The 237,495-nt window shown below is 49.8% G+C and overlaps 4 protein-coding genes and 1 non-coding gene across 15 annotated transcripts in view; 2 read left to right on the top strand and 3 right to left on the bottom strand.

Annotated features, from left to right (window-relative positions):
- Positions 1–78,518: 78,518 nt before the first annotated feature.
- DUSP7 (dual specificity phosphatase 7) lies at positions 78,519–85,728 on the bottom strand. The gene is made up of 3 exons (XM_020874246.2): positions 85,082–85,728; positions 83,190–83,624; positions 78,519–80,538 (listed from the first exon to the last, which is right to left on the bottom strand). Exons 1-3 carry the CDS (start codon positions 85,596–85,598, stop codon positions 80,231–80,233), a joined length of 1,260 nt encoding a protein of 419 aa, XP_020729905.1. The 5' UTR covers positions 85,599–85,728; the 3' UTR covers positions 78,519–80,230.
- A 1,134-nt stretch (positions 85,729–86,862) lies between these two features.
- POC1A (POC1 centriolar protein A) lies at positions 86,863–211,390 on the bottom strand. Of its 9 annotated transcripts, none has more exons than XR_011483747.1 (13): positions 184,974–185,387; positions 170,370–170,454; positions 169,220–169,391; positions 168,657–168,836; positions 167,164–167,271; positions 166,043–166,158; positions 157,961–158,094; positions 148,044–148,112; positions 145,472–145,570; positions 123,013–123,156; positions 95,920–96,108; positions 87,459–91,115; positions 86,863–87,368 (listed from the first exon to the last, which is right to left on the bottom strand). XR_011483747.1 is itself a non-coding variant. In XM_070455990.1 (12 exons), exons 3-12 carry the CDS (start codon positions 169,378–169,380, stop codon positions 91,098–91,100), a joined length of 1,218 nt encoding a protein of 405 aa, XP_070312091.1. In that variant the 5' UTR covers positions 169,381–169,391; positions 170,370–170,454; positions 211,044–211,390; the 3' UTR covers positions 90,999–91,097. The 9 variants fall into 9 exon arrangements, 6 of the variants coding, with proteins under 6 accessions (XP_070312091.1, XP_070312090.1, XP_070312094.1 ...); XR_002310020.2 differs by having other exon boundaries at positions 86,863–87,652; positions 91,029–91,115; XR_011483748.1 differs by having other exon boundaries at positions 91,029–91,115.
- On the top strand, positions 129,835–129,909 carry TRNAG-CCC (transfer RNA glycine (anticodon CCC)). Its single transcript has one exon. It is a non-coding gene; the product is annotated as a tRNA-Gly (tRNA).
- A 1,271-nt stretch (positions 211,391–212,661) lies between the features above and the next one.
- On the top strand, positions 212,662–226,631 carry ALAS1 (5'-aminolevulinate synthase 1). 2 transcript variants are annotated; one of them, XM_020874290.2, is made up of 11 exons: positions 212,695–212,823; positions 214,000–214,218; positions 217,641–217,889; positions 218,661–218,810; positions 219,632–219,854; positions 220,698–220,882; positions 221,414–221,593; positions 221,926–222,090; positions 224,019–224,287; positions 224,988–225,150; positions 226,320–226,631. In XM_020874290.2, exons 2-11 carry the CDS (start codon positions 214,020–214,022, stop codon positions 226,478–226,480), a joined length of 1,944 nt encoding a protein of 647 aa, XP_020729949.2. In that variant the 5' UTR covers positions 212,695–212,823; positions 214,000–214,019; the 3' UTR covers positions 226,481–226,631. The 2 variants fall into 2 exon arrangements, with proteins under 2 accessions (XP_020729950.1, XP_020729949.2); XM_020874291.2 differs by lacking the exon at positions 214,000–214,218 and having other exon boundaries at positions 212,662–212,823.
- Positions 226,632–236,879: 10,248 nt separating this feature from the next.
- The window catches only part of TLR9 (toll like receptor 9), a 4,376-nt gene continuing 3,760 nt past the window's right edge, over positions 236,880–237,495 (bottom strand). For both annotated transcript variants that reach the window (XM_020874242.2, XM_070455988.1), the window contains one exon: positions 236,880–237,495. This exon is cut by the window's right edge. In XM_020874242.2, the coding sequence (XP_020729901.2) occupies positions 237,072–237,495 (424 nt within the window). In that variant the 3' untranslated portion in view covers positions 236,880–237,071.

The raw sequence follows: 237,495 nt of genomic DNA, 5'->3' as shown, positions 1-237,495 counted from the left end.
GCTCTCTGAGCCCATCTCTGTCAGCAAAAGGGCGCAACCTGACCCTGTCCTGCAGGGCCCTGGAGACTCTGGTCGTTCTGCTGGGGGCCTGGGCCAGTCGTCCCCGCCCCTCCCCAGGACCAGTGTTCAGGCAGCTGTTCTAACTGGGAGGCCCCAGAGGACCCAGCAGACATGTCCCTGCTCATATCTGCCCCCCTTCATGGCCTGTACGCAGGATCCAGCCCCCAGCCAGCGTCTGCCGACGGTCACATTAGGGTCATGTGCAGATCAAAGCAGCCTGTCTCTGCTGCCAGGTCAAGGCTGGGGTGTCCCGCTGCTATGCGCGTGTTAGGTGGGGGGCATGCAGGGGCTGGGGGCCCTGGGAGAGGATGGTGAGTGCCTTGTGAGAACAGGGCCTTGCCTTCTCAAACTCACCAAGACCTGGCCTTTCTCATGCTTCAGCCCAGAGTCTCCCCAGAAAGGTAGCTGACAGCGAGACAGCCACCTCCCTGGGGCCGGAGCCCCCAGCCCACCTTGCAGGACTTGGGTCAGTGGCCTGGGATCTCTCTCCGGCCACCATGCCGACGTGCCAAGGCCCAGGTCCTCACCCATGGGGCCCTGCTGGAGCCGGGAGGGCTCTGAAGGACACAGACAGCTCTTCCTCTGGCAGGACAGTGGGGCCATTTATCAGGGAGATAAGCTGTAGCCAGAGGGCAGAGCTGGCGGAAGGAGCTGTCTGGAGGAGATAATCTAGGGTCACTCAGAGGGCAGAGGGTGCGGAAGGGCTCTGTCCCTACCCCACCCTCTGCCACCCAGACCCCGCCCCTCTGCCTGCTGGCCAGGCAGGCATCTGGCTGTCTTACCTCATGCCCTCCGGGGGCAAGGAGCTGGGCTTTGTTGGGCATGGAGTGAAATGAGCATTTCCTGTTCGTGTTCTGTGCCATGGCAGGGCCCCTGTAATCCTGTCTTGCCTCTTCACAGCTGGGGAAATCAAGGCCTGGAGGAGTGGACTTTGGACTTGTCTCGTCAAAGGGAGTGAGCATGGGGTCCTGACCCTGCCTTCAGCTTCCTGGACAGAGTGGGAGGGGAAATCCACAGGGTGCTGGGTCACTGGGCACTCGCCATGTCTCAGGAGCTGCCTGCCTCACCTCCGTCCTGTCCCCTCTACCTTGGGGACTCGGCAGTACCTTGTCCTCTTCTTCCAGAGGGAGGCAGTGCTCAGAGAGGAGAGGGCACCAGCCCAAAGGCAGAACCACTAGGAAGTGGCCCAAGGGGGGTTGGAATGCAGGGTTCTCAGAACTGTGTCTAGAGCCCTGTCTGCCCAGAGGGGCTTTGGGTGCCTGACAGAGACCAGAACAAACCCACTGGGTGGAGGGAAGCTCTGGATCCCTCTGGCCAGCTAAAAGCTGGTATCCCCAAACTGTCAGAAACCCCCAGGCTGCTCTGCTTCCCCCACCTCCCTACCTTGGCACTGGTGTGTGTTAGCTGCTTAGTCACGTGGCACTCTTTGTGACCCCACGGACTGTAGCCTGTCAGTCTCCTCTGTCCATGGAATTCTCCAAGCAAGAATTCTGGAGTGGGTTGCCATTTCCTTCTCCAGGGGATCTTTCCTACCCTGGGATTGAACCTGGGTCTCCCACATTGCAGGTAGTGGTGCTCAGTGGGGCCCAATATACATTTCTGAACAAATTATTAAGTCTAAAACGAGCAAACTGATGAGCAGAAATAGTGACATTTTCCCTCTGTGAGTCCCTGAAGCTGGTGAAGCCCTCTCTCGGGCCTGGGCACACTGGTCTCAGTATCTCCCTACCAGGGACACCTCTGCACACTGCTTACTGGCTCTTCACAGTGGTTCCATCCGAGAAGACAGTATCACCTTTGGGAGTGTAGAGAACCCAATTCTTGGAGTGTAGAGGGAGGAGGGGGAGGATGAAGGAGTGAGGAGACCCCTCTCCTGGGCCGGAAGCCCACTGGGCCTTGCCCCACCATGGACACTTCAGCCCTGTGGCCCTCCCCTTCGGTATCACTAAGGGTTGATGTGTTCACAGTGTTGCCGGGACCAGGGGCTGGTCTGGGAGATGAACCCTGGATCTCCTCTCTCTGCCCTAATGTCCAGGGCAGTAAATTTGACCCAGAACCAGCCAGAGGCTTTTCTGGAAAGTATTTGCAGAATACTTTCTGTGAATGAAAGGTAGCCGGGGGAGAGGGGGGCAACCTGGGAGCCTTGGAATTCATCTGGCAGCCCTAGGGGCCTGGGGGTGCTTTTGAGAGCCTTTTTGGCCCATGATCAGCTTAGGGGGTTCTGGGTACTCTTTAGCCTGGGCCGTGCTGGGCAGGGAGAGGGGTCTGGATTGCGCAGGGAAGGGCTCCAGGGCCAGGGGGAGGAGCCAGTGAGCGTGAACCTTGGTGCAGAAAGGAGTCCCTGGGGGCTTTGTTGTGGAGGGACAGGAGGACAGACAGGCACAGCTGTGTCAGCCCCACCACCGCAGCCCTCTAGGAGCCCCCACACCCAGAGGGGCCTGACCTGGGTTTGGTTGGGGGCATTGGGACCTCAGGTGTGGCAGGGTTTTTACTCTCGGACACTGGGTCACCTCACATCAACCCAGCGGAAGATGCACACAGACCTCCAGTCCTCAGGAGATAAGCACCTGGCTGCCTCTGCACCAGTGCAGAGCAGCCCTGGGCAGCCTCCCCCAGAAAAACCCCCATCCTAGGAAGTCCCCTCCTTGGTGGTTTGTGGGGGGGCACATTGCCAGCAGCGGGACCCCACACTGAGCTGGCTTAGCCCCTTGGGGGACAAAACAGGCACATGACAATTTTAACAACCCAAAAAGAAACCCAAGAAACACGGCTCTTGCTGTGCCCCGGACAATGCTGAGCTTGGCCTTACGGGCAGTCTCCCATGGCCTTTTATTCTCCTGACCCTGTGAGGGGTGCGCAGTGATATTCCTTGTTTTACAGGTGAGGAACCTAGGCCCAGAGCCACAGAGCATCCATAATCCTAGCAGCAGACGTGCGCGGCGGTCCCAGAGGGGCCTCAACGCACTCCCCGGATATGTCCCTCTGCTCACAAGCGTCCTCCTAGCAAGAATCCTTAATGGGGTGGGGGGGCACTGGGTGACCTGAAACACCCATAGTCGAGTCCATGCGCAGGACTCCAACGAGGTGGATGTGGAAGCTGGCACGGAAAGTGGATCAAGCCTCTGGTTGGGGGGAGGTTGTTGCTGCTGGTACAGATGGATCCCATTTGTGTAACACATGTGTCACAGATCTAAAACCTGGGGTGACGCGGGGGCAGATGGGGCACCCCAGTACACATGTGCTGGGGGGCACCTACGCGGAGCCCAAGGACCACACCTCCCCTACCTTAGCATCCAGCACCCACACAGACTGGATCACGGCGACCTGCCAGGGCACTCTTACCCTCTCTCTTTCTCTCTCCACCTGGACATCTCTGCCCACCTGGCTGGGGACAACGACTGGAGGTGGGCTGGGCCTGGGTCTCGGGCGCAGAGTCCCGGCTGGGGCTCCAGGCCTGGTCCAGACATAGGCGGCCGAGAGACTTGGCTTAGCCCCTGCTCAGCATCCTGACTCCTCTCTCTCTTCCTCTCTGCCTCTCTATCACTTGCTTCACATTCCTCTCACGTCTTTGGGGTTCTGAGGGGTCCCACCCTCAGTGGCAGCAGATACACTGGGAACATGTGCCCTTCCTTCTGCCCCGGAGACCCACGCTGCCTCTGGGCATCTGTCTGGGGGCGGGCCGACCCGTGGTGGTTACAGCCTCCCTTGAGCTGTACTCCCAGCCTGGTCCGGCTGCACTTGAGCTGGATGGAATAAAGGAGCCACTGGCCTCCATGTCCCCACCCACGCTTCCCTGCAGCAGCCCTGGGCTCGGTGAACTCGGGGGTGGATGAAGGCTTCCGAGATGGTGGCAGTGCCCAGAGTGGGTGTTGTGCCCGAGGACAGGGAGGGTGTGAGGATGGAGGGCTGAAATGAGGATGGGGTGAAGCAGGGACAGTGCTGAACACTCACAGGCAGGCCTCCCTGGGGCAGGTCTGTTCTTCGTCTCTGCTTCGAGCCCAGTGCCTGCCTGGTGTTCCTGCAGAGGGGCAGGAAGCTAGGTAGCTTCTGGTGCAGACTTCCTGTGGTCTTGGGCCAGTCAGGGTACCGAGCCAGGCTGTTTCCCCGTCTGTCATCTGGGGCAAGGTGATGGCAAGGGGAGGGGAAGGCGCAGGCCTGGGCATGCTCACCAGATTCCAGGAGGACAACTACCAACCACTGTAGGGCATCCACACGGGCCTTTCTCATCCATGTCTCTGGCGCAGAGTCACTCTGGCGCTGAGTACTCTTGCTGCCCATATGGACACCCACCTCAGGTCACACAGATAGGGGATGCTGGTGTCAGGATTTGAACCTGTCGCCTCTCTCAGGCCGCCTGCTGTCTGAGCAGAGCAAGAGGCTGCCAGACACTGGCCCGGGATTGGGGCCACCTAAGCCCTGCACTGGCCAGAGGAGACACCACACATCCTCCCTGCATGTCCACCCAGTCCACCCTGCTCCGAGCTGTTGCGTGCACCCCAGCTTGACGAGGCGAGACCTCATCCACTCCCACAGAGAGCCCACTGAGAACGGGCCAGGAGTCCAGCCACTGCCCTCTCTCAGCAGCTGTCCCCAGAGCCCGCGCCTAACCCTCAGGCACGTCCTGCCACTCATTCTTCCCAGGTGGCGTTGCCCCTCTGCCCCTCTCCTCTAACTGAAGCTGGTCACCTCACTTCCAGCTCTCATCGGCCCTCCCTGATCCCCATCCTTCAGCGGCTTCCCATGCCCAGAATTCCACCTCCAGGCATACAGGGGCCTGGTGGGACTCCAGACGGTGGCCAGCCATGGGGCCAAAGAGGACACCCTCCCAGTGACAGGAGCGGAAGGGCTGAAGGCAGGAAACCCCTTACGGGTAAGACTTACCGGTAAATCTCTGCTTCATGTCCCACAAGATGGGGGGTGGAGGGGGAAATCCCTTCCTGGGAGGCTGAAATGAGAGGACGTGTGCCTAGAACAGAGCCTGCACTGGGAGTTTCCTCTTCCTTCTCTGGGCTGGCCTGTGAGCACCTGGGAGGCAAATAAACCGCCAGGTGCAGCCCACGGCGCGGATGGATCAAGGATCGAATCACCACGCCGTACTCGTTGCCCAGCAGCTTGTGTTTCTGGCTCTTGGACTCACACAGAACACACAGGCCAGAACTTCCACTTGCCTCCTGTTGGAAGGTTTGCAGGCCTCAGGGCCTGGCAGTGGGTGGGGGTACAAATGGCCCCTGAGAGCTTGTGCAGCCCTGACCTTCCCAGGGCCTAGGCGGGTGTGTCCAGGCGTCCTCCTGCTAATGCTGTGTTGAGGTTGGGAACTCTGAGGGGGACCCTCTTCAGGTCCCCGTGGGCTGTGTTGTCTATGTGCCTGCTAGCCTGTCCTAGAGAGGGCCTCAGCCTCGTGCCTTCCCAGAAGCCCTTGGGGTTTAGCAGGGAGTGGTAACCCAGCGCTGCGTAAAGAGCCCAGCCCAGCCCAGTCCTGATCAGACTCCACCGGCAGGGCAGAGGCCTCTCACTGTTGCAGGAGAGGGAAGTGTCATGTCCTGGGACCCGCAGGAGTCCTTAGGACAGACCACCGCCAAGTGAGGGTCCTTGCTTCTTCACAGGAGAGAATTCAGGATGGAGCCAGAGAAAAGCAGAGGTAAGTTTATTTAGCACAATGCACGCACTCCATAGGCAGAATGCTGACCCTCGAAAAGTGAGAGCAGCCCCGGGGGATGGGGGTGGTAGATGTTTATGGGCCAAGTCATTTCCTATACTAACAAGTGGGAGGAATATTCTTGTTGTTTCGGGGAAGGGGGGATTTTTCCAGGAATTGGGCCACTGCCCACTTTTTGGCCTTTTACAACCATCTGGGAACTATCATGGCATAAGGGGGAGTGATTTTGAGTATTATAAAGAAAGTATAATGAGCTGAAGGCCAATGACCAGGCCATTCTCGAAGACTGCTTGATTTCAGCTGGTTCCATTTGATCTTAATCGCATCCCAACCAACAGCTGCGCCCCTTCAATATCTAGTGGTTGTGTGCTGCCCTTCCCTCCTATCTCATTCCCCATCAGAGATTTTCTCCTATATTCTTTTTTTTCCAATTTCAACTTTGTTTTAATTGAAGGATAATTGCTTTGCAGAATTTATTTGGTTTCTGCCAAACATCAGCATGAATCAACCATAGGTATACATAAGTCCCCTCCCTTTTGAACCTCCCTCCCTCATATGTTCTTAATATTTACTTATTTCTTTGGCTGCGCCAAATCTTAGCTGTGGCATGTGGGATCTAGTTCCCTGACGAGGGATTGAACCTGGGCCCCCTGCCTTGGAAGCAGGGAGTTTTAGCCACTGGACCCCCAGGGAAGTCTCTTACTCCCATATTCTTATGGGAAGTAGAAGGACAATAATCTGTTTTCTGTAGCTGTTTCAGGGTTGAGTAGGGGCATTGACCCTGCCTGTCAGGTAGTAAAAATTTCTGGATGTCTGGTATAGGGGTCCCAGGGGCAGGATAGCTTCTTATTTTAAGTCAGAGGGTGGAATGGGCTGGAATCCTCTGCTAACCCTCATTTTGATGTGGAACTGTTGTAACCTGGACTTTCCCAGGAGGTTAAAGAGGCAGGGTCCAAAGAGGAAGGGGAGGAGTATGATCTTTTCTTGGGGTCCAAGTAAGGAACCAAGTAAGGCTAGGGAGGCTGCTCTTGATAATGGACCAGATGGCATTAGGGTCTAATCCCTGGTTGTAGCGGTGTAACCATGATACTCGTTTTAAGTCCTTTAAAAACGTATTTATTTGGCTGCACTGGGTGTTAGTTGTGGCACACAGAATCTTAGTTGTGGCATGTGAACTCTTAGTTGTGTCATATGGGATCTAGTTCCCTGACCAGGGATCAAACCTGGGCCCCTGCATTGAGAGCACGGAGTCTTAGCCACTGGACCACCAGGAAAGTCTCTCATAAATCTTTTTGATTTCCATCTCAATCTGGCCTGAATTGTTGATATAGGTGCAGTAGGTTTCGTTTATGACCACACAGATGCCACCCTGCTTGGCCAGCAAGTGATCCAAGGCTAATCTATTGTCCACAACAACATTGGCCAGTGAATTGAAAGAAGTTGAAAGTCTACTTGGGGCATTGCCAGTGGTCCCGGGCTGGGTTGCCTAAAGTGTAGATTAGGTTTTCTAGGGTTACTTCATGGTAGGCACAGCCTCTCAAGCAGCTGCTAATCCACCTGCTAGTCCTGTTCCTGCCAGTAATCCTCCTGGGATGATATTAAATATTATTATGTATTGTGACAGTGAATAGAACCAAATGTCCTAATGTACAGGCTCCCCTGTGCACACATTTTATAAGGATAAGCATGTATAGGGGTGGGATTACCCTGGAGTACCTTGTCTTTGGACGCTGACTCTGGGGAGTGCTGCTATCCAGACATATCCTGAAGGTGCAGTCAGAGGTAGGGACTTCCCTGGTAGTTGATGGTTAAGACACTGCACTTGCAACGCAAGAGGCGCAGGTTTGATCCCTGATTGGGGAACTAAGATTCCACACGCATGCATGCTTGCATGCTCAGTTGTGTCACATGCCGCCTGCCAAGAAGAAAAAATGGGGATAGAAGAATTTAGCCAGGAAGCAGCCATCTAGATCCATGGAAAGGAAAAGATATGAACGCAGTGAAGAGACATGGGCCCATTAGTATATGCAAGATAGTTAAATCTGGGAGTATTCCATGCCCTTGGCTTAGATGAGATGATGTAGTGAGACGATTTTAACCCACGGCTTCCATAGAGCCTAACAATTTCCAGCCCCAGGTTTAGTCCATTCCATCCCTATCTTGTATGCACCTGGGGTCAGGGCTTCATTCTTAGCACAGAGAGTGGAGGCATTTGTGGGAATGCAATTTGGGTCTGACTTCCTAAACGCTGTGGTAATGTTACCATCTGGTGCCCAGGGATTGTTCTTAAGAGGCTCACCATAGCCAAGAGAACCGGTAGAGGGGTACTGATGCTGGAAGCATGACTGCCTTTTTTGTGTGTGATATATATATTTTGTTGAAGTATAGTTGACTTACCATGTTTCAGGTACACAGCAAGGTGATTCAGTTATGCAAATACACATATATTATATTTGAAATTCTTTTTTCATCGTACATTATTACAAGATGTTGACTATAGTTCCCTATGCTATACAGTAAATCTTTGTTGCTTGTTGCAATCTCTTTTTTAATTATAAATCTAGCCTTCTATGCATACTAAGTCAAACAAGTGGAATCAAAATATCATAATTTTTTTAGTTAGGCAAAAATTCATAAGTTTTCTGAAATGTATGTATTATACATATTTATTTATACAAAAGCTTTTCTACTATACTTGATAAAGGCTTGAGAAAGAACATCCAAAAAAAAAGAGGTGGAGAAATTGGAAAACATAAACTAAATGAAATGGAAGCACTGAATATGAAATAGAAAAGTGAAACAAGCTAGATAAAAGTAAGAGATCATCATATAGCCCAGTTGTTTTTAAACATGACCGCTCATTAGAAACACTTCTGGAGCTCTGGAGAAAAGAAAACAATACCGGGGCATTTTATTATTTTTTTAAATTTCAAGATAATTCTGATATGCATCTAGATTTTAATCGGTGATTACAGGTTTTTCTGTTAGATCCTAGTTTTGGTGATATAGAGTTATTTTTCTGTCGACCAATCATGATACAATGGTATTAAGTGAGTAATAATTGCATAATCACAATAGAAGATGTTTATCAGTTTTCACAATCAATAGCCAGACAAAAAATAAAAGATAATTGCAAGCCATAATGGAACCATGGTTATCATAACAATATAAAATAATTACATGCAATTTGAGGGGGGTCGAGCAGAATGATGTGGTTAAGTGGAAGTGCATACATGCACATGTTTTCATTCATTCAGCCAGTCTATGTCTTTTGGTTAGTGCATTTAACCTATTTACATTTAAGGTAATTATCGATACATATGATCCTATTACCATTTTCTTAGTTGTTTTGGGTTTATTTTCTGTAAGTCTTTTCCTTCTCTTGTGTTTCCTGCCTAGAGAAGTTCCTTTAGCATTTTTGTTGTAAAGGTGGTTTGATGGCACTGAATTCTCTCAACTTTTGCTTGTCTGGAAAACTTGATTTCTCCATCAAATCTGAAGGAGGGTCTTTCTGGGTAGAGTATTCTTGGTTGTAGGTTCTTCCCTTTCATCACTTTAAATATATCAAGCCGTTCCATTCTGGCTTGTAGAGTTTCTGTTGAGAAATCAGCTGATAGCCTGATTGGAGTTCTCTGTTTGTTGTCATTTTTCCCTTGTTGCTTTTAATATTTTATCTCTGTTTTTAATTTTTGTCAGTTTGGGTACTATGTGTCTCAGTGTGTTCTTCCTTGGGTTTTTCCTTCCTGGGACTCTGTAGTTCCTGGACTTGCTTGACTATTTTCTTTCCCGTGTTAGGAAGTATTCAGATATTATCTCTTCAAATATTTTCTCAGGTCCTTTCTCTCTCTCTTCTATTTCTGGGACCCCTATAATGTGAATGTTAGTGTGTTTAATGTTGTCTCATAGGTCTCTTAGGCTGTCTTCATTTCTTTTCATTCTTTTTTCTATTTTCTGTTCTGCAGCAGTGGTTTCCACCATTCTGTCCTCCAGGTCATTTATCCGTTCTTCTGCTTCAGTTATTTTGCTGTTGATTCCTTCTAGTGTATTATTTATCTCTGTTTGTTCTTTAGTTCTTCTACGTCTTTGGTAAGCCTTTCTTGCATCTTCTCAATCTTTGACTCCATTCTTTTCCCGAGATTCTGGATCATCTTCACTATCATTGTGAATTGTTTTTCTGGAATGTTGCCTATCTCCACTTCATTTAGTTGTTTTTCTTGAATTTTGTCTTGTCCCTTCATCTGGGACATACCTTTCTGCTTTTTCATCGTGATTAACTTTCTGTAATATGGCTTTCGTTTTACCTACTATGAGACTGTGTTTCTTCTTGCATCTTCTGTCTGCCCTCTGATGGATAAGGCTAAGAGGCTTGTGTAAGCTTCTTGATGGGAGGGACTGGTGATGAGAAAAACTGGGTCTTGCTCTGGTGGGCAGGGCCTTGCCCAGTAAAGCTTTAATCTAATTATCTGCTGATGGATAGGATTGTACTCCCTCCCTGGTAGTTGTTTGGCCTGAGGCAACCCAGCCCTGGGGTCTATGGCTCTATGGTAGGGTTAATGCCAAGGCGGTCCTTCCAGTGCCCCCTGTACCCTGTGGTGAGCCCCTACTGACCCAGAGGAGGCCCTCCAACACTAGCAGGTAGTTTTGGTTCAGTCTTCTGTGGGGTCACTGCTCCTCTCCTCTGGGTCTTGGTGTGGGCAAAATTTTATTTGTATCCTCCAAGACTGGAGGGTCTGTTTCCCCAAGTCCTCTGGAAGTCCTATAATCAAATCCCGCTGACCCTCAAGGGCAGATTACCTGGGGATTTGCAGTCCCTTTGTGAGATCTTTGGGCTAGGACGCCTGATGTGGGGTCCAGAACCTTCACAACAGTGTGAGAACTTCTTTGGTATTATTGTTTTCTAGTCAGTGGGTCACCTACCTGGCAGATACGGGATTTAATTTTATCATGATCGTGCCCCTCCTACCATCTTGCAGTGGCTTCTTTGTGTTTGAATGTGGGGTATCTTTTTTTGGTGGGCTCCAGTGTCTTCCTGTCAATTGCAACAGCTAGTTGCAATTTTGGTGCTCTCACAGGAGATGAGCGCACATCTTTCTATTCTGCCATCTTGAACTGGAAGATGACTGCTTTTCTGGGTAACAAAAGTAGCCATGATTGGGACTTCCCTGGAGGTCCAGTGGTTAACACTGTGTGCTTCCAATGCAGGGGGCACAGGTTTGATCCCTGGTCAGGAAACTAAGATTCCTACATATGGCACCACCAAAAAAATAATGTAGCCATGATTAACAGAAAAGTTATGTCACTTTTTTAAAAAGAGTTCAACGTGGGGAAGGCATTGGGCCTAATAGGGGTATTGCCTGTTACACTTGTATTGGTTGGGGTTGGTGGGGAGATGGTTTCCATGTGTTGGAAACTCATGGAATTGGTAAAACTCTTGTTGTACGTACCTGTTTGTACCTGTAATGATGGTTGTAAGCCAAGGTTTTTACAGTAGGCCCAACAATTAACTAGGTTTTCTCCCAGGGTGATTATTTTATATTTGTTTATTAAAGCATGATTTTCTCATTCCTCTCGAGCCATGACCATCATCAGAAGTCCTACCAGGAATATTATGGCTTTTGGCATTCATATTACTCTATTTTTTTGTTTCACACCTAGCTGAGGCAAAGATGTTTACCGGGAGAGGGGCTTCTGAAAAGAGGCAGAATAAGAGCATGATAGTCAAGAAACACAAGGATGACTAGGCCAACCCACCACAGCCACAAGAAGTCACTTACCTGTTCTCTTGAACAGGTGTCTGAAGTCTTCCACAGACTCGCAGGAGTAGGTCTCTTCTGGTTTCTGTTGGGACTCACAAGATACAGGTTTTGTTCTAGACAGATGAACCCAAGTAGTAACCCTGCACAGGTTAGCAGCAGATGGGGTACTTTGGAACACTTGATATGGTCCCTTCCATTTTGGTTGTGTCTGGTCCTCAGTGACCCTTCCTTCCAGGTTTTTAGTAGGACAGAGTGCCCTGAGTGGATGGAGACCTCAACCTTTCCCTTTTTTTTTTTTTTACTTTAAAGAATTAAAAAAAAATTTTTTTTAATTTTAATCGAGGGCTAATTGCTTTACAATATTGTGTTGATTTCTGCCATATATCAACATGAACCAGCTATAGATACACTTATGTCCCCTTCCTCTTGAACCTCCCTTTCACCTCCCACCTCTTCCCACTCCTTTAGGTTGTTACAGAGTCGCAGTTTGAGTTCCCCTGAGTCATACAGAAAATTCCCATTGGCTATCTATTTTATATATAGTAGTGTATATGTTGACCTTTCTCTGTGGGGTGGGCAGCACTTTGTTTCCATATTCTTGGAAGGCACTTTGAACTTGGCTCAAGATGAATTTGTGGCTTTCCTCATCAAATGAGATCTGAACTCACAAAGGGCTTCCCATAGGTCATTTCAAATGGGCTAAATTTTAAAATTCCCTTTAGTGCCATCATTGTCCATAGAAAGGCTACAGGCAGAAGGGAGACTCAGGTTTCTGAAGTCTCTTGGCATAGCTTAGCAAGCATCTTCTTTGTTTTTCTTGGATGCCTTTTTTTTTTTTTTTTTCAGACAAATTTTTTTTTTTTTTTTACTTTACAATATTGTAGTGGTTTTTGCCATACATTGACATGAATCAGCCATGGATTTACATGTGTTCCCCATCCTGAACCCCCCTCCCACCTCCCTCCCCATCCCATCACTCTGGGTCAACCCAGTGCACCAGCCCCGAGCACTTGTCTCATGCATCGAACCTGGACTGGCGATCTGTTTCACACTTGATAATATACATGTTTCAATGTTGTTCTCTCAGATCATCCCACCCTCGCCTTCTCCCATAGAGTTGGACGCCTTCTTTTTAGAACATGATTTGCTTTTTCCACCTTGCCTAAGGATTGGGGCCTCCAGGAAGAGTGGAAGTTGTGGTGAATACCTAGAGCTGAGGAAGCCTATTGGGTCACCTTGGCAGTGAAAGAAGGTCTGTTATCATTCTGGAAGCTTTGGGGTCTCACAGCTCTCTCTCTAAGCAGAAACTTGGATATGTCCATTCCCTTTTCAGTCCTAATAGGGAAAGCTTCTGTCCACCCTGTGAAGGTGTTCTATGAATGCCAATAGGTGTTTCCATCCCCTTCATGGGAGCGTGTCCATGTGGCAGTCTTCCCCTGCATAGGTTCCCCATGTTGTATGGGCTGAGTGAGGGGAGAAGGTATGCAGTAGCTTCTTGAGGCAAGGCAGCCACAAAACTCGCAAGACCTGGTGACATTTTTAACAGTTTGGGACAGTCCTTTGCCCAGGAACACCTGAGTAACCAGTTTGGATAGGGAATCCCACTCTGAACAGGAAATGCTTAATTACTTTCCATTCCTTGAGAAGCTTTTTTCTTTTGTCAGCCACCCTGAGGGGTCTCTTTTCAGCCCCTTAGGTTTAGTCAGCCCACTCGAGTTCTTCCTCCGCTGTACAGGGTGGCACTGTCAGGAAGGAGGTGCTGTCAGGCCTGAGAACTGCAGCTGTGCCTGGGTGAAGCCTTGGTGGCCTTGCTGGCCAGGGTGTCTCTCCTTGTAAGGAGTGTTGCCCCTTTGGCAACTCTGCAAGCTCCTTTGAAAGCTGGAATACTTCTAGGAGTTCTACAATTTCTGGTGGTGTTTTATAGGGACTCCTTTGTTAGGAATCTTCTTTCTTCCCACATGACAGCATGCACATGTAGCAGTAGGCATCCTTACTTGGAATCAGTGCGTGTGTGTGTATATTATTTAACTTAAATGCAGAGTACATCACAAGAAACAGTGGGCTGGAAGAAGCACAAGCTGGAATCAAGATTGCCAGGAGAAATATCAATAACCTCAGATACGCAGATGACACCACCCTTATGGCAGAAAGTGAAGAGGATAAAAAGCCTCTTGATGAAAGTGAAAGAGGAGAGTGAAAAAGTTGGCTTAAAGCTTAACATTCAGAAAATGAAGATCATGGCATCTGGTCCCATCACCTCATGGGAAATAGATGGGAAGACAGTGGAAACAGTGTCAGACTTTATTTTTTTGGGCTCCAAAATCACTGCAGATGGTGACTGCAGCCATGAAATTAAAAGACGCTTACTCCTTGGAAGGAAAGTTATGACCAACCTAGATAGTATATTAAAAAGCAGAGACATTACTTTGCCAGCAAAGGTCCGTCTGGTCAAGGCTATGGTTTTTCCAGTGGTCATGTATGGATGTGAGAGTTGGACTGTGAAGAAAGCTGAGCACCGAAAAATTGATGCTTTTGAACTGTGGTGTTGGAGAAGACTCTTGAAAGTCCCTTGGACTGCAAGGAGATCCAACCAGTCCATCCTAAAGGAGATCAGTCCTGGGTGTTCATTGGAAGGACTGATGCTGAAGCTCCAATACTTTGGCCACCTCATGTGAAGAGTTGACCCGTTGGAAAAGACTGTGATGCTGGGAGGGATTGAGGGCAGGAGGAGAAGGGGATGACAGAGGATGAGATGGCTGGATGGCATCACCAACTTGATGGGCATGAGTTATAGTAAATTGTGGGAGTTGGTGATGGACAGGGAGGCCTGGCGTGCTGCGATTCATGGGGTCTCAAAGAGTTGGACACGACTGAGCGACTGAACTGAACTGAACTGATGTATATATATATTTAGAATTTTTATTTTATTTGTTTATTTTTGGCTGTACTGGGTCTTCACTGCTACGAGGGCTTTACTCTAGTTGTGGAGATTGGGGGCTGCTGTCTAGTTGTGGTGCATGGGCTTCTCATTGCGGTATGCTGTTGCAGAGCACAGGCTCTAGGGTGCACAGGCTCAGTAGTTGTGGTACACGGGCATAATTGGGCTTCCCTGGTGGTCTAGTGGTTAAGAGTTTGCCTGCCAACTCAGGAGACGTGGGTTCGATCCCTGGCTCAGGCAGATCCATCAGAGGAGGAAATGACAACCCACTCCAGTATTTTCACCTGGAAAATCCCATGGACAGAGGAGTCTGGTGAGCTACAGTCCATGGGGTCACAAAGAGTTGGACATGACTGAGCGCAGTGCACACACAGGCCTAGCTGCTCCGAGGCATGTGGGATCTTCCAGGATCACGGAACAAACCTGTGTCTCCTGCATTGGCAGGCTGATTCTTTACCACTGAGCCACCAGGGAAGCCTGTATGTTGACTCTTTATAAAAAAAAAATTTTTGTTTTTATTTATTATGGCTTCCCATATATTGACTTAAAAAAATATTAATTTTTGGCTGTGTTGGGTCTTGCTGTGCATAGACACATTATTTTTTTCTCTGGTTTTGGCGGCAGATGGGGGGCTACTCTCTAGTTGTGGTGCACAAGCTCCTCATTGCAGTGACTTCTCTTGTTGTGGAGCATGGGCTCTAGAGCATGCAGTCTTCAGTAGTTGTGGTGCACAGGCTTCGTTGCCCTGTGGCATATGGGATCTTCCTGGGCCAGAGATGGAAGTCATGTCCCTTGCATTGGCAGGTGGATCCTTAACCACTGGACCACCAGAGAAATCCTCTATTGATTCTTTTCTTTTATTAAAAAAGTTAATTGGTTGCACTGAGTCTTTGCTGCTGCATGCAGGCTTTCTCTAGTTTTGGTGAGCAGAGGCTACTCTTTGTTGCAGCGCATGGGCTTTTCATTGTGGTGTCTCATTTTACTATGGAGCACAGACTCTAGGTGCGTGGGCTTCAGTAGTTGCGGTCCATGGGCTTAGTTGCTCTGCGGCATGTGGGATCTTCCCAGACTGGGGATGGAGTCCATATCCCCTGCATTGGCAGGTAGATTCCTATCCACTGTACCACAAGGGAAATCCTCCTGTATTGATTCTTAACCCTTTTCCTAGCTGGAGTGCTCTGGTCAAGGGGATCAGCTTGGCCTTTTGGGTGGAAATCTAAGAGGGTAGAAGTCCAGGCTCACAGTTGTTCACAGACTGACTATGGACATAGCCAGATGGCCTTACCCCTTCATGTATAAAGCTACTTCCATCAGTATACCATTGTTTTTTTAAATTAACTAATTCATAAAATGATTATTACTTAATTTTTATTTTATACTGGAGCATAGTTGATTTTCAACCTTGTGTTAGTTTCAGGGATACAGAGTAGTGTGATTCAGTTATATATACATATATACTTTTCAAATTCTTTTCCTATTTAGATTATTACAGTCTATTGAGTAGAGTTTTCAGTGCTATATAGGACGCCCTTGTTGGTTATCTTTTATTTTGTAATTTTAAATATAGTAGTGTGTATATGTCAATCCCAAATCCCAATTTATCCCTCCCCTGGGCCTTTCTCCTTTGGTAACCATAAATTTGTTTCCTAAATCTGTGAGTCTGTTTCTGTTTTATAAATCAGTTCATTTGTATCATTTCTTTTTAAAAGATTCTGCACTAAGTGATGTCATATGCTATTTGTCTTTATCTGTCTGACTGACTTCACTTAGTATGATAATCTCCAGGTCCAACCATGTTGCTGCAAATGGCATTATTTCCTTCAGACTGAGTAATATTGCATTGTGTGTATATATGTCTGTCTATCTATATCTCATATCTTTATCCATTCATCTATCCATGGGCATTTAGGTTGCTTCCACGTCTTGGTTGTTGTAAACAGCATTGCAGTGAATATTGGGATGCACGTATCCTTTTCAACCATGGTTTTCTTTGGATATATGCCTAGGAGTGGAATTGCTGGGTCACATGGTAGCTCTACTTTTCATTTTTTAAGGCACCTCGATACTGTTTTCTATAGTGGCTTTACCATTTTATATTCTCATCAATAGAGCAGGCAGGGTCCCCTTTATCCACACCCTCTCCAGTATTTATTGCTTGCAGACTTAAAAAAAATAAATTTATCCATTTATTTTATTTTTGGCTGTGCTGGGTCTTAGTTACTGCATGAATTTTTCTCTAGTTGAGGCAAGTGATAGCTACTCTCTAGTTGCAGTGCTTGGGCTTCTCGTTGCAGAGCACAGGCTGTAGGCACATGGGCTTCAGCAGTCGCAGCTCCTGGGCCCTACAGCACAGGCTCGGTAGTTGTGGCGTATGGCTTAGTTGCTCTGAAGCATGTGGAATCTTCCCTGGCCAGAGATAGACCCCGTGTCTCCTGCATTGACAGGCAGATTCTTTACCACTGAGCCACCAGGGAAGCCTGTTCGTAGACTTTTTGATGATGGCCATTCGCATTGGTGTGAGGTGATAACTCAATGTAGTTTTGATTTGCATTTCTCTAATAATTAGTGATTTTAAGCATCTTTTCATGTTCCCCTTGGCTCTCTGTATGTCTTCTTTGGAGAAATGTCTATATAGGTCTTCTGCCCATTTTTTAATTGGGTTGTCTAGGTTTTTATTTTATTTTTTTGACTGCACCTCGTGGCATGTGGAAGTTCCCTAACTAAGGATGGAAGTCACGCCTGCTGTGGTGGAAGCACAGATTCTTAACCACTGGTTCACTAGGGAAACTCATTTTTTTGTTTTGTTTTTTGATATTGAGTTATATGAGCTGTTCGTAAATTTGGGGGATTAATATTTTCTCCCATTCTGTGGGTTGTCTTTTCCTTTGGTTTATGGTTTCCTTTGCTGTGCGTAGCTTTTGAGTTAATTGAATCCCATTTGTTTATTTTTGTTTTTATTTCCATTACTCTGGGAGACCAATCAAAAGTTTATTTCTGAGTTTATTTTTGTGTATAGTGTTAGAGAATGATCTAATTTCATTCTTTTACATATAGCTGTCCAGTTTTCCCAGCACTATTTACTGAGGAGGTTGTTTTTTCTCAATTGTATAGTCTTGCCGCCTTTGTCATAGATTTATTGACCATAGGTGTGTAGGTTTATTTCTAGGATTTCTATCTTGTTCCATTGATTTATATTTCTGATTTTGTGCTAGTACCATACTATTGTCGTCACTACAGCTTTGTAGTATAGTCTGAAGGCAGGGAGCCTGATTCCTCCAGTTGTTTTTCTTTCTCAAGATTTCTTTGGCTATTTGTCTCTCAGCTATATAGAGGAGAAAGGGTTTTTTCTAAGTTTGGGAGACCTAACTCAGAGGTAGTCTGTAATTTTTATTTTAGAGCTAGGAACGCCTGTTGGCAATTTTTATTGCAGTTGAGAGGTTTGTGGTCACTTCCTTTTAGGGTTTCATAGAGAGACTTTGCTATGAGCCCAAATCCTGCAAAATTCTGCCATCCCCAGAAAGGCCCTCAGTTGCCCCTTGGTTGGGGGTGGGTGTTGGAGGCTTACAGTGACTTCCTTTTGGTCCTCATCTGGTGGGTGAACATGTTTCCCATATACCTACTCTGTTGCGTGGAAATCTGGGCATTGTGAGGAGAGACAGTATCCTCATTTCCCCAGGGTCATAAGAGCTCATATATTAAGAACTGGGTTATTAAATACTGGACCTCATTGGGCCTCAGGTCTCTAGGGATACTGTTTTTGTTCATGGGTTCCAATGAAACCTGACCTGGAGGCTCTTCCAGGAACCTCAGTGTTCCAGAAAGAGGGGATTACTTGAGAAACAGTATGGGGTGAAGGGGAGACCTCCTCTGAGGGTGGCTGAAGCGGGCTTAATGGCCAAGAACAGTGATTTCTCCTGGTGGGTGCCTTCTCTGAGGGTGTCTCCAAATTGAACAATTGTCCGGAATTGAGTGAGCATCTCCCTTCTCAGCAAGGGGATAGGGCACTCAGACATGAGCAGGAACTGGTGCACCAGGGTAAATTTCCCTAGTAAGCAGCTGAGGGGTGGTGTGAATCATTTGGCTTTGGGCTCCATCAATCCCTGTTACTATACCAGATGGGGAGAACAAGGGCCCAGGAAAATTAGTCATCACAGAGTAGGTGGATCTGTTAATAACAAAAAATACTTCCCCACCTGCCATGTCAAGGATTACCCAAGTCTCCTCCCAGGTGTCCTTTGGGAGCCAGGGTGGGTCCTGGGCCCTCAATCCTCTCAGCCAGCATTGGTTTGGGAGCCCCAAGTCCCATTCAGGACTGGAGGCAGTCCCGCTTCCAGTGTGGCCCTCTGGTTTGCATATCAGGCAGAGTCCCTGTGGATTTTTCCCATAGAGGGGGCATTTTTCCTTCCAGCGGCCCTCCTGGCTGCATTTGTTTATTATTATTTTTTAAAAATTAATTATTTTTGGCTGCACTGGGTCTTCATTGCTTAGCAGCCTTTCTCTAGTTGCTGTGAGTGGGGGCTACTTTTCCTTGCAACGTCCGGGCTTCTCATTGTGGTGACTTTTCTTGTTGCAGAGCATGGCCTCTAGAGCATGCAGACTTTCAGTAGTTGTGGCAAAAGGGCCTAGTTGCCCCAAGGCATGTGGGATCTTCCTGGACCAGAGATTGAACCTGTATCCCCTGCGTTGGAAGGTGAAATCTTAACCACTGGACCATCAGGGAAGTCATCCTGGCTGCGTTTAAAACAGATCCATTCCCAGCTGGGCAGTGGCTCTGATCCAGATTTTCTAGTCCTGCCCCCGCCATGGACTGTCACAGGGAGGTAACCCTGAGGAGAGGTGGAGGCTAGGGCTGCCTCCAAGTTTGGGCCTTTCCTTGTTCCTGAATCCTGTTTTCTTCCTCAAGCCTATCTCTCTCCCATTCCATAGTTTGTCTTTTCATTTTATTTATGGCTTCCTTTGCTGTGCAAAAGTTTGTAAGTTTTATTATATCCCATTTGTTTATTTTTGTTTTTATTTCTATTGCCTTGAGAGACTGACCTAAGAAAACACTGGTACAATCTGTCAGAGAATGTTTTGCCTATGCTCTCTAGGAGTTTTATGGTGTCATGACTTTTGTTGAAGTCTCTAAGCTAATTTGAGTTTATTTTTGAGCATGGTATGAGGGTGTGGTCTAAATTCACTGATTTACCTGTGGCTGTCCAATTGTCTCAGCACCCTTCCTGAAGAGACTGCTTTTTTTTTTCTATTGTATATTCTTGCCTCCTTTGTCAAAGGTTAATTGACCATAGATACATGGATTTATAAAGAATCTGCCTGCAATGTGGGGTACCTGGGTTTGATCCCTGGGTTGGGAAGATCCTCAGGAGAAGGGAATGGTTACCCACTCCAGTGTTCTTGGGGCTTCCCTGGTGGCTCAGATAGTGAACAATCTGCCTGCAATTTGGGAGACCCTGGTTTGATCCCTGGGTTGGAAAGATCCTCTGGAGTAGGAAATGGCAATGCACTCCAGTATTCTTGCCTGGAGAATTCCATGGACAGAGAAGCCTGGTGGGCTACAGTCCATGGGGTTGCAAAGAGTTGGACACAACTGAGTGACTGTCCCTTTCACAGTGTGGATTTATGTCTGGGCTCTCTGTTGTGTTCCGTTTATCTGTATGTATGTTTTTGTACCAGTACCACACTGTTTTGATTACTGTAGCTCTGTAGTATTGTGTGAAGTCTGGGAGAGAGATATCTCCTGCTTCCCGCCCCCCCCCCCCCCCCCCGGCTCAGGCCGGCTCAGGGTCTTTTGTAATTCCATGTACATTTTTGGATTATTCTATTTCTGTGAAAAATGTAATGGGTATTGTATTAAATCTGTAGATTGCTTTGGGTAGTATTGCCATTTAACAATGTTAATTCTTCCAACCCAAGAGCATGGGATATTTTTCCATTTCTCTAAATCTGCTTTAATTTCTTTTATTAATGTATTATAGTTCTCAGTGTATTAACCTCTTTGATCAGATTTATTCCTAAGGGTTTGTTTTGTTGCAATTTTATTTAATATTTGTTTTCATTTATTTATTTGGCTGCACCAGATCTTAGAAGCCATATGTGGGATCTTCAGTTGTTAATTGTGGCATGTGAACTCTTAGTTGCAGCTTGTGGGATAGATCCCATAAACCCTGACCAGGGATTGATCCTGGGCTCTCTGCGTTTAGAGCATGGAGCCTTAGCCACAGGACCACCAGTCCAATTTTAAAAGTTATTTTTTTTTTACATTATCTTTCTGATATTTTATTATTAGTGTAAAGAAATGCAACTAATTTCTGAACATTAGTGCATCCTGCTGTTTTGCTGAAATCCTTTATTAGATCTAGTAGTTTCAGTGTGGAGTCCTTAGGGTTTTCTATGCATAGAATCATGTTGTCTGCATCTAGTGACACTTTTACCTCTTGCTTTCCAATTTGGATACCTTTTATTTCTATTTATTTTTTGATTGTTGTGGCTAGGACTTCCAATATTATGTTGAATAGAAGTGGTCAGAGTGGAGATTCTTGACTTTAGTCACAGATTTTAGTGGGAAAGCTTTCAGCTTTTCACTGTCTAGTGTTATTTTGGCTGTGGGTTTGTCAGAAATGGCTTTTCTTATGTTGAGATGTGTTCTGGTTATGCCCTGTTTGGTAAGACTTTTTTATCATGAATGGATGAGGAATTTTGTCAAATGCATTTTCTGCATCTATTGAGATGGTCGTGTGGTTTTTGACCTTTGTAAATGTGTTGTATTACATTGATTGATTTGCAAATATTGAACTATCCTGTGAACTTGGGATGCATCTCACTTGGTCAGTATGTGTGGCCTTGCTTATATGTTGTTGGGTTCAGCTTGCTATGTTGAGAATTTTTGTGTCATATTCATCGAAGAATGACTTCAGACTTTTGGGAGAGTTTGAGAAGAATCAGTTAAGTTCTTTGTTTGTTTGGAAGAATTTGCCTCTCATCCTGGAGGTTTATTTGTAGGGAGGTTTTTTGGTTTTTGTCTTTTTAATTAGAGATTCTTTTTTACCTCCAGTGATTAGTCTGTCCAAAATTTCTATATATTCTTTTAAAAAAATGTTATTGAAGTAGGGTTGCTTTACAGTGATTTTTTTGCTGTGCAGCAAAGTGAATCAGCCATACATATACATATATCCCCTCTTTTTTGGATTTTGTGCCCATTTAGGTCACTACATAACATGGAGTATAGATCTCATTAGCATCCATTTTGTACATAGTAGGGTATGTATGTCTGTCCCAATTTCCTCATTCATCCCACTGCCACCTTTACCCCCTTGGTGTCTATACCTCTGTTCTCTACATTAGTATCTCTCTTTCTGCTTCGCAAATATGTTCATCTGTACCATTTTTTTAGATTCCACATATATGTGTTAATATATGATATTTTATATTCTCTTTCTGACTTACTTCACTGTGTATTACCGCTGTAGGTCTATCCATGTCTCTGCAAATGCCATGATTTCATTTCTTTTTATGACTGAGTAATATTTCATTGTATATATGTGCCATATTGTTTTTTAAAATTATTATTCTTTATTTATTTAACTTTGCTAGGTCTTAGTTGTGGCATGTAGGATATTTAGTGGTGGCATGTGAATTCTTAGTTGCAGCATGTGGGATCTAATTCCCTGACCAGTGATTGAGCCGAGGCCCCATGCATTGGGAGTATGAAACCTTAGCCATTGGACCACCAGGGAAGTCCTGACATATCATCTTTTTATCCATTCTTCTGTGATGGACATTTAGTTTGCCTCCATGTCTTGGCTTTTGAAAATAGTGCTACAGTGAACATTGGGGTGCATGTATTCTTTTGAATTCTGGTTTTTTTCTGGATATATGCCAGGAGTGGGTTTGCTGGGTCGTATGGTAGTTCTGTTTTCAGTTCTTTAAGGAACCTCCATACTGTACTCCATAATGGCTGTGCCAGTTTACATTCCCACCCACAGTGTACAAGGGGTCCCTTTTCTCCACACCCTCCCCAGCATTTGTTGTTTGTAGATTTGTTGATGATTGCCATTCTGACTGGTATGAGGTAATACCTCGTTTTAGTTTTTTTTTAATAATTTTATTTATTTATATTTGGGTATGCTGGGTCTTTGTTGCTGCAAGGGTTTTTCTCTAGTTGCGGTGAGCAGGTGCTGCTCTCTAATTGCAGTGTACAATCTTCTTATTGTGGTGGCTTCTCTTGTTGCAGAGCATGGAATCTAGGACCCATGGGCTTCAGTAGTTGTGGCTCCTGGGTTCTAGAGCACAGGCTCAATAGTTGTAGTTTCTCCATGGCCTGTGGGATCTTCCTGGACCAGGGATCGAACCCGTGTCTCCTGCACTGGTGGGTAGATCCTTTACCACTGAGCCACCAAGGAAGCCCTCATTTTAGTTTTGATGTGAATTTTTCTAATAATTAGTGATGTTGAGCACATTTTCATATGCCTATTGGCCATCTGTTTGTCTTCTTTGGAGAAATGTCTATTTAATTAAAAATGTCTTCTGCCAATTTTTTTTATTAGGTTGTTTGTCTTAAATTTTATTTATTTAGGCTACTTTGGGTCTTTGTTTCTGTGCTTGGGCTTTCTCTAGTTTCAGCAAGCGAGGGACAGTCTCTAGTTGCAGTTGTGTGGGTTTCTTTATTGTGGTGTACAGGCTTAGTTGTCCCGCACCACGTGGAATCTTCTCTGACCCATACCCCCTGCATTGGCAGGTGGATTCTTAACCACTGGACCACCATGGAAGTCCTGTTAGGTTTTTTTTATATTGAGCTGCATAAGCTGTTTGTTTGTTTTGGAGGTAATCCCTGTCAGTTGCTTTGTTTACAAATATTTTCTCCCATTCTTTTTTATTAAATATCTTTTTGACATGTAAACACTGCTTTATTATTATTATTTTTTTTTTTTGGTGCCCTGAATCTTCATTGCTGCATGTGGACTTCTCCAGTTGCAAAGAGCAGAGGCTACTCTCTAGCTGTGCTGAATGGTCTTCTCATAGTGGTGGCTTCTCTGGTTGTGGAGCACAGGCTCTAGGAGCTTTAGTAATTGCTGTGTAGGGGCTCATTAGCTGGCTCACAAGCCCTAGAGTGTGCTTGTTGTTGTTGTGTAGTTGCTAAATCATGTTTGACTCTTTTGCGACCCCATGGATTGTAGCCTGCCAGGCTCCTCTGTCCAAAGGATTTCCCAGGCTGGAGTGGGCTTCCATTTCCTTCTGTAGGGCATCATCCTGGACCAGGGATCAAACTCATGTCCCTTGTATTGCACGGTGGATTCTTAACCACTAAACCAACAGGGAAGACCTAGTTTTTCATTTTATTATTGATTTCTTCTTATTGTTTTTTAATCTCTATTTTCTCCCAGGTCCTTAGTATTTCATCCTTCTGCTGACTTTAGGTTTTGTTTGTTCTTCTTTTTCTAATTGTTTTAGGTAGCACTTTGGCTTCCTTGATAGCTCAGTTGGTAAAGACTCCACTTGCAATGCAAGAGACCCTGGTTCAATTACTGGGTCTGGAAGATCCCCTGGAGAAGGGATAGGCTACTCACTCCAGTATTATTGGGCTTCCCTGTGTGGCTCAGTTAGTGAAGAATCTGCCTGAAATGCTGGAGACCTGGGTTTGATCCCTGGGTTGGAAAGATCCCCTGGAGAAGGGAAAGGTTACCCACTCCAGTATTCTGGCCTAGAGAATTCCACGGACTGTATAGTCCATGGTGTCACAAAGAGTCGGACACAATGGAGCAACTTTCACTTTAAGTCATTTATTTGAAAGTTTTCTTGTTTGTTTTTTTGAGGAAGGCTTGTGTCTTCCCTCTAAGAACTTCTCATTGCGTCTCATAGATTTTGTATGGTTGTATTTTCACTGTTGTTTGTCTCAAGGTATGATTTTTTTTAACTTTTTATTTTCTATTGGCCTATAGCTGATTAACAATGTTGTGATAGTTTCAGGTGGACAGCAAAGGGTCTCAGCCCTACATATACATGTATCCATTCTCCCCCAAACTCCCCTCCCATCCAGGCAGCCGCATAATACTGAGCAGAGTTCTATGTGCTATATACAGCAGATCCTTGTTGGTTATCCAGTCTAAATATAGCAGTGTGTACATGTCCATACCAAACTCCCTAACTATCTCTTCCCCTGTCCTTTCCCACTGGCAATCGTAAGTTCATTTTCTAAGTGTGGGTTTCAAGGTTTTCTTTAATTTCCTTCTTGATTTCCTCATTGATCCATTTGTTTTTTTTTTTTTAATAGCATGCTGTTTAGTCTTCATATAATCATTTCTTTCTCCTTTCTTTTCCTGTGGTTGATTTCTAGTTTCATGCCATCGTGGTCAGAGAAGATGCTTAAAATAATTTTTGTACTTTTAAATTTCTTGACATTACTTTTATGCCCTAGTATGTGGTCAGTCCTAGAGAAGGTTTCATGTGCAGTTGAAAGATTGTGTATTTTTTTTTAATGTAATGTCCTGAAAATGTCAGTTAAGTCTAACTGTTCTACTGTATCATTTAGGATCTCTGTTGCCTTATTGATTTTCTGTCTAGAAGATATGTCCATTGGTGTGAGTGGGTTGTTAAGGTCTCCTACTGTGACTGTATTCCTATCCATTTCTCCTTTTATATCTGTTGGTTTTCATTTTATGTATTTGAGTGGTTCTGTATTAGGTGCAGGGCTTCCCAGTTGGCTTGTGTTAAGAGAATCTACCTGCAATGCAGGAAACCCAGGTTGATTCCTGGTTTGGAAATATTCCCTGAAGAAGGGAATGGCTACCCACTCCAGTATTCCTGCCTAGAGAATCCCATGGACAGAGAAGCCTACTGGGCTACAGTCCATGGGGTTGGAAAGAATGAGAATGACAGAGCATGCACACATGCATGTTAGGTACATATATGTTGAGAAGTGAAAACTCTCTTCTTGTGTTGATCCTTTTTTCATTATATATTGATCTCCTTTATGTTCCTTTATGGCCTTTGCTTTAAAGTCTATTTTGTCTGATATGAGTATTGTAACTCGACCTTCTTGTCATTAATGTTTGCATGAAATACCTTTTTCCATCCCCTCTCCAATCTATATGTGTCCTTTGCCCTAAGGTGGGTGTCTTGTAGGAGGTTTTTGATTTTAATTTGCTGCTACTCTCTTTTTTGGTTGGAGCATTCAGTCCATTGATACTTAAGATAATTATTGATACATATGTATTTATTGCTGTTTTAAACTTTGTTTTCTGGTTGATTCTGTTCCTTTCTTTGTAGTTTGATTATTTCCTTTTATTTTATGTTTTTGTTGTCTTTTTGGTTTTTGTGAACTTATTGTATGTTTTTGATTTGTGGTTGCCCTTTCTCAAGTATATTTGTCCCTTCCTATATCTGCTTGCATTGGTCTGATAGTCATATAGGCTTAGACACGTTAAAAAGATTTGCATTTTCTTACTCTCCTTCCCCACATTTTATGATTTTAGTGTCCTTTTCTGCATCTTCATGTTTACCACTTTGATGTTTCTTGTGTTTGTCATCACTTTCAGAAATAGGGTTTTTTTCTTTTTGATCTGTATACTGACTAAATTAAGTGATTTACCTTAAGTGATTTTTTCTTTCCATATCTTCTTGTTCTTTTTTATTTAGAGAAGATGTTTCAATATTTAATATGGGTTTAGTATTTACTTTTCTGAGAAATTATTTATTTCTCCTATTCTAAATGATAATTTTCTGGGTAGACTATTTTAGGTTGCAGGTTTTTCCCTTTCAAGACTTTGGATATATCTTGCCACTCTCTTCTGGCCTTCAGTGTTACTATAGAGATATCAGCTGATGGCCTTATGGGGGAATCCCTTGTAATTAACTCTTTGTTTTTCTCTTCCTAAAGGAAGAGAGGGAGGATTAGAATCCTTCCTAATTTTGCCATTTTTATTATCATATGTCTTGGTGTAGATCTCTATTAGTTCATCTTGTTTGGAATCCTCTGTGTTTGCTGTCCCTGGATATCTGTGTCCTTCTTTAGGTTTGGGAAGTTTTCAGTCATAATTTCTTCAGATACATTTTCAATCCCCTTTTCTCTTTATTCTCCTTCTGGAATTCCTACTATGTGTAGATTGGCACACTTTATATTATCCTATAGATTTCTTTTACTGCTTTCATTTTTTTTCATTTGTGGTTTTTTTTTTAAATTGGGTTATTTCCATTCTACCTAATAGGTCATTCATTCTTCTGCATTATTCATTTTGGTATTCATTGCCTTGAGCTCAGCTTTTGTGTCAGCAAATGAATTTTCTAATTTTTCTTGGCTCCTCCTTATAGTTCCTATTTCTTCTTTTATAGTTATCTGCATTTCTGTCAATAGCCTTTCTTAATTCCTTCAATGTTTTCATTATCTCTGTTTTGAACTCAGTGAGTATTAGACTGAAGAGATCTGTGTCATTGTTCTTTCAGGGGAGTTCTCTTGGTCTTTGAATTGGGAGTTGTTCCTCTGCTTCTTCATTTTTCTTCTATTTCTCTTACTCTGTGAAAGTGAAAAGTCACTCAGTTGTGTCCGACTCTTTGAGACCCCATGGACTGTAGCCTACAAGTCTTCTCCATCCATGGGATTTTCCAGGTAAGGGTACTGGAATGGGTTGCCATTTCCTTCTCCAGGGGATCTTCCCCACCCAGGAATCACAGCCAGGTCTCCCGTTTTGCAACCAGACACTTTACCCTCTGAGCCACCAGGGAAGCCCTCTTACTCTGTGAGTTTGGGACTCCAGTACTCTGGCCTGGAAAATCCCATCGATGGAGGAGCCTTGTAGGCTGCAGTCCATGGGGTCGCAAAGAGTCGGACACGACTGAGAAACTTCTCTTTCTTTATACAGTCCTGGATGGTTTTTTATATGAGAGAATGCCTGTGGGTTGCTTGTGTGAGTTTCATATTTTTTGGCATGAGGGCAGTTACTGGTTTGGGTGCTTGCTGTCTTTTTCCTCAGCATGTGCTGGCCGTTATCCCCTTGATAGAAGATGCTCAGGTGTGTGACCTGCACAGGCTCCAGGAAGGCGGGGGCAGCAGTTGGTGCCCAGTCCCGGGACCCTCAGCAGCAGCAGCAGCCTGTGTCTGCCTCTGGAGTCTGAGATGGGAGCAGAGGCTCACACCCACCCCTGGAGTGTGTGTAGGTGGTGCCCTGCTGCCTGAGAGCGTGCGGAGAAAGAAGCTCCTGTGGCAGTCCCCCCCTCTTCTTGTGCCCCCCCAATAATAGCCCAGGCTCCTTCCCACATTGTGGTGACCACACTCTCGCCCCCTCAGGCTGTCCCCACACAGCCCACCCCAGTCCTCTCCTGGGTCTGACCTCTGAAGCCCGAGCCTCAGCACCCAGCCCCTGCTCACCCCAGTGCAAGTGTCTCAGGCTGGAGAGTGGACTTCGCGGTGTGCAGAAAGCTTTCCACATTTAACGTTCCCTCCCAGAGGCTCAGGACCTGTCCTGATTTCTTTCTGTGTTTTTTATTGCCGTTGCATGGTTATATGGAGATTTTCTTGCCCTTTTGGGAGTCTTGGGTCTTCTGCCAGCATTCAGTAGATGTTCTGTGAAAATCATTGCATTTGTGGATGTATTTTTGGTTTATTTGTGGAACAAGGTGAACTCTATATCTTACTTCTCGGCCATCTTGATCCACTTTTTGTGTCATATTTTAGATTCAGCATATAAATGATATCATAAGTATTTGTCTTTCTCTTTCTGACCTACTTTACTTAGCATGACAGTCTCTAGATGTATCCATGTTACTGTGAAAGGCAGGATTTCATTCTTTTTTTTGTTGTTGAGCAGTGTTTCATTATATGTATGTACCATATCTTCTGTATCCATTCATCTGTTGATGGACATGTAGGTTGTTGCCATGTCTTGGCTATTGTGAACAGTATTGCTATGAACATAGGGGTGCATACATCTTTTTGAATTATAATTTATCTGGATATATGCCCAGAAGTGAGATTGGTGGATCATATGCTAATTCTATTTTTAGTTTTCTGAGGAACCTCCGTTACCCTTTTCTACAGTGGCCACACCAACGTACATTCCCAAGAACAGTGTAGGAAAGTTCCCTTTTCTCCACACCCTCTCCAGTGTTTGTTTGTAGACTTTTTAATGATGGCCATTCTGACTGGTGTGAGGTAGTGCCTCATTGTAGCTTTGATTTGCATTTCTGTAATAATTATGATGTTGGGCATCTTTTCATGTGCCTGTTGGCCACTGTATTTTGTCTTTGGAGAAATGCCTATTTAGTTCTTCTGCTTATTTTTGATTGGGTTGTTTGGCTTTTTGTTGTTGTTGAGTTGTATGAGCTATTTAAATATTTTGGAAATTAAGCTCTTGTTGATCATATCATTTGCAAATATATTCTTTCATTCCATGAGTTCTCTTTTTCTTTTATTTATGGCTTCCTTTGCTGTGCAAAAGCTTGTAAGTTTTATTAGGTCTCATTTGTTTATTTTGCTTTTATTTCTATTGCCTTGGGAGACTGACCTAAGAAAACATTGGTATGACTTATGTCAGAGAATGTTTTGCCTGTGCTCTCTTTTAGGAGTTTTATGGTGTCATGTCTTAGGTTGAAGTCTAAGCCATTTTGAGTTTATTTTTGTGTGAGAGTGTGTTCTGGCTTTACTGATTTACATGCGGCTGTCCAGCTATCCCAGCACCATTTGCTAAAGAGACTGTCTTTTTCCAATTGCATGTTCTTGCCCTTCTGTCCAAGATTAACTGACTCTGGGTTTGAGGGTTTATTTCCGTGCTGTCTCTCTTCTGTCCCGGTGGTCTCTGTCTGTCTTTGTGCACACTGCTGTGATTACTGTAACTCTGGTGGTGTCCGATGTCTGGGAGAGTTATACCTCCTGCTTTGCTTTTTCCCATAGGACTGCTTTGGCAGTTTTGGGTCTTTAATGTTTCTACATGCATTTTTGTATTGTTTGTTCTAGTTCTGTGAAAAATGTCATGGATATGTTGATAAGGATCACATTCAATCTATAGACTTTTTTGGGTAGTATTGCCATTTACCAATATCCTGTCTCCAATCCAGGAGCACAGGATATCTTTCCATTTCTTTGAATCCACTTTAATTTCCTTTGTTAATATTTTATAGTTCTCAGCCTATAATTCTTTTACCTCCTTGGTCAGATTTATCTCTAGGGGTTGTTTAAGTGTGTTTGTTTTGATGCAGTTTATTTATTTTTTCTTTATTTTTGCTTATTTCTTTATTTGGTGCACTGGGTCTTAGCTGTGACACGTGGGATCTTTCATCTTTTACTTGTGGCATGTGAACTCTTAGTTGCAACTTGTTGCATGTAGTTCCCTGACCAAGGATCAAACCTGGGTCCTCTGCATTTGGAGTCCAGAGCCCTCGCCACTGGACCACCAGTGAAGTCCCAGTGCAATTTTTAAAAGTATTTTTTAAAAATTACCTCTCTAATATTTAATTGTCAGTGTAAAGAAATGCAACGAATTTCTGAATGTTAATCTTGTTTCCTGCTACTTTGCTGAATTCCTTTATTAGATCTAGTGGGTTTCCCTGGTGACTCAGATGGTAAATAATCTGCCTGCAATGCAGAAGACCCTGGTTTGATCCCTGGGTCGGGAAGATGCCCTGGAGAAGGGAATGGCTACCCACTCCAGTATTCTTGCCTAGAGAATTCCATGGACAGAGGAGCCTGGTGGGCAGCAGTCCACTGGGTAGCAAAGAGTCAGACATGAGTGAGCAACTAACCCTTCCACTTTTATTAAAGCTAGTAGTTTTAGTTTGGAGTCCTTATTAGTACTTTCTATATATGTTATATGCATCTAGTAACAATTTTACACACTGCTTTCCAATTCTGACACCATTTATTTCTTTTTATTGTCTGATTGCTGTGGCTCTTCTGTGTTGTACTTAGTTGCTCAGTCGCATCTGACTCTCTGCGAACCCTTGGACTATAGGACTTCCAATACTGGTGATTGAAAGTGAATATTCTTGTCTTGTTTCAGATTTTAGCAGGAAGACTTTCTGCTTTTCACCATTGAGTATTATTTTTGCTATGGGTTTTTCAGATATGGCTTCTCTTATGGTGAGGTGTGTGGTCTCTATACCCAGTTGGTAAGAGCTGGGAGTTGGTAAGAATGGATGTTGAATTTTTGGCAAATGCTCTTTCTGTACCTATTGAGATGGCCATGTGAAGTGAAGTGAAAGTCGCTTAGTCATGTCCAACTCTTTGTGACCCCACGAGCTACACAGTCCATGGACTTCTCCAGGCCCGAATACTGGAGTGGGTAGCCATTCTCTTCTCCAGGGGATCTTCCCAACCCAGGGATTGAACCCAGGTCTCCCACATTGCAGGCAGACTTTTTGCCTGGTGAACTACCAGGAAAGCCCAGGTTTTTGGCCTTCATTAATGTGGTATAGTACGTTGATTTGCGTATGTTAAACTGTGCTTGTGAACTTGGGATGAATCCCAAGTAGTGGTTTGTGATCTTTTTTGTGTGGTGTTGGACCAATCCGGTTTGCTAATATTTTGTTGCAGATTTTTGCATCTATATTCATCTATATATATTCTATATATATTTGCAGATACTGGCCCCTAATTTTCTTTTTTGGTGGTGTCTTTGCTTTTGGTATCGGGGTGTTGGTGGCTTCATAGGGAGTATTTGGGAGTCTTCTCTTCAGTCTTTTGGGGAGAGTTTGAAAAGAATTGGTGTACGATCTTCTTTATATGTTGGTAGAATTTGCCTGTGAAGCCATCTGGTCCTGGACTTTTGTTAGTAGGGAGTTGTTTTTTGTTTTTTTTTCAATTACAGATTCTGTTATATGCTAGTGATCAGTCTGTCCTAAATTTTATTGGATTATAGTTGCTTGACAATATTGTGTTAGTTTCTGCTATAAAGTGAATCAACTGTATATGTATTTTATATATATATATATATATATATATATATATATATCCTCTTCTATGGATTTCCTTCCCATTTAGGTCACCACAGAGCATTGAGCACACTTCCCTGTGCTACACAGTAGGTTCTCATTAGTTATTTATGTTATACATAGTAGTGTCTATATGTCTATCCCAATCTTCCAATGTATCCCACCCTGCCTTTCCCCCCTTGGTGTCCATGTTTGTTCTCTATGGCTGTATCTCTATTTCCGCTTTGCAAATAGGTTCATCTGTACCATTTTTCTAGATTCCACATATATGGGTTAATATATGATATTTGTTTTTGTCTTTCTGACTTCACCATGCATGACGGTCTCTGGGTTCATCCACGTATCTGCAAATGAAAGTTTTCATTGCTTTTTATAACTGAGTAACATTCCATTGTTTATATGTGCCATTTCTTCTTCTCCTTTTTTTTTAAAAAAGCATTTATTTATTTGACTGTGATGAGTCTTAGTTGCAGCCTGCAGGATCTGCAGCTGGGGCATGCAAATCTTAGTTGCAGATTGTGGGATCTAGCTCCCTGACCAAGGTTCAAACCCAGGTCCTCTGCACTTGGAGTGTAGAGTCTTAGCCACTGGACTAGTGGGGAAGTCCCAGTGCAATTTTAAAAGGTATATATGTATTTCACATTACCTTTCTAATATTTCATTGTCAGTATAAAGAAATGCAACCAATTTCTGATTTTTAGTCTTGTTTCCTGCTACTTTGCTGAATTCTTTTATTTAGTAGTAGATCTAGTAGTTTTAGTGTGGAGTCCTTAGAACTTTCTATATGTGGTATCAAGTTATCTGCATCTAGTGACAATCTTACCTTTTGTTTTTCAATTTAGAAAGCGTTTCTTTTTGTTGTCTGATTGCTGTGGCTAAGACTTCCAGTACTATGCTGTATAGAAGTGGTGAGAGTGAACATCCTTGTCTTTTTCCAGATTTTAGCAGGAAGGTTCTCAGCTTCTCATCATTTAGTATTATTTTGGCTGTGGGTTTTTCAGAAATGGCTTCTCTTATGTTGAGATGTGTTCCCTCTATATCCACTTTGGTAAGAGGTTTTTTTGTGAATGGATGTTGAATTTTGTTGAATACTTTTTCTGCATCTATTGAGATGGTCATGTGGTTTTTGATATTTGTTAATGTGGTGTATTACATTGATTTGTGTATCTTGAACTGTGCTTATGAACTTGGGAAAAATCCCATTTAGTTGTGGAGTGTGATCTTTTTTCTGTGTTGTTGGATTCAGTTTGCTATTATTTTGTTGTGAATTTTTGCATCTATGTTCATCAAAAATGTTGGCCTCTAATTTTCTTTTGTGGTGGTGTCTTTGTCTGGTCTTGGTATCAGTGTGTTGGTGGCTTCATAGCAGGTATTTAGGAGTATTCTCTCCTCTTCAATCTTTTGGGAGAGTTTGAGAATTGGTGTAAGTCCTTCTTTGTATGTGTGGTAGAGTTTGCCTATGAAACCATCTGGTCCTGGACTTTTGTTTGTAGGGAGTTTTTTGTTTTTTTTTTTTTAGTTACAGATTATATTTCACTTATAGTGATTCAGTTCAGTTCAGTCGCTCAGTCGTGTCCGACTCTTTGCGACCCCGTGAACCACAGCATGCCAGGCCACCCTGTTTGGGTGTCCTGGAGTCCACCCAAACCCATATCTGTCGAGTCGATGATGCCATCCAACCATCTCATCCTCTGTCATCCCTTTCTCCTCCTGCCCTCAATCTTTCCCAGTATCAGGGTCTTTTCCAGTGAGTCAGCTCTTCTCATCAGGTGGCCAAAGTATTGGAGTTTCAGCTTCAACATCAGTCCTACCAATGAACACCCAAGACTGATCTCCTTTAGGATGGACTGGTTGGATCTCCTTGCAGTCCAAGGGACTCTCAATAGTCTTATCCAACACCACAGTTCAAAGGCATCAATTCTTTGGCCCTCAGCTTTCTTTATAGTCCAACTCTCACATTCATACATGACCACTGGAAAAACCATAGCCTTGACTAGACGGACCTTTGTTGGCAAAGTAAGGTCTCTGCTTTTTAATATGCTATCTAGGTTGGTCGTAACTTTTCTTCCAAGGAGTAAGCGTCTTTTAATTTCATGGCTGCAGTCACCATCTGCAGTGACTTTGAAGCCCAGAAAAATAAAGTCAGCCACTGTTTCCACTGTTTCCCCATCTATCTGCCATGAAGTGATGGGACCAGATGCCATGATCTTAGTTTTCTGACTGTTGAGCGTTAAGCCAACTTTTTCACTCTCCTCTTTCACTTTTGTCAAGAGGCTCGTTAGTTCTTCTTCACTTTCTGCATAAGGGTGGTGTCATCTGCATATCTGAGGTTAGTGGTATTTCTCCTGGCAATCTTGATTCTAGCTTGTGCTTCCTCCAGCCCAGCGTTTCTCATGATATACTCTGCACATAAGTTATAGTGATTGGTCTGTCCAAATTATCTTTTTTTTTTTAAACTTTCATTGGAGTATAGTTGCTTGACAATGTTGTTTGTTTCTGCTGTACATTAGAGTGAATCAGCTGTGTACATGTACACGTATTCCCTCTTTCTTGAATTTCCTTCCCATTTTGGTAACCACAGAGCATTGAGTGCAGTTCCTTGTGCTATACAGTGCATTCTCGTTACTTATCTATTTTATACATAGCAGTGTATATATATCTGTCTTAATCTCCCAGTGCATCCCACCCCTCCTTTTCCCCCTTGGTGTCCGTATGTTTGTTCTCTACATCTGTATCTCTCTTTTTGCTTTGCAGATAGGTCTATCTGTACCATTTTCTTAGATTCCACATGTACAGGTTAATTTATGATTTTTTTTCCCTTTCTGACTCACTTCACCATATGACAGTCTCTAGGTCCATCCACACCTCTGGAAATGGCACAATTTTTGTTCCTTTTTTATGGCTAAGTAATATTCCAATATATATATATGTGCCACATCTTCTTTTATAAAAATCTTTTTTAATTTATTTGACTGTGCCAGGTCTTATTGAGGCATGCAGGATCTGTAGTTGTAGCATGTGGGACCTGTAGTTAGGGCATGTGAACGCTTAGTTGTAGCTTGTGGAATTTAGTTCTCTGATAAGTGTTCAAACTGAGACACCCTGCATTGGAAGTGTGGAACCTTAGTCACTGGACCTATTTGTCTCTCAGCTATATGGAGGAGAAAAGGGTTTTTCTGTTTGGGAGACCTAACGCAGAGGTGGTTCATAATTTTCATTTTAGAGCTAGGAACACCTGTTGGCTGTTTTCATCACAGTTGAGGGGTTTGTGGTCACTTTCTATTAGGGCTTCATAGAAAGGCTTTGCTATGAGCCCAAATCCTGCAAAATTCTGCCATCCCCAGAAAGGTCCTCAGTTACTCCTTTGTTGGGGTCGGGAGTGGGTGTTGGAGGGTTGCAGTGACTTCCTTTTCGTCCTCATCTGATGGGTCAGCACATTTCCCACATACTCAATCTGTTGTATGGAAATCTGGTCCTTGTGAGTAGAGACTCAGTATCCTGTTCACCTAGGAAGTGGAGAACTTGAGTAATGGTATCATCTGAATCTTCCCTAGTGGGACTATGTGGAGGTCATCCACACAGTATAGGAGAGACCCCTTACCAACTGGTGGGTGCTATCCCTGTAGCCTTAGAGCAGCAGAGTCCAGGTTAGCTGGGAAGTTATATGAGCGTCTGGATCTGTCCACTCAAAGGCAAAGAGATACTTGGAGTCTGAGTGCAGGGGAGTGCCAAAGAAGTTGTCCTTCAGGTCTGGCACTGTAAACAGTTTGCATTTTCTGAAACTTAGGGTAGTGTGGTTGTATGGATTAGGGGCTAATAAGTGAACTGGGACCACTGCCTCGTAAACTACCTTCTGGTCTTGAACAAGCCTGTATTCTCCACTTTGCAGGCAGAAGCAGGGGTATCAGGTTGGTACAAGAGTAATTGTGGTTTTGGACTTTGAATTTTAAATCATGTGCAGGCTCAAACACATCTATATTAATCAAAACAGGAATCATTACAATCAACACATTTTTGCCAATGAGAAGTAAATTTGTTTATTCCTGTAATATAAAAATCCCTGCTTCAGGATTCAGCGAACTCTTGGAAACCATTTTCTACCTCCTGCTGGTTGTGAAAGCGTTTTTCCTGAAAAAAGTTGTCAAGATGCTTGAAGAACTGGTAGTCAATTGGTGAGAGGTCAGATTAAAAATGGTGGATGAGGCAAAACTTCATAGCCCAGTTTGTTCACCTTCTGAAGCATTGGTTGTACAACGTATGATTGGGCATTGTTATGGAGAAGAATTGGGCCCTCTCTATTAACCAATGCCAGCTGTAGGTGTTGCAGTTTTTGGTGCATCTCAGTGGTTTGCTGAGCATACTTTTCAAATGTAATGGTTTCACTGGGATTCAGAAAGCTCTAGTGGATCAGACAGGCAGCAGACCACCAAACAATGATCATGACCATTTTTTGGTGAAAGTTTAGCTTTGAGAAGTGCTTTAGAGCTTCTTCTCAGTCTAGCCACTGAGCTGGTCATCGCCGGTTGTCATATAAAATCCACTTTTCATCACACGTCACAATCTGATCGAGAAATGGTTCATTGTTGTGTAGAATAAGAGGAGACAACACTTCAAAATTACTTTTTTTGGTTTGCTGTCAGCTCACGAGGGCTTCCCACATGATGCTAATGGTAAAGAACCTGCCTGCAAATGCAGGAGATGTAAGAGATGCAGGTTCAATCCCTGGGTCAGGAAGATACCATGGAGAAGGGCATGGCAACCCACTCCAGTATTCTTACCTGGAGAATCCCGTAGACAGAGGGCCTGATGGGCTCTAGTCCATGGGGTCGCAGCGTCAGACTTAGCACACATGTCAGCTCATGAGGCACCCACTTATTGAGCTTTTCCTTCTTTCCAATTTGCTTGAAATAAAAATGACCAAAGAATGGTTGACATCGAGTTCTTGCACAACTTCTTGTGTAGAAGATCAGCTTCGATGATTGCTCTCAATTGGTTGTTGTCAGTTTTTGATGGCCGGCCACTAAGATCCTCATTTTTAAGGCTCTCCTTTGCAAAACTTCTTGAGCCACCACTGCACTGTATATCTGTTACCAGTTCCTGGGCCAAATGCATTGTTGATGTTCTCAGTAATCTCTGCTGCTTTTACAACCCATTTTGAGCTAGAATAAGAAAATTGCTCAAATTTACTTTTTGTCTAGCATCATTTCCATAGTCTAAAATATAAAATAAACAGCAAAAAAAAGCAAGAAATGCACATTAAAATGATATATAACGTAATGACATCTGTTTAAGAATGTATTCCAATATCAAATGGCAAATTTCAACAATGCAAAAATAAAAATTACGTTTGTACCAACATAATATTTGTTACACAGAAATTGGCAGGGTTGTAAAAGCCCATATTTTAAGAACTGGGTTATTAAATGATGAACCTCATTGGGCCTCAGGTCTCAAGGGTTACTGTTTTTTCTCTGGGTCATCAGCACTGGGTTTCAATGAAACCTGACCTAAAGGCACATTATAGCCCTTTCAGGAACCTCAGTGTCCCAGACAGAGGGGTTTACTTGACAAACAATATGGGGTGAAGGGGACACCTCCTCTGAGGCTGACTGGGGTGGTCTCCATGGCCAAAGCAGTGGTTTCTCCTTGTGGGTGCCTTCTCTGGCGGGGTGGAATCTCCAAATTGAACTCTCACCTGGAATTGAGTGAACATCTCCCTTCTTTGCAAGGGGATGGGGCACTCAGGCATAAATAGGAACTGGTGTGCTAAGGTAAACTTTCCTAGAAAGTAGCTGAGGGGTGTGTGTTGTGTGAATCACTTGGCTTTGGTCTTCTCGACCCTCATTATTATACAGGGTGGGGAGGACAAGGATCCAGGGAAAAAATTTTATCACAGAGTAGGTGGATCTATTAATAAGAAAAACAAACTTTCCCACTTGCCATGTTAAGGGTTACCCAAGGCTCCTCCTGGGAAATGACCAGGTGTCTTTTGGGAGCCAGGGATGATCCTGGGCCCCATCAGGCTTCAGTCCTCTCTGCCAGCATCGGTTTGGGAGACCCAAGTCCCCTTCAGAATGGGGGCAACCCTGCTTTCAGTGGTTCTCTGGTTTGCATGTCAGGCAGGGTCCCAGTGGATGTTTTCCACGCAGGAGGCATTTGTCCTCACAGCCCTCCTTGCTTTATTTAAAACTGGTCCATTCCCAGCTGGGCAGTGGCTCAGATCTAGATTTTCTAGTCTTGCCCTCACCATGGGCTGTCACAAGCCGGGTAACCCTGAGGAGGGGCGGAAGCCAGGGCTTCTGCTGAGATTGTGCCTTTCATTGTTGTTTCTGAATCCTCTTTGCCTCCTCAAGCCTGTCTCTATTGTTAGATACTACAGAGGCCAAGATCAATAGCTTATTTATGGGGATTTGGGGTCTCACAGTTGCCTTCTTTAATTTTTTCCCAGTTCCTTGGGCAGATTGAGTGATAAAATGGCTATTTACTAGGACTTACCCTTTGGGGGTTGTCAGCATTAATACTGGTATATATTTTTTAATCAATATCATTTTTATTGAAGCATAGTTGATTTACAATGTTGTGTTGATTTCTGATGTACAGCAGTGATTCAGCTATACATATATACACACACACACACATTCTTTTTAAAATATTCTCTTCCATTATGGATTATCCCACAAGATTGGATATAGTCCCCTGTGCTGTACAATAGGACTTTGTTGTTGTTACTGTTTAGTCGCTAATACGTGTCCAGTATTTTGAGATCCCATGAACTATATATATAGCTCACCAGCTCCTCTGTCTGTGGGATTTCCCAGGCAAGAATACAGGAGTGCATCATCATTTCCCTTCTCCAGGGGATCTTCTTGACCTAGGGATTGAACCCATGTCACCTGCTTTTATCATATATATACATATAAAATAGCTTGCATCTACTAACCCCAAATTCCCAGTCCATTCCTCTCCATTCCCACTCCTTGGCAACCACAACTCTGATTTCTATGTCTAGGATCTGTTTCTCTTTAGTAGATAGGTTCATTTGTGCCATATTTTAGATTAAGCATATAAGTGATATATATTTGTCTTTCTCTTTCTGACTTACTTAGTGTGATAATCTCTAGTTGCATCCATGTTGCTGCAAATGGTATGATATTGTTCCTTTTCATGACTGAGTAATATTCCACTGTATCCATGTGAAACATCTTTTTCATCTGTTTATCTGTTGATGGACATTTAGGTTGTTTCCATGTCTTGGTTATAGTGAAGAGTGCTGCCATGAATATAGTGGTGCATGTATCTTTTTAAAAAATTCTACACTGTTTTATGAAAAAGAATAAACAAATTGATTAATCTCCCAGGAGGCCGATTAAGAAAAACAGTAAGAAAGTACATGTGGACAGAGGCAGAAAGGAAAATAGAGCATTGCTTCACTTTTGAAGGTATTAAAAACCTATGACTGTATATTTTTAAAATTTATCAATTAAAGATTTGAATGGAACACACAAATATCTCAAAGCTTGTAAGCTAAAATTATACTAGAAGAAATGCAGAATCTGAAGGGTTTTTGTATAAAATTAACTGAGCATACAATGAAGTCTTACCACAGGTAAAACGCTAGGATACTTCACAACTGAATTCCACAATAAAGTTTAGTAACAAATATAATTATTTTTAAGAATTTTTTCAGAAAAGAAAAAAAAGGGGGGGGGAACAATTCTTAATATATAAGGCCAGTGCTACTATGAAACCAAAATTTACCAAAAAATTTAAAGAAAAAAAATCATAGGCCAGTCATATGCATGCATTTATTCAGTAGATGCAAAAACCCAAGCAGATACTATCAGACCAATCCCAGCAACAAATAGGATGGATGATGATACATTGTGATAATTCTGGGTATTTTATTTATTCTAGGTTTATTCTAGGGATACAGGCTGGTTTAACTCTGTAAAATATACTATATAATTTGTCAAATGAGCAGAATAATGCATAGAAATCACGTAATCAGTAGATCATATTAAGTATTGAATGAAATGCATGACCCATTCATTAAAAATAAAATACTCATAGAAAACTTGGAGTAGAAGGACATTTCTTAATCTGATAAAGGCTATCTACAAGAAGACCTTAAAATAACAACAGTGAAATATTTTCAAAATTTTGTTTTTATTTATTTACTTGTTTTAGGCTGTGCTGGGTCTTTGTGGTTGTGCGAGGGCTTTCTCTGGGTACGGTGCTCGGGCGTCTCATTGCGGCGGCATCTCTTGTTGTGGAGTACAGGCTCTTGGGCGTGCAGGCTTCCATAGTTGTGGTGCCCAGGCTTAGTTGCTCCACAGCATGTAGAATCTTCCCAGACATAGGCTAGAACATGTGTGTCCCCAGCCATTGGCAGGTGGATTCCTAATCACTGACAATCAGGGAAGTCCAACAGTGAAATATTGAAAGTAAAATGTTGATGTGGGAAATGGAATCAAATGTTTCATCCCAAGGTACATGACCAGGGAACGCAGAACACCTGTGAGAGTCTGTGCTGTGTGACCCTATTTACTGAGGTTCATACGCAGGAAAACTGCCCAGTTAGAAGCCCAGGAAGTGGTCTTGGCAGGCTCACGTCCAGATATTCTAGGTCTTGACGGTATTTTTCTGTTGCTCTGGTTGGTGGTTACAAGTGGGTCCATGGAGCGATACAGTCGTTATGTGTGTGAGTGGATGGATGAATGTTACACTCCATGCAAGTGCGTTTTTATTTAAATTATTTATTTATTTTGGCTGCCCTGGGCCTTCGTTCCTGCTGTGCTTTTCTCTAGTTGCAGTGAGCTGGGAGCTACTCTCTAGTTGTGGTGTGTGGGCTTCTCATTGCCATGACTTCTCTAGTTGCAGAGCATTGGCTCTAGGGCACATGGGCCTTATTAGTTGCAGTTCCTGGGCTTTAGAGCACAGGCTCAATAGTTGTGGCCCACAGGCTTCGTTGCTCCATGGCATGTGGGATCTTCCTGGACCAGGGAGGGAACCCATGTCTCCTGAATTGGCTGGTGGACTCTTTACCACTGAGCTACCAGGGAAGCCCCATGCATGTATCTTTTTGAATTATGATTTTGTCCAGGTATATACCCCAGTGTGGGATTGGATTGCTGGATCATATGGTAATATTATTTTTAATTTTCTGAGGAACCTACACACTGTTTTCCATAGGAGCTACACCAGCTTACATTCCCAACAGTGTAAGAGGATGCCCTTTTCTCCACATCCTCTCCAGCATTTATCGTTTGTAGGCTTTTTGATGACTAGTGCCTGGGTATAGCTCGTTGTAGTTTTGATTTGCATTTTTCTAATGATTAGTGATGTTGAGCATCTTTTCATGTGCCTGTTGGCCATCTGTATTTTGTCTTGGAGAAATGTCTATTTAGGTCCTGTGCATGTTATTCCACTGGGTTGTTTTGTTGGTGGTGGTGTTGAGTTGTATGAGCTGCTTATATATTTTGGAAATTAAGCCCTTGTCAGTCATGGCATCTGCAAATATTTTCCCCTATTCCATAGTTTGTCTTTTTATTTTATTTATGGCTTCCTTTGCTGTGCGAAAGCTCCTAAGTTTTATTAGGTCCTGCTTGTTTATTTTTGTTTTTATTTCTATTGTCTTGGGAAACCGACATAACAAAACTTTGGTACAATTTATGTCAGAGAATGTTTTGCCTATGCTCTCTTCTCTCTCTTATAATGTCATATCTTGTGAAGTCTTTAAGCTAATTTGAGTTTATTTTTGAGCATAATGTGAATTTGTGTTCTAACTTCACTGATTTACATGCAGCTGCCCACCTATCCCAGCAGCACTTGCTGAAGAGACTCTTTCTTCCATTGTATATTCTTCCCTCCTTTGTCGAAGATTAATTGACCATGGGTGTGTGGTTTATTTCTGGGCTCTCTATTCTGTTCTGTTGATCACTATGTCTGTTTTTGTACCAATACCACACTATTTGATTACTATAGCTTTGTAGCATTGTCTGAAGTCTGCAAGAGTTATACCTTCTGCTTTGTTCGTTTTCCTGATGATTTTTTGACCTTGACTTGACAATTCTGGGTCTTCTTTGGTTCTATATAAATGTTTGTAGTATTTGTTCTAGTTCCACAAAAAATTTCATGAGTAATTTGATAGGGATCACATTCAGTCCATAGAGTGCTTTGGATAGTATTGCCACTTACCAATATTAATTCTTCCAATCCAAGAGCATAGGATGTCTTTCCATTTGTTTGAATCCACTTTGATTTCCTTTGTTAATGTTTTATAGTTCTCAGTGTGTAAGTCTTCACCTCCTTGGTCAGATTTATTCCTAAGGGTTTGTTCGTGTGTTTGTTTTGGTGCAACATTAGTTAATCTTTACCTTCTTTCATTTGTTTATTTGTGCGGGATCTTAGCTGAGGCACGAGGGGTCTTTTAGTTGCAGCATGTGAACTCTTGGTTGGCAGATTGTTGAATCTAGTTCCCTGACCAGGGTTCGAACCTGAACCTCCTGTGTTTGGAGTGCAGAGCCTTAGCCACTGGACCACCAAGTAAATCCCGCTGCAATTTTAAAAGGTGTTATTTTTTTATATTAACTTTCTGACATTTCATTGTCAGTGTAAAACTTGCAACCAGTTTCTGAATGTTAATCTTATATCCTGCTACTTTGCTGAATTCCTTTATTAGATTTAGTAGTTTTAGTGTGGAGTCCTTAGGGCTTTCTATATATAGTATCATGTTATATGCATCCGTGACAGTTTTATCTCTTGCTTTCCGATTCGGAAAGCTGAACCTTGTATTTCTTTTTATTATCTGATTGCTGTGGCTAGGACTTCCAATACTATGCTGAATAGAAGTGGTGAGAGTAGACATCCTTGTCTTGTTCGAGAATTTAGCGGGTAAGTTCTCAGCTTTTCACTGAGTATTATTTTGGCTGTGGGCTTTTCAGAAATGTCTTTTCTTGTGTTTAGGTGTGTTCTTTCTATAGCCAGTTTGGTAAGAGTTTTTATTGTGAATGGATGTTGAATTTTGTCAAATGCTTTTTCTGCATCTATTGAGATGATCATGTAGTTTTTTACTTTCATTAATGTGGTATATTACATTGATTTGTGTTTGTGAAACTATGCTTGTTGAACTTGGGATTAATCCTACTTGGTCATGGTGTACGATTGCTTTTATGTGTTGTTGGATTTGGTTTGTTAATATTTTGTTGAGAATTTTTGCATCTATATTCATCAAAGATACTGGCCTGTAGTTTTCTCTTTTGGTGGTATTTTTGTTTGGTTTTGGTTTCAGGTGGCGTCATAGAATGTATTTGAGAGTGTTCTCTCCTCTTCAGTCTTTTGGGAGAGTTTGAGAATTGGTGTAAGTTCTTTTTATGTTTGGTAGAATTCTCCCATGAAGCCCTGTGGTCCTGGACTTTTGTTCATAGGGTGTTTTTTTAAAAATTACAGATTATGTTTCACTTCTGGTAATCAGTCTGTTGAAATTATCTGTTTATTCTTTTTTAAAAGTTTTATTGGGGTGTAGTTGCTTTACAGTGTTATGTTATTTTCTGCTGTGCAGCCGTTAATCAGCCATACATAAACATTTATCCCCTCATTTTGAATTTCCTTCCCATTTAGGACAGCACATAGCATTGAGAGAGTTCTCATTTGTTATCTATTTTATACATAATAATGTGTATATGTCTATCCCAATTTCCTTATTCATTTCACATCCCTCTACTTCCCCTTTGGAGTCCATACATTTGTTCTCTGCATCTGTATCTCAGTTTCTGCTTTGGAAGTAGGTTCATCTGTACCATTTTCCTAGATACTACATAGATGTCTAAATATATGATGTTTGTTTTTCTCTAACTTACTTCACTGTGTATGACAGTCTGTAGGTCCATCTATATCTCTGCAAATGGCATGATTTTGTTCCTTTTTATGGTTGTGTAATACTCCCTATATATGTGCCATATCTTTTTTTTTTTTTTCCCTAGTATTTGTTTATTTGGCTGTGCCTGGTCTTATTGTGGCACGTGGGATCATTACTGGCACCATGAAAACTCTCAGTTGAGCATGTGGAAGCTAGTTCTCTGATCAGATATCGAACTTAAGACTCCCTGCACTGTGAAGCCTTAGTGATTGGACCACAAGGGAAGTCCTGCCATATGTTTTTATCCATTCCTCTGTTGATGTACATTTAGATTGTGTCTATGTCCTGGCTATTGTTTATAGTGCTGCAGTGAACACTGGGGTGCTTGTATCACTTTGAATTATGGTTTTGTCTGAGTATGTGCCCAGGAGTGAGATTGCTGCGTCATATGGTAGTTTTTAGTTTTTTTAAAGAACCTACATATTGTTCTCCTTAGTGGCTGTGATAATTTACATTCCCACCAATAATGTAAGAGGGTGCCCTTATCTCCACATCCTCCCCAGCATTTATTTTTTGTGGACTTTTTGATGATGGCCATTCTGACTGCTGTGAGGTGATACCTTCTTATTGTAGTTTTGATTTGCATTTCTCTAATAAATTAGTGATGTTGAGCATCTTTGCATGCCTATTATTGTTGTTGTTCAGTTGCTCAGTTGTGTCTGACTTTTTGTGACCCCATGGACTACGCACGCCAGGCCTCCCTGTCCTTCATCATCTCCCAGAGCTTGCTCAGACTCATGTCCATTAAGTCACTGATGCCATGCAACCATCTTGTCCTCTGTCCTCCCCTTTGCCACCTGACTTCAGTCTTTCCCAGCATCAGGGTATTTTCTAATGAGTCAGCACTTCACATCAGGTGGCCAAAGTCTTGGAGGTTCAGCTTCAGCATCAGTCCTTCTAATGAATATTCAGGATTCATTTCCTTTAGGATTGACTGGTTTTATCTTCTTGCAGTCCAAGGGACTCTCAAGAGTCTTCTCCTTCTCAAGTCTTCTCAAGAACTCTTCTTAAGAGTTCAAAAGCATCAATTCTTTGGCGTTCAGCCTTCTTTATGGTCCAGCTCTCACATCCATACATGACTACTAGAAAAACCATACATAGCTTTGACTATATGGACTTTCGTTGGCAAAGTAATGTCTCTGCTTTTTAATAAGCTGTCTAGATTTGTAATAGCTTTTCTTCCAAGGAGCAAGCGTCTTTGAATTTCGTGGCTGTAGTCACTATCTACAGTGATTTTGGAGGCCAAGAAAATTAAACCTGTCACTGTTTCCATTTTTTCCCCATCTATTTGCCATGAAGTGGTGTGACCAGATGCCATGATCTTCGTTTTCTGAGTGTTGAGTTTTAAGCCAGCTGTTTCACTCTCCTCTTTCACTTTCATCAAGAGGCTCTTTGGTTCCTCTTCACTTTCTGCCATAAGGATTGTGTCATCTGCCTGTCTGAGGTTATTGATATTTCTCCTGGCAATCTTGATTCCAGCTTGTGCTTCATCCAGCCCAGCATTTTGCATGATATACTCTGCATATAAGTTAAATAAGCAGGGTGACAATACACAGCCTTGGTGTACTCCTTTCTCAATTTGGAACCAGTCCGTTGTTCCATGTCCAGTTGTAACTGTTGCTTCTTGACCTGCATAGAGGCTTCTCAGGAGGCAAGTTAGGTGGTCTGGTATTATTCTCTCTTTAAGAATTTCCCACAGTTTGTTGTAATCCACACATCAAAGGCTTTAGCATTGTCAAAAAGCAGAAGTAGATGTTCTTCTAGAATTCTCTTGCTTTTTCTATGATCCAGTGGATGTTAGCAATTTGATATCTGATTGCTCTGCCTTTTCTCAATCCGTCTTGAACATCCGGAAATTCTCAGTTCACATACTGTTGAAGCCTAGCTTGGAGAATTTTGAGCATTACTTTGCTAGTGTGTGAGATGAGTGCAATTGTGCAGTAGTTTGAACATTCTTTGGCATTGCCCTTCTTTGGGATTGGAATGAAAACTGACCTTTTCCAGTCCTGTGGCCACTGCTGAGTTTTCCTTATTTGCTGGCATATTGAGTGTAGCGCTTTAGTAGGAGCATCTTTTAGGATTTGAAATAGCTCAGCTGGAGTTGCATCACCTCCACTAGCTTTGTTTATAGTGATGCTTCCTAAGGCCAACTTGACTTTGCATTCCAGCATGTCTGGCTCTAGGTGAGTGATCACAGCATCATGCTTATCTGGGTCATTAGATATTTTTGTATAGTTCTTCTGTGTATTCTTGCCACCTCTTCTTAATATCTTCTGCTTCTGTTAGGTCCATATCATTTCTGTCCTTTATTGAGCCCATCTTTGCATGAAATATTCCCTTGGTATCTCTAATTTTCTTGAAGAGATCTCTAGTCTTTCCTATTCTATCATGTTCCTCTGTTTCTTTGCATTGATCACTGAGGAAGACTTTCTTATCTCGTTACTATTCTTTGGAACTCTGCATTCAGATGGATATATCTTTCCTTTTCTCCTTTACCTTTCACTTCTCCTCTTTTCTCAGCTATTTGTAAGGCCTCCTGAGACAACCGTTTTGCCTTTTTGCATTTCTTTTTCTTGGGTATGGTCTTGATCACTGCCTCCTGTACAATGGCACAAACCTCCATCCATGGTTCTTCAGGCACTCTGTCTATCAGATCTAATCTCTTAAATCTATTTGTCACTTCCACTGAATTTGATTTAGGTCATACTTGAATGGTCTAGTGGTTTTCCCTACTTTCTTCAATTTAAGTCTGAATTTGGCAATAAGGAGTTCATGATTGGAGCCATAGTCAGCTCCCGGTCTTGTTTTTGCTGACTGTATAGAGCTTCTCCATCTTCAACTGCAAAGAATATAATACATCTGATCTTGGTATTGACCATCTGGTGATGTCCATGTGTAGAGTCTTCTTTTGTGTTGTTGGAAGAGAATGTTGGCTATGACCAGTGCATTTTTTTTTTTTTTTTGGCAAAACTCTATTAGCCTTTGCCCTGCTTCATTTTGTACTCTAAGGCCAAACTTGCCTGTTACTCCAAGTATCTCTTGACCTCCTACTTTTGCATTCCAGTCCCCTATGATGAAAAGGGCATCTTTTTTTGGTGTTAGTTCTAGAAGGTCTTGTAGGTCTTCATAGAACTATTCAACTTCAGCTGCCTCAGCATTAGTGGTTGGGACATAGACTTGGATTACTGTGATATTGAATGGTTTGCCTTGGAAATGAACTGAGATCATTCTATCATTTTTGAGATTGCACCCAAGTACTGCATTTCAGACTCTTTTGTTGACTATGAGGGCTACTCCATTTCTTCTAAGGAATTCTTTCCCACAATAGTAGATAGAGCAGTCATCTGAATTAAATTCGCCCATTCCAGTCCATTTTAGTTCACTGATTCCTGAAATGTCTGTTTGCTCTTGCCACCTCCTGTTTGACCACTTCCAATTTTTCTTGATTCATGGGCCTAACGTTCTAGGTCCCTATGCTTTATTGTTCTTTACAACATTGGGCTTGACTTTCACCACCAGACACATCCACAACTGGCCATTGTTTCAACTTTGGCTCAGTGTCTTCATCCCTTCTGGAGTTATTTCTCCGTTCTTCTCCAGTTGCATGTTTCCTTGTTGACCCATTTGTTCATGCCTATTGGCCATCTGTATGTCTTTGGAGAAATCTGTTTAATTAAAAATGCTTCCCACCCATTTTTTTTGATTGGGTTGTTTGTTTTAAACTTTGTTTATTGATGGCTGCGCCGGGTCTGTTGCTGTGCACGGGCTCTCTCCAGTTGAGGTGCTAGGGCTCTCACTGTGGTGGCTCTTTGTGGAGCGCAGGCTCTGGGTGCCTGGGTTTCAGTAGTTGTGGCACGTGGCTCAGTATTTCGACTTGTGGGCTCTAGACTGCAGGCTGAGTGGTTGTGGTGCCCAAGCTTAGCTGCTCTGCAGCGTGTGGATCTTCTGAGACCAGGGATTGAACCCGTGTCCCCTGCATTGCAAGGCTGATTCTTAACCACTGGACCACCAGAGAAGCTCCAGCTCTTGGTTTTATTGATTTTTGTTTCCTATTGTTTTTTGATCTGTATTTTATTTATTTTCTCCCTGATATTTACTATTTCCTTCCTTCTGCTGACCTTAGGTTTTGCTGTTCTTTTTCTAATTGTTTTAGTTGGCAGGTTAGGTTGTTTACTTGAGATTTTTTATGTTTGTTTTTTTGAGGAAGGCCTATATCACTTTGAACTTCCCTCTAGGAACTGCTTTTGCTACATCCCTTAGGTTTTGTATGGTTGTATTATCATTGTTGTTTGTCTCAAGGTATTCTTTTTTTCAACTTTTTATTTTGTGTTGGGATATGGCTGATTAACAATGTTTTGTTAGCTTCAAGTGAACAGGGAAGGGGCTCATCTGTACATATACATGTATCTGTTCTCCCGCAAACGCCCCTTCCATCCAGGCTGCCACATAACATTGAGCAGAGTGTTATGTGCTATGCAGTAGGTCTTTGTTCTTATTCATTTAAAATAGAGCAGTGTGTACATGTCCATCCCAAACTTCCTAACTATCCCTTCCCCCATCCTTCTCCCTGGCAACCATAAGTTCATTCTTTAAGTTGGTGAGTCTCAAGATTTTCTCTAATTCCCTTTTTGATTTGTGGACCCATTTGTTTTCTCATAGCATGTTGTTTAGTCTCCATGTAGCCATTTTTTCCCCTCATTTCTTTTCCAGTAATTGATTTCTAGTTTCATGCCATTGTGGCCAGAGAAGATGATTGAAACAATTTCTGTACTTTTAAATTTGTTGGAGTTAGTTTTATGCCCTAGTTTGTGGTCAATCCTAGAGAAGGCTCCATGTGTATTTGAAAAGAATGTATACTCTGGTTTGTTTGTTTTTTTTAACATAGCATCCTGAAAATATCAATCAAGTTTCACTGTTCTATTATATCATTTAGGATCTCTGTTGCCTTATTGATTTTCTGTCTAGAAGATCTGCCCATTGATGTGGATGGGATGTTAAGGTCTCTCAGTATGATTGTATTCCTATCCATTTCTCGCTTATGTCTGTTGGTATCTATTTTATGTATTTGGGTGCGCCTGTATTAGGTGCAGGGCTTCCCAGGTGGCTCAGTGGCTAAGAATCCCCCTGCAGTACAGGAGACCCATTGCAGGGAAGATCCCCTGGAGAAGGAAATGGCTACCCACTCCAGTATTCATGCCTAGAGAATTTCATGCACAAAGGAGCCCGGTGGACTACAGTCCATGGGGTTGCAGAGTCAGGCACAAATGAGCACACATGTACGCATATTACATGCATGTATGTTGACAAGTGTAAAATCCTCTCCTTGTATTGATCCGTTTATGATTATATTAATATATTGTCCTTCTTTATCTTTCTTTATGGCCTTTGCTTTAAAGTCTATTTTGTCTGATATGAGTATTGGGACTCTCACCTTATCATTTCTGTTTGCATGAAATATATTCTTCCATCCCTTCTTCAATCTATATGTGTCCTTCGCCATAAGGTAGATTTCTTGTAGGCAACATATTGTAGGCACTTGTTTTTTTATCTAGTCTTCCGCTCTGTTTTTTGATTGGAGCGTTTAGTCCATTGATATTTAAAATTGATATGTACTATTTATTGCCACTTTAAACTTTATTTTCCAGTTGATTCTGTTTCTCCATTGCTTGTTTCTGTTCTTTTTCTTTGGTTTGATGTGCTTTGATGATTTCCTTTTATTCTATGCTTGTGTTCTCTTCTTTTTGGTTTTTGTGAATCTATTGTGTGTTTTTGATTTGTGGTTACCCTTTTTCAAATATGTTAATCTTTTCCTATATCTGCTTGCTTTGGACTTACAGTCATATAGGCTCAGATATATTAAAAAAAATCTGCGTTTTCTTACTCTCCTTCCCAACATTTTATAATTTAAATGTCCTTTTTTACATCTTCATATGTATCCTTTTGTTGTTCCTTGTATTTGTCATCACTTTCACAACTAGTTCTTTTTTCTTTTTGATCTATATACTGACTAATTCAAGTGAGTTACTTTCCAATTGTGATTTTTTTCTTCTCATATCTTTTTGTTCTTTTCTATTTAGAGAAGACATTTCAATAGTTCCTTTAAGATATGCTTAGTATTGTGTTTTTTTGCTTTTCTGAGAAATTCTTTATTTCTCCTCCTATTCTAAATGATAATCTTTCAGAGTAGACTATTTTAGTTTGCACAGCTTTCCCTTTCAAGACTTTAAATGTATTTTGCCACTCTCTTCTGGCCTGCAGTGTTACTATAGAGAAATCAGCTGATAACTTTATGGAGGATTCCTTGTAATTAATTTCTTTGTTTTTCTCTTGCTACCTTTAGAATTCTCCCTTAACTTTTGCTGTTATTTTTATCCTATAGATCTGTCTGCATTCATCTTGTTTGGAACCCTCTGTGCTTCCCATCCCTGGATATCTGTGTTCGTTAGATTTGGGAAGTTTTCAGCTGTAATTTCCTCAAATGCATTTTCAATCCCCTTTGCTGTTTATTCTCCTTCTAGAATTCTTACTATGTGTAGATTGCCAAACTTTATGTTACCCTATAGGTCCCTTTTACTGCCTTCATTTTTTTTTTTTTTTTTTTTTTTGGTTTTCTGGGTTTGTTTGTTTGTTTTGATTGGATAATTTCCATTATTCTAACAGGTCATATACTCTTTCTTCGGCATTATTCTGCTATTCATTGCCTTGGGCTCAGCTTTTGTCTCAACAAATGAATTTTCTTATTTTTCTTGGCTCCTCCTCATAGTTTGTAGTTTCTTTTTTAATAGTCATCTGCATTTCTGCTGATCGTCTTTCTTAATTCCTTCGGTGTTCCCATTGCCTCTGCTTTGAAGCCAGTGTCTGTGTCATTGTTCCTCAGGAGAGCTTTGGGCTTTTAACTAGTGGTGGTTCCTTTGCTTCTTCACTTTGCTTTCATTTCTCTTACTCTCTGAGTTCAGGAGAAACATTTATTTTCTATAATCTTGGAGGGCTTTTTAAAAAAATTTATTTTCACTTATTTGGCTGCAACAGGGCTTCCTCTCAGCATGTGGGATGTAGTTCCCTGACCAAGTCCCTTTGGGAGCTTGGGGTCCTACCCACTGGACCACCAGGAAAGTACCTTGGAGGGCTTTTTACAAGAGGGAGAGACCATGGGTAGCTTGTGTGGGTTTAATGTTTTTTGGCGTGAGGACAGTTACTGGTTTGGGTGCTTGCTGTCTCTTTCCTCAGCATGTGCTGGCTGTTATCCCCTTGATAGAAGATGCGCAGGTGTTTGACCTGCACAGGCTCCAGGAAGGCGGGGGCAGCAGTTGGTGCCCGATCCTGGGACCCTCAGCAGCAGCTGCAGTCTGTGTCTGCCTCTGGAGTCTGAGATGGGAGCAGAGGCTCATACCCGCCCCTGGAGTGTGTGTAGGTGGTGCCCTGCTGCCTGAGAGCGTGCGGAGAAAGAAGCTCCTGTGGCAGTCCCCCCCTCTTCTTGTGCCCCCCCAATAATAGCCCAGGCTCCTTCCCACATTGTGGTGACCACACCCTCGCCCCCTCAGGCTGTCCCCACGCAGCCCACCCCAGTCCTCTCCTGGGTCTGACCTCTGAAGCCCGAGCCTCAGCACCCAGCCCCTGCTCACCCAGTGCAAGTGTCTCAGGCTGGAGAGTGGACTTCCCGGTGTGCAGAAAGCTTTCCATGTTTAATGTTCCCTCCCAGAGGCTCAGGACCTGTCGATTCCTTTCTCTCTTTCTTTTCTTTTGCCTTACACAGTTATGTGCTTTTCTCGCCCTTTTGAAAGTCTTGGGTCTTCTGCCAGCATTCAGTAGATGTTCTGTGAGAATCATTCCGCATGTAGATGTATTTTTGATGTATTTGTGGGAAAAGGTGAGCTCCATATCTTACTCCTCCCCCATCTTGATCCAGTCTTGGTGTTATATTTTAGGTTCAGCATGTAAGTGGTTTCATATGGTATTTGTCTGTCTCTTTCTGACTTACTTCTCTTCATGTGGCAGTCTCTAGTCACATCCATTGCTGCAGTGATGTTATTTCATTCCTTTTATTGGCTCAGTAGTATTTCAGTATATGTGTGTACCACATCTTCTTTATCCATTCATCTGTTGATGGACATTTATGTTACTTCCATGTCTTGACTATTGTGAATAGTGTTGCTTTGAACATAGCGGTGCATGTATCTTTTTGAACTATATTTTGTCTAGCCATATGCTCAGGAGTGGGTTTGGTGGATCATAATTTAATCTATGTTTAGTTTTTTTTTAATAATCTCCATACTGTTTTCCACAGTGGCTGCATCAACTTACACACCCAAGAACAGCATAGGAGGATTCCCTCTTCTCCATACCCTGTCCAGCATTTGTTATTTGTAGACTTTTTAATTATGGCCATTCTGACTGGTGTGAGGTGATACCTCATTGTTGTTTTGATTTGTATTTCTCTAATAATGATGATGTTGAGCATCTTTTCATGTTCTATATTTTGTCTTTGGAGAAATGTTTAGATCTTCTGCCCATTTTTGATCAGGTTGTTTGGTTTTTGTTGTTGAGTTGTATGAGCTACTTGTATATTTTGGTAATTAAGTTCTTGTTGGTCATGCCTACCTGTCAGCCAAGTCACTTCAGTCATGTCTGACTCTTTGTGACCCCAGGGACTGTTGCCTGTCAGGCTCCTCTGTCCATGGTATTCTCCAGGCAAGAATACTGGAGTGGGTTGCCATGCCCTCCTCCAGGGGATCTTTCTGACCCAGGGGTCAAACCTATGGCTCCTTCATTGCAGGTGGATTCTTTACCACCTGAGCCACCAGGGCAGCCCCTTGTCAGTCATATCATTTGCAAATATTTTCTCCCACTCTATGGATTGTCTTTTAATTTATAGCTTTCTTTGCTTTGCAAAAGCTTGTTTTAGTTTTTTTTTTTATTTGTTTTTCTCATTTGTTTATTTTTGTTTTATTTCTGTTGCCTTGGGAGACTGACCTAAGAAAACACTGGTATGATTTATGTCAGAGAATGCTTTGCCTCTTCTCTCCTCTAGGAGTTTTATAGTGTCATGTCTTACGTTGAAGTCTTTAAGGCAAGTCAAGTTTATTTTTGAGCATGGTCTGAGGGTGTGTTCTAACTTCAGTGATTTACATGGAGCTGTTCAACTCTACCAGCAGCACTTGCTGAAGAGACTGTCTTTTTTCCATTGTATAGTCTTGCCTCTTTTGTTGAAGATTAATTGACTGAGGGTATGTGAGTTTATTTCTGGGCTCTCTATTCTGTTCTGTTGATGTATGTCTGTTTTTGTACCAGTACCACACTGCTTTGGTTACTGTAACTTTGTAGTATTGTCTGAAGTCTGGGAGAGTTATACGTCCTGCTCTGTTTTTCTCCCCAGTGTTGCTTTGGCAGTTCTGGGCCTTTTATGGTTCCATATAAATTTTTGTATTTGTTCTAGTTCTGGGAAAAAATGTCATGGATAATTTGATATGGATCTCATTCAATCTGTACATTGCTTTGGGTAGTATTGTCATTTACCAGTGTTCTTTCAATCCAAGAGCATGGGATATTTTTCTTTGAATCCACTTTAATATCCTTTGTTAGTGTTTTACAGTTCTCAGCATATATGTCTTTCACCTCTTTGGTCATATTTATTCTTGTATGTGTGGTTGTGGTGTTTATTTTGGTGCAATTTAATTAATTAATTACCTTTGTTCATGTATTTATTTGGCTGTGCTGGGTCTTAGCTGGACACATGGGGTCTTCGATCTTTATTGGAGCATATGGGATCTTTAGTTGAGGCATGTGAACTCTTAGTGGTGGCTTGTGGCATCTTGTTCCCTGACTAGGGTTCGAACCTGGGCCCTCTACATTTGGTGTGCAGAACTGTAGCCACTGGACCACCAGGGAAGTCCTCAAACAATTTTAAAAGGTGTTTCCTTTTACATCACCTTTGTAATATTTCATTGTCAGTGTAAAGAAATGCAAGCAATGTCTTAATGTTAATCTTGCTGCTCTGCAGAATTCCTTTATTAAATCTAGTAGTTTTAGTGTGGAGTTCTTAGAGCTTTCTAAATGTAGGGTCATGTTATCTGCATCTAGTGACAATTTTACCACTTCCTTTCCAATTCTGATATCTTTTATTTCTTTTTATTGTCTGATTGCTGTGGCTAGGACTTCCAATACTATGTTGAATAGAAGTGGTGAGAGTGGACATCCTTGACTTGTTCAAGATTTTAGCTTGAACAAGCTTTCAGCTTCTCACCATTGAGTATCATTTTGGCTGTGGGTTTGTCAGAAATGGCTTCTCTCATGTTGAGATGTGTTCCTACTATACTCAGTTTGGTAAGAATTGTTATCATGAATGGATGAGAAATTTTGTCAAATGCTTTTTCTGCATCTGTTGAGATTGTCATGTGAGTTTTGACTTCTGTTAATGTGGTGTATTACATTGTTTTGTGTATGTTGAACTGTCCTTGTGAATTTAGGATTAATCTCACTTGGTCGTTGTCTGTGTTGTTGGATTTGAATTGCTAATATTTTGTCAAGAAGTTTTGCATGTATATTCATCAAAGATATTGACCTGTAGTTTTCTTTTTTTGGTGGTATCTTTGTCTGTTTTTGGTGGTATCTTTATCTGTTTTTGGTGTCAGTTGGCTTCATAGAGCATATTTTGGAGTGTTCTGTCCTCTTCAATCCTTTGGGAGAGTTAGAGAAGAATTGGTGTGAGTTCTTTTTTGTTTGGCAGATTTCTCCTGTGAAGCCATATGGTCCTGGACTTTTGTTTGTAGGGAGAGTTAGTTGGTTTTTTTTTTTTTTTTTATATTTTACAGCTTCTATTTCATTTCTAATGATCAGTCTGTCCAAATTATCTATTCTTTTAAAAAAATGTATTGGAGTATAGTTGCTTTACAATATTGTGTTAGTTTGTGTTTTACAGCCAAGTGAATCAGCCATATATATTATATCTATATGTATATATATCCCCTCTTCTTTGGATTTCCTTCCCGGTTAGGTCACCACACAGCATTGAGCACAGTTCCCTGTGCTTCACAGTGGGTTCTCATTAGTTAGCTATTTCATGCCTAGTAAGGTATATATGACTATGGCAATCTCTCAATGCATCCCACCCCTCTCTCTCCCCTCTTGGTGTCCATGTATGTGTTCTCAATGTCTGTATCTCTATTTCTGCTCTGCAAATAACTCTTATTGTTACCATTTTTCTAGATTCCACACATATGGGTTAATGTGAACATTTGTTTTTCTGACTTACTTCATTGTGTATGACAGTCTCTACAATTTTAGTTTTTTTTTTTATGCCTGAGTAATATTCTATTATATATGTGTGCCATATCTTCTTTGCCAAAATTATTTGGCTTTCCTGGGTCTCACTTGCAGCGTACTGGATCCATCTATAGTTGGGGCATGTGAACTCTTATTACTTGGCGGCATATGGGATCTAGTTCCCTGACCAGGGACGGAATCCAGGCATCCTGCATTGGGAGTGTGAACCTTAAAACTGGACCTACTCTGTCTTCTTTATCCATTCGTTTGTTGTTTTTGAACCCATTTATTTATTTAAAATATTTATTGTTATTATTGGTCACAGTGGTCTTCTTTGTGGTGCACAGGCTCCTCATTGCAGTGGCTTCTCTTGTTGCAGAGCACAGGCTCTTGGTGCAGGGGCTTCAGCGGTGCAGCACGCGGGCTTTAGGACATGTGGGCATCAGTAGTCGCAACACAGGGACTCAGTAATTGCAGCTCTCGAGCTCCATAGATGTGGTGCACAGGCTTACTTGTTTCGCAACACTTGAGGTCTTCCCGAACCAGGGATCTAACCAGGGATCAAACCAGGGTCCTCTGCATCGGCAGGCAGAATTTTATCCACTGTGTCCCTGGGGGAATCCATTTCTCTGTTGATGAACATTTAGGTTGCTTCCATGTCCTGTCTATTGTGCATAGTGCTGCAATCAACACTGGGGTACATGTATCTTTTGAATTATGGTTTTCTCTGGATATATGCCCAGGAGTGGGATTTCTGGGCCACATGGTAGTTTTATTTTTTAGTTTTTTAAAGGAACTTCCACACTGTTTTCCATAGCTGCTGTGCCAATTTACATTCCCACCAACAGTGTAAGAGGGTTCTCTTTTTTCTTTCCAGCATTTATTGTTTGTAGATTTTATAGTGATGGCCATTCTGACCAGTGTGAGGTGATACCTCATTGTTGTTTTGATTTGCATTTCTCTAATAATTAGTGATGCTGAGCATTTTTCCTTGTGCCTGCTGGCCGTCTGAATGTCTTCTTTGGGGAAATGTATATTTAATTAAAAATCCCTTCCACCCATTTTTTGATTGGGTTGTTTGTTTTACAGTTTATTTATTTATGACCACAGTGGGTCTTTGTTGCTGTGCATTGGCTTTCTCTAGTTGTGGCAAGCGGGAGCTACTCTCTCTCGAATTGAGGTGCTCAGGCTTCTCATTATGGTGGCTTGTTGTGGAGCACAGGCTCTGGGCCTGTGAACCTCACTAGTTGTGGCACGTGAGCTCAGTAGCTCTGCCTCATGGGCTCTGGAGTGCAGGCTCATAGTTGTGGTACACAGGCTTAGTTGCTCCGTGGCAATGTAGAATCTTCTGGGACCAGGGATTGAACCTGTGTTACCTGCATTGCAAGGCTGATTCTTAACCATTGGACCACCAGGGAAGCCCCAACTTTTGGTTTTATTGATTTTTTTTTATTGTCCGTATTTTGTTTATTTCCTCCTTGATCTTTATTATTTCCTTCTGCAGACCTTAGGTTTTGCTTGTTGTTCTTCTTCTAATAGTCTTAGGTGGCAGGTTAGGTTGGGTTTTTTTTTATTTAATTTAATTTTTTTTTGAGGAAGGCCTGTATCACTGTGAACTTCCCTCTAGGAACTGCTTTTGCTGCATCCCATAGATTTTGTATGGTTGTGTTTTCATTGTCGTTTGTCTCAAAGTATTCTTTTTTAAAAAAAACTTTTTATTTTGTATTGGGGTATAGCTGATTAACAACATTGTGATAGTTTTAATGGACAGCAAAGGGACTCAGCCATACATATACATGTATCTCTTCTCCACTAAACTCTCCTCCCATCTAGGCTGCCACATAACATGGAGCAGAGTTCCATGTGCTATACAGTAGGTCCTTGTTCATCATCCATTGTAAATATAACAGTGTGTACATATCTATACCAAGCTCCCTAACTATCCCTCCCCAAATCCTTCTTTCTGGCAACCATAAGTTCATTCTTTGTCTGTGAGTCTCACAGTTTTCTCCAATTTCCTTTTTGATTTCTTTGTTGACCCATTTGTTTTCTCGTGATATGTTGTTTAGTCTCCATGTAATTTTTTTTCTCATTTCTTTTCCTGTAGTTGATTTCTAGTTTCATGCCATTGTGGCCAGAGAAGATACTTGAAGTAATTTCTATACTTTAAAATTTGTTGAGGTTAGTTTTATACCCTAGAGATAAGGGCAATCCTAGAGAAGGCTCCGTGTGTAGTTGAATGTGTTTTCTGGTTTTGTTTTGTGTTTTGGAGGTAATGTCCTGAAAATATCAATTAAGTCTAACTGTTCTAATACGTCATTTAGGATCTCTGTTGCCTTATTGATTTTCTCTTTAGAAGATCTGTCCATTGATGTGAATGGGGTGTTAAGGTGTCCTACTGTGTATTCCTGTCCATTTCCCCTTTATGTCCGTTGGTATTTATATTATATATTTAGGTGCTCCTATATCAGGTGCAGGGCTTCCCACGTGGCTCAGTGGTAAGGAATCTGCCTGCCAGTGCAGGAGATGCAGGTTGATCCCTGGGTTGGGAAGATCCCCTAGAAGAGGAAATGTCAACCCCCTGGGATATCCCATGGACAGAGGAGCCTGGTGGACTATATAATACATGGGGTTGCAAAGAGTTTGACATGAGTGAGCATGCAGGCAGGCATATTAGGTGCATATGTGTTGACAAATGTAAAATCTTCTTGACCTGATCCTTTCATCATATGTATTGTCTTTCTTTATCTTTGCCCTTTGGTTTAAAGTCTGTTTTGTCTGATTTGGGTATTTCCACTCCTGCCTCTTGTCATTTCTGTTTGCATGAAATATCTTTTAACATCACCTCTTCAATCTATATGTGTCCTTTGCCCTAAAGTGGTATCTTGTAGGCAGTATATTGTAGGCTCTTGATTCATATATTGATACACATATATATATTTGTTGCCATTTTAAACCTTTTTCCTTTCTCTGCTGTTCCTCTTTTTTTTTTTTTTCTTTTTTGTGGTGTGATGATTCCCCTTCATTTTATGCTTGAGTTCTCTTCTTTTTGGTTTTGGTGAATCTATTTTATGTTTTTGATTTGTGGTTGCCCTGGTTTTCAAGTATCCCTGCCTGTATCTGCTTGATTTGGACTAGTAGTGGTACAGGCTCAAACACATGTTAAAAAATTTGTATTTTCTTACTCGTGTTTACGTTTTATGATTTTGGTGTCCTTTTTTTACATCTTCATGTTTATCTTTTTGCTCTTCCTTGTGTTTGTCATCTCTTTCACAAATAGGTTTTGTTTTTTTTTCCTTCTTGATCCATATACTGGCTAATTTAAATGATTTACTTTCCTATTGTGATTTTTTTTTTTCTCGCTATTTCTTCCCTCTTTATTTCTCTTTAGAGAAAACTTTTCAATATTTCTTTTAGGATAAGTTTAGTATTGCTGTATTCTTTTACTTTTTGCTTTTCTGAGAAATTCTTTCTTTCTCCTGTTATTCTAAATGGTAATCTTGCTGTGTAGCATACTCTAGGTTGCAGATCTTCCCCTTTCAAGACTTTGGATATATTTTACCACTCCTTTCTGGCCTGCAGTGTTTATTTTTTTTTAAAGAATTAAGTGATTAATTTTTGGCCACGCTGGGCCTTTGTTGCTGCCCAGTCTTTCTCTAGTCGTGGCAAGAAGGGCCTGCTCTTCGTTGTGATGTGCGGCCTTCTCACTGAGGTGGCTTATCTTGTTGCAGCAAGATTCTCGGCACACAGGCTTCAGTGGTTGCTGCATGCAGACTCCGTCATTCTGGTACACAGGTTTAGTTGCCCCATGTATTACAGGATCTTCCTGGACCAGGGACTGAACCACGTCCCCTGCACTGGCGGGAGGATTTATAGCCCCTGGACCACCAGGGAGGTCTCTCTGGTTTCTTTTTTACAGTGTTCTCCATTTCTGTTGACAGCCTTTTTAAATTCCTTCAGTATTTTCATTGCCTCCTTTTTGAACATGTCTGTTAGACTGAAGAGGTCTGTGTCATTATTCCTTCAGGGGAACTTTCTTGGTCTTTTAACTGGGAATGATTCTTCTGCTTCTTCATTTTGCTTGTATTTCTCTTACCCTGTGAGTGAAGGAGAAACAATTATCTTTTATAGTCTTGGAGAGCATTTTATATGCAGGAGCATCCCTGCATAACTTGTGTGGTTTTAATTTTTTTTTTTTTTTGGAATGAGGGCAGTTACTGGTTTGGGTGCTTGCTGTCTTTTTCCTCAGCATGTGCTGGCCGTTATCCCCTTGATAGAAGATGCTCAGGTGTGTGACCTGCACAGGCTCCAGGAAGGTGGGGGCAGCAGTTGGTGCCCGATCCTGGGACCCTCAGCGGCAGCTGCAGTCTGTGTCTGCCTCTGGAGTCTGAGATGGGAGCAGAGGCTCACACCCACCCCTGGAGTGTGTGTAGGTGGTGCCCTGCTGCCTGAGAGCGTGCGGAGAAAGAAGCTCCTGTGGCAGTCCCCCCCTCTTCTTATGCCCACCCCAATAATAGCCCAGGCTCCTTCCCACATTGTGGTGACCACACCCTCGCCCCCTCAGGCTGTCCCCACACAGCCCACCCCAGTCCTCTCCTGGGTGTGACCTCTGAAGCCCGAGCCTCAGCACCCAGCCCCTGCTCACCCCAGTGCAAGTGTCTCAGGCTGGAGAGTGGACTTCCCGGTGTGTGGAAAGCTTTCCGTGTTTAATGTTCCCTCCCAGAGGCTCAGGACCTGTCCTGATTCTTTTCTCTCTTTTTTCCTTTTGCCTTATGCAGTTATGTGATTTTCTCACCCTTTTGCAAGTCTTGGGTCTTCTGCCAGCATTCAGTAGATGTTCTGTGAGAATCATTCCACATGTAGATGTATTTTTGATGTATTTGTGGGAGAAGGTGAGCTCCATATCTTACTCCTCCACCATTTTGATCCAGTCTCTGTGTTATATTTTAGGTTCAGCATGTAAGTGATTTCATATGGAATTTGTCTTTCTCTTTCTGACCTACTTCACTTAGTATGACTGTCTCTAGTTGTATCCATGTTGCTGCAAATAGCAGGATTTCTTTTTAATGGCTGAGTAGTAGTCCATTGTGTATATGTACCACATCTTTATCCATTCATCTGTTGATGCACATTTAGATTGTTTCCATATCTTGGCTGTTGTGAATAGTGCTGCTGTGAACATAGGGGAGCATGTATCTTTTTGAATTGTAGTTTTGTCTGGATGTATGCCCAGGAGTGGGATTGCTGGATCATGTGGATCCAGCAATCATATGGATCATATGTAATTCTCTTTTCACTTTTCTGAAGACTCTCCACACTGTTGGTGGCCACACCAACCTATGTTCCCAAGAACAGTTTAGGAGTGTTCCATCTTCTCCGTATCCTGTCCAACATGCGTTATTTGTATACTCTTTAATAATGGCCATTCTGACAGGTGTGTGGTAGGACCTCTGTAGTTTTGATTTGCATTTCTCTAATAATTAATGATGTTGAACATCTTTACATGCACCTATTGGCCACCTGTATTTTGTCTTTGGAGAAATATCTGTGTAGGTCTTCTGTTCATTTTTCATTTGGGTTTGATTTTTTTTTGTAGTTGTTGTTAGGTTGTATGTGCTGCTTGTATATTTTGGAGATTGATGCCTTGTTGGCCATGTCATTTGCACATATTTTCTTCCATTCCGTAGGTTGCTTGCTTTATTTATGGCTTCATTTCCTGTGCAAAAGTCTGTAAGTTTTATTAAGTCTCATTTGTTTGTTCATTTTTTAAAAATACATGATTCTTTTTATAAATATTTGTGTATTTTTTGGCTCTGCTGGGTCTTCACCGCTGCCTGTGGGCTTTCTCTCGTTGCGGAGTGGAGGCTGCTCTCTAGTTGCAGTGCGTGGGCTTCTCACTGTGGTGGCTTCTCTCGTTGTGGAAGGCTCTGGGTGTGCAGGCCTCAGTGCTACAGCATGCCAGCTCAGTAGTTGTGGTGCTTGGGCTTAGTTGCCTCAAGGAACATGGAATTTTCCTGGACCAGGGATCAAACCTGCGTCCCCTGCATTGGCAGGCAGATTCCTTACCACTGAACCACCAGGGAAGTCCTTCATTTGTTTTTCATTCTATTTCTATTGCCTTGGGAGACTGACTTAAGAAAACCCTGGTATAATTTATGTCAGAGAATGTTCTGCCTACACTGTCTTCCAGGAGTTCTATGGTATCATGTGTTACATTGAGATCTTGAAGCCATTTTGAGTTCATTTTTGTGCATGATGTGAGGGTGCGTTATAACTTCACTGGTTTAATGTGACTGTCCAACTTTTCCTGCACCAGTTGCTGAAGAGACTGTCTTTTTCCCATTGTATATTCTTGACTCATTTGTCAAAGATTAGTTGACCTTAGATATGTGGGCTTATTTCTGGGCTCTCTGTTCTTTTCCGTTTATCCATATGTCTGTTTTTGTGCCAGTACCACACTGTTTTGAGTACTGTAGCTTTTTGTATTGTTTGAAGTCTGGGAGAGTCTTTTTTTTCCCCTCAGGATTGCTTTGGCAACTCTAGGTGTTTGATGTTTCCACATAAATTTTTTAATTACTTGTTCTAGTTCTGTGACAAATGTTGTGGATAATTCAATAAGAATGGCATTTACTCTGTATGTAGATTGCTTTGGGTAGTATGGCTATTTTAACAATATTAAACCTTTCAATCCAAGAGCATAGGATATCTGTCCATTTCTTTGAGTCATCTTCAGTTTACTTTATTAATGTTTTATAGTTCTCAGCGTGTAAGTCTTTCACATCCTTAGTAAGATTAATTCCTAAGTATTAATATTTTATAGGAGTATGATTGTAAAAGCTAATTTTTTTACTTTCCCTTTCTAGTATTTCATTGTTGGTGTAAAGAAATGCAACCAATTTCTGAATGTTAATCTTATGTTCTGCTATCTTGCTGAATTTGTTTATAAGTTCTACTAGTTTGTGTGTGTGTGTGTGTGTGTGTGTGTGTGTGTAATTTTTAGAGTTTTCTATATATGTAGTATTAATGTCATGGGCCTTTCCAGGGAAGACTAAGAAGGAATCCCTCTGTATAGCCGTGAAACAGAGACAACACCTGGCCTGTTGGCCAGGGACCTCAAGGACCAGCCGACAGTCTAAGAAGTCAGGAAGAGCTGAGGAGGAGAAGGGGACTATCCCTTCCCTTGGGTGATGGATTTTGTGAATGAATGTATGTCTGTGATCCGTTGAGGGATGTGGCCACCTGTGACTTCTGCTCAGGGATGCAGGGAGGCCAGGCCCCAAATGTAATGGGTACTCCTGTAGTCCTCTGTTTGGGCCCCTGGATGCAGTTCTGGGTCTTGGAAATGAACTGAGAATGAGTAGGGAGGGGAATCGGGTTCAAGGAGCCACAGAGGGAAAACTCACCCAATGAAGTCACCACTTATTTGTAGTGTCTGGGTGCTTGTCTCGTGGATCTTCTCAGGTCCAAAGGGATGGAGTGATTTAACCAGAAGGTGGGGAAGAAGGAGAGAGAGCCAGCAGAGAGGAGCCTCAGGCTCGGCAGGCTCCTTACTAACCAGAGAGCTGGTCTCTGCCAGGTGCTGTGGACTGCGTCAAGTAACATAACAGGCTACTTGGTTTTCACGTCTCAGAACCCTCAGTCCCGGCCACGGGAGCCATATCCCAGCAAGTGGGGCAAGATTATGACCTTTGAGGTCCCTTCATGGTCGCTACAGAAGATGTTGCAGGAGAGGGAGGTGTCACGTCCTGGGACCCACAGGAGTCACTAGGACAGGCCACTGCCAAGTGAGGGTCCTCAGCTTCATGCAGGAAAGAATTCACGATGGGGCCAGGGAAAAGCAGAGGCACGTTTACTGAGAGGAACACGTTCCATAGGCAGAATGGGGACCAGCTCGGAACTTGAGAGCAGGCCCAAGGCTCGTAGGTATTCATGGGATAAGTAATTTCATCGCTAACAAGTGGGAGGAATATTCTTACTATTTCAGGGAATGGTGGGGATATTCCAGGAATTGGGCCACTGCCCACTTTCTGACCTTTTATGGTTCGTCTTGGAACAATTAAGGCATAAGGGGGAGTGATTTTGAGTCAATGACCAGACTATTCTCAAGCAGCCTTGGTGTCAGCTGGTTCCGTTTGGTCTTTTTCGTGTCCCAATAGCTGCGTCCCTCCTTTATGTGTCTAGTATTCGTGTCCTGCCCTCTCCCTCCTGTCTCATGATGACTGCCACGCGGGAGGGTAACAGGGTGTAGGACTCCCAGAGGTGAAATCTGAGCCCGCTGCCTGGTGGAGGGGGCTCTGAGAGCTGCATGGCTGGGGAGAGAGATGGCCTGAGTCCCAGAGAGAGGACGGGGGACAGGGGCCCACGCAATGACCCAGACATGGTGGGCAGCACCCTCTGTGGAAGGACGGTGGGCGTGACCAGAGCAGTTTCCCCCGGGAGGAGGCAGTCCCCTGGAGGAGGCTGGACACCAGCTTCTGGGACTGGTATGAGCCGGGGTGGTGGCTTCAAGGTCACAGGACAAGGTCCTGCTTATAGACATGGTGGCCCTGACACCCCCCCCTCCCCAAACATGAGAGAAGCAGCTTCCAGAAGGAGTTTCTTCCCATAGCTTGCAGAGCTGGCCCCGGAGTGGGCCTGGTCTCCTGAACCCCCTCACCAGACGCCCTACACTCTGTAAATAAGAGGGGGACTCTGCCGCATTGGCAGGGTTATCTGGAGAACAGTAGAAGAGGATTATGTCATGTCTGCCTGGGTGGATCACAGCACAAATGAGGTGTGACGGCCGTATGTTTGTGCAGCCTGGGAAACTGAGGCCCAGAGAGCAACTCTTCTAAGACCGCAGAGTCAACTGGAGGCTCACTGCTTCTCCTTCAAGTGGCGATTTCCTTAGGGCAGATCCCCAGGTACAGGACTGTTGGGTTAAAGGCTGCGCATATTTTTAGGCCTTTTGACACCAGTAGCTAGATGGCCTTCAGAAAGTGTCTCCAGGTCCACGGCCTTGGCAAATTGTGAGACAGTCATATCTGTGACCCAGCATTGCTCTGGAAGCTGTCATACTTGTGGCCTGGGACAAAGCCCCTTGGAGTGCCCCCATGATAGAAGGACTCCCCCTTCCATCTGTGGGGACTCAGGGCTAGGCAGGCTAGCCCTGCTCTCCTGCAGTCTCATGGGGGCCCCACAGGTAGACAGGCCCTGACCACTGATTAGACGGGGGTGATCACAGTGAAGGAACCTGAGTCTATCCCAGTGGCTACCTGGAGGAGGCAGTGCTAAGCCAGGTCGGAGGTTAGCTGGCTGGGGACAGATGGGAGTGTGTGCATAGCCAGGCCATGAAGTAGCGTTGTCCAGAAGCCTCCCTGGGGCTGAGCCTGACCCAAGGATAAAGCACCCCGGTTCCATCGTTCTTTCCCAGGCAAGGGTTGCCGTGTGGGCAGCCCCTCCCCCAAACTCCAAGTAACTGAACTTCTCTGGCCTTGAGTTTCCACGCTCACAGTAAAATGGGAGCCTGGTAGAGGAGTTTGGAGAGCTGATGTTGAGGTCTTCAGCTTCAGGCGGAGGTCACTACTGGCCCCGGATATCCAGGAGGCGGCATTCTCCTGGGAGGGAGGAGCATGGCTGAGGCCACTAGCCTCGGCCAAGGCCCCAGGACTCCCAGCAGCCAAGGTTCAGGCTCAGATCACAGCATGCAGAGTCCTGCTGTCAGAGGAGAGAGGCCTCAGGCCACCTTCCGGAGGGCCTGACCCACCCCTGCCGTCCTCCCCCTGGACAGAGTGGCCCAGCACCCCACTCCTCCTCCCACCTGCAGGGTCACCAGACTGTGTCTCCCTCCTTCAAGGTGGCATGCCCACCCGCTCCGTCCTCCGGCCGGGGCCCACCCTGAGGTGTGGCTGCTTGGGCAGTGCCTCCAGTGTGCCTGGGGGCCTCCCCCAGTGGGGCGAGGCCCTGGGGGTCCACTGTCAGTCCAGGGCCAGCAGCTCTGAGGGTGTCTGGGCGCTCCCCCGCCTCCCAGAAGCCGGACCCAGTAACAGCTGCTCCCACTGTCCCTGGGGCCTGGTGGCTCAGACAAGTCACTCCCACGGCTGCTGAGACAGGTATCTGTTATCCCCTGGAGAGAGGCTCAGGGAGGCGATAGATCACTTCTGAAGGTGGGACTGCAGAGCAGTCTGCAGAGAGACTGCCAGCTGGGCCGGAGAACTCATCCCCTGGGTCACCCCGGCTTGGGTGTGTCCACGGCCCCTTGTTCAGGAGACACCTCTAATCCTGGCCACAGCCCCCAGAGAGGGTACAGATTTGGCACAGGGGTGGCAGCTGAGGTCCAGAGAAGGCAGAGCTGGCCTTGGCTCACACAGCTTTGAGCCGGTCACCGAGTCCAGGGCAGTGGAGGGATGCACTCCTGCACAGAGGCTCTCGGGAGTCTAGGGGCTGAGGGACGCTGTGTCCTCCCCAGAGTGACCCGTCCTGGGAGGTCAGAGGCTGGCTGAGGACAGAGGGGTCCTCCCAGGACCGTTGAGTCAAATGAGGTGACTCTGACCCCATTGTCTGCTGACTAACAGACCATGGTTCATCTGGCTTAGCAGGTGTTATACAAGAACTCAGGGTGTCTGAACTGGGAGCAGCCCTGAGTGAATCCAAGTGGTGTGTGCAGCTGGGGAGACCGAGGTCCAGAGGGTGCAGGAACCCAGCTGCAGGCCCATGGCTCTTCCGGCAGCTGAGCCTCTCCCTCGGGCCTCAGGTAGCTTAGTCCAGACCCTGCTTGGGCAGGTGCTGACTGCGGCCAGGCCCGAGCCTGGACTGAAGGTGTTGGAGCCGGAAGTTGCCAGAAGCCCCAGCCCCGACCCCCACCTTACTCTGGTGGCCGCTGCAGGAGATCATCAGGGATCCTAGAAGCCCCAGTGTCATCAGGCCAGGCTTCCACTTGCTCCCCAGGCATCTGCAAGGACAGAGTTCATAGGCTGCCGGGGAGTCGAAAAAGGTTGAAACTATGCTCAGAGCCCAGGTCTTGTAGCGGGGGCTCAGCCCTTCCCCTGCTCCCAGGGTCCTGGGCTTGAGTGGGCTGGGGGACACCTCAGGCTCCAGGGATTCTGAAGCCGGTCGGAAGGGGCCCTTGGCCAGGTTCAGGTGGGAGAGCATCCACCTCCACTCCCAGTGAGCCTGGCCCCCTCCACCCAGGACAGCGGCCCTGCCCCAACATGTTCCTAGGAGTCCAGATGGGGCGGGAGAGGGGGTGCGGGACAGGCAGGCGCTGGGGAGGGCAGGGCTAGGCATTTCCTGCTGGCGGGTGCCAGCTCCAGTGCCCTGAAGGAGGGCTCCTTTAGTCTTAGTCAGAGGAAGTGAGCAGGGCAGATGGGCAGCGTGTGTGCGCTGCCCCCAGGCGGGGCGGGGCGGGGCTGGGCGGGCGGGCAGCTGTAGGAAACAGGAGGCAGGCCTGGCCCTGCAGGTTCCTGCAGCCATACACACGGTATCTGCCCTGGGCAGCCAGTCTGTTTCCTGCACCCAGATGCCGGGGGAGACCGGCCCCAGACCCCGGCTCCTTCCTTGCTGGTGGCCGAGCCTCTGCTCCACAGCTGTGTGGTTAGACAGGTCTCTTCACCCTCTGAGCCTCAGGATTCTCATCTGTAAAGTCGGGAAAACTGCGGCACTCCCGTGCCCCTGGCTCTCCCCCTCCCAGTTTGGGGTCCCACTCTTGGGGTCCTGGAGAAAGAGCCCTCCTGGTAGAGCCTGTGCCCTCGAGCAGAAGGGCCGATCGGGGCCCACAGCACAGCGCCTTCTTGAGAACTGGCTGCAGTAACAGTTGATTCATGCAGGTGCAGCCAGGGGTGACCCCTAACCCCCTGGCCTTCGCTGAGCTCTCTGCCTCCCCATCCCCTGGTGGCCCCCAGCAGTTGGAGCCCCCCTGCAGTCCACTGGGGGTGAGTTACCAACACCATGCTGCCTGCAGTCCCAAGTCTGGGACAGCCACCACGAGGTCACCACCCATCCCGCAGGCCTGCTTCTGGGGCAATGCCCAGGGCCCCGGGGCTCTGGATTCTCTCTGACACAGCTCTGACCTCGGCAGGTAGGAGGCGCAGTCTGTGTCTCCATCCCCAGCTTGGGACCTGCTCCCTAAGGCCCCAGCGCTCTCCCTCTCGGAAGCCCCAGCACACTCTGGCCAGATGGAGAAGGGAGGAGGTCTGGGGGCTCGGGTTCCAGTCCCCAGGCCCTAACAGGAGGAGGCTGGAGGCAGGACTGTGGTGGGGAGCGTGTGCCCTGGCCTCTGGGCCAGCCGCACGTAGAGGGAGGCTTGCCCGAGGCTGAGCGGAAGGGGTCTTGAGCTGGCTCATGCCGCAGAAGGGCCATATGGGAGCAGAGGCCTGGCGAGGACTCAGACCGAGGGCCTCCGCTGCTTCCGCACCCGTGGGCCAGGGGCGCCGGTGCCGGCTGGGGCAGGAACACAAGTGGGAAGTCTTGCCTTCAGGGTCAGGGTAGCAGATGTGGATGGAGCCTGGGAGTCCTTCTCAGCCACTGGAGGGAGACCGAGGCTCGGGAGGGGGCAGAACCTGGGGTCCTCAGGGGCTCGAGCATGGCTCTGGCCCCAGCTCTGACTGGGCCCGAAGGGGCAAAAGGCCAGGAAGGAGAGGGGGTCTCTGGACGGATGTGGCTGAGCCAGTGGGGAAAGGGTTGCCGGGCTCTGGCCCAGCTGGGCGGTCGGCCTCCCCGGCCCAGGAGCCTGGGCTGGGCGGGGGCAGCGGGGCTCAGGGCGGGCGGGCTGTTGATCCAGCCCAACAATGATGAAACGGCCCCTTTGTCCCGCGGCGCCAAAGTTGCTGTGACTGAAGGAGGAGTGACGTGAAAGGGTCATTGTTCCCACTTGGACCGCCACTCGGGGAGCTGGAGGACCGGCCCAGGGTCGGCCGCCTGCCAAGCCTGCAGCCCTGCCTGCCGCGCGGCGGGCGGAGTGTCCCAGGCTGGCAGCCTCCCCTCCCGGGCTGGGCCGGCACAGGTATCCACCCGGAGGTGCCCCTCCATCCCCTTGCTCCGCGGGGCTGAGTCCGATGTCATGGTGCTGGGGGCTGGGCTCTTCACAGACATGGGAGCCCTGCTGGGCAGGACGCCTGGGTGCCAGGAGAGCCGGGGTGGGGTGAAGCAGGTGCTTCATCCTGGGCCGTGGAGACAGGCCTTACCGCACACCCCAAGATGTTGGGAACCCCTCCCCGACCCATGCAGCTGAGGGGAGAGAGGCCCAGAGAAGGAATGGGCGGCCCAGACCACAGGGCATTAGCAGCCAGTCTGCTGACACCCGGGCTAGACCTGCCTCCCCACAAGTCTCCATGCCTGGTGGACCCCCACTCTCTCTGGACACTGAAGCCCCCCTCTTTGTAGCTCCCACCCCTCTCCTGCTCTCTAATCCATTCCCCTGAGCATAACCGCCCCCCCCCCCATACCGCACCCCACATCTTTCTAAAACTGAAACTGATCAGGTCCCTCCTCGGCTTCAAACCTGCCATGTCCTCCCACATCCAGAGAAGATTCCAGCTCTTGTGCCGCCCTTCAGGGCCTTCACTGTGCTACAGCAGCGAAGGGCGAGAGGCCCCTTTAGAGACCGGAGTCTCCCTTAGCCCATGCGGGGAGGTAACCAAGTAAAGGCCCTTAGAAATCTTCCCGGGGTCAGCCTCCACCCCTTTGCTCCCACAGATCCTGCCCCCTCCAGTGTGCCCCCCGCCCTCCTCCTGGTCCCCCTGGCCTCGGGGGCTCAGGTGAGGAGCCAGGAGGCTGGGCAGGGTGATTGGGAGGGGCTGGTTCACACCCAAGCTGGGGCCCCCTCACCCCCCGCCCCCGACCATGGCACCGCTGGCCCCAGTACCCAGACTTCCTCTCCTCCAGGGCTCTCCACTGCCCCCATCAGCTGGCATCAGGCTCAGCTTGACCCAGGCTAATTAGACCCTCCCCCAGCCCAGAGGAGGCTCTGGCTCCAGCTCTAGACTTTTTTCCCTGGAGGGACAGAGCTAATTAACCGAGAGGGTTTAATTAATCAATTAGTGTGGCCTCCAGACCCCTCTACTTAGCTGTCACGGTGGCAGGTATTTATAAACATGAGTTCTGGCTGAAACCAGAGGGGAGGACAGGCGACCACGGTGGGCACAGAGGCAGGGAAAACAGGGCTGCAGAAGCCAGAGATCCTGTCAGGGGCGCAGAGGGGCCCAGGCCCACCTCCTCAGCATCTGCACAGGCAGACACCCAGTCAGCAGCGTGAGGACACAGTGTGTTCTCTGGGGGCACAGGCAGCAAGCACGTCTGTGTGCACAGGTCACACAGGCCTGACACCCTGAGCTGGGCAGGTTCCCAGAGGCGCCCCAGACAGTGCCCAGAGGGCTGATGAGTCGGCACCCTGGCCATCAAGGCCCCCAGAGGGGATGGCTCTGCACAGAGGACAGTGGGAGCCAGAGGAGGCACCAGAACGTCAACTGGGGGTGGGAGGAGAAGTTGGGAAGGCTTCCTGCAGGAGGAGGCATTTGAACCACGCTTAGGGAGAGGGTAGACAGGTGTGGCCATTTGAAGGGAGTGATGGTGATGCCGAGTATTCACGGCGAGGAAGTAGCTTGTGCAGAGGCCTGGAGGCAGGACCTCTACCACGGGATGTCCCCTTCTGCGGCAGGTCTCCGACATGCCTTGTTCTTGCTCAGTCGTGTCTGGCTCTCTGCGACCTGCAGCACGCCAGGCAGGCTTCCCTGTCCTTCACCGTCTCTCAGAGTCTGTTCAAGTTTGCTCAAACTCAGGTCCATGGAGTCAGTGATGTTATCTAACCATCTCATCCTCTGCCGCCCTCTTCTCCTTTTGCCTTCAGTCTTTCCCAGCATCAGGGTCTTTTCCAGTGAGTCGGCTATTCTTTTTTTTTTTTTTTTTTTTTAAATTTTTATTAGTTGGAGGCTAATTACTTTACATCATTACAGTAGTTTTTGTTATACATTGATATGAATTAGCCATGGATTTACATGTATTCCCCATCCCAGTGAGTCGGCTATTCTTATCAGGAGGCCAAAGTATTGGAGTTTCAGCTTCAGTATCAGTCCTTCCAATGAATATTCAGGACTGATTTCCTTTAGGATTGACTAATTTGATCTCTTTGCAGTCCAAGGGACTCTCAAGAGTTTTCTCCAACACCACAGTTCAAAATCTTCAATTCTTCAGCACTCAGCTTTGTTTATAGTCCATCTCTCACATCCATACATGACTACTGGAAAAACCATAGCTTTGACTATATGGACCTTTGTCGGCAAAGTGATGTCTCTGCTTTTTAATACACTGTCTAGGTTTGTCATAGCTTTTCTTCCAAGGAACAAGCATCTTTTAATTTTATGGCTGCAGTCACCATCTGCAGTGATTGTGGAGCCCAAGAGGATAAAATCTGTCACTGTTCCCACTTTCTCCCCACTTCAATTTTCCATGAAGTGATGCCATGATTTTAATTTTTTGAATGCTGAGTTTCAAGCTAGTTTTCTCACTCTCCTCTTTCACTTCATCAAGAGGCTCTCTAGTTCCTCTTCACTTTCTGCCATAATGGTGGTGTTATCTACATATCTGAGGTTATTGATATTTCTCCTGGCAATCCTGATTCCAGCTTATGCTTCATCCAGCCCAGCATTTCACATGATGTACTCTGCATATAAGTTAAATAAGCAGGGTGACGGTATTGAGGCTTGATGTACTCCTTTCCCAGTTTGGAACCAGCCTGTTATTCCATGTCTGGTTCTAACTGTTGCTTCTTGTCCTGCATATAAGTTTCTCAAGAGACTGGTTAGGTGATCTGGTATTCCCATCTCTTAAGAATTTTCCAGTTTGTTGTGATCCACACAGTCAAATGCTTTGGTGTAGTCAATAAAGCAGAAGTATATGTTTTTCTGGAATTCCCTTGCTTTCTCTGAGATCCAGTGGATGTTGGCAGTTTGATCTCTTGTTCCTCTGTCTTTTCTAAACCCAGCTTGTACATTTGGAAGTTCTCAGTTCATGTACTCCTGAAGGCTAGCTTCAGGGATTTTGAGCATAACCTTGCTATCATGTGAAACGAACGCAGTTGTCTGGTAGTATGAACATTCTTTGACATTGAAATGAAAACTGATTTTCCAGTCCTGTGGCCACTGCTCAATTTTCCAAATATGCTGGCATATTGAGTGCAGCACTTTAGCAGCAGCATCTTTTAGGATTTTAAATAGCTCAATTGGAATTCCATCACCTCCACTAACTTCGTTCGTAGTGATGCTTCCTAAGGCCCACTTCACTTCACACTCCAGGATGGCTGGCTCTAGGTGAGTGATCACACCATCATGGTCATGTGGGTCATTAAGACCTTTCTTATACAGTCTTGGTGTGTATCAGTGCCACCTCTTCTTAAACTCTCCTGCTTCTGTTGGGTCCTTACCGTTTCTGTGCTGTATTATGTCCATCCTTATATGAAGTGTTCCCTTGATAGCTCCAGTTTTCTTGAAGAGATCTCTACTCTTTCCCATTCTATTGTTTTCTTCTATTTCTTTGCATTGTTCTTTTAAAAAGGCTTTTTTTTTTTTTCTCTCCTTGCTGTTCTCTGGAACTCTGCATTCAGTCGGGTATATCTTTCCCTTTCTCCCTTTCCTTTCGCTTCTCTTCTTTTCTCAGCTATTTGTAAGGCCTCCTCAGACAAACACTTTGCTTTCTTGCATTTCTTGGGGATGGTTTTGATCACTGCCTTCTGTACAATGTCATGAACTTTGTCCATAGTTCTTCAGGCACTCTGTCTACCAGATCTAATCCCTAGGCGCCTTACCTATTAGAATTGCGTGTCCCTGAGCCTCTGGCCCTCCAGGCTGTGAACTCTGGGACAGCCTCCCAAGATGTTGCCAGCGTTTTTCCTCTGCCTCCTCTGCCCACCTGGCCCCGGGAACCCACAGATGCATGGTAATCCCCTCAGAAAGAGGGGTACAGGCTCCCTCCCTCAGGATGCTGCTTTCCTGCGGTCGGCACTGGTGGGAGCCCAGGTGGTGTTAGGCTTGGGAGAGACCCCAAGCCTCGGTGGAGCTCAGGCCTGGGGTAGTTGAGTGGTACTGAGTCCCAGCTTGTACTGTTGGCCACACAACAGGCAAGAAAATCGAGAGGTGAGTTGTTGCTACAAGGATAGCGACTTTTTAAAAAAAAATCAGCAAACTGAGAAGATAGTGGACTAGAGTCCCGAAGAACCACTTCACCGGAGTTAGAATTCAGGCTTCTTTTGTGTTTGGGGAGGGGGTGGTGGTTAGTTGTTGCAAACCTGGTGTCAGATCTTCAGTCTCGCGGCTGTCCATGGAACTCAGGTCATGACATTCTGTAAACTTCCAATAAGACAAATGTGATTCTCTGTTCCACAACTTTCTATCTCTGTATGAATGGGAAAGGGAACCTGTAAAAGTCAGAGCCCTGAGAATGGGCTAGCCTGTGTATTTCAGGCTATGGGCAGCCTTCTTTTTTCTTTTATAACTTTTTTTTACAAAAGATAATTATTTATTGGCTGTGCTAGGTCTCCATTGCTGCAGGGCTTGTCCAGTTGCGGGGAGCAGGGCTGCACTGTGCTGGCTTCTCTGTTACAGAGCTCGGTCTCCGGGCGCGCAGGCTTCAGGGGTTGGAACTCACGGACTTGCGCGCAGGCTGAGTCGGTGTGGCACACGGGCCTAGTTGTCCCGCAGCCTGTGGGGTCCTCCCGGACCAGGGATTAAACCCAGGGCCTCTGCACTGGCAGATGGATTCTTTATCACCGAGCCACCAGCGAAGTCCCCTGGGCAGCATTCTTAATTTGTAGCAAAAGCAATAGAACACAAAGGCTAGAGTAAAAGAAACAGGTCCAGTGCGGGGTCAGATTGGTTCTTCCCTATGAGAAGAGTCAGCCAGACGGTCACTCAGACCCCAGTGTGGACCCCTCTCAGCTTGACTTCCACATTTGCCCATCAGGGATGGTCAGCACCTCCGTCTCAGGCTGCAGGGAGGATTGCATGAGTTTACCACATAAATCCAGAGGGACGTACTGGCCCAGCGTGAGGGCCGTGAGGCTGTGTTATTATTACTGCTCTTATTGCAGTTAGAAATGCCGGAGGATCAGATGCCAGCCAGACTCCCAGGCACAACAGCTTTGAGGGGCAGCTGGAGCCTCTGGCCCTATCTCAGCTCCCAGTGCCTTGTTGAGTGCCCGGCACTGCAGATACATGGCTTCTCTGAATTAGAAACAGTAACGGCCAAAAGTTAAAGACAGACGGTCCTGCTTTCCTTTCAGAAACCAACTGGAAAATGTAGAGCGCAGGTGTTAGACCCGGAAATGCCGCTTCCAGGAATAAGGCCCAAGAAAAGAGTCAGCAGTGTAGAAAACACTGCACCCAGGATCCCAGCCCACACATGCCGATGGGACAGAGAAAAAGCAGGGCAGCCTGAGCCCCGAGTGACCAGGGCTGGGCAGAGGACCGGGCTGCCGGGGCCTGGCTCCAGGCGGATGGAGTAAAAACGGGAGCCAGGCCTTACTCCTGCTGTTCCCTGTCCAGGAGCACCTTCCCAAGCCCCTACGCCAGGCTCCATCGGGGCCTGAAGAGAATCAGCTCCCGGCAAGCCTAGGTTTGGGGCCAGTGTGAGCAGAGGACAGACGGGGTCCCCTGGGTGCAGGGCCATGGAGGGACAGGGCTGGGGAACTCAGGGGCTAGTGAGGAGGGTCTTTGGGCAAGAGACGTGGGAAGGAGCAAAGGGATAGAGTGCGGGGAGCAGGCTGAGTGCAAGGCCCTTCCTGATGGCCCCGGAAGGCACTCACACTCCACGATTGACCCTTCCCCAGACGCAGGCTGGGACTGGGGAGGAGCAGACCGTGGAGCTGTGAGCAGAGGCCAGGGGTCCCCCGGGCCGCCGCTTGGCAGTGCTCTGAGAGTTTTCCTGGACCTTGGGCCAGGGGACACTGCGGGGAGTCCTCTGGGCAGGTAGACAGAAGGGGCGAATGTCCTCAAGGGCTGCAGCTAAGGGTTCTGCTGGCAGAGAGAGGCACCCCCACTCCCGCCACGGCCTCTTGGCCCAGGACCCTGGCCTTCTCCCCAGGCTGGGCACTGGCTCCTAGGTGACTCCTGATGTCAGGCTGTCCATGCCTTGAGACAGAACTGAGGGTCTGGGGGGGTGGGTCCCCTAAGTCACTTTTCTCATCAGGGAACCCGAGGACTCAGGCTGGGGAGGAGGCTTGTCCAGGATCACACAGGAATCAGCAGTGGCCAGCCCCGGGCGGTGTCCCTCATAAGGGGGCGGCCACAGTTAAATCAGCATCACCCCCTGCTCATGTTCCCAGGGCCTCACTGAGAGGAAGACCCTTCATCCTGCCATCTCCTCTTAGAATTACAGTTCTCAATCCCACTGTACAGATGAGAAAACTGAGGCTCTGGGAGGGGCCTCCAGTCTGTGCTGTCCAATACAAGGGAGGACGCTGGTGGTCTCAGTGTGTGGGGGCGCAGTGAGGGGTGGGGGCAGGGCAGTAGGGACTCCAATGGCCAGAACCAAGCCCAGGTCCGCCTGCCCGTGCGCAGTGAAGCCCATCTCTGACCCTGGGTTGTGGTGAGGGACAGGCAGTGTTTACTGTGGGCGCCAGTACAAGAGAAGGGGCGGCTGGCGCTCAAGACCCTTCCACTCCCCGCAGGGTTGCAGTGAAGCGTTTTGAAAGGCCAGGTGAGGGAGGGGAGTCGCAGGCTGTGTGATCCGCTTGTGCATGGTTCTCTGGTTGATGGTGAGGTCACGGGACGGTTCACAGGGGCTACCATTATCCATCTTTGGGACCCAGTAGGTCTATGGGCTGCTGTCCTCGTGGTCATCAAGTCGTTAACATCTTCCATTTGGTGGGTGGTTTTCACGTCTGTGAAACAACTCAGGAAGTGTGCATCTGACAGTATTATCTGGGTACTTCACAGAGGAGCTACAGCAGAGGCTATGCAGGGGACAGGGTGGGGGGTGTCTGTCCTGAAGAGGCCCACAGGGTCCTGCTAAGTCGCACAGGTCTGCAGGCCCTGCAGCGGTATCCTCTCCCCGCCCCTCCCAGGCCACAGTGGTCCAGCCCCAGCGCTCACGCTGACCATCCTAGCCTCCTCAGGGTTCCCCGTCCCGAACACCTGCCCCTTACTTAGCCTGTTCTCCACTCAGAAACTAGAGGACCTTTCTTTAAAAACAATTTTAACAATGGTTTTTAATTGAAGTATAGTTGACTTACAATGCTGTGTTAAGTTCTGTTGTACACCAGACGGATTCTGCTCTATATGTATACACACACACGCACGCATTCACTTTAAAATATGCTTTTCCGTTATAGTTTATCATAGGATACTGAAAGTTCCCTGTACTCTCTCTTAGGACCTTGTTGTCATCCATTCTACATACAAATGTGTACATCACTGCCCCCACCTTCCCACTGCGATCCCCTCCTTCCCCCTTGGCAACCACCACCCGTCCATTCTCTGTGCCGATTTCATCATAGATAGATTCATTTGGGTCGTACTTTAGATTCCACATATAAGTGGTATGATATATTATTTGTCTTTCTCTGACTAACTTCACTTAGTGTGATAACCTCTGGGTTTGTCTATGTACCTGAACATGGCATTATTCCGTTCTTTTTCATGGCTGAGTAGTGTTCTGTTGTGTATATACACCTCGTCGTCTTTACCCGTTCATCTGTCAGTGAATATACACGTTGTTTCCATGTCTTGAATGTTGTGAATAGTGCTGCCATGAACATAGGCGTGTGTGTATTTATTTGGATTATAGTTTTGTCCAGGTATATGCCCAGGAGTGGAACTGTTGGATCATACGGTAATTCTCTGTTTTCTGAGGAACTTCCGTACTGTTTTCCACAGTAGCTGCACCAGCTTACATTCTAGGGGGTCTTTCTAGTGACAGCCAGACCTTGCCAGCCCTGGGCTTTCAGCTCTTTAGGGGCTCCCCTGTCCTCTGGACCACATCCCTCCACTCCCCTCCTGGCCCATCCAGCCCCGGAGAAGGGGCTGTGACTCCTGTTTGGTTTGCAGCAGGGGCGGAAAGGCCCTGGGACTGGAGAAGGAGATGTGGGTGTGGAGCGGGCGGATGGGGTTCCTCCAGATGCCCAAATGCCACGGGGGTAGGTGACAGAGCAGCCCTGGGAAGGGGACTGCCTACCTGAGCAAAGTGGGTCTGGCAGGGGCTGGCATCCCCTGTCGCCCGTCAGGGCTCATCTGGCCCACAGCCAGAGACAGTGGGGCTGAGGCCTCATCTTACCTCTGGGGAGTTGCTAATGATGGTCTGTAATGGCCTTGCCTGGGAAGGGATGACCTCACCGGCCACACCCTGATGAGAGGAGGCTGGAGTCAGAGGCAGGCAGCTCCTTCATCACCCTGAGACCTGCTTGGGCTTGTCTTGTCTGAGAAATGAGGGGACTGTGTGTGTGCACGCGCTCATGGATCTTGGTCCTCCATAGGGCCAGAGGGAGAAGGCTCCCAGCCCCGTGGGTGAGAAGACTGGGGGAGCAGGGTGGGCAGGCCTTGCTCCTGCTCAGCATCTCTGGCTTCTGTTAAGGGCTTGGCTGTGGGTCCCTGTGTTCCCGGCCACATTGGCGCTGATGCGGAGGGCCTGCCCGCTGCAGACACAGCGTCCGGGGGGGCCGGCCTGCACTGTCTTGCTGCCTGCCCCCGCCCTGCCCCATTCACTGGGGATGACTGTGTTTGCACTCTGGGGAGGGGCCCTGGGGGAAGGGGAGTGGCCCTCTCCTGAGGGCTGCCTCCCTCTGCCCCAGGCTCAGCACAGGACCACCCCAGAGAGAGTTCATCTCTTTTGCGGTCTCCTTGTCACACCCGCCTCAAGGTGACTCCTCCACAGGTTACAAGTTCTTTCTTGTGTCCAGCCTTAGTCACCCCTGCTGTTGCACCCGATTCATATATCGTAGGACAGTCGAGGCCCCATTATCCCGCCACCCAGCCTGACATCACTGAGCTTCCCTCAGGCATGTTCCCACTCCTGGGAACATGTGCCGAGTCGGCACAGGAAATGGCTGCTGGATGAATGTGCAGGTGAGGGACTGAGTGGCTCAGATCCTCCCGCGAGAACGCTAAGTGGATGAGGGGTTCCTCGGAGGCCCGGGCTGAGATGGGGACAAACGGGAACCCAAAGGGAGGCAAAAAAAAAAGAGGGTCAGGAGGAGAGAGATGGGGCTGAGGGCACCGAGAGGGAGCCGGGTGTCCTCGAGCCCCGCTGGCGTCTAGACGTCAGCGAGATGGCCTGGGATGGACAGGGTGCGCGGGGCGGCGGGGACAGCACGGCCAACACAGACGGGAAACAAGAGCTCAAAGTGAGGGGCCGTGAGGCAAGCCCTGGGAGCCAGCGTGGGGACAGCAGTCCAGAGTAAGTGCAGCCTCGGCCAAGGTCAGAGCAAGGACCCAGGGCCCCGGCCAGGCAGGGCAGTAAGGTGGGAGCTGCTGCAGATGAGGATGCTGAGGGTCAGAGAGGCCCCCTGGCCTAGGGTTGCGCAGGCGGCATCGCCCCTCAGCCCTTGGCTGGAGGACTGGCTGAGGAGGAGACGGCCGCTCCCCCCAGCGGCCCCCCAGCCCCGTGCCTGGGCACGCAGGCACTGCCAGGCACTTACCCAGCCCCCAGCCCAGCACCCGCGGGCTTCCCCAGCCCAGGCGGAGGGCAGCAGGGGAACAAAGGTCCAGTCTGTGCCTGCTCGGGCCCCCACCCCCTTGCCTGCCCCTGGCACAGAAGGACCCAGGCCCCAGGGAGCCCGCAAGCAACAGCAGCCCCCGCCCCTCTGCCCCTCCCTCAGGCCTGGTGTTCCCCAGTTCTAAAGACGGGAAGGCTGCGGATTTCCCCCTGGTGGTCTGGTGGCTAAGACCTCATGCTCCCAGTGCAGGGGGCCCGGGTTCCCTCCCTTCAGGGAGCTAGATCCCCAGTCCCGAGACTAAGACCCAGCGCAGCCAAAGAAAGATGAGAAGGCTGACAGCCACATAGCTGGGGTTCAAACCCACGCAGCCCTCACCAGACGATGAGTGAGGCTGTGACTGGACTGTTGGATGTAACTTCTGGCGAGATGGGGTGGGACACAGGAGGGAGCCTAGGCGGCCCCAGAGTGGGGAGTCCTAAGGAAGGGGCTGAATCACTCTCTTCCCGCCGTGCCCACCTACCTGCCACCTGGAGCCGGTCCAGTGCTGGCACAGCAGAAGGGGTAACGCCAGGGGGGCAGCAGAGACGGGGAGACGGAGTCAGCAACCCAGATCCTGACTGGGGTCGACTCGGTCAGAGGTGGAGCCCCTGCGGGCAGGGCTCCCAGTTCCCTGTCTCTGACTTGGGGCTGTGGGCCCACTGAGGGCCTTGCTCCTTGGCCATGGCCTTCCAACCTCTCCAGGCCCCTCCGGTGTTCCCTGCTCACCCGAGGGTTGAGTCTGAAGCCTCCAGAGGGGCCCGCCTGGAGGGCTGCCGCTTAGCTGCCCTGGGGAAGCCAGGCATGGACCAGGCCCCCCATAGGCCCAGGTCAAGACCAGGAAATGAAGGTGTGGGGCTCACTGTGCCCGAACGGGAATGCCCTGGGCATCGGGGTGTGTTGGCCTCACCGTACAGTAATGGATGCTGTGGCTCCCGAGGGGCTGGCCCGCTCACTGACCAGCATCAGGTCCTGCAGGCATCCTGGGGACGGTGGCGGGGAGCGTGAGGTTGACAAATGCACAGCCCATGTCCCGCCCCCAAGACAGCAGGAGGAAGGGCCAGGGCCGCAGGGGCAGGTCAGGACCTGGGGCGGCTGGGCGGTCTGGGCAGCGTCCAAGCGGGCAGCACTGGGTGTGTCTAGGCAAGCAGGGGCTCTGCTGTGTGACCTTGGTACACGGAACGTCTCCACGCCTCGCTCTCCTGTCACCCCGGGGGCCAAAGCCGCAGTGTCCCTGCCGACCCACACCCCAGCCGCTCCTCCCAGCTTTGGGCACCTCTGACCAGTCCCAGTAAGTGCCCTGCAGGCCCCCGGATATGGCCACAGTGCTTTTCCTCATTGCCCTGGCCCTTATCAGACACCACTCATTTTAAAGAAAAAATAATATTTATTTGCAATATAAACAAAGTCCCGTTGCTGGTTCGGGATATATATATATATGTGTGTGTGTGTGTGTGTGTGTGTGTTTGTGTATATGTAGGGTCACAAATTTTCCTTCATAAGATCATAAAGCAAAACTGGCCACCCCTGTTGGCATACCCTCATTTACACAAATCTGATGCATTTTTCTGGGTTTTTCTTTTCAAAGGTAAAAAAGAGAGAAAGAGAACCATGTACACAGCATGGAAGCTTCTTGTCAATTTCTCAACTGTGGCAAGATTTTCATCTGCTGCCTTGAAGAATCCCTGAAGACCAGCCCTGTGAGGTAAGATGCATTGGGGCAGAGTTTCCGTGGCCTCACTCACACGCCGCCTGCTGGCTCTCTCAGGGACCCCGGCCCTCCCTGGGCCCCCACGCAGTTCCACCACCTGGGAAAACGGAGTTTTGGAGAAGGAACAGGACTGGAGGATGACAGAATCCGTGGCTTTGTTCTGTGGACACTGGGGTTTGGTGGCGGTGTGGACAGCCTCACACACCTTTCCCTGTCTGCCCTTGCTGCCCCACCCCCCCACCCCCCCGGGATTGAAATGGATGTGAGTTTCTTAATTCAAGGCATGGGCAAGATGCGCACAGGGCCTGCTTCCACGGGTCGAGGGGCTGGGAGTGGCAGCTGGAACCCAAGCAACAACCAGGGTGAGGGAGGAGACCTGGGAGGCAGGGCTGCGCCCTCCACCTAAACTTCCCCAGCCACTGGGCCTGCACCCTCAGCTACAAACAGAGAGAGAGAGAGACAGAAGTAGTGGGTATGTATAAAAAGGGCCTGGGGCCCTCCTCGGGGCTGAGCCCAGAGGGTTAATGCTACTGCTTGGCAGTCTCCTGTGGCCTCCTCTCCTGCCTGGGGTGGTCTGCAGGGACCACCAGAGGGCAAGTGGGTGGGCAGAGAAGGCAGAGGTCACCTGTTCAGCCCACCACTCACAGTGGTCATCACAGGCGAATGCAGTGCCAGGTTGGGCTCGGCCTAGGTGGGAGATGCAGGCAGGCCTGGGAGACCCCTGCTGGGAGCAGCGAGCCACCCCCTTTAAGGGCTGCTGCAGAAACGGAGGCTTCACACATGTGCAAAATGCATTTGGTCAAGATCAACGTGGGGTTTGTCTTTTCCATTAAAACAGAAACAAAAACTCAAGAATTGCTTTTGAAATAGGAAGAAAAAACAAACTGGTAACACCTCTCTCTCTCTCTCACTGGATCAAGAAAGGGATGAAATACTGGTTTATACAATCCACTGTTGCATGTAGCCTGAAAATAACACTTTTCATTACAAAAAAAGAACAATCAAGCAGAGCTTCAACATTCTCTCTGCTCCAGGGAGCTTGGGTTTACCTGCCAAAAGTAAAAAGTAAACTCAGGTCCGTGGATGAGTCTTTTAAAAAAACAGCCAAACTGGCTGAGCCATCAGCAGAAAGGAGTGTCCTGGGACAAGGAGAGGCCCCGAGGGCTCCCAGAGCCATGTGTCTGATCGCCTCGGGCCCCTCCGGAGAGTCCTGCCGGCGGAGGCCTGGCTGTGGGATGCCAAGGGAAGCTCACCTCTGGGCACAGGTGATGTCTGGGTTCCTCGGGCCAGAGGCAGCAGACCTGGGCCCTCCTGGCGGGCCCTGTGGGGGCCCTGGCGGGGCTGGCCTGCCGCCCCGTGCCCCCGGCCTCACGTGGACTCGAGCGTGTTGAGTGGGAACAGGTTGTGGTTGGCAGGTGTGGAGAAGTAGAGCTGCTCGCTGGGGGCGTGGTTGTCACACGGGCTACTCAGCCCCAGCGTCCGCTCGAAGTCCAGCAGCTGCCCCATAAAGTTGAAGTTGGGTGAGATGTTGGACTTTTTCCTCTTAACAAAGTCGTAGGCATCGTTGAGCGACAGGTTCATCTTCTGCATCAGGTAGGCCACTGTGACGGTCACCGAGCGGCTGATGCCTGCCAGGCAATGCACCAGGACCCCACACTTCTTGGAGCGGGCCTCGTCTGCAACACACGGGCGTGGGTCAGGGTGGTGCCTCCGCCAGGGAGCTCCCGCGGGTCGGGCACAGGGCGGGACACAGTAAGGGACTGGTGCCGCCTGACTCTCCTGAGGGACTTGGTGAAGTCCCAGGCGGGTGGGACGGCAACTGGGGGTCGAGGCCAAGAGCATGCCTGTGGAGGGGCTCTGCCACAGCTCCAGCGGCCACACCTGCACCCCAGTCTCTGCTCTGTCGGATGGACGGGCTTACTCACAGGGCCCTTAGAGGTCGGAGCCAAGCCAGGGCTCCGCGAGCCCTGTGCCTGCTGCCAGTCTTCCCGCCGCCGGAACTGTGTGCTACATGTGACGTGCCGAGGAGCCACCCGCGTCCTCTCAGGTCATCTGCAGCATGGCTACCAAGGTTCTCTTATAAACGAGACAGGCAGACACACGCAGTGACAAGGCCATTCAAGGGTTCCTCCTCACATGCAGCACTCACCCCTGCTAGCCCACCTCCTGGGGCAGCTCCAGGGGTGCCCCGAGAGCCTCCTTGGGCCGTGGGCGTCATGGAGGCCCTTCCACAACGGACCAGAGGGCAGCGCTCAGCTCTGGACTGGGCCCAGCCAGTCCCTGGGGCCTGAGTCCTGCTCCTGCATAGATGGGGGACCAGGGCCACGCCATTTCACCAAGGCAGCTTAAGTGGGGCCCACCCAGCCCACCTCCTAGACTGTTCCCCGGCCCATGTGCCAGTGACACCTCCCAGCACAGCCACTCAAGTTCCGTCAACTCTCCCCTGAACCCTCCCCAGCGTGGGGCCAGGCTCCTGATATGCGGTCGGAGCTCACACGCTGGCTGAGCCGCTGACCAGCTCAGTCCCATGCTCTCTCACCCCCGGATGCAAGGGCGGCTGCATCCCTGTGCCATGGCTGTGCTGGGGACACAGATGAACGAGACAGAGGCAGCCCTGGGGCCCTTGGGGTTCCCGCCTGAGCCCCAGGAGCCAGGCCCATTCCTGCAGGTGATGCGGAGGTTCGCAGACTGCTCCTCGGGGGCACACACTGTCTTGGGCCTGGCAGGACTTCCCTTTTCCCAGCCCCATGTGAGGATTCCCAGGGCTGAACATGCAGTAGATGCCTAATCCAGACTCGGGAACCGACTGGGGGCAAGACCAGTAAGGGAAAAGACACATGCCACAGATTCACGTGGAACACGTTGTCTGACCTTGAAATTGGGGGCAGGATAAGGGGGTTGGGGGAGAAAAGCCTCCAGTGGTGGTGATACATCAGGATAATGGGGAAGCCTGGTCCCCAAACCCAGGGTGATCCCAAGTAAAACCACTTCCTGCTGGCTTTATTTTAGCTCTTTAAGGGATGTGGCTGGGTCTTGGGGAGACTGGTGCTTCATCCCTTCTCTGCCCCCACAACCCCCTATGGGATCTTTGAGCCTCACTTCCTTCTCTTGTCAAACAGGGAGCACAGTTCCCCCCACCTCTATATCCTGTTCTGTCCCCTTCCCCTAATGTAAAGGGGTCTCCAAGAGATAAAAGCACCTACAAATCAGGCTCAGCCCTGGAAAGTCTTAAGGCACCCCCCCTTCACCCCACACCTCACTGGGGAGACCATGAGTGCTGAGGTGGCACCCATACCCTCTTGGGCACGTCCTCGGGGCAGAGTGGGGAAGCTCCGGATAGCCCCTGACACAACCCCTCCCCCGCCCCAGCTTCCTTCCTTCCTCCTAGCCAGGCACCTAGTTTTGGTTCCCAGTAAGCGGATGAGGTGGGGAAGCCTCCCACTTCCTGTTATTAAAGCGAGCCCGGCCCAGCTGACACCAAAACGCCCTCCACTGGACACAGCTGCCAGTGGGAAAACGCTGCCCGGAGGCTGGGCAGAACCCTGGTCACCAGCCTCAGAAAGTCCAGGGTTTACATTCACCCCCTCATCCCGTATCCCCTTCCTGAATCCCGGGGATGGCCGAGCCAGGGACGGTGACCTGTCGACTGATAGCTTCCAGCTGGCCAAGGAGGAAGCGGGCAGGGAGGTCAGAGATAAGGAGCCCGAGTCAGCCGAGGCTGCGGATGCAGGGGCTCAGAGGGCGCCGAGCCAGATGGCAGAGCACACTGCTCTGGGGGAGGCCTTCCCCTGCCTCCCCTCACCGCCTGGATACCAAGCCAGCCCCACAGGCTGCCGGGAACATCTGAGGCCACCCCGAGGCTCTCTGGGTCAGCACGTCCCAAGAGCTGCCAGGTTGGGGTAGGCCTCTGGCTCCAGACTACCCTTCAGCCCCCTGAGCCCAAAGAGGCCCCGTGACAGCCCATCCTCAAGAAACATCTGCTGAGATGTGACACAGGGCCAGTGAGACCCGTGGGAGGTCTGAGAGCTGGGACGTTTGAGCGTGCTGAGCCCCAAACAGCACAGCCAGAAAACCCAAGGTGTCTGGACAGCAGAGTCCATGCTGCCCCAGCAGCTGTGGAGAGTCCAGGGATCAGGGGACCGCTCGGCCCCGAGGGCCTCACAGTGGTGACGCACAGTGGGCCCCGGTACACCCATTGGCACAGGCTGGCACACGCAGGGCTCCACACAAGCCTTGACAGGCCCACAGGTACCCAAGCCAGGCACGGTGACACCCAGAGCCCCACACATCCTGACACGCACACCTGCCCCAGCGCAGGAGCTCTTACCAATGAAGCTGATGGCCTCGGGGAAGAACTGGGAGAGGTTCTGGCTCCAGTGGTCAGAGATGGGGATCTGTTTGTAGGTGAACTCGCCCCCGTGCTCAAAGGCGTTGGGCAGGTTGGGTGTGACGTTGAGGATATACTTGATGCCGTACTTGCCGAGCACATCCAGGTTGGTGGAGTCCTTGGCGCAGCCGAGGTAGAGGTAGGGCAAGATCTGAACAGGGAAGGCCGGCTGGCTGGACGGCACGGGGCTGCCGTCTGACTCAGTGGCACTGCTGGGCAGCTCCCGGTCGGACTCCCCATCCGAGCAGTCAGAGCTGATGCGCAGACCCCCCAGGCCCAGCACAGAGGCGGGGGGCGAGCCGCTCGGCGAGGACGAGCTGTCCACGTTGGTCTCGCAGTGCTCCGAGTACTCTGTCTGGAACTTGTTGAAACCACCTGTGGCCCCCCGGGGGGGGGAGGGTTGGACAGGGCCCGTGTGAGGCTGACAGTACCACTGGCCCGGTGTCCCCAAACAGGGCTCCTCACAGCAAGGACCACACCATCACCAATGGACAACACAGGCAGTGCTAAGTATTTACACGTGTACCCTCTCTCCTGCTTTCTCCTCATCTGTCCTGTGGCCCACTCTACAGATGGGGAAAACTGAGACCCCAGGTGGTAAAGAAACATGTCTGAGCACCCATAGGGCTTCAGGGCCCCAGCCACACCACTGACTTTAGGGCACTCAAGGACAGAGTCCAGCCTATGTCTCCTCCACAGCTCCCCTGTTCCAGGCACCCATGGGTGCTCAGTAATTGCTAAGCAGTAAAGGAAAGCAAACAACCCCATCTCAGGCCAATACCTCTGGGTTTGCAAACCCTCTTACAGAAGAGATCACAGGCCAGAGCTGCATCTGGGTCAGCTCGAGGCAGAGGGCCTGGGCCCTAGACTGGGAATCCGGCGCTTGCCCCTACTCCCCACCACTGCCAGGGAGGGTAGTGAAGGTATCCGCTGGTCCTGTCCCCCCAGCAGGAGCAAGTTCATAAAAGGGGTCCTGGCTCCTCTTCTCCATAACCCACCTTAGAACTCAAGGTACCCCCAACCTGGCCTTGGACCCACAGAAGGGGAGGCTGCTGGGGGCTTTACAGGGACAAGAAATGGGGAGCGCGCTGCAGCTAAGCATGGCCCTGCGCCCGAGGGTGCCGCAGGCCTCCCCTCCCCTCCCGTCTGCCCGCCCCGCTGCCAGCAAGAGGCCATTTTGGAATGTTAATTGGAAACACCGGCTGCAGTCACTCGCCTCCCAGGGCTGCCTCCCCCTTCCACCACCTCTGGAGTGGCTGGCTAAGGGACTTGGGGGTCTCGGAAAACCAGAGCTGGGGCAAGCGACACTCCTTACAGACCTGCCCCAAGCGCTTCCAAGAGGCGGTGATTCCCCAATGACAAGCCCCACAGGGGGATGCCCGGAGTCCCCCAACCCAAACTCTCCCTCTGCCCTGGCAAGGGCGAGGGTGGTGATTAAAGACTCCTGTCCTAACCCTGGCCTTCCAGGGACACCCATTCCAGACTGGAGGAGCTGAACTGGTGCCCAGGAGGGGACTCTCCTTCCTTTGCTGGGCTCCAGGGAAACCTGGGAGCTACCATGGCCCCAACAATGGGGGAAAAAGAAAGCCCAAGTGCGGAAAAGTTTCTACAGCCCACTCAGATCATGCCTGGAAAGGGGTGTAGAGGGGGCCACTGTACCAGCCTACACCCGCACAGCTTGGGCTGGAGCCCTGGAGAGGAGGATGCAGGCGGGGGAGACGTGGCGCCGGCTGGACAGGCCGGGCACGGGGAGAGAAAGCCGCCTCCGTCGGGGGCATCCGGGAGCCACGGGAGAGCCCCAATTCCAGACTGGGTCTTGCTGCCGCCCTTACCTTGGAGGTAGTAGGCCTGGCAGCCGTCGTCGCGCAGCTTTTGCAGGAGAAGGCCAAGCACCGAGGCGGGAGCGCCGGGCTCTGGCTGCCATTCGGCCGTGGCCTCGTCGTAGAGCAGCACGGTGGCCGCCTTGCAGCGCGTAGCGAAACGCTCCTTGTCGGCGTGGTTGGGGATGATGGAGCGGATGGGCAGGTTGCCTTTGCGGAGGCGGCGCAGCATGAGGCCCGGGATGGCCAGGTTGATGGCCGTCTCAATGTGTGACGACTCGAAGAGCTCGTGCGGCCGGCAGTCGAGCAGCAGCAGGGACGCGCCGCCGCGCGCCTCCAGCTCCTCCTGCAGCCACTCGGCGCTCTTGCAGGGCATGGCCCCTGCGCCCGCCGCCGCGCCTGCCCCGGTGCCGGCGCCAGATCCAGACCCCGCACCGGGCTCCGACCCCGCCCCGGTGTCCCCAGCCGCCGACGCCCCCGAGGCCGACATGTGCGCCCGCGCTGGGGGGCCGCGGAGCTGGTTTTTCATGGGGAGCGCGGGCGGCCCGGGGCCGGGGCCGGGCAGCCCTGCCCTGGGACGGCGCCCCGGCCGCGTCTCCGGGCGCCCGCCTCCCGCCGAGCTGCACGCCCGCCGCCCCGGCCTCCCGGCCTCCGTCCCGCCCGGCCCTCCGCCCGCGCCGCGGCCTGACAGCCCCAATTAAACAGCGTCTCAGGCGGCCGCGCGCCTAGGCGTCCTCGAGGGGGCGGGGCCGCGCCGCGGCTCCCGAGCTTAAAGGCGCCGCGGCTCCGCCGCCCCTCCCCACGGGGTATGCGGGCACGCGAACGGTCCCCTAAGCCCGGAGACCAGCCCCCGGCCTTCGCTCGGCCTCAGCGCTGCCGCCAGAACCCACTACAACTCTCCCAGGGGCCCGACCAAGACACTCCTGGGTCCCTATCCCGGAGCTCCCAGTTCTGTGCCTGTCTCAAGAGCTGTCTGTCCTCGGGGGTTCCCGCTCCAGGGATCCTCTCTCCTACATTCCCGAAATCTCCCGGGGATGGAGCGGAGAAAAGGGGCGATGTAGCTGAGCCGAAGTCGTGTCCACTCCACTAATTCATGAACACCTCCCAGCGAGTTCAGCAAACGGGAACTGAACACCTTCTCCATGCCATTCCCAGGGCGCCTAGGCGGTCACCGTTTCAGGTGGCTGCACAGTCCCAAAGAGGGCTCTGCGTTTGGAGACCTGAGGGGTCGTCTCACTCTAGCAGGCCCGAGAGGGAAAGCAGAACTAGGCAGCTGCGAAGGTAGGAAGGCCCAGGGCCGTGCCACCCTCCGCGGGCTAGGTTGTAGAAATCCCCAAAAGGACCGGCCCTGGGAAGAGACAGCGGGACCTTTAAGAAAGCTTTACAAGCGGAGTGGTGACAGGCGCGGAGTGAAGCGCCACGTGACTTTTCCACAGGCCTAGGGTGGGAGGGAGGGGGCCCCCTCTGTAATCTGCTCTCCTCCTCCCACCTTTCCTAACTCACGAATCAACTTTAACGATAGGCGGGACGCACCACGCAGAGCGCCAATCGCAGCCTAAGGAGCGGGGCAGAGGGAAGGCGGGGCCCGCCAAAAGTTCCACCCAGCGCGGGCTGGGCGGGGCCTCAGCCACAGTGGCTGCGGGTGGCAGGCCGGCTGGCTCGGCGGAGGAGGTGAATGGAGCCGCAGGTAGCCCTGGAACAAAGCGGCTCCACTAGAGCGGCGCGCGTGCGCGGGGCCTGCCGCGCTTTCCCTACGGAGTCAGGGCAGTCTGCGCCGGGGAGGGAGTTCCTGACTGATGTTGCAGCCCGTCCGGTCCGTTCCCTTCCCGGCGGAGTGCGGCCACCTCCTTGGGGTTACACCCTCCCACTCTGCCCGAGGCTGGGGGGCTCCCCGCCACCCTGCTTCTACATCCAGGAGAGAGTTAGGGTCAGAGATGAACGGCGGTAGTGCCTGAGATTTGCCGGAGTGCGTGCCTCTGGAACCCGCAGGATTTGAGCTTTCCGACCACGTAGAGGAGCGGCCCTGCAGCATTCCCAGCTACCCACCTCCCCACTAACGCTCTTTTGTCCTCGCGAAGGAGAGTCTACCTGAAGGTTTCATCCCAACTGCACAGCTGTGTCACGGAGGAGCAGGGATCTCTTCCACGGTTACGCTTCCGAAAAGACCAGAGTCTTGCATTCATAGATGGTCTTATCACCTGAGATTCTAGGCCCAGAGAGGTGATAGGAAAAGCAGGTCTTTGGCCTCCCACGCAGACTTGTCCTAGGGTTGCTGGGCAGTGCCTTCTTGTCTGGGGATCTGGAACGCGTGGAAAGGGCTCGCAGAGCCTGAGGGGCTCAGATGCACACTCTACTCTGTTACTTGCTGATACATTGTGATAGTTCTCACCTCTCTGGGCCTCAGGTCTCCCCCATGTGGGAGGGTGCTGGGCCCGACAGTGAGGAGGTAGTAGTCCAGGTGCTGGTCGGCAGGGATGGAGACAGCACTCAAAGGAGAGTCCTGGTATTGACTCCTCTGCGCTTCCAATGAAGGGGCCACAGATGCCACCCCTTTGTCAGGGAACTAAGATCCCACATGCTGGGCTGTGCAGCCAAGTAATAAAAAAGAGAGGTCTGAGCAGACACACATGGGAGAGGACCTCCTCGCCAATGAGTCATTCCTCGGTGGGCTTGTTGGAGTGTGGACTACAGCAGTGTTCTCATTAGTGGAGGCCCAGTGGAGAGGGGACTCTGTGCCCCTCCCAGGAGAGGGAAAGAGCCCCACCTTCCCACAATTAGCTAGTGATGGCTCCCTATTCTCCCTCCCACTCTGGACTCCTCTCAGGGACAGCCACCCTCGAGGAGAGGCCTGTGAGGATGTGTGGAACTGCTAAGACCCTGGGGGTGGGGGCATCCTCCTGTAGTAGAGGACAAGGGACAGCATCTGGGGGGTGGGGGTGGGGTGGCGGTGACAGTGGAAGCAAAGGAGTGAAAGAAAATTAGCCTGGTCATCCGACATGCAGCATGGTCCTGGGCCCCCATCACCCTGGCTGGAGAGGAGCCCAAAGCCTTGGTTCCTGAGTGGAAGCCCTGCCTCCAGCCTTGAACAGCTGGACACAATGCATAAAGTGATCCCAGCAGGGCTGCCCCTGGGTGTTGGGGGAAGGGGCAGTGGACAGACACAGAACCCTCTGATGTACATACACAGCTCAGAGCCTGACCGGAACTTGCTTAGGGTCAGACAGCAGATGCCAGAGCTGCCCCTGCCCAGGGCCTTGCTCTGCAACTGTGAGCCTCTCAGGGATCCTGGAAGAGGGGACTGGGTGGCCTGGGCCAGGCTTTGGGATCAAAGGCATTCCTCCTCTTCAGGAATGTGGCCTTTCCCGCCCTTCCAGGTTCAGATCCTTCCTCACCTGCAGCCCCTGGAAGAGGTGCCCCACTCACTAGGGTCTCCTTGAAGGGCAGGGTGGGTCCCTGGCGGTGAGTGGGGAGCTGTGGGTGGGGTATGGAGTTGTCTGCAGAACAGACCCCTCTCCCACACGCCTCAGGCCTTTGCACACACTTTCCTCAGCCTGGACCTTTTTTTGCACTCACCCTTTGTCCATCTTCTGGAAAAATATCCCAGCTTCTAGAGTCTCTAGGCTAGGTGATCCCAGGACCCTGCCCCCGTCTTTGCTCTGGACTCTATCACAGTCATAGTTACAGCACCCCACCCCCACCCCAAACTCTCCCTTTGTATGTCCAGTGGGCTGTCTCCCTTCCCCAAGTCCACTCCTCATCCTGCCACCTGTCTCATCCCTCATCCCTTAGTTGCCAGGCCTGAACCCAATAGACACGTTTGGAGTCATCTGCCCTGTCTGCACACATTCAGCCCCAGAACCACAAGGTGGAAGAGCCTTCCCAGGGGGCAAAGCTTGATTGTGACAGCGGGAGCTCTGATGTGAACTGAATAGAACTGGTGTGCACCACCCCAGCTGCCCCCCACCCCATGTCCATGTGTCATGGTGACCCAGGAACTGTGTCACTAAGGAGAAGCATCTTGGAAGCAAATTTTCCTTTCCCCACTGGTGCCCCTGGATTTCTTAGAGATGAGCCACCATGTTTTCAGTGACTTGGGCAGGAGCGGGAGAGGGTTGTCCATTCCTTGCCCTCATATCCTCGCACAGATTTGGGGTGAGCTCCTGCTTGCTTCCACAAAGGCAGATTTTTCCCACTGTGAGAGCTGAGCAGAGGCAGGGGTGGGGCACTCCAGTCCAGGATGCCTGCTCTGGTGACAGAGCTGGTCTCTACCCAGGACCACTCCACAGGCTGGAGGAGATGTGCCATCCAGAGCCCTGCCTAAGACCCAGACTAGGAGTCTTTCTGCTTGCCCCTGAACCTTGGGATGGCTTCTCCCACATACCTTGTTGAGGTGCCTGCCTGGGTTGCAGTCAGAACAGGTAGTGTCTAAGCCAGGCCAGGAGTGGACTGTGAAAGGCCTGGCAACTCTCCTGTCCTGGATAGAACTCCTGGCTGTACACATCTGTGTGTGTGCACGTACAGACACACACATTCTTAAGGACACATAATACAGGCCCAAACACACAGATCTATGTGTTCACACATACATGCTCATAGGCACAGATGTGTGTGTGTGTGCAGAAAGACACAGAACACCAATCCCTGGTGATCCAGTGCAGGGGACAAGGATTTGATCCCTGGTGGGGCAACTAAGATTCCACAGGCCTCGGAGCAACTAAGCCTGTGAGCCACAACTACACAGTCCACGTGCCACAACTGAGACCTAGTATGATCAAAAACAAAATGATTTTTAAAAAATACACAAATACAATAACTGGTTGGGGTTGGAGCCAGACCCTTAGGTAAGGCATTCCCTTCCTAGGCCTAGGTTTCCTCATCTGTAAGATGGACAGACAAGCCCTGCTTTGCTCACCTCACTGGGGAACCTGGGGTGGTGCAGGGCCGAGGAGGTGAGCGCCACACTGGCGTGAGGGCAAGCAGGGTACAGCCTTTGTGCTGGGACCAGGCCTGGTGCACATCAGTCCCAGGTCAGCCAGCCGTGAGCAGGGCTTGGAATGTTCAACTTGTCTACGTGGACAAGCCCAGTGGGCCTCCCCACTTCTTGAGGGGAACCGCAGGCCTGAGAGAGCTTGGAACAGAGGGCAGGTGGGGTCATGAAAAAGGCCTGGCAAAGGCCTGGCTGGGCCCAGGTCTGGGTGACCTCATGGGGACTCTGGTGGTGCAAGGAGGGTCGCAGAGGCAGGATACCCAGCCCTGCTGTACCCCAACTCCAGCAAGCTCAACCGCCCACAAGTAGGTAGAGAGTGGAAATGCACTCTCGTGCAGAAATGTCCAATACACATGTGCACATACTCTCTGTGATATGTAGACAGAGTATGTCTGGGCACTTGCCACCCAGTTAAGAGGGGTGCCCACAGACAGAGAACCCAGAGAGGTTGTTAGAGGCTGGTGGAATCCACAGTCACCTGGGCCCACCCTTTCCTACTGGCCCAGGTTGGGGTGTTCTGGGCTGACTAGTTCTGGATGGAGTGGAAGGGTCTATCCCTGCCTGCCTCCCAGTGGGGAATGCCAGGCCCCGGTGATGGTGATCTCAGAGTTGTACGGACAGGCTGCTGCGGAGAGTGGCTCACACCAGGGAGAACCAGAGGACAAAAGCCAACAGGATGGAAGCCAGGGCAGAGCTCTGGGAACTCCCCAGGGAGCCTGGAGAAGGCAGAGGTGGGGAGCCTCTCTTCCCATTCGGGCTCCTTTTCTGAGCACCTGCCCTGGACAAGGGAGCATGGGAACCTCAGAGGGAGACTAGACGATGTCATCCTGTCTCTCCCGGCTGCCCACCTAGCAGCAACTGCAGGCCCTTGGCCAGCCTCCCCGGGTGCATTCCCGGGGCTATTCATTTGAAAGTGTGGCTTTCCTGGCCACACACCAGCCCACAGGGTCAGCCCGCGTGTGGACGACTCACCGCTCAGCCATGATTCTTCCCGGGCAGGCATTACTGGTCAATCAGCACTTGACGAACCATCCTCAGGCCTCAAAACCAGTTGATTACCTGCGGTAGTCAAGGGAAATAAAACCTATTTGCTGAATTCCCAATTCATAGCCGGACCAGCTCTGCCTCTCTGTCCCCACCCCCAGCTCACTTCACCCTAACCTCCTCCTGCTTCCTCCTCGGTGCCCCAGACACAGCACCCCTGCCTCCACACACTTCCTTATTCCACACCCCACCCTCCCGAAATTATCTCCAGCCTCGGAAGAGCCACGGCCTCAGGAAGCCTGTGCTGCTTAACCTCAGCAGACTCTGCCCCTGCTCCCAATCCTTCCCTGCAGGGCCCAGCATTTCCACTCTCTACCTACTTGTGGACGGTTGAGCTTGCTGGAGTTGGGGTACAGCAGGGCTGGGTATCCTGCCTCTGCGACCTCCCCTGTGTGAGCCTCCTTGCACCACCAGAGTCCCCATGAGGTCACCCAGACCTGGGCCCAGCCAGGCCTTTGCCAGGCCTTTTTCATGACCCCACCTGCCCTCTGTTCCAAGCTCTCTCAGGCCTGCGGTTCCCCTCAAGAAGTGGGGAGGCCCACTGGGCTTGTCCACGTAGACAAGTTGAACGTTCCAAGCCCTGCTCACGGCTGGCTGACCTGGGACTGATGTGCACCAGGCCTGGTCCCAGCACAAAGGCTGTACCCTGCTTGCCCTCACGCCAGTGTGGCGCTCACCTCCTCGGCCCTGCACCACCCCAGGTTCCCCAGTGAGGTGAGCAAAGCAGGGCTTGTCTGTCCATCTTACAGATGAGGAAACCTAGGCCTAGGAAGGGAATGCCTTACCTAAGGGTCTGGCTCTAACCCCAACCAGTTAACTCACTTACCCACGGCGCCTGCAGTGAGTCATGGTGGCCCAGGTGATGGAAAGGAAACAAACACAGGCAAGTGGGAAGGGCAGATATGCCTGCCTGGGGCTCCCACACACAGGCCCCTGTCGTCTCCCTGATCAGGGGCCTGCCTGATATTCTCAAGGCTTGTTTCCTTATGGTCTCATGTCCAAGCTTTGCACCAACCCTGGGAGGGCTGTCAACTCTTTTGACCAGTGGGGCAATGAAGGGCCATGGTTACAGCCCCAGCTGGGCAGGGGGCTGGGCCCCAGACTAAGAACCAGAGCTCCCTTCCCCCAGTCCAGCGGTGCCCAGGTGGCTCTGAGCGTGGGAGCCCCTTGCTCTACCAGCTCTTTCCTGTCATTGGAATGGCAGCGGGCCCTCACTGGCAGGGTGGGGGGAAGACTTGGGGCATGAGCGAGGAGAGGGTATGTGTGCCATCCAGTGCTCGCTTCTGCGGCTAATTCTTTCCACAACCCAGAATCTGTCCACTGTGGCTCCACAGTCCAGGCTCTGCCCTCTCCCCGGATCATTTCACTAGCCTCCTTCCCCGCCCCCTGCTCCATCCCCATAGCCCATTCCCCACCCAGCGGCCAGAGGGATCTTCTGAGGAGACTGGGTCCTTCCCTGCTCTGAACCGTCCCACGTCCCAGTGGGACAGTGGCACAGACCAGTGTGGCCTCAGTGATCTGGCGTGGCCCCTTCTCCCACCTCCCCTCAGGGTCTAGGATCCTCTGCCCTGCACGCCTCCCTCCCCCCAGCCCAGGCCCCTGCAGGGCCTTAGCACTCACTGGTCTGACTGACTGCATGCTTATTCTCCCCCTGCCCCTGCCTGGTCTCCAGAGCCAGAGTCAGCACTGGAGGTGGCTGTGTCAGAATAGGGATCCGACTTCCTTTTGGACTCGGGTCATCAGCCATGAGCACGGTCCTGTGATTTAAAATGCCTCTGGCCTTTCTCTGCCACACTGGAGGATCCCAGAAACCTCTCACTTCCATATCTCACTTGGGCCTCAGCCTGTCCTGCATGGGCTGCCCGGAGTCAATGTCTCCTTACCATTATGGGGTGGCTCCTGCTCCCACCGAGTCTGGCAGGCTGTCCTCAGGCTGGTGGCTTCAGACTCCCTGTTTGAGAACGCGCGCCACCCCGACCTGGGGCATCTCATCCTCCCTCTGTAGACTGAGCCCAAACTCCCACTCCCGGTGGACCCAGGGGGTCCCTTAAGTCCCAAGTCTGGGTCCCAATCCTGCACACCACCATTCGCGAGCCTGGAAGAAGGGCTGGACTGCGTGGGGAAGCCCCATATGTTGAAACTGAGGTCACCCCTAGAGGGCCAGGAGAAACAGCTCAACAGCCCCAAGAAAGCAGCGGCCAGCTCCGATTTCCTTGCAGCTTAGAGGAAGGTGGAGGAGAAGGAAAGGGCTCAGCGGGTCCCCTGCCCTGAAGCTGTGGGTGAAGGCGAGCCCTCTGCTCTCACACACCCCTCCCCAGAACCTCTGCAGTGGGCTGACCTCCCCCTTCAGTTCTATGACACTTCAGGGTTCTGGGCAGCACCTCATGAGCCCATCTGGGGCTCAGGGATGGAAGCCAGGGCTCTGGGGGTGCAGCAGCCACCCTGTCACCATTGGCCTCCAGCTTGACACCTCTGATCCTTTGAGGCCACCTCTGCAAGGAAGGGCCTGGAGCTCCAGTGGTTTGTTGGGGCGAGGGGTGGGGCTGGGGGGGGGGGGTGGCCGGAGGGTGCCTCTGGCAGGCATTCCCAGCCAGAGCAAAGGCGAGGAGCAGTGATGGAGTCTGGGGTGGTGCCCTCGTCTTGTCTTGCCCAAACCAGCTGTGGTTTTTCGAGTAGGCTAGCTAGCAGTGGCAGGCTCCTGACATTAAAGTCAATCCAACCTTTTGGGCTGGGAGGGTGGAGGCGGCTGGGAATTCCCAGGGCACCTGGCGGGCGGATGTGCCACGGGCCTGGGATGGTTGCTTCTGGTGGGCCAAAGGGTGGTGCCTGGTAGGTCTCTCTGTAGCTGCCAGGCCCAACTGCCTTATTAGTATCTGCCTGCTGCCAGCCTGGGCCTGTCTGGTCCACTCCCCATCAGCCCACACACCCTGTTTTTCAGGAATCCCTCCCATGAGGCCCTGACAGTGACAGTGATGGCGATCACTGTCACGTGACCACGATGAGGCTGCTGAAATGACCTGGGAGCCAACTGGCCTGGCCCTGACATGAGGTTGCTGGGTTGAGGCCTCAGTGCTCAGCCCCATCGTGGGTTTTATGGCCAGCACGTATTTCCACATGGGCTCAGCTGTCTGGTGCTGAATGTCCTGTGTTCACAGGTAGGCAGGCAAGAACTCCCGTTCTTGATGTGGCTTCACCCAGCCCTATTCCTGCCACAGGAGCACATACCCCCCAAACCTGGGGCACTCCATCCCTGCAAAGACTAGGGTCCCCTGGGAAGAGACGAGGGACCAGTGGAGTCTCAGGGCTCCTAGTGGGAGGTGGTCACAGGGAGGACCAGGGGCCAGCTCTGCTTACATCCCTGCCCCTCACTGTGGCTTATGCAGTCTCCAGCTAGAAGCCAGCACTGCCCTGACGGCACAGCCCTCTGGCCTGAGCCAGAGTGGTGGCTCTGAGACTGGGGCTCGTGGGGGTGAGGCACTGAGGGCAGTTTGGCCAGAGCTGAAGCCCCCTGTCAAAACCTCCCCAGTGGGACTTCCCTGGCAGTCTAGTGGCTAAGACTGCACTCCCAATGCAGGGGGCCTGGGTTCAATGCCTGGTCAGGGATGATCCCACATGCTGCAACTGAGTTTTTATGCCGCAACGAATGATCCCGCATGCCCAACAAAGACCCCGACAAAATTTTGGCACAGCCAAATTAAACCACCAGAAGATAAAAACCTTCCCCAGAACCACTAGGCCAGGCCAAGAACTCAGGCTGGGGAGTGGCTGGATCCCTCAGGCCATGAACACTATTGGGACACGGAGCACCCACAATGGGGGAGCTGGAACCCTCAGATCTGGGGTGCTGCTGTGGACTTGGCTGGCCCCTGGAGGCGCCCAGCCTCTCCATCTAAAAGGGGGGGCAATATCTTTGCCTACTACTCTAACTCTCAGGGGTGCAGGACAGTCAGGTGGGTTCTACCCTGGATTATCAGAGGGAAGGGCTTCTTCGGCCTAAGCCACTGGGCACAGACTCCCAACCGGCCCCATGCATGGCGGGCAGCAGGAATGGGAGGAATGGAGACTGGCAGCCTGACTGAGGGGCCTGGCTGTAATGCTGACTCCACCAGCAGCCTCCCCACTCTAGGCCTGCTTCCTCCTCTGCAGACTGGGGTACATAGGGAACACCATGCAAGGCAGGAGGAGAAGCGCTTGGGTAGGGTCCAGCCCAGGGCTGAGCACATGTTTCCCCGGCTCAGCCCTCTTGTGCCTGGATAGTGGGGAGAGGGCCCTGGGGGGCAGGCGGTGCCCCCTGTGGGAAGGGCTCCTGGAGCAGAGGCTCAGGACTGGGGCTGGTATGCAGCTGCGCTGTGGAGTGTGGGCAGCATGGACTCTGGGCAGAGAGGCTGTGGCGCCAGGAAGGGTGAGAGAGGAGACAGCAACTCTTCTGAACCTGGAGTGGGTGGCTGCCTGAGCTGAGGCTGATGTGGGACGGGGAAGGCCCTGTCCCCAGCCTCATGCCTCGGTGCCCACAGCTGCCCACCTAGCTCCCATGCGGAGGGGCAGGGAGGGACTGGGCATCATCAGGGCCCTGGCACAGCTCAAGCCTGGCCCTCCCTCCAAGTCTCAGCCACACCAGCCCCCTGGACACCCTTCCTTAGCTGTGACTACCATTCAGCTCCCACCCTTTGCTCAGTCTTGGAAGACAGCAGCCCCTGCTCTGACCCTCGGGGAGCCTTTCCCAGCTGGGGGCTCTGACCCAGGCCTCCTGCCTCCTCAGGGCTCTGCCTGTAGAGCTGTCCAAAGTGGATCCACAGAATGCTAGTCTCACCAAGAGTACCTGGAGAAAGAGGGTCACGTGGTCAGATGTCTGAGAAACTCTGAACTCTGGCCCTGGCTGCAGCGCATCAAGGCTCTGAGAAGTCCTGCAGGAGCGCATCTGGCATCTCCCAAACTCCAGGGGACCACAGCATCCATTTTTTGCATAACGTCCACTCCCAGCCGTCCACGGCACTGCCCTCAGCCTGTCCTTCAGGAGAGAAAATGGCTTTATGTTGCCCAGTGGCTGCTCATACCACATTCTCGTCCCTGGACTTCCCTTCCTGTCTTCAGATGAGAGGCTGAGGCTCATCAAGAGCTGCTCAGAACCCCACGTTCTCCCTGTGATCCACCCCAGGTGCTCTGAGATCTGCTTTTTACCAGCAGGTCCGATGCCGCAGTGGGACCAGAAATCATCCCAGCTTCTGGGGAGGCCAGGATGATTAAATGGGCACTGGACAAGAGCTGAGCCGGATGCCTGGCCACACTTCCCCCAACCAGCGCAGCTCCTGTGGTTTCCAGCTCAAGGCTGCACAGGGAGGCTGCTCCTCTCAGCATGGGGGCTGTGGACAAGGCCCCCTCCCCAAGAGTTGTGTTACCAGCCCTGAGGGGCTTCTAATGAATTCCACATGCAAGTGAGGGCCTCTGAGAGGAAATGGGAAGGGGCTGGGGAGGGGGAGAGGGGCCTGAGAGGGGATTGGAACCATGTGTTTGGAGGAGGAGGACAGGGAGGGAGAAAAGGAGGGAGAGCGGAGGCCAGAGGAGGGAAGACTATCCTCACAAGTCCTGCTGCCCTCCACTCTCAAGGTGACTGCCAGGCTCCCAGCCCCTGCAGGAGGGCCCAGACCAGCAGTCTGTGGGGGTAGAGTGGGGAAGGGTGGCAGCGGCAGGAGAGACCCCTTAGAGGGCCCACTTCTCTCCTTCAGGCAGAAAAAGCCCCAAATCCCTGACCCTCTGGACTGGGGTTCTGAGTCATTAAGAGCAGGATAGAACCAGGTACATGGCAGGCCCATGGGAGCATGAGGAAGCCCCTCCACATCCGGCCAGCAGCAAGGTGCCCATTCAGATCCAGCCCAGCTACCCCGACCCCACCTGAGAGCCCTGGGTGCAGCAAGGCCACTGACCTGTCAGCTCTGTGTTCTAGGCTTGGGGGTGGGCAAGGAGGCCTGGCGTGTGGGTTGGCTGCTTCTCCTGCCCTCCCTGTCCATTCCTGGGCACTCAGATTGGCCTGGTGGCTAGAAGCCTCATAGGAAAAGGCTCTATAGGATCCATGGTGGCATGTGGAGTGGGGTGTCTAATGAGAGAGACCCGTGGCAGTTAGGAGCCGACAGGAGGGCCTCATGGGGTACAATGGGTCTCCCTCCCAGGAGCACTCGTTGAGCCCCAGGTTTCCAGCGGGCCAACCAGGGCCGGGCCTGCAGTAGGTCTTGTAGCTAGCTGGCCCACAGGAGTGGATGATGGGGGCCCGGCCCTTTAGCTCGCACTTAGAGCCACCTCCCCAGGCCACGCGCTGGAGCCCTGCTGGGATAAAGCCTGTTCTTATAGTGTTGTGGGAATAGTCTCAGCACATCTCTCCAGCACCCCTACAGGCCTCTACTGTTCTTACCCCATGTTGTGGATGGTCAGGCCAAGGCAGAGAGGTGAAGTCAGAACACTCCTGGCAGAAGAGCAGGTGCAAAGGCCCTGGGGTCGGAAACACTAAGGAGGCTGGTGTGGCTGGAGGGGCCTGAGGGGTGGCTGAAGGGTGGTAGGAGATGAGGGCTGGGCAACAGGCAAGCTTGAGTAGGGCCTCCTGGCTGTGGTGAGCATTGTGGCCTGTACTTAAAGGAGGCTGGGGAACTGCTGGAAGGGGTTCAGCAGGGCTGGCATGAGCTAGCTTACAAGTTTTCTTTTTATTATTTATTATTTTTTAATCTTATGGCTTGGCTGACTCTGGCTGCTATGCTGAGAACAGATGGAGTGGGCCAATGGCAGAAGCAGATCAGGCAGGAAAGGAGCAAGCCTCATCTCAGCAGGTCTGGCTGCTCAGGGGGGCTTGCTCCAAGTGCTGGGCAGACTCTCACCTAACCTGCCTCAGACTAAGCCCCAGCCCCTCAAGAGGGGCCTCCAGAGCTGAGGTTCCCCTAAACCAGAAGCAGTTAACCCAACAGAAGACCCTGGGAAGAAATATAGATGGTCAACAGACACATGAAAAGATGTTCAATATCGCTGATTATTAGAGAAATGCAAATCAAAACCACAATGAGATATCCCCTCACAGCAGTCAGAATGGCCATCATCAAAAAGTCTGCAAACAGTAAATGCTGGAGAGGGTGTAGAGACAAGGAAATCCGCCTACACTGTTGGTGGGATTGTGTAGCCATTATGGAACAGGATGGAGGTTCCTCAGAAAACTAAGAATTACCATATGATCCAACAATCCCTCTCTGGGCCTATAGCCAGAAAAAACTATAATTCAAAAAGATACATGCAAACCTATGTTTGGGCCTCCCAGGCGGCTCAGTGGTACAGAATCCACATGCAATGCAGGAAATTCAGGTTCGATCCCTGGGTCAGGAAGATCCCCTGGAGAAGGACATGGCAGCCCACTCCAGTACTCTTGCCTGGAGAACCCCATGGACAGAGGAGCCTGGTGGCTACAGTCCATGGGATTGCAAAGAGTTGGACATGACTCAGCAACTAAACAAATACCACCACCACCTGTGTTCATAGCAGCACTTTTCACAATAGCCAGGACATGGAAACAGCCTAAATGTTCATCAACAGATGAATGGGTAGAGATGTGGTACACATACACAGGGGGCTACTACTCAGCCATAAAAAAGAATGAGGGACTTCCTTGGTGGTCTAACAGCTAACACTCTGTGTTACCAGCACAGGGGGCCTGGGTTCGATCCCTGGTTGGGAAACTAGATCCTACATGCTGCAACTAGAAGACCCCACGTGCCACAAGGCAGACCCGGTGCAGCCAAATAAATAAATACTAGTGAAAAAAGAACGAAATGATGCTGTGTGCAGCTACATGAACACAGAGGTTATCATACCATGTGAAGTTAAGTCAGAGAAAGACAAATACCACATGATGTCACTTCTATGTGGAATCTACAATATGACACAAATGAACCAACCTATCAAACAGAACCATGGACATACAGAACCAAGCAGTGGCTGCCAAGGGGGATGGGGCTGGGGTTAGCAGATGTAAGCCTTTATATATAGAATGGATAAACAATGAGGTCCTACTGTAGCACACAGAATTATATTCAATATCCCTTGATAAACCACAATGGAAAAAAAGAACATATATAACTGAATCACTTTGCTATACAGCTGAACTTAACATTATAAATCAACTATACTTCATTAAGAAAATATTAGAACTGGAAAAAAAAAAGGTGACTTTGGGATATGTTTCAAAGGGCATGGGCATCCTTGTGGAAACCTCACAAATGGCCCTATTCCTCAGCACATCCCAACTGAGGGCGAACTGGACCCAACCTCAGAACCAAGGCCACCCTGGGAGCAAAGGCTAACTTCACAGTTGGGGCCAAGAAGTTCCACTGCAGCAGCCCAGACTCTGGCCAGCCCAGGCCTCCACGACAGGAAGCACTTTCTGTTTCTAGTTAACAGGCACATGAGATGCTGCCTGAAGGGTCCGGGAAGACTAATTACGTTGCTTCTCCTGCTCCAAGTCCCAGAGGCTTCTAGGAGAGCCAATCCAGGAGCAGCTGTCATGGAGAACAATTCTGGGGGCTGAGCTGAGGGGGTGCTGGCCCTGGGGAGCATGATCAGCACTCCCAGCCCCACCCTGGGCATGAGGGTATGTCCTTGGGTGACTCTGGCTGGGGTCAGTTTGACGGGCTCAGAGCAGAGGTGGGTGGGGCATCATAGGAGCTTCCGGGGGAGCTGGCTGGTTCCAGAGACCTGCCAGGTCAAGGGACGTCATTGGGCTGAGCCTAGCTGGGGAAAGGCAGGGGCAGGGCAGAGGTCTGGAGGAGAGGCCAGTTGAGCAGAGCACCTGCAGGGCACTGGTGCCCTCGGCCAGGCCTGAGACCAGAACAACATGGACTGGGTGAACGTGGGCTCCAGGTGCCTGGGGATGGCCACAGTTCCGCAGTCGGTCTCCACTCCAGAGCTGATGCTGGGTGCCTAGCTGGAGAAGGATGGAGGCCAGGAGCTGACATCAGTGTGTGTGGCTGAGTGGCACCACAACCCCAGCTGGCTCCTGCAGGCCAGGCCTCTGCACACTGAGCATCCAAGAGAGAGTCAAAGTCCCACTTTCAGAAGCAAGTATTTGTGCCTGCAAGAGCGACTTCGGACTGAGAAACGGAAGCTGCAGGAGGACAGGACTTCCGCTCCTGCCCAGAGCCCTCATCTAGCAGTGCTCAGGTTTCTCACGGGTGGTAGGAAAGAGTGGGGGGCAGAGGTCTAGGTTCCTGTCACAAGCACGCCCAGGCATAGTGGGGGTTCAAGGTGGCCTCACCTGAATTGAAACCCTGCTCAGCCTTGCTCTATAAATAGGTTCTTGGGAGAGTGTTTCCACACAGCAGCTCCCAGCCGGAGGAGGCGCTGGCACAGAAAGCTTCCTAATGGCTTCGCCCCAGGCTGTCTGGCCCGGCTCCAGTCTCATCCATGAGCCTGGATATGAGGGCCCCATGCTCTGGGCCTCTAGAGAGACTTCCCCAGAGCAACTGAGAGTGAGCCCGGGGTGCTAGGGTGACAGCTGGGGTGGGCTGGAGCCCACCCAACAATGGGACTCGCCTGGTGTCAGGGTGGCGATGCTCACAGGAAGTGAGCTCAGGCCTTCAGTCTGCCGCTGCTGCTTTGGCAACACGGTTCCCTCTTTCGCAGCCTGGAGCAGGGTGGGGTGGAGGGGGTGCTTGGAAAAAACTCTGGGGCTGATGTCTGTGCCCCTTAAATGACCACACACCCATGAAAGCTGAAGCCATCAGGGGCTCATCTTGAGCAGATCATTTAGGAAGGCGAGGTTAATGACGAGGAGCCGGGACAGTGTGACTCACCACCCTCGTGCCGGCTCAGCGGGCTGGGTTTCCGGGATTCCCGGCAATCACAAACGCCCACCCCCAAGCCTGCGCTGGCCCTAGTGGCGGCCTTGAAGGGCCTGCCTTCTCGGGTGGGGGTGGGGGGGCTGTCTGTCAGCCCAGCTCTCAAACCACCACTGGGGATGCCCATGGCAGCGGTCATGGGGTCAAGAGACCAGAACTCTGGCCACGGAGAACTTCAGAGCCAGCACGACTCTGGGACCACCAGACTGCGTCCTTCTGGACACAGGCCAAGTTCTGGGGAAGGGGTCCAAGCCTCCAGAAGTCTCTCTCCAGCCACACACAGCACACTCGCTCTGGGCATCTCCTGTGCCCGATGCATCAGGAACTAGCTCACAAACCATCTCCACAAGGTTACTGAACCCATCTAAAGTCACGGAGCTAGCAGGGGGTCAGAGTGGGCTGTGGCGGTGGGTCAGGGGCCTTTGACTGCCCTGCCCTACCCTCTTGCCTGATTGCTCTCAAGCAGCACATCCCTGTGGAGATCAGGAGAGCAGGGACAAGGACGCTGCTTGCTGTGAGGATGGTAGAGTCTCCAGGACAGGCTGGCTCATGCCCCTCCAGTCTCTGGAGGGACACTGGTCTGCGGGGACCCCTCAGCACTTAGCCTGTCTGGGCTCCTGGGAGTGGTGCCTCAGGAGGGAAGGGTGGCGGGCATGCCACAAGCAGGGGCTGAACTCTGCGGCTGCTTTCTGGCTTGGTTTAGAGCCTACCTGACCTGCCTCTCTTTTTCTCTGGCAGGAAGTACAGATCCATTCCTGGAATCTGGCAAAGGGTAGGTAGGGGGCTGCAACTTAAGTCAGAGACACTTCTTTCATTCCACATGGTAGGAAAATTAGAGCATGAAGGGATGGGGGTGTGGGGTTGGGATCTGCCATGAAGACGTACTTCCTAACAAAAGCCTCCTAGCCTAAAAACATCTTCCTAGCCACAACCCCCACCCTGCAGTTTGGTTTTCTGGAATCTCAGTTACCAAAATCCAAACTTAGGAGAGATGACAGCTAAGCTGAGGCATTTACATTTCCAGAGGACTGCTTCTGAGCTTGGCAGCACATCTCGGGGACTGGTAAGAGCCCCGGCCACAGGGGAGCTGCTGGGGTGGGCTAGCAGGGAGTGTCATTTGGGGAGACCACAAGAAAGACAGTCATGGGGCCCCCAACTGGGCCAAGTCCCCTCATGTTCCCCGCCTCCGACCGCCTGTCAGCACCCCCCATAGCCAGACCTGTCAGCCACTAGCCCAGCCAGCACTGCCTAGTTGAGCCCCCACACTCTGCCTCAGCCTGGTCACTCACACTGACCCCGGGTTTGCAGGCTGCAAGTCTCTGTGATGTTTCAAAGACAAAGACAGCTCTCCAAGATCCATCCTTCTCCCCTGTGCCAGGCCTGGCTGGTGACTCCATCAAGGCAGGTGAGTGTGGCAGGAAACCCCTCAGGAGGCCCTGGTCCAATCCCTCGTGCAAAGCTCTTCCAGATGGCCCGTGGTCACAGCTCTGTCCCCCTCCATCTGGGGAAGCCCAAGTCATGCTGATACTGTCCCCCCAGACAGGCTGTGTGCTGTTTGGTGGTGGTGGTGGGGGGGGTGGGTAAGCAACCCTCTCTAGACTGTTTATATCTGATAATGGTGGTGGGGAAAATACCACACTACAGCCTCCCAGGCCATTTCCCAAATCATTAACAGACTCTCAAACCCACATTTTTTCTCACTGAGGAAGGGAGATTTCAGAGAAAAATTAAAAACTCAATCCTGGAGGCGTGATGAGTGGCAACCCGTGCTCATTCTGTGGGCAGAGCTGGCACACATGCCTTGAAGACCTTGCCCCTGACTTTTCACCCCCAGCGAGGGGCACCCTGTGTCTCTGGAGACAACCTCGCCTGGACTGGCTACCCGAATCACCACAGCCCCATTACCTGGGAGCTTCAGCTCCACCGGCCAAAACAAGGCAGCCGATGTCTCGTCAGGGGCAGGGCAGCCAGCCTGGGAGGGACGGACAAGCCTGGCCCCACAAGCTGTGTTCCCCCTGAGCAAGCCGACTTGGGGCCGCTCAAGCTTTCCTTAAAGGCCTCCAGGGCGACTTCCCCGGTGGTCCAGTGGCCAAGACTCCATGATCTCAGTGTAGGAGGCCCAGTTCGATCCCTAGTTGGGGAACTAGATCCCCACGTGATGTAACCAAAAGTTTGAATACAGCAAAAAAAGATCCCACATGCCACAACTAAGACCAGACACAGCCAAATAAATATTAAATAAATAGATAAACCATATCTCCTTTAAAAAAAAAAAAGCCTTCAGAGACTGGGAACCATGACCTCCTGAGGCAGCTGAGGAACTTACCTATCAGTTTAGACCAGTAAGACTTCCGGGTTCTCCTACAGACTAGCAGGGCCATGTGGAGGACTGCAGCAGGTTCCTGGGGGCTCTGAAACATCCCGCATCATCAGCCTCTTGCCCATCTATAGTAAGCTCCATCCTCCTAGAGGGACAGGTAGGCCAGGGAGCCATGGGCCTGTCAAGTGCCTACCTGGTGGGGTGGTCACCTCTGCTACCTGACACAAGAACCTGAGGCTCAGAGAAGTTACATCACCACGTTGAGGTCACGCAGCTCGACCAAAGGCAGAGCCTGAGACCTGACTCCAGACTGAAGCTCTCTCCCCACCCAGGTGGCAGAGCAGCTCCCCCAGGCTTGTCGTTCATCAGGACTCAACACAGGCTGCCTCTTGTCAGCCTCAGCTCTTAAGGCATTCAGCCTCTGCTCCCACCTGAAACCTGCAGAGGCTGGGAACCTCATTAGCCGCCTGGTACTGACAGTTCCTGGGAGTCTAACACCGCCCGCTCCCCTAGGCCCCAGGGCAGGGCAAGTGTGTTGGAGGGTAAATACCTCCCTGGCTGGCAGGGCCCCAAGAGGCTGAATGCAGACATATGGGGAACACTTGCCTGGCTTTCCTGCACAGATGCAGGGAGGCAGCCTACGGAACCCTCATGAGCAAGGGGACATGCAGGTGCCTGAAGTCTCCAGGTCCCAGCTGAAGCAGCTGGCCAGGCCAGCCAGAGGGACTCTGGCTGTCCTTGCTTCTGAAGACCCCGAATGGTAGCAAGCAGGTTGTGCACGGCTCTGGAGGTAATGCTGGCAGGGGCCCTCCCCAGATGTCATTTTGTTCTCCCTTTATGGACCCTGGGGATGGAAGGATTGATTAGGTCTCACTCAGAACAAGCCACTCCAGTGACGAGCTCCATCAAATTCATTTTAATGTTCAGGTTCCTTTGCCCTCATGGATGCAGAGGAAGAAGCCATCAGGCCCCAGTAAACATGTGGGACAGAAATCAAGGCCACTGCAAAGCCACCACCCCCTCCAGAGGGCTTGTTCCTGGATAAATCAGACGGGCCCACTTTGGGCCTTTTGTCAGATTTAGAGGAAACTATTGGCTCATCCAACCAAGTGGTCTACCCCTACTCTGAGATACAGGACAAAGCCAGTCACATGGCAGAAAGGTCAGTAAGGGATGAGTGAAAAGCAGGGTGGCTTGGGGCTCCTGCCTCCAGAGGAGAGCTCCATCTCAGGGCTCCTTAAGACTCCAAGGTAACAAACATTAATGTGAAGTGGCTCCTTCACAATAAACTAGGTATATCATTTGTGCATACACGGGCCCGGCCTATGGGGGCCTCCCATCACCAGGTGGAGAGTCTCTGGGTGCAGGGCATAGGTGCACAACCCCTGGGGCTCTGGGATGGATATGGTTCCCAGGGCTGAATCTTATTTATTTACCCAAGTGTCCAGTACAAATCCCCGACCTGCCACCCCCCAAATCGACCGAGCTCTTGATTCTTGCTCCCCTGATCACGGTGTTGTTCTCTGCATGATTAGCTGCTGGTTCTCCAGACACTGCTTCAGCTTGTCTTCTGTCAGTGTCAGCCGCTGCTCCAAGATGGAGACTGTCTGCAAAATAAATTTTCAGGCTCAGGATGGAGGGGCCCCTGGGCTGCCCTCAGCCAGGCCTGCTCAGCTGCCCCGGAACAAACGCCATCGTTTCCCACCCAGGCTGCTGCTTGGTGCCCTGTCCCTGGGTCTTCATGTCTGCTCCTGCTGGTTCGGGAAGGTACTTCTCTGATGTTTGTGGGCAGTGGAAGGACACAGTGAGGGAAAGCAGGCCCTCGTGGTCTGACATTTAGACTGGAGTTACAGAGCAGAAGCACTTGCTCATCTGTTCTTTCAGAGACCAACCAACCAGAGACCATCAGCCATCTCCATTCCGAAAATGAGAAAACTGCACCCACAAATGAAGGGACTTCACCTGGGTCCTGCCCAGGCCTTTTATCTACAGCTGGAGGGGCTTCCCAGGCTTGGAGGTGAGAACCCTGAGCCCAGGAGGGCCACGGCCTGTCTGAGTCCACTGGGGACCGCTGCAGGAATGTGCTGTCTGGGGCTGAGGCCCTAACACCCTGTTTCTGAGTCCATTTTCTCCACTATATAATGCCAAGCTCACAGCAGTCCTGGAGACTGTGAGGTGACATCGTGGTGCCCAGCATGTGTCAGCCTGGCCCACGCTGGCCACAGTGATGATGCCCGTCTTGTTGGCCTCTGGGGGGCGGAGACTGGATCTCTGGCCTCTCCTGCACACCCGGCATGATGGCTGGTCTGCCAACCTGGCCCCCAGACGAGGCAGCAAAACCTGCCCCCCTCCCCTGCCTTTGGACAGAGCGTTGGCAGAAGTGCAGCAGTGTCCAGGCCCATGCAGGCCCACAAGTACACTGGGAATGAAGCAGGCTTGGTTCCTTGCTGTGTAGCCTACAGGCATTAGAAAGGGGTCAGATTAAGAAACAAGACTTTCTCTTAATTTTAGCCATTTGTGGGCTTTCCCAAGAGGTTTTGCCACCTTCCCTGAGGCTCCATGGAGGCTCTGGGCCTTGGTCCAGTAGAAATGAAACTTTCCTTTCACATATTTAATAAAACACTGAAACATTTGGGGAGGGAGTTTCCCCTCTGAGACTGCTATAAATTCTCACAGCATCCCGCACGGATATCAGCCTCATGAACGCTGCTCCTCCTGGCGGCTGGCCCCTTCTAAACAAGCTGGCCGGGCTGCAGGGGGCTCTGAGCCCCGGGGCACAGGACAGGGCCTGAAAAGTTGCTGCCTGTGGAATATGAACTGGCACCCTGAGAGGCAGAGCTGAGCTGAAAGAGACGATCACATTCCCCTCTACTGGCCGGCCAGCCATGGAGGGGGTCTGCGGTTCGTAAAAGTGGCAGCGGAAACAGCCCCCGGCTGGCCCAGAGCAGCATTCCTGGAAGTTTCCACTGGCTGCTGCAAAACCCACACTGAGCCAAGCTCCAGAATCATTCCTCATCCAGACTTTTTCCGATGGTCCCGGACTCCAGGCCCCAGTGGGGGAGCCAGCCAGCTTGTCCTCTTCTGGCCAGTACCGCCCCCCAACACACACACACTTAAAAGAAATTTTTTTTCCATAGGGACCGAATTTCCAAATGTGGAGGCAGTGGGTTTTGGGCCAATGTCAATACCAGGGGTGCCACGCATTTCATGGGGCTAACTAAGTAGTGCTCCATGGTGGGGGGTGGTGGGGCAGGGGTTACTCATGCTCAGTAGAAATATGGTCATTAAATTTGATGACGTTAAACTTCTTTGAACAAAAAAGCATTATCTATTTTACCTCAAGCCACCTAAATGGAAGGTGTTGGGAGGTCCTTCCTTTGGCAGCTATAAACGCTTGAGGGGGAGTTTCATAGCATGTTATAGACAAATGGGCTGGGGAAAAAAAAAAAGCCCACCCCTCTCAAATCTGCAGCTTCTCCCCTTCCCCGAGGCAAGCTTCTGGAAGAGCCACATCATCTCTGTTTGGTCTCTACCTCCCACTCCCCATGTGCCCAGCCTAATCTGCCAAGATGCTGGCTGGCAGCCACCAGGCACTGATCAAGTCCACCAGGCTCTTCCCAGTCATGTAGGATCCCACCAAACCCAATCTGAGCTGGAAGAATGGGCCGGTGAGAGAAGCACAGCTTTGAAATTCTATACATTAGAACAGTCTCTGCTTTACAAATCTGTCTTAATAATCCTATCCCACTAGAGCATGGGACCTCATTTTCATGGGAAACAGTTATCCCTTCTGATAATGTGAAGCCCGGAAGCCCTGATTTCTGATTTGCTGACGCACCTTCCTCCACCAGAGAGAGGGCTTCCCCAGTGGTGGAAAGGCTCTGATGGGGGCAGCCAAGTAGCAGAGGTCAGACACGCTCAGGGCTGGTGGTATATGCAGTGAGAGGCCAGGCAGGCCACCTGCAGGGAGCAGCCAGGCCTCCACTGTGCTCCCTGGCCGCTGGGGTCCATGTGAGTAGGCAGCAGTATCCCTCACAGGTACAGATAAGATTCTGGGCCATGTCCTGTGCCGTGTTTGCACTGTGACCTTTACCTGTGGGCTCAGCATGCATCTGTGAACATGTGCTGCCTTGACATCCAGGGCAGAGCCCTGCCCTCAGTCCTGCGTGCCTGGGGCCACGCGAAGCAGGCTGCTCATAGCTTACCCCACCTCATGCCCTGGTCCAGCCCTGGGACTTTTCCTTCTGCCACCTGGTGCCCATACTCCCCAGGCCTGGAGACAATGCCAACCTGCCCTAGAAGGTGAGGAGAAGCACTGGAAAGACAAACACCTCTGCAGTCCCTCTGAGTCCATGCTCTCAGTCCAGTCACCTCACTTTCCTTTTATTCAAGGGTGAATGACCTGGTCCCAGCCTCTCACAAAGTCCCCAAGGGGGTGAAAGTTGGGTGTTGTGGCAGGTCCCAAAGAAGGAAATGGCCCAGCTGGACATGGTGTCACAGGATTAGCAGCTTAATTTTAAGGCAGGCCAAGGGAAACTGGAGAAGGGGCCGAGGAGTCAAGGTTTCTGGCTTCTGGGCAGACTGGTCTGGGCAAAGTGTCTGGGAAAGACAACTATCATTGAATTGGTGATTTAATGGCTAAGACTCTGTGCTTCCAGTGCAGGAGGCCTGGGTTTGATCCCTGGTCAGGGATTAGATCCCGCACACTGCAACTAAGAGTTAGCATGCCATAACAAAAAGATCCTGCATGCAGCAACTAACAGCCAAATTAATACACAAATAAATATTAAAAAAACAAACAAAAAACAGCCATCAGCCAGGACCCTGGGGTCCAAATTCTTCCACAGAGAGGGCCTTCCTGTCTGTTGACCTTTGAAAAACCAGGCAGCTTCATACACTCTCCTTGGCCCTGTGCCATCCAGACACGAGGCCCCCAAAGTCCAGACCTGAGGGAAGACCCAGGACTGGGCTCGGGGTGGGAGTGGGGGAATCCTGATTCTTTTTGCTGAGCTTGCTCTTTGTTGCTGTGCGTGAGCGTCTCATTGCAGTGGCTTTTGTTACAGAAATAGGCTCTATGGCTTGCAGGCACATGGGCTTAGCTGCTTGGCTGCATGTGCAATCTTCCCGGACCAGGGATTGAACACGTGTTCCCCTGTATTGGCAGGCAGATTCTTTACCACTGAGCCACCAGGGAAGCCCCATCTTGATTCCTGACACACACACAGCTCCAGCGGCTGTTCTTGGCAGTTGACATGGAATGCTCACAATGTTCCAAGCACTCCAATATGACCCCTCAGGGCAGGAGCCTTTATCATCCCATTTTTTTCCAATGAACCAAGGCACAGTGATATTAACCTGCTGAAAGTCACACAGCATACAGATGACAAACCTGGACTGTGAACGCTGGTGGCCTGGCTTCAGTGAGGGCTGACGTGCCAGGAACTGCGCACGTCTGTTTCGTCCCCATCCACCGTGTTGAGAGGCCCCGCCTGCTCCTCCTCCCCCGGCTCACTGCGGCAGTGCCTGAGGACTACTGGGCCTGGGACCCAGCAGTCTTGATTGTCCCCTGCCCTGTGCCCAAGCTCAAGCTGCCTGAGGACACAGCCATGGATCTCTCTTCTCACCCAGTGGCAGCCACCTTCTGTCAAGGCCACTTGGTCTGGTGGCTCTGGATTAAATGAGTAGAAGCAGCTGGAAGGGACACCCCTGACGGTCACCCAGCAGTGTCCTCACATCATCTGGCCACTCTCTGAGGCGGTTCCCAGGCCCCAAACACCTCCCATGCCCATGGAGCAGCCTCTTATCTAGCTAAACATTTAGGTTTGGAATTATGAAAGTCACAATTTTGAGCTATGAAAAGGCAATGCTGCTGCTGCTGCTAAGTCACTTCAGTCGTGCCCGACTCTGTGCGACCCCACAGACGGCAGCCCACCAGGCTCCCCCGTCCCTGGGATTCTCCAGGCAAGAACACTGGAGTGGGTTGCCATTTCTTTCTCCAATGCATGAAAGGGAAAAGTGAAAGTGAAATCCGCTCAGTCATGTCCGACTCTTAGTGACCCCATGGATTGCAGCCCACCAGGCTCCTCCGTCCATGGGATTTTCCAGGCAAGGGTACTGGAGTGGGATGCCATTGCGTTCTCCGATGAAAAGGCAATAATATAGGGATATACCGACAAAAACCTTTTAATATGTATGCAATGACAAGCGACCCTAACACCCTTATTTTAGATGCTATCTCTCACTGGGGTGCTTTCCCTACAACACAAGCAGTCAGACCCCAACTAAGTTGTGGGACTTGCCCAGGTCACCACTGGCGCCCCACCCCTCACAAGACTGGGCTCCACTTTAAATGAGGCACCGTTCTCCCTGAACTGGAGCAACAGGAAGCAGAATTTGGACTCCATGTCTGGACACTGTCACTCTTTGCCCAACACCGTCTGCCTCCCAGGGTCACAGCCATAGGGGAACCAGAAGTTTCACTTTCAAAGTTACACCTGTCAGAGAATCACCTGGGGGCTTGTTTCAGAAACACCTTCTGCTATTACCAACAATTTCCAGAAAGCCACTGCCCTTCTCTTAAGGGAAAGCATTCCCTTAGAAACACTCCTGTTTGCTGTTGAATGAATTCTGTTGTTTCTCTGGACCAAGGGCTGGCACACTCGGTCTGCTGCCTGTTTTATTAAGTAAGGTTTTACTGCCATGCCCACGTGCTTACTTTTGTCCATGGCTGCTCCAAGGACAGGTTGAGTAGCTGCGACAAACTCTGTGGTCCACAGGGCCTAGAATATTGACTGTTAAGAAAAAGTTTTCCAACCCTTGCTGGAGACACTCTCTTCACTCACTCAGATCCTCTGGGGCACCATCCTGTGCTGGCCCCTGCCAGGTCCAGGGTGACAATGGCGCAGAGCACACAGGATCAGCTGGCCCCACAGGATGTGCAGAGAGTTGGAGGCCAGTGCTAAGCAGCTGTGGGGACTGCAGTGTGTGCTGGGAGATTGCAGGGTGCTGCCTGGTCAGAGCCAGGGGAGGTGGCCCTAGGAAGTGAGAGGGCTAAGACCGGGGGAGTTCACCAGGAGAGAGAGGCAGGAAGGCCCTGAGGTGGAAGGGAAGGCAAGAGGCAGGAGAGGTGCCTGGGAGGAGGCAGGAGATGGGGTCGACCCTGCAGGCCATACCCGGCAGCCCCAGCTCCAGCTTCTGAGCAGCAGGAAGGGGCTGGGGGCTTGAGGCCAGGTGAGGCCCCTCTGGCTGCTCCATGGGGATGTTCTGGGAGTGGCTGTGATTAGGTATGATGGAGGGTTGGTCTAGAGATGGTGGTGGGTGGGCTAAGGATGAACGTGGACAGACTCAGAGCCATGAGGTATGAACCACCAGCACCTGGTGGTGAGTCAGACAGGGAAAGAGACAGACAAGAACACAGGATGAGGATGGGCACGGGCTGAGGCCCCTCTGAAAGGGTCAGGCAGGCATGGGGGGTGGTAGTGGAAGAAGCCTGGGCCAGCAGCAGGGTTATTTTGCATTTCTTAGATGATCCTCATTAATGGGGGTAGAGGGAGCCAGGGGTAGACAGGGAGAGGAAGAGGGCACTGAATCCATAAGCCCCTGGATACTGGAGAGCAGAATCTGGTGCAGGTGTGCTGGGGGCTCTGACCAAGGCTCAGGACCATGTCAGTAATGCCACTGAAAACCCCTGGAAAGTAGCCTGGCCCCTCAGTGGATGCCAAGTGAAGGACCAACCAACCTAGGGACCCCATAGGAAGCTGGATGCTGGAGGCATTGGGGACCAAACACAAGAGCACGGGAGAGGCCAGCTGGGGCCAATGGGTGGGGTTCCTGTCATGACCTGGTCAGAACTCTCTGAGGAAAATTCCCTGGGAGACTCAGCAAGGCTGAATCTTTTGAATCCTGATTTTCCTGCCGAGCGGGGAAAAGACATTGTGATCTGTCTCCTATGGGGGCAACACTGACAGGGCGAGCCGCTTCTCTCGCTCACAGTTCAACAGTGTAAGACGCTTTATGAAACACACTGAAGGGCTTTCTGAGTGTGATGTAAAAATAACCAATTTTAAAGAGACAGGCTTTTATTTTTAGTCCCCTATGAATTATAGTGACGCCCGAAGGAGTTGCACCAAAATGCCAGTCCTTGGTGCTAAGTCTGGCACCCGGGGCCCTGAACTCCAAGTGGGAGGGAACGCAACGCGGGGGACATTTTGACAGCATCATGGTCCCAAACCTTCCTGCCTCAGATGCCTCTTCTCTGCTGGCCCTGAGTCACCAGGTGTCTGCGCCCCCTCAGGGCACAAACTGAGGGGACAGGACCTGGGTGTGTGTATCTCCTCCGGCCTCTAAGGTGGCCAAGGGGAGCCTCAACCCTCACTCCTGCCACAGGGCCTCGCACATCTGTGACGCTGGGAGAAGTCAAAGCGGGTATGTGGGGCCTCTGCCCGTGAGGGGCCAGGCAGCCGTACTCCCAGGGGCTCCGCTCCAGTCCAGGGGAGACTTCTGCGGGCATCACATGGGGAAGGCGAGAACCAGTGCTCCCCGGGAGAATAATCCCCCACCTTCGGAAGTCGTGGAACACAGCAGGACAGGTTCAAGTTACCCGCAGGCTCATTGAGCAGCGCAGAACTTTTAGGCACACACGTTTCCCGCCCCTTCCCATCAACTGCCCACTTCCCAGGCCCCCACACCCCCATGGCGCAGCCTTAGCCCTGTTAACCTGCTCTTTCTCCTTGGCCTGGTTTCCTCTCACGTGAGCTTGTCCTGCACTTTTCCTCAGCTCTTTCCCCCATCTCTCATTTCTGGCTCCTTTTTAAGCCTCTTTTTCCATCTCTCTTTTCACTTTGTGTTTAGGGAGAACGCAAGAAGAAATGTGTTGACCTGGCCCACAGGCACTGAGCGCCGCCTGAGTCCAGCCCCTGACCCGGCTCACCCGCTCTGGGGCCATGGCCCGGGCCAGCAGACCTGGGAAGAAGAGTGCTAACCCTGAGAGGAGGCCCCAAGGCCTCTGTGAGGAGACAGCGCAAGACAGGTCAAGCACCAGGTGCAGTGGGGGCAAAGGTCCCAAGGCAGAGAACACAGCACTCTCTTGGCACTGCCAGGAGGCCAGAGAGGTTGGTTTGGAGTTACCGAACAGGGAAAAAAGAGCAGTGGCCACAAGGAGAGTGGAGGAGGGCCCCCAGGGCCCTCAGCCAAAAAGGGACAGGAGTTGGGGAACCTCCACTCCCCGGCACTGCCTCGCCAGACCAGCCAGGGAGAATGGTGCTCCTGTGGCCAACTTACCAAGTGCTGGATACAGAGGGCACCCTGGGAGAAGAGGCTCAGCTTGGGAACTCATCACGGCTGTTTTAGTTTCACAACAGGTAGTGAAGTGGGACTGAGTGAGCCGGCACTTCAGATCACAGACCTAGCTGCACCCTCCAAGCCAGGTCCCTTCCAGTAGCTGCTGCTCTGTCCAGAGCCACCACTGCCACCATCTTGACTGACGACCTCTTGCACACTCCCCATGTGCAAATGCAGCAGGAAAACTACTAGAACCCTAACTTCTGCAAAGGAGGGGCCTCAGGACACCATGAGCCCTCCTGACATCATCCTGCACTCGCACGCTCATCAGGAGCCCATCCCAGGCGGTAACTGAGACGCTGGCTCCTAGGGGCTTCCAGGCACTGAGGGGCTGCAATACCAGTCCTATCTGGGTGGGCTGCTGGCAAAGTTGCCATGACTAACAGTGAACACCACCTTGAAGGAGGGGAAAGAATGAGGATGACCAGCCAGCTGTTCTCTCTACATTTTTCTCAGCCTTCGGGCGAGTTCCTTACAAAGCTTCCTGTGCACAGGTGACTCACTCCAGGCTTCCCCACCATCCTCCCTGCTGCCATCCACCTCGGGGACAGCTCTTCCTCCTGCAGCCCTCAACCCTCAGCCACAGCGCTTCCCTGTCCACACTCTGCTCTAAGCTGAGTCCCAGGGTGCCTGGGGCCCCCTATGGAGAGTGGTATTGGTTTCTATGGTTGAAAGGCCCTGCTGTGTCTCCCTGAAGCAGGGGAGACAGGTGGCTTAGAGGTGGACGCCGTGGCTGAGCCCAGACAGATGACAGAGGAAGAGGGCTGACATTCAGCCACGTGTCCCCTCTAGTGCACTTCCTCATGGCGAGGGGAGCTCAAACTGCCCTGGGAAGGCAGTCTCATGGGAAACCAGGAGATGGGGGGGGGGGGTCCTCACAGTCTGGAAGGGAAGAAAGCTGAGAGGGCCGGGGGTAGGAGAGCCACATAAGCACACATCTGCTACAGCGTGGGAAGCTGGTCAGGTTGAGAAGGGAAACGTGCAGGGCAGAGGCGACACCTGGGGGAGGGCAGGGGCAATGGGGAGCACGCAGGGCACTGAGCGGGTGGTGGAGGCCATGGGAAGGGCTGATACAGGATGTCCCGTTTGCTGCCGTGTGGGGCTGTGTGTGGCAGTGCTGTCAGGGCTCTGCCCAAAGAGCCTCCTCGCCCGACCCCAGGACCCCCATCGTGCAGTCAGTGCTATGGGCCCCCGCATGGATGGAGGACCATCCACGGATGGATGGAGGACTGGATGACCACTCCTCTTAGTCCTCATCCTTTTGCCTTGGCTTCCTGGAGACACCCCACCCCCTTGCCCTCCATACCACTTTGGCAGTATTCCTTTTCTGTTCAACAGCACAGGACGAAAGGCCAGGCTTCTGGGCCTGCACTCAAGGCCGGTGCTGCCCTTCACTATTGCTCTCTCTGCCCCACCCTGCCTGCTCAAAGCCCCACTCCAGCCCTGCGCCCCTAAGAAGTGCTCCTCACCCCCACCCCGGCGCCGGTCCCTGCCCTCCTCCTCTCTCAGCACATCATGGTGCTGACACGGGTGTGGGCCTTAGAAAACGCCGGCCTCCGCCTTTGTCCTGGGTAGGGAGAGCATGGCACCAGGGCTATGCTGCCTGCGTTCAAACCTGAACTTTACCACTACCTTGTTGAGTGGTCTTGGCAAGTTATCCGATCTGGACTTCAGAGTCCTTGTCTTGTACAGCCATCGTTAACACTTTATCATAGCTAACATTTACATGGCACTTGCTCTGGGCAGGGCTTCACCGTGGGAACATGGCTCTCCTGGCTCACAGGGGCCCTGGCTGAGCGCTGGGCTTGTGGGGGAGGGGCCCAAATGAGGCCCCAAAGACAGCCTGTGGTCAGGCCTCGCAGGGTCTGAGCCATCAGGGCACGTGGTGGTCTGGCTGCTTCTTAAAGTTCTCCTGTGACGGAAAGTTCCTTTTAATCACTTCCAGGCTTGTGGTTGATTCTGGCTCCTCCAGGCAGTCTTCCCAGAGGGGCTGGGGAACCCCAGCCCCCTTCCCTCAACACAGGAACCAGATTCTTGGAGGGGCGGGGAAATGGAGGGTCCCATGTGCCCTGAGTCTCAAGGAGAGGGCACAGTCACACAGTCATGCCACTGGGGCACTCGTGTGTGGGCAACATCCAGGGGCAGCCATTGGCTCAGCGCCCCCGACTCGACTGTGCTGCACAGAATGTCTAACTTTCCTTGGGTTTCACTGCAAAGATGGAAAAATGTGGAATTAATCTCCCCTGTAGCATGCTTTTGACTTCACTCAGATTCTAAAGATCTAAAACAGATGCAATAAAAGGGGAATCTCTTTGCTGTGGGGTCTTGTGAGCTATCAAAACAATGCAGGGCTGCTGGGTCCAGTGCCTGCCTGGCTCAGCCTCGTCTCCTGGCAGCTCCAGTTCCGGCTCTCGGGGTGGTACACGTGTGTGTGTATACACGCGGGCCCCTGACTCAATGGTACCCTGGCCAGCCGGCCACTACATGTCAGAGGTGTGTGGGGGCGGAAGGGGCCAGCCCATCTCCCTCGGGAAGGGTTGCTGGTCTGGGCCTGGCTCTTCCCACCACCAAAGGTCTGTGTCTCAGCCACAGCCTGAGACTGGCGCCTGAAGGTCTGTGGGCCAGGGGTCTTCGAGTCAGAGGTGTGAACACCCGCTCACAAGCAGCCAGTTGATGGCCATCAGAGTGCCAGCCTCATAGGCACAGGGTTTCTGTCTATGCTTGCTCCCAGGCACAGCCCTGGGCGTGTCATAGGTGCACACTGACTGCTGGATGGACACACGCCAGACCCTGAGTGCCATGAGGATGCAGAGAAGGCAGGTCCAGGTCCTGGGGCACCTGAGGATGAGCCTGCCTGGCTGCTGAGGACAGTCCCCCAGCTTGGTTTGGATCTGGGGAGTTTTGAGGGAGCGGTGGAGGAGGAAGAGGAGGGCAGACAGGCTGGAGCCTGAGGGGTTGCTGCCAGCTGGCCTGGGGAGGGAGGAAGCCTCCTGACCTCAGCAGGAAGTGAGGGTGTGCAAAGCAGGACAGAAATCCAGGAAGCAGCCCAGTTCCTCCCCTCCCCGCTGCCCCCACGCCCAACCTGATGGGACTGAAAGCTTCAAGGCCTGAACTCTAAAGGGGAAGGAATGGAGATTCCCGCTCATGCTGATGTCTGTCTGATAGGTTAACTCGTCCAGATCACACACATCTGATGTACAGAAAAACAAGATCTAAAGACATTCCCCCCAAGCTGTCTGGGCTCAAGCAACTGTCTTTTTAACCACCCCTCATCATCCCGCAGCCTGCTGCCAACATCACAAAATGAGCTTTTGTCCCTTGAGCCCTCCAGTCCACATTTCTGCTTCACATTATCTCAGGGATATAGGATTTCTCTGGTGTTTCTGCATCCCCCCACCCCCACCTCTAATGAGGACTAGTTCTCTTCAGGAAGTACATGAAACCCTATTTTCTATTGGTGGATTAGCTATGGGATTAGAGAATCTTGGCTAATTTACCTTCCTTGTGACCTTATAGCAATTCCTTTTAAATAAATACAGGTTTTTCCATATTACTACTTACCCCCAAAGAAGAGGCTGTAAAAAGCAGGTCCACTCACCACCATCCATAAAACTGGATGCTCCTGGGACCATGAGGTGCAACCCCCACCAGGAAAAAGACCTGAGCCATACACTCCCTGCCAACCCTGGCCTCTGCCAGCCATGAAGAGGCCACCGGGGAAGCCTAGGTTCTGGGAGGGACACGACCCCAAGGTGCAGGATGCCAGTCACTGCACAGGCATAGGCTCTGTTGTGCTTTGGCTCCAGGGTGAGTCCAAACAGGGCATGAACCTTGGCCACCTTCAGTATCCCATTTCTTCAGATACTCAGATTTTTAGCAGTCCATATACAATAGTTGATTAGCTAAGACCCAATAAAACACAATTGTCACAAGTCAGAGAGACTGCTCGATAGCTTGCTGGAGGTCTGAAAACCTCATTACAGCCTGGCAAGTCAGGCTGTGACCCTCATCCAACAGGTGCAGGGATGCAGGATTCACAGGCTCCCCCTGCCCATGCCGGGAGACCCAGTCTCTCATCGTGGCCAGTTTTCTAAAGCCACCAGCTAGGTCCTGTTCAGAACAGGAGGCACAGAATCATTTCCCCCAAATGCCATGTTCTGCTCAGTTGAAAGCTCCTTTCTGCTTTTTCTCCTCCACCCAGCCATAGCTACCATGGGGAGAATAAGGGTCTGTACCAACAGTGCAGGCCCACAGGGCCCTCTGCAGAGAGGCAGAGACAAATAGCAGACCCGACAGCAACCCCTCCCAGGTCCCATGGTGCTTCATTCATGAGGGCACCAAGGGGCCAAGCAGTCAGCTAGGGCTTGGTTAATCTCAGAGCTGCTTAGGCCCATTTGGGGCTGCCTGTCACAACCGGAAGACTCATGGGCCCCTTCTTGTGGCCTGTGCTTGACTCTTCTAGGGAGGGCCCTTGGGTCCCCAGAGCAAATCGCTTGAGTCCCCTTCCTCCATCCTCTGAGAACTATCCAGAGCCAGGCTGAACGAGAGGTCCCTGCTCAAGACTAGTAATCCAGCTCCTGCGGCCCAATCCCACCCGCCCCCCACCCGCCCCCGCCGAGAGCTCCAAGCCTGCTCTGGGCCTCCCAGGAGAAATCTCATATGACCGTGAACACTCCCAGGTCCAGAGGTAACCGCAACCTTCCCAAACCCATGTGGTGGGTGGGGGCATTCCATCTGCAGCTTTTTTGGGGAGGGGGTGCTTCTGCCACAACCACAGGCAGGACAGCACACAGAGCTGCCATCCAGCCCCTCTCATGGCCCGTCTGAGTGCTGCCAGCAGTGCTGGCCCTGAGGCAGTACTCCCCAGGCCTCTGCATTTGCAAAGCCAGAGAAGCCTGTGGACAAACTGCCAGAACGAGCAACAGGGCTGGGGGAAGGCCAGGGCCAGCTGCTCTGCAACCGTCTGGAGGGGGACCCAAAGTATCTTCAGTCCCCTGTCCCCACGAAGCAGCCTCTTAACAGGAAAAACAAGTCTCTTGTCTCCCAACCTCGAGAGGCAGGAGCCCTGGCTGTCCTGAACTCAACTGTGGCCCAAGGGCAGCCCTTAAATATCCATGAAGAGGCTGGTAAACCCACTCAGGATTGTACACAGTCAAGGCAAAGCGGAGACATGCAGCTGAGGGAGGGCCCGCTCTTGCAGAAACCAGCAACAGTATCCCCTGTGGCCCCACCTGTGTGTGCACCTGCCATGGAGTATGGGGTGGGGGGAAACGTGCACACAACCCACAAACAGGGATCACTGGGCACTTTCTCTGTACACCTTCCCAACAAATTCCATCTGGACATACCTGGGAGGACCCGCCCCCAGAGAAAATGGAGAAACTGCTTTAAAATCTGGAGTCTGTTTCCACAAACAGCAGCTGGTCTGTCCAGGAAAGAGGGACTCTGAGAGCCCCTCAGAGTGGTCAGGCAACTCAGTCCATGGCAGGTGGGCCCAGGAGTCCCACACCTTCCCACCAGGATAGAACTAGATACCTCACCTGAGCAGCCCATCAGAAAGGAAATTGCAGGGACCATGGCGGGCAGGGGGGCTCAAAGCAACGTGTCACTGTATCCAATTCCCCAAAGCAAACAGGCCAAAATACTTATCCTTGTTGAGTTAGGTCATCAGAGTCACAACAACCTGGACCTTCTAACCAGCAGGGCTGGGTGGCCCGCCCCCGCCTGCTTCCCAAGGCTCGGGTTCCAGTCCTGGAGCCCAGCGTTCCCCGTGACTCACAGGAACCTGAATGTCTGACATCACAGTCTTGAGCACGGCTGCCATGAAAAAACACAGTTGGAACAGGAATTTCATGGCTTGGTATTTTTAAAAAGCAGCAAGACATGAAACCAGAGTCAAAAATAACTTTGCTGTGAGTTTCTGAGGCGAAACCACTGGTCGCCTGCTGGGCCCAGGCCCCTCACTGCAGCCTCCCCTGCTCCCACGTCCTGTCCACACGGGCACACCTCGGGCCTTGCCTCTGAGGAAGATGCAGGGCCTCCGCAGCTTCCAGACACCACCCACCCTCTGTCACTCAGGAGTCCGTAAAGGAAGCAAAGGGTGCCAGGGTGGGAGGTGAGGACGCTGGCTGTGAAAACAGCCTCTCCCTGCTCACTGGTTAGTTTCCCAGCACCTGGGAAAGGGACCCTGAAATCATTTGGCAGCACCCCTACAAGAACACAAAGGGAAAGGTCAGGGCCTCTGTCCGGACACTCACTGAATGCCTGTCACCAAGCAGGCAGGCCTGGCAGGGGTCCACCTGGAGCCCTTGCTCTCGGAGTAGCCACAAGGGGAGCGGCCCGGCCAGGGGCAGCGGGGAGTGGTGACTCACGGAAAGAAGGCCGTAAGAGTAGTCTCAGGCCCCACCTGAGATGCCGACCCCTGCTGCCCACCTCCGGGACAGATAGACGGGCAGGGTCTAATGTCTCCCCTCCATGGAGGAGGAAACCACAGCTTCCCCAAGTCCACACAGATGGAAAGAGGGGCAGGCTGTGCCAAAGCATCTGGGGCTTCTGACTCCTGGTTGGAGCTTTGCTCTGGCCCCATGCAGGCCTCTGCAGTCAGGCCATCTATCTCAGGAAGAGACAACTGGGGCAGGCCCAGCAGGACGGTGACAGGGCGGCCGCAGGACAGAATGGGAGTTGGGGGGCAAGATAGGCTGCCGGGAGGCGGGGGAGGGCACACACATGGCACACAGCACCCACATCCATGATCTCCGCCCTAGCTGCTCTTGAGAATTCCCATGAGGGGTTTTGAAAAACAGGAAGTCTCCCAAAGTAAAACCTAAATCTCATTGTTAGGGAATATATTTTCCGCAACAACCATTACAATGATTCAGTTCAAAGAATGGCTGTCACAAGTTGTATATACATCTTTGCAGAGCTTCAGTCTTGGCCCAGATGCCTGGATCTGGGTTCAACGCTCCCATCTAGTGCCAATCCCCGACCCTGAGCCACCTGATTTTCAATAGTCTCCAGGCACCCCGGTCCCTCTTGCCACTTCCTGGACCGGGGGCAACACCTCCTCTTTATCTCCCTCCCATCCTAATGGCTAGTCAGACCACTAGAGCCTCCTGGCAGCTCAGAAGCATCCCTGGGACTCCAGCGGTCACAGAGGCCCGCACCATGTCCACTCCTGTCACCTGACCACACCAGTGCATTCCCACTCGGATCCCGAGAATGTCTCCCTCATGTCCTGCTTCACAGTCGGCGCCAATCTAGCACCCAGGAAACCTGGAGCTTCCCACTGCGCTCAGAGGACACGAGCAGGCTGGGCTGTCCCCACTTCACATGCGAGAAGGCTGAGGCTCTGGGAAGCCCCGTCCCCTGCCCAAAGTTACCCAGACGATGAGCAATGGAGCTGGCTCCCAAGCCTAGGAGAGCAGGTACACCCAGGCTAATGGGCAGTGGCTCACTGAGCTGAGCAGAGCAGCCGTGACACCCAAGGGCAGACCACGGCTCCCCACGAGCAACAGGGACGTGTAAGGTGGCTGGGTGGGATCAAGGCCCTGAGGAGTTCAGTGGCAGTGAAACCCCAAACAGCAACTCTGCAGGGGCAAAGGGGGGTCTCTCCAACACAAAGAAGGGCCAGGGCAAGGGGGTGTGCTTTCTGGCTAGTGGCCTCAGAGGCTGGGCCACTGGGTTGTGACCACAGAGCACTAAGCCACAGCGTCCAACCATAACTTTCAGGAAGGTCAGGTTTGGTCTGCAGATAAACTCAGCGCGTTGCACCAGCAGGAAGGCAGGCTCTGAGGACCATGAACCTCCACAGCAGGGTGCCGGCTGTCACCTGGGACTCTGTGACTCCACTAAACATCCCGGCCACTGCCCACTGCATCCCCAGGCTTCCTCCCTGAAGGATGTTCAGCAGGACAGAAGCCCGTGTCCCTCTCAGAGGCTGCTCAGAAGTAGACTTCCCTGTGGGGGAGGGGAGAGGCAGTGATGTAAGGGAGAGGGGACTTTGATCTAAGCAGGAGTTTAGTGTTGGGGTGGCCGAGACACCCTCGGCTCCTGCAGAGCACAGGCGTGCGTCAGATGGTAAGGAGCACTGCCAAGGGGGCAGCGTCTGAGGCCAGTACCCACAGGAGGTGCAGAGCCCAGCTAAGATATCCACATAGGAACAAGGATGGCAGTGGTCATCCAGCTCTACACCTGAGGGGAGCCTCCAGAAAGGACAGTCCGCAGCCAGGCTGGTCCTAAAGAAGGGGCCAGGGACCCTCCAACCTGAATGGGACAGCTCTGGCTGGGGCTGAACACTTTAGTGAGAGCCCCAACTCCAGGAGAGGACGGGGGCGTGGAAAACAACCAACAACCAAGCCCGAGGTGGCACGCAATTTAGTGCAGACACTCCCCAACACACACCATTTCGAAAACAGGTTGCGCTCTAAGACCTCGATAGGGACTTCACCTTGGAACCCAAGTTGAGTCCGTCAGAAACAAGCCACACTTTAGCTTCCAGGAACGCACACCGTCCAGCACAGTGGGTGACTGGCTGACGGGCTTGGCCTTTGGTCAGGCGTGCAGCGCCGTCTGGACTTGCAAAGGGGCTGAAAGGTGTGAGCCCGGCCACAGGCCAAGGCAGAGAGGCTCACTTCTTCCCTGAGATGCCAGTTTCTTAGGAAGTTACTATCAGACTCCTGACTGCTAACACATAACAGAACCTTCCGTGTACGCCTTTAAAACACAGTGAAAGGAAATGTTTTTAGTGTTATACTCCTCTGGATGCAATGAGGCTATTTTTAACCACCCTCTCAGACTTGATTTCCAATTTTATCCTATAAAGTTCTAATTCATTCCACCTCCCCTGATCTCTCACTTGACGAGGCTGTGAAGAACATGAGGCAGGCTGGGCGCTTTCTGACGGCTCTGAGGTGGGGGGTGTTTTCTAAGTCTTTGCTTCTCCCCCCTCTCAGAGAAGGCCTTTTCTTCCAGGGCTCAGGGCGCTCAGGGATGTCAGTGTGATGTGCACACAGTTTCACCATCCCCCCCAGTCACCGATGCATGACCTTTCCCCCCAAATGTCCATCCGGCAGTGGGTCCAAGGCGTGCAGTACTAGCTGGGATGCTGTGACACATGGGCCATGTGACGCCATGTGGAGGAGTTCTTCGAACTTAGCCCGGAGCCAGGGGTACAGAAGAGACACCATGCCACTTCACCCCCACCTCCATCAGAGACTCAAGGGGACACTGCCTCCTTCCTGCGCCCTCCCTCTACAATGAGCTGGCACAGGAGAGCGGTCTGTGCCCAAAGCCAAGGCGGGCAGGAGCCTGAGGACCTTTAAATCCTGCGGTCATCCAGTCACCGCCACCACCTACATGCCTCATGCTGGCTGTGCTGGACTCTGCTCACTGCCTGGATGTGCTCGTGGTCCCCACCTCCACCCCCACCCCTGGTCCAGACCTGGAGGCATGCTGCTGCTCTCTGCGCAGACCTGCTCCTCTACCCCAGGACGAGAGACCCTCCGGGCATCCCACGGTGCTGGCCGCCACCTCTCATCAGGGCATTCTGCTTCACTGAAATCTCTGCACCTAAGAGACCACTGTCCATGAGCAGCCAGGTGCATTTACGCGCCTGGTGGAGGTGGGGCCACATGGATCTCACGGATGAGGGTGATCAGCGCCGCAACTAACATTTATTGAGCAGCTACCCAGGGGTAGGCACAGACAAAACACTGCTTGCAGACTCATCTCCTTTAATTCTGACCATAAATATGGCAGGCTCAGGACTTCCCTGGTGGTCCAGTGGCTAATACGCCGTGCTTCCCAATGCAGGGGACTTGGGTTCGATTCCGGGTCAGGGAACTAGATCCCACATGCCACAACTAAAGATCCCACATGCTGCAACTAACACCCGCTGCAGCAAACAAACAAAACATGGCAGGCTCTCGACAGATAAGCACACCAGGGCTTGGAGAGCCACAGGGGCATCTCCAAGGTTGCTCAGGGGGTAAGGAGCAGTGCCACCTCAAACCCAGAGCCTGGCTGGGCTCTTGGTGCCTTGACACTCTGTGCACAGTTCCTGGCATGTCCCTGGACTGCCCCCCGCCCACAGTAAAGAGTCAAAGGAAGGGACAGTGTTTCTTTCAAAGCTCTGTTGTGGCCCAAGCTAACACTGGGTGGGCATCCCTGGCAGGATTCAGTGTTGGTGATTTTGGGGTCCAGTGGCTTGGCCAGGGATTGAATGGCTCTGAGAGGATCCCAGGGCAGGCACTGCCATTTCATTTATTTGGGCTGAAAAATAAGTACACTGTAAGTATGTTTTTTAAAAACTCAGGACCAGTAGGCCAACTTCAAATGGTCCAAATGGCCAGGCCAAGTGCAGATGATGGGGGGAGTCTATGTCATAGCCTACCTGGGTGAGGACGTCCAACTGGCCCACGATGTGCTCCAGTGTGCTGGTCAGCGACTGGGGCATGCTCACGGGCTCCTGGGATTGGCTCTGCATTGACTCCTGACTCCTGCCCCTGCCGGGCGGGACGAGGGGGTCCACTTCTGGCTGAAAATGATAGAAGGAAAGAGAGCCCTTTAGTCTTGAGGAAACACTGAGGAAAAGAGCCCCTCAAAGGATCAAGGGGAAAACCATCAGCAAACTTGAGAAGACGAGTTCCAAATGTTGGTGAGCAAGGGCGGGACTCCACCTCTGGGCCCTCCTTTCCAAGCAGAGACTGAGAGCAAGTAGTGGAATCAAAGCAGTCGTAGTCCAGGCTGCAGGGCCCTGGGAGGGATGTCAGGCTGGGCTCTTGGAGGTCCTCAAGAGAGGTCAGGGGCTGCCAGCTGTTCACAAGACCTGCAACCTCCAGTGTGAGGCCTCTCAGAGTCCAGGGCCCCTGAAGTCTATGCTGGCCCCTGAAGTCACCCTTCCTCCTAGTTAGTCCAACACCCACTCCCCACCCTAGGGTTGGGATGGCCCAGAACTAAGGCAAGGGTCCGGCCCTGCCCTGGCGCAGATCCCCAGGGGAGACAGATTCTTTGTGAAAGTGCTGGTCCAATGGCTGGCGGAGTCAGCATCCACAGGACAGGTGCCCCATGCTGCTTCAGAGAAGACTCCGGGAACCTGAAGGACTCGGTGCTCCTATCTAAGATCCTCAGTCCCCAAATGCAGAAGCCATCCTCCCCTGCCACCGCCGCCACTGGACAAGTGATTTCCTAAATGGACTAATCCAGTCCAATGCGTGTCTCCCCAAAGTTAGGCACTGCTCTGCACACAAAGGCTTTTCCAGACCCTAGAAGCATCGTGCACGTGTGCAGCCAGAGCAGGATGCCAGGAACCACTTGGTTCCCAAAGACAGAGTGGCAAGATGTCTCAGGAAGATACAATTCCTCTGTGGACTTATTCCTTGTGGGAATGACATGCTCAGCAAGGCTGACACTCTTCAGTTCAGTTTTGAGAGCAGCCCCAAACCCCAGTAACCCATAGATGCAGCCATCCTTGGGACTCAATGTTTTCAACCACAATTTGACTGACAGACATTCAAAATGTTATACGCTGTTCTTTGGCTTTTGCCAGTCCTCCAGGGCTCTCCATAGGCTCTGAGAGAAAATTCAAGCCCCTTGACAGGGGACGCTGCTCTAGCCTGCCTCCCTCCCCAGCGCTGCTCCCACCTCTGCCCTGTGTCCGGCTCCCAGGGTCCCCTCATCCGCCCTTCCTTTCCCCTGCTCCAAGCATCCTTATCCATTCACCCTGCAACCCCTCACGCCCAATCAGAAGCTCCTCTGTGCTCCTGCACACCTGGACCTGCCCTACCCCAATCCTGTTCCTCCCGCCACTCAGCTCCAGAGACAGGACACATGAGCGGGAAGAATCAAAGCCAGACTGCCTGCCTCCCGCCCACATGTCTGTATCTCTCTCCCTGTCTCCTGCCTGCATTCATCACTCCTCTCCCCTCTAAACCCAGGACACATCATTGGGCTCAAAGCCTGTCAACTCCCCAAACACAAGAGAGCGCAGGGCACTCCAGCCAGCACTCCCCCATCCTTCAAAGCCCCAGCCACGGCAGAACACCAGCTACGACTGCGGCTCACCTAGAATCAGCAGCCAGCTGGCATCTCATCTGAGTTGGCCCATCTCCGGGACAAATCCAGTGGCTCTGCCCTGGGCATGCTCCCCTGGGCAGGCCTCAGCATCCTTGAAAAAAATCCGCCCAGAAGACAAGTACCAACCAGCAAAGAAGGGCAGCTCAGCACATGGCCTCTACCTGCATATTTTCCTTTATTAGGAAAGTGTTCTAATCTCATAGCTAACAAACTCTCAAGTGCACGTCAATTTGAACTTGGAAAAATGCAGGCCCCAGTGCTTACAGAGAACTTGAATATGAGACACAAACCTGAGGAGCATAATTGAAAACAAGGGCAGTGCCACATCCACAGGCCCGCTGTCTGCTGTGGCCATGGTTAAGACCTTGGCCCATGGGGCCTGGGGGTCTTCCAGTCCTCTAGGAGTTGTTACACTTCAGCTCTCAAAGCCCATCCCAAAGGGAAATGTTTCAGAAGCCTTGACTGGCCTTCACCACCGTGGCCCCCAGAGCCAGGCTGTTCTGTTGGGAGACAGAGCAGAGTGGGGAAGAGCAGGGACTCAGACAGCCCCTGGCCAACATCTGAGCTCTACCTCGACAGGCTAGGTGGCCCTAGGCAAGAGTTTTAGTCCCTCTGGGCCTCCACTTCCTCATCTGTAAAATGGGAGCGACAACTGGGCCTGTACTTTCAAGGGCTGGACTGTGAGAAACGCTTATCTACGAATCACCCACAAGGCTTTCTGGAGGAGCCTACACCCACTACTTCCAAAGAACCCCCTCCCCTTCCTCCTGACACTGAGTCCCCCTGGCTCCCTCAGAAAAGGCCACCAGAGGGAGGATGGGAACCTGGCAGCCCTCTGTTCTGATGACCAGCATCCTCAAGGAGTGACCAGTCGGGCTCTGCCTGCTGCCTGGGAAGGACAGGATGGAAATTCTGAGTGTTTCTGCAAAATGGCTTGGAGATGAACAGTGCCAAGCCAAGCCTCTGGAGGCAGGGGTGGGGATGAGCACTACTGACTTCAGCAACAGGAACCCTCCTTCTGAGCCCAAGCCGAGCCAACTCCAAAGGAAGACTCAGGACAGCAGCCACATGCCCCTAACAGGGCGGCGGCCTTGGGAAGACAGGCTGCAGGAACCAGAGCTCAGACAGGAAATAACTGTCAGAAGGTACCCAGCCTCCAGCCTTGCTCACAAGTCCAGGGTTCTGTCTGCCCTGGGCTACTCCTCCAGCCACGCCATTTGCTCTTGCTTATACTTTCACCAGGACTACAGACATTACAGCACTTAACACACTGCCAGTCCAGCACATAAAAACGGACACCACTGTGGTTTACTTGTCACCTATGTGCCAGCATTTTAGATGTCACTTAATTTAATCCCTACAATGACCCTTCACAGCAGGCATCACTGGCCTTAATTTTCAGACGGGGAAGCAGAATCAGGGAGGTTAAATAACTTATTCTAATACAGGAAATGACAGCTGGGATCTGAACTCAAAGTACAGGCAGTTCCTGACAGGAAGCAGCCTCTGACAGGGGACATCGCCTGTGGATTTGCTTCCACATGCCCAGCACCTCTTCTGTCCTCATGGAGGCTCCCAGCTCCCGGCTCTAATATTTTTTGCGTCATTCCCCAGCGCCACCTGCCCTGGAATGCTTGCATGGCAGAGCTGAACACAGAGCTGGCAGGCCCTCCACACACACTCTACGACACCTCAAAGAGCCAAGCCCACCGTGATGACATTCCTGTGGAATGACACCTCCCCGCAAGGCAAAGGGCCAGCAGTTCGGCCCCAGAGAGCTGCTCACCTGCACTCGAGCACTTTGCAGATGTGGCATTCCCCAAGAGCTTGGCAAGTAAGTGACAAAGCAGAGATAAGAAGATAATGGGCAAGAGTAGGAAGAGGCCCACATGACAGGCTGTGGGTAATGACAGTGACAGGACATCAAGAGCAGTGTTTAAAGGGTTGTCCGGTCAACATCAAAGGATACCAGGGGCCCTGCCTGGCGGTCCTCAGCTAGGTCTATCACAAGTAAAACTGTAACAGCATTAGTCCCACACATACGTATGTAGGGAGCTGCACCAAGTCAGCAACTTTCATTCTTACCAAATAAAAACATCTTAAGATTACAAGGAAAAAAAAAGGTGAAACTCAGAATTATGTTGTTGTTCAGTGGCCAAGTCGTGTCCAACTCTCTGTGACCCCGTGGACTGCAACACGTCAGACTTCCCTGTACTCCACTATTTCCCAGAGTTTGCACAAACTCATGTCCATGGAATCAATGATGCTATTTAACCATCTCATCCTCAAATGTATGAATCAATCTAACTTTGTGGAAATCTCACCCTGGTGCAGGACCCTGGGCTCTCACAGTAAGCTAACCTGCTTGCCTCAGTTTCTGTTGCTGCCAGCCTGTCATATGCCACCAGAAGCTCAGCACTGCACACAGTAGGAACTGCATAATATCTGTGGTTGCTCTCAGCCACTCAAATACACGGGTAACCAACCCATATGTCTTCATTATAAGACAAAGTAAGAGCAGGGCCTGCAGGTCCTTCCTGGACAAGAAGTCAAGCCATCTGGGGTAATTTGACTGTTCTCTGGATTGACTACTCTGGTCTCACTTTTTCATCATCCAGGGGCGGACAAGGACAACAAGCTCCCACCCAAGATAATCCCATCCTAACAAGAAAAAGACAAACAATCTAAAAGGATCTTAACTTATCCCTGGAGAAGGGAATGGTAACCCACTCCAGTATCCTTGCCTGGACAATTCCAAGGACAGAAGAGCCTGGTGGGATACAGTCCATGGGGTCACAAGAGTTGGACACGACTGACAGTTCAGTTCAGTCACTCAGTCATGTCTGACTCTTTGCGACCCCATGGACTGCAGCATGCCAGGTCTCCCTATCTATCACCAACTCCTGAAGCTTTCTCAAACTCATCTCCATTGAGCCAATGATGCCATCCAACCATCTCATCCTCCATCGTCCCCTTCTCCTCCCACCTTCAATCTTTCCCAGAATCAGGGTCTCCTCCAATGAGTCAGTTCTTTGCATCAGGTGGCCAAAGTGTTGGAGTTTCAGCTTCAGCATCAGTCCTTCCATTGAATATTCAGGACTGATTTCCTTTAGGATGGACTGGTTTGATCTCTTTGCAGTCCAAGAGACTCTCAAGAGTCTTCTCCAACACCACAGTTCAAAAGCATCAATTCTATGGCACTCAGCTTTCTTTACATAAGTCCAACTTTCATGACTGACAGTTAACTTATCTTCAATCAGAGTGCTGAGATCACAGAGCAAACAACTAGCCTGGAATGTAAGGAAAGGCAGACTCTTCCAAGGAAAACAGGAAGTGAGCATCAGCTCACCTCCAGCAAAGCCTGGGAAAGCAGGACACCAATTGCCATACAAGTGGTGAGAAGAACTAGGTTTCCATGTTAACAAGCTGCAAGGCTGAGTGAGGCCAGGGTGAGAGCGAAGAACCCACAGGAACAAGGGGAGAAGGTTAAAAATTAGGGTTAGAGTTAGGGTTAGGGTTAGCTAACAAGAGTTAGCAGGTTGCTAACCTGCTCAAAGGGTCTTCCAAAATGGGAAAGGAGTACATTAAGGCTGTATATTGTCACCCTGTTTATTTAACTTATATGCAGAGTACATTATGCAAAATGCCGGGCTGGATGAAGCACAAGCTGGAATCAAAATTGCCGGAAGAAATATCAAGAACCTCAGATATGCAAATAACAAAAAGTGAAGAGGAACTAAAGAGCCTCTTGATGAAAGTCAAAGAGGAGACTAAAAAAGCTGGCTTAAAACTCAACATTCAGAAGACTATGATCATAGCATCTGGTCCCATCACTTTGTGGCAAATAGATGGGGAAACAATGGAAACAGTAAGAGACTTAATTTTCTTGGGCTCCAAAATCACTGCAGATAGTGATTGCAGCCATGAAATTGAAAGATGCTTGCTCCTTGGAAGAAAAGCTATCACCAACTTAGACAGCATGTTAAAAAGCAGAGATATTACTTTGCCAACAAAGGTCTGTCTGGTCAAAGCTATAGTTTTTCCAGTAGTCATGTATGGATGTGAGAATTGGACTATAAAGAAAGCTGAGCGCCGGAGAACTGATGCTTTTGAAATGTGGTGTTGGAGAAGACTCTTGAGAGTCCCTTGGACTGCAAGGAGATCAAACCAGTCCATCCTGAAGGAAATCAGTCCTGAACGTTCACTGAAGGACTGATGCTGAAGCTGAAGCTCCAATACTTTGGCCACCTGATGCAAAGAACTGACTCAATGGAAAAGACCCTGATGCTGGGAAAGACTGAAGGCAAGAGAACGGGATGACAGAGGATGAGAAGGTTGGATGTCATCACCGACTTGATGGACATGAGTCTGAACAAGCTCTGGGAGTTGGCAATGGACAGGGAAGCCTGGCGTGATGCAATCCATGAGGTTGCAAAGAGTCAGATACAACTGAGTGACTGAACTGACTAACTGAACTGAAAGGTCTTCTCCGCAGACCTCCACTGGGCATTCATTAGAAAGATGGGGTGGGGAGGGTGGTGTGCAGGGATGGAAGAAGACCATCCTTGAGGGTGCAGGCCTGGAGGAGGGGAGTAGTTACGGAAAAGGCACAAAGCCCCACCAAGATCTTTGTCACCTGTGGAACACAATTCTTAAGCTATGAGAAGAGCAAAAGAGATAAAACCCTTTATTCCTGTGGGAAAGGTAGGAAACCATCCTGAGAGATCACTCAGGTCTTCAAAGGCTGAGGGAGGGGCAGCACTACTGAGAATGCCCTACTCCTGAGACCCAGGGACACAGAGCCTAGGCCTGAAGCTGACCCAGGACACACAGAATCCCTCCAACAAAGCTAACGAACAACAGGTAATAAGCAGTAACAGCCTACTGCCAAGGGAGGGACAAGACCATGGACATAGACACTTTCTGAGGGGCAGGGCCCCAGGCTAGACTGAAAGCTGGGGGTGGAGCAGGAACATTGAGAAAAATCCTCCAACACCCAGACCTCACCCTAAGTGCAAGGTAATGCTAAACTAAGCTCAACTCCTGGTAAGACTATTTACCTCAGCCTCTGCCATCCTCAACATGTTGACTGGCATTCAATAAAAAAGTATGAGACACTGAAAATGGCAAGGAAGAGACTTCCCTGGTGGTCCAATGGTTAAGACTCTGTGCTCCCAATGCAGAGGGGGCCCAGGTTCAATTCCTGGTCAGGAAACTAGATCCCATATGCCATAACTAAGACCCAGTGCAGCCAAATAAATAAATACTAAAAAAAGTAAAAGAAGAAGAAATAACTATTGATAAATGTAACAATGTGAGTGACTGTCAAAATAATTAGACGGAAAGAAACCAGACTAAAAGGAGTATATAACTGTATAATTTCATTTATATCAAATTCTGAAAAATGCAGAAAGCAGATTAGCAGTTGCATGGGGCTGGAGGTGGACAGACAGGATTGACTACAAAGAAGCACAAGGAAATTTGGGAGATGATGGAAATATTCTATAACTTGACCATGGTAGTGATTACGTAACTATTGAAATTCACAGAACGGTTCACTTTTAAAAATGGTGAATGTTACTATTTGTGTATTAATAAGTCTGACCTAAAAAAGATGCAGTTACAACTGAAATGCCCTTAGGACCCCAACCAGCCCATCACATGACACTGCACTTGACACTACCCATCACTGCCACTCTGCTCTCAAGGTGAAAATCACTACCTGGCCAGGGGACATTAGCAATGGGTGAAACCTAAGGCTGAAGATCACAGGTGAGGCCTGTGAGTGATGGTTTCCAAATGCAGAGGGTAAGAGTCACATTTCAGTGACTTCCTGGTTGTTAGCAGATGTCCCAGGCAGGGTTTCCTAAGCAGCAGCTACCCCGGTCTATGGAACTTTGGCCTCAGCTGCTCAGGGGTCCATACACAGTTTGCCAGTCACGAGCGAGTGAAGTCTGCATACAGCTGGATGGAAGCCAGGAGTGGCTGAAGTTTTACCGCAAAGATGTCACAAGCTGACTTGACAGAATGCCCCCCTCTGGTTGGGTGGGGTGGTTAATTATTAACACTTGCTCAAGACTGAAATTTCTCCTTTTCTTTTAATCTCTAACACTGGACATTGTCCTCTGCCCAGGCTGCTCCAGAAACAGAAACTCTGTAATAGACCAAAGTATCCAGAAACTACTGCCCAAGGCTTGGGTATGACTAGAGAGGGGAGATGGAAGTGACCTGGGTGGGCTCACTGGTACCCTCCTAGTACAGACCCTGAGTGCAAAGCTGGAAGAAATGGACAGACACACACACCATGGTTAAATCTCTTCAACCTAATCTCTCATCCAACTGCTCATCACATAGTCTGCTAAGAAAGGGTACAGAATCACACACACAGACGTTTCTTGGTTTTCACCTCAGGCCTTTGGCTTTGACACTTGGCCTCACAGAAAGCTAACAGTCAACCAGTCTGCCTGTCTCCCTGTCTGCTAAACCTGGCCTTGGCGAGGGGAGCAGGGGACAGAGCCGAGCTCATTCAGGCTCCCCTCAGCTCTAGCTTCTCCAGTGGAAATAGGCACAGTTGTTTTCTCAAGTCAAAGCTCAAGAGAAAGCTGGTACTGTGTTCCCCACACATATTTGTGGACTAGATCTACTACAGTCTTGTCTGCCCTATAATTTAGGGTTCCGGCCCGGAGTCCAACAAGAAAGGAAACTTCTGGTTCTAAACATAGCCGTGAACCCAAGAGGAATTCTGGCTTCTTAAAATCATCTAATTGTTCTGCAGTCTTGCCAATGTTCTTTCAAGCCAGCCTAACTAAGTACGAGCACTGGGTTTGGTTACCGCTGTTGGCTTCTGTGTCGAGCATGAGCATGAAGGTTGCCGCTTTGAGTTCCCCACACCAGACTCCCAAGAGGGCGGGGCCCTGGGTCTCCTGTGCACCAAATAAGCCAAGAGGCCCAGCGACAAGGGGCTGGACGACATCCTCTGAACCTAATCAGACTCTTCAAAATGATAGATCCCAATTCAGTGTAAGAGCCGTCTTGTGATCCCAGGCTCCCACCAATGGGAAGAAGACAGGGAGTCCTCTGAACTAAGAATCTGCGACCTGTGAAGAGGCCGCAGGATGGGTCTAACATGGAGGATGAGGGATCCACATGCCTGACCCATACCTCCTCACTCAGAACCGGTGCTGTCCATATGGCAAGACCGCAGGCAGCGTGGCCCACTTTCACACCTCACAGTCCCCTCCTGAGACACCCTCTGAGGCAAAGACCATGCGGCCCCAGTCCTCCTATTACACCTGCATGGGTCACGGGCCTCCCTGGCATGTGGGAGATGTTAAATGTACAACCAGGGAATCCCCATCTCCTCAGTCAGGCCCAAAGCAAAACTGAGGCCCCCACCCCCAGCTATGTCAGCCACTCCTGGGCTCAAAGCCAGACATCTCCTGCTGACTCCCCAGCCGTGTTGTCCAAGGGTTTCCAAGTATCTCCCCCTACAAAAGAGGGCTGGTTTACGAAGCCAAATGTTTCAAAGGTGTGAAAGGAGGGCCTTGGTTATATGCAGGAAATGGAAAGGCATTCCAATGTCCAGATATGTCTCCAGGAGCAAAAAGTAGGACAGTCCTACTGAAATGACCCATGAGAGAAGCTGTGCAGAGAAGGGAGTGAGGATGAAATGGGGAAAGAGAGGCTAAGTGATTGCAAACTGGTGGCGGCAGTCAGGAAGCAAGCAGACCATCATGCAGGAAGAATGTTCCTGTGTGCAGGGGAGATCTTGGCCCGCTCCTGGTTCCGAGGGTGGAGGAGACCAATCAGACCAATCTGGAAACCCCCAGATCATCACACCTGGTACAGCCAGAATCCCACACTGGTAAGCAGCAAGGCAGAGCCCACGGTCAGGGACACAGATGAGAAGGAAGAGAGTGGGGCAGGCAGTGGGGTCCTCCGTGAGGCCCAGGGAAGTGTCAGGAGGAGGCTATGTGTGGAGCATCTGCTGCCAGTCTGCCCGGAGTTCCTGGAGCAGGTGCCCTCTGGAGCATTCTGGGAACCAATGTTGAGAAGCAGACAACGCCGCCGTGTGGTGCCCAGGGGGCGTGACCAACACCTTTGTAGGAGTGCCCTCTGAACACAACCTGCTTCCTGTAGGGCCAGCTTTTGCTCAGTTCACCTCAGGCTGGGTGTTGAGTCCCTAGGGTTGCTACCTCCTACTGTGAGACAGAAAAACCTGCTCTCCACACCATGAACCGAGACACCCTGGGTGGGAAATCAAGGCTTCCAATAAAGCTCAAGCAACAATGGCAGTTTTTGTTTTTTAAACTGCTCTGATCTAATTTTAGACTCAGAGAAAAGTTGCAAAAAATAGTACAGAAAATTTCCATATATCCCTCCCCCAGTGTTAACATCTTACATAATCATTAGTACAATGGTCACACCAGGAAATGAACATGGGGACAATTCCATTATCCAAACCAAGGAAGGGCTCCACTCAGGCTTCACCAGTTTACCTATTAATATCCTTGAATCCTGATGTTCCAGAATCCTATCCAGGATCTCCCACCACATTTAGTTTTTTCTCCTTAGTCTCCTGCAATCTGTCCAGTTCCTCAGCTTTCCCTTGTCTTTCATGACACTGACACTTAAGAAAGATTACTGGTCAGTTATGTTGTCAAACACCCCTCAGTTTCGGTCTGATGTTTTCCCACAACTGGAGTGAGGTTAGGCATTTTTTACAGGAGCACCACACGTGTGATGTCATATGCATGACATCACAGAGCTCGTATGGACAGGTCTTCTGTATGAGCGACACTGACCTCGATCAATGGTGATGCTGACCCCACTGCCAGGTTTCTCCAATGCAATGCTACGTCTTTCCCTGTGCAGTCAGTCAAGGAGGACTGTGGCTTTTTAAAAGGAACGTGTGGCTGTCATTATGCACTGTGCGTGTCAGCCCAGCTTGCTGATGGCTGCAGCTGCCCGGCAGATGAGAGGCATCTAATGAAGATGAGCAGCAGAGCCGACGTCTCTGGAAGACGCCGAAGCTCTCGGTGACAAAGAGGAACAGTAGCAGTTTATTTATAGATCCACTTGAAGACAGCTCATTGTAACTACTGGAGTTGAATGTTTAAAACCTCGGGAACAAAGGCTGGCTATTTTAAACTCTCCTTGCACTTGGTTCAATGGAGAGACTTAGAGACACCGATCATCCCCAGGCACCACTCCCACCATTCGGTAATTCATGTTTTGTGCAGCTTCTCAGGACGTGAGCAAAGCCTGTGAGACAGCCAGCCAAGACTGGCCCTGCTTGCCCCGCAGAGGCTGCAGGCCTCCAATGAGCCAAAGCCCTCACCCTGGTGCTGCCAAGGGAGGAGCCGAGCGAGGCTGCCTCCTCCCAATCCGGGGTCTCACAGCCCCCCTTCCTGGAACATGAAGTTGCACACAGCTGTTGTGAATCAAGGTTACAGCACCTCTCCACCTCCCTCCCCCTACAGGCTGTGAAGGGGGACAGCGCACCCCAGCGGACGCCTGCCCTAGGACAGCTGGTGGTGGCGGGCCCACCTGCGCTGATGCATCTCCAGCGGGGGGGGGGGGGGGGGACAAGGGCTTCCCAGAGCTCAGAGCACACAACTCTCCGAGAGGACAGTGGGAGGGTGGAGCCCCGAGGCTGGCCTGGCCTGGCCCAGCTGCAGCTCTGAGCTAAGAGCACTGAGCCTCTCCACGTCCCAGGACCACTCTGGGAAGGGGAGACGTGGGGTTTCTCAAAGGCTCCCACATCCTTCTTTGAACAAAGAGCACAAAACAACGTTCTTGACACAATGAAGAAAAATGTGAATATGCACTAGACACCTGATATTAAGGAATTATTCATTTTGTTGGATGTGGTAAGAAAGCTGCATTTATTTAACCAAAAAGAAGTCTTTATTTAGGGTAAAATAAAATAGCTGGATTAAACAAAAATATTCCAATTATTTTAAAAGCTGTGGGAGGAGACAAAAAACAAGGTTGGCAAAATGCTGAAGTGAGGCAACAGGTACATGGGGGGGTTCATTATATTATATTCTACTTTTTGTGCTAGCTTAATAATTTCCACAATACAAAATTTTTTTTTTTTGGAGGTTAAAAAAAAAAGCTTCCAAGTGACAGGAATGAGCTGTGGAGCCGAGGCCAAGAGAGTAGGACCCCAGGAAGAAGCTGAGGTACAAGGTCACTCCCACTCTGGTGTCCTGACACTTTCAAGCACAGGAGGCAAATTTGGCTAAATCTACAAACATCCAGGATAGCCTTTGGTACTGCCATAGAGAAAGCCCTAACTGCATCAACAGTGTTCAGTGAACCCTGCAGCAGTGTCCAGAACTTCAAAGAAACTAATTTTAAGATAATCTCCATGGAAACCATCTATTCTGATTTTTTTCCATGGTAACCAATGAGAACATAAACACAAGCATTATTCAACACCCTTATACCACATGGGCCATGCTGCCATCCAATCTGGAAAATCTAAGCTGCAAAGGGCTTTTTTCCATTGAAAATGAAAAGGAATGAAATGAAAAGGAAGACTAAAACTTCTAGTCCAAACGCGTAGATTCTCCCACCCTCCACGACCCACACCATGCCATGCCACCTAACCCGAAGGTGACAAACCAGGCCAGCAAGTGGTTTCCTTCCTTTAGCCTGGGACCATCAAACGTGCCAAAAGCCAAGAGCCAGAGCCTGCCTCCAGCCTCACACACTCCACCCACGCTGCCCACAGGCAGCAGGCATGTGTCCACTGAACTCAGATTTCCTGTTCCAGAGGCATGCTGGGCACCACGCGGATACAGAGGAAAAAGTTAGGCCTGCAAGTAACTGACTGCAGCAGAGAGGGGCGGCTCTAGTAAGCAGTGCTCTGGGTGGGCAGAGCAGGAAGAGTTCGCAGCCTTCCTTCTGGGAAGGCTGCGTGGAGGAGGTGCCACCTGGAAAGAGACTGAAAGGATGAATGCAGCTCTGCTGGGGAACAGAGAGGGTGGGGGCTGAAGAGCCACAGTCAGATGTAAGCAACTCAGTCTATTTCCACTTGTGGCTCATTTCTTCCACTTTCAGGTTTCTGAGTTTGAAAGTTCCATGGAAAAAGGAAGAAAGGGAGGGAAGGAGGAAAGAAGGGAGGCAGGCAGACTGGCTCTAGATGCCAATGGCCTCAGTTCTTGCCCACCTTCCCTGCTTTGTGTGCATGGACTCTGCTGGCTTTCTGTGGAGAGGGGACTTGTCAGCATCGCCTAACCAGGCTGTGGATAAGTGCTGTCACCAAAATGGTAGCGTCACAGCAGTGGCCCCACAGGTGAAACAAAAACACCCAAGGCATGTGGCCTGTGCCTGCCCAGGACATTTTAACCTCAGAGTAAAGTGCCACAATGTGAGGAACCCACTGTCCTGTGATTTGGCTCACATGTGCAACTGTGGGGGCTTCCCAGGTGGCGCTAGTGGCAAAGAACCTGCCTGCCAATACAGGAGACACAAGACACGCAGGTTCCATCCCTGCATCGGGAAGATCACTTGGAGGAGGGCATGGCAACCCACTCCTGTATTCTTGCCTGGAGAATCCCATGGACAGAGGGGCCTGGTGGGCTACAGTCTATAGGGTCACAAAGAGTTGGAAACAACCGAAGCGACTTAGCATGCACAAGCAACTGTGCAATCTCCATTGACCTTGAACCCATGCTTTGGCTGCCAGGAGGAAAGGAAACCCAAAGTAGCTCTGAGACCCTTCAAAGAGGTAAGAGAGCTCTCTAAGGTGTGAGTGCACACCCAGGTTCCTGCACCAGGTGTATTCCGATGCACTCAGAGCTGGACACAAGGGCATCCAGGCTCTGTCTGGATTCCAGAGTCAAGTTCACCCATCTTCATGGCACTGTGACTGTGTGAATGCGCCTTGCCCTGGATTTCGGAGACTACGCCCCCGGCTGGTTTAGTCATTAATAGGCCTTCCTTCCTAGGAACTGTGCCTTTCTCTGGATAGGGATCTTGTGAAATGGATGGGAATTTTTCAGTGGCAGGAAACTACCATCATCCCCTTGAAAGGGCAGCTGGAGAAAGGAGTTCAGCTTCTGCCCATCCCACCACCCCATCCTCTACATGTCACAGCTGTCAGGGCCATTTCGGGGCTTGTTCCTGCTCTTGCCATCTGGAGGCACTTCCCCAAAAGGCTCTACAAAGACGACCTCCACATGTTGGGCCACAAGCACCCAGGCCATCTCAAGCTCAGCTGTCAGAGACTCACCCACCAACTTCCCTAAAGGCCCTGCAGGCCCTGGAGGACGGGAGGTGACCTAGGCACCCCCATCTGCCGGGTAAGAGGTGAACACTGAGGACAACGCAGGAGGCAGGTGGCGTGGAGAATGTGGATTCAAGCACTGGTGACTGGACTGATGCAGCAGCACGAGGGGCCAGGACAGGAGCCCACAGAGGATGACAGGCTCAGCAGAAGCTCAGAGGGCTGCCTGGGGTCCCACTCTCCCTCTGACTGACTGGTAATAAAACCACACATCTGCCTGCTCAGTTGTCAACAGAGCCCAGCAGGTTTAAAGAGTGCCTTTAGGTCCAAAGAGACCACAGGGCAACACTGGGATTTCTTCTAACATAGCACAAAGATCAGAACCAACCACACCTCTTTCCAAATTGGGCTGAAGGGGTGCCAATTCTCCAGGTGCCTCTCCCAAGTTGTAGAAACTTCCTAAGATGGACAAAGACTCTCTCCTTCCACCGTCTCCCTGCCCAGCATGCCAGGGTCTCAATCTATTGGTTTCCAGCAGCATCAGCATCACCAGACATTTGTTAGAAATGCAAATTCCCTTACTGAATCAGACACTCTGGGGAGGAGACAAGGTGAATTTTAACAAGCCCTCTAGGAAATTCTGATACACACCAAAGTTTGAGAACCACCACAAGAGGCTTGCTCAGTAAACGTCACATGTTAAAAGGCTTGTCTCCTCACTATACTGCCAGGAAGCCCAGACACTTCTCCCAAAGCACTTCCACAAAATCATTCTCCTGCTTGTGAAAAGCAACCCGTCCCTTCTCGGAAACATGGTAATTTTTTACCGTGTACCTGGTAGCAGCCCTGACCCACCTGCCACTCAGTCAGTTATAAAGGAGAGGGGATCCTGCCTGCTTCCTAGAACTGGACATATCGGGTCAGAGGGAAGAGGCCAGTCCCTCACTCTGATTCCCAGGGAGCCCTCTGCTACATGTATCAGAGTCTTTGGTGCTCCTGGACAGTGCACAGTCACGGTACCCATCAGCCACTGTCCAAAGCAGGAAACTTTCTTCAAAAATTGTAGCTTGGGGACTTCCCTGGTGGTACAGTGGATCAGAATCCACCTGCCATTGCAGGAGACATGGGTTTTGATCCCTGGTCCAGGAAGATTCCACATGCCATGGAGCAACTTAAAGCCCATGAGCCACAAGTACTGAGCCTGCGTGCTGCGAGCCCATGCACCTAGAGCCTGTGCCCCACAACCAGAGAAGCCATCACAATGAGGACGGAGAGGAGCCCCCGCTTACCAAGCCAGAGAACAGCCCAGGGAACAGCAAAGACCCAGTGCAGCCCAAGTTTGGGGGCTTCCCTGGTGGCTCAGATGGTAAAGAAATCTGTCTGCAGTGTGGGAGACCCTCGTTCAATCTCTGGGTTAGGAAGATCCCCTGGAGAAGGGAATGGCAACCCACTCCAGTATTGTTGCCTAGAAAATTCCATAGACAGAGGAGCCTGGTGGGCTACACTCCGTGGGGTGGCAAATAGTTAGACATGACTACTGGAAAAAGGCAGAACAAACACAGAACTTCTTTATTTCTAGGATCCTCTGGCTTCTCAAGGAAACTAAGAAACCTGGAGCACTTTCTACGACTTCCACTCAGGTAAAGGCCGGGGGGAACATGCAATCCCAGTGTGGACTGAGGCATCTTGTCTGCGGGCCTCCGTCACCAGAGTCAGCAAAGGCTGCTGCAGCTGCCCCACCCCCCACCCCCACCGGATGGTCTTCTGCAGAGTGAGCCCGCAAAACAGAAAATGCCCGAAGGAGTAATGTAGGCTGGTGGGGAGAAATCAGGATACAGAGACTCCAGATGACCTGCCTGAGGTCAGAGAAGAGACTTGCTATATCCAACCAGGCCTCAGCCTTGGCTAGGAACAGGACACAGAGGCAATACTGCCAGCCAAGCTCTTAAAGGGACTCCAGGAGCCGCAAGTTTCCAGCATCACCCACCTCCCCAGTAGGGCTGCCCAAGAATCTTTCCCCGGCAGCCATCCTAGTAAGAGTGCTGTACTCACCCCAGGAAGCGCCTGACCAGCCAGGTCTCTGGTTGTCCTATATGGTGCCCATCCCATCCCAGGTGATCTGGAGATGCCTCTCAGAAGAGGAACCTTGGGGTCTTAGAGTGGGTGATAACAGGGATGGGCAGTGGGAACTCAACTCTCACCTAGGGTGACAGGCATGCAGACACCAGAGGCCCCGAGGGGAACTGCAGGGGTCGACACAAGCACACACACACAAGAGTGACAAAGGGCTGTATTTCTGAGTCACCAGTCTGTCCCATGCAGGGCTTGGCTATCTGGCCTGGGGGCTGAGGAAGACAGGATGTTTTTGCCCCCTTAAGAAATGGGGAGAATACCTCTTACTTGTTTCCAATTAAGAGTCTCTCAACGTTCCTAACAGAAAAGCTGAGACCTAGGGACACAGGCTACATCTGGGCCTGGGCTGCTCACCAGCAGGTGACCTTAGGGCTCAGGTTTCTCCTCTGTGCAGCACCGGGGGTGGGAAAGAATTATGCCACAGGAGTCACACAGAGATGGCCTATCCACTAAGTCCCAGGAAACATGAAAACAAAGTCCCCACTGTTACCAAGTCTGCCCCCAAAGCCCAGACCCTGCCAGGCCCAACAATGGCCAAACCAGGCAAGAAAGTGCTGGAAGGGTTGGGGAGGGTCTGCTTCCCTGTGTCTTTCACCAGGCTCTCGATGCCCATGTGCCTGGCACCCTCTGACTGCTTGAGGATCAGACGAGATCGGGCACATTCAGGGTGGCATGACCTTAGATAACTGCTTGAGGATCTGTTGCCAAGAGCCCCCTTTAATAGCTTAGAAAATTCTGAGCCAGAATTGGCCTCAAGTAGCGAAAGGAGAGGCTCTTCTCTAAGACATGTAAACTTGGGGTTCACATCTGCTCTAGTTACTCACAATGCCTCGTCTATAGATCCACACTTCTCCTCACTATGAAAAGTGATTGCCAGCTACAAATGTGTGTTCTCATCAAGAGACCCAAGTCTCCCAAGTTCCCGAGCAAGAATGCAAATCTATGAGACAGGTGGAGACGGGCCCCTTCCCTACCTTGATCTGATGACTCCTCAGGCCAGGGCCCTGTGTGAGAACCCAGATCTTGAGCAAACGCCACCCAGGACCCCCAGATCCTCAGCATGGGACAAGATCCAGTGCCAGGGCTCTCTGGACCAGGAATCAGGGCCCAAGAACCCTTAAGTCAAGCCCACTCTGCAAACAGAAAATGTGGGAACTGAAGCAGGGGTACAGGGGGTGTCAGGGGCTCTGTGGACCAGAGTAATTAAGGAGAAGAAATGGACCACCCTGAGTGAAGGCTGAGGCCTTGGACCAGATATCCTTGGCTAACCTGGCCTCCTCTTCCTGGGGACAGAAGAGGAGGGCTGAGGCTCGGAGGGTCCAGGGCACTGTGCCCAAGGAGTTGTGGGGGCGAGGGGGAAAGGAAAGGTGCTTCCTCCCACCTCATAGATTCGCTTTCGCATGTGGAAGCAGAGAGGACTCAGGCTACTCATCAGGATGTATAACTGACACCTGCAAGAGTCTGGAAGCTGCACTAGCCCTCACAGGGACAGCCTGCGGAGCAGAGTCAACCTCGAAGATAACCTGGTCAGAAGCGCCCCACCCCCTGGCCTGCTGTCCCTCACCACAGCAGGGGCAGGGGGCTTGTCTAGCTCTGTCAGACGGAGGAAGGAAAAGGAATATTCTAAAAATAGAAAAAAGGAAAAAAAAATTTTTAAATAATAAAAATAGAGCTTGGTAAGCACTTGCCATGTGCTAGGCACGGTTTCAAGTGCCTGCTTGATGGGTAACACCTCATGCAATCTCACAGAGGAGAAGGAGTCGGCATCTTCCCACCCGAGGTGAGTGGAGAAAAGCCCTTGGCCCTAGACCTCAAGGTTCTTTGAACTGGCAGGCAGTCAGCTCAGAGAACTCAGGAAGTGGTTTTCTAGTTTTACTGAATTACCTAGAATTCGGCCTTCTTAACCTCCCGCCCCACCCAGCACAACCTTCCTTCCTAATTGCACAACAGGCTCTCAGATGTTTGGAGGAGGGCAAGAGTAAGATTGTTATCAGAATAAATGCATCCTTGCTATGAAAAATGATTTTAGGATGCTTCTGTGGTTGAGGCAAAAGTCAGCTATAGTGGCTGGGACTTGGAGAGCAGGTGCCAAATCCAAGGTCAGCCAAGACACAATGGTCAACAGCCTCAGGGACTGAGCAGAAAACACAGGAGGGAGTGAGAACCATGAGAATGAGTGAGAGAGGGTGAGCTGACCAGGGCTGGAGTAGGAAACAGGGCTCAATACAGTCCCCCGGCAATGCCAGCACAAGCCCCTGCCACAGACAGCATGCTGGGACCCTCACAAGCCCCTCTGGAGGCACTCGTCTGCTTGAAACCTTCCAATCTTCCACCATGCAGCACGCCACAGGGCAGAACGTGGCGTTTCCTGCCCATTCTCAGCCCAGGGCACAGGCTGCAGTCCTGCCTCTGTAGGATTCCAAGGAGAGAAAGCTCTTTAGCCACAGTCCCAAGATCCCTCCTCATCACAACTCAGCCAAGAATAGAGGGAAAATGGAACCCATTATTCTCATTCTGAAGGGCTGGGAAATGGCTTTTGCTTTTCAACATGAAATGTGTCTAAAAATAAGCTGTGAATTTCAACCAGAGGTTGAAAATAGCTCCGGCACTGAACAGAGCTCTGTTCACAGTGGGCTCAAGGATGGCCTTCATTCCAAGAGCAAGCACTGAAGCCACAGCCACGGCAGGGGTCCAGGCCAGGGGCTGTCACAGGCTCACAGGGCCGCCCCTGCCATGGTCTGCCCCTCTGGCTTTAGACTGCCAAACTCTAACAGGCATGTGGTCCAGAATTCAAGATCTAGCACCTGGCCCAATGTGCTTCTAACATCCCCAAATGCCCAGGGGTGACTCATGTGGCATTTGAATCTGAGACCCAGAGTGTAAACAGGGCTGGGACGGGGGTGTGGGGGGGGGGGGGGGGAGGCGGACATCAGGATCAAGAGCTCCCTGGCACAGCGGTGGTGCTCAAGGCTCCCTGGGAAGCTAAGCCACCAAATCCTAACCAGGCACTACACCTTAAGAGCCAGGGAAAGCCTGCAGGCAGGAAGGGCAAGAGCACATTTTAAGTGTAGTAAGGAAAATCAAACTGTTAAAGGTCTTTTTCTGTTGTTTACCATCACCCCTGGAGATTCCAAAGTTTGATAAGCCAAACATTTCTACAAAATGGGCTTGTGTTAGAAAGCCAGACTAAGAGAACTGGGCCACAGTTGCTTGGTTGGGGGAGAGCCCAGATCTGGCCTATCAAGCAGGATCAGAGGCTCCAGAGTTAGTGTCATCCCCAAGCTCCTCCCACCCCCACCCACCCCTGCGGCAGAAGCCCCTCTTCTTGACTCACTCCCAAGACAGGAGTTATTGAAGTGATTCTCAACCAGAAGCAGTGCTGCTCCCCAGGACACAGCTGGCAATGTTTGAAGACATTTCTGACTGTCTCAACTAGGGGTGGGGGGTGCTACCGGCAAGCCAGTGAGATGCTCCTAAACATCCTACAATGCACAGACAGCCCCCACAGTGAAGATTCATCTGGCAGCACCAAGGATCGACAGCACCAAGGCAGAGAACCCTCCGTTGCTGGAAGAATGCTATGTGGACAGAGTTAGAGGAGTGGGGACTCCCTGAGGAGCTGAGATACCCTGGTTGGCCACAGAATCAGTCACCAGCACTACCTCGGGGCCTGGGAAGCCCGTGGGCAAGAAAGGAAGACTACACTCATCAGCCCACCTCCCCACCTCAGGGGAAAACCTAGCCACTGAGCTGCACTATACCAACTAGCTCGCCTCAGTTTGGGAAGATGAAAAAATTCTGTGTATGGAGGTGGTGATTGTTGCCCAACAGTATGAATGCACTTAATGCCACTCAACTGTACACTTAAAAATAGGCACAATGGGGGCTTCCCTGGTGGCTCAGTGGTAAAGAATTTGCCTGTCAATGCAAGGAACACAGGTTTGATCCCTAGGTCTGGAAGGTCCCACATGCCCCACAACTACTGAGCCTGGGCTCTAAAGTCCAGGGGCCATAACTACTGAAGCCCGCAGGCCTACAGCCTAAGCTACACAACAAGAGAAGGCACTGCAATGACAAGGCCGCACACTGCAACTACAGAAAGTCCTCCAGAAGCAACAAAGGCCCTATATAGCCATAGAAACGAAGAAATCTTAAAAAAAAAAAAGGCAAAATGGTCCACATGCCACAATGAAGACCAAAGATCCTGCATGCTTAAGATCCAGCACAGCCAAATAAATAAAAATATACTTTTTAAAAATAGGCAAAATGATGAATTTTCTGTTACAAATATAAAACAAAACAAACAACCTCCCCCCACCCCCCAGCTCTCCTCTTTGACCTGGGAGTCCTGAGATCAGAGCCACTCAAGTGTACATTGGTGGTATGCATGTGTGGACGTGGTAAGTCTGGAGGACCTACACGTCAACTCAAGAGTCTCAAAGGGGCCTGTGACAAATGAGCAAAAAAGCCTGAAACAAAGAATGACTTTAGGATTAAAATGTCAAGTCACTTTCTGGGTTAGCGAAGTCACCTACATCAGACGTGGGGTCCTGGAAGCCTGCCTGTGGGGGTGTTCAGGTCCCACTGTGGAAATGGAGGTTTGAGAAAAGTGGGTGTTTTACCTGGACCATGGAGCCGGGGTGTAGACCTTAGATCCCACACCCCTTTCCCGATTTGAGCCCCACAGGGTGTGATGCTCACTGGGCAGAAGGCGTGAAGCTAGTTCGGGAACAAACGTTCCTTCCGAGGCCTCTTAATGGTTCGGCCAGCCAGACCCTACCCTGCCTTGTCCTGCTGGCTTTCCCACCCCACACCCTCCATCCTAGATGACCAGGCCCTGCAACTATGGGCAGCAAGGGTGCCCAACACCCTGTCTCTGGCTCAGACTGAAGGGACATGGGGCAGCTAAGTTACTTTCCCAAAAGCTACCAGAAAAGGAGCATGGGGTTCTCCCCTTGCTGCTGATTACTAACCATTCCCAGGAGAGAGATGGCAGGCCCCTCTCCTGGGATGGGAAAGAGCTTCCAACCAGCCCTCTACCACCTCTACCACCAGCTTCTAGTTTAGTCAGCCCTGCTCAGGGGGACCAGCATGGTGGGCCCCCAGGTCTAGACACTGCGGCAGGCGACTAGGCCCCAGATGTCTCAACTGTGAACGAGAACAGTCACTCAGAGCACTCATCGTGACGAGGTCAGGAACACACAGGGCACTACACGTCAAGGCCTCAACAGGGCGTGGTTCACCATAAATACCCAACAGACGGGAAGCTGTAGGGGAGGTGGGCATGGACCTCAAGGGATCCCAACCCCACAGTCTGGAAAATGCTTTATAGGTGGAAGATGAAATAGCGGCAAGCAGACCACCGGGCAACCCAGCCACCACTCTCCCAACAAAACCAAAAGATGAGAACTGGACGCTCCTTAGCAAATGAGGAGGGAGAACAAAACCTCTGGGCCAAGGGCAACTCTTAGAAGAAAAGCTTTAAACCCCAAACTGGCGTGTTCCTAGAGGGAGTCCCTCTATGTCCTTGAGACATAGGACAGGGCATGGGTGGGGCAGGGCCCTCTGCTGGAGCCAAAGAAAGCCCTGGACTTAGAGGCTTCCTGGTTCTATTCTCGGCCAACCTTGACTCGCTGGGGGCCTTGGGCAAGCCGCTTCCTGTTGTTCAGGCCAGCCTCTGCGTGTGGGAGAGGCCACGCTGCCACTAAGGTCCAGGCAGGAGAGATTTAAGCAGCCTGCACCAGAGCTTACAATCCGCGCGGCTCCACCTCCTTGGTGTCACTGTTTATTTCAGCCAAAGCTAAAAATTACCTTCTTCAAAGAGTGACACCATATCAGCTATCTTTTTTACCCCAAATATTTGTCAAAAAAATATTGTTAACTACTGAGTGTTTTTAATTCAGGAACACTGGGTGCCCTTTTACCAACAAAGGCACTAAAAATGGTTTGTGGTGGAGGAACTTCCCTTCCATGGTTTAAAAAAAAAAGGAAGTGAGAACAGGGTTGGGGCCCTTCCCATTTGTCCTAACTGTGGCTTCAGGCCCTGAACCCTCTAGGAATCTGACACTGCATCCGAGGCTCAGCACCAGAGAGGTCCTTCCTCTCCTCGAGCCTCAACCAGCCAGCGGCCCAAACCACAGGAACAATCCCCCAGCAGACGACGCGGGGCCTAGGCAGCCGGCAGTCTATGCTTGTTAGCGTCCTCACATCTTGTCTGTTCACTCCGGATTTGAAACAAAGCACCACAAGCACCTAAGAAGTTTCTGGTAAATCATGAAATCTTACCCGGGTCTCTTCCCTGGAACCTAAGCCTGCAGCGCCCCCACCGTCCCCGAGCCCAGTGCTGTTGACCATGACCCAGTCCACCAGCCACAGGGCTCAGGATAATGCCTGTCAGGCCACTTACCAGAGTCCCAGAGGAGCTGACCCGCGCGGCCGGGGGCCTCTGCACTCTTAGCACTTCTCCATAATCGACGACGTCAAAGTTACTCTTCCAAACCATCACCTGTCAAGACCAACAAGCATACAGAATCAGGAGGAGAAATACCCCTTACCTGTCCTTCTTCATGGAGAAAATGGGCCCAGAGGCTACCGCCAAAGTTCTGGGCCAGTGGTGAGACTATGGTCCCCATCTGGCACCCCACTCATCTCCAGACCTGCCCCACCTCCCTGGAGAGCCCCAAGAGGATCGGGTGCTCCATCAGGGTGGAGAGTCACCATCACCACTGGGCCCCGCATGGCTGCTCCCTGTGCCTGAGGCATCCCAGGCCCAGGCTCTGTATAGCGAGCATCTCAGGCTAAATGTCTGCCCTAACGCCACCTTCTCAGAGAGGCCTTCTCTGGCCCTCTTGCTAGTTTTGATCATAGCTCTCTATTTCCTTCAAGGCATCAGACTCAGTAGTTGTTTAAATCTCTGTCCGCTTTCCCTTGTTTATCACCTATCTCCCCACTAAAATAGAAGTTATTTACGGTGGCAGCCTGGCCAGCCTCACTGTGAGAAGTGGTTCAGATACAGACTCCAGGCCATACCACTAGGGTTAAGATCCTGGCTACACCCCTTATTACACGGCTCTAGGCAAGAGACTCATCTCTCTGTGCCCTGGTTTCCTCATCTGTGAAATGGGGATGAATGGTAGTCCCCACCTCACAGGGCTGCTATGAAACTCAGACACTGGCCCCAGGGAGAAGTCTGGCCCCAGAGAGAAGTGATTAACACATCCATTCTTCTACTTCCCACTGGAAGGATCTTCATGCCCTGAGGTTCCTCCTACAAAAGCTGGGTAAGAGTGCTCCCTGCTGGAGGGTGTCAGCTGCACTCCTCCAGGACCACTTCCAGGATGGTAGGAATTGTGAATCATGGCCAGTAGTCAACTGAGGCCACAGAAAAACTGCCGGATCCACAAGATGAAAACTCAGCATCCCCTGATGCTTCCCGCATCGGGATGCAGTCATAAGCCTGGTTCTGTGGGAAGCTGCTCACCACCCACAAAGCAGCACTGTTCACCATCCCCAGCTTATGGGGATCCAGGGTCTCTCATTGGTCCCCGTTACAAAAAGAATGTCTGCACTCACCCCCTTGTTTATAGGGGTGTGCACTGCACCACTCTAACTGTTGAATAATCCTGAGCAGAGGAATGGCTATCAGGAATGTGGAGAGAGAATGTCAAATGCCATTCCCAAAAGGCTCTCAGAGCACACAATAAGAAGGCAGCCAGGGAGCTGACAGCGGTGGCTGCCGAAGGAGGGCTCAGGGTGGGGGCCCTACTTCCTACCAGGGTGTCTCTTGTGACTTTATTTATGGTGTGGATTTATTAGTGTCCCTAGTCTTCTAAGCAATGAGCCAGGACTCCACACCCAAGGAAGGCTCAGGAGTCTGCCTTGTCTGGTAAGCACAGGAACTGGTGCTAGTGAGGGAAGACACATGCCATCTCGTAGCCCAGCTGTGCCTCCAACCACCCTCTGCTTTCCTGACAGACTGAACCAAAATCAGCTAGGGCTGGAGCTCACTGGGAGGCCAGCGGGACTGTCCTGGGTGAAGCCATCAGAGCTATCAGGCTGGGGAGCAGCAGGATGAACATTCTGGGCAACCTACCAGGTCACAGTAGCTCAGAGCAGCCACTCTTTCCTCCCCTCCTCAGGGAAGTACGGTTCTCTGGCCAAGCAGCACTACACCAGAACCCGGAGAAAGATTTCCAGTGGGAGGCCTACCAGGTCCCAGAGCCCAGGTACATGGTGACAAGGCAAGACAGGACCTCCTCACACATGTTCTCGCTCTGCAGTCGTGGAGCTGGAAAATGCTGTCCCTCAGACAGCACACGAGCAGGCTGGGGAGCAATGGCCGGCAGACAGTGGAGCGGAGCCTCCAGCCACGTCCTAGCTCAGACTCAGCTTCCTCACCCACAGAATGGCTGAAGAGAAGGCCCATCCCCCGGGGCTGCCCCGAGGACTCAGTGAGGGAGCACACTCTTGCCGTGTTGCCCACATTACCAGGTCCACAGTAAGCATCCAATAATTATTTAATTATTCACCTAGAATCAGGAAAAAGAAGTTCCTAAAAAACTCTGGGGACTTCCCCAGTGGTCTAGTGGTTAAGTATCCACACTTTCAATGCAGGAGGCACTGGAGTGATCCCTGGTCGACAAACTAGATCCCATATGCCTCATGGCCCAAAAAAAGCCAAAACAAAAAGTCTCTATTTTACCTTTCTCATGGCAACACTAACCCAGACTCCTTCCGGCCCACACTGGTTTGAGCATCAGGAGTTCTGAGATGCTGCCATGGGTCGGCGCCTGCAGCATATCTGCTCTGGGGAAGTAGGGCGCCACTCTGAGCACCCCACCCCAAGATCCAGCCTTTAAGGTTGCTGAAAGTGCCCAAGGAAGCTGGTGAAACCCAGCCCATCCATCCCCGGGGCACCTCGGCCCCCTGTCTGTTCTACTCAGTATCCGCTGGGACCCCTCGGACCATTCTTTACTTACTTGCTCATCCGAACCGCCAGAAGCAAAATACTCCCCCGTTCTTGAAAAGGCAACCGTGGTGGCTGGACCCTGTGAGAACAAGCCAAAAAGAACAAACACCTAAGGTCACTCTAGATCCTCAATGCACAGGAAGAGTGACAGTGCACATCATGAGTGACAGTGACAGCAGGACTCAGGGCTGAGCACCTCACCTAGCCCATGTTCTCCCCAACCTTGGGCGGAGGAACTGGCAGGCGCCAATGTATGAGCACGGCCACTGAGGCTCTGCTCCTAGACACCCCTGACAAAGGCCGGGCCAAGCGGTCAAGGGCCAGGATGAGCGAGACAGTCTGTGCTGACAGCCTTGCTAGGCCGACACCACTGTCTTCACTTTCCAAGGAGAAGACAGTGGTCAGAGAGGTGCACTGACTTACCCCAGGCCTAGCACTGGGGCCAGAACTTAGGTCCCTTTGACCAGACCATGCCCTACCTCGTGTCCCTCTAATGGGTACGTCACTTTTCTCATGCTGGGGCCCTGGGAGGAGACCTGACTCTCTGGCTTCTCAGATGCTGAAGGGCCACACAACTGTCCAAAGGATGATGCCAGGCCTATGCCCGGCCACGCCCTGAGGGCCAGTGAGCACATCCAGGCTTGGGGCAGGGGACATGATCTCCCGTAAAGAGCGAGGACTCTTCCTCAAACTCCTGAAACCCACGGCAGAAAGACACACAGCAAGAGTTGGCTAAGTACACCATGACAAACCATCGCTTCCTTTTGGCCAAACTTTAGTGTGGTTCTATCTGGCATTCCCCAAGCAAAGCCAGATAAAGGAGGTTCTCTCCTAGAGGATGATAGTGCAGCCGCTGTCTACGGCCACCTCAGCTCCTCTAGAGCAGCACAGGGAGCAACAGGAACCCCTGCTGCCCATAGGAGGGGCCTCTGTCAGCGGGGCTGACACAGCGGTGTTGTCCACACGCCTATGGACAACAGGAACACTGGGAAGCACTTCCACTCGGTGCCAGAAAGACCAGACAGGTTGTAGGCAGGAAAGGGACCTGAGGTCACGGAGCAAGGGCAGCTTCAGGCTGCCCAGAAGAGAAGGCAGGTTAGACAGAGCTGCAGGAGAATGCACATCTGCCTATGTCTCTGGAATCTACCCACAGTTCCTCTTCCCTGAGCTGCCCATAAAGCTGGGTGATGAAGAAGTAGTACAAGGCTGGCTAACACCAGGTGCTCAGGTTGCCTGGAGCACTTCACTTGCACTGACGCACTTAATCCTCAGACGCGGTCTGTATGTTTACCCTTCTGAAGGGTGACATGTCCAAGAGGGGAGGACAGGGCTGAGGGTCAGGGATGAAGCCTCCAGTCATGTCTCTCACTGCCTTCCTGTGCAGGTGGGGCCCCAGGGGCTGGGGTCACAGAACCCAGGAGTCCTGGGCAGCCATCTATCAGGACAAAGGAGACCCACTCTCCCTGACGGGAAACAATGTCCACTTGCATGGGTGAGAATACAACACCAGGAGCAGAGCACCATGGCTGCAGGTGCAGGGTCTGGGTGCAGGGTGGGAGCAGGTCGTGTATCGCCCAGATAGCCTTCCAGGAGGACAGTCACCACAGGCTGACAGGACTTAAGGGGGGGCAATTTCAGGTGACAAGTTTACTTGAGTGTTAGAAATCTCTTAACTGCCCCATACTTTCAATATTTTAGAGTATACAGCTACACAACATGAATACAAATATAAAACGATAAAACTGTTTTTTCATTTTGAGGAAAAACAAAAAGGAAAGAGAAAAGGCAAGGAAAATAGTACAGAGTGTGTCAAAAAGCCGGGCTCTCTGCTTGCCCAGAGCTCGCTGGGGAAGGGCAGGTTTCTAAGAAGTCACAGCAACTAAGGAACCAAACAAATACTCGTGGGTCAGTCTCCTTTCCTGTTGTCACTCAACACCAGATGCCAGGTTGGGGACAAGATGCTGGAGGCCAAGCAGCAGCAGGACCACTGAAGAATGTGGCCAGCAGCCCAGTCTGGCAGGGGCATCAGGTCCATAGAGCAAGTGCTGGGAGTCCACCAGGCAAGAAGAGCTAGAGCCATCCCCAGGGTCCAGGTCCCAGAAAATGCCAGGGAGGGTGCAAGTGACAAGGGTGCTCTGAGGACCCCTCAGGGTGGAGGCCCACGGTCCTCCCCAACGGTGCCCATTTACCAAGAGGACAGCATGGCTCCTACGCCAGGTCCCTCGGTGTTCCTTCCACAAAGGCTCCTACCCATCCACCCAGGGTGCACAAAACAGTCCAGGGCACTTGAAGCACAGCCCAGAGGACGGCTGTCCCTGGGCTCTGCTGTGGGCCAAAGTCATCATGGACTGCAACGCAGATGCAAAGCTCTCCACTGCTGACGATCCTCACGCCAAGCCTCAGTGGGCCTTTGGGGACCCAGACTACCCAAATCTTTCTTGGTTTTCAGTAAATTCACTTTAGGCTAGAAATTTGCCTCTGACTGCCACTGAGCACGAACCACCTTAGATCTTAGATCCCCAAAGCTTCCACTATGCAGTATTTTCCTGTCTTTCATTTCCCAGTGCCCCGTTTCACTGGGACTCTCTGAAGCCCAGCAGTTATTGAGGAGTGCATTCCAGTTTCCAAACCCTGGGGGCTGGGGAGTCTGTCTCACCCCCGGCAGGGACCCGGTATGATGTGTGTTCTCTGAGACTGTCCTCCCTTCACTCCTGATACATTCATTTACCGGCTCAGGGCAGGCATGTTGCCAAGTTGTTTCTTCCCAGGGCCTCTCGGTGCTTCCTGAGCGGTACTCTGAGCAGCAGCTCTAGCTGGGGCCCCAGCAGTGTGGATCTAACCCGTCCCCCAGTCACTGGGGGTGCCCATCTGGGGGCCAGGTCCACTGGCAGGGATGCTGCATAGGCTCAATCAGCTCCTTCCCCGTTCCCTCCCCAGATCTGGCCAGTTGGAGCCTTTTCTGAGATGATCACTGGGAGCACTGGATGCAGCCAGGTGCCCCACCTCCCTCTCCCCACTGACCTAGCCTCACGTGGCTCTCAAGCTTGGCTGGACTCACACTCAGTCATTTCACCACACATTGCCTCTGCCTGGACAACCTTTAGATCCAAGGGACCCCCACTGGCTGGTTCCTTCACACTCACACAGCAAAGCATTAATAGAGGGGGTGGGGAGGCAAAACAAAGGATGCTGTAGTGTTTAGATCCCACAGCTCTGACGACCCTCACCCCACAGCCCCTACAGCTTGTCCAGACCTCTCCGCTCTCCTCACCTCTTCCAGCCTGAGGCCCTGCACGCCTGAACCCTGGCTACTGTGTCCACAACAGTTATAGTGGCAAAGGCCCAGCCAGGCACCCCCATTACCACTACCCAAGTGTTTTGATGTTTTTCATTGGCTTCCAGCAAACACAATGGAACGTCACTCCACATGCCCCATGTCAGAGACAGAAGTGTGGCCCTCAAACACACACACATGGAGATCAAGGAGGCCTCTGGCATGGGTGCTTGACTCTGACCCCTGTGCTCAGAAAGAGATACCATAACCCAGCCCACCAGACTGTGTCTTCCACAAAACCCCGAAAGAGAGGCTCTGCACGAGCTCACTCAACCTGCTGTGGCCTGGTGGATGTCCCTTTAGGGAGCCCCATGGACAAGGAACAGCCCCCTAGCTCCTAGGCTGCTCCTGACCTTAGCCAAGGACACCTGTTCCCAGCGCTTAACCTGGGCTGCCAGCAGGGAACAGAGGATCAAGCTGAGTTACTGGTAACTTCAGTTGGAGCACATGAACGATTTTCCTCCCTCTTATGTTCCCTCACCTCTTGCAGGAGGGCCCAGCCATCCAAGCCAGATCTAAGCCTCTCAAGCAGCAAAGCGAGTCCCCTAAATTAACCGACTACCTAAGAGCTGCAGGGCGCAAAGAAACGAGGCAGGAGGGGCCTGTTCTGAGAATTTCCTTCCACCTGGGGCAGCCGGGGGGTGGCCCACGTGCACAGGCACTCTGTCCTGCTGCCATGTCTCCCCCTGGAAGGTGGGCCCCCCCTTAATGCCACTTCCCCAGCTCCAGCCCAGGCCCTAGCAAGGCAGAAGCTGCCAGTAGCATCAGCTGACCCATTCTCAGAGCCTGTGATTTCTTAGCAACTGAGCTGAGCCCCTGGCACAGACAGACAGCTGTCCCAGAGTCTGGGGTTCTGGGCCCTGGGTGATGGGTACTTGCCCCACCGAGGGTTGCTGTGGTGTGGGGAACCACGGGCCTGCTGGTCCCTGTGTGGTTTCAACACTCCACAGAGACATGAACTCCAACTGCACAGCCACAAGCACCAGATTTAACTCCCCACCCACGCCCCACCTACCATCCTCTCCCAAATAGCTCTGGGGACGAAAACCAAATGAGCATGGCTGGAGATTATGTTTCGGAAAATACAGAAAAATAAATCTGTATCTCTAGCACACTGTCCCCACGTTTGCCACACAGAACTCGGGGTGGGGGGTGGGGGTGGGGGGAGGCCTTGCTTGGGGCAGTTGGTGGGAAAGCCCTCTCCACTGCTAAGTGAGGAGTGTGGTGGGATGAGGAGGCTCCTGTGAAGTGACAACCCGAATTCTGTACTGGCTCCAGCAAGAAGCAGGGACTCCCTTCCCTCCTGCCTAACTGTCCTGGTCTAGGTGGATCCCCAAGGGCAAGACTTTCCAGAGCCTCAGAGAGGGTACTGTCTTCCTCAGACACCCAGTGCAATCAGATACCAGGCTGTCCTCCAGGGGTGAGGCCCTGGAAGAGACCCAATTAAAGGGCCAGGCAAGTAGACCTAGAGACCAAAACAGCAATAGGCCAAACCACTCAGGTTAGCTGGTAGGACAAGGACTTCTGGGTCAGGGAATCACTGTACCCCACACACTGGGGAATGGATTTTAGGAGCTGTGGACAAAAGTCAAGTCAGAGTGAGAAGACGTTATGGAGCGGATGATAACAACCCTAAGCAAAGGAAGAAGCCAGACAAACCCTACAGAGATTCTGGGGGTGAGCGGGAGGGGAAATGGACATGCCCCATCCCAGACAGAAAAGGACTGATGGCCATGGCCCTGACCCACCCATCACAGGGGTTGTCATCAGAGCCCGCTACCATGTACTCAGTTTCCTAACAAACACTGTCTACCCATGGTGCCAGGACCATGCCCATAACAGAAACTGTAAACTGCCTGTTAAAGAGCTCTCACCTAGGGACTTCCCTGGTGGTCCAGTGGCTAAGACTTGCACTCCCAATACAGGGGGCCTGGATTCCATTCCTGGTCAGGGAACTAGATCCCACATGCCACAACTAAAGATCCCAAGTGTCACAACTAAGACCAACCACAGCAAAATAAACATTTTAGAAAAAAGAGCTCTCACCTAGAACAGCACAGGGTCATTTTCCAAGAGCTGCACAGAAAAGGGACTGACCCCTGTGAGGACCTACTGTATCTGGTGCTGAGCAACACAGACATCCTCTCCCATTATGACAGGTACAGGCATCATTCTTACAGAGGAGGAAAGGCTGGCAAAGGCAAGGTCTTGACCACTGTCAAAGGGTAAGAGATGGTGCCAGAATGGTTTGATCCCAACACCCAAGCCCTTTCCTCCCTTTTGTGGCCCCCCAAAACTCATGCTTTTCTGGCTAAACAAGATGAGAGAGTGTCCAGCATCTTTTCTAAACCAGAAACAGATGGGTATAAGCTGGAAATACTCAGGTGGTTCCTTAGAAAGCTGGGCATCAGACAAGGCTGTGAACTTTCCCCAATAAAATACATCAGACATTTGGCCTCAGTCAAAGCAGCTGGCAAAGGTGACCGGGAGGGCTCCTTTCCACCAGATCACTGAGAGAGAAATCGTCCCAGTGTCCCCAGGGGAGAAGGTGGAGGAAGGAGGGCAGTGCCCCATACACAAGTTGGCAGTGCCTCCCCACTCTGTTCACTCTCCACCTGAATGGCAGACTCACATGGAGGCAGAGGGCTACCCCACCTCTCAGCCCCAAAAGGCTCCTTGAGCCCTGCCCTGGCAAAGGGACTGTCTGCTCAGCTGGAGTTTGCAGATCTGCTGCCCTCAAGCAGCAACAGCAACAGGGCTATTGAAAGGCCAGGGCCCACTTGGGCTGGAGACAGCAATGGGCCTGCCCAGTTCTCGGGCCTATTCCCCAAATCACTTGGGGACACTCACCTCAAAGAAGTCTATCAAGAGCCACACAAGCCCCAGTAGCAGCCAAGGAGCTGTTTCAGGGGTACAGTATGTGTGATGCAGCTCCCATGGGGCAGGAGCCTCGTTCAATCACCAGCTGCACCCTCTGAATGGCCCTTTGTGGCTCAGAATCTCAAAGTCGGGACTGCAGGGGGAAAGTCCCAGAATGCTTTAGGTTTACAACAAACTAGTAACTCATGTCCGCCCCCAGCCCCACAAGTCAGCCGGCCCCTCATGTGCCAATGGAAGTGTGGCCAGTCACACACCAGAGAACCAAACTGCCAGCAGGGTCAGACCCCTGGGGCACCAGCTGCCCTCGGTGCTGCACGCAGGCCTTGCCCAGGAGACCCAGGCCACCTCAGGTGATCATGATTGTAGCTTTGCGCTTGGCACATGGCTGTCCTGGTGGTCCTGTGCCTTCAGGAGACAGCAGATTTCTGGCCTCAACCCAGAGCAAGAGAGCTTCTGCCCAACAGCTGTGCCTCCCCGACCCTTCCTTCTCCACTCTGACCCTTCCTTGCTCTTCCCCCATTAGAGGTGGCTCAGGCCAGTCCCTGCACAGGACACAGAGACGCTTGCTTGGCACACACAGAGCCCCCTCTCTCAGTCAGAGTCAGGTTCACCCCAGCTCCAGCCCCCTGCGGCTGGCTTCTCTCAGCTGGCCTCTGACCCCTGGCCTGCACTGTACCTTCTCACAGGTGTGGAACTGGAGGCCCAAGGGGGTTGCTGCTCTACGGGGCAGAATAACTCAACAGCCCTCCCTCTAAAGCTCCCTTGGGGCTCTGCCTGAGGGCGATCACAAGGAAGTCCTCAAGTCCAAACCAAAACTTCAAGGGGATCCCTCTCCCACTGACCAGAATGCTGTCATCCAATGAGGCTGGAACACTAGAAGCCATAAGGACTGCTGGCCCCCTACACAGACCAGTGATCTATTACTAAAAACAAGAGTGAGACTACAACTCAACTTCTAACAGTCATACGTATGAGGTCAGCGGGTGTGGTGGAAACTGTAGATGTGGTTAATTGTCCCAGGTTCAACAACCCTAAGCCACCTAGACCATTCTCTAGGCCTCAATTCCCCCACCAGGACTCAAAGGTACTTTCAAATCTGCCAACTACTCCATGGGACAGAATTCCTGGGTATCCGGGGCCACTAGGGAGCCACGGGGCTGCTCAGCCACAGGCTTTAGGAAGTGGCCAGTGACAGCTGTGCTGGGTGAGGCCCTCAGTCACCTCCCGGAACAGAATGTAGAAGCTCAAGTCGCCAAAGAGCGCAGCTGCACATCTACCTGGAAGGACAGGGCTGGGGGCACTTCACGAGGGGGTAGCCTCCGACCAGACGCTGCACGGAGCATGCAGGTAGAGCTGCACTCCTCAGCCACGGTACAGGCCCTCTCCCTGGGGCTTGGCCAGGGAGATAACATTCTCCAAAGGGGCAACACAGGTGTCCAAGAACTGATTCCTGGAGTGGAACCACTGTCCCGATAACACGTTATAGACCCTCACAGGTCAGGGGCATTTACAGAGCATACTGGCTCCCAGTGACAACACAGGTCTAACCTCCACACATCTGTCCCCTCGGTGAGAGAAAAGCCACTCCTGCTCCTAGCCCAGATGTCTATCTGCTCTAGGTATTCAGGTTGGCTGGCAGGCTGTTTTTAACAACTGCCCCAATCAAGGCTGCTCAACCACACTATCCTTTCTAAGGAAGGCACCCTTAACTGACTGTGAATCACCCTAAACACAAGACACTAGGGCCTGCAGCACACCAATGCTAAGTGTCTGTACCTGGTAGGGATTTTCAAGGGTCAAAACAGAAACAAATGTGAGCCTCACACTCCGATTCCCACTTTGATCTGAGCAGCACTCTGGGGGAGAAGCCCACTCTGCTTCACCTAACCCTTCAAGTACCACTCAAGACTCAACCTGCCTCTCCTCATTTCCTAATGCATCTCATGCCACCTCAGCTCTGCTGATGGCCCCAGGGAGTCCCCTGCTTGCCAGGCATGAGCCCCAGGGGACGGGACCACCGCATCCATTTCATACCCCTGATGCCCAGCCCAGCGAGCTGGGGAGCAGATGACAAATGGACAGCAAGACGAATAGGGGTGAGCTTGCTTCGCTTTCTTCCCCCTTCCTCTGGGCACTGCAAGCTTGGTGCCCTGAGGAAGAACTGATTCCTGGAGCCATTTCCCATTCTCTACACCCCAAACTACTAGCTGTCCTCAGCCTAGCTCCCACGTTCCAGGTTCAATGGCAGACAGGCACCCACATGACTTATCTTGGCCCCTGTCTTGCTTCTCCGAGAGAACAACATCCACAGGTTCCCCTGTGCGCTGATGCTGGGCCTGAGCTCAGGAATGCCCCTGTAGACGCTGCATTCAAGGCTTTTCAGGCTCAGAGGTGAGTCAGCTGTCTAAAGAACACTCACAAGAAAAAAAGAAAAGAACAGGCTGATCACCTGGTATGCACCTGTCTGCACAGTATTTCCGTGCATTTCTTTTCCTTCTTTCTCATCGGAACACAAAAGGTAGCAGCCTTTACGTGGTTTTCAAATGCCCTCCTGGTTATAAGATCCAAAACTGGTTATGCACGAATCTAAAGTAATCAGACTGCCAAAGGGCTAAGCAAGGTGATTCCCCCACAGGCTGACAACAAGAGCAGCAGTCACCTCAGCCCAGCGGCCACACATGACGCCTAGATGTGTTAACATTAGGGGAACAGGTCCGTGGTTCCTGCACACCAGACATGTCTCTGACAGACAAGGGATCACCATGGCTGATGGCAAGTGGCCTCCACGTCCCAAGGAAGCAGAAGAAAAGGCCTGTGCCCCCACAAGACCCAGCCAAGGCCCTATACACCCCAACTCAAGTGGCAGCGGGATCCAGAGGGCCCTGGGGTAGACACCTCACACCTAGCTGCTGGCCCAAGAGACATGAGCACCCCAGAGCCTCCCTCAGTCCTCAAGAGTGCCCCTATTCTCCATCCTGCCTGCGCCTGCTCACAAACAGAGATGTGGACAAATGGAAATACTATGGTCTCTGTCCCAACAGGAGACACTCTGCTGACCACTCTACTCAGCAGGAGACACTCAGCCACACCCAGGGTGGCTGCGGGGCAAAGCCTTAGGCAACCCACCTCCCACAGCCCACCACCAGGGCCCGTGCCCAGTCACTGCCCACACAGGGAGCCAAGGCACGGATGTGTTGCTAAAAGCGGCTCAGAGAAAAGGCCCCTCTCCTTGATTCAACTCTGGGAATTCCTCAGCAAATGTGTGGGAAGATTTCCCTCCTTCATGCCCACCTCTGCAAGGCACCTGTTGTTTCTGCCTCCAAAGGGCTCCAAGGAGGCTTGATGGCTGTTCATGGAATGGGTCCCAGGGCTCTCCTCAACCACGTCACCAAGGGAGGCTGGAGGTCACTTGGGACAGACTCCATTCAGCCCCTAGAGAAACCCTGCCAACCACGTCCAAACGCCTCCCTCCCCACCCCCATCCAACTGAACCCCTGTGCTCCTTCCTCAGCTGCTGCCCCAGGCCCAGCACTTCTGCAGAGGTCACAGCTCTCATGGGTAGAAAACCTCTTTCTGCACCTCACCCCACTGCCCAGGCTGTGGGGGGATGCAAAACACTCTAACACACCCCCATCAGGCGCCAAGGGAAGGGTCACCTTGAGGCGGCACCTCCACCCCACTCCATGCCACCCCGCCCAGGCTGATGCCCTCACCTGATGGCCGTGGAGTGTGTAGAGCAGCCGGCCCTCCATGAGGTCCAGGATCTTCAGGGTTGAGTCGCTGGAGGCTGTGACCAGGTAGTTCCCCGATGGGTGGAAGGAGAGGGCGTTCACCGCTGCGCTGTGCACTGGGGGAAGGACGGCGGTCAGGTGCAGGCTGGGAGGCCCATGAAGCCAAAAGACAGCATGCGGGACCAAGGCTCCGCAGAGCGCTGGGCCAGGGCAGCAGTCACCCTGAGCTGCTGTGAGGAGCCTCACAAGGACTTTCCAGGAGGGCAGTATGAGTAAAGGACAGGAGGAGACCCACCCAGAGCCCAATGGCAGGCAGTGGGATCAAGCCATCCCTCTGCCTCTCCCTCCTCACCAAGCCATGAAGTTAGAGACGAACAGAGTGCTTGAACATAACCCTCACTCTGTCTCACACGCTGCCACTTCAGGGAAACCAAATGGAAAAGTAAACCCCTGAAATGCCAATACAACACCCCTGCCCTGAGGGAAAGAACGTGAGTGGGGTGGGTGAGAAGACAGCGAAGACAAGCTCTCGGGAGCCAGACAGGCCAGAGTTCTGATCCCAGCCTCCCGACTGGCCCACCCTGACATGCTGAGCTTGCTTCTCCTCCTGTGGGGAGGCTACCAGATGATGCCTAGGAGGCCTGTACAGAGCGAGCCTGATGCCCCCTCCACCACCCCAGGCATCCGACGCTACTCCAGGTCCTGCCACTTAACCCCCTTAACAGCTCAAGCCCCTCCGTGACTCTTCCCTACTACTCTAGCCCAAGCCCCACAATCCACGCTGCTGTCCCTCACACTCCAAGACCTGACCCCCAGCCCTGTCGGCTCCCTAGCTGGGGGACATTCCTACCCCTTGTTCCCCTTGAGCCGGGAAGACCCTTGCTGGCCTCTTCCCCTGACCCTGCAGCTCAATGTTCAGTTACTGCCCCAGGGAAGCCTCCCTAGACCTCGCCATCAGGGCCTTGTTTTGGCCTCCTGAAGCACCATGAGCCTCTTCAAAGCAAGGGTTTTGCATTTATGTGCAGTTATTTCATCCCCACTGGGTCCCCTAGAGACCATGTGCTCCACCTGGCAGGGGCTGTATTGGGTCCTTGACTCCCGGCTCAAGGCCTGACACCTAACGGGTCTCAAAAAGCAGTTGGTGAGTGGGATCCAGACAGGACCCAGACAGGACACACGGGGATGGGCAGTGCGTGGACCAGCTAGCCACATCTCAGCTTCTTAGAGCAGCTGCTGAGGAAGACCTGCTACCTCCATACCCACTACTACTGGCCTGGGGGCAGCAATCAGCAAGACTACAGTAACCATGAACCCACCAAGTCAGAACAGCCATAAATATAAAGGCAAATTCTAAAACCAACCCCTCATCCTGGCACGTAAGCACGCAGGAATCACTGCTGGGCCAATAAACACCCCACCATGAACTAGCCCTCCACAGAGCCGACAGAGGTGCACGGAACCCCTCAAACACCAGCCTGGCCAACATGCAGACGCTGGGGACTGTGGATTCACGTTCCTGAGCACACTTAGGGGAGACAGCCAGGACTTTACATAACACGATATTTAAGTCTGAACACTCTCAGCACCAGAACTCCAAAAGATGGCCTGGAGTGGGGCTGCCGGGATCCCGAGTCAGCTCCTGGAGCCAGAGTCCAGAGCCCCCACAGCCCAACATACTCCTACACCCAGGGTCAAAGGGAAAGGGGCAGCACCCTCAGTGTTTACCAAAAATAGGGGCATGGAGAGCAGAGGAAAAGTCATAGCAACCCCAGCTGAACTGAACAGGCACCAGCCACACACAGTAGCAGGAAGAACATGAATAGCGCATAGAGTATGACCAAGACCCCCACGTGTGGGGGGGAACATCGACATGTGCAGACCCAGAAGTGTGGATTGAAGCTCCTGACACAGAGCAGGACTTCTCTCTGAGGAGGACAGGAATAGGGGGACCTCTAATTGTTCATCTACATACTTCCAGAATGTATTTTTTCAGCATTAGACTATAGTCACTATGATGACACAATTGAGTTAATGTTGAAAACGTGAATCCTTCCTTCACCCTGAAAGAGTGTCAAGTCTGGGGAGCAGGAGACAGGGTCCTGCAGGCACCTCAGGGTGTGCGTGTCTAGGCTGCGAGCCAGTGCCCTGCTCCCGAGGGGCTGCGTTCACCAGAAAGCAGCTTCACACTAGCGGTGAAGTCAGGGGTCTTGGGGTGGGGGGGCGGAGGCAAACACAGCCAGATCCCCTGAGCCCTCAGCCCCAGGGCAGACAGCGTGGAGAGTCAGCTGCGCACCCCCCCCACCTCACCACACCCCCATCTCCTCTTGGGCCTCCTCAAAATGCTGCTCCTGGCACTCCTGCCTCCCTGAGCCCGGAGAAGGGCACACTATTCTTGTTTCTGCAGCCCCTGGCAGCCTGTGCTGGCATGAGTGCCACCCCCGCCCCGACCTGATACAAAGCTGGGAAAGCCAGCAGCAGGATGGGGCAGGGAGGCAAGCTCAGGGAGCACAGGGCTTGTCCAGCACCAGCCAGGTGCAGGGGCAGGGCGCAGCTACCATGCCAGGGCCTCCCACCTGGCCAAGGCCACCCAAGGGAGGGAACTACCCCTCCTCCCTGAGGAAGGGTGCCCGAAGCCTTGCTCCACAGTAAATGGCAGGAGTAGCAAAGGCCTCCCGGCTGGGGTAGAAATACCTGGAACCATTTACTGCAGAAGAGGGCTCAGCCTGGCAAGCCAGGCTTTTGGAGATGTTCCAGACCCCAGAACCAACCCCCCTTCCCCAATCGCTCAGCCGCCTCATCCCCCAGCCCTGTCAGCCTGGGGCAGATTCTCCGGCTCTGCAGAGGGTGGGACTGTGCCAGGGAGGCCTCTTAAAGAGTTAGCCCTGTACGACGGAGGCCCAGCTGCCCCACGAGGGAGTGAGCCTCCTGTCACAAAACCCTGAGCAGTGATGGCCCACAAACAATCCACTTTTCACCAAGCCCGAAGCTGCAGGCCCTCCGCCTGGCTCCACGGCAGACATGAGTGACGGCTGATGGCAGGCTGCCAATCAGGCACAGCTGTGGGCTACACTCCACCCCCCCCCCCCCCCCACCACTACCCCAGAGAAGAGATGCAACTCAGGGTCAGAGATGTACCAGCTCGAGGTCCTACAGGTCACCAGGGTGCCAGGGAGTGGGCCTGAGGTCACTGCAGACCCTGCCCCCAGTACTGGAACAGGTCACAGCTTGTGGCCTAAGGAGACACCTGGCATCCACAACCTGACTGCACAGCTCTTCCTGCTGAACCCTCAGCAAACCTGCCCCCCTGCCCAACGGGCTCCAAACTGGCCAAGGGACCCAGGTGCCCAAGCAGCAGGTCCCTTCCGGGGACAGGCCACACCAGTGCCAAGCCGCACCACATTCCCCACCCCACCAAGGGGCTCGGCACCTACCACCCAGGGTGGTTCTCACAACACAACTGGCATCACGAGTGACACAGAGGCTGTGGGCGTACAAGACCTATGGGTTCACACAGTGAAGGTGTTCTGATACCAGCAGCAAAGGACACTCTAAACACTGCTCTTCAGGAATGCTGTGTGAAGCTGGCTCAGGGAAGGTGGGGGAGAGGCAGTGAGTTGGCCAGATCAGGCGGGACAGTGCCAGGCCTCACGATCAACCCTTTCAGTCTCCAAAACCCAAAAAGGGTGCAGACCTGCCCTGCTGGCTACACAGGAGCTTTAAAACCTTCCATGACCATGTCTGGGGTAGGGCAGGGCATCCAGGGGGTTGCTAAGGACCAGTGTACATAGAAGCTGGAACTCTGAGCTCTAATGGAGCTTCTGGAGAGAGCCAAGTCCTCTCAGAGGCCTTGGGCAAGTAAATGACTGGAATCAACACAGTGTGAGGAATCCGCAGCTTCTTCGCTGTACGACCCAGGCAAGCCTCAAACACCCCATCTGTGAAATGGGAAGCAGCCCTGCCCTGCTGACCACCCAGGCCTGTCCCTGGATATCGAACACACGTGCCTGGAAACCACAAAGCACATGAAGCGATCGGGGACAAGGCTGCTCAGATGTTTGAACAGTCTTAGTGTGGGCTCCGAGCATATGGCGCCTAAGCCACGTCCGTGGGGACTGGCACTCCCAGGGCTCCAGCACCCCACCAACTCCTTGCTGAATTGGGAAATCAGAACTGCTCCCCGCAGTGACAGGCCAGAGCAAGACACTCCTCGCCTGAGACAAAGGGTGCCAGCCACCTGCTGTCACCCAAAGTGATTCTAACACCCCAACAAGGGACGGGAAGTACCCTCCACAGAGCAGGATTTTGGTGGGTGGCCACAGGCAGCCTGGGCTTGCTGGCAACACACTGCAATATCACAAACCAATTTCTCGGAAAAGCACAACAGCCTTATGCACTCAAACCCCAATCAGGGGAGACACTGGATGTCACTGGCCTTAAAAACTTTCCCCTGGGTGTCTTAAGGGGTCAGAAAACAACTTAGGGGCCTGTTGCCAAGGGGCTGGGAGCCCTTCTTGGCGATTCAGCCTCCCAGGGATCCCCCCACCTCTTGTGGTAGGGTGGACAGCTGCTACTCAGGGGCTAGGAGCACCTCTCAGGTCGAAGGTGCTGCCACGGCACTCTCAAGGGGAGCGGCTGGACCTGAGCAGACCTGACCAGGTCCCCCGCCCAGCAAAAAAGGTGAGGGGTGGACCCTCAACCAAGGACTCAAGGTTTCCTTGAGCCCTGGAGGCTGAGCCCAGAGGTGGTGGGATAAGCCTGCTGCCTTGTGAATAGCTGCTGTGTGCCATGCACTGGGCAGGGAGTTCAGAGGGAATACAGCTGTTTGTGGGGTGCTTCAGACCCCTGAAGTCTCTGGTCCCTAAGGCGGGGGTGGTGCTTAGGAATCAAATGCTTCAGGCTTGCTGAGTGGCTGTCATGAGAGAAAAGGACAGCTGTACTAACATACGGAAATTCCCCTGCGGAGCCCATCAGCCTCATGCACCTCAGGCCCCCTCAGGACTCGACTTCTGGTGCCACCTGAGTCCACCCACCACCCCCCAGCCCTGCTAATCATGGACCTCCCACCCTCACCTGCTGCCAAGCCTGCTCCCTCAAGAACCCGAGGTACCTCTCCCCAGCACCCTCCACTCTCCTCCAGGCTGTGGGTCACCACACCCCTGACCACCCTCTTCAAGACACCCTGCTTTCCTCCACTCCCCCGGCTCCACTCTCCTTAGCCGTCCACTGCGGGGAGACCAGGCTCCCACCCGTCACTCTGGATGCTTTGTGGATCTTTTTCTTCCATGGCCCCTCAAGCTCAGAGATGCAGGATGTGTCCTCAGACCTTCTCACACCCCAGATCCCCAGGGCTCAGCTGGCCCCTCCACCCCATAGCATCAGCTTTGCCACTATGCAGTCTCCAGAACCCATCTTCTGGGCCTGACCCCTGCCTCACTCTCATGTCCAGCCTTCACCCAACATCGGGCATGGACAGCCCGCCCACCAGGCACATGGCTTCCCACTAAAGCAGGCTCTCAGCACTGCTATCCTCTCAGATGCCTGTCACCTCTTCACCCCATCCCAGCATGTCCAGCCAGGACATGGGCTACAGCATGGCACCCCAGGCCCTCCCCTGCAGGGACCTGTTGCTATACCTCGTCAACACCAGGCACCCAATCCATCAGATGTGTGCCTGGACTCTCCCAGGGTCACCTGGAGATTTTCCCCACCAATACAAAGATTTATGTGGTAAAACCACACACCCAGTACTAGACTGTAATCCTCATTTGGATTCTCCCATCAGATCCTCACAAATCCCATCAGGCAGGCTACCACCACCTCTTCACAGACGGGAAGCAGAGTCCAGACGCTACTCCGCCTCATCACTTCCCTGCCATCTCTCCCTGTCCAAGGCGCCCTGACCTCACACTCAGAGACAGCATTCCCGCCCAGCACCACTCTGCTCCTCCTACTTCCCCCATCAGTGTGCTGATGTACCCAGTTTCCAACTTGGGCCTGGCCCAAAGCAGGAGAAAGACCTCTAAGGCTGAAGGAGAGGAGAGGTGTGGTCTCCAAGGAGTGGGCAGACCCTGCTGGGGCTCTGTTCTAGAAGCTGCTGTCTGAAACAGCCATCAGTGACAAACCCCAGAGTTTCCTGTTGAAGCAAGAACCACTCTTGTGGCTGGCCCCTGCCACCTGGTGGTGGTGTGCAGTACTGCAGGCCTGGGCCAGCTGGGCCAGCCTTGCTAGGAAACCAGACCTGAGGACCCCAGGACAGACTCAGCAGCATCAGCATCACCAACACAACTTAGAGAGGTATTCTCTCAGTTCCTGTCACGGACCAACTCATCAAACTCCCAACACCACCTATGAAACACGGCTCATCATTGTCCCAGGGGTACACAGAGTCAAGTAACCTGCCCAAACTCACCAAGTGAGGAATGCTGAAGGTGTGTGAAGAGCCATTCTCAACCATGTGCTTTTCAAGACCAGGATCCACTCTCCCTTCTTGGAAGGTCTGTTTCTTTAGCCTCAAACATCTAAGACTCAGACAGCTTGTTGGGGGTGCAAGGGGAGAACTCTGAACCCCACACCCCACAACTTTGTACAGATATGTCCTTCTCCACTTACTCCTTGGAAAGAAAGTTATGACCAACCTAGACAGCATATTAAAAAGCAGAGGCAAAAAAAGCAGGACCAACAAAGGTCTGTCTAGTCAAGGCTATGGTTTTTCCAGTGGTCATGTATGGATGTGAGAGCTGGACCATAAAGAAAGCTGAGCACCGAAGAATTGATGATTTTGAACTGTGGTATTGGAGAAGACTCTGGAGAGTCCCTTGGACTGCAAGGAGATCCAACAAGTCCATCCTAAAGGAGATCAGTCCTGGGTGTTCATTGGAAGGACTGATGTTGAAGCTGAAACTCAAATACTTTGGCCACCTGATGCAAAGAGCTGACTCATTTGAAAAGACCCTGATGTTGGGAAAGACTGAAGGCAGGAGAAGGGGATGACAGAAGATGAGATGGTGGATGGCATCATCGACTCAGTGGACATGAGTTTGGATGAACTCTGGGAGTTGATGATGGACAGGGAGGCCTCGCGTGCTGCGGTTCATGGGGTCGCAAAGAGTCGGACACGACTGAGCGACTAAACTGAACTGAACTGTCCTTCCCATTTTCGGGTGTGAATTTTGTAAGTGAGCCTTGAAACTTAGTCCCAAGTCCACAACCACAGTTCTTCAAACTACTCTAGCTCTGACTCTCCCTGGTCTTGCCCCAAACCCCCAGGTCTATCCACCCATTCAGCCTCCAACAGAACTCCCAGCTCCTCCTGTGGCACCTCACCACCTCCCTTCCCAGGTCCCCATCCCCACAACTGTGGTGACTCACAGCTCTGCCCAGTCACACCTGCCCTGAGGCCAGTTCCATACCCCTGTAGCTTCAGCTATCTCATCTTGAGCTCACACAAGACTAACCCCACCCCCATCTCCCTCCTGGAGCCTGACACCAGCCCATATTGACAGCCCACCACCCTGCCTCCCAAGAGCTACAATTAAATAAGGAGACACAGCACCAGGGCTGTGTTTACAAGCCTGGTCCCTAACAAATGGACCCTCCAAACAGCTCCTGGCTCCACGTTTGTGGAGGACACCATGGAGCCAGAGGTGCCCGAGGTCCCACCAACACGGAGCTCTTCTGACAAACATGTCCCCTCACCACCTCTAGGGCTATCAGCCTGGCCCCAAAGCACGGAGCGTCTGTTACAGGGGGAGGCAAGTGGCATACGCAGCCCCAGAGAAGTGCCCCTCGAGAGGGGAGCCCCCATTTAGCCCTCAGTGTGCGTGAGGCTCTGCCACTTCACAAATGGCCACCAGAGGGCTGGTGGATGCCAGATAGTAACCCCTTCCATCCCCGAGCCAAGTTTCCAGACAGCCACGCCATAGACGACCCACCCCTGGAGATCCCAACAGACCCAGGGCTCCCTACAGCTAGCCAGGGCTGTCCTGGGGCCCAGTGAAGCCCCGCAGCCCTGAGCTAGACACCTGGCGCGGCACAGCCCCACATCAGCCCCTTGGGGACACTCACACTGATAGTGCTGTAATAACCGGTGAGTCCGCACATCCCACACCTTCACTGTGTTGTCCATGCCGGCAGCAGCGATGCACGTACCACTGGGGTGGAAGTCCACGTAGGTGACAAAGCTGGAAAGAGGGGGCCACCAAATGCTGCAGGAGGTCTCACCTGACTCAGAACAGACTCCAAAACGTCCAGCACTTCCCCATGCCCGCACATCTGCTCATGCCATTCCCTCAGCGCAGAACACCTCCTTGCTGCCCTGTGTCTTTATTGGGCGGCCAAGGGAAGGCAGAAAGGAGAAAGAGGGTGAGGAAAGAGCTAGGAGTGACCTGAGGGGGACTTCCAGAAGCAAGTGCCAGCACAAACCTCTAAATGTGAGCAGAGACACTGCTCTTCAGAGCAAAGGTCAGCCAGCTGCTTGCAGGCTTTCAGTCAGAGCCGGTGCCCCCACCTGAGCCAGAGGCCGGGCAGGCCCTGACAACTGAGGCCCAGATAGGAGGGGCCAGCAGGTTCCAGATCCTCTGCTCACCTATTCCTAGGAGACAAGCCTAGGGCCCTCAATAGACTCATATGTGACACCCAGGATGGTACTGTGGCCTCAGGAAGGGCCCTGACGTGGGGGTCTCAGCTTACTGGGGGCAGAAGCTGGGTTCATTCGGGGACCCAGATCAGGTGAGTTCCTGCTCAAACACAGGCTCCTCTCTCAGTGATGCCACACAATACAAACAGCCACCATCTGCCACAAGAACCTGAATAGCCTTTCATTTATAAAGTTGTCACCAAGGAGAACATACTAACATCCTTTTGGGGGTCTGGGTTCAACTTCTTCAGACAGACGTGTCACAATTCTGAGAACTAGAAAATGAAGGGAAGAGAGAGCCCCAAGAGTTTCATGCCTTGAGGTTAAGCCTCTTATTGTTCATGGGGATGGGAATGAGGCAGAACCTTTCTCCCTCTCTCTCTCTCTCTCACACACACACACACAAACAAAAAGATGCAGAGCCAGGGAACAGAAGAGACATGGCTGTGGGCCCCAAATGCCACCACCAGAGGCCCCTAAGGCCTTTTCATGCCCTAGTCTGTGCTGTTCCCCAGGGCCTACAGGTGGTGGAGAGGATCTAGGAACTTACCCGCCATGCTCACAGTACGAGTGGATACACTCCCGGCTGGTCTTGTCCCACAGTTTGACAGTTTTGTCATCACTGGCGGATACGATGAGCCGCCCATCCGGGGAGAACCTGAACCGGGGTGACAGGAGACACAACACCAATCAACAGACATCACAGGCACCACACACCGCCTTCCAGTCACTCTTCTTGAGCTGCCCAGCACAGGAATGCACTGGGGCCACACACCCTGCTCTGACCCTGAGTGATCCAGGGCAAATGCTCTTTTCTCTGCAAGATGGGCCAGAAGGGTGCCCACCTTCTGGTGAGCAGGTAAGACGTCACCCCCAAGGGGTGACCAACACTGCACATGGCAACATGTATGCTGACTCTGGTGTTGTAGCATCAAAGTGGCCCAAAGCTCACTATGGACATTGTTATCCTGTCCCTAGATGCCCTGAGTCCACATGTGACTCTGAGAACAGGTCAGCAAAACCAGATGCCAACCAAAAAGGATCGAGGTTCTGGAGACCCACCACCAAAGGCCTGGCATGAGTTCAACACTCAACTGCTGGCTGGGCTCCTCCTACTCTCAGGAGCTCAACGGTGAGGGCCTCTCGCAACAGCCAGGGACCTCCCAGGACAGAGAACAGAGTGTCCTAGAGAACAAGCAACTTCATGGGGTCCCCAGAAGAGCACAGGTCAACAGTCCCAATCTCTGACTCCCTGGTTTCCTGGTGTCCCCAGACACCCCAACCTCTTCCTCTGGAGCACAGAGATTTGACACGTGAGATCTGTTGAAATAAACAGAATAAACCAGAAGTAGGCACAGCTGTGTCTGCAGCTTTTAGGCCTTTAAAAGTACTTTCATAACCTGGCCTCACCCCCACAGTACTGGCCCCCGTACCAAAAGGAAAACTAGCTTCCAGACCAATCCCATCAGAAGCCTGGGCCCCCATTAGGCAGCTCTGGAGCAAAACCCACCTCCGGGGAGCAGAGCATCCAAGAGCTAAGGAGGCAAGCCTCAGTGCCAGGGACCTAGCTTCTAAGCCCACCTCTGCCACTTACTCTCTGTGTTGAAGGGCAAGATACTGCACTGCTCTGAACCTCAGGTTCCTCATCTGCAAAATGGCAACAAAGCCACCAACTTGCAAGACTGCCATGAGGAGTTAGAAGAAAATGTCTAGACATGGTATGACGTTATCTTGTTGTTGTTGCTATTGCTAATAAGTGGCCCCTGATGACCCACTTTGGGCTGCGTCAGCACAGATGTAGGGGGTCGACTGTGGCCAGCAACTGGCTAACTTATCCCTCATGCATTAGCTCGGTGAAACTTTGACAGCTTACAATGTGAGAACTATTAATGTTCTTATTCACAGATAAGGATGCGGAGGCTCGGGAAAAGTAAAGAGTGACTAAGTAACTTGTTCAAGGTCAGGATGATGGCACCTGGCATCTTTTCTGTACCCCCAACCCCTGGGGTCTCTCCAACAATCTCCAGGTAGAATTATACTCACTTGGCACAGCGGACCCAGTTGATATGCTGGCTCAGGGAGAACAGGAATTTCTGGCGATGAGTTGACCACACCTTGACTGTCTTGTCGTCGGAGGCTGTCACGAAGGACTGGCCATCGCTGCAGAAATGGACACTCCTCACTGTGGCTGTGTGTGCACGAAACACAGTTGACTCGCCTTTGCTGCAAGGATGGGTATCTAGAGTCAGGAAATCCATAAACCCATAACAGCAACGTAAGGGCACACCAAAGCTCTCCCCACTCCTCAGGACCCTCCCAAAGTCAATCCAGGCCTGAGTACCCCAGTCCCCAAAAAGGGAATCAACAGCCTCCCCCACAGGAGCAGAACCCCTGCCCACCACACCCACGTGCAAGCAGCATCAGGTGGGATTCTCCCAAGATGGCTGGGGTCAGCCCAGAATCTCCCTGCTGACCCTGAGGGGAGGGCCCTGACTGAAGCCCCAGTTTCTAACGGCACCCCCTCGGAAGTGAGGCAGAGGTCCTATTGTGACCAGTTCAGCACCAGGGCCAAGACTCAGACAAGCCCCTTCACATCTTTAACTCACACGTTGGGTACCCATATGCGGACAGTCTTGTCACGGGAGCCAGAAGCAAGCAGGTGTCCCGAAGGGGAAAAGTTCACACAGGTTACGGCGTCCTTGTGGCCAGCAAACCGGTAGGCACGTGACTGGGGCTTCATGTGCCACACCATAAGGCACGAGTCCATGGAGCCACTGGCTGAGGAGACAGCAGACACATGACCCTCAGCTCGAGCAGGCTGGAGCCTCCACCAGGAGCTGGGGCAGGGTGGGCAGCAGGGAAACTCAGTGTCACAGCCAGCTCCACCTTCCCCGTCTTCACAGTCACACCTCCAGTGACTGCTGAGCAGGGGTGTGGAGAGCCTATGGCCTGTTGACTCTCCAGGCAGCAGGTCCACACAGGAACCAGCCCAAGAGAAGCCCATCACAAGCCAGCCCTGGGCTGCAAAGGTCCCAGGTCTCCCCAGAGACACACTCGGACGCTCTAGAGAGCAAGTCCTCCTAAAACTGGAGAGCCAGCTCAACCCAGTGGGCTCGTTACTGTTAAGAGGATCCATCAGAAGGGCCCCAAAACAGACCCCAGATGACTCTGGTTTCCTTTTAACCTCCAGTGTATCATGAAACCAGCAGTCTCCGGCAGGGGACCTTGACGATGGCATGAAGAGAGAAGCTCATCCATATAAACAAGAAAACTGCAGTCATGACAGCCATGTATGAACCCTCAAATGGCCAAGAAGGGGGCACTCAGCTGCAGCATAAGGGCAGACGGGGGAAGGGCATACCCGGCTCTGCTCCACAGCTTTCTCACTGGTGGGCATCTTCAATAAGGCGTGCCCATGGCACTGTGGACAGCAGAATCAGTAACGACCCAAGGAAAGTGCTACTGTTTAGGGCCATTCTGAGGCCAGACCTCAGAGGTAGACAGGGTGTGGAGGGAAAAGCCCAGAACTAGGTCCTACTCTCAAAGGCTGTATGATCTTAGCAAGATCCCCAACCTCTCTGAGCCTCACACTCCACGTGCAGAATGGAACTCATAAAGCCTAGTGCCCTGAGCGCTGGCTGGCTGAAGCAGGCTCTAGGTCTCGGGAAAGCACCTGAGCTATTGTGCCCTGCTCCCCCCATGCCACACCTCCCAGGTAGAAACTTGACCTTCTCAGTCCAAGATGTCTCCTCTTACCCAGCTGCTTTGTGTTGAGACTGAAGTCCACAGAGGTGACTGCATCTCGATGGCCCTTAAAATGCCTCTCCAGCGAGGGGTCCTCCTGAGGGAGAGCCAGGGTCAAATGTGTGAAGCCTGGATGAGGAAGGGGCTTCCCTAGGTCCAAAACACTTCCTAGAACAACCAGGAGGGTTTAAAAATGCTCAAGGTACGATCCTTTATATAGGAAAATTCTAAGGAATCACTAAAAGACTATTATAATAAACAAGTTCAGCAAGGTTACAGGATACAAAATAGACAAAAATCAAGTTTATCAACAATGAACACTGTGAAAAATAAAAGTATGAAAACAATTCCATTTATGATACATAAAGAAAAAACTTAGGAATAACTTAACAAAAGATGTGCAAACACAGTGAGAACTAAAAAAAAAATCACTGAAAAAAGTAGGAGGAGACCTAGATAAGAGGTTCCAGTTCAAGACAGAGTAAAAGTCTGTGTGCTCATCTCCTGCAGGAACACCAAAATCACAACTAGCTGTTGAACAATGATCGACAGGAGGATGCTGGAACCTACCAGAAAAGGTATCCCACACTCAGAGACAAAGAAGCCAAGACTCAGAAAAGGAGCAATGACACCACAGGAGACTGAACCAAAACTATCTGCTAGTGTTGGAGGGCCTCAGGAGGAGCACACCACAGGGACTGGGGCACTGGAAGCAGCAGTCTGGGAAGGTTCCCCTTGGGGTAAAGCCTCTTGGAGGTCACCATTAACTTGATTATAGACCCCAGGGCTGGGTCCCCTCAGGCCAAACATCCAGCAGGGAAGGAGCACAAACCCACCCATCAGCAGGTAATAGGATTACAAAGCTTTACTAAGCAAGGCCCTGCCCACCAAAGCAAGACCCAGTTTTTCCCATCACCAGTCCCTCCCATCAGGAAGCTTACACAAGCCTCTTAGCCTCCACCATTAGAGGGCAGACAGAAGCAAGAAGAAGCACAGTCCCACAGTAACTAAAACAAAACCCACATTACAGAAAGTTAATCACGATGAAAAAGCAGAAAGGTATGTCCCAGGTGAAGGGACAAGACAAAACCCCAGAAAAAACTAAATGCAGTGGAGACAGGCAACCTTACAGAAAAAGAAATCAGAATAATGACAGTAAAGATGATTCAGGATCTCGGGAAAAGAATGGAGGCAAAGATTAAGAAGATCCAAGAAATGTTTGCCAAAGAAGTAGAAGAACTAAAGAACAGACAGAGATGCATAATACACTGGAAGGAATCAATTGCAGAATAAATGACGCAGAAGAACCGATAAATGATCTGAGGACAGAATGGTGGAAATCACTGTCACAGAACACAATACAGAAACAAGAATGAAAAGAAAGGCAACCTAAGAGACCTCTGGGACAACATTAAATGCACGAACATTTGCATTATAGGAATCCCAGAAGGAGAAGAGAGAAAGGACCTGAGAAATTATTTGAAGAGAGATTATCTAAAGACTTTCCTAACATGGCCAAGGAAATAGTCAACCAAGTCTAGGAAGCACAGAGAGTCCCAGGCAGGAGAAACCCAAGGAGGAACACACCAAGACACATAGTAATCAAATGCACCAACCAAAAGACACAGACTGGCTGGGTGGATGAAAACAAGGGTATGTATGCACTTCCATTTACCACATCACTCTGCTTGACCAACACCCCCGCCACAAACGCTAAGTAATTATTTTATATTGTTAAGTTAATCATGTTCCCATATGGCTTGCAACTGTAATTATCATTTGTTTTTGTCGGGCTATTGATGGTGAAAACTCATAAACAGCTTTCACTAATGTGATTATGTAATGATTACTCACGTAATACCATTGTATCATGACTAGTCAGCAGAAAAATAATAGAACTCTACCAGCAAATTAGGATCTAATAGAAAAACCTGTAAAGTCCACTTTTTAAAATACAGATGCATATCAGAATTACTTTGAAATTTTTTGAAAAACACAAATGCTCAGGTAGTGCTTTTTCTCTCCAGAACTCCAGATGTTTCTAATGAGCAGTCATGTTTAAAAATAACTGGACTATATGACTGTGTTTTGTCAGTTTTCATTCCAATTCCAAAGACAGGCAATGCCAAAGAATGTTCAAACTACCACACAATTGCACTCATCTCACATGCTAGCTAAGTAATGCTCCAAATTCTCCAAGCCAGGCTTCAACAGTACATGAACCATGAATTTCCAGATGTTCAAGCTGCATTTAGAAAAGGCAGAGGAACCAGAGATCAAATTGCCAACATCCACTGGATCATAGAAAAAGCAACAGAATTCCAGGAAAACATCTACTTCTACTTTATTGATTATGTGAAAGATTTTGACTGTGTAGATCACAGCAAACTGTGTTTCAAGAGACGGGAATACCAGACCACCTTACCTACCTCCTGACAAATCTGTATGTAGGTCAAGAATGAACAGTTAGAACCGAACATGGAACAACAGATTGGTTCCAAACTGGGAAACGAGTATGTCAAGGCTGTATACTGTCACCCTGCCGATTTAACTGATATGCAGAGTACATCATGTGACATGTCAAACTTGATGAAGCACAAGCTGGAATCAAGACTGCAGGGAGAAATATCAATAACCTCAGATACACGGATGACACCACCCTTATGGCAGAAAGTGAAGAACTAAAGAGCCTCTTGATGAAAGTGAAAGAGGAAGTGAAAAAGCTGGCTTAAAACTCAACATTCAAAAAAACAAAGATCATGGCATCCATTTCCATCACTTCATGGCAAATGGGAAAACAACGGAAACAATGACAGACTATTTTCTTGGGCTCCAAAATCACTGTAGGTGGTGACTGCAGTCATGAAATTAAAAGACGCTTGTTCCTTAGAAGAAAACCTATGACCAACCTAGACAGCATTTTAAAAAGCAGAGACATTACTTTGCTGACAAAAGTCTGTCTAGTCAAAACTATGGTTTTTCCAGTAGTCATGTATAGATGTGAGAGCTGGGCCATAAAGAAAGCTGAGCACTGAAGAATCGATGCTTTTGAACTGTGGTGTTGGAGAAGACTCTTCAGAGTCCCTTGGACTGCAAGGATATCCAACCAGTCAAGCCTAAAGGAAATCAGTCCTGAATATTCATTGGAAGGACTGAATCTGAAGTTGAAACTCAAATACTTTGGTCACCTGATGCGAAGAACTAACTCCTTGGAAAAGACCCTGATGCTGGGAAAGATTGAGGGCAGGAGGAAAAGTGGATGACACAGGATAAGGTGGTTGCATGGCATCACCAACTTGATGGACATGAGTTTGAGCAAGCTCCAGGAGTTAGTGATGGACAGAGAAGCCTGGCGTGCTGCAGTCCATGGGGTCGCAAAGAGTCGGACACAACTGAACTGAACTATATGATGATCTACTATTTCTATATGGTTTGTCTCACTTTCCTATTTCATATTCAGTGCTCCCATTTCATTCAGTTTATGTTCTCCAATTTCTCCATCTCTCTTTTTTTTTGATGTTCTTTCTGAAGCCTTTATCAAGTATAGTGAAAATCTTTTGTATACATATATATACATACAAATGCATAATATGTATAGAAGAAAATTTATGAATTTTTTCTAGTTTGTTTTACTTATTCTATTTCATATTCAGTTGCTCCCATGTCATTTAGTTTATGTTTTCCAATTTTTCCAACTCTTTCATTTTTTGATGTTTTTCTCAAGCCTTTGTCAAGTTATCAGGTGTAGTAGAAAAGCTCTTGTATACATATAATAAATAACACATATATATGTTTTAGAAAACTTAGGAATTTTTGCCTAACTAAAAAATTTATGACATTTTGATTCCACTTGTTTGACTTAGTATGAAACGTAATGCAATGTATCTAATTTTTTAAAAAGATATGCAACAAGCAACAAAGGTTTATTGTATAGCATTCTACAGGGAATTATAATCAATATTTTGTAATAACATAAAAATAATTTCAAAAATAGTATGTGTATATGTATAACTAAATCACAAAAAAAAATTCTATTTTTTAAATAGAGCGCTATCTGTCTGCAGCGCCCCGCCCTCCCCGTAGCAGGACTGAACTGAACTAGAGAACCTCTGGGAGAAGGAGAGGGTGGGATGTTTCAGGAGAACAGCATTGAAACATATATATTATCTAGGGTGAAACGGATAACCAGCTCAGGTTGGGTACATGAGACAAGTGCTCGGGCCTGGTGCACTGGGAAGACCCAGAGGGATCGGGTGGAGAGGGAGGTGGGAGGGGGGACTGGGATGGGGAATACATGTAAATCCAGGGCTAATTCATATCAATGTATAACAAAAACTACTGTAATGATGTAAAGTAATTAGCCTCCAACTAATAAAAATTTAAAAAAAAAAAAAAAAAAAAAAAGAGATCACCTCCGCCCGCCTGTGTCAGGGCGGAAATTAGACACCAAAGAGACGGCAAACAGAAGCCAAATAAACAAAGGGAACCGCTTCAGAAAGGACCGGTGCAACAGATTAAAATCCCTGAAGGTAACACCGACTACACGGGAAGGGGCCTACAGATATCGAGAAATGTAAGCTGGAAAGAGGAGCTATCTGAAATTGAACTGAACCTACGCTGACCGCAACAACCCCAGAGAAATTCCTAGATATATATGTACATTTTTTTTTAAATTAAAAAAAAAAAATTTTTTTTTCTTTCCTTTTATTTTTTATTTTTCCTCTTTTATTTTCTTTTATAATTCCCTATTACTCCCCCATTACTCCTCAACTTTCATTTTCATATATTTTTACGATTTTTTTAATTAGGGAAAAAAAATTTTTTTTCTTTTTCTTGTTTTTCTCTCCTATTTCCTTTTAGAGTCCTCTAATACTCCTCTATTATTACTTAACTTTCATTTTCATTTCACTATAACCTTGCCAAAAAAAAAAAAAGAGACAGAGAAACCCTATTTTTAAACCGAACTTCATATACAGTTCTAAATTATTTTTTGTGTTTTTGTTTTTAAATATTGTATTTCAAAGAGTCTAACCTCTACACTAGATTTTCAATCTTTGTTTTTCAGTAGTATGTGATATAAATTTTGGTCATTTAAGAATCCAATATTCAGTTCCTATTTCTATTCAGGAGTGTGGTGATACTCTCCCACTTTTGACTCTGTTTTCCACCTCAGAACACCTCTATTTCCTCCATTCCCCTTCTCTCCCCAATCCAACTCTGTGAATCTTTGTGGGTGTCTGGGCTACGGAGAACACTTTGGGAACAGATAACTGCGTAGATCTGTCTCTCTCCTCTTGAATCCCCTTTTTCTCCTCCTGCTCACCTCTATCTCCTTCCTCCCTCTCCTATTCTTCATGTAACTCTGTGAACCTCTCTGGTTGTCTCTCACGGTGGAGAATCTTTTCACCATTAATCTAGAAGTTTTATTATCAGTGCTGTATAGTTGGAGAAGCCTTGAGACTATTGGAAGAATAAAACTGAAATCCAGAGGCAGGAGACTTGAGCCCAAATCCTGAGAAAACCAGAAAACTCCTGACTACACGGAACATTAAGGAATAAGAGACCATCCAAAAGCTTCCATACCTACACCAAAACCAACCGCCACCCAAGAGCCAATAAGCTCCAGTACAAGACATACCACACAAATTCTTTAGCAACGCAGGAACAGAGACCTGAGTGTCAACATACAGGCTCTCCAAAGTCACACCTAACACAGAGACCCATCGCAAAACTCATTACTGGACACTCCATTGCACTCCAGAGAGAAGAAATCCAATTCCACGCACCAGAACGCTGACACAAGCTTCCCTAACCAGGAAACCTTGACAAACCAATCGTCCAACCCCACCCACTGGGTGAAACCTCCACAATAAAAAGGAACCTCAGACCACAAGAATACAGAAAGCCCACTCCAGACACAGCAATCTAAACAAGATGAAAAGGCAGAGAAATACCCAACAGCTAAAGGAACATGAAAAAAGCCCACCAAGTCAAACAAAAGAGGAGGAAATAGGGAATCTACCTGAAAAAGAATTTAGAATAATGATAATAAAAATGATCCAAAATCTTGAAAACAAAATGGAGTTACAAATAAATAGCCTGGAGACAAAGATTGAGAAGATGCAAGAAATGTTTAACAAGGACCTAGAAGAAATAAAAAAAAAATCAATTAAAAATTAATAATGAAATAAATGAGATCAAAAACACTCTGGAGGGAACCATGAGTAGAATAACAGAGACAGAAGATAGGATAAGTGAGTTAGAAGATAAAATGGTGGAAATAAATGAAGCAGAGAGGAAAAAAGAAAAAAGAATAAAAAAAAAATGAGGACAACCTCAGGGACCTCTGGGACAATGTGAAACGCCCCAACATTCGAATCATAGGAGTCCCAGAAGAAGAAGACAAAAAGAAAGGCCATGAGAAGATACTCGAGGAGATAATAGCTGAAAACTTCCCTAAAATGGGGAAGGAAATAGCCAACCAAGTCCAAGAAACCCAGAGAGTCCCAAACAGGATAAACCCAAGGTGAAACACCCCAAGACACATATTAATCAAATTAACAAAGATCAAACACAAAGAACAAATATTAAAAGCAGCAAGGGAGAAACAACAAATAACACACAAAGGGATTCCCATAAGGATAACAGCTGATCTATCAATAGAAACCCTTCAGGCCAGAAGGGAATGGCAGGACATACTTAAAGTAATGAAAGAGAATAACCTACAACCTAGATTACTCTACCCAGCAAGGATCTCATTCAGATATGAAGGAGAACTCAAAAGCTTTACAAACAAGCAAAAGCTGAGAGAATTCACCACCACCAAACCAGCTCTTCAACAAATACTAAAGGATCTTCTCTAGACAGGAAACACAGAAAGGTGGTATAAACGTGAACCCCAAACAACAAAATAAATGGCAACGGGACCATACCTATCAATAATTACCTTAAATGTAAATGGGTTGAATGCCCCAACCAAAAGACAAAGGCTGGCTGAATGGATACAAAAGCAAGACCCCTATATATGCTGTCTACAAGAGACCCACCTCAAAGCAAGGGACACATACAGACTAAAAGTGAAGGGCTGGAAAAAAATATTCCACGCAAACGGAGACCAAAAGAAAGCAGGAGTCGCAATACTCATATCAGATAAAATAGACTTTCAAATTAAGTCTGTGAAAAGAGACAAAGATGGACACTACATAATGATCAAAGGATCAATCCAAGAAGAAGATATAACAATTATAAATATATATGCACCCAACATAGGAGCACCGCAATATGTAAGGCAAACGCTAACGAGTATGAAAGAGGAAATTAATAGTAACACAATAATAGTAGGAGACTTTAATACCCCACTCACAACTATGGATAGATCAACTAAACAGAAAATGAACAAGGAAACACAAACTTTAACGGACACAATGGACCAGCTAGACCTAATTGACATCTATAGGACGCTTCACCCCAAAACAATCAACTTCACCTTTTTCTCAAGTGCACACGGAACCTTCTCCAGAATAGATCACATCCTGGGCCATAAATCTAGTCTTGGTAAATTCAAAAAGATTGAAATCATTCCAGTCATCTTTTCTGACCACAGTGCAGTAAGATTAGATCTCAATTACAGGAAAAAAATTATTAAAAATTCAAACATATGGAGGCTAAACAACACGCTTCTGAATAACCAACAAATCATAGAAGAAATCAAAAAAGAAATCAAAATATGCATAGAAATGAATGAAAATGAAAACACAACAACCCAAAACCTATGGGACACTGTAAAAGCAGTGCTAAGGGGAAGATTCATAGCATTACAGGCCTACCTCAAGAAACAAGAAAAAAGTCAAATAAATAACCTAACTCTACACCTAAAGCAACTAGAGAAGGAAGAAATGAAGAACCCCAGGGTTAGTAGAAGGAAAGAAATCTTAAAAATTAGGGCAGAAATAAATGCAAAAGAAACTAAAGAGATCATAGCAAAAATTAACAAAGCTAAAAGCTGGTTTTTTGAAAAAATAAACAAAATTGACAAACCATTAGCAAGACTCATTAAGAAACAAAGGGAGAAGAACAAAATTAACAAAATTAGAAATGAAAATGGAGAGATCACAACAGACAACACTGAAATACAAAGGATCATAAGAGACTACTACCAGCAGCTCTATGCCAATAAAATGGACAACTTGGAAGAAATGGACAAGTTCTTAGAGAAGTATAACTTTCCAAAACTGAACCAGGAAGAAATAGAAGATCTTAACAAAACGATCACAAGCAAGGAAATCGAAACTGTAATCAGAAATCTTCCAGCAAACAAAAGCCCAGGACCAGATGGCTTCACAGCTGAATTCTACCAAAAATTTAGAGAAGAGCTAACACCTATCTTACTCAAACTCTTCCAGAAAATTGCAGAAGAAGGTAAACTTCCAAACTCATTCTATGAGGCCACCATCACCCTAATTCCAAAACCAGACAAAGATGCCACAAAAAAAGAAAACTACAGGCCAATATCACTGATGAACATAGATGCAAAAATCCTTAACAAAATTCTAGCAAACAGAATCCAACAACATATTAAAAAAATCATTCATCATGACCAAGTGGGCTTTATCCCAGGAATGCAAGGATTCTTTAATATCCGCAAGTCAATCAATGTAATACACCACATTAACAAATTGAAAGATAAAAACCATATGATTATCTCAATAGATGCAGAAAAAGCCTTTGACAAAATTCAACATCCATTTATGATTAAAACTCTCCAGAAAGCAGGAATATAAGGAACATACCTCAACATAATAAAAGCTATATATGACAAACCCACAGCAAGCATCACCCTCAATGGTGAAAAATTGAAAGCATTTCCCCTGAAATCAGGAACAAGACAAGGGTGCCCACTCTCACCACTACTATTCAACATAGTTTTGGAAGTTTTGGCCACAGCAATCAGGGCAGAAAAAGAAGTAAAAGGAATCCAGATAGGAAAAGAAGAAGTGAAACTCTCTCTGTTTGCAGATGACATGATCCTCTACATAGAAAACCCTAAAGACTCTACCAGAAAATTACTAGAGCTAATCAATGAATACAGTAAAGTTGCAGGATATAAAATTAACACACAGAAATCTCTTGCATTCCTATACACTAACAATGAGAAAACAGAAAGAGAAATTAAGGAAACGATACCATTCACCATTGCAACAAAAAGAATAAAATACTTAGGAGTATATCTACCTAAAGAAACAAAAGACCTATACATAGAAAACTATAAAACACTGATGAAAGAAATCAAAGAGGACACAAACAGATGGAGAAATATACCGTGTTCATGGATTGGAAGAATCAATATTGTCAAAATGGCTATACTACCCAAAGCAATCTATAGATTCAATGCAATCCCTATCAAACTACCAACGGTATTTTTCACAGAACTAGAACAAATAATTTCACAATTTGTATGGAAATACAAAAAACCTTGAATAGCCAAAGTAATCCTGAGAAAGAAGAATGGAACTGGAGGAATCAATCTGCCTGACTTCAGACTCTACTACAAAGCCACAGTCATCAAGACAGTATGGTACTGGCACAAAGACAGAAATATAGATCAATGGAACAGAATAGAAAGCCCAGAGATAAATCCACGAAACTATGGTCACCTTATCTTCGACAAAGGAGGCAAGGATATACAATGGAAAAAAGATAACCTCTTTAACAAGTGGTGCTGGGAAAACTGGTCAACCACCTGTAAAAGAATGAAACTAGAACACTTTCTAACACCATACACAAAAATAAACTCAAAATGGATTAAAGATCTAAATGTAAGACCAGAAACTATCAAACTCCTAGAGGAGAACATAGGCAAAACACTCTCCGACATAAATCACAGCAGGATCCTCTATGACCCACATCCCAGAATTTTAGAAATAAAAGCAAAAATAAACAAATGGGACCTAATGAAACTTAAAAGCTTTTGCACAACAAAGGAAACTATAAGCAAGGTGAAAAGACAGCCCTCAGAATGGGAGAAAATAATAGCAAATGAAGCAACAGACAAAGGATTAATCTCAAAAATATACAAGCAACTCCTCCAGCTCAACTCCAGAAAAATAAATGACCCAATCAAAAAATGGGCCAAAGAACTCAACAGACATTTCTCCAAGGAAGACATACAGATGGCTAACAAACACATGAAAAGATGCTCAACATCACTCATTATCAGAGAAATGCAAATCAAAACCACAATGAGGTACCATTACACGCCAGTCAGGATGGCTGCTATCCAAAAGTCTACAAGCAATAAATGCTGGAGAGGGTGTGGAGAAAAGGGAACCCTCTTACACTGTTGGTGGGAATGCAAATTAGTACAGCCACTATGGAAAACAGTGTGGAGATTTCTTAAAAAGCTGGAAATAGAACTGCCATATGACCCAGCAATCCCACTTCTGGGCATACACACCGAGGAAACCAGATCTGAAAGAGACACGTGCACCCCAATGTTCATCGCAGCACGGTTTATAATAGCCAGGACATGGAAGCAACCCAGATGCCCATCAGCAGACGAATGGATGAGGAAGCTGTGGTACATATACACCATAGAATATTACTCAGCCATTAAAAAGAATTCATTTGAATCAGTTCTAATGAGATGGATGAAACTGGAGCCCATTATACAGAGCGAAGTAAGCCAGAAAGATAAAGACCATTACAGTATACTAACACATATATATGGACTTTAGAAAGATGGTAACGATAACCCTATATGCAAAACAGAAAAAGAGACTCAGATGTATAGAACAGACTTGTGGACTCTGTGGGAGAAGGCGAGGGTGGGATGTTTCCAGAGAACAGCATTGAAACATGTATATTATCTAGGGTGAAACAGATCACCAGCCCAGGTTGGATACATGAGACAAGTGTTCGGGCCTGGTGCACTGGGAAGACCCAGAGGGATCGGGTGGAGAGGGAGGTGGGAGGGGGGACTGGGATGGGGAATACATGTAAATCCATGGCTAATTCATTTCAATGTATGACAAAAACTACTGTAATGATGTAAAGTAATTAGCCTCCAACTAATAAAAATAAATGGAAAAAAAAAAAAAAAAGAACAGGGGTCCTCAAGCCTGATGCTCTGAGGTGGAGCTGATGCAATAACAATAGAAATAAAGTGTGCAATTAATAAAAATAAATAAATAAATAAAGACAATTGCATTACAAAAAAAAAATTTAGTGTTTATCTTTTTTCCATTTTTTTAAAATGCCCTATGTATGAGATACAAAATTTTAAATATATTTGTGTAGGATGTAAAATTAAGTAGGATGTAAGATTAAATTAATATAAATAGAAATCTATTATATTTAAATTATTAATGACATCATTCAAGATGCTATTTTTTCTGCCTTGATAAAATAGTCTCAGAGAAATGCTAATATATCTCACAATGATTATATATATTTTTTCTTTTCCCTTTGTTTCTTCGATTTTTGCTTTATGTTTGCATCTTGTTATTAGGAGTCTAACGGTTTATGATGTCTATCTTGTTTGTGAACCATACCTTTCGTCATTAAAAATATTTATCCTTATTTCATTTAAAAATAAATTAATTTAAGAAAGGATCCAGATAAATGGAAAGACATCGCATGTCCATAGTTTGGATAACTTAATATTAAGGTGAAATACTCAAGTTGATCTAAAGAGAGTAATAGACTCATAAATATCTCAGGTGCCTTCTTTTTTTTTGGCAGAAATTCACAAGCTAATCCTAAAATGCATATAAAACATAAAACAGCCAGAATAGACAAAATATTATTTTTTAAAAAAAGGACTTCTCTCGTGATCCAGTGGTTAAGAATCTGCCTACCAAAGCAGGGACCGAGGTTCAATCCCTAGTCTGGTAAGATCCTACATCCTGCACAGCAACTAAGCCGATGCACAACTACTGAGCCCATGCACCTAGAGCAACAGGAGAAGCTACCTCAATGAGAAGACTGTGCAACGCAACTAGAGAGGAGCCTGTGCTCACAGCAACTAGAGAAAGCTCAAGTGCAGCAATAAGACACAGCACAACCCAAAATACGTTAATCAGTTAAATTAATAAAGTTTTTAAAATAAAAACAGCGTATAAGAAAAGAAGGGTGCTTCCCTAGTGGTCAGCGGTTAAGAGTCCACCCTGCAATGTGGGCAACACAGGTTTGATCCCTGCTCCGGGAAGATCCCACACACGGACAAGCAACTAAGCCCATGCGCCACAACTACTGATTCTGTACTCTAGAGCCCAGGAACCATAACTCCTGAGCCTACCTGCTGCAACTACTGAAGCTCGTGTGCTCTGGAGCCTGTGCTCCGCAACGAGAAGCCCAAGCACAGCAACGAAGAGTAGCCCCCGATCTCAGCAACTAAAGAAGGCCTGCATGCAACAATGAAGATCCAGCACAGACAAAAATAAATCTTTAAAAATAAAAAAAGGAAAAACACTCACTATAGAAAATAATCTGGTAGTTTCTTAAAAAGTTAAACATAGGACTTCCCTGGTGGTCCAGTGGTTGAGAATCTGCCTACCAATGCAGGGGACGCGGGTTTGACCCCTAGTCCAGTAAGATTCCACATGCCACAGAGCAAATAAGCCCGTGTGCTACAAGCCCTGAGCCAGTGCTCTAGAGCCCTCAAGCCCCAACTACTGAGCACACGAGCTGCAACAAGTGAAGCCCACGCTGTGCTCAGCACCAAATTGAGAAGCCCACACAACGAAAGGAATAGCTCTCGCTCACCGCAACTAAAGCCATGAACACCCAGCACAGCCAAAGACAAAAACAAATAATTTTTTAAAAACTTAAACACAGAATTATCAAATGACCCAGCAACTGTAGGTTAATACCCCTAAGAATTGAAAGCATTCTCACACTAAAGCTTGTACAGAAACATTCACAGTAGTATTAATCATAATAGCACAAAGTGGAAAAACCTATTGTTCATCAACAGATAAATGGATAAACGACATGTGGTACATGCATACAACAGGATATTTATTCATTCACGAAATGGAAATATGTACAGCTTTGAAAACATTATGCTATTAGTGAAAGACACCAAAGGCCACATTTTGTTTGAGTCCATTTATATGAAGTGTCCAGAATAAAGACAGAAAATAGATTCATGGCTGACAGGGACTGAAGGGGCCGAAGGGAGGGGATGCAGGGGGAGTGGGGAAGAAGGAGAGCAACTGCTTAATGGGGACAGGTTTTTCTTTGGGGTAATCAAAATGTTCTGGAAACACAATAATGCTTACACAATACTGTGAGAGTACTAAAAACCACTGAATTTTACACTTCAGAAGGGTGAATTTTATGGTATGTGAATAACATCTCATCAAAGTTATTTCTTCAAAGACCCAAGGAGAGAAAACGGGGACTTTCAGCAACTCCCATCTCAAGAATCGGATCCCATACCCTCAATTCCACCGTGGACTAGCTAGTAAAACCGAAGGTCCACCCTGAACAAGCCCCTGAGGCTTTACCATCACCTCCACTCCACCCAGCATCAGAGAAGCTGTAGCTTAGGAAGACATGGCGATAATATTCCAGAGACTTCTCCATCCAACAGCAATTCATGTTGGAGAGTTATACCCCAGCCACGCAAAAATCTCTCCCTACCCCAAACATCAGTAACCTCAAAGAAGCATTTGGGGGGACCAGGGAGCCCAGCAAAACCTGCTCTTGGGGGAAAACCCGTCCTTGGTGCAGAGCAAGGACTCCGAAGAGTTGTAACCAGAACAAAGGTTCCCGTCCCCCATGCCCCGCTCCACCCCCAACACACCTGCCTTTCACCTAGAGAAGGAACGGCAGCTCGGGGAGGGCGGGGAACGGAGCAGAATCGGCTCCACCTGAGCTTCTTATAAAGAAGGGGTAAAACACTACCCCCTCGAGGGCACGGTCAGATTTGCCCGAGCCAGCGGACCCCTGAAATCTCCCAGCACCCTCTCTTCCAATGCACAGGCTCGCTGGTTTCTCATTTCCCCCAAAAAAAGGTTTATATATTGGGGGGGTGGGGGGACACCATTAAGGGTCAAAAGGCCTGCTTCCCAGGCTGCGCCCTCGGCTCACGTGCCCAGACACCTAAGAAAGCCAACACGCCACCACTCAGCGTCACTGACTTTCACAACCCAGCCAGAGAGTACCCGGCAGGCCTCTGGAAGGAACTGGGGCTGAGAGAGGGCAGCCTGTCACACTGACGCAGGCGTCCCGGGGGCCGAGCTGTTCCCACACAGCGAATAGGTACACTCTCAACAAGCTCCCCGTTCAGCCACCCACTGCTCAGGGAAACGGAGACTGAAACTAGACAGGCCCGGCACTGACCCCAAGTCACACCTCCAGTCAGGCCGTACTAGTGTCTGCCCAGCTAGGAAGCAAAACCCGAGGGCACAGACTACTGGTTTGTTAGCCCCGGCAGCACGAACAGGGCCTGGCTCGCAAAAGGCGTTCACCAGGTGGCCGAAATCAGCACCGCCTGCACCGACCGAAAACTAGGGCCAGAGAGGACCGGCTCGGAACCCCGCGTCCGGCTAGGCGCCCACTGTCCCGGCGGATAGACTAAAGCCCCGGCGGCCGCCGCTGACGGAAACTTACCGGGCAGGGCGCGGTCATGGCGGGACCGGGAGCGCCCAAGGCGCCTGAGGAGCGTGAAGAAGCAGCGGCTGCCGTTGCGGCGCGTTCAGTTTCCGCGCCCCCAACCGCCGCCAATAGCAACGTGGGTCTCTTCACCTCGCCCCGCCCACCGCGGTTAAAGGAGACGCGACGCCTCAGGTTTTTGCCGGTCGGCCCGAAGGAAAGCCGTAGGGCCGGGTCCACGGTCTCTGCGTCTAGCGCCACCTGGCCAGGCAACCTACGGACGGCGCCGCCAAATGCCTCTGTTCACCGTCACACATTCCCCCTGAGAAATTAAAAATTTCAGGAATAAAGGGTTCCCCCACCGACCCGTAGCCAGGCTAAAAAGACCATGAACAGAGCCTTCTGGGATTGCAGTTCCTAGACGCTCCTCATCCTTGTGTCTGGAGGGTACCCGGACTACATTTCCCAAGATGCCACGAGGGTTGGGGCCGGGATTAACCACCCAAAGCCAACGCTTTAAGGATCCCGGAAGTAGAGGGTGTGGCTCGATGTGCTTGTGTTCTCTAAAGACGCCCGTGAGGCCGATTTTTCTCTCAGTACCCCATTCAGAGCCAATTATTCGCCCTTCAGGAATTCTTTAAGTGGTTCGCTCCTCCGAACGCGCTTAAAACAAGTGTCTGTTTAAAAGAACACTAGTCGCTCGGGATCACATCCGTGGAGTCGAAAAGTCCTGGGATATATTCTCAGTTCTTGCCCTGATTCGCTGTGTGACCTCGGGGAAAAAGGAACCCTGCTCTGTGGACCTCAGTTTCCCGGTTTGTGATATAAGAGGGTGTTTCGCAGCCTGGCCTTCTCAGGACCCTCAGCGCTGAGTACCCGATGTAAATTACAATACCAGTTTAAAAAGAGGAAACAATGGAGGGACCTGTCCACCAGAGGCCGTCCTTGCTCACTTTTTGCTGTCCTTAGACTCGCGCCCCCACCCCCACCCCCACCCCAACCCCAAAATGGGCCTAATCTAGACTGGACTTTTTTCAAGATTTGTGAATCTTCCATCACCTCTCTGGTGAAGTATGGATTGTCCATACTTAAAATGAAGCAGGGCAAAGGCTAACAGAGTTTTGTCAAGAGAACATACTGGTCATAGCAAACACCCTCCTCCCGCAACATGAGGACTCTACACATGGACATCACCAGATGATCAATACTGAAATCAGATTGACTATATTCTTTGCAGCCAAAGATGGAGAAGCTCTATACAGTCAGAAAAAAAAAAAAAAGACCACGAGCTGACTGTAACTCAGATCATGAACTCCATATTGCAAAATTCAGATTTAAATAGAAGAAAGCAGGGAAAATCACTAGGCCATTCAGGTATGACCTAAATCAAATCCCTTATGATTATACAGTGGAAGTGATAAATAGATTCAAGGGATTAGATCTGATAGAGTGCCAGAACAAATATGGATGGAGGTTCATGACACTGTACAGGAGGTGGTGATCTAAACCAACCCCAAGAAAAAGAAATGCAAAAAGGCAAAACAGCTGAGAAAAGAAGAGAAGCTAAAGGCAAAGGAGAAAAGGAAAGATATACCCATCTGAATGCAGAGTTCCAAAGAATAGCAAGGAGAGATAAGAAAGCCTTATGTGAGCAACGCAAAGAAATAAAGGAAAACAATAGAATAGGAAAGACTAGAGATCTCTTCAAAGAAAATTAGAGATACCAAGGGAACATTTCACGCAAAGATGGGCGCAATAAAGGACAGAAATGGTATGGACCTAACAGAAGCAGAAAAGATTAAGACGAGGTGGCAAGAATACACAGAACAATACAAAAAAGATCTTCATGACCCAGATAACCATGATGGTGTGATCACTCACCTAGAGCCAGACATCCTGGAGTGTGAAGTCAAGTGGCCCTTAGGAAGCACAGCACTATGAACAAAGCTAGTGGAGGTGAGGGAATTCCAGTTGAGCTATTTCAAATCCTAAAAGATGATGCTGTGAAAGTGCTGCACTCAATATGCCAGCAAATTTGGAAAACTCAGCAGTGGCCACAGGACTGGAAAAGATCAGTTTTCATCCCAATCCCAAATAAGGGTAATGCCAAAGAATGTTCAAACTGCCGCACAATTGTACCCATTTCACATGCTAGAAGGTAATGCTCAAAATCCTTCAAGCTAGGTTTCAACAATACGTGAATCAAGAACTTCCAGATGTACCAGATGGATTTAGAAAAGGCCGAGAAACCAGAGATCAAATTGCCAACATTCGCTGGATCATAGAAAGAGCCAGGGAATTCCACAAAAACATCAACTTCTGCTTCATTGACTTCACTAAAGCCTTTGACTGTGTGGATCACACCAAACTGTGAAAAATCCTTCAAGAGATGGGAATACCAGACCACCTTACCTGCCTCCTGAGAAACCTGTATACAGGTCAAGAAGCAACAGTCAGAACCAGACATGGAACAACAGACTGGTTCCAAATTGGGAAAGGAGTATGACAAGGCTGTATATTGTCACCCTGCTTATTTAACTTATATGCAGAGTACATCATGCAAAATGAGGGGCTGGATGGAGCACAAGCTGGAATCAAGATTGCAGGTAGAAATATCAATGACCTCAGATGTGCACCACCCTAATGGCAGAAAGCAAAGGGGAACTAAAGAGTCTCTTGAAGAAGGTGAAACAGAAGAGCGAAAAAGCTGGCTTAAAACTCAACATTCAAAAAACTAAGATCATGGCATCTGGTCCCATCACTTCATGGCAAATAGATGGAGAAAAAATGCAAACAGTGACAGACTATTTTCTTGGGCTCCAAAATCACTGCAGATGGTGACTGCAGCCATGAAATTAAAAGACACCTGCTCCTTGGAAAAAAAGCAATGACAAACCTAGACAGTGTATTAAAAAGCATCACTTCATATAGTGATATGCTTATATAGAGACATCACTTCATATAGTCAAAGCTATGGTTTTTCTAGTAGTAATGTATGGAGGATGTGAGAGTTGGACCACAAAGAATGCTAAGCACTGAAGAACTGATGCTTTTGAACTGTGCTGTTGGAGAATTCTTGAGAGTCCCTTGGACAGCAAGGAGATCAAACCAGTCAATCCTAAAGGAAATCAACCCTGAATATTCATTGGAAGGACGGATACTGAAGCTGAAGCTCCAATAGTTTGGCCACCTGACATGAAGAGCTGACTCACTGGAAAAGACCCTGATTTGGGGAAAGACTGAAGGCAGGAGGAGAAGGGGACGACAGAAGATGAGATGGTTGTATGGCATCAATGATGCCATCCAATGGACATGAGTTTGAGCAAAACTCCAGGAGATTGTGAAGGACAGGGAAGCCTGGCGTGCTGCATTCCATGCGGTCGTAAAGAGTCAGACATGACTGAAAAAATGAACATAAACAAAACATAAACACTGATTAAGATTTGGCCAGGCCCTGAGGTTTCTCATGATATATAAATATCTAAGATGGTGTGTGCCTGGACCTGCATACCAGAGCCCACTGCAGTGAACTCAAAGATTGACAGTGGGTCGGGGAAGGGGGCAGCAGGGGGAGTTGGCATGTGGAGGAGTGAGTCTCTTCTTTGGACTTGGAAGGTCTGGGGCCAGACATTTTAACCCTAAGAAGGAAATGGCAACCCACTCCATTACTCTTGCCTGGAGAATCCCATGGACAGAGGAGCCTGGCAGGTTACAATTCTTGGGGTTGCAAAGAGTCAGCAGGACTGAGCAACTTCACTTTTCACTTTCAATTTTTTTAACCCTAACTTCACTGTGATTTGGCTTAAAATTGGTTCCTGTATGTTAGAAGGGGCTTCCTATGTTAGAAATGTTCAGGCTCACTTAAGTTATACACTACTAAATTCTCCTTAAAACATATATAGTATCACTTACACACATCCCAAAATCGTTCAGCTGTTCAAATGACAGTTTTCAAGCTTTTCCATCAACATCTGCATCTTACTCAGCTATTCTCTTGCCTACTGGCCAAATACTTACAATGAAAATACTAAGGAAGAAACAAATACAGAAAACCATATCTATTACACATACAGGTTCATTCATTCTTGTTGCTGGGTGGTGGTTTTGGTTTTGTCAGTTGTAGTTAGAGAATACCTCTGATCTACAAGAGTTCATAATCTACAAAACTGCATTTATAAAATCCTTCAGGAAAATGATTTTTAAATGTGACACTTGCTCTAAGTGAGAGGCAGTGGAAGATTTTACTTATCCTTGTTGGTCTTTCCAGCTCCCACTGTCTTTGATTCTTACACCTCAGGGAGGAGGAACTGAGGATGCCCCACTGCTCTTGCTCATTTACTCATCATAAAAACACAGAGGTCAACTCTGACAAAACCACACAGACAACCTAGGATCCACCACAAGCACAGTCTCCATAAACCAAGATTGGCGCCTCCATGTTCCATGTTCTGGTGGAGCAGACTAAACCCCATTTCTGACTGGGAACTCCATGGGAGCAGGGGATGCTCAGTGTTGGAAGAGCTTTAATGTTGTTGGGGGGATCTCCATGTTGAGGAGGCTCAGAGAGACCTTCTTTTCCAAACCCCCTATGGCAGACATGTCTCTGTTCTGGTACACAGCCCACACACAGGGCCCCTGTAAGGGGGAGCCTTTCACCCTGTCATCACTCCCAGACCCCCTGCCACAAGGGACATGTGGCTTTCCTAAGGTTGGGGTGAACCAACCTAAGAAACTGCTCACAGATGGCGCTCCGGTAGCAGGTCTCCCTGTTATGGGAGTGACCCCTGCAGGATGACCCTCCCTAGGAAGACCCATTGCAATTCTGGGCCTCAGGGGAACCCACTGTGAAACTGGCATGCCCCTGCAGGTCAGCCTTCTTATAGGGGAGGCCCACCCCAAAGTGGGGAGAGGTTCCATGGAGTCCCAAGCCTTCAACCTCACCTAGCTCTGCTCCACCATCTAGCAGCAGTGGCCACTCTGGGTATGCACACAACTTCAGCCTGCCCTTGAGTGTTGCAGACAGTGGGTAGCATGACTAGAGTCGCCACGGCAATTCCTGCGATAATAAGGTCAGTGCACCCAGGGGACTCTGGGGCCAGTTTTTAGAAAGACACAGAGCTGGCCAGTAGCCACATTCCTCACCATCCACTCAAGCCAGACAGGGATGCCTCTGAGTACTTCTACCCACACCCCATAGGCATGACAAGCATGAAGCATGACCTCTATCCCACAGCCTCAAGAAACCCCATGAGAGATGCTGGACCTCCATTTCACATTGTCCAGGGAGAGGGGAACTGGCCAGGCAGCCCAACTATGTGGAGAGGGAATTCCACAAAACTGAGCCCCAACCCCCAACCCTGGCTCTGCACACGTGAGCTGGGAGAGGGATGCAGACATACACAAAAGGTATAAATCCAATTTGAACCATTTCCACTAGAGAAAACTTTCCAGTAGACAATTTGAACAGGGCTTCAGAGCAGTGGTTCTCGGCCCTGGCTGCTGTTCAGAACCTCTGCAGGTGGGGCCAGGCACTGGTGTTTCTTAAAAGCTCTCCAGGTGAGTCTAGTGGGCAGCCACAGCTGAGAACTTACTCTCGAGATGAGTGGAACTGACAGATCTTTCTGTGATGGTGAAAATGTTCTGTATGCACACTGTCCCATGAGGTAGCACTGGTCACACGTGACTGTCAAACACTTGAAATGTGGCTACTGTGCCTAAGCAATGGGATTTTAAATTTTGTTCAATTTTAATAAATTTAAATGTAAACAGCCATATGTGGCTAGTGGCTACAATACTGGACTGCAGAGTCCTAAAAATAGGGACTGGCTCTGTGGCCCTGGGCAAGTCACAGAGCCTCTTAGACTTTGGTCTCCTGGTGAGGCCGGGGGGAGGGGCACAGTGTCCAGTCCACGGTAGCCAGAGCAATTCACTGTCCTCATGTCCCCCTGCCCAGCCGAGGAGGGCTTGGAGTGCTCAGTTGCCCAGTCGGTCCAACTCATTGCAACGTCAAGTACTTTAGCCAGCCAGGCTCCTCTGTTCGTAGAATTTTCCAGGCAAGAATACTGCAGTGGGTTGCCATTTTCTACTTCAGGGGATCTTCCCAACCCAGGGATCAGACCTGCATCTCGCATCTCCTGCATTGGTAGGCAGATTCTTTACCACTAGCACCACCTCGGAAGCCCGACATTTGGAGACACCAACCCAAACCCAGGGGACTTGGGCAAGATGGAAGGATGCCAGGTCACAGCTCCTCAGGTCCCCTCACAGATCTTTGTTGGCTGCCCCCAGAGCACCTGGGGTGGGAACACAGGGCTAGATACCCAAGAAATTAGGATAATCACAGCCCTGAATTGTGGCCGAAAAATTGATGCTTTTGAACTATGGTGTTGGAGAAGACTTGAGAGTCCGTTGGACTGCAAGGAGATCCAACAAGTCCATCCTAAAGGAGATCAGTCTTGGGTGTTCATTGGAATGATGCTGAAGCTGAAACTCCAGTACTTTGGCCACCTCATGCGAAGAGTTGACTCATTGGAAAAGACCCTGATGCTGGGAAAGATTGAGATCAGGAGGAGAAGGGGACGACAGAGGATGAGATGGCTGGATGGCATCACTGACTTGATGGATATGGGTTTGAGTAGACTCCAGGAATTGGTGATGGACAGGGAGGCCTGGTATGCTGCGACTCACGGGGTTGCAAAGAGTCGGACACGACTGAGCGACTGAACTGAACTGAACTGAACTGATAGCACCAGCAATAAAATAACTGATAGTTTTCATTTACCAAGGAGTACAGCAAAAATAAGACCGGGAGCTGACTGTGGCTCAGATCATGAACTCCTTATGGCAAAATTCAGACTTAAACTGAAGAAAGTAGGGAAAACCACTAGACCATTCAGGTATGACCTAAATCAAATCCCTTACAATTACACAGTAGAAGTGACAGACAAATAGATTCGAGGGCTTAGATCTGATAGAGTGCCAGAAGAACTCCGGACGGAGGTTTGTGACATTGTACAGGAGGCAGTGACCAAGACCATTCCCAAGAAAAAGAAATGCAAAAAGGCAAAATGGTTGTCTGAGGAGGCCTTACAAATAGCTGAGAAAAGAAGAGAAGCTAAAGGCAAAAGAAAAAAGAAAAGATATACCCATTTGAATGCAGAGTGCCAAAGAATAGCAAGGAAAGATAAGAAAGCCTTCTTATGTGAACAATGCAAAGAAATAGAGGAAAACAATAGAACAGGAAAGACTAGAGATCTCTTCTGGAGAAGGAAATAGCAACCCACTCCAGTGTTCTTGCCTGGAGAATCCCAGGGACGGGGGAGTCTGTTGGGCTGCCGTTTATGGGGTCGCATAGAGTCGGACACGACTGAAGCGACTTAGCAGCAGCAGCAGCAGCAGCAGCAGCAGAGATCTCTTCAAAGAAACTTAGAGATACCAAGGGAACATTTCATGCAAAGATGGGCTCAATAAAGGACAGAAATGGTATGGACCTAACAGAAGCAGAAGAGATTAAGGCGAGGTGGCAAGAATACACAGAAGAACTGTACAAAAAAGATCTTCATGACCCAGAAAACCACGATGGTGTGATTACTCACCTAGAGCCAGACATCCTGGAATGTGAAGTCAAGTGGGCCTTAGGAAGCACCGCTACAAGCAAAGCTAGAGGAGGTGATGGAATTCCAGTTGAGCTATTTCAAATCCTAAAAGATGATGCTGTGAAAGTGCTGCACTCAATATGCCAGCAAATTTGGAAAACTCAGCAGTGGCCACAAGACTGGAAAAGGTCAGTTTTTGCCGAGGTCCAGCCCCGGCAGGACCAGGAATACCCAAGGGATGAGTGGCGTCGGCGAAGAAGAAGACGGCCACATACACACAGAAGGTTGTGTAGAAGAGGTAGCTTTTTTTTTTAAATTTTTAGGATAGCTCAGTTTTTATAGAATGAACGTTACCTCCCCCTTAAGTCACCACATATCACATCAGATATTGTTTTGTGCTTCCGTCAATATTTTTTTCCCCATGTTTTTCCCTTATGCATTCATCTGGAACTTTTCCGATTACAGAGTTTTTTCTTAAAAGTCCCGTACGTAGTCTTCTTGCCTCAATGGCCTAACATTTCACTCTAACAAAAACAATGTTTCATAGGTTCCATATATATTATGAATTCTTTGGGTAATAAAAAAATACATGGGAAGGGTCACAGTAACATGTTTGACATTTCTGAGAATAGTACCATGAGAAAACCCTGATATTTTTCTTTACCTGAAACCACAAAATCTCAATTTACAATGATTTACTATTAAACAGCAAAAACACCTCTAAAGCAGCAAAACACCTCTATTAATAGTGAGATAATGGCAGTGAAGCTGGTTAATATAAATCTTCTATTGAAATCCTATGTACCCCATTTTCTAATTCTACAAAAATACCCATAATCTTCCATGCTGTTTAAAGAAAGGGAAACAATGAACAAATAGCAGCAAGGAAATAGCAATAGTGAAAACCCTCTCAACCAAGGAGCAAGTAAATTGAAGCAGTATATCTACTTCTAAATCTAAATGCCTCTACTCTTTTCTATTCTAGAACATTATAATCTTTTAAGCAAGCAGCCAAACTATACCTGTGGCCTTTTCTTTTCTGACTTGATGTTTATGGTCGTGTCCTGAGCCAGAGCAATCATGAGTATTTCCAAAAAGGCTTGGACTTTTCCAGGGAGGCCTTATTACTATATATTATATTCCCAAAAATTAATAGAAAGCCCAACAGCAGTGAGACAGAAGGAGCAAAGGGACATACCGGGCCCCCGGGACAACCTCGAGGGGAAGAGCTGCCTTGCAGGTTTCCTCTCTCGTCCCGTGATCTTGTCACGGCCCGGGCACACCCTGGAGGCTCCCGACAAGTTTTCATTCCAATTCCAAAGAAGAGCAATGCCAAAGAATGTTCAAACTACCACACAATTGCACTCATCTCACACGCTAGCTAAGTAATGCTCAGAATTCTCCAAGCCAGGTTTCAATAGTACATGAACCGTGAACTTCCAGATGTTCAAGCTGGATTTAGAAAAGGCAGAGGAACCAGAGATCAAATTGCCAACATCTACTGGATCATCAAAAAAGCAAGAGAATTCAAAAAAATCATCTATTTCTGCTTTATTGATTACATGAAAGTCTTTGACTGTGTAAATCACAACAAACTGTGGAAAATTCTTCAAGAGATGGGAATACCAGAAATACTCCTGAGAAATCTGTATGCAGGTCAAGAAGGAACAGTTAGAACTGGATATGGAACAACAGACTGGTTCCAAATCGGGAAAGGAGTATGTCAAAGCTGTATATAGTCACCCCACTTATTTAACTTATATGCAGAGTACATCATGCAAAATGCCAGGCTGGATGAAGCACAAGCTGGAATCAAGATTGCAGGGAGAAATATCAATAACCTCAGATACACAGATGACACCATCCTTATGGCAGAAAGTGAAGAACTAAAGAGCCTCTTGATGAAGGTGAATGAGGACAGTGAAAAAGCTGGCTTAAAATTTAACATTCAAAAAACTAAGAGCATAGCATCCAGTCCCATAACTTCATGGCAAATAGATGGGGAAACAATGGAAACAGTAACAGATTTTATTTTCTTGGGCTCCAAAATCATTACAGATGGTGACTGCAACCATGAAATTAAAAGACGCTTGCCCGTTCAAAGAAACGCTACAACCACGCCAGACAGCATTACTTTGCTGACAAAGGTCTGCCTAGTCAGAGCTATGGTTTTTCCAGTAGTCATGTATGGATGGGAGAGTTGGACCATAAAGAAAGCTGAGTGCCAGAAGAGTTGATGCTTTTGAACTGTGGTATTGGAGAAGACTCTTGAGAGTCTTTTGAACTGCAAGGAGATCCAACCAGTCAATCCTAAAGGAAATCAGTCCTGAATATACATTGGAAGAACTGATGCTGAAGCTGAAGCTGAAATTCCAATACTTTGGACATCTGATGTGAAGAACTGACTCCTTGGAAAAGACCCTGATGCTGGGAAAGATTGAAGGCAGGAGGAGAATTGGATGACAGAGGATGAGATGGTTGGATGGCATCACCGACTCGATGCACATGAGTCTGAGCAAGCTCCGGGAGTTGGTAATGGAGAGGGAAGCCTGGTGTGCTGCAGTCCATGGGGTAGCAAAGAGTCAGACATGACTGAGACTGAACTGAACTGAAGGAGTACAGCAAGATCCATGTGAAGTTTTAACTACAAGCCCAGGAGCAGTACAGTATTTATACCCATTTTACTGATGGGAAAAATGAGGCACAGGGTTGTATCAATATAGACAACCAGGATTTGAACCCACATCTGTCTGCACAGCCTGGACCCTTACCTAATGTGTACAGGAAGAAGAATAAAAACCCTTAAATAGTTCAGGCCCTGGTGGAAACAAAAGGGGGCCTCTGGATTTCGCCCCCAACAGAGATGGGGACTGAAACTGTCCCAAGATGTCCAATCCCACACTACAAAGTCCTTTGTTCTCTCATATTTTATCTTAAACCATGAATTTTAGTAAATACTCCTTTTTAATATCTTTTAAATATCAAATTAGTGTTTTAATGATTGACCAGTTAACTCCAAGTCACACTGATATTCAGAAATATACCTGTTTAAAAAAAGAAAGAAAGAAAGAAATATACCTGTTTACCCTGTGGTTTCATGACCATCACCATCCCCCCTCAGTTTGACAAGCAGGGCTATAGAAGGGTCACTCAGCTGGTCATTCAACAGAGTTAGATTGCCAAGGCCAGGCCTACATGGGGTTTTCCAGAATCTAGGGTGCAGCTGGTTTAAATGCCAGTTCCCAGACCAGCCACAGAGCTGGGTGGAGCTGGGAGCCCATATTTATAATAAACCCTCTGGTGATTCTTTTTTTTTTTGGCCACACCCATGGGCATGTGGGATCTTAGTTCTCTGACCGGAGATCAAACCCATGCCCCATGCATTGGAAGCATGGAGTCTTAACCAGAGAACTGCCAGGGAAGTCCCCTCCACTGGTGATTCTGATGTAGTGGTCCGGGGAACTGATAAACTCTGGGCACCAGGAGGGCCTGGACAGCCTGCCCCTGCCTTTGAGGAGCCACTTCCGCTGGCCCCACCCCAGTCATCCCTCATGCCTCCATACCCCTCACTCCTCATATGCTAGAGTTTTCTCGTCTATCTCCCCCTAGGCTAGACCCCGTGAGAGCGAAGACCACACCCTGCTAATCACAGGAGGGTCCTGGGCACTCAGCCCTGGCTTGGCACAGGGAATAATCGCCAAAATTTTTGGACAATCCACTCCCTGGAAACACTGGGCCTGAGGAACCCTAGGAAATCCCTCCCAAGGGTCCCTATGATGCTGGGGCTCAGAGAAGGGCTTGCTATAGTGGCGGGAGCAGACAATTCTAGTCCACAAGCATCTGTGGAATGCCAGCTGCATGCCCCACTCCGTTCCGTGGCCCCTGGGCATTATGGAGGGTCAGGTATATAGCTTACCCTGCACCCCCTCAATGGACATGAGTTTGGGTAAACTCTGGGAGTTGGTGATGGACAGGGAGGCCTGGCATACTGCGGTTCATGGGATTGCAAAGAGTCGGACATGACTGAGCAACTGAACTGAACTGCACCCCCTCAGTGGGGGTGCCAGGAGATGAACTAGCCTCTGCTCCAGGGGAATCAGACAGGGAAAGGGTCCCCAAGCAGGCTGAGCCCTCTGAGTGTCCTTTTAGGGGTGCTCGCCCAGCACTGAGGGGGTCCCTCTGTTGGCAGGATGGGGAGAAGGCTTCCAGGAAGAGGCATGGGTGGGGACTTGAAGGCCAAGCAGGATGAGGATCTACATGCTTCTAGATGGAGGGTCCTGTCAGTTCATCCAGGCCCCTCTCGAGAGCATATGGAATGGATGAAGGTGTGTGACTGTGTGTGCACCCACCTGCGCCTCTGAGTCCTTGGATGTGATTGTGTGTCTGCTGCACTTGCCTCCATGCTTACGGGAGACCTTTGACGTGTGTACCTGTACCTGTATATCTTGGTTTGGGTTCTTCCAGAAGCTGAGAAAGGGTTCAAGGCTAATTTGTGTGTTTGGGAGCACACCAGTAGGGAGTGTAAGTGTGAGACAGAGGAGGAGGAGCCATGAAGGGTATTATTAAGCAAATTACCAGAGCAACCAGAGTCTGATGTCGCTGGAGAGCCCAGATCCCGTTACAGGACATTCCTGAGTCACCTCACCTCGGGTGAGGGCCTATCCACCCACACTTAACAGCCTGGCACCTTCAGGCCTATGGGTTTCTGGGACAGGGAAAGCTTTCAGCAGAGGTCTCTGGCAATAAGGGCTCAGGCTTGTGTACCCCAAACAGTAAGTGGGAGGGAGCAGGTGGAGCGCCAACAACAGCTCTTACATCGCGTGCCAATGTACCGGTGTACAAGCTGATGCCCCGTTACATCACATGGACACACGGACTCCAGTGACCCACCCCTTCTTGTGCAAACTTATGCTGGACCAACAGAAGGTCATCGCAACATCAAACAAGCTCTGGCCTTGCCCTCCTTCCCTTCCCTGAACAGGCTGGCTCAGAATTTGACAAATCATGCTGGGCCTCCAACTTTGGCTGAACAAACCTGGACCTGCTTTGGGCAGTGGCAGCTTCCACCCTGGGCCAGGGTAGAGGCTGGGGGTCAGAGCGGCTGGGGGCAGGGAGATGGGGGAGGCCCTCTGCAGAGAAGGCAAATGGGGCCTCCTCTGTCTGAACCTCATGGTTCACAGGAGCCTGGACAGTGGTCTCAAATGCCACTTTGGGGGCAATGGGGCATGTTGGAAGCTTGGGGTGTGGGGGCACCTTCAGGCCTATGGGTTTCTGGGACAGGGAAAGCCTTCAGCCTCTAGGAAAGGACCCCCACCTTGTTTCTGCCTCAGGAGTTTCTCAGCTCTCGTGGAGCACAACTCCAATCTCCACCTCCTTTGTCACATACCTTCCTCTCTATGTGCCTCTGGCCGTCTTATAAAGGGCACCAGTAGTAGGATTAGAGCACACTCTCATCCAGTAGGACCTCATTTTAACTTCATTATGTTTTTAATGACCCTGAAAGTGAAAGTTGCTCAGTTGTGTCCAACTCTTTGCGACCCCATGGACTATACAGTCCATGGAATTCTCCAGGCCAGAATAATGGAGTGGGTAACCGTTCCCTTCTCCAGGGGATCTTCCCATCCCAGGGATCAAACCCACGTCTCCCACTTTGCAGGTGGATTCTTTACCAGCTGAGCCACCAGGGAAGCCCAAGAACACTGGAGTGGGTAGCTTATCCCTTCTCCAGCGGATCTTTCAGGCCTGGGAGTCAAACCAGGGTCTCCTGCATTGCAGGCGGACTCTTTACCAGCTAAGCTACCAGGGAAGCCCTTTAATGACCCTATTTCCTAGCAAAGTTGCATTCACAAGTATACGGGTGAGTTATGACTTCAACATATCTTTGGGGGGACACAATCCTATGGCATCGGATTGCAGGAGGATTAAACCACAGGCCTGGCATACAGTAAGCTCCAAGAAAAAAAAATTTCCAGTTATAAAATGAATAATTCATGGTGAGGAAATGTACAGCATGGTGACCATAGGTAATAATACTATATCCTGCATATTCGAATATAGCTAGGAGAGTGGATCTTGAAAGTTCTCATCACAAGGAAAATAATTTTTATGTAACTGTGTATGGTGATGAATGTCAACCGACTCACTGTGGTGATTGTTTTGCAATACATACAAACATCAAACCATTACATTGTACACCTGACATTAATTTAATGTTTTGTCAGTTAAGAAAGTGAAGAGGCAGGCAGGGGTGGGGTTGGGAGTGCAGGAATGCAGACTGCAGACTTTGCTGCACGTGAACATGTGTGTGTATGGACAGACCCAGGTACATGGGAAGCAAGACACTGCTCACAGTTACACCCAGGAGAGCTGGTGACCCAGGGACCTCAGCCTGCAGTCCATCTGCCAGGCATAGCCACTCAGGGCAAGGCTCGGAGCCTGATGCTAGCTCCCTGAGTAGGAGGACCCTAAAGTCAAAGCCTTGCTTGTCAGGGACTTCCCTGGTGTGCAGTGCTCAAGACTCTGTGCTTCCACTGCAGGCGGCATGGGTTCCATCCCTGGTCACGGAACTAAGATCCCAAATGCTGTGTGCAGTGCAGCCAGAAACAATAATAAATATAAAATAATAAATTTAAAAAGCCTTGCTTGTCAGAGGATTCCTTTAGAGCCCTGAGCAAGGCCATCACTGACATCATGAGCAATTTCACGGACTATCCCGATACCCAAGGCTGCTTCAACCTACAGCCTTGACATGTTGGGGGAGGGCTATAGGGTACAGCCAGCACACACAGCTGCTTCGGGAAGGAGGCAGGACACAGTCAGACAGGCCCCAGGGACGCCGGTGCAGATTCCGGGTGGCCACCCCATAGACCCCACAGAGGACTAGGTCAGAGGGGGTCTGTCCCTCCCCCAGCCTCTCCCCATCAGTCATCTGCACGCGGCAGTCAGACAGGCCTGGGCTAACTCCTCTTCTGCCGGCTGCCTACTAGGGCCACCTCCCTAGGGCAGGCCAGACCCAGGAGAAGGTGTGTCGGGGAAAACAAGCCTGGCCCCAGCTCCCCAGAATCTTCTGGTTTCTGCCACAGGACACCCTTCGACCTCACCCACATCACTGTGAGCTGCAGGTGAGCGGAGTTCATCCACACTGCCATGACCCCTGGGGAGATATGTCAGGATGCCAAGTGCTCCAAGGAGAGGACACAGGTCAGTGCTAATAAGGAACATGTTGCCTGACTGAGCCTGGTGACAGAGCCTGACTGCCCCCAGGGCCACTCCCCACTGCCCTGGCCTGGGCACCTGTCCTCTCCTCCCCACCGCCTCCCAGGGCAGCAGACCTGGCATCGGACCGGAGAGCCCCACCTGGGGTCTTCCTGTGTGGGGGCTCCAGCTGCTCAGGCCTGGCCAACAGAGGAGTTCTAGCCCTGCTGGCCCCCTCCACTCTGTTCATCACAGCACCCGACCCTCCCCTTCTCCAGCACCACGTTTGGTGCTGGGAATGGAGCCAAGAACACGACGGCGTGGCCTTGGCCTCCAGGTCTGGACGCAGAGGGCCGCAGGTGCGGCCACAGTCATGGCAGGCCTCGTGGAAGAACACGGTGTACAAGCACGGGGCTGGAGGAGTGAGAAGGCAGGGGCAGAGGGCAGGGCTGGTCCCCACCAAGATCTGAGGAAGGAGTGTTTCAGGGCAGAAGGGGCAGCAACACAAAGGCCCGAGGTAGGGATTTGCTGGGTGGGCTTAAAGGACAGAATAACTAGCTGGGGGGTCATCTAGTGGGTGGGCCTTGCAGACTGTGAGGACGTGCCTTCCACTGAGTTGGGAGGGAGCTCTGAGCAGACGTGCAACCCCAGGCAAGTTTTGCTTTGAAAAGCTTCCTCTTCCTCCTTTGAGGTCTGCAGTTTTCCATGTGTGGGTCAGCGACACCTGAGAACTGGCAAAAATGCAGACTCTAGGGCGCGTGGCTGAATCCACAGCCCTGCAGTGGGCACAGAAGGGTCCAGGGATTGCTGGTGTTGCCAAGCAGTCTTGCTCAGGTGCCCCCAGCCCACCTGAGGCCCTGAGAAGGCAGTGTGAATGAGCAACGAGACTCACGCTATGTCCTCCCCACCCATCCCACACCATTCCCGGGAGCTCTGGCAGCACACGGCTCTGCCAAAATCCACAAACGAGAAACCAGTTCACCTTTGTTCAGCCTGGCTGAATTATATAACACACATTCCTAACCTATCTGACCACAGAACATTTTTTTCAGAGAACACCTGTTCAACAGCCTGAACACTGACCAGTGCCACCTCTGTGACGTACTTTGATGTATCCTCTCTGGACGGTGCCTAATAATACCCACACACTCTGGAAAGTGCACGAATGTCCCAAGATGACCCCAACTGGACTCGGGTGATTTACAAACCCACTGTTCTTTTCCAAGCTCCCAAGGGGGCGCATACTGACCTCATAGCCCTGACCTCATCAGGAAGGCAGGTGGGCGAAGGACAGTGATGTTGCATTCCAGGGAGCTAGTGAGCACTTGGTGGGGGGCAGTGAGGGTGAAAGGTGAAGCAGCAATGCACAGCCCTGTGATGCCACACTGCCCGGCCCCTGTGTGTGTGTGACAGTGCATACCACATCACAACCGTGGTGCACAGTGGCCCATCCCTGCATGTCTGCCTGCAACAAATGTGACTTTGCAGCTACATGTGGCTGTTAGTATGAGTGTGATGGCCTGTGACTAGAGTGGCTGGGCATGTGGCTGTGCACGAGGGGGTGTTAGTGACTCTGGCACCTGTGGGTCCCGGGCCAAGTGTGCATTTGAGAGACATCCAGTGTGTACATCTGTGAATGACCACCAGGCTGCTCTGGCCGAGAATTCCCAAACCTAAACTGTGACTTCAGAGCTACCAGCAGTTTCCTGTCTGCTAAGACATGCGTAGGCTGTGGAAAAACTACTTTCTAAATGTAGTTACCCAGATATAGTGTGGGAGCCCTCCCACGCAGAGCCATGGTCATCTGATGAGCTGGCCAGAGGCAGTGGGAGAAGGGCCAGGAGAAAGGCTTAGGGTCTGGGATGGGGAAGACGTGCCACCAGCCCTGTGTCCATCTGTCCTGCAGCTCCCTACCCAGCCCAGCTCCACAGGGCCTCAGTTGGTTTCCGGACCACTCACATGGTGGTCCAGAATCAGGACCAGGATCAGGGTCGGCCAGCCCAGGATGAGCATAGATGATGGTGTGGAGGAGGATGGCCTGGACCCCAGGGAGGGGCCCGTGAGCCTGTGTGTGGACAAGAAGGGGTGCGACGGCAGGGTCCTTGCAGATCTCCCCAGGGGCAGATTCACACAAATGCCTGAGCAACCGGGGGCCTGGTAATGACCTTGTTCAGATTCTCCTGCCCAGCCGTCAGCTTCCCACTTTCCAAGTTTGCCTCTTTGGTGACACAGCCTGCCCACAAACTGCCCCCAGTTCTGGGGCCTGAGAACCCACCATACACATGCACTCACAGAGCCCACAGAGAAGACTTGCCTGTTTACCCATTCCATTCATTCATTCACTCACTCATCAAATGCTCACGGAGAACCTCCTCTGAGCCACCAGCTCTGCTGAGCCCCTCTAGCCCCCCTAGACAGCCCAAGTCAAAGCAATGGAGGCAAAGTCCCAACGGACCTTGATGTAGGGACTCAAAAAAGAGGAACTCAGGGGCTGGGTGGGATGGTGGCCGTTAGCTGGAGGGAAGCGCTGAGCTGGTGTCACAACCAGGCCTCAGCATCAAGCCAGATGCTATCTGGAGATTGGGTAGATGTGAAGCCTGCCCTCCCCCGACCCCGGAATCCCCTGTCTGGGCCTGGCACTCCATGCTGCCTGAACACCAGGGTCTGTCTCACCTAGGATTGACCCCAAGGCTTCACATCCGTCCCCCCCAGACCCCATGGGAAAAGGTCCACTTCTCGGCCAGCTCTGGAGACCCTCTCAGCTGGGCCCTGGACGGCCTCTGCTGCCCCCATGCCCCATCCTACTAGCGACCCCACCTCTATGACCTCAGCGAGGGCTTGGAGGCCTTCCAGCTCCTCCCTATTGGCCTTCCTCAGGGTCCCCAAAGGCCTAAAGAGCCCAAGCCCATCTTCTGAGCACTGCCCACTGGCCCCAACTTCTCATCCATGCCTCCTCATTCACATTTTACTCTAATGACAGTAATACAATGAGACGTATCCAACACTTCCTTGGTGCCTGGAACAACAGGTGATATTTCCAACTGCCCACATCATGCTGAGAAGAGTCGACTCACTGGAAAAGACCCTGATGCTGGGAAAGACTGAAGGCAGGAGGAGAAGCGGGTGACACAGAATGAGATGGCTGGATGGCATCACCGACTCAACGGACAGGAGTTCAAGCAAACTCTGGCAGATGGTGAGGACAGGGAAGCCTGGCGTGCTGCAGTTCTTGAGGTCGCAAATAGTCAGACATGGCTTGGTAACTGAACAACAACAACATCATGAAGCGTAGTGACTAGAGCTGGAGACAACCAAGATCGTGGATCCCCAGTCCAGCCTGCTCCAGTCCAACCAACACCTGGTTGCCTGTTCTCATTCTTCAGGACTTACACGGAATGTCCCATCCTCATGAGGCTTTTCCAAATCCCCAGATAAAGCAGCCCCTGTTCTGGCCACTCAGAACACCCATGTGAGCTCCCACTCTCACATGATCCTGTGTTTGGATGGGCTTGTGTTTACATCTGTCTCCCCTGCTAGACTGTCCGCTCCATGAGAGCTGGGCTGCCTCCCTGGAACCTAGCTCAATGCCCAGTAAACAATAGGTGCACAATAAGTATTTACTGAATATGTAAACTTATTTATCTATTTCCTGAAAACTACCTTGTTCCATCGAGAATCTGAGGTTGTTTATAACAGGGTAGACAATTCTATATGAGAGAAAAAGCAAAGTTGGAATCAAAGATTTTGACCTTCTCTATAGACAATAAATGTTGGAGAGGGTGTGGAGAAAAGGGAGGGAATCATCCTACACTATTAGTAGGAATGTAAACTGATGTACCCACTATGGAGAACAGAGCTTCCTTAAAAAATGAAACATAGAGCTATCATTTGACCTAACAATCCTACTCCTGGGCATATATCCAGAGAAAACCATAAAAGACATGCACCCTAATGTTCACTGTGAAGAAAGCTGAGCGCCGAAAAATTGATGCTTTTGAACTGTGGTGTTGGAGAAGACTCTTGAGAGTCCCTTGGACTGCAAGGAGATCCAACCAGTCCATCCTAAAGGAGATCAGTCCTGGGTGTTCATTGGAAGGACTGATGCTGAAACTCCAGTACTTTGGCCACCTCATGCAAAGAGCTGACTTACTGGGAAAGACCCTGATGCTGGGAGGGATTGGGGGCAGGAGGAGGAGGGGATGACAGAGGATGAGATGGCTGGATGGCATCACCGACTCGAGTTTGAGTCAACTCTGGGAGTTGGTGATGGACAGGGAGGCCTGGCGTGCTGCGATTCATGGGGTTGCAGAGAGTCAGACACGACTGAGCGACTGAACTGAACTGAATGTTCACTGCAGTACTATTTACAGCAACCTAAATGTCCATCAACAGATGAATGGATAAATAAAATGTGGTACATATATATATGTGTATACTACATATATGTGGTACAATGGAATATTACTCTGCCATAAAAAATGAAATAATGCTGTTTGCAGCAACATGGATGGGCCTACAGATTATCACACTAAGTGAAGTCAAACAGAGAAAGACAAATATCATATGATAACACTTTTATGTGAAATCTAAAAAAAAAATCAATACAAATATACGAATTTACAAAACAGAAACAGACTCACAGACTTAGAAAACAAACGTTTGAGGGCTTCCCTGGTGGCTCAGTGGTACAGAACCCACTGCTGATGCAGGGGACACGGGTTCAGTCCCTGGTCTGGGATGATCTCACCTGCTGCAGAGCAACTTAGCCCAGGTGCCACAAGTATTGAGCCTGTGCTCGAGAGTCCAGGAACCGCAACTACTGAAGCTCACACACCTTAGAGCCTGTTTCTGAAGCAGAGAAGCCACCACAATGAGAAGCCTGCGCATCACAACCAAAGAAAGCCCATGCACAGCAATGAAGGTCCAGCACAGCCACAAATAAATAAATAAACAAAATTATAAAAAAAAGAAGGACAGAAAACAAACTTATGGTCACCAAAGGGGAAAGAGGAGGAGGGATAAGCTAGGAGGTTGGGATTAACACACACACATTAATATAACAGATAATCCACAAGGACCTGATGTAGAACACAGGGAACTCTATTCAACACTCCGTAATAACTTACATGAGAAAAGAATCTGAAAAAGAATAATACATGTGTAACTAACTCACTCTGCTGTACACCTAAAACTAACACAGCACTGTAAATCAACTATAATATAAAATTAAAAACTTGAATAAAAAACAAAGCTTTTCACCTTCTATTTGACCTTTGACCTAGTGATTTCATTTCTAAATATCCCACAGACATCCTCACCCCATATGAGGATGTCTGTGGGTGCAACCAACTGAAAACCACCAAACAATCGGTAAGGGCTATGTGGGTGAACGATGAGCAACAGTGTGGTGGAGTATTACGCAGTCATGGAAAAGGATGGGCACACCCTGATCACTGACAGGGCTCTCTCCAAGTTATTAGCATTAAGTACAAAGAGCAAAAAGGACTATGCTCCGTAAGTGCAGCACTCGACACGTAGTAGATGATCAACTGATAAATGTTGAGTAAATGAGTGGAATCTTTCTGGAAGGACCCATGAGAACATAAGAGCAGTGGCAGTGTCTGCGGAAAGACCTGTATGAGGGGAAGTTCGTGGTTTACCCTGAACCATGCTATTTGCACTTTCGGCATAAGCAAATATTATCTATTCAAATAAACAGGATTTCGCTATTAAAAAAAAAAAACGAGAATTCAGAGTGCTCACGTCAAAATCTGGATATGAGGCTTTTCTTGAGTAAATGGGAAGAAGGCCTGGCCTGTGTTCCTGAGAGGGCTGTGTTCCTGAGAATGACCATAGCTGCAGCTAAGACGGGGCTGTGCCTGAGCCCAGGCGGCACAGGGTCCATACTGTCCAACCCCATTGGGCCCCTGTGGGGCTCTGTGCTGCTGATCCAGGTCTATGCTGCAAAGAGATGAGCTTGCAAGGTCTGCAAAGCATGCAGTGGGGCAGAGAAGTCTTCCCCAAGGTGAAGGGGTGGGTGTTTAGCCATCACTCCTGGTTGATTTCACTCATAACGACTCTAAGAGCCACAGCAGGGCCACCACAGTTCGAGGGCTGGTGACGGCTGATGTGTCACAAGACTGCTAGTCTTGCACAAGGATCAGCTAACTCAGTATCAGTCAGGCCCCAACAATGCCTCTGGTCTCACCCCCGACAGGGACTTGAGGGCCCTAATTAAACCCAAAGGGAACCCCAGAAGAGAGGGAGTCACCGGAGGCCCCGTGGGCACCTTGACTTGAGGATCAAGGCAAGGAGGTGGGTGACAAGACAAGGACACATTGAGAGAGCTGGGAAGACAGGCCTAGCTCAAATCCTGACTCCAGCCCTGAAATTCTGGACAAGTCACCTCTCCACGCCTCAATTCCCTTGTCCATAGCTAACACTAACTGTATGCTGTTTCCAGGTATGGGCGGTGTTTCAGGGAGTCCTCATGTCAACCCTGTCCACCAAAGTATACCAGTCAGGGGTCTCCAAAGAGAACCAGTAAGATACATATTTAGCACAGATGGAGAGGGAGAGAAAGAGAGGTTTATTTCATTTTAAGGAACTGGATCATGTGACTATGGGGGCTGGCAAAACTAAAATCTGGAGGGCAAGCTGGGAGGCTGGAAACTCAGGCAGAGTTTCTATATTACTGCTTGCAACAGAAGTCCAGCTCCAGGAAACCTCGGGTTTTCCCCTCAAGGCCTTCAGCTGACTGCATTAGGCCCAGTCACATTACTGTGGACAACCTCCCTTACTTACTTGCAGATGTTAATCACATGTACAAAATATGTCACAGCCACATCTAGATCGGTGTTTAAACAACAAGCAATATCACCTAGTCGGGCTGATACATAACATTTAACCACCACATAATGTATTACTTCCTTTTGTGCATGAGGAAACTGAATCTCAGAGAGGCTGTGTCAATTGCTTAAGGCTAAGGTACCAATGGAGGGATGGAGCTGGGAGTTGATCACAAACAAGAGTCCGCCTTCAATCTGAGAACAGGGCTGCGGACGGCTACTCCACGTCTGAGAATTAGAAAGGAAAAGGCACAGAACTGCCTGGGACCAGAATTCAGTAGAGCGGTGGTTGGTCTTAGGGAATCACTGTTAGTCCTGAAAAAGGATGGCTGGAATGGTGCGGAAACAGGGAGAAGAGGCAGAGAGGAGTACTGCTTCTCCCCATCAGAGATGGGCTCTAGGGTAGAGGGCAGAGAATCTACAGCCTCCAGGGTCCCCAAGGAGCAAGGAGAGCAGGGCAGAAGGCAGCCTCTGGCAGGCTGAGAGTCCCAGTGCCAGGCAGCCAAGGCCAGACCCTCTGACCCAAGTGCGGGGGACAGAGAAGGAGCACAGTGTCGCCGGTGTGTGCGGTCAGAATGAAGTCTTGCCTCCTGAGCCTGTGGCTGGCTGCCCAGAGGTTTCTGGAAGTGGATGATTTCCTCTAAGGGTCAGGCTGGGCCATCTCCTTGGCTGGGCACTCCCATCTACCCAACCAAACTGGACCAACACCCAGAAGTAGAGAAAGGCTTCTGCGGAGAGCTGAAACCTTTAGACATAGTCCCAGCCTCGTTCCTCCCAGTTCCCTTAATCTCCCTGGGGTGGGGCCCTGGATCGGAGGCAGAAGGCCAGCAGGTCAGCCCTGTTTTCCACCTGCTGGCTGTGTGACCTAGGCGAGTTCCTTCACTATTCTGAATTTCTGTCCAGTGTATGTGGCTAATCACTGAGGGCTTCTTCGTGGGGACCAGGCCCCAAATCTGAACGGAGCTGCTACTTGTTCATGGTAGCATCAGCCTCCCAGCCTTCTTACTTCCCTGGTCCACCCAGCCCCACTGCTCTCGGCCTTGCTCACTCACTCTCTCCTCCTCCCTCATTGTTCCAGCTTCCCCCTCTTCGGGTCAGAAAGGAGCAGGATAGGCCTTTAGATGCCTGCACAGCCAAGGAGAAATGAAGGTCCTGGCCTTGGTTGATAATCACATAGTTGGTAACAGTGGGATTCTGGTAATGGTCGGCTGGGACTCTGACAGCCACCCCACATACCTCCCTCGTCTCCCTCTTGCCTCTAGCCTCTAGCCTCCCTCGCCCCTTAATTCCCTAATCCACACTAGGCTCCTCTAGCCTTCTCTGCGAGGCCCTTAGCCTGGCTGTTCCATCAGGGCAGTATCTCCCTGATACCAGGTCCCAGGTGGGTCCCCTCCTTCCTGCCATCATCCGTCCCTGTGTACTGTCCACACTGGTCACAGCCTGTAATGGTCCCTTTCTTAGGGTGTGTCCTCAGAAGCTCAGGGCAGGGAGAGAGGCTCCTTCGCACTGTGCATCCAATACCAGCCAGAGGAGGTGGGCTCAGTCGGGTCCCTTCACTCCACCCTGTCTTCACCTCATCACTGCTCCATCACCTCAGGGGGCCTGCTCAGGCCTGACCTGCAGGCCAGGGCTGGGAGCTGAGGACAAGCTCTGGGGAACTACCTCTGGACCAGTCCGATCCTTCCCCTAGCCCCCCACCCCAGACCCTCCTCCAGTGGCTGAGGGCAAAAGAGCCCAGCGTGTGGGCTAGAGAGCAGGGAACCATTACATCTGGTTCCCTTTGCAACCCAAACTTCATCTGCTGTGTGGCCCTGAGCAAGTCCTGTCCCCTCTCTAGTCTTAGTCACCTGGGCTCTAAAATGGGTTAGGGCTACAGACACACACTCAGATGTCTGCAAGGTCAGACAGCCGTCACTGCTTGGACATCACATGTCCTCAGGGTAGAGAACCCACTGGAGGGAGCGCTAGCGGAAAAGCAGAGACAGCAGGTCCTGCCTCGGCCAGCCCAGGGGCTCCAGGCCTGCAGGTCCTCAAGAGAAGCTAAAAATCCGAGTTTCAGTTTAACAGTCTCTGGATTGCTACATCTTGCCAACTAACTCACGTTTTTAAAAGCACTGTGTAGGTCAAACAGAACTTGTCTGGGCCACAGTTTGTGGGTGCTAGGCTGGAAGGCTAGATTCTGGGGTCCTCTGGGGCTCTCTGGGAAGATAAGTGTTTGCTTTTTGGGGCATTTCTTGCTCTCCGTCAACAAGAGTGCGGGGTGCTGTTCTTTGTGGACCACCCTAGACCTGCCTCCTGGAGCATTTGATGACTTTGCTCCACTGTGGCCCCTTCTCCCTCTAGTCAATAGGAGCCCACCCCCTGCCCCACAGATGGCTTCACAAACCCAGGCCCAGGCCTGCCCCAGGTAAGCCAGAGCCTGGAAGGACCAGAACAAGGCAAATGGTGGGGGCTTCAGAATCCTCCTGTCCCAGCCAATCCCCAAATTCCTATCATAACTCCTGGGCCCGATCACTATGAACCCTGGAGCTTGTGTTTCCAATCCTCCAGGGCAGAGCTGAGCTGCTTCCAGAACCTCTACAAGGCCGGCGCCTCACCCACCATTCTTCATATAGGCACCGACACCCCAACGGGCACTGTGGGCCCAAGGCCAAGGCCACACTGAGCATCAGTAGCACAGACTGGAGCTTTTGCCCGTCTTCACAACTGTCCCATGTCCACTGGGGTCTCCTCAAGAGGAAGGCTGGCAAGATTTCTCACCTGGCTGGCGGATGTGGAAAGTGAGGCCCAGAGGAAAGCACAAAGCTTGCTCAAGGTCCCTGGGCTTCATGATCCTTATAGAGGGGCCCAGCTAAAAATAGCTCCTGGGACACAGAGTGGAAAAGGATGAAACAGCCCCTGACGGTGAAGATGACACAGACAGGAGAGTCGGGGAGGCTGGGTCCTAGCGTGATTCCCAGAATGGAGCCTGACCTTGCCTGACCTACGGTGGCTTGGGCCCCCCTGCCCGGGAACAGGGTGATAAAATGAGTGTTTTACACCACAGCTCTAAGGAGGGAGGCAAGACAGCAGTGGGGGGGTGGGGGGGTGGGGGGAAGAGAGGGAAGGAAAAAGCAGAGGGAGGGAGAGGAGAGCAAGAAGGCTGAACTCAGGAGAGGGATCTCAACTCTGTCAAAACGGGCCCACCCACTGAGACAGAGGGGCACTCTCACTCCACAGATGCAAAAACTGAGGTTTAGGGCATGGGGTAATTTCCCCAAGACCCCAAAATCAAAAAGTAGCACATCCAAGATTAGAATTCATGGCTTTAGCCTGTGCCCTTCTAACAAGGTCTCAGGGACTTTCATGGTGGTCTAGTAGTTAAGAATCCACCTTCCAGGGCTTCCCTGGTGGCTCAGTGGTAAAGAATCTGCCTGCCAATGCAAGAGATGTAGGTTCAATCCCTGGTCTGGGAAGATCCCACATGCCTCAGAGCAACTAAGCCCATGAGCCACTACCCAGGAGCTGCAACTACCAAGTCCATGTAGTACAACTTCTGAAGTCTGTGCTCTACAACAGGATAAGCCACTGCAATGAGAAGCCCACGCACCACAACTAGAGAGTAGACCCTACTCGCAGCAACTAGAAAAAGCCCACACAGCAATGAAGATGTAGCACAGCCAATAAGTAAGTAAGAATCTGCCTTCTGATGCAGAGGACATGGGTTCAACCCCTGGTCGGGGAACTAAGATCCCACATGACACAGGACAACTAAGCCTGCATGCTGCAGTGAAGACTTAATGCCATCAAAATTTTTAAAAATAAATACATAAAGTTCTTTAAAAAAAGAAAAAAAAAAAGCAAGATTCCAATCTGGAAACAACGTAGGCAGCATTTCCCAAGATGTGGCCTCAAGCTACCCTGTCCCCACATTACCAGGAGGGAGGCCTGGTTAAGATGCAGATTCGTGGGTCTGATTATTTCAGTCCTCATACCAGGAAGCTATGTGGCTCTGTTGTGGCCTTTGTCGTCTACCTACCTAGGTGCATTCCTGCAGCCCAGCTATTCAAACTGACTCACACTGCCCTCCAGGACAGAGCTGGGTTTTCCCACTCTATGCCTCACCCACCAGTCTTGCAGTCCCACAGACACCCACCCCTCCAGCCAGTACCCTTCTTCTGGAAGCCTTCCTCGTGGCTGGGATTCCCCTCTCCTCCCGTGCCTGTTGGAGTAATAGCCTCTTCCTCCATCTGGAATTATTTACAACATCCTATTTCACTTTCTGTGGGAGTCTTCTGTTTCCTAATCTTTCCTTCCATTAAACAGGAAATTCCCAGAGGGCTGGAAACTTGTTGGTTTAAACAATAAGCCTCTGAAAACCATGACTTCACCTGACTCTCTGCCAAACACAAGTGGCAAGGCCGGGAGAGCTTTACAAGGAGGAACAGAGCCTTAGAGAGGCTGTGGCCTACCTGAGACCAAATAAGATCCAGCTGAGGTTAGAACCCATGTCCAGCTCCAATATCCAGTTCTTCCAGCTTCTGCTTTGCCTCTGATCAAACAGCCCCACAAGGTAGGCAGAATGGGGATTATGATGGGAAATGAGGCCTAGGGATGGGCAAAGCGCTCAGTACCGTGTTTACTCTGTTCTGGCTACTTCTTTTTTTTTTTTTTTATGGAGAATGTGATATGATATCGCATCTTCATTACACCAACTGTTCCTTATGTGAAGTTGCTCAGTCCTGTCGGACTCTTTGCGACCCCATTGACTGTAGCCTACCAGGCTTCTCAGTCCATGGGATTTTCCAGGCAAGAGTACTGGAGTGGGTTGCCATTTCCTTCTCCATCTGGCTACTTCTTGAGTCTGATCTTTTCACTTACATTCTCTCCAGCTGTTGGGCACTGCCCAGGGCCCCTCAGCAGGATGGGGCAGAGTTGAACCCCGGATTCCCAGGCAAAGCCCTCATCTTGGACCCATGAACTGGCCCTGGTGCACTTTGGACCCTGGTGTCTCCTCTGCAGTGTGACTTCCTTCACCGGCCTGGCAGCTGGCTGGAGCCTCGGACAGAGGCAACTGGGAAGTACCTGAACACACCTTGGCCACCATCACTCTAGACTTTGTCCCTCTAATTAACGCCCACCTGAGGAAGGAGGTACCTGGGCAGCCCTTTCCTCAGGAGAAGGGGAGAGCAACCCGGAGCCTGGGGCAGGCCCAGCATAACCAAGCCCAAGTTAAGCTGGGAAGGGTGTGGAGCAAGGAGGCCATGCTGGCGTCCCTGACAGGGCTTTGCCAAGCTGTACCCTACAGGTGTGGTCTGGGGGAGACTCAAAGGAGGTAGGGCCAATTGAACTCTGGGAGAAAGCCCTGAGTCACCCAGTTGGTGCCCAGACCGGGCGGCCAGCAAGGGACTTTGGACGGCCCACAGTGGAAAATAAAAATAATTAATATGTGCCAATCCCCAACTACAGGTCAGATCCCCTGCTTCCACCGCCGGCCCCCCTCAGTGCGTAGTGTGTGGGTTCTATCCAGCCCTGTTCCTTGTGCTCCTTCTCTGCATCAGGTTAAGTCCCTTTATCTCAGACCACAAAGTGCAACGGCTAGGTCTCCTTCCACTTCTGCTCCTCGAATCCCTCCCTCCAGGTCCCTGGGAATCACCCCCAGGATCACACCATGCTTCAGTCAGCCCAGTCCCATCTCCTCCGGGAAGCCTCCCCTGTCCCTCTTTCCCCCACTCCCACCCACATAAAAACAAGCCTGGGTGTGTCACATACTGCTTAAGGCCCTGGTCTGGGACTCCTAGTTTCCCCTCTCCTCTACACCCAAGGCACCTATTTTTATAGCCGTATAACCCCTCAGTTGCCCTAGAGGTGCTTCCCCCCCAACTCTGCCCTTTGATGCCCCACAAATGGTTCTGAAGCATAGGGGTACTTGGTGGGGGAAGCGGCAAGGTGGTGCGGGATGAAGGTATCCGCCCCCAGAACTGCAGTTCATCCCCGCTACAGGCAGTCCCAGGAAACCCCCAGCAATTCCAAGTCCGAGGAGCGCCCCCTCGCCTCGCCCCGCCCTTTCCGCGGCACGCCTGCGCAGAGGCCGCGCTCGCCCACAGCGCATGCGCAGCTGCCCATCTGGGTGTATATTAGGACGACAGGGATCGCGGCCTGAGGATTCTCGTAGACAAGGGCAAGGCTTGGTTCGGCTCTTTCACTCGGGTACCTGCGGCCTCCGCCACCTCCGCCGAGTTCCCCGCGCAGGTGAGGGCCCCGCGCTCTGCGTGCGCCGGAGGCAACCCGACCCCCGCGTGTCCTGCCTGCCGGCGCCCCGCTGCCCTAGCCGTTGGGACCCCATCCCCCACCGCACTAATCACCCGCCACCTTGGGGTCAGCCTTTTTTGTGCCCAATCTCCTACCACATCGGCCCCTTCCGCCATTGCCCATTTAATCGACCGTTTTCGAACGGCCATTCCCCATTTAACCGACCACTTTCGAATGGCCATTCCCCATTTAACCGACTGCTTTCGAATTCCTGTCTTAGACACCTCTTTAATCTCGAGTCCTAGACACTTCCTTCCCCACTTGTACCCATAACTTCTGACCTCCCCTGCCCAGGACCACTGCTTTCCGCCAGACCCAAGGCCCTCGTTTTTTAATCCTTGCTTCTTCCCAGTTGGAGAAGGAAATGGCAACCCACTCCACTACTCTTGCCTGGAAAATCCCATGGACAGAGGAGCCTGGTCAGCTACGGTCCATGAGGTCACAAAGAGTCGGACACGACTGAGTGACTTCACTTTCACTTTTCTTCCCAGTTAGTCCAAGCGGCGTTTCCCCTTGTACCCTTGGCCTTCTGTACGCCTCTCCTTTCTCAGTTATGCCCAGTTCATGGAACTGTAGGGGCATACCCTTGGGGAAATCCTGGCCTCAGGAACCCAGGGCTGGACTGGATGCCTTCTTGGGAGTTTTGGGAGTGTGTGGGGACCAGGAGAAGATCAGGATCCCTAAGAGCCCTCTCTGCTTGGATGGATGACAGTGGCTTCTTCCCTGGCCTCACTTCACCACCTGGGTGGGTGCCAAGGTGTCTTATCTGCACTGTGCATCTTTCTCAAGGATTCTCTGACTTCCCAAACCTGTTCCTGACTTGTCCCTCATGTCCCAACCCCTTGGTTATTAATCATCATTATTTACGGTATTTGGTAAAGTAGCTTTGCAGGTGCCTTTGTAGGTAGCTGGGGAATGAAGAAGATGGTGATCTGGGTTGCATGTGGTCACCACTTCTTAGCCCCTCATCAGTGCTGTCCTTAGACATTTTTGAGCGAGACTCGTTAGTATCCCATGGTACCCTTGCTACAAACTTCAGGTGACAATCCAGTGACCTTGGGATGGTATTTGCACGAATATTAACAAGTGTTGGTGTCACTCCTCATCTTTGTGCAGGATCAGTGTACCTCCGGGAGATGGAGACTGTTGTTCGTCGCTGCCCATTCTTATCTCGAGTGCCTCAAGCCTTTCTGCAGAAGGCAGGCAAATCTCTATTGTTCTATGCCCAAAACTGCCCTAAGATGATGGAAATTGGGGCCAAGCCAGCCCCTCGGGCCCTGTCCACTTCAGCAGTACTCTGCCAGCAGGTCACAGAAACCCCTCCAGCTAATGAGAGTAAGTGTCATTAGCAATAAAGTAGAGGGTGGTGGGATGTCTGCATTCATTCTAACCCTGGAGGCAGTTCTTGTGCACAGTGCTGATGAGGATCATGCTGAGGGGGTTACTCTGTGCCAGGCTCAGTTCTTTGCATAGATTATCTCATGGAATCATCATCCTAGCCCCACGAAGTAGGCACTTTTGGTTTTCACATCTTTAAAGGTGAAACAGTGGCCAGTGTTCCACCTTACGGGCTGCATGTTGGTATCTGTTGGGAGTCTGTCAGTGTCTCATTCATGTAAGCCTAAGAATCTTTGGAATCTTTCTGTAAAGTTGGAATCTAGAAGCCTGTAACTTCTAAAGTTGTGATTTTTTTCTTCTTTTTTTCCCTTGCCTTTGCTATGTTGCGTGACCTGTGCCTTTTGCCCTCAACTGCTTTCTCTGTGCTATGCCTTCCCAAATTCCTGCTAATTACTCAGGCAGTCACCCCATTTTTTTTAAATCACTTGTTTATTTGGCTACACCAAGGTCTTAGTTGCGACATGTAAAATCTAGTTCCCTGACCAGGGATCAGTCCCAAGCCTCCGTCACTGGGGAGCAGAGTCTCAGCCACTAGACCATAAGGGAAGTCTCAGGCAGTCACTTATCTTATACTTTATCTTTTTGTCTGGCTCCAGACCACATGGGCTATTCCAGACTAAACCATCTTCAAAGTCAACTCTGTTAGTTGCTCAATTGGGTCCGACTCTTTGCAAGCCCATGGGCTATAGCCTGTCATGCTCCTCTCCACGGGATTCTCCAGGCAAGAGTACTGGAGTAGCTTGCTATTTCCTTCTCCAGGCAGATTCTGTACCATCTGAGCCACCAGGGAAGCCCAGAAAGTCAGCTGTGCCTGTGTGCTTTTCAGTTACGTTAGGCTACACTGAGGTATCTAGCAACCCCTGAGTCTCAGGGGCTTAACACACAAAAGATTTCTATCTTGTTCACACAAGGTAGGTCCTCTTGTTCATACTTCGGGTCATCAGGGCCATTGTCTTCTAAGCAGTGACCTGGTGTTCCACACTTTGGTGTCCTAAAGCTTTACCTCTGAAATAGATGGCTTTTGGGTCACTGTTGCTTGAGGGGAAAGTGAGAAGGTCTCACACCAGCTCATCTTTCAAAAACTTTTCATAACAGTAAATTTCAATTTTGAACAACAATAATCAATGAGGGCCAATTTTGTTTCACTTGTGTCCCCATTTACCATGTCTACTCCCACTGTACTATTTTGAAACTAGTTCCAGAAATTCCCTCTGTAAATATCAGTATTGTACCTTTAAAAGATATGAGTTCTTAAACCACCATCACAGTACCATTATCACACCTAAAAGATAATGCAGTTTCCTAATATCATCAAATACTCACTGATCCCCACCAGCTCTTGGGTATTTTAGCCAGGAAGCAACACGTAACATCTATTGGCCAGAACCAGTAACAGAGCTCCAACTAAATGCAAGCATACTGTCCTTATTCTCTTTTTTACTTTTTTTTTCACTGTGGCAAAGTACATATAAAACTTCCCATCGCAACCACTTTTACGTATACAGTGGTATTAAGTATACTCATATTGGTCTGCAGCCATCACCACCACCCATTGTCCAGAACTCTGCATTGTCCCAGACTGGAACTCTGTGGCAACTTGATCCTAACTCCACCCCCCGTCTTCCTCCCCCAGGCCCTGGCAGACATGATCGAACCTTCTCTCTCTGACTTTAAAAAACGTCACTTAAGTGGAATCATACAGAATTTGTTAAATAATAATAAAAAATAGTAATTTTTTTTAACACATCTTTACTTTGTATATTAATTTTTAAATTTTGTTTTTAATAAAGAGATCAGAGATTTAGTTCTGGTCTGTCTTTTCCAGGAGAGAATTCAACTTTTCAGATTCCACTTAATTCTGGGGAATAATTTACCCTATAGGCTTGTTAGGTATGTTCTTTGGGTGTGAACTTGTAAGAAAAGAATTTTTTTTTCTTTTAGTAGAAAGGATTTAATCCTTTGTAGGATTTTTTTTTTCCCTCCTTATCCTTGTTTAGGAATTAGTTATGGCTTTTTTTTTTTTTACTGAACAATCAAAACCCTGTTTTACCAGTCTGTCCTAGCCATAGATTCCTCTTGTATTCCTGGCTGAGTAAAATGTGACTTGTCCACTTGACAGACTATCATGTAATCATCCCAGATGATACTCAGAAAATATTTACTAGCTTATGTAGATCTTTATAATGAAAAGGGCATATTAAAACAAGCATAGAGGTAGCTCACCTGGTAAAGAATCTGCCTGCAATGGGGGAGACCTGAGTTCGATCCTGGGGTTGGGAAGATCCCCTGGAGAAGTGAACAGCGAACCACTTCAGTATTCTGGCCAGAATTCCATGGACTGCATAGTCCATAGGGTAACGAAGAGTCAGACATGACTGAGCGACTTTCACTTCAACAACATACAGAGTAAGTAAAACTTTTTCTAAACCTGCACAAAAGAGGAAAAGACAGTTAATATGCCAAGTTGTCTGCAGTGGTTATGGCGGGGGTTGTTTGTTTTCTGGTGTTTTGTTTGTTTTGCCACACCGCACAGCATGTGCAACTTCCCCAACTAGGGATTGAACCTGTGCCCCCTGTAGTAGAATTGTGGAGTCTTAGCCACTAGACCACCAGGGAAGTCCTGAAATCGGTATTATTTTTTTTTAATGGTTATGTTTTGAATGATAGAACTCTGTTTTTCTAGACTTCCTACAATGAATATGTATTTAATGACATTTATAGTGAATGAAATGAACTTGAAAGCAATTTTTCTGGCCATGCCACATGGCATACGAGATCATAGTTCCCTAACCAGGGATTGAACCTGTGTACTCCTGTAATGGAAATGCAGAGTCCTAACCACTGTACTGCCAGGAAAGTCCCATTTCTGGGTTTTTTTTTACTTTCCTTTTAGAAGATTTTAATAAAAATGATATTACTGTGTGGAGACATCTTACCCAAGTTATAGGTGAGCCTGGCCTATGACTCACAGGAGTATCCCAGAATGATGAAAAAAGACTTCTAGAAGGAAGATGAACACATTTGCTCAAGGGGAGAGGGAAGTCTAGGAATTGATTCCCAGCCGACCATGTTAAGTCATGAACTTCTTTGAGCCATTTAGAGAAATTGATAGTTTATATGTTAAGCAACAGCAAACTTTTTTGGTCAAGAATCTAAACCGATGTTTTTGGTTTAGAAAATATTAGCAGAGAAAAAGTTGTATGACCACTTCCAGTTACCTTCAGGAGTGTGTCCTCTCATGAAATACACTGAGTGTATTTGGGGCAGATTTACTGAAAATAATCCAACTCAAGAAACAAGTGGGCCTCTGTCCTGAGCGGCCAGATCCGATGCTTCAGTTTTTCCGTTTCCCCCCTCAGAGGACAAAACCGCCAAAGCCGAGGTGCAGCAGGTTCCTGACAGATCACAGCAGGCTCCTGATGCATCCCAGCAGACTACAGATGGCACGCAGCTTCCGTCTGGACACCCTTCCCTTGCCTCGGGCCAGGGCACTGGGAGCAAATGCCCTTTCTTGGCAGCCGAGATGAGCCAGGGCGGCAGCAGTGTCTTCCGCAAAGCCAGCCTGGTGCTTCAGGAAGATGTGCAGGAGATGCATGCCGTGAGGGAAGGTAAGCATGACAGGGACCCTCACAAGAGTGAAGAGGTCCTTCGGCTCCTTTGGACCCTCAGATTTGTCTGAGCCATTACTAGGGGAGTCTTTGTGTCAGCAGCTTCCTCTTTTAGGGCCGAGGAGAAAGCTCATTTAGATAGGGGACTGTGTGGTAAAACGTGGGAGTTTCTTTTCTCTGTGTGTTGTGTAGGGTGTGACCAGCTTTTACAGTAACTCTTTAATTTCTGAAAATACCCTGCAAGCATAAACTGTAACTGGTTGCCCTGTGTTTCTTTCCCATCATCTGGTGGAATAAAAGGGAAAAAACAGTGTTACTGCAGTTAATGCTGGTCTTAGGACTCCCAAGCTGTGTTAGTGGTGGTAGCTGTGTGGTAGCCTTAATTCCATTTGTGGGTGTATCCATGGAACACACAAGGTCCCCAGGAAACCTCGCCAGCAGAAATGATCACATGGCTGGAATTGTTTTCTATAAAGAAAATTGTCTCAGTTAGGGTTGGAGGGTGCAGTGGGGAAGGCATGCTAACCAGCCAGGGGGGAAAAAAAAGCTTTGGAGTTTAATATTCCTGAAAGCTGGCTGGTAGCTCTGAAAACAAAATGAAACAGTAACTAAAGAAGAGAGGCTTCATATATTCAGTTACATCTCACTTTGGTTATGATGAGCTATTTTTACAAACTAGGCAGTAAGCCATTTTTGGCAATATGTCTGGAAGGTATTGTGGACTCAGAATAGAACACTGATCCCCTGTGCCTCTTGTTACTTGTATTCCAGAGGTTGCCCAAACCTCAGTGAATCCCAGTGTGATTAATGTGAAGACCGAAGGAGGGGAGCTGAATGGACTGTTTAAGAACTTTCAGGATATCATGCGAAAGCAACGACCAGAAGGAGTGTCCCACCTTCTTCAAGATAACTTGCCAAAATGTGAGTCTCCCTGATATTTTCCCAGTGCAAGACAGTTTATAACTTAAACATACATCAGATTAAACATATAATTGCATGGTGAGTTGAGGATTAAAAACCACGTCCCTGGGACTTCTCTGGTGGTCCAGTGGTTAAGACTTAGCACTCCCAAGGCAGGGGGCCTGAGTTGCGTCCCTGGTCAGGTAACTAGATCCCACACGCCACAACTAAAGATCCCTCATACCACAACTAATAGATGGAAGATTCTGCATGCTACAACTATTAATAAGACCCAGTGCAGCCAAATTAAGTAAAAAAAAAACAAACATGCCCCTTGCTTGATGCAGGTTGATGCTCTCATCTATAGTAAATGCCAGTCCAGTTGAGAGCCTGCCTCCTCCTTCTTAGCACCTACTATCTGCTCATGAAAAATGAAAAGTGAAAGTCGCTCAGTCGTGTCCGACTCTTTGCAACTGTGTGGCGTATACAGTCCATGGAATTCTCCAGACCAGAATACTGGAGTGGGTAGCCTTTCCCTTCTCCAGGGGATCTTCCTGACCCACAAATCAAACCAGGGTCTCCTGCATTACAGGAGGATTCTTTACCAACTGAGCTACCAGGTGGAGGCGGGGGGGGGGGGGGGGCGGTTATGTTAAATGCTTGGCACATACAGTGTCCTTTGAGACACACACAGTCTTCTTGCCCAGATGAGTACTTCCTTCATTTGTCCAGAACCTCCCTACTGCCAAGTGACTGAGCTGGGATGGGAACCCAGGTCTTCCACCAAAGCCTAGATGTGCTTTTTAACCATCAGATTGTACCATCTTTTGTTTGGTTTTTAGCTGTTTGCACTTTTCAGTATGATCGTTTCTTTGAGAAGAAAATTGATGAGAAAAAAAATGACCATAGCTATCGAGTTTTCAAAACTGTGAACCGGAAGGCGCAGTCCTTCCCCATGGCAGATGACTATTCGGACTCTCTCATCAGCAAAAAGCAGGTGTCTGTCTGGTGTAGCAATGACTACCTAGGAATGAGTCGCCACCCACGGGTGTGTGGAGCCGTCATGTAAGTAGCTCTCAGCTTTCAGATACCACTGGCATGACTTAGCAAGACATTGATAATTTACAGGGATTGGATCTTTTATAGGGGAAAATTTTAAAGGCTAAATTTTTAGCCTTTAAAAATATGTACACATTAATTTTAGAGGAACCGAAATGTGTAAGTAGTTGATGGAGCCCCGCTTTATGCAAGGGTTCAAGTTTCTGGGCTCACTGACTACATGTCTGCTCACTTCCTACTTCTCCATAAGCAAGGACCCCTCTTACACCAAGCAGTCTTGCACATACGTGCCCTGCCTTGTAGGTGTGGATGGAGAAATACAAATTGAGCAGCAGTGGGATGGTAGAGCCTGTCACTCATGTCCTTTAGGAGGTTAGCCATGGTTAAGGACACCTGAGAGAGTTGCTGGCCAAATTCCCCAAGAGGCTTGCCAGAGGGAGCCCAGTCTGAGGTTTAATAATAGAGACAGCCTAAGATTATGGGACTGGTTCGCAGAGGGTATAACTGACAATCAGTCAAGATGTCCCTCTAGAGCCTGAGGTCATGTTATTGGAGAAAGAGATGTTTGTCAGAGAAAAGAAACCTTCATAAATTAACTAAACTCAACTAAGACTGGTAAGTGGACACTTGCTCTTGATCCCCCCAGAGGCATCATCACCCTGGTGTTGAGACTTTCTCCCACCCAGTCTAGACAGGAAGTGATTGAAACTTCTGGCCACATATTCACAGGGAAAGAAGTGCTACATCAACATCAGTTTCAGTCTCCTGGATCCTAGAGGGAGGAACTGTTCTTGTAGTATTCAGAACCATGAGATTTATTTTCTGTCTGCTTTTTTTTTTTTTTTAAAGAGACACTTTGAAACAGCATGGTACTGGAGCAGGGGGTACTAGAAATATTTCTGGAACTAGTAAATTCCATGTGGACCTGGAGCGGGAGCTGGCTGACCTCCATGGAAAAGATGCTGCACTCTTGTTCTCCTCATGTTTTGTGGCCAATGACTCGACCCTCTTCACTCTGGCTAAGATGATGCCAGGTAGGAAGCCTGCTGTGGGTACCTTAGAATTGTCTGGGTTTCTTAGTAATAACAGGAAGATAACAAAAAAGACCAAAACCACTCAAGAGATATGCTAGGAAGTGGGAGCATTTGTTCTTGAATTGAGCATGAAGTGTTACATTCTGAGTTCCGGTAGAGCATGATAACAATGAAGAATCAGACTTGCAGGGCTTGTCCTTACAGTAATTCCTTCAAGTGTGCTTTGTATTCCAAGAAAATCTTTTGGAGAATTCTCTTAATCATGTGTAGTTATCTTTTGATTGAGTTTGGAGTGAGTGGGCCAGATTTAAAAGCAGATTAACTGCGTGCCACTGGGTTATTTTCTATCTATGGGCCCTCTCAGAGGAGAAGCACTAGTTAGTTATTTTGCCAGAAAGAAACTGGCATGCAAGGTCTTTTTCCTACAGGGCAAAGTAGCATTTTCAGGGCAAAGTCTGTTGTCCTTGACTGTTGAGAAAATAATCTGGCTTTGGTAAAGATGGCAATAAAGCACATTTTTTGTCTTGTTAGGCTGTGAGATTTACTCTGACGCTGGGAACCATGCCTCCATGATCCAAGGGATTCGGAACAGCGGAGTGCCAAAGTACATCTTCCGCCACAACGATGTCAGCCACCTCCGAGAACTGCTGCAGAGGTCCGACCCTGCTGTCCCCAAGATTGTCGCCTTTGAAACTGTCCACTCAATGGATGGTAAGTCTGTCTAGAGGCCAGCCTGAAAACTTTTAATGAAAACAAGGCCTGAACTTAAAAGCGTGGTGTTATTTTTGTAGTTTCTTTTCTTTTCACTTTCTGCCAGGATTTTGTAGTTGGGGGACACTGTATAGATTTGGGTGATTGTAGATATTCTGCTTTGGCTTTTACTAAGCTCCGGATCTCAAAACAGTCCAGAAACTGGGGGAAGTTCATTGCTTTCCCCAGTATTAAAAATATCTTAGAAGGTAAGTTATTGTGTTCTAACCCTTACCAAAACAGAAATCTGTGAGACAGCAAGTGCTTCAGCATGGTCTGTGGTCTCTCCTCAGGAGCAGTGTGCCCGCTGGAAGAGCTGTGTGATGTGGCCCATGAGTTTGGAGCAATCACCTTTGTGGATGAGGTCCACGCAGTGGGGCTCTACGGGCCACAAGGCGGAGGGATTGGCGATCGGGATGGAGTTATGCCAAAAATGGACATAATTTCTGGAACACTTGGTATGTGTGCTCTGCACAGTCTGTAATCCGTACTAAAGTTAAATTCTGACTCAGTGGTAAAGAATCCACCTGCCAATGCAGGAGATTAGAGTTCCATCCCTAGGTCAGAAAGATCCCCTGGAGGAGGAAATGGCAACCCACTCCAGTATTCTTGCCTAGGAAATTCTATGGACAGAGGAGCCTGGGGACTAGTCTATGGGATTGCAAAAGAGTCAGACAAAACCTAGCAACTAAACAACAAAACCAAGGACTGCTGGTCTAATGGGTCAGGTGAGGGGATGGTCTGATAGCATCTAAAGCCTGGGTCACTTTTTTGAGCAAGTTTTTATTCTCTCAGTGAGTGGCACAGCTTAGCAGAATCCCTTGAGTCATGGAGGCCTGGCCCGCAGAATCAAAGTAAATCTCATAGCCTAACATGACGGAAGTACCATTTGTTGCCCTCTAAGCTCATTGCAAACACAGTTGTGGCTCTAAGTATACACCGTGGCAATAGCTTTTACTGTCTGTGCCTCAGATTGTTCCCTTATATTAAAAAGAAATCAAAAGGAAGCGTTTCAGCGCTGTTCTCCTGGAGCTACAGGCTCAGGTGCTATGTGGTGAGGTGCTGAGCTCTGTCGCTAGCACGTGGGAGTAGTCCAGTTCACCCAATGTCTTTGTATAGCCTCTGCTCCTCCTAGTTGAGAAGCAGCATCTCTTGGAGCAACTCCAGACTCCATAGCTATGCTGCCTGCTGGGTGTAAATCTTGCCTGTGTAACTCACTATCGGTGTGACCTTGGATTGGTGGTTAACTTCTCTGTGCCTCAGTTTCCTCATGGAGGTAACAGTAGACCCCACCAGTTTGAAGAATATAAGTGAACAGTATTCAGACAATTATATAGGCCTTCTCTTCGTCTATGAAATAAAAATGTCATCTATACAAATTTGAGAATTTCAGAAGTTAGTAAGCAGTTGGAGACACATGCACTGGCTGGCTAAAATGCCACTTTACAGCCTGCACCTTGTAAAGGAATGGCAAGCAAAAAAGTGTCCTTCAGCCCCGTCAAGGGGCATGACGTCGTGCAGACCAGGAGAGCCTGGGGTTCTTGGGGCAGAGCCCTGCCAGGAGAACTCTTGTTCACGTGACCTAATTCCAGCTGCCCTTTTCTTGTGAAGAGCTCTCATGGCGTGGGCCCTTTGAAGGTATTGTCCCTGAGAGATGAAAAGGGCTGGAGAGAAAAATTTTCCATTGTGACAGCTTATACCAGTCCAGCCATGTGTGGGGTTGAAGCAAGAATGTTAATTACAGAACATAATATTTAAGATTGAGGAGGACTCCCCTGGAGTCCTTAATCTTGAAACCTGAGATACTGATTATGTAAGGGAACTCATGAAGAACTAAAAAATGAGGCCAGCCCTAAATCAACCATAACAGGGTCTGAGTTTTCATGTTTATCCAGCAAACACTCCTTGTTGGAGTTTTGTGATTACTTAAGTAGAAATTAATACCAGTCCTGCCAAAACAAGTTAGTGTCTTTAGCTGGCTGACATTCTGGCCTCAAGGGTAACACTCACAGTGAGCACCCAGCTGGACCCTGTCCAGAGCAGGTGCAGTGCAGAGTGCGGGGGATGCAGCCGCCCTGGGTGGGAAGGGAAGACAGAGGGGAGGTGGCACTAGTGTTAGGCACGCTGGGACCAGCCGCTGGTGCCAGACCTGGTCTGGAGACCTGTGCTTTGATCCTGGTCAGGCACCAGTGTGGCCATTTGACTTTGGGCAAGACCCCTTTGTAACACTCTCAGCTTTTTCCCTTTTGGAAATGGGCTGCTGCCCCTTGATTTGAGTCTTAGGACAAACAAAGGAGAGAGAAGAGTAAGTGTTCTGAGGCTCTGCAGCGCCTGGCTGTGCACACTTAGGGCAGTCGCTGTAATCAATGAACCTGTCTCCTCCCAGGCAAAGCCATTGGCTGCGTTGGAGGGTACATCGCCAGCACGAGTTCCCTGATCGACACCGTCCGGTCCTACGCAGCGGGCTTCATCTTCACCACCTCCCTGCCGCCCATGCTGCTGGCTGGAGCTCTGGAGTCTGTGCGGATCCTGAGGAGCGCTGAGGGCCGGGCCCTTCGCCGCCAACACCAGCGCAATGTGAAGCTCATGAGGCAGATGCTGATGGATGCCGGCCTGCCAGTGGTCCACTGCCCCAGTCACATCATCCCTGTCCGGGTAATGACCTGTCTGTGACTAGACTTGCTGGGGGCTGGGCCTCTGCACTTGACCAGGAGATGTTCTGGTTCACGCCTTCCTGAACTTGGGCTGGGCAGGGTGACTGTTGGGGCAAAGGGCTGTAGCCAGTGTCTGTCTGCCGTGTTTCTGCCTTTGGCTGACTTCAACAATGAGAATGAAGCCTTTGAGCCCAGCAGGCTGGAGCAGAGGTTCCTTTTCCAGCGCACTAGCCTTGACAGGGTAAACACAGAGCTTGTGTCTGGGAAGCTCTAGAAGCTGGGGCTTGGCTAGCTCTGAAGTATGGCTTTTTGTTCATTTCACTGTGACATAGGTCTTGCTCTGCCTGCTACAAAGGGCAGCCTGTTGGCGCCACAGTTGAATGCGTCTGAGTAGCAGAGCTGGTATCACCAAAGCTGCTTTCACCCCAGGGTGCACACACCCACCGCCATCACAATAGGCTCACGGGAGCTCCCGCTTCCCCCTCTGGAGCCTGGGAGGGAGATCAGTGTGAAAGTTACTTCTAATGTGGCTTCATTCTCTGATCTGTGGTGAACAACCCTTTAAACTGCAGGTGTCGGGACAGCACTCTGCCTCTCTGCCAGGTTTGCATATGCAGCTTGAGCCCAAGCCACTTGGACATGCGTGTGACTAGTCTCTGCTCTCTGGTTCCAGCCTTATCTTCTGTTATTATCAATCTTAGGTGGCAGATGCTGCTAAAAACACGGAGGTCTGTGATGAACTAATGACTAGACATAATATCTACGTCCAAGCCATCAATTACCCCACAGTGCCCCGGGGCGAGGAGCTGCTGCGCATCGCCCCCACGCCCCACCACACGCCGCAGATGATGAGCTACTTTGTGGGTGAGTAGCCAGGGAGCTGCCAGAGCCCCGCGGGAGAGTGGCGTGAAGCTGTCTGCAGCATTTATAACTCAAGCCATTCAGATTTGTCTCTTCTTTTTCCAAGTGATTAAGAATATTCTCAGGTGGTACAGAAGTGTGAAAGACAGTTAGTTGTTTGCTCCACTTCATGGGAAGCACTGAGGGGGCCTGCTGATCTTCTCAGAGTTCCCATCGATGCCTCTGTCTGTGTGACTCAGGGACCCCCGGTGGTGGCTGCTGCAGGAGAGATGCCTCCGACGGCCTGAGCCTGCCCAGGCCTCCAGAGCTCAGCTCTGCACTTCTCTCTTCTCTGAAAACTGACTCACACCTAACCCCTTCTCTTCAGCATTTCAGACTCTCACAGTTCTATATAACCCAGTCCTTTCCCCCGCGTCCACGTGAAGGCAGAGACTGAACAGGCTGCTCAGAGCTGCCTCTGCCTCGGAGGTGTGCTGCCCTCCCGAGCCTCCACCGCCACCCGTGGAGGCTTCCCCACCTCTAGCCTTTAGGGCTGCTCTGCAAGGAACGAGCCGTTCCACACAGTGGGGCCATGTGGGAGCAGCTTCTCTGAAGGGTGTAAAGTGAAGCCAGACCTGGGTTTTCTCTATTTTTTAAGTAACAGCCTATTAAGATAGAATTCACATATCACAAATTCTAACCTTTCAAAATACGTAATTCAGTGGTTTTTAAGTTAATGGTGTGCAACTGTCAGCACTCTGATGCCAGAATGTTTTTATCACCTCAAAGAGAAACTTTACACCACTTAGCAGCCACATCCCAGCCCTGATCCACTTTTTGTCTGTGAACTTCCCTATACATAATACTTAATGTAAATGGAATCGTACAATATATGACCCTTTATGCCTGGTTTATTTCATAGCACAGTGTGTTCAAGGTTTCATCTATGTTGTAACTTGAGTTGGTACTTCATTCCCTTTTACTACCAAATAATTCTCAGTACAGGTATACCGCATTTTGTTTATCCATCAATTGGTGGACGTTTGGGTTGTTCCCACTTTTTGACTATCATGAGAAAAAAGAAAAAAGAATGCTACTGTGAACACTTGTGTACAAGTTTTTATTGGGGACATATATTTCCATTTGTCCTGGGTATGTACTTCCTCTAATTTTAAAAAACTTTCTCCTCACAGATAATCTGCTGGCCACATGGAAGCGAGTTGGGCTGGAACTCAAGCCACATTCCTCAGCCGAGTGCAACTTCTGCAGGAGGCCACTACATTTTGAAATGATGAGCGAAAGAGAGAAATCCTACTTCTCTGGCATGAGCAAGCTGGTGTCTGCTCAGGCCTGAGTGTGTTGTGCCCTAAGTCAGTCCACCTACCCCAGGTCACATTGTATCCAGGTAGTCCCTCCATAGTTGTCTTTGTATGTGAATTAAATTATATTAATTTTAATCTATGGTAAACACATAGTCCAGAAAATAAATTCTTGTCTAAATCAGGGTTCCTGTTTCTACTGGCTACTGAATCAGAAAGGCGTTCGTCCCTTTAAACGGGGTCTGTATTGTTGAGATGTGTGAGAATATCCTGGTCCCAGGTAGTGGCTCCAGACCCTACCCAGGATGGCACGGCCTCCCAGAATGCGAGAAGCTAGCATGTCCTTTTTTGAAAATTAGAGTATGATTGCTTTGCAGTGTTGTGTTTGTCTCTGCTGTATAACAGTGTGAATCATCTACACCTATACACGTATCCCCTGCCTCTCGAACCTCCCTCCCACGCCCCCATCCCACCTCTCTAGGTCATCACAGAGCACCGAGCTGAGCTCCCTGTGTTACACAGCAGCTTCCCACCTGCTCTCTGTTTTCCACGTGGTAGTGATATGTCAAGCGCAGTCTCCCAATGTGTTCCACCCTCCCCTCCCTCGGTGATGTCCACATGTCCATTCTCTATGTCTGCATTTCTACTCCTGCCCTGTGAATAGGTTCACCTGTACCATCTTTCTAGATTCCACATACATGTGTTCATATACAATATTTGTTTTTCTCTTTTTGAGTTACTTCACTCTGTATGACAGACTCTAGGTCCGTCCACATCACTACAAAAGACTCAGATTTGTTCCTTTTTATGGCTGAGTGACATTCCATTGTATATATGTAATCTTTGACAAAGGCAAGAATATACAAGGAGGAAATACAGCCTCTTCAATAAGTGGTGCTGGGAAAACTGGACAGCTACATGTAAAAGAATGAAATTAGAATACTTCCTGACACCATACACAAAAATAAACTCAAACTGGATTAAAGACTTAAATGTAAGGTGAGACACTATAAAACTCTTAGAAAAAACATAGGCAGAACACTCTTTGACATAAATCACAGCAAGATCTTTTTTGACCCACCTCCTAGAGTAATGAAAATAAAAATGAATGCGACCTAATTAAACTTACATGCAGAGTACATCATGAGAAACACTGGGCTAGAAGAAGCACAAGCTGGAATCAAGATTGCCGGGAGAAGTATCAATAACCTCAGATATGCAGATGACACCACCCTTATGGCACAAAGTGAAGAGGAACTAAAAAGCCTCTTGATGAAAGTGAAAGAGGAGAGTGAAAAAGCTGGCTTAAAGCTCAACATTCAGAAAACTAAGATCATGGCATCTGGTCCCATCACCTCTTCGGAAATAGATGGGGAAACAGTGTCAGACTTTATTTTTTTGGGCTCCAAAATCACTGCAGATGGTGATTGCAGCCATGAAATTAAAAGACGCTTACTCCTTGGAAGGAAAGTTATGACCAACCTAGATAGCATATTAAAAAGCAGACATTACTTTGCCAACAAAGGTCTGTCTAGTCAAGCCTATGGTTTTTCCAGTGGTCATGTATGGATGTGAGAGTTGGACTGTGAAGAAAGCAAAGGACTGAAAAATTGATGCTTTTGAACTGTGGTGTTGGAGAAGACTCTGGAGAATGCCTTGAACTGCAAGGAGATCCAACCAGTCCATCCTAAAGGAGATCAGTCCTGGGTGTTCATTGGAAGGACTGATGCTGAAGCTGAAACTCCAATACTTTGGCCACCTGGTGCGAAGACTTGACTCATTGGAAAAGACCCTGATGCTGGGAGGGATTGGGGGCAGGAGGAGAAGGGGACGACAGAGGATGAGATGGCTGAATGGCATCACTGACTCGATGGACATGAGTAAACTCCAGGAGTTGGTGATGGGCAGGGAGGCCTGGTGTGCTGTGATTCATGGGGTCACAGAGTCGGACAAGACTAAGCGACTGAACTGAACTGAATTAAACTTAAAAGCTTCTGCACAGCAAAGAAAGCCATAAACAAGACGAAAAGACCACGCTCAGAATGGGGGAAAATATTTGCAAACAAAGCAACAAAGGATTAGTCTCCAAAATAACAAGATGCTCATTCATGCAGCTCAATATCAAAAACACATGACCCTATCAAAAAACTGGCAAAAGACCTAAACAGACATCTCTCCAAAGAGGACAAACAGATGGCCAATAAACATGAAAAGATGTGTTCAACATGTCTAATTATTAGAGAGAAGTCAAAGTGTTAGTCACTCAGAGTCGTGTCCACGTGGCGACTGTAGCTGCCAGGGTCCTCTGTCCATGGAATTCTCCAGGCAAGAATACTGGAGCAGCCATTCCCTCCTCCAGGGGATCTTCCCCACCCAGGACTCAAACCCAGGTCTCCGGCATTGCACGCAGATTCTTTATCATCTGAGTCATCAGGGAATGCAAATCAAAACTACATAGAGGTGTTAGGAAGTATTCTAATTTCTTTCTTTTACATGTAGCTGTCCAGGTTTCCCAGCACCACTTATTGAAGAGGCTGTATTTTCTCCATTGTGTATTCTTGCCTCCTTTGTTAGTGATTACATATATACAATGGAATACTGCTCAGCCAAACACAGAGGTATGACCTCACACCATCAGAATGGCCATTATCAAAAAAAAATCTACAAACAATAAATGCCGGAGAGGGTGTGGACAAAAGGGAACCTCTCTACACTCTTGGTAGGAATGTAAGTTGGTACAGCCACTGTGAAGAACAGGATGAAGGTTCCTTAAACTAAAAATAAGATTCAGCAATCCCACTCCTGGGCATACATCCAGAAAAAACTAATGTGTAAAGACATGTGCACCGTGTACCCCAATGTTCACTGCAGCACTAACAACAGGCAGGGCAGGGAAGTCAGCATGGCTTTAATGCCTGCCAGGCGGTGGCCGGCCCAGCTGTGCCCCAACCCCAAGCAGTTCTGAGGGCACAACCTGCAGCTAAACCTCTGCCCACACCAAACAGTCAGTGCGGCGGCAGCCGCTCCCTCCCCCAGCCCTGGCGCTCACACTTCCCTGTGAAAGTCAGGCAGTCCAGGCTGGTCTCACCAGCAGATCCTGCAGTGCTTCCTGCACCTGTGGTCTCCAACCATCCATGCGCCTTCCCCGACTCCTGCCTCTTGTGTTCTGAGTCCCATGGCTTCTTGTGCATTCCTGCAACCGGCTCTTACCTTCTTCCCGTGGGCCTGCAGCAGACGCTCACCCATCCTATAATAAAACAAGCTCTCTCTCCGTCTTGACCCCCACCTAGCTGCCACCTCTGTTCTGCCCTTTTCTGCTTAGCTCTCCCCACTTGGTCCTTCAGCCTGTTCTTTGTGGAGGCCACTCATTTCTTGCCACATCATGCATATCTTTGCCAAATCCAGCGGCCCGTTCTGTTTGCCTCTAATTGGATCTCCCAGTGGTATTTGAGGTGCTTGTCCTTAGCCTTTTTCCAGCTTTCTGTAAGCTTCTGGGCCACTGACCTCTCCTGACTGTCCTCCTCCTTCCTGAGCTGGTTGTTCTCTGAATGTTGAGCGCCCACTGGGTTCATCTCTGACTGCATGTCAGGCTTCCCCTCTGCGGATCCTCTCTGAGGATCTCTCCATGCCTCCAACACACACCCCGCTCTGGGTTTTCAGTCAAGCCGTACATCATGGATGGCCAATAAACAAGCATCTGACCATGCAGCTCCTGATGGTGCCCAGGGCTGCCCACTCCTCTGCTACCTACCCTTCTCATCTTGCCATTATCGATCCACTAACTCCGGCCTCTCGTGTGGAAGTCAGCTCGCTTTGACACACATGACACTGTTAACAAATCATGTAAGTTCTATCTCAAAGATACACCTCAAGCCAGGCCACTTCCCGACACCTCCGCTGCTTCTCTCTTGCTTGTGCCACCATCACCCTGGCACCTGCCCCAGCCCCAGCCTTTACCCCACGCAGCAGCCTGAGAGAGCTTTTAAAAAAATAGGGAGTTCCCTGTCAGTCCAGCAGTTAGGCCTCAATGCTTACACTGCTGAGGGCTCACGTTCAATCCCTGGTCAGGGAACTAAGATTCCATAAGCTGCAGCACTCCCTACCCCCACCCCCAAAATCAAGTCCTGTCCCTCCCCTGCAGAAAATTTTTCTGGGTTTTCAAATTGTACCAATTAGATTCCAGATGGTTGGGCCTTCCCTGGTTCTCCAGGGCCTAAGATTCCAAGCTCCCAATGCAAGGGACCTAGGTTCCAGCCCTGATCAGGGAACTAGAGTCCACATGCCACATCTAAGAGTTTGCACGCCACGACTAAGACCCAGCACCGCCAAATAAATAAATTATATTTAAATATTCTAGATTGTCATAATAGGCTGATGAGATTCTCTGGTATCAAGATCCCATCCATCTCTGCAACCTCATCACCCATCCCACCGTTACCCATTCTCCCAGCCTCAGGTATAGACAGACTCCTGGGTCTCAAATACCCATGGAGGTTCCCACCAGCTTCCAGGGGTTTGTGTTAGCCATTGTTCCCCCCCCCCCCCCCAGATTTCTCTTCCCTGGCTCGTGAGGTGACTACCCCTCTTCACTCAGAAGAATCCTCAGAGAGACTGTCCCTGAATGCCAGAGCTAAGACATTTCCCTGTTGTGTGCTCTGGCCTCCCCCGTGCACTGCCCTTCAAAGCCGTGGTCGCTCACCCTGCAGATCGTTTCCCCGTCACTCTCGAGTCCCGCGCCACGTACAGGGCCTGACACACAGCGAACACGAAGCAAATGTGCTGAGTAAGCAAAAGGGGTCTGTCTCAGCTGTCACTACACACCACAGAGGGCGGGGCTTAAACAACACCGTCGTTTCTCAAGAAACGACGTTTCTCACCGTCCTGAAGGCTGTACTTCTTGGGTCAAGCTGCCAACAGATTCCGTTACTGGCGGAGGTCCTCTTCCTGGGCTGCAGACAACTGCCTTCTCGCTATAAATGCATGTGACCTTCACCTCTTCCTCTTCTCTCTTTTTTTTTAATTAATTACTTTATTCTATTTTTTGGCTGCGTCGAGTTGTTGTGTCATAAGGGCCTTTCCTTGAGGCGCCTGTGCTTCAGAGCTGATAAGGCTCAGTAACAGCAGCACGTGAGCTCCAGAGTGCGCAGGCTCAGTAGTTGCAGAAGGTGTGCCCCAGAGTGCACATGCGCAGTAGCTGCTTGTGGCAACTGCGCTCCAACGTGCGCAGGCTCAATAGTTGCAGACGGTGTGCCCCAGAGTGCACATGCGCAGTAGCTGCTTGAGGCACGTGGGCTTCATAGTGCGCAGGCTCAGTAGTGGTAATATATGCGCCCCAGAGAACTGCCGGTCAGTAGTTATTGCCCGCAAACTTAGTTCTCCCACACTATGTGGGAGCCTAGTCCTGCCACGGATCAAACCTGTATTGGAAGGCAGAGCCTCAACCACTGGACCACCAGAAAATCCCCGCCCCCTTCTTTTTATAAAACCACTAATCCTACCACGGAGGGGCCTACCTCCTACCGTAATTTAAATCTAATTACTCTTCAAAGGCCCCACCTCCAAACACCATCACCTGAGGTTAGGGTTTCAGCCAAGGAGGGGACACAAGCTTTCAACCTATAACAGCGACCTGTGAAAACCTGCAAGATTACTTTTCTAGAATGGATAGATGAGCTGAAGAACAGCCAAGCAACTGGAGGAATGAGAGACTCCTGGCCTCAGCTCCAGGCCCTCTGGGGGTGGGTCCATGCCCCTAACCAGGCCAGGCGATGAGAGAGCTGGCTGAGTCCTGGTCCCATCAGATAAAGCCAGGCACCCGGGCAGGACCCCTGGGTAAAATAGAAGTCATATCCCTTGGGAACCACCACGAGGTTCCTTTCAGCTCAGGAAACACCCTCATTCAGCTTTCCCAGCCCTGTTCCCCCAGGACAGCCTTCAGGGCCCTTCCATTGTCCACCAAATTCCCACGCCTGGAACTGCCTCCACCTCCTTTCCGTCCAGTAGTTTCCCCTCTACTTTGGGTCACGTTTCTCTCCCAATGCTTATCAAGACCCACCTTCCTTCTCATTTAGACTCAGAGCCAGGGGGGGTCAACAAGGTCATTACCTCAGCTTCTCCCTGCTGTTTGTGATTATGAGGACAAAGGATGATGGGATGTTCTGCAGGGCAGGGGTCTCTAACCTCTAGGATCTAATGCCTAATGATCTGAGGTGGAGGTGATATAATAGTAATAGAAATAAAGTGCACAATAAATGTAACACTCTTGAATCATCCCGAACCCATCTCCCTGTATAATCCCTGTTGGTGGAAAAATTGACTTCCACAAAACGGGTCCCCGGTGCCAAAAATGTCAGGGAGCACTGCTGCAGGAGCGGAAGGATTCATCAACTGCTTACATAGGAGTTTATGTAAGCAAGGTTTCTAATAAAGATGCAAGTGTGAAAATGGATGGTGTCATGGAAGCTCCCTAAGAATATTCAGAAGCCTAGGGCATTAAATGGGCTTCCCTGGTGGCTCAGATGGTAAAGAATCTGCCTGCAATGGAGGAGACCCAGGTTCGATCCCTGGTTCAGGAAGTTCTCTGGAGAAGGGCATGGCAACCCACTCCAGTATCCTTGCCTGGAGAATTCCATGGACAGAGGAGCCTGAAGGGCTAGAGTCCATGGGTTCGCAAAGAGTTGGAGAGGACTAAGCAACTAACATTTTCACTTTCAGGGCATTAAATAACATGTCCTAGAGGTAAATGGGAGAGCTGTAACTTAGAATCTTAGCAGGTAGAATTTCCTTACTTTCACATTTCTTCCCGTCAAGTTGTCTTAAGTCTCGTGCCCAGACCTCGACTTGTCTAGCACTCACTGATCCCCAGTGACAGAGAAGCACAAGGAGGCAACAGCAGGGTGTGCAGGTGCCCCAGTCCTGTTCCCAGGTTCGTGAGCCTCTGATTCTGAGGTAGGAGATAGACAGGCTCCAGGTTGGATATTTACAATCAGCCAGCCTCCTCTTTGAATTTCCTGAGGCAAGAGACAGGTGGGCTCCAGTTGAAGAATTTACTACCAGCCTCCTGTTTCCTCTCCAAAATAGAAGTAACCTCAGAAACAGGGTAAATAGCCAGTCTTTGTATCTTGTAAACATCTCAAGGGAATAATCATGACAAGGACAAAGAGAGGCAAAAACCCTGCCTGAGTAAAGGATAAGGGCGGCATTACACGTGCTCAGAAAGGCTCCTTGGAGTTGAAAATCAGAGGATATTCCAGGCCATAATGAGTCTTGCTCCTCCCAGAAGCCTTCAGTTTGAGATCCATCTTGGCTAAGGTGTATGTGTGCAAACCTCAGGTGAGGGTCCTAAGACAAATTAACCAGAGGGAGACAGAGCAAGATGATTGGCCTGAGGGAAGACAAAGACCCAGAAAACTGACCCTTTATAAAGGATTTAAACTTCAAAAAGGTGAGACTCTCTCTCTGAGCTCACCTGTGTGCCTTTCCACATGTACTTTTCTTTTCAATAAACTGTTTACTTTACCCTTTACCTTATACCTCCTACCTTGTTCTTGACTAAGCAGGCTAAGACTAGGGACCTTAGCCTAACTGCTGGCTCTGTTGCAAAAACCAGCACTCAAGAAACCAAGTACCACACTCGGGAAGTTAAGAGAACTCAGATTCATTACGCCAGCGGCCCCAGAGGAGTTAACACTCCAAGCTCTGAGCCCTGAACAAAGGGATTACAGAGTTTTTATAGACAGACTGTAGTGGGCAACACTAGCTGTTAATAGGCTGGTTTAAACTAAGGGGTTTCACACACACAGTTACAGTGGTCAAGATGGGGAGGGGGATGCCTGGCCCGAACAGGCATAATTAAACAGGTTTGCAGGGGCTGGGCGATTGCAAAGAGCAGGACAAGGGTGAGTGAGATAAACTCCAGTTCCTAGTATTGCAATTCCCCACTTTCTAAGACTACATGACCTACATGATCTAGACTTTGCAAGGGGCAAGCTGAGTTACAGAGGCAGAAGGAGAAGGAGGTTATATAAAATTTTAACTTTTCCTCTTCAGCTCCACTGTGGTCCAGTGGTTAGGACTCCCAGACTGGGAAAGTAAGACCCTGCTTCCAGCAATGGCTCCCTGCTGCTTGCTGCAAACTGGCACTTACTGCTGCTTGCATCCAAAATCAGTTCCACCACAGTTGTCTCTGAACCACTGTAGTGCACTGGGCAAGGGGCTCCATCTCAGGAGGCTCCATCTCTGGATAGAGAGAGAAAAATCTCTCAAAGTCCCATCAGCTGGTTGTCCTCAGCATAAGTCCCTTACCTAAAAATAACCACTGGGCAACCAGCTAGGTCTCCTAGACTTGAAACACATTACCATAAATACTGGTAACAGCCTGCAGAGTAACTCTGGCCATTCTCACAGGCAGGTGTGCAGTCTCTATAGGGGAGGGCACTTGCCCAGGATAACCCAAATAGCAGAGTTGGTGGTCACTCCAGGTAATCTGATCCAAGGCCCATCTCTTCCCCAGGCTTGCAAAGTCATGTTGTGGGCAGTGTTAATGGTTGAGGACGTGCAGCAGTGTGGAGGAGAGGGCCAGCCACCAGCATCCCTCCTGACCACAGGAGCCCAGTTCCTAGCACCCCCTGCAGGGCCCAGGCTACTGGCTCTGCCTCTAGATGTGGTCGATGACAGCAGAACTTTCCCCTGCAAATTGAATTGTGCACCACAGACACCTCTAGACTGATTTAAGTGGAGCCCAAGAGTGCTCCAACCATAGCCCCTATGCATTATCTCTAAGATGCTCTTCTGAATCCTCAGAAGAACTAGGACTGGGAGCATGAGTGCATGGCCGGGAATGCAGAGGTCCTAGCTAGGGTCTGCTCCAGGGCAGACTCTGTTGGTCAGAGACAGGCAAATTGTGCTTCCCACACTCAAAATGTGGTGCCCTGGGCAGGGCCCTGATTTCTGCTCCCAGATGTGGCCAGAACAGTCTCAGAGCCACTCAGCAGCCCCCTCTGCCCCACCCACAAGACTCCATCCACAAGACGACAGTTCTTGTTTTATTTTCTCCCCAAGCATGGGTTAAAGAAGTGCATGGAGCCATGCTAGCCTGCTCCTCCAGAAGCTGGACAGGATCAGGGCCCTCACGGGGCTACAGATAGTCAGAGACCTTCCTCTGTCTTTCTTTTAGGCAGGCAGATAATAGGGAATGCCAGCCTCCAGCAGGAGCCTCTGTACCCAGGTCAGGAAGGAGAAGGTGGCCTAGACTTCTCTCCCAGCTATAGCCTGGAAGGAGGAAAAGCAGCCTCCTGTCGCTACCAGGGATTCCCCACAACCAGGCTGCAAGATTAGCCAAGTCTGCCTGAGCTCCAACCTTCCAGCCCAGAGCGCTAAGCCCCTGAGCCCCCGAGCTGCCCCAGACTGGGCCCATGGCCAGCTCAGCTGGGTCCTCTCTCCCAGCACCCAAGACGCCAGCTCCAACCAAGAGCTGCACGTGTCTCCTCTGTTCCTCAAAGGGCAGGTTTACTTGTGGGGATGGGGGACAGCCGGCCTGAGCAAAGCAGCTCAAGGACCCTGGGCCTGACAGGACCCATACTCCTCACACACTTGTGGAGACACTGAACAGGCTCTCTCCAAACACTGGACATCAAGGCTCCCAGCAGCATCCCAAAGTCTACACCGAAATCTAGCATCAAAACTAGAAACACACACACACACTCCATTGTGGCTGCAACTCCCACCTATGTACAATCAGCTATGAGAGGCAGGAGCAGGAAAGGGAGGCCCCACCTTTGTAGCCAGGTGACGGCTCACCGAGGTGTCCCTTTGATGCAGAATAGAGAGACTCAGCATGCGCTCAAGGTGGAAACAGAAAGGGATGGGTTGTGAGTTCACCTTAGACTCTTCCCTGGCTCTCAGCTCGCTGCTGCCTGGATTCACCCACAGGCCTTCCTCTCCCTAGCCTGGACCAGCCTCCCTGGTGCAGCATAAACATGGCCACCAGAAGGCGTAGTCACTCCCTCTGAGCTTGCTGCACATCTTCCTGATCACTTTAGGAATGAACATTTCCCCTGGTTGCCACCTCTTAGAATCTGGTGCCAGTCAGAAATGAAGCAGGCTTGCAGATTCCCTGCCTGCCCTCGAGGCACCCTAGGCCCTGCTGGTGAGGGAGATAGATCCTGAGGCCAATTACAGAGGAATGCCGAGCTTGAATCGAAAGGGTCAGGAGATCCAGTCTCTTCTCTGGGAAGGACCAAGACCTCACTGTCCGGAAAAGATGCCAGTGAACACAACTATCCTTAGCAGCTTTCCCCCTAACCCTGCCAGCCTAAGCCCTGTGGGCCCTCCCTTTTCCTCCATGGTAATTACCCCCAATCACCTCTTGCTCCCCCCTTTGTTTTAGGCCTGGTGAATTCTCCCCTTTTTCCTCCCAATAGCACCTCCAGTGAGTTCAGGGTTAGCTGTTGGCCCTCCAGCAGCATTTATTTGTGTGCCTGCTCTATGCCAGGGGGCCAGACAGAGCAGTGGGATTGCAAAGGGAGGCAAGTTGGGGCATCCCAGGCAGAGAGGCAAGACGGGGTGGGGGGCGGTGTGCGGGGAGTGGGGGGTGGGGTTAAAGGAGTGCTGGGCAGTCACTCTGTGCTATTCAGCTGTGGTGGGGCCCCGGCAGAAGTTCCGGTTATAGAAGTGGCGGTTGTCCCTGGTCAGGGCCATGCCCAGGTTGGCCCAGAAGCTACCCTGGCCGCTGGGCTGATGGGGCCAGAGGAGGACGCTCTGGCGGCAGAGGCGCTGGCGCAGCCGCACGTAGCGGGACCGGTAGGCAGCGGGGCGCAGGATCACCAGCACCACGACGTCCTTGCGGTCCTCCAACAGGCGCTGCTGGGCCAGCAGGAAGCTGGCGCGCAGGAGGCCGCTGACCCGGTCCGTGTGGTCCAACACGAACATGGTCTTGCGGCTGCTGTAGACCGAGGCCCACAGGTTCTCAAAGAGCGTCTTGCCGGGGAGCCAGTCTCGCTCCTCCAGGCAGAGGCGGAGCGCCCGGCGCCCACGGCGCTCCTCCAGCTGC

Source organism: Odocoileus virginianus, chromosome 26 (assembly GCF_023699985.2).
Source record: "Odocoileus virginianus isolate 20LAN1187 ecotype Illinois chromosome 26, Ovbor_1.2, whole genome shotgun sequence".
NCBI classification, from domain to species: domain Eukaryota; kingdom Metazoa; phylum Chordata; class Mammalia; order Artiodactyla; family Cervidae; genus Odocoileus; species Odocoileus virginianus.
The sequence above is the reverse complement of the archived record's forward strand: the minus strand, read 5'-3'. Positions and strand labels throughout refer to the sequence as shown.

Excerpts from the sequence above, each read along its gene's own strand:
- POC1A (XM_020874292.2), bottom strand. Across the intron at positions 169,392-170,369 it reads TCTCAACACAAAGCAGCTGG|CCAGTGGCTCCATGGACTCG; the intron begins GTAAGAGGAGAC and ends CTGTCTCCTCAG. Across the intron at positions 166,159-167,163 it reads TCGTACTGTGAGCATGGCGG|CTTTGTCACCTACGTGGACT; the intron begins GTAAGTTCCTAG and ends CCCTCTTTCCAG.
- ALAS1 (XM_020874290.2), top strand. The coding sequence starts at position 214,020 with ATGGAGACTGTTGTTCGTCGCTGCCCATTCTTATCTCGAGTGCCTCAA. Across the intron at positions 218,811-219,631 it reads TCAAGATAACTTGCCAAAAT|CTGTTTGCACTTTTCAGTAT; the intron begins GTGAGTCTCCCT and ends TTTGGTTTTTAG. Across the intron at positions 225,151-226,319 it reads GATGATGAGCTACTTTGTGG|ATAATCTGCTGGCCACATGG; the intron begins GTGAGTAGCCAG and ends TTCTCCTCACAG.
- DUSP7 (XM_020874246.2), bottom strand. The coding sequence starts at position 85,598 with ATGAAAAACCAGCTCCGCGGCCCCCCAGCGCGGGCGCACATGTCGGCC. Across the intron at positions 83,625-85,081 it reads CCAGGCCTACTACCTCCAAG|GTGGTTTCAACAAGTTCCAG; the intron begins GTAAGGGCGGCA and ends GGGGGGCCACAG. Across the intron at positions 80,539-83,189 it reads CGAGGCCATCAGCTTCATTG|ACGAGGCCCGCTCCAAGAAG; the intron begins GTAAGAGCTCCT and ends CGTGTGTTGCAG.